General features: G+C 38.3%; 7 protein-coding genes across 9 annotated transcripts in view; 6 read left to right on the top strand and 1 right to left on the bottom strand.

The window, feature by feature from the left end:
* Positions 1–39272, top strand: part of itsn1 (intersectin 1 (SH3 domain protein)) — a 43643-nt gene extending 4371 nt beyond the window's left edge. The window contains exons 2-45 of one of the 2 annotated variants that reach the window (XM_054600486.1): positions 2466–2527; positions 3974–4066; positions 4795–4858; positions 5006–5166; positions 5736–5930; positions 7364–7442; positions 7718–7818; positions 7924–7987; positions 8096–8233; positions 8476–8570; positions 9063–9202; positions 9380–9502; positions 9793–9942; positions 10282–10422; positions 10605–10692; positions 10991–11130; positions 17293–17429; positions 17527–17834; positions 18832–19046; positions 20871–21124; positions 21219–21393; positions 21495–21581; positions 22363–22511; positions 23050–23129; positions 23229–23401; positions 23506–23551; positions 23745–23866; positions 24120–24243; positions 25091–25285; positions 31912–32033; positions 32504–32610; positions 32839–32940; positions 33080–33161; positions 33986–34084; positions 34198–34281; positions 34663–34746; positions 35158–35289; positions 36098–36178; positions 36456–36577; positions 36710–36792; positions 36888–36971; positions 37316–37380; positions 37886–37994; positions 38105–39272. In XM_054600486.1, coding sequence (XP_054456461.1) covers positions 2500–2527; positions 3974–4066; positions 4795–4858; positions 5006–5166; positions 5736–5930; positions 7364–7442; positions 7718–7818; positions 7924–7987; positions 8096–8233; positions 8476–8570; positions 9063–9202; positions 9380–9502; positions 9793–9942; positions 10282–10422; positions 10605–10692; positions 10991–11130; positions 17293–17429; positions 17527–17834; positions 18832–19046; positions 20871–21124; positions 21219–21393; positions 21495–21581; positions 22363–22511; positions 23050–23129; positions 23229–23401; positions 23506–23551; positions 23745–23866; positions 24120–24243; positions 25091–25285; positions 31912–32033; positions 32504–32610; positions 32839–32940; positions 33080–33161; positions 33986–34084; positions 34198–34281; positions 34663–34746; positions 35158–35289; positions 36098–36178; positions 36456–36577; positions 36710–36792; positions 36888–36971; positions 37316–37380; positions 37886–37994; positions 38105–38253 — 5370 coding nt within the window. In that variant the 5' untranslated portion in view covers positions 2466–2499 and the 3' untranslated portion in view covers positions 38254–39272. Of the gene's footprint in view, positions 1–2465; positions 2528–3973; positions 4067–4794; positions 4859–5005; positions 5167–5735; positions 5931–7363; positions 7443–7717; positions 7819–7923; positions 7988–8095; positions 8234–8475; positions 8571–9062; positions 9203–9379; positions 9503–9792; positions 9943–10281; positions 10423–10604; positions 10693–10990; positions 11131–17292; positions 17430–17526; positions 17835–18831; positions 19047–20870; positions 21125–21218; positions 21394–21494; positions 21582–22362; positions 22512–23049; positions 23130–23228; positions 23402–23505; positions 23552–23744; positions 23867–24119; positions 24244–25090; positions 25286–27079; positions 27271–31911; positions 32034–32503; positions 32611–32838; positions 32941–33079; positions 33162–33985; positions 34085–34197; positions 34282–34662; positions 34747–35157; positions 35290–36097; positions 36179–36455; positions 36578–36709; positions 36793–36887; positions 36972–37315; positions 37381–37885; positions 37995–38104 lie in introns of those variants that run through there. The other variant, XM_054600485.1, reaches the window with a different exon arrangement.
* Positions 39273–44723: 5451 nt separating this feature from the next.
* Positions 44724–52092, top strand: LOC129092512 (mucin-22-like). The gene is made up of 9 exons (XM_054600484.1): positions 44724–45025; positions 45542–45641; positions 46020–46109; positions 46580–47658; positions 48151–48928; positions 49646–49813; positions 50184–50244; positions 50981–51105; positions 52022–52092. Exons 1-9 carry the CDS (start codon positions 44987–44989, stop codon positions 52048–52050), a joined length of 2469 nt encoding a protein of 822 aa, XP_054456459.1. The 5' UTR covers positions 44724–44986; the 3' UTR covers positions 52051–52092.
* Positions 52093–56094: 4002 nt separating this feature from the next.
* LOC129092520 (pyridoxal kinase-like) lies at positions 56095–76187 on the top strand. The gene is made up of 11 exons (XM_054600495.1): positions 56095–56356; positions 63925–63979; positions 69774–69878; positions 70009–70092; positions 72552–72586; positions 73224–73309; positions 74127–74172; positions 74273–74384; positions 74495–74631; positions 74747–74813; positions 75601–76187. Exons 1-11 carry the CDS (start codon positions 56276–56278, stop codon positions 75714–75716), a joined length of 924 nt encoding a protein of 307 aa, XP_054456470.1. The 5' UTR covers positions 56095–56275; the 3' UTR covers positions 75717–76187.
* A 6426-nt stretch (positions 76188–82613) lies between these two features.
* On the top strand, positions 82614–94815 carry plekha3 (pleckstrin homology domain containing, family A (phosphoinositide binding specific) member 3). Its single transcript, XM_054600133.1, has 8 exons — positions 82614–82959; positions 86051–86167; positions 86286–86435; positions 87436–87557; positions 87791–87895; positions 88427–88470; positions 90021–90115; positions 91254–94815. The coding sequence occupies exons 1-8, from the start codon at positions 82920–82922 to the stop codon at positions 91361–91363; spliced, it is 783 nt and encodes a 260-aa protein (XP_054456108.1). The 5' UTR covers positions 82614–82919; the 3' UTR covers positions 91364–94815.
* Positions 94816–103923: 9108 nt separating this feature from the next.
* Positions 103924–116708, top strand: ppp1r1c (protein phosphatase 1, regulatory (inhibitor) subunit 1C). Its single transcript, XM_054600820.1, has 5 exons — positions 103924–104004; positions 105905–105962; positions 108481–108518; positions 109189–109243; positions 116116–116708. Exons 1-5 carry the CDS (start codon positions 103924–103926, stop codon positions 116175–116177), a joined length of 294 nt encoding a protein of 97 aa, XP_054456795.1. The 3' UTR covers positions 116178–116708.
* Positions 116709–118763: 2055 nt separating this feature from the next.
* Positions 118764–151177, bottom strand: nckap1 (NCK-associated protein 1). Its single transcript, XM_054599847.1, has 31 exons — positions 150848–151177; positions 139914–140024; positions 136904–136990; positions 136753–136809; positions 136331–136473; positions 136109–136199; positions 135581–135718; positions 135332–135380; positions 135081–135237; positions 134306–134362; positions 133700–133796; positions 132575–132681; positions 132328–132460; positions 132136–132217; positions 131513–131571; positions 131173–131318; positions 130939–131071; positions 130125–130244; positions 129364–129503; positions 128862–128993; positions 127974–128192; positions 126857–126987; positions 126636–126733; positions 126153–126246; positions 125624–125706; positions 125004–125084; positions 124789–124882; positions 123345–123461; positions 122262–122371; positions 121820–121909; positions 118764–121243 (listed from the first exon to the last, which is right to left on the bottom strand). Exons 1-31 carry the CDS (start codon positions 150953–150955, stop codon positions 121127–121129), a joined length of 3381 nt encoding a protein of 1126 aa, XP_054455822.1. The 5' UTR covers positions 150956–151177; the 3' UTR covers positions 118764–121126.
* Positions 150724–165534, top strand: LOC129092068 (dual specificity protein phosphatase 19-like). Of its 2 annotated transcripts, none has more exons than XM_054599850.1 (5): positions 150724–150778; positions 153690–153945; positions 159136–159182; positions 161270–161422; positions 164535–165534. In XM_054599850.1, exons 2-5 carry the CDS (start codon positions 153720–153722, stop codon positions 164715–164717), a joined length of 609 nt encoding a protein of 202 aa, XP_054455825.1. In that variant the 5' UTR covers positions 150724–150778; positions 153690–153719; the 3' UTR covers positions 164718–165534. The 2 variants fall into 2 exon arrangements, with proteins under 2 accessions (XP_054455825.1, XP_054455824.1); XM_054599849.1 differs by lacking the exon at positions 150724–150778 and adding an exon at positions 153235–153313.
* Positions 165535–288226: the final 122692 nt, after the last annotated feature.

Below are 288226 nucleotides of genomic sequence, written 5' to 3'. Positions count from 1 at the left end.
CCCTAATCTGTATTGTGTTTGTTTGTGTGTGTGAGGGGCTTAAACAGGCATCTGCCACAAGCCTTGATAACAGACCGACACTCCAGTTACATCAATGCTCTAATTATACAGACTAATCCCACAAATACAATACATGTACTGTGCACGGGGAGAACAGAGGGTAACACCCTCTGTTGCACACTCATGACAAAGGACATAGATGCACACCGGCTACAATAAACATATTCAAATGTATAGGCAGAAGACTCTGCATTGAAGTTTAAATTAGGTCTGCAGCTGGATTTATAATTAATGCTCTGATCAAAGGCATATTTGCATGATAAAACTAAACTCTTGAATATGATCATCAAATTACATAAATGATTAATTGCTCAAGGTGTCATGTGGAAGTTAGGACCTGGCGAAATCTGTTCATGACATGATTTCGAAATATCTTTCTATGTGTGGGAAAAAAAACTGTCTGCTTCTTCATTTTTGCTGCTGTCACAAAGGGTGTGATCATTCCTGCTGTACGTTTGCTTTGGTCCGAGGTATTTCTGGTAAACTGGCGCCTGTAAACAAAAGTCACTTTGATTCATAAGCAGCTTATTGGCTGGACAGAGTTTTGGCTCTGACATCTTGCTCGATTTTTGCCAGCATCAGAAGTAAAATGTATTCTTGTCCCTCTAACTTCACCAGAGAATAACACCGTGTTCTTTCTGCTGTACATGAGCCTTATGAATAATGTGATACCCCAGAGAAACAATTTAAGGAAGTGCTTCAGAATTTGACGAAAAAGTACCAAAATAAAAGTTAATAACTGTAGTTGACGAGCAGTTTGATTGCTCCCTTCTCTACTTTAGAAAAAGCCAAAAATCAACTCCGGTTGCTTCAACTGCTTCAATATTTTCTCAGTGGCAGACGTGAAAGTGTGTGTGTGTGTCTGTGTGTGTGTCTGTGTGTGTTTGTGTAGGGTGGGCTTTGTTCGTCTGACCTAGTTAAGCTGGTTACTTTGTACCCCCACTCTGATCATAATGGGACACACACACACACACACACACACACACACACACACACACACACACACACACACACACACACACACACACACACACACACACACACACACACACACACACACACACACACTACACTCTTTAATGGGCTAAGGACCGTCCTCTAGAGAAGAAAATGTCCTGGCGCAAAATGTTCATAGCAATGCCTGAGTAACTGTTTTTGTTTTTGAGCACTTTGGACCAAATTCCACCTCCGTTATATCGTGGTGGTGGCAGAAGTCTGGCCAAAATTGGATTTCTTAAAATTGACCTTTTAACTGGGTTTTCTTACTAAGAGATGAGGCCTCCGTAAGAAAAAAAACCAGAGTCCGGTTTACATCACACTGACGAGGGGAAGGATATCCTGCAACCAACACAAACACTCACACACCCTCACTGAGTCCTTGCCTGTTGCAATGTGTGTCAGATTCTTGTTATTGGCTGTCTGCTGGCCAGAGGGAGACAGGGGAGGGAGGCAGGTCTGGATCTGATTAACATACCTTTCACTGGGGCAGAGGTATGTGTTATTGTGAGGGTGAATAGGGCACTGTTTTATCTCATATATATTTAAACAAATAAAGAATTAAAATTCACAAATGAAACTTTTTGAGCTCTGCAAAGACGACTCATAATCACAAAAGTAATTTCTAATAAAAGCAACTGAAGATCATTTTTATCATAGTAGCTAAATTGCTGAGTTTGCAGTATTATTTTTTTTTTTTACAATTTTCTTAAATGTGTGGTAGTTCTGTCCATAAGACGTTTCTTTAAACAAACATTGCACATTTTCAGACAAACCCATCATCTTAAAAACACTACCTCCCTGTTTTTTGTTGTCTTTAAGTTATAAACTTTCCCAGTGGAGACTTTTTTTTCCAAGTCCAACTGTATAAAACTGTTGTTCACTGTGGTCAGCTCCCAAGTGAGAATGTGAGTATACGAGTGAGTGTGAAGCGGAGTGGTTTTCTGAAAGCAAACAAGTTTGCTCAGGCAGACTGCACTGCATAAATAAAGGTTTTGCTTGACTTGCACAAGCACGGCTAAAATGTGGGATTTAAAAAAAGTGCTACATCCTTTACTGAGAGCCTCTGTTTATTTATTTGCTTTGTGTTTTTTGTGTGTCTGCATCCATCATTGCATCAACTCAATTCCGCAAGTCACAGGAACCATGATGGCTCACTGGGCAAAGGTCTAGAAAATCCACAACTTCAGCATTAAAAGCCAGCAGAGTGGAAAATGAACGCTAGATTTGTGCTTACTTCAGTGTATCTACTCTATCAGCACCTTTGGCAGGTGAACAGACATTAGTTGGTCACCTTACTTTGAAGCATCTAGGCGGTTTGTTGTATTGCTGCATTACCGAGCAATTAAATATTCAACGAGATTAATCAGACAAACACTTCATCTGTTTTTCTAAATGTGTTGTTTCAGGTGTCGTGTAGTGCTGAAGACGACTGAGTGAACCATGGCACAGTTCCCCACCACATTCACAGGTCAGTATGTGTGTAACGGATATAAAAGAAATGGCCGTAATGACAGTTGATGTTTATATTTTCCCCTCAAGAGTTGAAGGCCGACGGTCAAAGGGCAAGATGGCAGCACTTTGCTTCATTAATCCACCATAATGTTCCACGAGTGCATTAGAAGACGAGCCACACCCTCTTTATAAATCCACTTTAATTTTACATAACCAGTTTTTTTCCATCCACATCTCAGTATCCCCCCCCAGATTATTTATCAATGTGATTGTCAAAACACGTAGAGTAACGTCAGGGGAGACGCAGAATAAAGTCACATGACAACAACAACAACAGAGCTGCAAATGCCCCGAAAATCTTCAGGTTACCAAAGTGTCACATATGAGGACACATTAGCAGACTGTGCTCAGTGGTGTTAATGAGAGACTGGATGCAGACAGACGGACAGATGTCCCATCAGGAGGAAGACAAACAGATGGACACAGAGGCAGACAGTGTGAGGTTTGTTCAGACTATAAACAGATTTGTAACGGTTGGATAGAAGATTATTGTTCACTTGACTCTGTGCTGAATGAGGACCAGCCACTCAAACCATTGTTTAACAGGTGGCACAAAAAGAAAGAAACTCCGAGGCTGAATGAGTGTTTTATTAGTGATATTAAAACCGTTAATATATGTAAAGTATCGGACAGGTATAGATAAAATAAGCTCTTGGACATTTACTGTATTCACAAAATAGGAAAAACATGGGAAAAGATTATTGCCAATAGCTGCCTTTTTATGAGATTTTTCTACATTTTTTCATTCAGAACATTTTTGCACAAACACCCAGTAAGAATAAGCTTTCTTTTTCTTACTGGGTATAACGAAATACTGTTCCTGTTAGCAGCAGCTGTTCTTGCATTAAAAAAACAAAAAAACAATGAGTCAGCATGATGATTCACTAAACATTTAAATTGCCAGTAAATGGTACAGGACGGAGTTGGAACTAAAAGGGAACAACCCCTCTGATCGGTTCTTGACTAACTCTGATGTGGAATCTAATCTCATTGTTGAGGGAGAATGCACCTACTGGGCTATTAGCAGAGCAGAGAGGCAAAAAAAGACTAGCTAATTATTTAATAAGGCCTCTGAATCATCCCCGTCCGTTAGTGAGCAGTCTTATTCAATTCAGAGACCGGCTCGCTTTGTACTGAGGTTTCTAAAGAAAGGCAAAGGTCTCTTAGTCACTCCTCCATTCATCCGCTTTTTTCATTCCTCATCATCTCGTCTCAGGGAGTCGACACTCTTTCTCAAGTGTCATTTATTAGGAATCCTCCAACAGGAACTGAAACTCATGACTAACACATTCTTCTCATGCCTGTCTTTCCTCCCTCTGTTTTTGTATCTGGCTTTGTCTCGGCCTTTGTGTGTATGGTGTCTAATGTGTGTGTGTGTGTGTGTGTTTTCTTTGTGGGTTAGGTCCAGATGTGTTCCTGATCTCAGCGGATGAGAGAGCCAAACATGATCAGCAGTTTCTCAGCCTCTCTCCGACTGCCGGGGGTTACATCACAGGTAACAGTCTCTCACTCTTTCCCTCTCTCTGTCACTCTCTCTTTATCTCCCCCCCCCACACACACACCCCTTACAGTGTAAGGTGAGATGAGGACATGAACAAGGGCAGTCATTCAAGGTCCTCAGCGCTTGGATGTGTTGTACAGTAAACAGAATCTGAATCAAGAAAACAATAACCCTATTTTCACAGGACTGGTATCACCAGAGGTCCTCGTCTGTGTTCCGTTCAGCACATTCACAGCAAACAATTATTTGATTATGATCCAATCATTTTTCTGGATCAGTCTACTAATATGTTTGGTCTATAAAATTTCAGAAAATAGTGAAATAGCATTGTGAAATGCTCAAGTTAGTGTATTTTGATTGTATGTTATGTCTAACTAACAATCCAACACCTAAGACTTTATAGTGTTAGACTTCATCAAAATTGTTGCTTATTAATATTTTGTCTGACTGCTGATTAATCAACTAAATATAAAATATAAATATAAAACTAAGTTATGTTTCATCATCTGATGGCATCACTTAAACGATTGTATTGGCCGAGGCAAAGTGTAATAAAGAAACTATTTATGTTTCAGCCAGTGTCTTAAGACTAAAAGATAAGATCTAATATTAATGTATTTCATAATGGGCTTTGACTTTCTCCATGTGGTCTAAAGTGGCCTTTCTTTTTTTTTTTTTTTTTGTCCTGTGATCTAACTTCCTGTTTCTGTTTGACTCTCAAGGCGACCAAGCCAGGAACTTCTTCCTTCAATCAGGCCTGCCCCCTCCCATCCTGGCCCAAATCTGGTGAGTCACAAAGCCCAGAAGTTTCTACTAGCTCACAGACCGACAGACATGAAGTTCAATACTTTTCATTATTTAAATGACTAATCAAATGATGATGACCTTCAATAAGCATCATTTCTTTTACTCTTTTTCTCTGTACCTCTAAAGGGCTCTGGCCGATATGAACAGCGATGGCCGTATGGACATCCACGAGTTCTCCATCGCCATGAAACTCATCAAACTGAAACTCCAGGGTCACCCGCTGCCTCCCGCGCTTCCTCCCAGTATGAAACAACCCCCGCTGACTTTACCCCCACAGGGCGGCTTTGGTAAGACACGCAGACAATCGCTCACTGTGCTGCGTATCAGCTGGCATTACATCTGCTTTACTTTTCGGTTGTGATTGATTGTGAAACTAACGACAGTGATCATTTGGTTTCATTTTTTTTTAACCCCGGGGTGGTGCACTGCTGCTGAAGAAACACTGCACACAGTTTAATGTAATAACAGAGATATAATCTGTTGCTGTCGTTTCATCTGACAACTGTTTCGCCTCAAGGTTTCTTGAATAAAGGCGGTGGTAAAACTGTGTGTACTGTGTGTACTGTGTGTACTGGTTAAACACGGCAGATGTTGTTAGGAGAGGATGACGTCACTCCTTCTTTTCCAAAGGTCATTTAGGAAATGCTTGCTCACTCGCTCTCAGTCTGTTTCACCTTCAAGGCTGATCAATAAAGTTATAATGCGAACACCGTAAAGAGTCATAATGCTCCTCTCCCTCAGCTTGCACTTTAGGTCTCACCCCCTATTTACCTTTATGAATATATAATGTCTTCTTCAGCACTAGAGAAGTATTTGACAGCCCCCCCTCTCTCTCTGATCTCTGTTTTTTCTCCAGGCATGCCTCCCATGCCCTCCATGCCTCCCATCTCGGCCCCTCTGTCAGGCGTGCCTCCTCTCCCCCTGCCGCCTCTCCCTGTCGGAGTGTCTCCCCCACTCGTCTCGTCCGCCCCTCCTCCCCTCCCACCGCCCATCGCCAACGGAGCCCCTTCCACAGGCTTGATGCAGCCCATCCCAGGCTTCTCCCACCCAGGTAACGTACTGCAGCAACACGGGTGGAGCTAGTTCCTGGTGTATTTATTTATGGTGCTTCTGTAGCTATTGTGGGTGTGGACAAAAGTCTCAGTTCTGAGCTTAATAAACACATTTATATTTACAGGTTTATGCGTGTATGATGGCTCTGCTCACCTTAATAGCAGGTTATTGTTTTATAGTTAAGTTAGAACTTTAAGGAAAGGTAACAAAAAAAAGGTTCATAAATCCAAAACTTAGAAAAAGATATGAACACATACAAAATACTTTATTTAGTATTTTGTATGTGTGTTTTCTCTACAATAGGTAAGGAAGTGCAATAGAAGGTACTTACTTGCCTCACAGCAAGAGGGGCCCGGGTTCAAATCCCGGGCTTAAAGGCCCGTCTGGGCGGAGTTGGCATGTTCTCCCCGTGTCAGCGTGAGTTCTCTCCAGGTTTTCCGGCTTCCTCCCACAGTCCAAAGACATGATTGATTAGTCTAAATTCAGTGGGAGTGTGAATGTGTTGCCCCAGCGATAAAATGTACCCTGCCTTCAACCAACGTCAGCTGGGATCGGCTCCAGCAACCCTAAGCAGCGGTTAAAGATAATGAATGGATGGATAATTTGCTGCCATTTTATGTAGAAATTGGCAAATTAACAGCTATCATGACCCAATAAATGACCCATAAGCAGGAACTTAAAGTGAAATAATCTCAGACGAGCACATGTAGATCCAGAGTCATCTCTTATTAGTGCTTCTTCCCACCGTTCTTCTTTACCATCAAGCTCCCTTTTCCAATTACCCCCAACCCCCGCAAGACAGGGCCACACCCGAGGATGATTAATTTAATCATCATGTCATATGCAGCAAATCTGAGATCTTACCACGTGCCTAAGGGCGAGAAAGTATCTCAGTGACAAGAGAACCCTCTGGAAGCTGACAGAAGAATGTAAAATATGTGCTTGAAAATAGCAGAACAAATGAGATTGGGGTAAATTAAACTCAACGTGGAGATCTTTCAAAGTGGCAAATGAGCCTGCTAAATATTAATCTGAGAAACGAGTCGCGCCTCTTTTGTCTCTCGCTCCACAAAGTTCAATTTAAATGTTTAAAGATGTTTTGGGGTTTGGGCAGGAAGTTTGAAGAGAGTACAACTGGGTTTCCAATGTATTCAGGACAACAAGAAGTCAAAGGACTGGAAAAATTGTTTTATATGATTATAGATATATCAAGGTTGGAAAGTTATACCAGGCATGGATTTTCCAAACATTGGCTGCACAATGATCAAGTGAAAGATTAGGCAATGCAAACCTTGTCCCAAAGTTTGAATTTGTTGCTGACTGACTTAATGTAACACTGTCAAAGAATAAAAAGTAAAACTTTACAAAGTGTTTAAGCTGTTTTAAGACTACAGCCTCAGACTAACATCTACTGTTCTCTGTCTCTCTCAGCGTCCTCCGTCAACAAGTCCTCGTCGTTTAACCGTTCCAGTACCAAGTTGCAGAAGGGGGTGTCCTTGGACGTTACTAGGTAGGCCACGTAATCAGAAATGTTTGCAACATTTTGCCTGGTAAATATAAACTGAAATGAGCATATTTGTGGTAATAAAAACCCTGTTGTTTCACCTTTTAACTCTTCGAATTTGTCTTTCGGCCTTTTTGCATCAAGTTAATATAAATTTTGGCCCTGCCACTCAAAGAGTGAAGGGGTATATTGAATGTGCATAGTAGATAGTATGTGTTTATTTATCCTTTTGAGTGGCTGCATGGTGAACTCTGTCCTTTATATTCTGTTGCTCGTCCCAGTGTTCAGCCCCCCTGTGATTGGGCTGTTCCTCAGTCCTCCAGGCTCAAGTACAGACAGCTTTTTAACTCCCACGACAAGATGATGAGTGGACACCTCACAGGTACAAACACACACAAACACACTGACATGTCATCATTTGTGATGAGATTTCTCTAACGTTTGCCACAGTATTAAATGTGTTTGGTGTTTGTTTTCTCTCTCTCAGGTCCTCAGGCTCGAACTATCCTGATGCAGTCCAGTCTCCCTCAGGGACAGCTGGCCACGATATGGTCAGTACATTGAAATTCAACCATTTCATCTTCATCAAAATGGGAGTGAAAATGTAGAATACATTAGTCCTTCAAATACTTAATTTGTTTCCTTTTTTTTGTCTTAAGGAGTCTCTCCGATATCGACCAGGATGGAAAGCTAACAGCTGAGGAGTTTATCTTAGCCATGCACCTCATAGATATGGCTATGTCAGGTTTATCGCTGCCCCAGGTGTTACCACCAGATTACCTCCCACCCACGTTCAGGTAAATACTTTAATACGCTATAGTTACCATAAATACTTGTATGCATTGATTTAACAGCAGTTTGTTTGTGACTGATATTTCAAGTTAAAATAGGGGATAACTACATGAATAGGTTTTTGTATATATTATAAACATGTTGAATATAATATCATTTTTATCTGTTACTGATTAATAATGGGAATTTTGAACATATCGTGTGTATTGATAATTTGTTTATTTTCTCCTGTGTGTGTGTCTTAAAGGCGTGTGCGGAGTGACAGTGTTCAGTCGGACCAGAAGAGCGTCCAGGAGGAGATAGAGGAGGAGGCGGAGAGCGCCCAGGACAAGAAACTACCAGGTGATTGGTCCTGCACATAAAGTCATAATTCTTTGAATTTTGATAAACGAGAAAGCCTCAACAAAGCTGCAGAAACTTCTCTGTCAGCTGCCTACCCACCATGAAACTATTGTGCTTCTTCTAAAACAGCATTTCACTTTGCTTTTAATCCACTTTTACTTCCAGTCTGTTTTCTATCAACTTTCCATTGATGTTCATTTAAAGACTCTGGCAGTTTGAAATAAAGCAGAATATTTGTTCACATGTTGCAACACTTTCTCAAGTTGTTACAATCCCTTCTGAGCCCTCTCCTATTGCTGTTTTATTTGGTGTTTTCCCATCAGACTCTCTACCAGCGTCACTTTTGACCTTTGTAACACTTTTGGCCACGGGACTTATATAACTTAACCACTCATACATGCAAAGATGGGAAGCTGCCATGAAGCTAGAGAAATATAGATCTTAGCTACTATTCATTTGTTGTTGATACTGAGTCCCTTTGTGTCTTCTCAGTGACGTTTGAGGATAAGAAGAGGGAGAACTTTGAGCGAGGAAACCTGGAGCTGGAGAAGAGACGTCAGGCTCTGCAGGAGCAGCAGAGGAAAGAGCAGGAGAGGCTGGCTGCTCTGGAGAGAGAGGAACAGGACAGAAAGGTAGACTCCATTGACTCTATTCATCTCTCATTTCCTTTGAAATGAATCAGTAAGTTATTTACCTTTACAGCAAGTGTTGAAACTAGAAGGAAATGAAAATGCATCGTGATGACCCGTAACAAATAAAAGAGTTGCTTGTTCTGCCAACTCATTCTTTTGTGTGTTTGTTTTTTCCAGGAGCGAGAGCGTCTGGAGCAGGAGAGGAGACGACAACACGAACTGGAGAGACAACTGGAGAGACAGAGAGATCTGGAGAGGCAGAGGGAGGAGGAGAGACGCAAAGAGATAGAGAGGAGAGAGGTATGAAGGAGAAAAATGATTGGCACGTTTCTGCATTTTAATTGGAAGAGTTATGCTCGAGTTGACGATGAACTGCTGCAGACTTGTAATTACGTCTGCCGCAGACGACTTCAAGACCTTTTCACTGCCCTCTTTATATCTCAACTCTTACAGTTAAGAGCTGGATTTACACTCGTACAGCATAATGAAGTGTGTAATATATGAATATAACTAAGGTGTAATTGCCAATCTTTTGCGATATTGTTCTTTGAGCTGTAACGTTCTGTTGTGTGTGCGTTTTGTCTATCCAGGCTGCTAAGCGTGAATTAGAGCGCCAGCGTCAGTTGGAGTGGGAGCGTCAACGTCGCCAGGAGCTTCTGACTCAAAGGAACCGGGAGCAGGAGAGCATAGTGCTGCTCAAAGCCAGGAAGAAGACCCTGGAGTTTGAACTGGAGGCTCTGGTAATCAAACATACACACCCACACCTCGTCACACAAGCACCGATGATGTATACACGGAGTAGAGAAGGGAATATAGGGCTTGTTAATCAAAGAGAGTCTCATTTCAATAAAGGAATATAATAATAATTTGCCATTCTGCACGGCAATTATTTAGAGTAAAAGTTTAAGCAAAAAGATTTTTAAAAGTTTCTTCAAAAATACGACAAAAGCAATCAACTAATGCCAACAGGAAGAACAGATATAGCCATCAACACGTTCTTTCTGTAACCTAACAATTGGCACACCAGCAGAAACTCAATACAACATATTCCTTTTCCGTCTCTCTTTCCCATCCTCCAGAACGATAAGAAGAGCCAGTTGGAGGGCAAACTGAAGGACGTTCGGTATCGTCTGTCGGCCCAGCGGCGAGAGGTGGAGCAGACCAATCAGACCAGAGAAACACGCATTGCTGAAATCACCCTGCTGCAACAGCAGCTGCAGGTACGCAGAACGAAACGGAAGCCGTCAGCAAGGAAACACAAAATGTTCACGTTCATTTTAACAAACACACACATTCTTAGAAACTGTAGAATTTGTTCATGTAGTATAATTGTGATCGGGGTTTTTTTAATATAAAAAAAAAAGGGAATTGGGTCTTGATGTGACTTCCTGTTTGTCTGCAGGACTCCCAGCAGTGGTTGGGGAGGCTTATTCCTGATAAACAGAGTCTCAACGACCAGCTGAAGCAGGTTCAACAGAACAGTCTGCATCGTGAGTACTTCATAAACTAAACGCATGCTTTAAATACATATGTCACATATGCATATTCTTGCCATAGATTAGATTTATGGATGAGGTTGAGTTGTTTGACCCTTGTTTCCACAGCAACAATAATGAATGTCATGTAGAGAGGTTTCAGTATATTTTTATTAGCCCTCGTTCTGGCACTGGTTAACTGACTCTCTGGTAACCACAATGCACTGTAGCTAACTAAATTCTATAACTAACTCATTCATTTTTCCGTGACTTATTGACCTAACCTGATCTCACGTTCTCTTTGTGTATCTAGGTGACAGCCTCTCGTCGCTGCAGAAGGCCGTGGAGCAGAAGGAGACCAGCAGACAGCAGCTCCGAGAACAGCTGGATGCCGTGGAGAGAGAGACGAGGGCCAAGCTGCTGGAAATAGACGCTTTCAACACCCAGCTGAAGGTAAACCGCTCGTTGACTGACACATTAATACAGCACAGGGAGGAAAGGTCGGGTCTATACTAATAGATTATAAAGGTTAATGCTCCACTAACAGTATACCTGTGCTAGAGTACAGCCTGATGCTGTGGACTGATTAACGTACATACAAGCTCTCCTTAAACAGTAGATCAAGTGGTTTCAATTAAGAATGAGCAGGACAAACTGGAATTTAATATTAATTTAAAGGGTTACCCAACAATAATTCATGAAAAGTATAAGAGAAGGTTTAAAAAATGTGCCTACTCTTGATTGATTTGCTTTCTTGTACTGTTTTTTTTTTTTTTCTGAAGTAATTATTTCAAGTGCAAGTGCACTCGGTATTTTCCCAAAAGTGGGGGGATAGTAACTGGTCTTTGCCAAATCGTGCGAAAATAGAGCCCTAATTGAGTGACACATAACTCTAAATGGGAATGTTTGGAATTTGATACTTAAAGTACAGAAAAACTCAACATATCACTTCATCCAACACATAACAACATTGCCTCAATTTGATGCACAGTTGCAGATTTTTTTTATTTATGTTCATGTAGCATAAAAAAGAAGTTGTGACATTTGCTAAATAGCTGTGACGCTATAGTGCTTTATTAATTCAAATAATTAACTAATCCAATTAACTAGCTTGATAACCCAGTAGTATTTATGCTGACTGAAACATGATCCATGTTAAAAGCATTAGTGTTGTGTTGTGACTGTAGCTTTAAATCATGTCTTGTCCCGTCCCTCGTAACCCCATCCTCACACCAGTAAATATAATCCCAATGTTCATATTTGCTGACGTGTTTTATCATTTATATCTGACGACCGTATATGTGTTTGTATTTATGTTGGTGTGTTTCTATGTGGATTAATGTTGATTAATGCTGTGGTTTTTGGGAAGAGCTAGCCGTGCACAGGAACAATGAGCGGTCTCAAAGACAGCTGCTTCATGTAGCAACAACAATTTACTGAGTGAGGAAGACGGGGGGATTTTATTTACTTTAAAGGTGCAGTGTGTAAGATCTGGCCAAAGTTTTAGTTTATAACATTCATAACATGCCTTATAATTATATCGACAGAATGTGGCAGGGTTAGACGTTTCAGATATCTACTGAAATCAGCACGCTAACCAGGCGGCAACCTCCGGTTCTGCCGTTTTAAGCAAATACAGAAGTGTCTTAAACTTGCATTCTCTCTACTGGCCAGCAGGGGCGACTCCTCTGGTTGTATAGAAGTCTATGAGAAAATGACTCTACTTCTCTCTTGATTTATTCCCTCAGTAAACATTGTTAACATGAGTTTATGGTCTCAATCTCTAGTTTAAAGTCTTCTTCAATACAGCATGATGTTCATTTAGTAAATGATGCTCCATTTAGAGTCAAACAGACCATAAAGCAGGGTATGCTTTCGTGTGTGGCAACCTTGTGATTGAGAGGTCGCTGCCGCTACAACAGCCATATACGGCCGTGTCTCTTTGTCACTCCTCAGTCCACAAACAAATGGGTGACTCATAGATGACTATGTTCCCTTATTTGTTTCGAGCATGTGGCCAGATATTACACATTGTACCTTTTTTATGGGTTCGAGCACAGCGGTGTGTTTATGTTTCCTAGACCACCTTTTGTCCCCGTTCTTTCCCCAGAACACTGAGCCAGGTCAAAGAGAGGAGAATCAGTCCTGTGGTCTGTTCCAACGAGGAAGAGGAGGGGGGGAAGGGAGGGAAGGGAGGGAAGAAGAGACAACACAGACCACAATAAATAGATTTCCTAATGGCTAATCTAATGAAGATGGCTCTCAGTCTTATTCAGTACAGTCAACATAACACAGCGGTTAGAGAAAGTGGTGGAAAACCAAACCAAGCAGTGTAGATACCAGTTTTCTGTCTCAGTGGTGGGATTCTTTGTAAAAACAGAGCCACAGACCAGTGAGATGTGAACAATGTTTGACTATACTGCCGTCCACCTTCCTTTCTACACCACTTCCTCTCCTCAAAATCTTCTCTCCTCACTCTTATGTGCCTCCTCTGTCCTCTAACCCCACTGGGACTCTTCATCTCCAATGCTCCTTCTGTCCTCCTCCTCCTCCTCCTCCTCCTCCTCCTGTCTCCTTCCTGCTTCTTCACCCTGTATTTCTTCACCCCTTGCCTTCGTTTTTCTTCCTCTCATATTCTTTGTTTAATCCACATAATAAACCCTTCCTTCTTTATTTTTCTACTCCTTCTTATTTTATCTCCTGCACTGGCCTTTTGCTCCCTTGCCCATGCCAGTCTCTGTGTGAGTTCTATGCCAACCACTGTGCCAGGATAGAAGCCCTGCGACGCCAGCTTCAGGAGGAAGATAGAGGGAGACAGGTAGAGCACACTGCCACTGCTGGACTGGGGTGGTACTGCAGTTGAGATTTACTCTAATGTAAAAAGTTGTTGTACCTGCACTGCCAGACTATTTGAGAAACAAGTAAAACATAATACACCCAAGTATTTAAGTATTTAAGTAACTTTGGAAGGCTTTGCTGTCTTTAAAACCTACACACCAGACTTTTAAAATGCCTGGTTTGTGCAGAAATGTCGTGTTTGACACTCGTCGTGCACTGTGATGCCCCCCGCCAGGCAGCTAGATGTATTTCAGCCAGACGAAGCTTGACTGTGATTGTCAAGTGGTTTGACTACTGCAGAGCTCTGACACTCACATACTCACGTATTGGTTCTGGTGTGTTGTTTTCTTCTAATATCACGAGTCGGTGACGCCTCTGACAAGGAGGCACGCAATACAAACAAATGCATTGTTAGCTAAACTCTTTGTGATTCATTTATAACAGGATGGACGGGATCATACATTGTAATGGGTAAAAAAACAGCCAGAGATATGTCATATTTATCAGAATAGGTTTTTTTTTATACAGATTTAACTAATTAGTGTGGATTAAATGAAGTTGTGTCAGCCTCATTACTAACTTAAAAACCTAATAAACACTTAAAAACACTAACTTAACTATTCTCTACAATCCAATACAGACACGTCAGTGAAAGAAACTAATCAGGCTTCTTGCACACTGATGCCAACTTCAGTCTGTTTTTATAACACTGGGTACACTAAACAGTTGTAACAGCACATTACTCCTCCCAGTGAGTCACAAGAGCCTCTCCTTAATGAGTCAAGGCCTTATCGTGCTCTCTCGTTTGTTTAATCTCTACTGAGAGAAAATCAATAGATCTATGTCAGGAATTAAAATATTTCTTCCGGTAATGAGGAAGCAGTTTGAAATAAATTGAGATACTGAAAGCAAATATTACATTTCCACACATATGGTATGCTTTTGAATATTTTATGGAACTGACATGCAAAATGTGACGTAACCGCTAAATGCACAAAACAAGTAAACCCAGCATAACCTGCTAACTGCTGTTGTGTCTGTGCTGTGTCTAATATTGTCATTTATATAGTTATTTTAAAGTATATAAGATTATATTAACAAAGTAAACTACCAAAAGGACTAATAGTGTCCAATGAGTTCTCTACATGCAGAAAAACTGCTAAAAATAACTCCTTTAATTGGACAAAATGCGTAAATATGGTCTGGACCACTAACTGTCCGTGTGTGTGTGTGTTTACAGAATGATTGATCCTCTGTGTGTGTGTGTGTGTATGTATATATATTCATGTATATGTGTGTTTCAGTGCCAGGAGCAGGGACAGCTTCAGGAGTGTGTGTCAGCCGTCAGGGTGTGTCTGGCTCGGCTAGACTACGTTATAAAGGTCCTCACAACAACCAGCCTCCTTTCTGCTCTCTTTTCTTTATCTCTCTTTCTAGTTCTTCTCTCCATCCTGACTCATCTCTTTCTTGACTCAACTTCTCTTTGCTTCCTTTCTTTTATATTTTCTTTCACCTTTTCTTCTCCTACCCTTGTCCCCTAAAATATTTCATCTTCCTCCTCTTAAGAGTTCCCTCTTTTCTTTGCCAAGCTGGTGTTAGCTCACTACTTAGCTCCCATTGTTAATGCTGCTAAACTAGGCAGGTGCACTAGATTAGTTGTTTTTTTTGCTGTTGCTAGTTAACTAGATTGCCACTGTGCTGTTATGCTACTGCCTGTATGCTACCAGATGATGTTTCAGCCAGACTAGTAGAAGCTAGTCGACATTTATGGGGCTCATATGCAGATTAGTACAGTAAACTGGTCTGTATTTGGATGAATGTGTGCCTGTGTCTTATCTGTACGTGTATATGTGTCATGCTCTGTTGTCTCATATCCTCCACATCCTGTTTCAGAATGATTCGGTGTTCCCTCTCTTCAGAGTCGTAGTTGGTTTGCTTGTTTCTGAAGGTTTCCTCACGCTGGTTGTTTGGCTGAAACACGACAGCTGCCTTGTGTTGTTCTAGTAACAGAGTGTTCCAATGGCACAGCTGGTTGTCATGACTACACAGAACTGTCGCACTGCATCCCCTTCTCTCCCCTCCCCACCTCTTTCTCTCTCTTTTTCTTTTTTTTTTAATGCTTATTCCTAACGCTTCCCTCAAACATACTGTGCCTCGTGCAAGCTCCGCCCCCAACACCTCGGCCGGTGTTCGTTAATTTATGAAAACTAATTAACACACATTTATTAGTCACTGTGGTTTATTGTTAAAAATACCCAAGAAGATGCTTTAAAGTTTTTTTTGTTATTTACCAGAAGGCTGTATAGGTTTAAACTTTAATGTGGTTTCGAAGTAACAGACATGTCACTTAAATTAACATATATAGCATTCTCACATATTAATTGACGCACATGACATCCTATACAGCCAGAAACAAAACTTTTACATCAAACTCACTGCAGTGAACTAGCAGACAAAACTTTAAAACTAAACCAGCCAAAGCCTGAACTCCACATGAACTGCAAACCTTCTAAACAGACGGATCTCTGTGTTTTGGGCTGAAACACAACATTAATAGTTGGCCCCTCTTCGGCTCAACGAGGAAAAAGCTGTTTTGGAAGAACTTTGTCCGCTTGGCGTTTCACCTCTTCACTATATTTCCTCCTTTTCAGCTCTGTGTCCTCCATTTTTGTAGCTTCTTTTTGGAGGCAATATGGTATCTGGTCACTACATTTTATATAGAAGTTTAAAGAGATTAAGATTAAGAAATTCCAGGGGTCTCTGCAGATACAAACACCACTTCACACTTTAAGTGGGTCATAAGTGATGTTAAAAAGGGTGATTACTTTTGGATGAGTCTATACATGTCTTTTTATTTTTGTTGGTTGATTTTATGCTATCTCAGATTCTTCCCCTAGAGCTCAAATTCAATAAGGAAAGGTTAAACATGCACTAATAAGACAAAAAGACATCTCATTCTCAAAGAACCTGCAAAGGGTAAAATGCACCACGAACCGCACCGCCAAGTGTAGGTACTGCTTGTATTTCATTTAGGGAATTGTGCAAACATTTTGTGAGAAATTGGCCCCTTTATATGCAAATTAGCCTCATTGCAAAAACAGAAGGTCGGTGATAACTGAAGCGCAATTATAAAGAGTGTCTGCTCTGACTCATTTATTTTGAGATGCAATGACAGGTATGTCATGAAACGTAAAAGGATTAAAGCTCCCCTACTTGTCAGACAAAAAGTTTATTATATAAACTAATTAATTCTCCCCTCTTTCAGCGAAAAAGGGCAAATTGCAGTCATTTGCAAAATGTTATGGGCATTTTTGCTCTTTAATATCATTAGCATAACAATTTTTATGAATCAAAGTGGGCAAATACAGGTTGCAAATGAATGTTGCTATTAGCGGCCGCAATGCATTCTTTGTGAAACAGTCTACAGTTGATCTCTCGCAGTGGTCAGTGCGTCACAGGACAGACTTTCAGGATTGTAAGCAGCAGCTAAGAGTCCTCATTCTACTTCAAAAGCAGTGAGCTGCTCCTAAACCTTGTCTTTAAATAATTAACATTCAATTAATTGCCACGGTTACCAGCAGGGACCATTCATCACCTCAGTGACGCCGTTGAAGGGGCGGAGCTTGCCTTGTTCACCGGACTAATACATGCTGCTGCTGCTATTGTTGTTGTTGTTGTTGGTTGTTTGTTGTCGGTGGTAACCCGTAGCAGCCAGCCCTCTGACCCCTACTTCCTCCTCACCGCTGTTCCTTCCTGTATCCAAACCGTGCCTTGCAGGAGCTGAGGGAGATCCACAGCCGGCAGCAGAGGCAGAAGCAGAGGGATCTGGACGGAGACGTACACTCACTGACACACACACACCCTCACATACACACCCCGATCGAGAGGAAGTCTGCTGAGCTGCAGGACAGCAGGTAAGAGTGAAGTATATGTCTTGAATAATATCCATCCGTTACATGACAGTAGAGGTTAATTATTCATTATTTCATACGTCTCTTTCCCTCTCTTCAGGTTGTCATCAGATGAGGCCTTGTCCTGGAGGGATGAATCCGCAAGCTCCGCCCCCAACGCCCCGAGCCCCCCCTCCATCTCTGCACCCCACGCCTGGCTTAACAGAGTGGCTCTGGAAGAGGAGGAGAGGAGGAGGAGAGGGATGGAGCAGCAGGAGGAGGATGAGGAGGAGGATGAAGAGGAGGAGGAGGGCCGGAAGGGAGCCGGATCAGCAGAGGAGAATGAGGATGAAGGGAGAGGCAAGCAGGACATGCAGGAGAAACTGAGCAAACTGTTCAGTCAGCCGGCCGACCCCTGGGCTTCATCGGGTGTGTTAAGGCTGTTAGACTGTGAATGACTGAAACGGAGCACAAGATTACAAAAAGATCTTAAGATCCCAAAAGCAGGGATTGGTGTGTGGTGGTAACTTTTGCATAAAGCCATCAGCAGACAGTTTTTTTAATTTGGAACTAAATTATTTATCTTAAAGTGCCATCTTCACTTAATTCCAGAGTTTCTGGAAGAATTTAGGACATGTAGGACACGCTAACTGCCAAGGATAAGATTTATGAAATGAAAGATTCTGAAACGCAATTGCGTGTAAAAAAAATCCATAAAGGAAGAAACCACTCTGAGCTGAATTCTGAATCTAGTTGCTAAAACATGGTCAAAAAACTGCTTTCTCTACGATTTCTGCACTTAAATAGAGGAAGTACTGACGGGTTTGATCCATTATGAAAAGTTGATTTATTTTTTCCAAAAACCTCAACAGAAGCTTTGAATATAAAATAAGTGACCTTCAGTACAGCCGTGGCAAAATCGAATTAAAGTATCAAAAGTAAAAGTAGTCATTATACAGAATGGTTCCTTTTTAAAGATTCATATTGAGATAGAATATTATATCATTCTGTTTTCATCACTAACGAAATACATGTAAGAGGATTTTAATATTTTAGTGTGCAATGTGCAGCCAAGTTTAGATACTTTGTAAACTACTGGGTAGATTAGAAGTATAGATTTGAATCAAAATAATAGTTTTTTTGATGTAAAAAGTAACTAATAACAGATAAGTCTCAAACAAATGAATGTAGTGGAGTAAAAAGTGAACATTTTCCTTCTTAAATGTAGTAAAGTTGAAGTATAAAGTAGCATAAAATGGAAATTCTCAAATAAAGTACACATAAGATATAATTTACTTACATGCAGTACTTGAGTAAATATATTTAGTGTAGTCAATTGTTGGCTTACAGTTAGAGCAGCAGCAGACAGTGATGGTGGATTCTACTCCGTGTTTATTAAACTTCAGTTTCTCTGTTTTATTTACAGTTGAAAAGGCTCCGGTGCCCAGTCTGTTCGACCAGAAGGCTCCGGTCTGCAGCTTCGACCAGAAGGCTCCGGTCTGCAGCTTCGACCAAAAGACTCCGGTCTGCAGCTTCGACCAGCAGCAGCAGCCGGTGAAGGTGGTCTACTACAGGGCTCTGTATCCGTTTGATGCCCGCAGCCACGACGAGATCAGTATCGCCCCCGGGGATGTAATCATGGTATGTAGTACGCACACAAAGTCAATGCCCATAGACTTACATCCTCCAGCCATCCACCTCGCTACGAAAACACAGGAACACGAGGAGGAGGAGGAGGAGGAGGAGGATGCAATAGTTGCAGTTTAACAAAAGGAAGATTTAATGAAATGAGTTTACCCAAAAACGACACAAGGACTTGCATACATGCAGATATTTTAATGCCTGTTTTCTAGTATGTGTGTGTGTTTGTGTGTTTGTTTTATTAAAACCTCCTGTCTGTCTGTGTGTGTGTATATATATGTATGTATATATGTATATATGTGTGTGTGTGTGTGTGTGTGTGTGTGTGTGTGTGTGTGTGTGTGTGTGTGTGTGTGTGTGTCTCGTCTTCTTCTGTGTGTGCTGTGTGTGTGTGTGTGTGTGTGTGTGTGTGTGTGTGTGTGTGTGTGTGTGTTAACTGTTTCTTCTCTCCTCTGCTGTGCAAACTGAAGGTGAAGGGGGAATGGGTAAGTTACGAGCCCCCGCCCCAGTGTTGTGCCTCCACCAATCGCAAGCCAGCTTTTTTTTATTTGAACTCTTGCTGTCATTGGTTCATCTCATGTCACCTCCATGTTCATTCATTTGCCAGTGAATGAACGTATTTGGCTGTTTGTTTTTGATTTTTTTTTTTAACCAAATCATTCTAATCAGATCTGTGAATGTTGTTTTGGTTTATTTGTTTTCACGGTTTATGTGAAGAGTAATGAACGTGCTTATCTATGAGCGTAAAGCTTCGTGATGTTACACTTTACAGTCGGACCTCTGAATAAATTATGGCTGCCCCCTCTTTGTCGATTAGACAAAATCGGTCATTTTGGTCGTAGTCAACGAAGATTTTAGTATATTACACATTTTTTATGCTTTTTCATGCTAAACAACTTTTTTCAAGAAACATAGGAGCACATCGCTGGTAAACATTTAAAGTGGTGCTTTTTTGTGATTCTTTGCGGAGGACCTCAGTTTTCACAGATCAGTCGACAAAATCGTACGAGTGTTAGACGTCAAGAATTCATTTGGTTTAAGACCCTTAAATAAATAAATATTACTTCTGTGTAAAAATAAGACTTTTAATTACTATCAATTACTCCATAAATAAACTTTCATATAGCATTAGATGTAAACCTGCAAAGCTTTACAGCAAATAATTTGACGGACAACAACATGGTGGGCTTAAATAAATTAAAGCCACAGCCCCAGGTTATATCATGTTTTCTTTTTTTTTTAAAGAAGTAGAATAATTGAGTTAGACAGATAATTGAAAAGGTCATAAGAGCCAGAACACAACATTAATAGTTAACAAATGTCTTGTCTCACTCAATTATGTACTAATTTTGTAATTCTACTTCCTGGACATCCGTTCTGAACTGAATCGGAATATGTACACACATCTCTATCGATGAGTGTCCCTTCCTCCGTTCCTTTCCTCGCCTCCTTGCCCACGGGAACTGCGAGCTGAGGAGGCGAGGAAGAGACTTGAATCGAGGCAACCGACATTTAACAAACAGCCGTCATTTTAAAGCGACAACAATTAAATATGACGTGGTGCAAAGCTGCATCAGCTGTCCATTTACACATTGCTTCTTTTATATGTCACGGTTGCAGAAAAGACTTCTACAAAGGATACACCAGTGTATCCTCGCTTATGACTCCTCCGGCAAGCCTCCTCAAGATGTATTTTAGGAATTGGGACGAGTTTCAGTTTGCCTGAGGAGACGAGTAGGCACAAAAATCGAGAAACGAGAAGAGCCCTCTGTGTGTCCAATCATGCTTCGGCTTTATCTTAACCACGCCCCTCTGCTCCCATAGGTGGATGAATCCCAGACAGGTGAACCGGGTTGGCTGGGAGGAGAGCTCAGGGGCCGGACCGGATGGTTTCCAGCCAATTACGCCGAACGGATACCGGACAGTGAAGCACCAATCAGCCTCCGTGCAACCGCCTCAACCACACCTACCACGGCCCAGCAGCCAATGTCCACGCCTCCTCCAGCTCCTGGACACGCCTCCTCCTCAGCCTCCGCCTCCTCCTCTGCCAACAGCAACTGGGCCGACTTCAACACCACGTAAGTACCCCCCAATGTCAATATAACCATCCTAACTCATCATTATTAACCACAAACCTGTAATACTGAGTTGTCTACGTGCTTGAATTCCCAGTTGGCCCTCCAACACAGCCAGTCAATCAGAGAGCGAGGGATGGGACGCATGGCCGACCTCCTCAACCAGTCAGAATCCTTCGCTCAGTGTTCCATCGGCGCAGCTACGGCAACGCTCCGCCTTCACACCTGCTACCATGACGACGGGCTCCTCTCCTTCTCCCGTGCTGGGGCAGGTAGGAACGCAACGAAATTTGGTGGATCTCAAACCGGGTTCATTGGATTTGATTCGCTACACAAACATCTGAACTGATTGTTACTGTTTTCTGTTGGTCAGGGGGAAAAGGTCGAAGGTCTTCAGGCTCAGGCCTTGTATCCATGGAGAGCGAAAAAGGACAACCACCTCAACTTCAACAAAAATGAGGTACATGAGCATTCCTCCATTCATTGCACACTTTTGAGATGTTGACTAGTGTATCTTTGTCAATAAATCTGCATCTCGCTTCTGTTTTAATTACATATGTATGTTTTTATTTGTATATTTTTGTGCTAGCCATATTTTCTGGGTGTGATAATTTATTTAACTGAGTTGAACTAATAGTGGGGAGCTACCAAATGGCACAAAGCATCCATCTTTATTTTTTTTGTACATTTTTTCATTCTGTTTAAACACTGTACTTCTGCACAGTTGCAGATAAGATTACGCTACACTAATATTATAAGTTCAATACAGTATATATGTAGAATTAGATTCCAGTGGTGGCTGTATAGGACTTCTTCCAACTCATGTGATCAAATAGATAGATAGATAGATAGATAGATAGATAGATAGATAGATAGATAGATAGATAGATAGATAGATAGATAGATAGATAGATAGATAGATAGATAGGTGTAATCAATTCCAAAATTATCGGTTTTTATCTAATTAAATAATCTGCTTCAATTCTTTTTTGTTGGTGTTTCGCCTTTCAAAAACAACCTTTTCACTGCAGTCAAAGTGTGTTGCAATCTAACAGAACCACAAATGACTTTTATATAACTACACTCTTTTTAGTTAATTTATATATGACTGTTATGATGTCATTAAAAGATGAATACAGACGTAGCTTTATTTGAAAACCTCAATAACAGCTGTGAATGCAAACAGACAATGACATTCAGTAAAGCCTTAACTAATCGTGTTGTTGTTATCGTTGATGCAGATAATCACGGTGTTGGAGCAGCAGGACATGTGGTGGTTAGGTGAACTGCAGACCGGACAGAGAGGCTGGTTCCCCAAAAGTTACGTGAAGCTCATCTCCGCCACCATGACGCCGCCGCCTGGAGCCGCACCACGAGTCAAAAACACTAGGTGAGTTAAAGTGGTGCATCAAGTCAGAATGACTTTGATCCTGCAGGTTAATTAACAAAACTTAAAAGCACTGAGTCATGTTACTAACACTTAAGCCAAACAGTGGTTGGCTTTTGGAGTTAGGGTTTTTAAGATTTATGTTCTATTCTTGAAGCAACAGATCTTTTAGAAAGGACCTTTTAAACTCCACACCAGAGATGATTGGACTGATGATGTTCTGGTTGTCAGGCTCTCTAAATGCTTTTTTGAGCAAATATCATCATAAACTTATTGTAAGTTGCTTTGGATAAAAGCATCTGCTAAATGACTGTAATGTAATAAATTATTCAGTAGATTGTGAGAAATTGCTTTTTACAGAAGTTGCATGACAAGACTCATCATAAAAAGAATGATTCTTATATTATTAAATATGTCGGGCTCTTTGCACCAAACTTTTATGTGCTTTTCTTTTTCTTATTTTTTTTTTTAAGTAGAAACTGCAAATAAATACTTAATCCAGAGTTTAAAGATTTTTTTTTTTCTAACTTGTCTTTTCTAGTGAGTCTGGAGTATCAGAAAGCCCACCCAACGGAAAACGCCCGTCCCCTTCCCCAACAAAACCCTCGGAGTCCGGAGAAGGTAACACACGCAAACATTTAAATGTATTTTTTTTTTAATTTAAAGTCAGGTGAGTGATTGTCATTGACTCTGTCCATGTGTCCGCATGCATGTTTACAGAATACGTGGCCATGTACACCTACGAGAGCAGCGAGCAGGGGGACCTGAGTTTCCAGCAAGGGGAGGTCGTCATGGTGACCAGAAAAGAAGGGGATTGGTGGACGGGCGTGGTCGGGGGAAAGACCGGAGTCTTTCCTTCTAATTATGTCAAACCACGAGACTCGGCTTCAGAGGTGAGATCTCGTTCAGAACGTATGAACCAGAACAGTGGATGTGTCTTTTCTTTGGTTTTTTTAAGAGTTTTTTGTAACGATTGTTATTGAAACCTTGTCTCCAGGCTTTGGGATCAGCAGGGAAGACGGGCAGCCTGGGAAAGAAACCAGGTGAGCTTTCAGTGACTCTGTAATGTTGCTCCATCGCAGCTGCTGTCGCCTTTTCTGCACTTTCTTGATGCTGTCAAATATAAATATGTCGCTAAAGTCAATAGTTGTTTAAGTGCAATTTCAAAATAGAGGCGATGAAATACTGAACCTAATCTTCTTCTTCTTCTTCCTGGCTCATCTGACTCTCCATCAGAGATCGCTCAGGTGATCGCCCCCTACAGCGCTACGGGAGCAGAGCAGCTAACGTTAGCGCCGGGACAACTCATCCTCATCAGGAAAAAAAACCCGGGGGGCTGGTGGGAGGGCGAGCTCCAGGTAAACAAGCACAAAGTCTTGATATATGCAAAGAAATCCACGTACATGACAACTTATAACAATTTTGTCTTTTGAGGATATTCAGTATGTTTTGTCTGGATTTTGTTAATATATAATAATTAAGTAGTTTGTAGTTTGATGTTGATTAAATGGCATTAAAAGCATATATTTACCTTTATTGTATGTAATATTTATTATATGAATATGAGGACTCTGGTTACGAATCATGAGCTCTGTGTTCTGATTGGTTCAGGCTCGGGGGAAGAAGCGCCAGATCGGTTGGTTTCCGGCCAACTACGTGAAGCTGCTCAGTCCCAGCACCAGCAAGACGACGCCCACAGAGCCCACCCCTCCAAAACTGGCTCCGGCCAACACAGGTACTCACACAGGTACAATCACAAACAAATACACGTGCAATGTCTTTAAAGGTACTGTAGCTGCATCGCAATATGCTGGGGAAATAAATGAATCACAGGGTTCCTACGCAGTATGGAAAAAATGTGGAATTGGAAAAAAGAAAAGAGAGTATGGAAACATATTTGTTTTTCCAGAGTATTGATCCTTTTCTTTTTCTTATTGAATAGAAAATTCTAATAAGAAATTGATCATACAAGCAGTGTTTTCCATGGGGTTTATGCATATTTACCAGTGTGTAAGAATAGGTGTCAGAATGGAACATACATGTTAACATTTATTTACATAATAGAAATCTATATATTTGTACTCAAATACAGTGTGCAAAATCGACCAAGGAGTCGGGAATATATATATATTTATTATTTCTTAAATTGGAGCGTATGTAGGAACCCTTGAACTACCTAAACCATCACACCAGAAACATTTAAGCATATTTTTTCCATTCTTTGTGGAAAAGCATTTTTTGGGTTTTTTTAAGTTGTGGTCCATAAATAATCAATATATTTCTGAAATATGTTGTTTGTGTTACTTTGATAAAAAACTTTTATTGCAACTTATATGAAAGTTGGCATATTATATTGACTGGACCTCATGACATGTAAAAGCCACCAATTCTGATTGATAAAAAAACATATATATAAACATATAATATACAAATAAAACAAACTTGAATCTCATGTGTGTAGATTAAAATATATCTGGACAACAGAATCATGGAATGATATAAGAGGGAAATAGTCTCTTTTAAGTGTCACATGTGACCTTGAATCCTCATTCTGTCCGTCATGTCTGCCTCCGGTCCTGAAGCCGTGTGTCAGGTGATCGGCATGTACGACTACGTGGCCCAGAACGACGACGAGCTGGCCTTCCAGAAGGGTCAGGTGATCACGGTGCTCAACAAGGACGACTGTGATTGGTGGAAAGGGGAGCTCAACGGGAGGGAGGGGCTGTTTCCCAGCAACTACGTCAAACTCACCACAGACACCGACCCGAGCACGCAGTGTGAGTACACACTCACACACACAAACACACACACACACACACATAACCCCACATGAACACATACACAACATACTAATATTAGCATTCTCAATAGGACACACAGTCACACTCACACACTCACACACCCCAGAGCCAGGTGTGGAGATGCTGTCCCTCTCTCTCTCTGTTTGACCCCGGATTGGTTTGACCTGTGACCTTTCACCTTGACACCTCCTTTGGGCCTCTTTGATAACCTCCCAGTCGTGCAACACCTCTGGGTGGTGTTTGTGTGTGTTTTTATAGTGTGTATGTGCATGCATGTGTTTGTGTATATTTGCTTCAGTGTAAAAGTGTTTCCTTTCTTCCTGCATGTGTCCCTTCAGCATGATCCACCATAGACTTGGAGTTTCTAGAGCTGAGCAAAGAGACCCTGACAGTAAAACATGGAAGTTGTGGGTATTTTTTAGGGATACTGAGCCAAAATGTGACCTTGTACTAGAAATAAAAACTATAAAACGTTTTGAATTATTTATAAGATCCTCATGCAGACATATTAGGACACATGAGCACCTTTGGTCCTGCAAATACTGCTATTTCTATCAATTATATACTTTCAGCGGAATCATATCATTCCATTGTTATTGCTTATTATAATGAAAAAACTGACAGAGATAAAGAAGTTCTTGTTTCACATGTGAGTGTAATGTAGAGTGTAATGTACGGTTCTGAAACATATCTATTTCGATAAATTTAAAATATTCTTATAAATATTGTGATATTGTGGATGACAAAAACAGTTGGATGACAAAAACAGGAGAACAGTCACAATTTACTGGAAACAACAACCATAGAGATGACGCAGAAGCATTTGATGCAATTATAAAAACATCAGTTACTGATAATCAGTCAATCATTACAAGCTTTTAGAATACATTACAAGTTTTGATTAAATTATTGCAACGTACAACAACACAACTCATTGAGGTACTTTATACATTTTATTGGATTCCTAATTAAATAAAATTTGAATAATGTTTTCACAAAATAAAATCTGCACCTGTTTGTAAAATGTAATGTGGAAAAACAAAATAGGTGACATTGACCTCCAGACAACATTCATGAGTCTACCCGTTTTTTATATATAAATATATAATATGTGGTGTACACAAAATTAAAACTGAGTACTACCACTCCTTGTTGAACAGTTGTTGATCTATATATGACATTTAGTTTGTTTAGCAGATTAGTATTTAAGGAAAAGCAGCCACCGTGCATTTGTTGAGTTGTCTGAGCTGAAAACACTGGAACGATAACATTTCAATTTAAGTAATATTTGCTGATATTATTCATCAAAGTTATATTTGTATATTTACATGTGTACCGTTCAATAGGAAACAAGAAATTTCCTGACAGAAACACCAAATTTTTATTATTATTTTAATTTAAGAGCTTCTCTTTTTTTATTATAAAATGTCCTATTCAGTACATATCTCAGCTTTTAAAATAAAATTGTGTTTATTTTTTTTACGAAAAAAATACTTTAATCAGAGGCATCTTTATCAGAATTCTGGCCTCAGGTATGCGACGTATACAGTTAAAAATTCTTAAGTTAGTAGACACAACAACGGTCTGCAGATAGAAGCTTTTCCGCGCCGCTCGCTCTAGATCCTCTGTTTCTATGCCAGGTTAGAGCACACCTCCACACTCTCTGTCTTGCTGCACGCTCCACCCACCTAGCGCCCGACTGGTTGTTGTTGTTGTTGTTGTTTTGTTTAGTTGTTTTTGTTGATGTTGTTGTTGTCGTCCTCTCTCTAGGATCATATCATTACCCAGAATCCCCCTCTCCTCAAAGCCCTCAAAGAGACCCACTAGGCCACGCCTACTAGGCCACTCAACCAATGGGACAGCAGCAAGAGGTCACATGACCCTGGAAATGGCGACTCTCCACCAATAGAAGCCAGAGACAGACAGACAGACAGACTGTAACGTTTAAAAAAAAAAAAAAAAAAAAAAAAAAAAAAAACGCCCAGTGGTGGCGAGGACTCTGTCTATGCACGGCTCTGACTGGACTTGGCCAAAACTCTGTTTATCTAACGCTCTGGCTCCAAACAGCACTGTTGCAACAGGAGGGAGATCAATAGTCAGCGCTCCTCTCCTCCTCTCCTACTTTTCTTCTTCTCTCCTCCTCATGTCTTTTTTTTATCGTTCTTCTTCTCCTCTTTCTGTTTTATCCGTCAGAAAGGCGTTTTTTTAGATAAGGAGGGAGAAGAAGAAGAAGAAAAAAAAAAAAAAAAAGGAGGAGAGACAAAGACTATTGAGCTCCTTTCTCCCAGATTGGACTGATGAACATGTTTTTGGACTGGATCACAGTGACTGTACACACACACACACACACACACACACACACACACACACACACACACATTACATATACATTACACACACACACACACACACACACACACACACACACACACACACACACACACAGCCCTATCGTAGCGTGGTTCAGTGGATAGTGGGTCATTTTGTGGCTTTCTGGGAGATTCTCTCATTAGAGCCAGTAGCTCAGCTCATCCCGCTTCTTCCTCCCTGTTTTTTTTAATTTTGTTATTTTTTTATTTTATTTCTCTAACCTCCCATCGGTTCGGCGGCTTAATTCACATGTCAATCAAAAGCGCTGGCTCCACCCCATCCCCTCACTAACACCCCCCCCTCCCCACAGCTCCACAGAAAGACCCACTATCTGCTGGAGGACAAGCCTCACTGTCAATGTCTCCTCTCCTCTCTTTACATCTCCTCTCCTCAATGCCAAAGACTTTCCTTCCCTCCTTCTTTTCTTCCCCTTCCCCCTACGCCAAAAGGAGATGGAGAGGAGAGGAAATGAGGCAGTATTGAGACGCGTCCGAGCGGCTGAGCGCTAAGTTTCAACCCAGGAATGCTGGGCTCCCTTCTATGTTCTATGTTTTCTCCTGTTCTCTTTCTCTGCTAGGGAAGGAAGCATAGAAGGGAGCGAGCAGCTGGAATGGGACTCAGCCACGTAGCTCAGGGCTTTAAATGGAAAGCCACGCTGTAGACGCTAAGCATACGAGCTAACCAAATTACACACACACACGTTAGATGCAACATGGTACAGAGAGTTTGCACATGACATGAAACAGTGTGAACACACACGCACACACACGTATATCTCTCTCTCTCACACACACACACACACACACACACACACACACACACACACACACACACACACACAGTGATAATGTTTTTATCCGTTGTAGTTTAACACTCTATGAATATGTATTAACTTTAACTGATCAGTTTTATGTTCTGTTGTTGTTATTTTTGTTTACATGTTTATTGTTTTGTCTGTTGCTATGAGGATGAGATGCTGTTGAGGGTTGAGACCAGGATGACGGACATTTACACGACACACAAGACCGATTTGGTACTAAATATGAAGGGGTGAAAAACTAAAAAACACTTGCCCATGGCCGTCGTCAGATCTTTGAATCATTCCAGTTAAAGGAATATTTCTACATTTTGTGAAATTCACTTATTTGCTTCATAAATGAGCGTTAAATTATCAAAATGAATACCACTCTCATGTCCGTCTGTTAAGTATCACGCTACATTCAGGCTGTGATTAGCTTAGCTTAGCATACAAGCGGAAGCACTTTGAAACAGCTAGCTTGGCTCAAAATAAGCCTAAAACCTCCTTTGAAGTCAGCATTTAACTCCCATAAAACTAAAGTTTTTACATTTATGTTTGTGCAGGGATGAAACAAAAAAATACAACATTAACTTGAGAGCATTTTAGGCGTTCGCTTTTGTATTTTGGAGCTCTGGAAAGAGCCAGGCGAGTTGTATCCCCCTTCCTCCAGTTTTTATGCTAAGCTAAGCTAATTGCTTCTGGCTCTAGCTTCATGTTTAATGTACAGACATGAGAGTGATATTGATCTTAACATCTCACACAAGAAAGCAAATAAGCATATTTCCTAAAATGACGAACTACTCCTTTAAATAGCTCAGCTGTTCTTTAGTTGTGGCTCAACTTCACAAACTAGTGATTTTTTTTTTTTTAAGTCATTTTGAGCTTTACCTCCTTTAATATTCCACACTGTGATGCACCTTTTTGAAAGTGTTTTAACGCATTTGTCACCAGACTTCATGCACAAAAAAGCTGATTTTAAGTTTGCTTCCGCCTCTCCCTGGACTGCAAAAACCTACTGTAAAAATATATATCATTCATCATTTCACCCCTATGAGATATTAAAGAAGGAAAGTGAAACCTGTGATATTTTAAACTCACTAAAAAAACCTCTTCAGAGGACCGCAGCTGTCATAACTCCTTCCTGCACTTCTAATCAAACCTATAAGACACTTCGTTCCCACTCATTTTATCATATTACTGATGAACAGGTCTGTGTTGAGGGTCAGTGCCAACAGCAAAGCCTCGCAACATATAATATATATACTGTACATTACCTGTTACCATGGTGACGCACCTCCCCGGTGTATCTTCTGCATTTCCCACAGCAACAGACGTAGTGTTATAACGGTGGCCATATCAGATTTGTATTGTTTTTTTTGTTTATGTTTATCCAGATGACAGTATTGTGATTCTTTTTAATGTTTACCCTCAGAAACACAAACGACAAAATGAAACGATTATTGAACTACGCAAGTTTTTTATACAACAAGCAATAGAGTTGTTATTATTATTATTATTATTGTTATTATTGTTGTTGTTGTTAACCTGCTTGGATCCCATTGGCTCCTCAAGTGTGTCAGTATTGGAGGTGGAGGTCTCTGATTGGGCGATGAGTCAAAGACCGTCGGTTGTTAAACTAAACTGAGACTGGAGGATTGTTTTGGGAGATAAATATGAACAGATCTAGTTCTCAGGGTCCTAGTGGGAGTTTCTTTCAGTTTGGTAACCGACGGTCGAGACTTCCTCACAGTCAGATTGAGTATTTTAGGTTGGAACAAAGACCCACCTTGACCAGAGCCATGCAGCAATATATCACACTTCCTAATAAAGCCTGTTACTACATGCGAACACTCCCACCTGCAGACTTCATTTTTGTCCCTATTAGCATGCTGCAGGTGGAAGCAGACCAGACTTCAGCTATAAACATTGATTTTTAAACATTTATGTCTTTTACCATTATTTTTTTTAACACAACGCACACAGTTTGCTCTGAAGCATGGCTCTGGTCTAGTCTGGTTCCTTTAAATAAATTTAAAAAAAAAAATCATGAATAAAAGCTCTGTATGATTCTATAGTTAATCTAATGAATGATAATTGGTTGATGCTTCATGTGGATTATAAATAGCAAAATGATGAATGGACGAATGGATTAACAGCCAAATGTGACAGACTGCACTTGGTGTCGGAGAGTGAATGAGTGAGTGAAAACGAAAGCATGAATGAGCAGTTTTATGGACGCTAATGGTCAGATGGAAACACAAAAGGATGGGAGAAAAACAAAAGGATACTTGAATGAGTGAATGAAAACGTGCAGAATGTTAGCATAGCATTGGTAGTTAAAAAAAAAAAATGTCCCGAGGTTTTATTGGTGGAGATTTTAATGAAGCGTTGAATCTGACTGGTCCTGATGATTAAATGCTCTGAGACAGACTGCAGCCGACTGGCCTCGTTACTCTCACACACACACACACACACACACACACACACACACACACACACACACACACACACACACACTCAAATAAATCTGTCTTAAGTGTATAGAAACCTCCTGTTTAACAAGCATTTGTTTATAAAGTTTTGATTTTTAATACGTATGGGCCTTTTATAACAGTTTGTTAAACAAATATTTAAAAAAATATACATTAAATACATGTATTAAGTTTGTTAATGGTGAGCCAAACAACTTTAAGCTACATTTATTAAAATGTTAAATCACTTTTCAGCATCTTTGCAGCTGTTTTTTGCTAAAAAGGCTGAAATATAAGAAATATAAATAGAGGTTCTTATAAGGCACATATATATATATCAAAGCTGTGTGTCTCTTGTTCCTCAAAAACTGGAATGTTAGAATACCAAAATTTTGATTTCAACTTTTGGACATCTAGCAAACTATTGATAACTGCAGCAGAGCGCAATTACACCTTTGTCTTAACTGATTCCACAGCAGATCTGAGTTTGTAACAAATCGAGAAAAAAACTCTTAACAATTTGTTTTGCACTCAGCTTAAAACTATTTTAGGTAATAAAAGTCATAAATATCTGTATAAATACCAGTTTCATGCCAATATCCAGGCAGTTTCTGCTATTTACAGTCAAAACTTAAGCCGTATTGAGAAGCTTCCTTGTATAGCTAGATGTAAAAAATATTACATTTCTAATAGACATTCTTATTGAATACTTTTACACTTACACACATATTTAGACATCTTAATGAAATAAATACACATTAAATCACAGTTTAAATGAGCACAACACAGACTCACATAGCAGACTTTTGACTCAAACATTCCTCCAGAGCGTTCTTCTGTCTGTTGATCTCAGGTATGTAATGTGTTGGTGATGTATTAACACAGGTTTGATAGATGTTAATATATTTTATTTTTTTTACTCCTTGCATGTGTCAGCTGTATGTGTGATGTTTGTCTTTCAGGGTGCGCTGACCTCCACCTGCTGGACATGCTGAGTCCCACGGAGAGGAAGAGGCAGGGCTACATCCACGAGCTCATCGTCACCGAGGAGAACTACGTCAACGATCTGCAGCTCGTCACAGAGGTGAACACACAGAAACCTCTTATATATATATATATATATACAGTATGTAACACAACATGTTTACCAGGTATTTGTGGTTATTTAAGGAGAATATCAAGATTTATTTTAGTGTAGATGTCAGTTTTACTGTCACATGATCCTTTTGTTTCCACTACAACCAGATTTAAACAGAGCAGAAGACAAAAATACACTTTATTTTGTCTAAATGGAGGCTGAAAATTTGCACGAAACATTTGCTTTTTGCTGACTTTATTTGGCTTAAAGATCTGATATTGTAAAAGTTCTTCAAAATCAAGTTGCGCAAACAAAACTTTATCAACAATCAAGTAGTAAACAACTGAATTCCCATGGTGGGATTTGAAGTAGCAAACAGATTTATAGGAAAATACAAAAATCTTAAAAATATCTATTAAAACTTGTGTTTTGATAAATATTGGTGCATTTGTAATAACTTGTCTCTGTGTGTTTAGATCTTCCACAAACCTCTGTTGGAGTGCGAGCTGCTGACGGAGAAGGAGGTGGCCATGATCTTCGTCAACTGGAAGGAGCTCATCATGTGCAACATCAAACTGCTCAAGTAAAGAGAAACGCACCGAACACATTCACACATTACATTAAACATAACGTGTCATAATTTAAATCCTCATTTCCAAACCTGAAACAGAAAGGAGGACTATATTTTCTAATTTACATAAAATTAATTGAGGTTTGGTTCTAAAACACCAAATAGAATTCTTTATGAGTTTTCCCTGAAAAAACCCAGAAGTCCAAACTTCCCATCATGCCTCTCTCTCTCCTCCTGCAGGGCTCTGAGAGTGAGGAAGAAGATGTCGGGCGATCGGATGCCGGTGAAGATGATTGGTGACATCCTGACCAACCAGCTGCCTCACATGCAGCCATACATCAGGTTCCGTCTGTCATCTTTTAATCCCGTCTTTCAGGGAGTCGCTTGATTTTTTTGCATCTTTTATAAACAGCTGTAATGTAAATGTGCTTGTTTTCTAATTATGTGATGATTTTATTTTATTTATTGTGTGTGTGTTCAGGTTCTGTTCGTGTCAGCTGAACGGGGCCACACTGATTCAGCAGAAAACTGACGACAACCCTGAGATCAAAGACTTCCTGAAGGTAGAAAATACACACAAACACACACACTTTTTGTGCAGCACTTAACTTTTTTAGTGAGAATCAAAGGATTCCATTATGAAATGGGGTTAATTCAACATTCTGCATGAATTATTGAGTAGAATTTGTCAGTTGTGGTTTGTAAACACAACATTCAAAGTTGGCCCCTTCTCCGAGGTCCAACAAGTTTTATGGTGCCTCTGCAAAGTTTTGAAACAAGCTTTATCATACTTGGCATTTTCGCCCAGGCTATAATTGCGTGTTCTCCGTAGCTTCCTCTTGTATGTGTGCATACGATCTGGCACCTGTTTGTTAAGTTTGTATAGGAAGTGACGCCCAGAAACGTCCCGAAAACAACCAAATAATAAAAAAACAGAGAGAGACAGACATCATAACACACCTCTAATGGATCACAAGTGATGATTGAGAGGGATCATTTTTGTTTTTAAGGAAAATACTACTCATTTAAACTTCAAAAATACATATTTGTCCTCTTAACTTCAGTGCTACTTGGTGTGAGTGTCTGAGTGTTGGACATGCCTGCCTTGTGTCAAATATATTGGGAATATATGGCACCTTGGCTTGTGGTGCTCAAAGCGCCAAAAAATAAATACATTTAAAACTCAAAGCAGTCTCTTTCTGTAAATCATGTTTACTCAAATGAATCCACAGATGTGACCAGTTTCATGTTTGTTTGAAAGAAAAAAGTTCCTTCAACTTTAGACATTAGGAATAGGGTTCAACCAGCATTTCATAGATATAGATTACAAATAATTCCTCTCTAGTGTGAAAAGCACTGATTTCAGTTGTCTCTCTCTGTCTCTCAGAGGTTAGCGATGGATCCCAGGTGTAAAGGGATGCCTCTGTCCAGCTTCCTGCTCAAACCCATGCAGAGAGTCACTCGCTACCCGCTCATCATCAAGAACGTACGTATCACACACAAACTAAAGGATGAGTTTAGGAGACTTTAAACTCACCTCCAGTGTGCTTTCCATTCCCTCTTTTCTTATTTTTCTTCGTCTGTCATTGTCGATTTCAGATCTTAGAAAATACTCCGGAGTCACATCCCGATAACAGTCATCTGAAAGCTGCTCTGGAGAAAGCAGAGGAGCTGTGCTCACAGGTGAACACACACACACACACACACACACACACACACACACACACACACACACACACACACACACACACACACACACACACACAATCTGGTGTCCATCACTTGCAGTGCAAAGTAGGAAAGAGTGCAAATATAAATATCAATGATGTGCGAATACAACAAATTCAAAGTTTATGTAAGTAAAAGTTTGTTTGTACATATGTGATATCTTTTACAATAATTGTATTTTTTTTTTACGTTCCAACAAATAAATAAGTAAAATGAATGGTGTGTGTGTGTGTGTGTGTGTGTGTGTGTGTGTGTGTGTGTGTGTGTGTGTGTGTGTGTGTGTGTGTGTGTGTGTGTGTGTGTGTGTGTGTGTGTTTGTTCTGTGTGTGTGTTTAGGTGAATGAGGGCGTCAGGGAGAAGGAGAACTCAGATCGTCTGGAGTGGATTCAGGCTCACGTTCAATGTGAAGGCCTGTCTGAGGTAACACACACACACACACACACACACACACACACACACACACACACACACACCTTTAGAATAAATCATCGATCACTTTAAGTAAAATGATTTCTTCAGATTTCCTGATCTTATCTGAACAAATTCAACATAATAACTCATGAATAAATACAGACAACCAAGAGCTAATTAGTATTCATATTTATCCTTAATTTATGCAGGATAGGTTTACTCTAAACTCCCACTTTAATTAGAACATCAGCAACAAAATATCAAGTATAGACTTATTAATTAAACATTATTTAATCATCAGTAATTATTTGAAAACAAATTGGAAGATTTCACTCTCGACTCTGGTTTTAATTATAATGTTTGATATTTTATAGGCAACGCTATTAAAAAATAATCATCTTCTCCGCCTCTGTCCTCCAGCAACTGGTGTTTAACTCCGTCACCAACTGTCTGGGTCCACGGAAGTTCCTCCACAGCGGAAAGCTGTTTAAAGCCAAGAGCAGCAAGGAGCTCTACGGATTCCTGTTCAACGACTTCCTGCTGCTGACTCAGGTGAGCTCATGATGTTACGTCTACTCCATATTTAAGAGGGAAATGTTATCATGTGACAGCTGTAATTTCTTTTCTTTTTCTTTTTTTCTTTTCTTTTGGCTTGTGACATCTCACAAAAAAGCACACTGTCTATTTAAGGCCACTTGATTTGATTTATTTATTAGCACATAAAAAAAAAGAATCTGAATCAGCTTTAATGGATCTATTTTTTTGCATCTCTTACAATGTTCTTACACAGAAATAGAAAGCTGGACAGATTAAGGTAAAGAATAAACAGGACTGTTATGTACACAGGTACAGTGATGAAAAATACGTGTAAATATAAATATATACATTTCTATATAAAAAGTAACAATGAAATAAGAAAATTACCAAACATTTTAAAAATTTAGAATATGCTGGGGAGCCTTAAAGGCTTATCACGGGTCTTCCCCAATTCTAATTAAAATGATAAAATTAAATAATAAATTATTCAATAAAACTTCATAAATAAACTCTAAATAATAGAAAAAAACATAAAGTACTTTAGAAAGGGCCAAACCCCAAACTGGTAACCAATAAGATTACAGAGGTACTTTCTGTATGTAATTAAGCAATAAAAAATTATTGGCTAATAATATTAAGTATAATAATATATCGATGATGAGGGGCATTGTTTTGCAAAACAAACACTTTAACTTCTGATTGAATATTTTTACATGGTAGTATTAGAACTCTTACTGTGTGTTTTTTTTCTGCTCATTCCCGGCTCTACTGAAACCTTTTTCCTGTTTTCTAAATCCGTCTTCCTCTTTGTTCCCTCTCACAGGTGACCAAACCTCTGGGCTCTTCAGGCTCCGACAAAGTCTTCTCCTCCAAAACACACCTGCAGTACCGCATGTACAAAACGGTAAGACGACACACACACTTTTAAACACACATGAACTCTCACCCACTCTCCTCCTGTTTAAACAGGGTCATCGGCAGGTCCTTTACTCCTGAAGTTTAATTGTTCAGGGGTTACTATGTATTTAACTGTTAATTAAAAAGAAAAACTGTGTTTTAACATAAAATAAAACATGATTTTCTTATCCTCCCTAAAATAAAGTAGAATTTTTTTTTTAAATAGACAAACCTGCAGTTAATGTTTCTATTCACACAATTTAACTTTTTTTTGTCTCTTTCAGCCGATCTTCCTGAATGAAGTGTTGGTGAAGCTGCCGACGGACCCGTCAGGTGATGAGCCTCTGTTCCACATCTCTCACATCGACAGAGTTTACACTCTCAGAGCAGAGAGTATCAACGAAAGGTAAAATATACAAACACATGGATGAACATGTACATTACTCTCTCTTTCTTTCTTAGTTTGATCATAATGATATTAACTTGATGTATTGTATTTAAAAAGCATGTTTTTTGTCTGTTTTTTGTTTTCATGCAGGACGGCGTGGGTTCAGAAAATCAAAGCAGCTTCAGAACTCTTCATTGAGACGGAGAAGAAGAAGAGAGAGAAGGCGTATCTAGGTATCTATCTTTTCCTTTTCTCCACCCTGAACGTTTTGTTAAAGGAGAAAGAATAGATCATTAAATAAATGCATTTTTGTGTGTCTTTGTCTCAGTTCGTTCTCAGAGAGCCACAGGTATCGGTAGACTGATGGTCAACATTGTGGAGGGAATCGAGCTCAAACCCTGTCGCTCCCACGGTATGTACCGCTATGCAAAAAGAGGGGAGGAGTTTATTTTTATTTAATTATGTATTGTTACTATCTTTAATAAGAAAAAAAAATGTTTTAAAGCTAAAATTTTGTTCCTGCTTAACTATAAATTGCTTCTTCAACATAACTTTTGGCCAGAGATTTAGCCATAACATTACCATAAATATAAATACGGTACGTTTTCACCCAAATCGTGACATAGATTCTGTTAAAAAAGTGTCAGCATCTAAAATAGAAGTTGTCAATTCCTAATTTATTTGATACTTGGTGGACTTTTCAACTATGTTATTATTTATGTATTAATAAATATACCTGTTTGTGTGTCTTTGCAGGAAAAAGTAACCCATACTGTGAGGTAACCATGGGTTCACAGTGCCATATCACAAAGACATTACAGGTGTGTTTTTTATTTAGTATTTTTCCATAATTCTCCAAAGATTAAGAGACATTTACAAGAGTTTATTATTGTTTCTCTTCCATTACTTACTTTGTGATCCTCCTTAAGAGACTAACAAACCAGCATTCTTATTTTTAACATTTTCGTTGTTAAAGTTAGTCGGGTGTTGAATGCAAAATAAGAGATATTCTCAGTCATTGAGAAGAACCTGTTTTGTAAAGTTAGTTTGAAGAGACATAGGTCTAATTTCACAATTAAAACTATTTAAAAAATTCACTGTTTTTATTCTTTAATCAAGTTCTGTATTGTTCCAAGTCTGCTGAGATAATAATTCATCTATTGGCTATTAATGTTTTATTAAATAGTATGAATGAAAATCTACACTGACTCTCATAATATTTGTAAATAATGTAAATATATATATGTATAGTAGTATAGTATATAATATGTATATGTATATATATGTAAAGGTTATTCATTTTGCTGCCTTCCTCTCCCTTCGTAGGACACATTGAACCCGAAGTGGAACTCCAACTGTCAGTTTTTTATAAAGGACCTGGAGCAGGACGTCCTCTGTGTCACTGTGTTTGAACGAGACCAGTTCTCACCTGACGGTCAGTCATAAAACCAATACCTGATTTACCACCAGTGAAGATAAATCACTTTATTTTATATATTTACATCACAAATTCTCTTTTTTTTCTTTCTTCCCCACCACCATCAGACTTCCTGGGCAGGACAGAGATCCGGTTGGCTGAAATAAAGAAGGACCAGGGCTCTAAAGGACCAATCACGAAGCGGTTGCTGCTCCACGAGGTTCCCACAGGAGAGATCGTGGTCAGGCTGGACCTCCAGCTGTTTGAGGAACCGTAAAAAGAAACCTGGACAGGATCCTACTGGACTGGATTGGACCGAGAAAAAAGGATCTAAGAGATACGATGTGGACCAGACGGTTGGGCTGGAGTAGACTGGACTGGATTCTCTTAGTTTGGTCTGGTTCTGTTTCAGAGAGCTGACAGGCTGTTTATGTCTAAAGAGGGACGTTCATTCAGCTGAGGGAAAGAAGCAGGTATACAATGTGCTTGTTAAATTAATAGAAAATATAAGAATTAGAATGGGCAAAGCGAATAACTGCGTAAAAACTGGGTCCTGCAAACACCAGCTTATAGTCCAAATGTGATAGTAACACAGTAAAATGATAATAAACTAACTGACATACAGATAATCTGGGCTGATTGGTGTCTGGGGCCAAACAGCAAAGGACCCCAATAACGATATACATAAGTGCATTTTTAGGAGAAATCTACAGACACAAATAGACAAAGTAGTAAAATCAACACCTAAAAGTGTATTTTGGATGTTTTGTTTTCCGCTAGTCTGAAAAAGATAAATGTCAGGGAAGCGAAATAGGACAAAATCTCAAAATTGACCAGTGACACTCCTTAATATTAAACCATAATATTCTGCAGGTTCTGAAGAAATCACTTAATCTCTTGAACTATTAAAATGTCTTACATTCACTTTAAAGTCTTACATTTTATTTCACTGGTTTTAAAAAAAGTAGCTGTTTCTTTTCCGATTAGAGATTGTACCAGTTCAGCTTTAAAGACGAGCAGCTCTTATAATGCACCCCATCGTGCTAATTAGCTTAGCATTAGGCAAGATGGTGTACTACCAAGACCTGTTTATTTCCCAGTCCAGTCCAGTCTACGTCTTTCCTCCCTACAGTCTGGTCCAGTTCAGTATTTGGTCCATCTAATCCAGTCCGGTCCTCTCGGAGATCAGCCGGGTCTTTAATGTTTTCTCCTCCTCTGCTTCATCAGACAGTCTCAGACACTCCAGTGACAATCCCAGCCCTCCTTCTAGTCCCAACAAACCCAAACCCCTGTGTGTGTGTGTGTGTGTGTGTGTGTGTGTGTGTGTGTGTGTGTGTGTGTGTGTGTGTGTGTGTGTGTGTGTGTGTGTGTGTGTGTGTGTGTGTGTGTGTGTGTGTGTGTGTGTGTGTGTGTGTGTGTGTGTGTGTGTGTGTGTGTGTGTGCAACAGACGGCTGGTGTGTGTATGAGTGTCTCGATGGACAGGCTAATTAAAGGTACTTTTTTTTTTTTTTTAAATGTAAAGTCTTACAATCTCTCTCTGAGTCTTAAGTTAAACTCCTCAGGCTTCTCAGCTGCAGGGCTCTGCATGTGAAGGGACTTTTTGAATTTCAAATCTGACCGTCACTGAACACTTGTCACGTTATCGCAAAAAAATAAATAATAATATGTACAGGTTTAATGAGAAATGCTAACGATGCTAATAAGCATAAACAGATTTTACCCCCAATATATGACAAGTGTCCAGTGTGAATTAACATCAATATGTCCCTTTTTACATGTACAATAATAATAATAATAATAATAATAGTATTGCTGAAACACAGGGAACAGGTGTGACAGCGTATTTAAGTCGAGGTACTGTCGAGAAGAATGTCTTAATCTTTATTATTTTTGTGACGTTGGACGCACACGGGGGTCGTAGTTTTTAGGTGATTTCTGTCACACATCTCACCTCTGTTGTATTTGTTGCTGCTGCGTGGAGCTGTCAGAGTGGCCGTCACTATGCAGGGGGAGGAAAAGCCCTAAAAAGAACCAGAGGGGGCCCAGCGCTGCTTAGGGCCCCCTCGAAAAAACACACGCTAGGTACTACAAACATGTATTTTATAGGATCAGCCTTTTAGAAAACTTCCACACTCTAATTCTAAAGAAGCTCGGTGTAAGAAAAAATAGTTTTAACTGTGTGTCGGCACTCCCAGCACTTTTAAAACACACATGCTATCACTGAACAGCAGGACTCGACTGAACAAGGTTCCACAGCGGCCATTTTGAATATTCAAAGAAGGAAACGTCACAAAATTTAACGTATTAAATGTCTATATTTCTTTTTTTATGACTCAGTTACTTTCTAATAAAAAGCACTGTAATTAAAAGAAAAATGCTTCTTGATAGAGAAAAATAGTGCATTTGTGGGGGGACTACTTTCAGCGGTGGATGAATACACATTTGGTTGTGAAGGAACGTGCAACAGTGTGGATTGTTGATTTGGCTGTGAATATAGATAAAAAAAGAGACAATCCTTGTTAGTTATATCAACAAAATATAGAATATCATCAGTCCTAACCTTTAAAACTTCAGATTATCTACTTATGTTAAGAATAAAAGATAAAATGGCAGCTTAAAATAAGCAAAGAAGTTGGCTAACCAGTTAATAAGAAGCTCATTTTAGATCCAAATATTTTACGTTATTAACACGTGAACTAGTTCCTGCATCCAAGATCCTGTAGTTTATTATTTTTTAGAAAGTGGAATATAAATGTTTATATAGTTTTTAAAGTGCTGCTGGTGCCTTCACTTGCAGTTGTGTTGTGCCAAATAAAAGGCTGCAAGACGGACGCTAACATTTAAAAATAAAAGTGGAAATACGTTATTGTTTGGATTTTTGTCCCAAAAAAAAACAGCAATTCACTATTTTTAAAAGGACAACAAAGAATCAACAAATCTAACCTCTTAATTTTAAAACATATCATTCACTGAATTATCATTGTTGAAAACAGAAACTCAGGAGTTACTTTCTTTCCTAACGTGAGTATTTAAAATGGCCGCTGTGCTCAGTTGGACGCTCGGTACAGCTTTTAGACATGTTAGGTAGCGGTTACTGACTCACCATGGAGACAACCAACAGTTACCTTTGTGACCAGCCACTGTCCAATCAGGAGTCAGCACGGCTCGGCCAGCTTGCAGCAAACTTGACTGTGGGAGGAAGATGTGAACGAATGTGTGTGTTTACCCCAAACTGAAGAAGAAGATGATGAAGATGATGAATATGTCTTACATCCCTGTTAACCTCCCCCCCTCCTCTTCCCCTCCACACTGTACTGAAAACACTCCGGTTTGGACCCGTTCTTACTGTCCACCTTCCAGGTTGTGTATAATAATACTACTGCTATCTGAGAGTTAATATATGAGGGAGACGGAGACGGCCTGCTGTTAATTATCACTGTAGAAGAAGATGTACTTTGTTGTCTTTCAATGTTCAGAATAAACTTCAGTTGGACCAAGACTGCACCTGTCTGGATTTTTGGTTTATGTGACAAACAACAAAGTTTTTTATATTTATTTTGTCTGACTTTCTCTCTTATTATAGATTTCTTTGAAAATTCTGGACACATACCCTTTTAGATTACGTAAAATCCTTCAAATGAAACAATTTAATGTCGAAATTATTGTCTTATTCAACCCCAAAAAGGCCGTAAACCATTAGTTCACATGGAAAACATTAAAACATTATAATCCTATTTATTGTTGTGTTTTGCTTTACTTTAATTTATGCAGCAATTTGAATTTGCATTTAGTTTTTTACAAGTTAAATCAAACAAAGGAAATCCAAATAACATAACAAGAACACTATACGACTACTTAAATAATGCAAAACAAAATTCTTAATATTAAAGACAAATGTTAATATTTATAATAAAAGAAACAATCAGCAAATGTTATGTGTTCTGGAAGTTTAGTCTGCATTATCTTATTAAAAATGTACCTCTCCTATGACAGTAAAAATTTAAATCTGATAAATCAAATTTTAGGCAAACTTTGGGACATCACTTTCTCATTGCAGCAAATGCACATTGATGTTAGCAGTCCAATAATCATTTTTATTTCACCCTGATGACATTGAAGGTTGAGTTATTCAGTGTTTCACTTTTCTGCAGCAGCTGTTCTTAAAAATGCAAAAGCAAGTTATTTTCTTTCTGTTCATGTGTCCATTTCCGTCCAGGGTCAACTCTGACTGACATAACATGTGAGCCCTGTGGCCCACATGGCTATAAAAAGGGCCTCACAGAGGTTGTGTGTTGTATTGAGCAGCAGTTTGGGTCCAGACTATCACCTGCAGTCTGTATGTATGGACCCATGACATAGTCCTTCCTGTCTGAATGATATAAAGTGTAAAGGATTGTTATTGTTCTGTGTTGTGCTGCCACATGCAGTGAAAGGGGGCGTGTCTTTGTTTAAACTGATTTTTGTCAAGACAGATGAATTCAGCCACCTCTTCCTTCAAAATAAAAGCGTTGAATTTGAGTCAGATTATTTGAAAATGAACTGATCTAGCTTTGTGTGTTTTTGTACTTTTGCTAAAGTATTCTACTTAACTACAATTATTAGGTACTTGTATTATGCTGCTTTCCACATTTCAAGGCATAGTATAGTTACAAAACATATGAACAGTTTATAAATAAATTATGAAGTAATAATCCGTAGTTACTATTTATACTAGCAATATGAGTCCTTTTTAATTTTTTAGAGTTCCAAAATATAAGCATTAAAATATACTTAAAGAACCATTATTAACTCATTATTTATAAAACGTTTTATAATTGCATCATGATTATTAATGCATTGATGTTAACCTTCACTTTAATGTTTTAATTACTTTACGGCTATCCACTGCTTATATAGCTCTTAAATTTCCCCCCTTGAGTTTACTATAATTAATGGAAGATAACAGCATGGACAGCATCCATCGCTGCAGTCTATACCTACAAACAGGAAGCCAACACAATAATTACCGACCCATCCCATGTGCAATACACAAGTACCAGCTACTGCCATTTGGGAGGAGGTTTAGAGCAGCACAAAATTTATATCTATATATATTATATATATATTACATATACATTACATTATATTTAGTAGATATCCATAGCGACTATACATATATATATATGTGGCTTCTTCTTTTGGATAAACGTCTCTTACTTGGTCCATTTGTTGCTTTGCATTTAAACTCTAGTCTGAAATGTTGTTAATCTAAATCTGGTTCTGTAAGAGGTAGTTGGCCAAGAGATGCATGACTTACAATGTTTGGAGGGAATTGCTGGTTAACCACTAATCCATTAGATTGAATATTTCCTCTAGTGTAGACGTGTGTTTATGTTCAGGGTTGACAGACTTGTGCCAAATTGTGAATTCAATATAAAAATCTAAACAGCGGCAGATTGAAGAAGGTTGTTATCAAGATGGAAACCAATAGAGCTATGGAGTAAAAGTTTAAACTAACATAAACTAGGAATACTGAAGGAAAGTACAAGTAGCATTAACCTGCACTTGAGTAGATTAACTTGGTTATTTTGCACCACTTTATCAGATAAAAACAATTGAGTAGTAAACCGAAATTTAAAACAAAATCATTTTACTCTTCATAATCATCAAGTACTTTTTCATTTTTTATTATAACTTTAAATTATTCAATAAATGTTACAATTTAATGAAACATACAGTATCAGTCAAAAGTTTGGACACACCTTCTCATTCAACTACTTTGAAGAATCTAAAATATAAAACATATTCTGGTTTGTTGAGCATTTGTTTGTTTACCACATAATTCCATATGTGTTCCTTCATAGTTTGGATGTCTTCAATATTAATCTACAATGTAGAAAAAAATAAAAATAAAAAATAAAGAAAAACCATTGAATGAGAAGGTGTGTCCAAACTTTTGACTGGTGCTGTATATATATAAAATAAAAATATATATAAAATAAAGATAAAAATAAAGAAAAAACATTGATTGAGAAGGTGTGTCCAAACTTTTGCCTGGTACTGTATATATATACAATAAAATATATATATAAAATAAAAATAAAAATAAAGAAAAAACATTGAATGAGAAGGTGTGTCCAAACTTTTGCCTGGTGCTGTATATATATAAAATAAAAATATATATAAAATAAAATAAAAATAAAGAAAAAACATTGAATGATGTGTCCAAACTTTTGACTGGTACTGTATATATATATAAATAAAAATAATAAAATAAAAATAAAAATAAAGAAAAACATTGATTGAGAAGGTGTGTCCAAACTTTTGACTGGTACTGTATATATATATAAATAAAATATATATAAAATAAAAATAAAAATAAAGAAAAAACATTGATTGAGAAGGTGTGTCCAAACTTTTGACTGGTACTGTATATATATAAAATAAAAATATATATAAAATAAAAATAAAAATAAAGAAAAAACATTGAAAAAACTTTTGACTGGTAATATATATAAAATAAAAATATATATAAAATAAAAATAAAAATAAAGAAAAAACATTGAATGAGAAGGTGTGTCCAAACTTTTGACTGGTACTGTATATATATATAAATAAAATATATATAAAATAAAAATAAAAATAAAGAAAAAACATTGATTGAGAAGGTGTGTCCAAACTTTTGACTGGTACTGTTTGTTATGGACCAAAGGAGAGGTTATCATTGAGGCTTTTATTTTGACATCCGTGGCCGGGAACATGTGTGTCTTCTCCTGTGCTGTCTTGACTCCAGCCTCTCAGGCTTTAAGTAAAGCCTTTATGTAACTTATAATGCCGTCAAAACAAACACTGCTCTCCTGAACCAAACACTTCTGCAGGAAAACAACCACACAACCAGAGTGACTCTGTCCTGGTGGAGACAGAGAGCTTCAGGACATCCAGTACTTTCCCACAGCGACCTGACATTCCTCCTCAACGTTACCAAAGAGTTGCAAAGATTATAATAATATATCTTTTTATTTAAACAATCATGGCTGCTGCATTGTTCAGAAGAGGAGCAGGATTATGTGTAAGTACATTTCAATTTGATTTAAATGAGGAAAAGCATGCATACTAATGACCCACCCATGCATTTTAATTACTAATAAAGTAAGTTTCATATGGTGAGTGTAATAAATGCATTTGCATTAATTCCATGTTTACTCACAGTCAAACTCCTTGTATCCTCATGTGTAAATAAAATTTACTTTTTTCTCAAAGTAAACAACATTGATTGAGTTCCTTCAACATGTAAAGAAGTTAATCTCAAATGACGTGCATAATAAAAGTATACAGTTGCCTAAACACACTAGACCATCTAAGGACAAATATAAGATATTATATACATATTTCTTTATGTAGCAGTGTGGAATAAATGCTTCCAATGTATTGAATACCTGAAAATCTGACTATTCAAACTAGAAACAAGTTTGCCATCTAAAACCAGCATAACCTTGTTTATCATATATCTTGATTGTGTGTGTGTGTGTGTGTGTGTGTGTGTGTGTGTGTGTGTGTGTGTGTGTGTGTGTGTGTGTGTGTCCAGTGTATTCACAGGGAGCTGTGCAGAGCTGTATGGAGGCCGCAGACTGCATTGTTCAGCTCCAAACCACCAGACATAAAACAACCACGCTGGACACACATCAGTAAGACAAACACACTTTTCTCTGTCTGATTTCCTGTCTGGTTTTTATCCGCAATTGTCACAGTGATTCATACGTTATTCCTTCTCCACCAATGGAATAGTAAGAGCAAGAACTAGAGATTTTAAAGGTCCTTCTTTGACAAACAAAAATGTTTCTGATAAGTGTATGAATAAATCATCTATCAGAATATACTGTATGTAACTTTTTATTGCAAATATTACATATATTGGGGTATACAAATAAGGGTGGACAAACAATTGAAAACTAATTAATAAATAAATTAAATATTTGAAAACAACAGTACCTAAGTGTTTTGTATACAGGCTTCTCCACTGTAGTGATTTTTTATTCTAAGTTTGTATTTTCTGTCGCTGACAGAGAAAGCCAAGCCGCAGCCGGCGGTGGATGTCGCTACACTCCTGGAGCAACTCTTCCCCCACCACAGACCAGGAACAGCGCCACCTGTTGGTAAAGATCAGCACATTCAGGATGTTCTGTAGAGCAGCGTGTCAGAATGAAACCTCGATCATAAAGGGCAACGAAGCTAAATTCTTCTGCAGCTGCAGAAAAAGTTGGTTTTGGATTTTAACAGGATCTTTTTTTTCCCAGCAAGGAGTCTAGAAATCAAGATTAAGAGGATTAAATGTTTGGGGATTTGTGAGCCCCTTCTTCATCACACTACATGCAGTGGTACTTTTTCAGGTCTCAGTTGTGGCTTTCTGTTTTTAGACTATGAATTAGTAGAGTAGGTTATATAAATGTTGCGCAACGACACAAATTTCCATAGGCTCTTGAGTTGCCTGAAGGACAGTTGAGTTAACGGACTGTTCATTTATTGAATCCCTCGAACGCTGATTTGTTCTGCTTGTTCCCTCCGTGTCTTTCCTCCTCTTCATGTCCTTTTTATTCCTCCTCTTCCTCTCCCCTTCCTCCTACAGCTCGGCCTGCAGAAGCCTCCTTCATGCCCAACAAACCTCCTATCGCCTCCTCAGTGAAAGTCTCCGCCTCAAATGTTCCTCCTTTATCAAAGACAGAGCCGGAAGCGTCTGTCTCTCCAGCTGCTTCTAGTTTAAAACAAGTCGATGCTCGTAGACTTTCAAATGTGACTGTTCCTACAACCTCAGGTTCCTCTTCAACCAGCGCAACATCTGCATCTTTAGCATCAGAAGTAGCTGCAATAGAATGCCAAACCTTGATGGAAACAATAGAAACCAAAGTAGAAACTGCGACAGAGCCAGTAGAACTCAAAACCGCCACAGCACTTCCCTTATCAGACCGCATGGTGGAGGAGATCGCTGAGACGTCATCTTCTCCAGCTGCTACAGTAGAACCCTTAATAGAAACCACAATAGAATCACCAGTAGAGCATATTGTATCCTCTGTTGTTGTTGAAGGTCCAGTAGAGCCTACAGTAGAAGCTCCAGCTGAAGAAGTACAAACCAAAGTCACAGACTCAGGAGTGGTTGATGTCTTACACGCTGCCGAAGAACCTTTAATAGAAACTACAATAGAATCACCAGTAGAAGGCAGCAATTCCCCTGTGGAAACACATGAAACCAGAGCTGCTGTTGTTGAGGGTCCAGTAGATGTAACAGCTCAGAAAGTAGAAACTAAAAGCACAGACTCAGGAGTGGTTGACATTTCACACATCACAACAGTAGAACCTTTAATAGAAACCACAATAGAACCAGCAGTAGAGAAAAGCATCTCTCTTCTGGAAGCACTAGAAGATAGATCTGCTGTTGCTGAAGGTTCAGTAGAAACTACACTAGAAGCTGAGGCAGTTACAGCAGCTCTATCAGTACAGACCAACAGCACAGATTCGGTTCCTCTCAGCCTCTCGCACGCTGCCGAAGCAGAACCTTTAATAGAAACAACAATAGAATCACAAGTAGATGTTACCGTGGGAACACTAGAAACTAGAGCTGCTGTTGTTGAGGGTCCAGTAGAGCCAACGATAGACGTCACAGTAGATGTAGCAGCTCATACAGTAGAAACCACCAGCACAGACTCAGGAGTAGTTAACGTCGCATACAGTTCCAAAGACGAACCTTTAATAGAAACCACAAAAGAACCAGCAGTAGAGGCCAGCACCTCTCCTATTTGTGAAGGTATACTAGAGCCTGCAATAGAAACTGAAGCAGCTGACAATCTCTCACTTGTTGCATTAATCCAGAATTCAGATGAACATGCACCTTTGACTTTGAATAACAAATCTACAATGGAATCCACAGTAGAAGCGGTAGATGTTGCAGTGGAGGAGGCAGTGAGCAGGTCTGAGGAGATGAGTTTAGAGTCCGTAACACTCCATGAAGACGAAGTTCTGGTGGCGTCTTTAAAAACCGAAGAGCTCCTCCAAACAAAATCTATTTTGGATGAAAAGGCAGAAGAGCAAGTCCGAGATTTGTTGGTTCTTGGAGCAGAGAACAAAACCGAAACTGAGAACTCAAGCGAAGACGAAAGCGAGATTTTAACCAAAGTTCTCTCAAGATGGGACTCTCTGTCGGAGGATCTTCAAGAGTTGGAAGGAGAAAGTGGTATGTTGGTGAAGGAGCTCCTCTGTCATATTCCTCCCAAAACTCCTGACTCGGTAAAAACAAGTTCAGCCTACGATCCAGCAGAAGCCATGACGCTGGAATCGATGACTTTAGCAGAAGTGAAGGAAGAAGTTGGAGCTCTAGAAACCGAAGTTCTGCTAGAAACAAGAAACGCACTCGAGGAAGAAGCTAACGTGCTAGCGAAGGAGGAGAAGATGGAAGTTGTGACAGTGATGGACGATGATGTTTTTGAGGAAACGCCAGAGGCTGAATTTTTAACGCTGGACTCCATCTCTGAAGCCGCCGATGCAATAGAAGCCGAGACAGCCGTCGTGCTGGAGGCCATGCTCGGTTCTGGGCAAGACGCTGCTGTTCGAGAAGCAGAAAAAGAATCCGTGGAGAAGCAAGATGGCGTCTTGGAGGCCATGAGTCTGGAGTCTGTGACCTTGGCTGAAGTCGAGGCCTCCTTGGGAACTCTGGAGAATGAACCCCTGAGTGAAACCATAAATTATCTGGAGACAGAAGCTGAAGTTGTCGCCGGAGAGAAGAAGACGGAGGTGGAGGTGGAGGATGTGGATGCGTCTGGAGAGACGACTGACGGTTTGTTTCTGGCTGAAGTCGACGCTCTGCCTGAAGATCTGCAGATAGACGCGGTGATGGAGGAGCTGCTCTTTTCCGTTCCTGCTCCAGTAACCGTGGTAACAGGAGGACTGATCGATCGGGAGATTGTAAAAGCGGATTCTTTGGATGGTGAGTTGGACTCCTGAAAGTGAAGAGTCGTGGAGGTGGTCGTAGATACAACTCTAACTTTTTGACTTATGCTAATTTAAATATATGGTTTTAAAAATATTATTTATTTGCTTCCTTGCTGAGAGTAAGTTGAGAAGAGGGATACCACTCTTCAGTCTGTGTTTTGTGAGAATGGTGCTAAAGCTTGGAGGCGATTAGCTTAGCATAAAGACTGGAAGCATGGATAAAGGCTAGCCTGGGTCGGTCCGAAGTGAAAATATCTCTAGAGCCAAAGTTCATTAAGAAACTTGTTTTTTCTCATAATTTTATGAGTACACAAATGGACATGTATAAATTATATTTTTTGTTTTAGGGGGTATTACATGTTGTAACGTACTGGAGGAACGGATAAACCGAGAAAAATAAATTGTCCTACCATGCTCCTCCCTGTTAGATCACCCATTATTTCAAACTAAAATATTTTAATATCTGCTATTGAAAGGATTTAACAAACTAGATACAACATGTGAAGTTTTACGGTGTTGGTAGCTCGTTTTCACCTGATCCCAGTCTTTTTTCTCCAAGCTCTCTGCAAGAAAGCTTATAAGCAGAGTTTTGCAAAATGTTGAAATATTCCTTTAAACTCTGTGATTGAGACTAAAGAAATAGATGTGTTGATTGAAACTGAGATAGAGTGGAATCAGTCTTCTGTCCTGTTTTCTGGTGTTGTTACCACAGCAACGGTGGCCACTGGGTCAGTCGATGTCGATACAGCGGCTGCAGTGACAGATGATCCTCCGGCTTCTCCTGCTCTGAAGGAGGTGCTGATGGAGGAGGAGGAGGAGGAGAAGGAGGGAGCAAAGGATGAAGCCTTGGAGAATGAAGATGGAAAAGGGACACATGCGGGTAAATACACATGCAGATACAGAGCTCACTTCGGACAATTGAAGAAGAAAAAGTTATCGTTAGATAGTTTCATAAAGTTACAGAATTTCTTTCAGATGCAGAACTACCTCTAGGGTTTAAAATGTCCAAACTCGTTTAATAATAAGCCAAACACCGGACCAGATCGTTGTGATGTCAGCCATTGGTCGTGGACTGATGAAGCCTTGACTTTGGTGATTTCGTAGTCGCCATCTTGGAATAAAGCCATTGCCATGTTGTTTTTCCGTAACCAATGAACGGAAGTTACCATATTTGTAATGTGTTTTTTTATTTTTAAATGATCACTAAAGGCTAATGGGTTTTAACAGTATTCTTGTCATGTATTTTTCAGATTTAGATCCGGTACAGAGACTCTTCCTGGAGAAGATCAAAGAATACAACAACATGCGCAGGTAGAGAGACAAAAAAAGAGGTGTTTTGTTTTATTAAATGTCCCTAAACTACTAAAAGACATTGGTTCAATTCCATATGGTTTGTTAAAGGAAAAGTACAACCTTTTGGTATGTAACACCAAGACCTGGAAAGTGGTATTGATCCTCTAATTTAAGTCTTAAAGAGACAGTGAATTTACCAAACTGTTGAACTATTTCTTTAAGGGCCTTGAATGAACATTTCCTCTCTTTACATACATTACAACCAAGAATACTTATAGGCTTTTATGATACAAGGTTCTGGATGCTATTTGTAATAAAGAGATATTTGAGGTTTAGCTTCTGCCATCGTATCATTCAGACATCACATTTAAAAAAAAATAAAATATGTGGAATATGATTGTTTTAAATGGGCAGAAAATATAGTTTATGTCATGTCTGAAGGTTTATTCTATTGTGGTAAATTTGACTGTGTACCATGTGACTTTGAGTATTCTCATGTTCATTTTTTATGCTGCAGTTTTAGCCTCTCGAAAAACAGATAATGGATTTCAAGAGACTCTTGTTTAAAGGTTAAATAGTTAATTTCACCACATGGTGTATCCACTCGTGTATACAGTAGAAGTGAAAAGAACAGCTGGAGGCACAGTTTCAGAAAACTTTGAGATGATAACAACTGGAGAAAAGCAGAGTTTAAGATGGAATATTGGAAGAAAAATGTGATGTTGAGATGTATGATATCTCCTCTTCCTCTGAGGTTGAATGGAGGACTGATGGAGGCGGAGCCGGACTACGAAAAACACCTATCAGAGGAGACGGCGAAGCTCCAGAGACTTTATGGAGGAGGAGACCTGAGCAGCTTCCCTCAGTTCACCTTCACCGGTGAGAGAGAGAGATGAAGTGAAGAGAGAGGTTCACTTTAACATTGTGTGTAGAGATGCATCAGTGGCAGGTTTTGGATTTAAATATCCATTTAATTTGCTTAAAAGGTATTCCAAAAAATCTCTCTGTAATTGCAGCTTGTATTTATTATCTGATGATTCAATTAATAGAAAATAAGTATTTAAAATGCGGAAAAAAAATTTTTCTTTAGAGATACAGTGTCTTCTCTGACGATGTTAACTTCTTATCAGTCATGATTAACAACAAGAAGAGCACAATGGATACTAAGCTTATCACAGATTAATTGTTATTGCCATATGTCGACCATAAAGTAACAAGAAATTGCAATACAGAAATTCCAAAGATCTGTTTTTGAAACTTATAAATGGTATCTAAAGAGAGCAATGACAAGTTTATTTTTCTTTGTCACAATTATCCAATAACCGAACTGTGGGAATCTTTACCAAAAAAACACATATATATAAAGGTTATCAGAATATATCAGAATCTTATTTTCTAAACTCTCAAATATGGATTAGTTTTGGTTAAAATATTGATCCAGTGCTCTAATAAAAAGTCGAGCCAGTCTGTCCCCAAAATGAACATCACGACGGATGGAACTGATCACAGTCACAAAACCTCGGAGCGGTTGAGATCTCCATGGCAACGTAACGAATATAATTAATGAACTTGCTTTCCGATTAGTGCATGGTGTAGTTTTCAGTAGGGATGTAAGAAAAAAAATTCCAATGATATGCATCATGGCTGATAATCCAATTACTTATGTAGGTAATGAATGTTTGTTTTTTTTACCTCTGGAACATAATGTTTTACATTATAATATGTACAGTGACAAATGGAAATTAATATATATTCCCAGATGTGCAGTAAATTACTTCTGCTGTTTTCTCTTTAGAGCCACAATTGGACCAGGACTCCAAATGATCCATGACACCCACATCCCACTCTTTATGGTCTTCCTTAACCTCTTCTCCTTTTGCCCGTCCTCCCTGTCTTCCTCCTCCATTACATCCTCATATCACAAGAGGAAGAGAGAAGAGGAAGCACATGAAGTTTGTGTAGCTGATTTGCCATTACAAATAAAAATGAACATGTATTCCTGGCTGTTTGTTTGTATAGTGCAATAATGATAGCAGAACATTATGAATATTATATTTTATTAAAGCAGCACTTTAAAAAGAGGTAGTCTTGTGTTCTCGGGTGTTTAGGATGTGCGTGTTTGTGCGAAATGCAATTAAAGCGTCACAGTAATAGAGCAGTTAAGGCCTGGGTGAACAGCAGGTGGAGCTGTCAGGTCAACATGCTCCATTTGGCTCCATTTATCTCTGTCTCCCTCTCTCTGTTATGTGTTGCTCTTACCTGCATTTGGCTGTATTTGGCTCTACATGCACTCTGTCTCTCAGCATCACTGCAAATGCTGTGTGGTGACAGAGGCAGTCTTTGCCAAGTCAGATTCCCCCCCCTTACTCAGTCACGACTCTGGGATAAGAGATGGTGTGAGTCACAACCACAGATGCACTGACACACACACCAAAAAAAGGAGCGCTGAGCCAAAGTACATGCAAAAAAATGTGAATATTATAAAATAATTATTTATTTTGGGGAGGGTAAAACACACCAGAGTAATGCATTAATGTAAAATATATATTTAAAAATAATTCGGTTTTGAAAAGTGGAGGAAAAAATGTGTAAAAGCTCCACAAAAAAAATACATGCAAAAAAATGCGAATATTATAAAATAATACCTTTTTCCTATATTTTGGGGAGGGTAAAAACACATCAGGGTAATGCATTAATGTAAAATATATTTTTTTAAATAATTCGGCTTTGAAAAATGGAGTGATAGTGGAAAAAAATTGTAAAAAAATCCCAAAAATAAAATACATACAATAATGCGAATATTAAAAAATAATTAATTTTTCCTTCATTTTGGGGTGTGGGGGTAAAAACACACCAGAGTAATGCATTAATGTAAAATATATATTTTTAAATAATTCGGGAAAAAAAATAAAAAAAATGGAGTGATCGAGTGGAAAAAATCAGTAAGAAATCCCCCCCCAAAAAACATGCAAAAAAATGTGAGTATTATAAAATAATTAACACCAGAGTAATGCATTAATGTAAAATATATATTTAAAATAATTCGGCTTTGAAAAATGGAGTGATAGAGTGGAAAAAATGTGCAAAAAAATCCCCCCAAAAAAAAACATGCAAGAAAATGCGAATATTATAAAATATTTTTTTCCCCTTTATTTTGGGGAGGGTAAAAACACATCAGAGTAATGCATTAATGTAAAATATATATTTTAAATAATTCGGCTTTGAAAAGTGGAGTGATAGAGTGGAAAAAATGTGTAAAAAATCCCAAAAAAATACATACAAAAAAATGTGAATATTATAAAATAATTAATTTTTTCTTTATTTTGGGGAGGGTAAAAACACATCAGAGTAATGCATTAATGTAAAATATATATTTTAAAATAATTCGGCTTAAAGTGGAGGAAAAAATGTGTAAAAGCTCCACAAAAACAAATACATGCAAAAAAATGTAAAATACATATTTTTTTCCTTTATTTTGGGAAGGGTAAAAACACATCAGAGTAATGCATTAATGTAAAATATATATTTTTAAATAATTCGGCTTTGAAAAATGGAGTGATAGAGTGGAAAAAATGTGTAAAAAAAAAAAAAAAAAAAACATGCAAAAAAATGCGAATATTATAAAATAATACATTTTTCCTTTATTTTGGGGAGGGTAAAAACACATCAGAGTAATGCATTAATGTAAAATATATATTTTTAAATAATTCGGCTTTGAAAAATGGAGTGATAGAGTGGAAAAATGTGTAAAAAAAAAAAACAAAAAAATACATGCAAAAAAATGCGAATATTATAAAATAATAATTTTTCCTTTATTTTGGGAAGGGTAAAAACACACCAGAGTAATGCATTAATGTAAAATATATATTTTTAAATAATTCGGCTTTGAAAAATGGAGTGATAGAGTGGAAAAATGTGTAAAAAAAAAAAAAATAAAAAATATGCAAAAAAATGCGAATATTATAAAATAATACATTTTTCCCTTATTTTGGGGAGGGTAAAAACACACCAGAGTAATGCATTAATGTAAAATATATATTTTTAAATAATTCGGCTTTGAAAAAAAATGGAGTGATAGAGTGGAAAAAATGTGTAAAAATCCCCCAAAAAAAACATGCAAAAAAATGCGAATATTATAAAATAATACATTTTTTCTTTATTTTGGGGAGGGTAAAAACACACATCAGAGTAATGCATTAATGTAAAATATATATTTTAAAATAATTCGTCTTTGAAAAGTGGAGGAAAAAATGTGTAAAAGCTCCACAAAAAAAAATACATGCAAAAAAATGCGAATATTATAAAATAATATATTTTTTTCCTTTATTTTGGGGAGGGTAAAAACACACCAGAGTAATGCATTAATGTAAAATATATATTTTTAAATAATTCGGCTTTGAAAAAAAAAATGGAGTGATAGAGTGGAAAAAATGTGTAAAAAAAAAAAAAAAAAAAATACATGCAAAAAAATGCGAATATTATAAAATAATACATTTTTCCTTTATTTTGGGGAGGGTAAAAACACACCAGAGTAATGCATTAATGTAAAATATATATTTTTAAATAATTTGAAAAAAAAAAATGGAGTGATAGAGTGGAAAGAATGTGTAAAAAAATCCACAAAAAAAAAATACATGCAAAAAATGCGAATATTATAAAATAATAATTTTTCCTTCATTTTGGGAAGGGTAAAAACACATAGAGTAATGCATTAATGTAAAATATATATTTTTAAATAAATTTTTTTTAAAAAAAATGGAGTTATAGAGTGGAAAAAATGTGTAAAAAAAAAAAAAAAAAAATAATACATGCAAAAAAATGCGAATATTATAAAATAATTATTTTTTCCTTTATTTTGGGGAGGGTAAAAACACACCAGAGTAATGCATTAATGTAAAATATATTTTTTTAAATAATTCGGCTTTGAAAAATGGGGTGATAGAGTTGAATAAATGTATAAAAAAAAAAAAAAAAAAAAATACATGCAAAAAAAAAATGCGAATATTATAAAATAATTAATTTTCCCTTCATTTTGGGGAGGGTAAAAACACACCAGAGTAATGCATTAATGTAAAACATATATTTTTAAATAAATTCGGCTTAAAAAAATGGAGTGATAGAGTGGAAAAAATGTGTAAAAAATCCCCCAAAAAAATACATGCAAAAAAATGCGAATATTATAAAATATATATTTTTTTCCTTTATTTTGGGGAGGGTAAAAACACATCAGAGTAATGCATTAATGTAAAATATATTTTTTTAAATAATTCGGCTTTGAAAAATGGAGTGATAGAGTGGAAAAAATGTGTAAAAAAATCCCCCCAAAAAAAAAAATACATGCAAAAAAATGCGAATATTATAAAATAATATATTTTTTCCCTTTATTTTGGGGAGGGTAAAAACACACCAGAGTAATGCATTAATGTAAAACATATATTTAAAAATAATTCGGCTTTGAAAAATGGAGTGATAGAGTGGAAAAAATGTGTAAAAGAAAAAAATACATGCAAAAAAATGCGAATATTATAAAATAATTAATTTTTCCTTCATTTTGGGGAGGGTAAAAACACACCAGAGTAATGCATTAATGTAAAACATATATTTAAAAATAATTCGTCTTTGGAAAAAAAAAAAAAAATGAGAATAAAGCTTTCTCATTCCAATTCCAAGCTGTGTTGATCAAAGGGAATGCGCTGCGGTGACGTCACTGGACTTAGGTGTCCACTCGGGTTGCCTGCGCAGAAAACACCAGCGTGCGTGCATGCACGTGTGTGTGCGTGCATGCATATGTGTGTGTGTGCATGCATATGAGTGTGTGTGTTGAGATGCACTCTCCTCCTCCTCCTCTCTCTCTCTCTCTCTCTCTCTCTCTCTCACACCATCACACACTACAACTGCTGCACAAGAGCTCATCACACACACACACACACACACACACACACAGCTGTTTGTTTGTGTGGTTATGTGTTGACGTGATTTGACGTCGTGAGGAGAAACGGACTGTCTCTTGCACCTTTCCCATCCCTCCCTCGGCTGTCCGGGAGCCGCCATGGAGTGTCGTGTGCTGTCCATACAGAGCCACGTCGTCCGGGGGTATGTGGGCAACAAGAGCGCGTCGTTCCCTCTGCAGGTAGATACACAGTGTCGTGCATGCTTCATGTGGCATGCAGGAAACGTGACGTGCACATCGTGTCCTGATGCATCCTCAAAACCAATGCCAGTGCAATATGGATCATTATATGGCCATATAATGATAAAAACACTGTGCAGTAATAGTTAAAATAGTTTTTTTCCTGTCTGTAAATGTTATATTTCAGTTATTGTGTTTTTCTACTGTTTTTATTGCTTATTTATAATACTTGTTTTTTTTATTTTTTATTTTTCATTTTTTCATTTTTTATTTTAATCTTGTCTTTCTTTACTATGTCTCTTGTGTGCACTTTACTCTATGCTGCTGTAAGCCTGCAAATGTCCCCGCTGCGGGACTAATAATTGATTATCTTATCTTATCTTATAAGAGATGTGTGTGTGTGTGTGTGTTTCTATTAGGGTTTATTATAACCCATGCATGAGACAAATCACATGTGTTGCATAAACTATTGATGCTCTTAAAGGGTCAGAAGGTCATCTGTATCCAGACATTACATTACAGTCATTTAGCAGACGCTTTTATCCAAAGCGACTTACAATAAGTGTATTCAACATAGGTATTCAAGAGAACTACTAGTCACCAGAAGTCATAAGTGCATCTCCTTTCTTAAACAATCATCTTAAAGCATAAACAAGCATCTTAAAGCAGTTGACCTGATGTCAACCAGTCACCACAGGTCAGACAGCTGTGAGGAGTCATGGTGTGTTTCTGCACATCTGGACACAAATACAAACCTGCTGCACTGATAACCTGCAAATCCCCCCCCTCCCCTAATCACAGGAGGGAGACATAATCAATAAGGCTATTTGCTGCTGTTCTTATACACTATGCACAGGTTGGGGAGCTGTCTGCTGCTTTCTGGAAGTTGAACTGGGACTGTTAATTGCTCACATGTGTTTTGTTGTGTGTTGCAAAGACGTAAAGAGCACACACGCTTTGTTTATAGAGTTCAGGGCCACTGAAAGCATTGATTATTTCTAAAAATTGCCCCTTTTTTGGGATGTTTTGCTCTTTGTTTGTGCAGAGATTCATTGTGGCCACTAGCTGTCTTGCAATTTACATTTTGCAGAATCATAATAATCCACTGTAATTGTGATTCCATCCATTTCGTGATACCTTTACTATGCATCTCGCACAGAATTAAAGTTACTCATAATTGCATGTCTTAAAACAGCAATAACAACCAAAATAGTCTGGTATCTTTAACTTCATTCAAGACAGTCGTAAGAGAATTTAGCCAACATGAGAAAGGAAACAAAAGGCCGGATGAATGTAAAATAATTACTGTTTTATGTATTGTTATTGGGGTAAATCTGCTAATTCATCATATTATAGATTTTAGGTCATACCTTCCAGCCCTACAAGGCAGTGTAATGTTTTACTATGTGTATTAAGACACCTTTTGTATATATATATATATATATATATATATATATATAAAAATCACTGCAAGTATTGATTCTCTACGTTAAACTCAATTATCGTTAAACTGACAGGCAGCTAAAGGTTTTCACCACATTAGCCAACAGAAAGTTATGAAAATGTATGTTTGTTTACTTTGGTAATGCCTCTTTGTACGTTATCATTCACGTGACTGCCACCCTTGATGAGAGGGTCATCTGAAGAAAAGGGAGGGCAGTGGGCATCAGTCCATTAACCTGAATAACAAAGCAGATTGTAGAGAGATGAAGAATTGTTGAGTACAGCTTTTCAGTGGCTCAACATGCATTTTGCTTTTTAGCATAATAATATGAGCTAGCGAGTGTCCTGTTGAGTCATTACCTGCGTTAACCGTAGCAATAGAGGCCTCACCTGAAGGCACAGTTTACCGAGTGCTACACAAGAAATCATAACTACCAGAATAAGGAGCCAAAAAAAAGGCCAAATGCTTACAGAACAAGCCATTTATTTGATATTATGAAAAAGGACACATCGGCTATCAGCTCCTCCCGGCTATGAATGTGAAAGTGATTTCCATTTATGATCCCTAATGTTGACGGTACGATGATAACAGTGATTGCTTCGGCTCTGTAATTGCCACAGTGAAGCCGGTGATTGTTATAGTTTCATTTCTTTTATTTTTTTCCACCGGCAGCAGTCAGTAGTGCTGGTGAGGTTGCTACAGGCCTCCAGTATACTCGTCCCGTCATCCTGAAAGACAGTTGTGAGAAGTGCCGAGTCTATTTTTAGCCCCGCTGCGCCCCAGGATGTATTTTGTGGTCGTCCTAATGGCTGCTGGGCTTTGTGATGCATGTCACCGGGTTCAGTGCAGCCACGGATGTCCAGCTATGGATGATTAAGGCCCCTGGCTAATGTTTATATAGGGTTTACCACTGCAGCCTACTGGAGCTTACACTGGACACTCATACTAACCAGCACATTGTACTAAATGTGTTGCTCAACAAGAGTGGGTTACGGTTACGTTCATTGTCACCATTATTAAGTAGTACCAGGAGATGCATGTGGCTGTTTAAAGACACTAGAATCTAATATTTTCTGATATGATAACACTTAAATATAAGACTATGGCTACATTTATTATCAATGCACTGGCCTCTTACAAATAAATAAAATAGATAAGTTTCATAGCCTAAGTGAACATGACTAGTACTGCAATCATCAAATATTAATAATAAAACCAGTATGTGCCGCTACAAATACTTTTTCAGAGCATGTTAAAACACTACATATGTTAAAATTGCATTTACACTGTTTGATTATTCAGACAGTGTCAGTATTAAAGCCTTAACAAGTCTTTTTTTGTTGTTTTACAAGGTGCCTGCAAGTTATGTTGCCTAAATTCAAGACCTTAAATTACATTTTGAATTAGCTATTATGTATCTGACAGTTTTTGTGCTTTCTTTATGCACTGTTCCATGCTTTCAAATAACGAAATGTTCCTTATTTTGCATATTTTGCATCAAAGGGTCTTATACGTTCTTAAATCTATGGACACAAACTGTGTTTTTAACTTGAATGAGATTTAAGAGGAATGATAACGATGTAAATGTGCAGTTGGAGTCAAATCCAGTCTGCAAGCTATTAATCATCAGACGCTGGGTTGATAAGTATAACTTTACAGTGTTATTAGTGTATGTGGCAGGTGATTATAGTGGCAAGTCTATGAATCTACCACCACTGATGCTTGTAAACATAAGACTGTTTTAATAACCAATAAACAGAAAGCCCACAGGCCGGTGACAGAGCTGCTCTTACTGTTCAGAGTCACAGCTGTGATTCAGTTGTGTTTTAGATAAGGGATACGACGATGATGATGATGATGATGATGTCAGCGGGCGTGCAGGGCATCCCTCTCTCTGCGCTGACAACACGGAGAATCTCAGGCCTGTCAGAAGGCAGCAGGCAGTGAGGAAGCAGGGCTTCTGATTGGCCGCCACAGGATTCCTCCTGGTGACGTCACTGAAGATGGAGACAGGCTGCCGTAGAGCTGGACCGGGTAGATTCAGATCACATAGAGACACAATTCAGGACGGGTGCTGTGTTCTGGCACCCAATTTATGATTAGGGCATTTTTATGTATTTGGAGTTAAATTGAATTAGTGTTATTTTGAATTAGTTTAGTGTGATTTTTCTCAGTTATAAGTCGAACAGTTGCTCGTTCAAAACAAGGACGTTTGACGAGGTAACACTGCCCAAGAACATAATAACTAAGCAGATTGTTTGTGCAGAAGTCTTCCAGAGTGAGAGGCTGTAAAAGCTGAATAAGTGAATTATCACTGTGATGGGTTATTTATTCTCAAAGGGACGCTTTTCCTCTACGCTGTGTCTCTGGAACCAGCAGGGATGCAGTGTTTTGCTCAAGGACACGTCAGCCAGCTGGATATGTGCTGACACGGGTCCTCGTGGATGTTCATTTCTCTACTCTGCTGTCCTGAGAGATAGTCTTTATGCTTTTAAATGGATGGAAAAGTTGTTCACACTTTGGGGGGGAAATAAAATAACAAACCTTGCAACATATTTATCTGGCGACTGGCAGCTCATTCAGTTTTAGATGATGTCGTCCAAAGCGTCCTTCAGTGGAAACCCTGAGCCAGACGAACCTGTATTCAACACTTAAACTGAAGTTTCTTTATTAATCAATAACTTGATAACTACCTTAATAATTGATTAATCATTCACAATGCTTGGTTTGTTGGTAACAGCTTGTTCAGAGTTCAGCTAGGGTTCTGCTGGCAAGTCTATGTGTAATTTGAAAGTCTGTGGGTTCTTTGTCTTTCTTGCTAAGTCTGGTCGGTTGGCTGCTCGACTACTTTGGTCCAGGCGGAAACATCCCAACAGCTAGTAAAAAGGTTGACTACTACTGTCGTTCATGGTTCCCAGATGATGAATTCGGATAATATTTTGGAGATCGCCTGACTTTGCCCACTGTGCCGTCGTCTGATCAAACACTTAGATATTCTAATACTAACAAAAAACAAATGAGATTCCCATCAGCCTCAGCTTCACTTTGTGGTTTGTGCTATTTAGCAAATGTTTGCATGGGAACAGGCTAACCTAAGATGGTAAAACGTCATCATTGTGAGCATGTTAGCATGCTGACATTAGCATTTAGCCTGAAGCTCTGCAGCGCCTTAGTACAGCGTCAGAGAGCTGCTAGCATGGCCGTTTACTCGTTTTTTGTTTGTCCAACAGAACAAGTCATTTGAACATAATTTTGGGCCTTGGTAGCGTATGACAGGCATTTTCATTTTGCATTGTCATGTTATAGACTGAATAAGAAACTATTGTAGGTCGCAGTGCAAATACACCTCAAAGTCATGAACGTACTTTAAGTTCATTTTGATCAAAGAGCAAAAAGACGATGTGCACACATGGAATAAATCACTAGCAACATAGACATGTGTTTATTATGTTTGCAAGCTAACACTAAATGTAGAGGAGCCAACCCAAAGCAGAGGGACTCGGCTGCCTGCTAAGTCACGATGCAGTAAATATAGTGTTTGTATAGTGTTGACTGAGACGTGATCAGTCTGTACTGTGACACACGTTAATTAAAGAAACTCTTCATTCGTCAGTTGCGGGAGGCCTTCCTCATCTGGGAATTACCATAAATGTTGAAGTGTTTTCCCTTTTTTTTTTAAAAAAAGGCAGAATGTTTATAATCTTGGTTAATATCCTCTCCTCCGTCTCCTCCGATGCTTTCAGTCAGCAGCATTGTAAACAGTCTATCTGGATGGGACTGACTTCAGGCTCATGAATAGAGCGAGAAAGGATGTGACCTAAATAACATATTCTTAGCATCAGGAGATGAGTACACCGATTTACATCAACAGTCAATTTGAAGTGAAGGAGTCCTGTTTGCAAAACAGTCGAACACATTTTTATTCACAACTCTGGAACAGCAAACAGAAACAGATCCTTTAGAAAACATTTAATCAGCCATAGGTGAGCAGAAAAAAACTCAAAATCAACTTAAAATTGAACTGCAAGTCATTAAAAGGCAGCTGTAAGACTTGGTAACACTTTTTTTTTTTTCCTGTGCATGTTCATTTAAAGTTGTGGTGTTCTGTGCTGTAAGTTTTTTAGGTTGACCAAACTAAAGTGAATCCACTCTAATTCAAAAGTCCTGCAATAAATCCTGCCTTTATATAATGTTCAGTTTCTGTTGAAACTGTTTTAGAGATGTTGATTTAATTTCATGGTCGTTTAGAGGCTGTAGTTTGTGCTGTTGACCTGTATCATACTGAATGTGTTTCCAATATTATGTCACTCAAATCAATGTGTAATATAACATAATACACTTCAACAGCACCACAAAATACAGCCATTAAATTGACCTTGAAGGAGGTGTGTCTGCAAACTTGAACATCAACGTCCTTGGTTTGACCTTAAAGAATGAACTCCTCCATAAAAATGTTTAAACAAATAAAATAATCATTGATAGTTCCATGAAGGTAGGATTTTACTGAAGGGTGTTTGGACTGCATTTGTTTTAGTTAAGTGCCAATTAACTAGCAATTTACACTTTACACAGAACTTTTAATATACTTCCAAAGAACACAAACAAATATTTGTACTGCAAGCCACATGTGTTGCTGAGCTTTTAACAAATGTGGGCTTTTCCCTTTTGGATATTATTACTTAATCACAACTATTAGAATAGGAAGGGATTCCCACTTCTGTATGTGTACCAGGACTGTATTCTTACTGTCTTTAAAAAAAAGTTCTGAGAGCGTAACATGTTTCCTGAATGCCTCATGATGATGATGATGATGATGATGACAAATCCACCTTTTCAGAAAACATGTGCCACGATATAGAAAGTTTCCATCAGTCCGACAGCAATAGCCGGAGCGTTGACAAGCTCAAGGTCAAAGGGGTCGAGGTACTGCCTCTCCCCTCTGAAAGCAGATTCTTGTATCTCAACATGGCATTTCAATTGAAAAGAACAAAGGACTCCTTCACTCCGCCTGCTTCCTGTTTAAACCCAATTAAAATAAAGTCATTCAGATAGCAATTGACTGCGCACGTGGATGGGTCATGTGTCTTTCTCTCTCTCTCTCTTTTTCTGGTAATTAAAAATAAATCTGTTAAAAAAAAGACAAACGGGAGGACACCAAGAGTTGGTTTATGTAGCTGATCCAGATTTGAGGATGTTTTTTTAATTTCTTTTATCTGAGCTCATAGATCACAGCGCTGGTTAAAAGAAGCCAGATGGACTTTTGTTTTTGTCCTTTTTATTTATCAGTTTGAGTTACAGATATGTGTTGACATGCTGTAATTATGACCAATATGACATGGCAAAAAATGTATAATATTAGACAAAATTGATTTACTCCAACATACAGTAGCAGTCAAAAGTTTGGACACACCTTCTCATTCAACTACTTTGAAGAATCTAAAATATAAAACATATTCTGGTTTGTTGAGCATTTGTTTGTTTACCACATAATTCCATATGTGTTCAATATCCATCTACAATGTAGAAAATAATTAAAATACAAATAAAGAAAAAGCATTGAATGGGAAGGTGTGTCCAAACTTTTGACTGGTACTGTATGTTCATCTCACATGATACTATTTTAAAGATGGCTATTGGTGCTTTTTAGAAGAAAAAACTATTTTTATAACCTTTAAAGTGTTTTATAGCTTATCATTTTTGCAGCTTTACTGCTTTGGGTCACTCTCAAAGCCTTTGTCGACAAAGAAAGACAAAGTTAGCGACTAGCTGGTGAACACAGCAGAGCATTGAATAGCTAAAGAGACAGTTATTTGCCCTAGGAGCTGGTGGAGACCAAAACCGGAGGTACAAGGAGGGCGAATATCGGACTATCGGTGATTAGAAACATGAGTCAAAATCAAAGCTCCATATCTACTGGATGTGTTTGTCGTATCTTGAAAGGTGTTGCGTGGTTTCAGCTGCAGTTATTGCAAGTTTAATGACCAAACAGGTACTTGGTAACAGCATTGCTTGTACATTTCTTGGTATATGTGTACTAGTACGCTTGTAAATGTGTAGCTGTGTGTGTGGCTGTGAATCCTAATCTCTCCTGACTCCTGACGTGTTTCCTCTCTCTGTCCTCCAGGTGTTAGGGTTTGAGGTGGACTCCATCAACTCTGTCCAGTTCTCCAACCATACAGGTAAGACAGATGAAAAATCAAAAGTCTTAGTGAGCATTTGTATGTGTGTGTGTGTGTGCGCTGTGTTTTAGTTCAGTGTGTGTGTGGGTGTGTATGAGTCATTCAGAGCCCCCTGGTGTCGTGATGAGGCGTTAGTGAGTGTTAGAGAGAGAGAGAGGCGTTCGAGGCTGACTAGTCGACAGCTGGGTGAGTGGAGTTTTTTTGGCGGAGGTCAGTGACTTCAGTGGCTGACGCCAGAGCAGCTCTCAAACACAGATGTCGGCTGCAGGGGACAAACTCCATTCATATTTTACACAAGCCGTCTCTCTCCGTCTGTGGGCGTCTCAGATGCTGCCGGTCTTGTTTTGACAAAGCAAAGATGCCGAGATTAGTTAAGTCATCCTGAGGAGTACGACTCAAGCTGTGAAAACACTTGTGGCAGAAGAGGAACTCTCTTAAATCGTGAGCTTGAGGACTTGTCGTTTATAACCCAGGGGAATGGATGTTGGTATTTACATGGGGTCTAATGGAAGGTGAAAGATTAAGATGAATAATGGCAAATATAGGATATGTTTCTGCTCCATTGATTTTGAGCTTTTTTTTTAAATCTATTTTTCACAAGTTGTTTAACAATCAGAAACTATACGACAAATATCACGGCTACATCAAAATACACAGCTGTCAGATTACACAAACAACACTGCTCCCAGTAGACCACACGTACCAAATAACTTTTTTTTTTTCTTATTTATAATACCTTTACTGTGTGATTACTGTTTATTATACTTGTTTTGATACTAATTTATCTTGTCATCCTGCAAATGTCCCAAATAAACAATTACCTTATTTCATTTTATCTAATTTGGATCAACTTTGTGACGCCAAGCCCGAGGATTCATTTTCAGGCAAAATCCTTTTCATTTAGAAAATAATGCCAGGAGTTAACTATAACTATGGGAGTCTGGAGGACCGGCCAAATAGGACAAAAAGATGGATGAAGTCTGGGCACAGAGGGGGCCATAGGCTCCATTTTGTGCAGCACTAAATCCCTTTTTTTTAACATCAATACAACCGAGTAAGTACTGAAATAGTAGTTAGATTTAATCTATAAGAAGCAAGACAATGAACAAAGAAACCTCAGTCAGAGTGAACATTTATTTTATTTTATAATCCAGAAACAAGAAGAACAAATGTGCATCTTCTTCTGTTCTGTTTTCTAACACTGCTGACAACATATTCCTTTAACACAACCTTCTGTCACAGTAAATGTGTGTTTTACTTCCATCCACTTCACAACTCCCTCCCACAGAAAGATCTCCTGCTTCTGTTTACTCACACTATTACAGAAATATGTCGTAATTTGCCACAGCAAAGTCAAGAAATGTTGTATATTCAATAATAATGCAGGTACTAAATGTAACACTTGTAAAAATCCACTATGCTCTGCAAAAGGCAATTAAAAGCAATTCAACTTGAAAAAAGTAATATTTGCAAAAGCAATAACTTCGAAGAAACTTAGACTGATGATGCGTCTTGTCTCTGATTGGCCTAGAGCGAGTGTCTGCATCATCCCTTCGTAATAATTTGATCTAATTTCCAGTCCCATGATGAATGAGAAACCTGCACCGAACCTGTCTTACACTGATGGATGGTCTCGGCTCAAGTTACTCATGCAAACTGAACGTGAAGAATGAATCAGCTGTGAAAACAAAAACATCTGCACAGCTTTTGGGCTTGTTGCTTCACAGCGGATACAAAACCCAGAACTCAGAAACCTGCACAGGATCAGTACATTATGACAGAGTTTACAATACATTTAAGTTTGTGGCTGTCAAACTTTGCTTATTTGATATTACTTTACTTATCCTGTTTACATTTTTCTTTACTGGTTTGTAAGAGACACCAGCCAGTTTCCTGCCATCAATGTGAAGATGAATATTGACAAAAATGAAATGCACTTTTCACTTTCTAAAATATTGTTTGCAACTTAAAAGCAAAAAGTTTTTTACCTTTTATGACGACCGTATTTTCCGGTTCTATACGTTGAAAAAAGGTAGAAAAAGTACCTTTAAACAGAAGAACCTACGTCAGGCATCTCACCTTCCTCTAAACATAGTATTTAGATAATAATGCATATTTTTTACAGTGTTGTTTCGTACAGAGCGGATGACCTTGACCCCCTCATGGCATGGTTGTCTAGTTTTTCCATTGGGTCTAGTTTTACAATACAAGTAATCATAACTCTATAATTACCCTTTGACTCAGTTGCATTCAGTTTAAAGCTGGAAAAGGTCAGCGAGCAGGTTGACATCTTATTGATGACGGAGTTTGGTTTCTACGCATGTGAGAGGGCCGTTTATTATAACCAGCCAGGTTAGTTTTTTTTTTTGTCATTTCATTGTTATTGAGATGGACGATGTTGAGTTTAGAGTAATCTGTTGTGGTGTTGCAGACGAGGGTGAGCTTAATTGTAGGTTATGCTGTAGTATAAGTGTTGTTGTGTGGGCGAGCGTCAGACACGGAGACGAATGAAATACTGTTATTTACATTTGAGCAGTTAGGAAGTGGTGGAGTCTGGATTCAGACAAACCTCTATGATAAGACGTTTCTCAACACACGTATCATTGATTTATCACAAAAAGTCAACAGTGTCTTTCTTTCTTTCTTTCTTTCTTTCCTGTTTCTCTTTTTACAGAAAATCATTCATTCAGGAGAATTAATCAGGACAATGTTATTGTTGTTTTTCACTTGTTCAGTCAGGCAAGTGGGTCAAAAATCCACTTGTCACTTCCCCTAACACACTTTGTTTTAGCCCATTTAACTTTTCAAATAACAGCAAAGATTAAAGTTAATTGTCATATTTAGTCTTTATTGAAGTAAATTAATCTGGAGTTTCACCCACATCATCTTAACTGAAACACACTACCAGGACATTTGCGATGCTCACTTGCACTTTGTCTTTACCCACCGCCATTTTCTCGTGAGTGCCCGGTCGATTCTGCACATGTGCGACTCTCAACAGAGATGAGAAAGAAACCAGATGGCCCACTCTTTAGCTGCTTCAATCATCGGCTCCAGCAAAACACAATTAGTTAATTATTTTTCACCACCAGCCCGATCAGGCCTGTGTGTTGCTAGATTTTCTCCCCCGACGTGGCAATTTACTTCCCCGGGGCAACTGTGCCATCTTTATTGTCAAGCTCTGCTAATTCTACAAGTTCTGAGCACCACAAATGAAATACTATTATAGATACTATAATACTGTTCTAGGGGCAGCAGAACCTCTCAGAAAATAAGCCAAAAACTATCTGCATGGGAAGATGTATCCAGCATTTCTTTGTTATTTAGTGGAACTGAATAAATAAGCATCTTCTTTCTCTCTTGTTTATTTTTTCAGTAGATCCAACGTTTACCCAGGTTTGTGTCAGTACTTCTGTCTTCAGGTATGAATGGATGGTTTTGTAGGATCCTCATTGGCTGAATGAGGCAGATGTGACTTAAAGATGTGACTTTTTGTGTTGAAATTATAAAATACTTTCCCATGAATTGAATCAGTGGTTCTTAAAATAAGGTTTAGGGACACTTAGTTGCTAACGAATGTAGGGGGGGGGCTTCTTTGGTAGGGGAATGAGGTGGAAATACAATCCAGGAGTTTGAAGAGTACCGTGATCTCCAATTTAACAATTAAACACAGCTGCCACGAAACAAACCACCAGGAATGTGGCTTACATGTTTTTGATTGACCAGATGGTGCTTGATTGTGTTGCAGCAAAAACTGAGAATCTGAATGAATAAGAGTGTCTAGACAGGATCCTGTGAGCTCCCAGCTCTAAATTCAATTTAAATCTTTAAGGACCAGTTAGACAAGGATATATTGTAATCATAGTGATTATGATCACTGTTAGTAAGGTACAGAGCAGACAATGATAGAGGCTGAGGACGATGTCGAGATTCCCAGACAAGAAAAAAATCCTCACATCTCTGGTGTAAATTGTGTTTGTCTCAGTGACCTTAACATGAAATTGGCCGAGACTCCGGTGCCCGTTTAATCAGATCTCGTATATTGTGGATGCCAACATTTGCAATTTCTTCAAGGAGAGTATGTCATTTGGTTTGGCATATTGAAGACGGCGTCTGCATCTGGGGAGGGAGAGAGGGGACAGAGAAGGTGAATAGAGAGACAGAGAGACAGGACATTTTTTTAAACAGAGAGACAGACAGAAAAAAGGGAGAGAGAGCGACAGGACGCAGCAGTAAACAGCAGCAGGCGCTGTGAATTGCGACAGCAGCGAATGATGACGACAGAAGCAGCTCTTATCTGTAGGCCTGCCTTCATTCTCTCTCACACACACACACACACAGCGCTCTGACTGCTCATCTCTCTTTCTTTGCCCCCTTTGGCTTTCTCCCGGCTTGTTGCTTAGCAACCAGAACCCCCCCCACCACCACCACCACGTGACACGGCTGTGACTCACCTGAAGCTGCGACATCATCGGCCTGCAGCAACCATGTCATACGCAGACAGACGTGCGCCGACGCGTGCTCACATTTGCATTCTCGTCTCGTGTACATCCAGCACACATTCACACACAGATGTACAAACGCACACAAACTCAATACATACACACACCGCCACACACAATGTAGGTGTGTTTGTTAGTAGGGGTGTGTGTGTGTCCTCGTCCTCCCCGGCGTCCCCTCAGTCCCTGCTTGACCAGACACTGTGGCTGCAGGCTGCACTGAGACCAACTGGTGTGTGGTGTGTGTGTGTGTGTGTGTGTGTGTGTGTGTGTGTGTGTGTGTGTGTGTGTGTGTGTGTGTGTGTGTGTGTGTGTGTGTGTGTGTGTGTGTGTGTGTGTGTGTGTGTGTGTGTGTGTGTGTGTGTGTGTGTGTGTGTGTTTTTGTGCTTAGTTCATTGACATTCACACTACTCTGTTACAAGCAAAAGTCACATGATCTAAGAAGATACTTTTGAGTCATGCTGGCAGTCAAAACAAAATCTTTATCCAAGAACGATGGAGTGTTTTGGGGGATTTGGGTTGTATGTTTTTTGGAGCAAGTTACAGTCGTATCAGTGAAAAACATCTGTGGAACAGCTGGATATGAGCATGAATTCAGAGAGAGGTGGGAAGATGCACTCAGATCCTTTCCTTTAGTAACATAGCAATAAAACGGAGTAAAAACAGAAAGTCCTGCATTCAAAAACCTATTTAAAGCTGTGGGTGCAGATTCTTTGCTTAATCAGCTTTGCGTTAACTCGTTAGGTAAGGGGCTTAAATGTAATTGACATTTATATATATATATATTTATATTATATTTTATATTTATGCAAGCACAGTTCATAATTTGCTTTACAGGAGGAATATGTTTGGATTTCTTTATAAAAATACAAAGAAATCGTCATTTCTTTGCATGAATTGTTAAATAGATGCACAATCTATTGAATGGGTATTTGATCTTAAAGGGTAAAAGCATTTCTGCTCAATTATTTCATATTCAGACTTAAACAGAATTGTCCTAACCTGCCCAGATAAACCACATTTTAATATTGGGTTTAAAATGCAAAAGTGTTAGTGGAGTACAGGGGGTTTAGTGTGTGTGTGTGTGTGTGTGTGTGTGTGTGCGTGTGTGTGTGTGTGTGTGTGTGTGTGTCAGCTATAGGGGGTGTTAGCTATAGGGGGTGTTAACGGGCACATATGCAGCATGTCTGTGTGTGTGTGGGTGTATTTATTTGTGTTTCTATGGGAAAAAAAGCTTTGCTAAAAGGTGAGAGTCAGCAATTAAGCGACCTCAATAACTCCCCTCCTCTCTGCAGGTTATTCTCATTGGAAAGGCCAGGTCTTGACGGCAGATGAGCTCCACGTTCTCTATGAAGGAATCAAACTGAACAACGTTCACCAGTACGACTACGTTTTAACAGGTGAACACCTCACTTTTATAATTCACTACTGCAGTTAGATTTAGCTTCATGTTAAGGTGATGTTATTGTGTTTTTATCTAGTTAATCCTGGCTGATACGTTTTTTTAAATAATGCTTGTGTTGTGTTCAGGGTACACCAGAGACACATCCTTCCTGGAGATGGTAGTGGACATTGTTCAGGAGCTAAAGAGAGCCAACCCCAACCTGGTGTATGGTGAGTAAGCACATAGTTCAGGATGTTCTCACTGTTCCTTCTTATAGCTACAAAAAGTAGTAAAATACTATAATTTGTATGTTATCCACGTAATCATAAGCCAGGACAAGTGACGTGGTATAAAGAACGACAAAGACTTTCACCCAGTAGGCCACTCTCCATGTCCAGATTTAAAAGTTAAATCTCATAAACGTTATAACTTTTTGTTAGATATCATACGGACAGGATACATTGCATGTTTTTCAGTATATTGGTGTCACTCAAATGTCATTTTTTGAGCTATAAGTTACCACATTTGATGTACTGTATAGCTACACAAGAAATAAATGCGTCTTCTGTTGAGTTTTTTCCTCACACTTTGAGCTAACTGTATGGTAATATATCCTAAAGGTTAATTGATGCAGTTTGTATAATGTGCAGTTTGTGTTCCATCAATTGACGTATAACACAGTTGCTCTTACAATGGGGATCTTGCGGGGTATAAAAAGCTTTTACAACATGATTAAACTTTGATATAAAGCATTAACAGCAAGGTTTTTTTTAAGCATAATCTTTAGCAAAGGCAGATTTTTTTGTAGTTACTGTTATGAATACTTTATATTTAAGCTACTCTTTACTCATGAGCGTTACATGACCTGTCAGTACCAGAGACTAAAAATTCACAATGCTGTTTTTCACCACCAACCCGTCATCATCAGCTTTTAAGCTCCTTTCATTTAATTGGCTGTTTAGCTTCCAGATTCTCAATTATGTTCACCAATGGCAGGAACAAGTAGGTTGCATAGGGTGGGTTTATTAAAGCTTTTGTTGGATGATAACATCTGCCTGATGCTGCTGGAAACGGGGTTGATAGGAGTCGAGTTTGCAATGAGCTAAAAGAGGCTAAAAAAAAATAAATATATATATATATAGGTGCATAGTCAGGTGATAATTCTCTGAGGCTTTGTCACCTTGAGTGACTGCTTCCATGTTACACAAAGTCATTCGGTCCACTGTTGTCAGAAAATTGTGAATTAGTGCAGCTTTAATATGAGTAAAAATCCACTCACTATGCAAATTAGGCCCCTGATGAAACATACAATTATGAGGGACAATGAAACAACAGATACAGAAACATTTTAAGTGATAATAAATAAAGTTATTATAACCCACCAAATAAAGTCAATGATTTAATGTTCAAATGTAGCTTGACGTTAATCTCAGGGAAGTTCCAGATCTCACTCTGGACAACTCTCTCTAGCCGGGAGGATTTTAATCTCATGTTGCACAAATCAGTTTCACTCAAATCAAGGCTGTTGCAGTTTGGCCCGTAGTGAATTTAGAGACGACCTACTGCCACTGTTCAAAATAATAAGCTACAAGAGGGTGACGTGCATAATGTGTTTGTTTACCTTTAGGTGTAATAATTTAGTGGACAGGAAATGCAACATCCTTACGGCTGCAGATCAGACCTTAAAACTATGCAGAACTGTGTCCAAAACAACTATCAAACTCCACCCGTCAAGTATTTAAAGCTGGCCCCAGATGCACCATTTCATTTTGTGAATTTGATTCTGCATTTAGAAAAGATCTCTTCCTTCTTTTCTCTTTAGAAGATTGTTAATGTAGGAAGGTTGTTGTAGAAAAGTATAAAAAATAAACTATTATTCTGGTAATGGTACTGAATCTTGGGTATCATGTAACTAATAGGGATTTTTTTTATATATATATATAGAGAGATCGCTTTTGGTGGAGAAATTAGTATCTATTCCATCGTTTTTAGCCTCTTTCAGCCCTTAACTTTACTGTTTTGATTCACTCTCATTGCTCTCTTGTTTTTGCAAAAAAAAACTCACCTTAAACCCACTAACAACCCTCCTGCCCAGACAACTAAACTACCAGTTATGTTAGCTGGCTAGTTGGTGAACATAATGTAGCATTTGAAGCTAAACAGCCAAATATATTTCCCCTCACGAATTACTGGAGACCAAAACTAAACAATCAGGAGAGTGAATTTTAAACTTTTGCCTTAAATTGGCCGGAGACATGACTTGAAATGGATTTTAAATTAGAAACTGTTTGCCATCACTTTCCCATATTAACCTTATAAAGTGATAATACTGTATGTCAGTACTATGGCCCAACAAATATATATTTATGCTATCTTCAGTACAAATGTTACATTTTTGTGTAATAATAGAGAAATGATCAGTATTTTCTCCCTTTGGCACTTTTTAATTGTGAGATGTAATGAAGAGGCACTAGCAGAGCCTTTTAGTCGTCTTTTCTTTTTTTTCAAGAGAATGTCTACATTAAAAACAAACCTCTTTTCTGTCGTGTTCCTCTACATGCTGGCCTCAGATGCGTTTACATCTCCAAATCCAGTTTCATGCCTCCCTATCACTGCTGCATTATGGGATGTGGAGCTTTCACAGGTCTGCGCTCTGTGTCTGACTCTGAATGTGTTTGTGTCGTTTCAGTATGTGACCCCGTCCTCGGTGATCACGGATCTATGGTGAGATTAGTGTGTGTGTGTGTGTGTGTGTGTGTGTGCGTGTGTGTGTGTGTGTGTGTGTGTGTGTGTGTGTGTGTGTGTGTGTGTGTGTGTGTGTGTGTGTGTGTGTGTGTGTGTGTGTGTGTGTGTGTGTGTGTGTGTGTGTGTGTGGTTAGATGTTTATGATTCTTGTGCCTTTAATGTGTGTGGGAGGGTTTTAGTGCTCATCCTTGTGTGTGTTTTTATCTCTATATATATTTGAGTGTGTTAGTGGGGGCTGTTACAAGGCTCATTTCTCAGTGACAGATGGATTATTGTGATCTGACAGAACTACACACCTGAAAATACACACACACACACACACACACAGTGACTGTGTGTGTGTGTGTGTGTTTTCAGGGATTAGCATCATATTCTGTCTGTTAGAGCTCATCATTTAAAACCATGAAAACAAAGATCAGAGAAAACTGAGCCCACTCATTTATGTGTGTGTGTGTGTGTGTGTGTGTGTGTGTGTGTGTAGTGTGTGTGTTTGTGTGTTTTCATTGTGTGTGTGTGTGTGTGTGTGTGTGTGTGTGTGTGTAGTCGTTCATTTAGAGCACTGTTTGTGTGTTTTCATTGTGTTATGTGACTCTAACCTGTGTGTCTCGTTCCTCAGTACGTTCCTCAGAATCTCTATCCGGTCTATAAGAACAAGGTGGTTCCTGTTGCCGACATTATAACTCCCAACCAGTTTGAGGCCGAGTGAGTTCAAGTTTTATTTTTATATTTGCAGATTTGTATTGATTTAAATCCTGTTAATCTAGCGTGACAGTTCTGTAATTGTCTTTTTTTTTTTTAAAGATAAACTTACTAAATTTAGATTTACCGAGTATTAGCAAACACAATCTTTATGTAACGCCACTCATGCATGTTATCTAATACCTTTATTTTGTGGTTTTACACATTTTAGAAAGATTAACAGAAAATACGTCAAAATGTAGCTTCTCCTTCTTGATTTACCCTTTTAAACCATGTAGATTTTAAAAAAAATATTCATTTTCAGTACTGTGTCTTACATTGTCTTATTGAAACTGTTTTTTCAAAGTTAAAATACTATACTGTTTATGGCTCCTCATTGAGATCAAATAGAAACATGCAGTTTTTCTTTTATTTCAATGATCTCCACTGAGAAACGGTAACATATAAAAAGTTTTCCACATTTTTCTCAACTTCTTTTTTTCCTTGCATTCAATAAATGTCTGCATTTATGAAAAACAATAACTTCAAGCCACAGTTGAAGAGATAACTGTGTCTCATCTCAACTTACACCACCTAGTGGTGTTTCCATACATTCACACAATCATATTAAAGGTTTTCTATATACATTAAATACTCACATTACTTATGGATCTTTCCCTTTTTGCACTTGTGTGTTCCCATAACTGTTATGAGTAGAATTATTTATTTAAAGTCTTCTTTTGGACTTTATTAGGCTCTTAAATGGGAATGTCTGTGTTTTTATGTCCAATAACTTAAAGTTCAGTGTATTATGTTACAGTGCTGTTTGCTTGTGTTGTAGATTGTTGACGGGGAAAAACATCAGCACAGAGAAAGACGCTGTAGAGGTAAGAGATCTCTCACTACATAATCCTTCCTTTCCTTTCTTGCATGTTATATATCTTGCTTTAAACACTTGCTGCTGACTGAATACATGACTGTCTGTAGGTCATGGACCTCCTCCACGCCATGGGCCCAGACACAGTGGTCATCACCTCCTCCGATCTGCCCTCCAGACTGGGAGACCGCTTCCTCGTGTCGCTGGGCAGCCAGCGCCAAAGTACGTTGACATTATGTGTGAACTATGGTGCATATGAGTTGTCTGTACGTTTATGTTGTGAGACAGAATGAGCCCTTCAACGTGTCGTGTCTTGTGTCTGTGCCGCTCAGTTCGTCCCGACGGCAGCAAGACGACACAGAGAGTTCGAATAGAAGTTCACAAAGTAGACGCCGTCTTTGTAGGAACTGGAGATTTGTTTGCTGCTATGCTGCTAGCGTGGACACACCACTACCCTAATGACCTAAAGGTACGATATGAAGACAGCCACACTAGAAACACACTTGTTTTTAAATATTTTACGTCAGGAAATTAGGTTTTGATTTTATTAGAAATGCTAATAACTTCGTTTTCACTCTTCTCAGATGGCCTGTGAGAAGACTTTTTCAGTCATGCACCATGTTATCCAGAGGACTATTTCGTATGCTCACGGTAAGAAAAGTAGGGCTTGTTATAGACATCTAAAGCTTTAAATTTGCTAAAAATGTATGCTGTTTAACAACAACAACAACAACAAGGTCAACAGGAAAGCTAGAATTGAATCATGTACTTAATAGTTTAAAACATTGACACGAGTCAAGCAGTTTTGTCAGAGGTTATTGAAAATATTAATAACAGAATCACTAGAGAGTAACCCTCCTTTTAATCTATTTGTGTCCAGTAGATTTCCTGATATAATTCAGCCTGATTGCAATCACATCTGCGTAACACTATGAGAGTTATATTTTTAGATGCAAAGCACTTTGTTTCGTAACTCACTCAAAGCACCACTTACTGTTCATCTATCAGGCTGCAGATTATCCACAAGAGCTAGAGCAGTTCATTGGACCGGTTCTTCTCATGTCAACCTGCGACGCATATAGGAAAGGAAAAGGACCGGCAGATACAGATGTAGATATGTGGATAAGATAATTAAAACATTTAAACCACATGCAGGCAACATGATGACATTCACACATCTCTAAACTCATTTTCCAGGGTTTCAAATTGTATGTATGGAAAAAAGAAAAAGCTACAATCATTACAGGTGGCATAAACATCTGAATTACAGAAGAATGTTAAAGATTTGAACTGCTTTGCAAACAGTTTGCATAGGTTTGGCACAGTTTGTCCAAACTATTTTTACATTTGAATAAATTGCGTGATGTAGCTTTCAAATAAATGTTAATCTTATTTTTTCTCTGCATTTCCATCTTTCCACCCCCCCTCTGTCTCTCAGAGTTAGCAGGTCCTGGTCGGAAGCCCAGTCCGCCCCAGCTGGAGCTGAGGATGGTTCAAAGTAAAGCGGACATAGAGGACCCTGCTATAGTATTGGAGGCCACCGTCATATCCTAACATTACCGACCCATAAGACTCATACTAACCTTTCTCCTCTTCACCCATGAATCTCTCGAATTCCAGTATCTCGGTGAATCTCTCATCACTGTAAACCTTTGACTGTCGTTTCCAAACTTCAACACCTCATCATCCAGACTCCTTAAATAAAACCTTAGTATTGTAACCCCTGTAGTCCTTTTACCCTTAAACCCCTTTTACCCCTTTAGGTCCTGAACCCCTTAACCTGTAAACCTTTTACCCAGACCCTGTTTTGGAACTAGAGCCATGGATAAACAGTGAGTTTGGTCGCGGTACTGCCTCGTCTCTAATGCGGTATGTAGCACAGGTTTTTTTTTAGAAATCTGTCGGGTTTAAGTGTCAAAAAGCAGGCCGTATGAAAAAAACATACTGGCAATACTAACAGAAAAATATGAGAGGGATGAGGATAATTGGAAAACCCTGAAAATACATTCAAGGTCCAGTCCTCAACACAGAGGAATTGTTTTGGAGTGACTAAAGTCAGATTTGGACAAAGCTGATTTCATATTTGTTTTACAAAAGGTAGTTTTTTTGTTCTCAGAGAACTTCCTAAAGTAGTATAACTTGATTAGTCCTAGTATTACTCTTTAGTGGGGAGTGTTGAAAAGCAGTTTTTGGTTTCCTCGCTGGTTGAAAGTTTCTCTGGTACACATCCTGATCAATGCTGCGATTTAAGAAACTAAACCACTTAGCGTTTCCAATGCAGCAGGAATGATTTGTCGTTGCATTCATAAAACAAACACTGCAACAGAGCCCCAGTTCACACCTGGCATTAGAGTCTCAACAAGCGTCTTGTGTGACCAGTTTGTGTTTTAAATTTCTTAATTTTATTTGTGTATGCCGATCAAATGAAGAAGTCGGCTAGCTACAGACTGATATATATATTATTTTTTTCACTTTGGCGCTAAAAGGCCACCGATGGCTACAGAAAACTATTAAGGTGGAATGTTTTTTTACATGTTACTCAATGCATGAGTTGAGGTTGTAAATCAATCAACACACCTTAAATGTCAATATGACAACTTTGACTTTGAATAGTTTTTATTGCCTCTCTTGCTAGACAAATGCTTTAGTGATGATTGGATCCTCTACCTCTAAATTATTAAATAAAAACTTGCCTGTTGCTCTTTTACTGCCACTCCACTTAACTAGCGTATACGTTCTTGCACTCTAGCTGTGTGTCTCCACAAACACACAACGGTTGCCAAGTATCAGGATTGCAGCACTAACATTGTCGTTGCTGTCACACTAAAGCGATCAAACCCTGTTTATCTATGGCTCTGCACACCACTACTCCCCCTCTCCCCCCGTCTTAAAGCAGTGATGTAATGGTGACCAAGTCTAACCCCCATGAGACCCCCATTGAAAATATAACAAAGGAAAAAAAAAGACGCACAATGTATAGTTGATGTATAGATGTTGTACTATAACTGTATTGGACCATCTGTATGATATCTTCTATCTGATCTGTCTATTGGACCATTGTGTTGATGCTACTGTACTATAGACCACACGCACTACAATATCACCCAAACCAGAGGCATTTGGGTCGGTTCTGGCACTCCTGGAGGCTCCAGATGCTCCAGTTGTTGTCCCTTAATAGTAATAGGTAACTGTCTAATAGTCATAGTGTGTAGTTGAACCTCGCAACGCAACTTAGAGAAAAATAGGCAACCTGAGCTGTCTGAGCCGTCCCCCGTCCCCCCGGCCGTTTTCTGCTAAAAGAACAATCAGAAATCCGGCGACCTCCGTGCCAGAACCGACCCACATCACAGCCGGGCGGTTCCCGGCCCAGCTCTGGCCCAGAACCCTGTATCTGAGAGTTGTGCCACTGAATTTACTGGAAACCTCGAGAAGTTGTAGAAGGAGACACCCCCCCACCCCCCCTCCCATTCCCAGTATCAGCTCTGTAAATGAGCTGTTTCCTTTTTTTGGCCACTTCACACTCCACTGTGGTCACAACAACAGAAAGGATGCAATTTTGATGTGATGCCAGGAGTTTAAATTTTTAATAATATTAATAACTTCAGTATTTATTGATCTGCAGTGCTATCTGAGGTTTGAGGTGACTGCTGCACTTTGAGCAAAGCATAGAATATCTCTGATCTAACCTTCTTTTTTTAATGAATGGTTGTTTTTATTATCTTTTAATCTGTTTTATATGGATTTTTATTTTTTTGTCTACATAATGACATCAAATTCATAACTATTTCCTAATGCCCAAAGTAAAAAAAAAAAAAAAAACACATTCAATTAACAGCGATATAAAACAAAATGGTTATTTAAAACAGAAAATCTGGAGTGTTTGGAGCCCACAAGTGTTGGCATGATAATGATTTAAAGTGTACATGAGCGATATTTAAAGTACTATACTACCTGAAATGACCGTAGCTAAAATCTGAAATATCTCGTGTTAAAACACAAGATGTTTGTAATCTTAATTACCTAGAAAACCTTTTTCATTACCACTATAATTTCAAGTTTTTTTTATTTCAGAAAATCAAATCTTACACACAGTTTTCTGTTTTCTGTCTCACTCAGCTACTAAACTAGCCAACGTAACTTGCTACCGTGAAGCAATAACCGTCTTCTGCAAAGGTTGATTATTTAACAGTCATTACAGTCAATCTGAAGTCTTCAGTTATGCTGCTTGTGGTTTAATTATAATTAATTCTAAATGACAACCACAGCAGCATTGAGTTTATCTGTCAGGCGTTACAATGTTCTGTTTTTTCACAGTGGAGTGTGATTGGAAAGAGATGAGGAGAACATGACATGTGACGGTGGTCATGAGCCGGTTTCAAACCAGTGATGTCGCATAAAGAACTCGGCATGTGCCTTAGGAAATGAGATTATAATGAGACTTTAACACTTTTAATTTACCTCAAAATCTTCTTTTTCCCCTCTTTGCTTCCTGATTTTAAATGTTCAGTATAAAGCAAAAATTTCCACCAACAACTAACTGTTTTTTGGAAACTGTAAACCAAAAAAACGGAGGCTTTAAAACAAAAACAAAAAATTCAAATCCAGATGCCGTCAGTGTCCCACCTGAGCTGGATGTAAGGTTCTGGGCAGGCCAGTGTAATTCTGTACTGCTGTTGTTTCTCTATGGACTGTACTGTGATACTGCCTTAGAAACCAGACATCATAACACCATCATACTGCTCACTGAGGGAGGAGGAGGAGGGGGGAGGAAGGAAACATGAGATGTCTTAAATGTTGGTACTTTTGACTGCAAACTTCTGTTTTACAAATGCAAAAAAATTGAGGTTGCATATGCTAAGAGATTTTTTATGTTATTATTATAAAACATTATGTTTTTAATTATCTTCAATTAAATGTTTGGTTTATAAAATGATAGAAAATTGTGATCAAAATTTCCTTTAAATTGCTTTTTTTTTCTTTATTACTAAATCAAAACCCAAAGATATTCAATGATAAACAGAAAAGCAGCTTGATAATGGATTTTAAAAAATATTAATTTTCTAGCACAACTCTTTCCTTTTTTGTTTTCTAGACTTATTCGACTAAACTGAAAACACCTTTTGGACTAACGATGGAGGGGAAAAAATGCATTCTCATTTTTAGAATAATGCAATAGATCATATTGACTTTTGTACGAGTGCAGTTCTATTGTGCCGCTGTAGCGCTGATTGTCATATCAACGACAGACTGCTGCGTCTGTGCGCTTTAAGCTCCGTTATAATCAACATGTGCACTATCCAGCCCTCTGCTTCCTGCTAACAAACCAGTCTGCCGTTCTATTGGGTTAAAAAAAAAGTGTGTCTACCTGTTGTGTCCGTGTGTGTGTGTGTGTGTGAGAGAGTGTGTGTATATAAATGTCTTTTATGGTCACAGGGTTTTGTGTGTATGTGTGTAATGAGAGAGGAAATCCCTGAGAAGTAAAAAAAGATCCACAAAAGTTCAAAAGAGACATAAATAGTGTAGATGAGGAGGGGAGGTGAGTTATGTTCAAGAGGACAATCATTCCGTGATGTTACACAGTGTTGCACGACTCCCTTTTCTCCAATCTGCAAAAAAAAAAAATAGTGGGTTTTGTTCCTGAGAGGTTTGATCTTTAACGTTTCCTCGATGCCTCACAACCTCCTCTTTCTCTTCCTCCCCCTCCTCCCACCTACATGCAGATTAATCAGTCCTCGGCCTCCCAACAGTGCCAGTTGTTGTGTCTGTAGCGCTAGTTTTTAAACCTCGGTGTGTGTGTGTGTGTGTGTTTGTGTGTTAGATGGTTATACTGTACCCCCTGTTCCCAAATCTCTCTGCAAAAGGATCACTTCTGTCCCCACTTTCCACGCTGGTCATACAGTCAGCCATCAAACATATCGAGCAGAAACAGAACAACGTGGACCAAATATTCCTTCTCATTTTGTAACCGTTTTGCTCCACAAACCCCTGAGAAAATACTGCTGCTAAATATATAAGCAGTAATTCTTTGTCGGCCACTTTTGAGCTGAAAAGGAACCGTTTAATCAGATTGTGTGAGTTTGTGTGGCGGAGAGCAGCTACCTACGACTTCATGTAAAAGCTGCAGAGTTGGGATGTTAGTTTTTGACGGGATTGGCATTAAAGGCATTTAATTCAATGTTGACGTGAAGTCTAAATTAAGCTTTGAGGGTTAAGTGATTTGTCTAAATTGTATAATTAAACGTCTGTAATTTATTGTAATTACAACAACCCTCCCATGTGGTTGATGCTCACCGGTTTCCACGCTTCCTCATATCTCTCCTCCTCTTTGCACCTGTTGCGATAAACCCCGCCCCCTCATCATCATCATCATCCATTTAAAAGAATGGCTGCCACTAAAAAAAAAATACTGCGATGGTCCAACCGTCTGTCTTCGACCGTGGTCCTCTCCTCCCGATTGACAGTTTTGTCTCCGCCATCTTGTTTTTATTTCTTTTTTTCTCTTCTTGGTGGCCAAAACAAAAAACGAGGAAATGTAATAATCATTGTTTGGTAACTGTTTTTAGTGCTATGTTTTTGGAGCGTTACGAGTATTTTCTAACATGTTACAATAAAAGATTGTAGTGTACAAATTCACATTTATAAAATATATATATATATAGATATATGAGAAATGTATGTTCTAATGCAATAAAGAGAGATTAAGAATTATGAAAATTGTCTTGACTCCTTGTTTTACATGCTGGTTTCAATCAGTTACCTTTGTGCCGTCCTTTTATTTCACACACTTTTTTTCTTTGTGATAAGTTTAGACACAAAAAACAATTGATGAATGTTTTTGTCCATACAAGCTCATCTAAACATTTAGTTTTAGTCATACTTTTCACTACCGATCAGCTGGTGTTGGGGATTTTAGAAATGTTTCAGCAAAAGACTACATGACGTACAAATAATATGCAAAAAGCAAGAATGATGTTGTTATTGTGAGCAAAATGACTTACAATTTCCTGTGTCATCCGTTCCCCAATTGGGGAGAGTGCGTTAAAATACAACAATCAACTGTTTTCAAAATAACATTTTATGTATTTTTTTTATAAAAACAAATGCTCAACAAACCAGAATATGTTTTATATTTTAGATTCTTCAAAGTAGTTGAATGAGAAGGTGTGTCTAAACTTTTGACTGGTACTGTATGTAATGCATAAACACGTGCCTGGTTTACCAATAATGCAAACCCCAAAAGCAATATATAATGAAAATTGAATTGAATAATTACAACTTTTACTTTTCATACTTTGAGTAATCTGCAGATTATTATTGAATACTTTTACTTTAAGTGAGGTTTTTAAATGCAGTACTTTCACTACTAGAGGAGTACTGTCATAATGTGGTATTAGTACTTTTACTACTAGAGGAGTACTTTCATAATGTGGTATTAGTACTTTTACTACTAGAGGAGTATTTCATACTTTTACTGTGGTATTATAATGTATTAGTACTTTTACTACTAGTGGAGTATATTTCACAATGTGGTATTAGTACTTTTACTTTAAGTGAGGTTTTTAAATGCAGTACTTTTACTACTAGTGGAGTATTTTCATAATGTGGTATTACTACTTTTACTACTAGTGGAGTATTTTCATAATGTGGTATTACTACTTTTACTACTATTTCATAATGTGGTATTAGTACTTTTACTTTAAGTGAGGTTTTTAAATGCAGTACTTTTACTACTAGTGGAGTATTTTCATAATGTGGTATTAGTACTTTTACTACTAGAGGAGTATTTTCATAATGTGGTATTAGTACTTTTACTACTAGAGGAGTACTGTCATAATGTGGTATTAGTACTTTTACTTTAAGTGAGGTTTTTAAATGTGGTATTTTTACTACTAGAGGAGTATTTTCATAATGTGGTATTAGTACTTTTACTTTAAGTAGGTTTTTAAATGCAGTACTACTTTTACTACTACTAGAATGGAGTACTTTCATAATGTGGTATTAGTACTTTTACTACTAGAGGAGTACTGTCATAATGTGGTATTAGTACTTTTACTACTATTTCACAATCTGGTATTAGTACTTTTACTTTAAGTGAGGTTTTTAAATGCAGTACTTTTACTACTAGTGGAGTATTTTCATAATGTGGTATTAGTACTTTTACTTTAAGTGTGGTTTTAGCAGTACTTTTACTACTAGAGGAGTACTGTCATAATGTGGTATTACTACTTTTACTACTCTTTCATAATGTGGTATTAGTACTTTTACTACTAGTGGAGTACTGTCATTTAATGTGGTATTTTACTTTAGAGGAGTACTGTCATAATGTGGTATTAGTACTTTTACTACTAGAGGAGTACTGTCATAATGTGGTATTAGTACTTTTACTGAAGTAAAGGATCAAATACTTCCTCCACCACTAATATCATAGTAGTAGTAGTAGAATCGCTTTTCGGCCATTCGCCTTGTGAAATGTCCCCTCCAGGCTTCCGTAGAACCGCTCCAGTTTTGTTGACATTTTTTCTTCCTCCATCAGCTGACTGTCCACGAGTTATCTTCCCCAGTTTACACACATCTCAGCACAAACACACACCCAGACGCCAACATGACACCGTGCCGACACTGCCTGTCGGCTCTCACACGCCCCAGAAGGTCAAACAGCCGCTGTCACTGCGGCCAAAGCGAGCGCTAGCTGGTTAGCTCGTTGCTAATGCTAGCGGGGAAGCTAACAGGCTAAGCTAGCCGATGTGAGGCGCAGCCATGGAGGGGGTTCTGTACAAATGGACCAACTACATGACAGGTGAGTTGTCTGTCTGTCCAGCAGCTAGTTTGGGTGACTGTGTGTCTGTGCAGCCGTGGATACATGCTGGTATATGATGGTGTTTGTGTTAGCTTACGATGCTAATGCCCAACATCCGGGTTCTTCAATGTGCATGAAGGGTTTGTGGTGACCTTTGACCCCCAGTGGCTGCAGCACAGCATGCATGTGGATAACAGGGAGGAGACAACACATGCATCTCTTTATGACTCATTATGACTCTTTATGACTCTTCATGTGAGCATGAAGTGAAAATACATTAAACTTTTACTGAGTTAAGTTAAGATAAGATAAGACAAAATAATCCTTTATTAGTACTGCAGCGGGGAAATGTACAGGATTACAGCAGCATAGAATATATATATATGTATATATATATATATATATATATATATATATATATATATATATATATATATATATATGTGTATATATATGTATATATGTATATATATATATATATATATATATATATACATATATATATGTATATATATGTATATATATATATATATGTATATATATATATATATGTATATATATATATGTATGTATATATGTATATGTATATATGTATGTATATATGTATGTATATATATATGTATATATATGTATGTATATATATATATATGTATATGTATGTATATATATTATATTTATTTTATTGCACAGGTGAGTCTTTATCATAGTAAAAAAACAAGATAAAAATAAGTATTATAAATGAGCAATAAAAACACAGTAGAGAATCCACAGTAACTGAAATATTATATATACAGACAGAAACTATTATAAACATTGTATTGCACAGTGTATTTGTATTGCAGAGGCTTTTAGTGTCATGTGGTCTACTGTCACTGACGCAGCTGAGTCACACGATCTGTTGCTCAAATGGCATCAGTGCAAAATTTACACAAAAATATAAATAAAGGGGAAGAGAAGTCAAGTGCAAACTGCGTTAATATTATTATATCTGAGGGTTTCTTTTCAGGGTGAAAGTTTGCACTGTTCATGAATGACATAGAGGGCTACAGATTACAGAGTGACCGTCAGCCCAATCATTTTGACACTGATAGATATTCAGTTCATGGTATTGATGTACGCAGATGACACAATTGTCATGTCTACAACAAAAGAAGGGTTGCATAAAAGCAATGCACCATTCTGTGAATAATAGAAATTGATTGTGTATGATAAAACTAAAGCAATGGCAAAATCGTGAGCATGTCAACTGCTTTAAAACAAAAATATAAATAAAGGGGAAGAGAAGTCAAGTGCAAACTACGTTAATATTATTATATCTGAGTTTTTTGCAAGCTTTGCCGGAGTTAGACAGGGTGAAAGTTTGCACTGTTCATGAATGACATAGAGGACTACAGATTACAGAGTGACAGCCTATTTAGTTTGACACTGATAGATATTCAGTTCATGGTATTGATGTACGCAGATGACACAATTGTCATGTCTGCAACAAAAGAAGGGTTACATAAAAGCAATACACCATTCTGTGAATAATAGAAATTGAAGGTTTATGACAAAACTAAAGTAGAAAAGTTCATATTAGCAAACTGAAGTTTCTTTATAATGGCATAAATCCAGAGCATGTCAACTGCTTTAAAAATACAGATTACAGAGTGACAGCCTATTTAGTTTGACACTGATAGATATTCAGTTCATGGTATTGATGTACGCAGATGACACAATTGTCGTGTCTGCAACAAAAGAAGGGTTACGTAAAAGCAATGCACCATTCTGTTAATAATAGAAATTGATTGTGTATGAAAAAACTAAAGTAGAAAAGTTGATATTAGCAGAATTAAGTTTCTTTATAATGGCATAAATCCAGAGAATGTCAACTGCTTTAAAAATCTCAGTGTCATAATGGAACATAATGCTTTATTTATTTATTTAAACTGCTTTTGAAGAGTTGCATAAGCAAGCCTCCCGTGCAATGTTTACCTATTTGTGTAAATGCAGAAATGTTGTTTTACTTGTTGTTAAACTAGATCTGTTTGACGAGCTAGTCACACCAGTTCTGTTCTACACACGTGGAATTTGTGAGGTTGAAAAAAAATAGATATATTGGAAAAACTACTCATGAGATTTCTTAAGTATACCTTAAAAGTTAGAATGACAACCTGCAATCATATGGTACACACTGTTATAAAAAGATTCTAGGCTATTTGTGGAGGCTGATTCAAGGCAAAGAAACAAAACTATTTAGATTAATGTGCAATTAATAAAAACTAAAATACAGGCAGTCTATTCGTAACTTTAGAGGCAGCGAAACCAGGTGGAGAGGATCTGTTAAGATGATCATCGTTTGGGAGATAATTATATATTTTTTTATGTAAGAATGTACATATAAATAATTATAGGGAAAGGTATTTGCCAAAGTATTATTGAAACCGCCCATCAATCTTTAGATCAATCTTTGTTTGTTTAAGTAACCTGTTGTACTTTATTCATACTGAACGCCATCATTTCGTTATTATTTCATGTTCTGTTTGTTCTCCATACCATGTGATCATGGCGCAGAGCCACATGATAGAGAAAGAAAGAAAGTAAAAGTCACTTCAACTGTAGGACTTGCACATAATGTAATGTTATCAATAACATTAACAAAAGGAAACATGGAATATTTATTCATTTTGGGATTTTGTGTCATGATGTCCCAGTTGCAAGTCAAGAATCTTACAGTTGATGTAATTTTGTAACAGCAGAGTTTGCAGCACTATGGGACATGAAGAGCTGAAATTAATTATTTTTTCAAGCCAGTATGCCAAATATTCTCCAGTTTGAGGGTCTTACTTGTTTGTTAAGCTTCCTTTATTTGGTTTATGTGAGAATAATTTGAATATCTGGGCTTTGGACTGTAAAAATGGCGATTATAATGAGCATTATCACAATTTTTTAACATTGTATGGACTAAACAACTAAGCAGTTAATAAATAAAAGTATACGCAGATTATTTAATAATAAATAATCATTTGCTGCAACCATAGCATCATTTTATCAATAAAACCTCCACACAGAGGCCGACATTTGTAACTTCAGGTGTGTTTTCTGTCCTCAGGCTGGCAGCCACGCTGGTTCGTCTTAGAGAACGGAGTCATCTCTTACTACGACAGCGAGGACGACGTTGGTAAAGGAAGCAAAGGATCCATCAAGATGTCCGTGTGTGACATTAAAGGTCAGGCCGCTGTTTAAAATACCTGGCTGACGATTTAATTTGTTGTGTTCCTCGCTTGTCCTACTAAATAAATTCAAACACATCCATCAAACACTGTTTATGTTTTATTTATTTTTAGTTCATCCGTCGGATCCGACTCGTCTGGAGTTGATAATCCCCGGCGAGCAGCATTTCTACGTCCGAGCTGTGAACGCCGCAGAGCGACAGCGGTGGCTGGTGGCTTTAGGCTCGTCCAAAGCTGGAACACTGGACAGTCACAAACACAAAGGTACAAACAGTTTTCATGTAAATCTGTCTGTCTGCAACTTCTGTGTTTATTCCTCTTTCTGTTGATAAAAAAAAACCATGTGTTTGTAAGACAGTTTAGCGATTGACTTCTCTTTTAATTTGTCCTCAATATAGTGTTTTTATTTTGAGAAGATATTTCACAAGTACAGTTTGTGGCATGTTATATTCTCATTTAGTCTGTAAAAAGAAGTGGCAACTTTTGCACAAGCAACTACAATGGTTCATAAAAGCCTGGTAAAAATAAAATAAAACAAAACACAGAGTGGGAAATTACCAGCAGCTTTTTAAATTTTATTGTGAAAAATCTGCAAGAATAGTCGAGTTACTGGGCGACACACACAGAAATTGTTTAAGCCATAATTCATTAACACCCACTTGTTCTTTAAATATGTTATTTAGCAGCCTGTACTGGTTATTACATTTTATTTAAGAGAAGGTAAAAATGAAACTGTAGCTTATCAAAATGGAGCACAGTGTGAAGTCTTTTGTACAATGTGCTCTCTTTATATTTATGTAATTTATTGCTGTCACCTATTGCTGCTATTGTATATTGTATATATGGACAGAGAATTATGTTGTATATATTTTGACAAAAAAGCAAAGATATCTGTGCTCAGTGGAAATCTGGTATTTTACCTTTTACAGTTGGAACGATATGTTAATCTAGAAGAAGAAAAGCTTTGTTTAGTACGATAAAATAGATATTTATTTTGCTATACATGATGCACAAAGATTGAGATGGCAATGTTTGAAAAATAGTGGTGTCTAGTAATCCCAATATTTTTCATGACACAGAAATAAAATAAATTAATGAATGAATAAATGTATGTTTTCAAGTGTGTGCTGTGTCAGAGATACATTTACACTAAAGGTGGTCAATCCTATCTTATTTATTTAAGATTTGTGTTTATTGCAGACTGCAGATTGTCATTATGATGTTAAAAAGAGAACGTTCTAACTGTGTGTGTGTGTGTTGCCAGGTCCAGACTGTCTGAAGACGAAGATGTCTGAACTCCGTCTGTACTGCGACCTCCTCGTCCAGCAGGTCCAAACCATCCAATCACAGCACACTGCTGACACAGAGGAAACGCCCACTTCTGAGGTAAAATGTCTTCTGTTGACCCCAAAACTACTTTAAGTTTCTTTTGATTGTTACATCTTCATTTCCACAAAGTTAGACTCACAACTACATATTTTTTTGACGTTTATTAGGAATATTGTACCATCAAAGACACCAAAACAAATTTTACAGACAAGTACAGACAAGGGTTACATCTACTGTAGTACAACACTTTTATAACTACTGGTTATTTTCTATTCTCTCTGTCTCTCCAGGCCTCTCTACTAAGTGCAACCTGTGCAACTTTCATCAGGACTTTAGAGGAGTGTATGACCCTCGCCAACCAGAGTTTGGCCCCTGACCTGCGACCTCCTGAAAGGGTAATTAAATACACACTTCAGTTGAAATATGTTTTGGTAACAAACTGACACCTTTCCAGTGACGAGCCTGTAGTCAAAATGTTATTGCTGTGTTTCTGGTGGTTTGCTGCAAACACTCATTTTTGCTCAGTATGAAAAGCATTTTTACACAGACCTGAAAATGATCCAAATTATTCAATCCCAGTAAACACAGAGCTTCATTTTGTTTTGCTACATTTCTGTTTTATTGTTATGTCTCTGTATTTGTTTTTCTTCTTCATAGTACTGCAGTGCACACCTTATGTTACGCTCTGCTTACTATCAATCACCTGAAGCCTCCAGGCTCAACTGAAAGTCTGGGCAAGAAAACAATCCCAATAATGCCGAAAATAAATCGAATTAAATAGATGTGCATTGTAAAATTATTGGAGCAGATAAATAAGATGTTAGTAAATTGACTGTAAGTGTAGAAGACATTGTATTCTCTTTTGTTGGTGACAAAATATATTGTTGTAGCACAAATCTCTTCTGTCATTTTGTCCGCCTGCCCAGATGAAAAGGTCAATCAGTCACCCTGGAACGTACAGCTTTGACAGGTGAGTTAAAACACACAGTACCTAGCCCCCTCCTTTTAATTTATAGTACAATTAAACTTTAGATCAACTTCCAACCTGACCTGCTGTTCAAAGAAGAATAGAAAAAACATGAGGATTTTATACAAAAAGCATTGCTACTATGATGAATTACTATTAAATTGGCCTCCAGGAGGCAGCAATGCACATGACTGAATAATTTGTGTCAGCCTTAAATCTTTTCAAACCTTTATTTAAACAATATTCAGTTGCTCATATGAGCAATGTTTTACTTGCTGTGATCATTTCTTCTGTTGATAGAAGCCATTAAAGCATCTTATACTAAATCATTTTCTTTGTAAGTGATGGGGGATGAAATCTGCAGTCATCGTCCTGTTCAAAAAATAAAGTCTATCTGAAGTTAATATGAGGCTTCAGCAGTCAAATCAAGTGGGTTTTCCTCCAAAATTACAGTTATTTTAGTTTGAAACTGCCTTTTTTGTGTATTAGTATCCCTCATCCACTCCAGCTCAGTAAGGAAACACTGCTCACGGAGACAAAAAAATAATAATTTATGCTAGAAAGGCTGCAACTTTGGAAGATATCCACTTGATTCATGCCTCATATTATCTTCAAACAACGTCGTGTACATAACGAGGACTGTGAGTTTTGTCCCCTGTCATTGGCTTTAAAGTAAAGACAGCAGGGACAATTACATCAAGCAAAACCTGTTTCTATGTTCATAATGACACCTGAACAGTTATAATGAAACAGAATAGAAAACACTTTTCGTTTTGATTTTGGTTTCATTAAACAAATGAATAGTGTCCCATGATTGAGATAAATACTATGGCTTTAAAATACAGTTTTGGTATCACAAGGTCTTTTAGATGACCTTTCGGCTCTGACAGAAAACACTGGTTTATTTCACATATTGCTTCTTGACCTTTTGTGTTTACATGTTGTGGTAACATTAGAGCTAGACAATATATCTTTAATACGAAAAATAAACAGAACAAGTATGGAAAGTAACTTTTTTATTGACATTTGCTACTAACCGTGATAGCTGCTGCTGTTTGGACTAATTCTTCATCAGCTGCAGATGAAGGCGAGCATGTTTAGGTGCTGAGTAAAGGGCAGTAGATTTAACAAAAGTTTTAGAGGACTTTTTGCAGTCACAGTCTGTTTAGAGACATTGCAACTCTTTCCATTCATCACTGATAACTTTAATCTCTTGGAGAGAAAATAAATGGTGACTTTTATCTTCCCTGAGGGAGCAAACATCTCCCTCTTCACCTGACCTTGCAAAAAATGTGGGTTTTTTTTGTCAAACGTGGATAGACAAAATGTATTTGTATTCACATGGATATGAATATGTTAATAGTTGATAATCATCAAGTACACACAATTCCGGATGTCTATTTGGTCCAAAACAAAAGATATACTACATAGATGATCTTTGCTAATGTGTGCAATGTCAAATTAGGCAGCCAAAACACGAATTACAAATGTTGACTAAGGCGAGAAAGTTTCCTAGTTGAGCGTTAATCATTAATTTATTTTGTTTTTCTCAGGTCAGGTGTGCTTAAGGAGTACCTGAGTGGAGGTCAAAGGTCAACTCAGCGCAGGAACCGGACGTGCTCCGACAGCTCGGTTTATGATACTGAACGTAAGACACGCTTCCTTTTCAATTGTGGCAAAGGTGGAAGAAGTTCTGAAATATTTTAATTAAGTAAAGTAGCAAAAGTGCAGCATAGAAATGTCACAAAAAAAGTAATAAAAAGGTTTTAGTGTAGTATGACAAAACAGTCATAGTATTGTATGCTTGTCGTAAAATGTCATAAAAAATAAATTATATTATGTTTACAAAATAAAATGGAAAAATTAAATGGAAAAAGTCATAGTATATTATAATCAAAAATGACAAGGAAAAAGTCATAGTATTGTTTATTGAAAAAGTCATAGTATAGTATGTCGAAACAAGAAATAGTAAAGTATGTGGAAAAAAACACATAAAAACAACATAGTATAGTATGATAAGAAATATTGTGAAAAAAGTCATAGTATAGTATGTTGAAAAAAAGTCTTTGTTTAGTACTTTGAAAAATAGTCATGGTATAGTATGTCAAAAAAAGTCATGAAAAAAAAAGTCCAAAATGATGAAGTAACATGAAAGTCACTAAAGAATGACCTTAAAATGTCAGGAAAATAGTCAAAGTATAGCCTGTCCTAAACTTCATAGTATAGTGTGTCAATTTTTGGGGGAAAAGTCAGTATAGTATGTTGAGAAAGTCTTCATAAAACAGTATGTCAAAAAATATTATGAAAAAAGGCATAATATAGCATGTTGAAAAAAGTGATAGTATAGCATTTAAAAATAAGTCATAGCATACTGAAACACCATAGTATGTGGGAAAAGGGTCATAAAATTGTATGGCAGAAATTGTATAGTATCTGAAAAATGTTTTAAAAATTAGTCACAGTAAAATATGTCAAGAAGTCTTGGTATGGTGTGCCTAAAAAAGGTCACAGTATATTTTTTTCGAAAAACATCAAATCAAGTCATAAAAAGGTCATAGTATAGAATGTCAAAGACGTCCCAGAACTATAGATCAAAAAACACAATTAGGACTTCTACTTGTAATGGAGCATTTCTACTTCAGTTGAATATCTCAATACTTTTTCCACCATTGATTTAAGGATTTACACAAACTGAACTACGACTTCTGCTAAAATAAAAGCATATTCTTAATAAAAAAAAAAAAAAAAAAAAAAACACCTGTTGAAGATGACGTGTGCTTTTGTAGGTGTGATGCCCAGTGTCAACGGAGACTCGTCCTCCATTCCTGAAGAGAGAGGAGGCAGCTCAAGTCCAAAGACCACACCCACTGACACAGACACCGACCTGTCCATCTGAAGACCTGACATCTGGACTCCGTGAGAGGTCAAAGATCAATATCAGACACTGTGACTGGATATTGACGTCATCTTCATTAAACAGAGCGATGAGTTGACAGACATCGATCTCCTCTTGGATTATCCTTCTTCTACCTTTGTCCTCTGAAGTGAGCTGATTGCCAAACACGTGCACTTTGGAAATCGTAATGAATGTTTGGTTTTTACCTGAAGGCTGTTTTTCCAAGTGTTTCAGTTGCACTGGAGAGACAGAAAAGACCTGAGACATCGTGATTATAAAGTATACGATGCTTTGACCTGCTGAGCAAAAATGGAAACACTCATGGAGATAACGGCAGGCCCGGATTGGGAAGGGATTGTGACCTGAAGCTCAAATCCCGGACAAATCTGTGAACAAATGAATGAAACTAGTTACTGTTAGAGCAGTTTACCTGGACTTTCTGAGTGTTGACCAGATGAGGACTGTGATTTTCGTAGGCAGCTCCCTGACACAGTACGAACAAGAATAACTGGTTTGTTTGTTCGCTGCTTTAAAAAAAAAAAAAAAAAAACAGACCTGAGAATGTGCAGTTTTTTGACGATTTGATGGAACATTTCAATTCAACAGTATTTTCTGCCTTTTTCCACATGCTCAAGAACTTGCCAATCGTCTTCTACATTCTTCTTTCAGCTCCTCCATAGTTGTGCTCGCCTGCTGAAATCAAAGATAAAAAAAAAATGAAAGTACTCCGCCCCTCTTCCTGCTAGCTTCTCGTCTCTGAGGTCTGAGAGTCGCTGTGGATGAAACTGAGAAAAAAAAACAGCATCTCTGCAGGTTCCTTGGAGCCAGTTATCTCTGTTAGAGTTCACCCACAGAGAGCTGAGGGTCATCGGATGCCAAAGTTTGCACAAACGTAACGACCAACATTAAATGTGCCATCACTCCTTTTTACCCAGCAAAGCTTCTTCTCAAAAGTCTAACTGGTCGTCAGATGAGATGTGTTTCTAACATTACAGATACGTGTGAACGTGTGCAAGTTACTGCCTTTTTATGTGTGTATTTGAGTGTTTTCTTGCCTTTTTATTTTTTTCTTGCTGATGAATTATAGCCAAATGGGAACCTAAAAAGACAAAGTACGGTGGCCCTGAGAGCTCAACTGCATCTGTAGAAAACATGAAAAGACAAAACACTAACAAATTAAGAAAACACGATCACAAATCTGTTCTGTTATGCTGCATAGGCGTTTATAGTATCTATTTCACGATCATGTTTGGTGTTTTGTTCGTTTGCTTTCTTTAGTTGCAGTGTGTTGAGCTCTCAGGTCCACCGTAAATAACTTCTTTATAAATTATTGAGTATTGAAGTTCAACGTTGAGGTCAGATGATGCCTTTTTCCCCTGCCAAAGCTAACTACTTAGCATTTTTGTGCTAAGTCTAAAACCGCCTCTACTATTCCATTAGTGGAGCAAAGAAGCGTCGTCTACAGCTGATTAATCATAGTTACATTTTAAATAAAAACGTATAGGAAAAGCTAATTTTCAGGCGTAGGACAAATCAATCTACAGGTAAAACATTTAAATGATGAGTTAGCAGTGAAAACACACCGACAGGTATCTACAAACTAAGCTAGAGTTCATGAATCTAGTTTCCTGTCTTGATAAATCACCTTTTAAAAAAGGTGCAATCATTGATTCTAATCAAATCCATCAAATATGTCCTCAGCTGTCTGTTCTGTGTGAGCGCTAAAAACATCTGGTGTTCATCCAGAGCTCTGGCTATATGAATGTGAGATTATTACAGCCAATTGGGCAACGGTGAGGCGTTTGTGCCGTGGATGTAGAGGAAGTAAACGGGGAGCGAGAGGGGACGTACGTGTTCAACAATCATTTTTCCCAGAACTTCTGACTCCACCTTGAAGTCTGCGCAGCGTCGTCTCGTGAACTGCTTTGCTGTTTAAACAGCAGACGTCACCTGAACAAACTGAAAGTAAACAACAGTGACAAGAAGAAACGCTCTGATCTGGATCCTGTTTGGTTTCCTTCACATACGCATAAAACACATTTGACGCTATAGTATGTTTGTATTTACCTTTTAAGACACTTTAATATAAACCTTTAAACATGTTTTGGCCTGGGGAATTAAGTCCAGACAAACTGACCACAGCTTGAACTTTTTTTTTTTAAATGTTAAAACTCTCCAACCAATCAGGTATTTTCACATTTAAACAGTTATTAAAGTGCATAAAATGAATTAAATACACGTAGAGTAACTTTTCAGTGTGTAGCTGTGGTTGTTTTGCACTTTAGACTTAAAAATAATGTCCTTCTTTTGAATGTTAGTGCTCTGAAAAAACAAAAAGACAAAAAGGTACTGAGGTGGGTGACGATGATTGTGAAACTGATATTAATGTTTAATTTGAGTTAATGTCTTATTTTGAAAGGGTGTTTTTGGAGTTGCAGCAGCCTTACATGTAACGGAAAACTATTTAAACTTCCTTGTATACTTTCACCAAAATGCGTGTTCAGTATTTGTTATGAACAGGCTCAGACTGTGTTTTCTTGGCTTCTGATGTCAAATAACTTGTGATTTTATAATTATTTATAACAGCATGTTAGTTCTATATTTTATCTTAAAATTATCATTTATATTTCTTTTTTTACTCGCTTATCAGATTATTTTATTTATACACAAACATAAGATTGATTTTGTAGTGAAAACTGTTAAAGGAGCTTGTAAAGTAGTTAAGAACAGGTACAAGTTAATTGGTAAACAAAAGGTTAATATTTAAATTACAAAGGGCAGAATAGATCAAAAAATAAATTAGTCAGCTATTTAGAATGAGCATTTGCTGTAAAATATCCCCCAAATAAATACATTTATTTGATTTTTCATCAACTTTTAATGACAATTAATGAATTAATTGTTTTGGAAGTTTAAGTCCCTTAAATATGTTTTCATCTTTGACAAACGCTCTCTTAAAGGAATAGTTCAACATTTTTTGGGCAATTTGCTTGAAGATTGATACCACTCTCATTTGTCCGGTAATTAATCTGTAATCTGTGTGGTTTTTCTATGGATCGAACAAACAAGATATAACATGTTACCTTTGTTCAGAGTCAGGCTAGCAGTTTCCCCCTGTTCCCAGTCTTTGTGCTAAGCTAAGCTAACCGTCCCCTGGCTCCAGCTTCATGTTCACAGTAGAGACATGAGAGTGGTATCAATCTGCTCATCTGAGAAAAGTGGATAAACTAATTTACCAACAATGTCAAACTATTCCTTTACATCAACACAAATGGCTTTGCTTCTTGTTTGGAGGAAGACAAACTGAATTAAACTGCTGAATTACAACTGAATCATATTTTCTTTTGTTCAGTTTTTGGACAAACCAGCAGAGAGATTTTTTTCATGCCTTAAGTGTCTCTGCACGGAGTGACGTGTGTGGTTGTATCAGACTTTGAATTATCTAAATAAAACAATCATATTTTAAACTGAACGTGAACTCATGGGAGTTTTTTTCTTTGTTTTCTTTATAAGTGTCATTTTGTGTGTAGGCGGTTTCTACGCACACATGTCTAACCTGCCATGAACCATAACTAAATATAAATACAATTAAGAATTTAATCTGGTAACTCTTTTAGCAACGACAATGTTTTTTCAGGGATGATCTTTCTGTGTGTTGAAGGAGGGTGTGTGGGTGTGCGTGTGTGGGTGTCTATCTATAGAAGACGAGGGTTTTTCCTTCTGTGTACTCTCAAAACAACATGTGCCATAAAAAAGAAATGCACACTCATCTAGGAGGAAATAAAAGTCCTAACAGCCTGAGAGTCAGGCTGCATCCTGGACCTGAAGAGGAGAAAATAGACGTGTGAGTAAGAAAGTTTATTTTGTTTCTGTATCAGTTGTTAGCATAATATATCAGATATTACAAATAGGGTAAATAGTTAAATTACAAAAAAATAGTATGACATGGTGGTTCAGTTGTTCGGGGCTACAACTAACATTTTTCTTATTTTTCTCCATAAAAGGGTCAAAATTTATGAAAAATGCATAAAACAACTTCACACAGCCCAACTAGTAGACTACCAACTAGTAAAGTAAAAAAAAATTACATATTCTTAAAAAAGGTTCAAGAACAGAGGATCGGAGTATTTTGTCTGCCTCTCAAAGGCTCTCCTGATCACAGCTAACGGCGCTAACAGTGCAAACAAAGGCGCAACTTTAAACCCGAGGGGATCCAGACTTAAGCTGCCGTGACCACGCTGTTGGTTTTTCATTAGGATATGTAAAAAAACAAACTTCACGGAGTGAAACGATAAGTTGATTTAGATAATTGTTTTATAACGAGTATAAAGAAGTACTGTCTCCTTCTGTTTCATATTTCCAGTCTGTCCTCCCACTTTCTTCCGCTTTCTTGTGGGTACTTTAAAAGTAAATTAAAAGTTTTTTCCTGCCAACAGGGTAATTATTGCACAAGAGGAGGGATGAATGTAGTGAGCGAGGAGGAACAGGTGAAGTCTGGAGGACTTCAGTCACACTCGGCGGACTCCACTGAGGACCAGAATGAAGTCAGCCCAAAACAAACAAAGGTAGCTGTTATATGACGCGCTGAGTATTTTACAAAGTTAGTGTTTTTATTAAAAACAGTGTAAGTATCCCTTCACTGCTGCTCAGGACGTAAACACTGTCTGTGGTACAAAAAGGATGACTGAATTTGGCAAAGTCAGACTGTTGTATATAGTACAAATTTCAGAATCATAGATATTATATTACTGGATTATAATTAGATGGAGCTTAATCCCTTATAAAACATCATCATTTATCAGTTGATTGATATTTTGTATTAATAACATGAATCTGCAAAGTAAGTAGGAACACTACACACAGTGCTTTGGATTTTTCTGCTTTGACGCCTTTTTCCTGCTGGATTATTGCCCAGAAAGGCTAAAGGCACTCATCCACTAAAGAAAAACGAATATATCCACTAATATATCTAATTGGGTCAATACAGGTCAAGGAAAATGTCAGGCTTCTGTAAGCAGTAAAATAATGAGGTGTATCCAGAGAATGTTGGTCAGAGAAATATAACTTTTGGAGAAGAATACAACTAAAAACATCAATTTACTAACTTCTTATTTATCCCAAAACGAAACAAAACGTTCCTTCTGTGGTTAACGGCTGTAAGTAAGTGCTTTTATTTTTAATACAGCTGCACAGTAAACGTTTATCCTTACCTTGAGGACGAGTGAGAAGGTTGCTGCAGTAGTTGACGCCTGCAGCTCCTCATTTAAACAGAAGTAACGTAACACCGGAGACATGAAGCTGAAGGATAAAGGATCAGATTATATATTTGTCAGATTATCCGTAAAGACATGAACACATGAGAGGAAGAAAACCATGACAGTTCTGTTACTCAGGAGCTTCTTCCAGTCACCTGGGTGACTGAAACAGGTGGAGTTAATCAGTTTAATCAGCTTGTTTGAAGGCAGGAATCAATGATTTGGCTCAACTAGAATGTCTTCAAACAGATGTTGATTCAAATGTTTCTAACAACCAATATACTTTATGTTTCATCAAAATGTTTCTGAATACTGACCGTCCTCTCCCCCCGAAGAGCATGACATTAGTTTACTATCGGAAAATCCCCTAGTGAGGCAGCAAAACCTGCAGATTGAGGGACAAATACTTTGCTGGTGCCCTCTAGTTATTCACAGCGGTGTTTTCTGATCGTTTGCAGCTGTGGTTAAGATTTGAATAGATTTAGGCACAAAAACAACATGGTAGGTTTAAAGCTAGGGTTGGTAATCTTTTTAAATTGTATATGTTCGAATTCTCTTTATATCTCAATACAGTAATCAATAAAGTTAAATGCTTCTGACAAAAAAAAGAAACATCCAGTATCTGTGGCTGTTGCAGGACTTTACTAAGCCTGTCAAATGTTTCACAGGCCTTGATCATTAGTAGAGTCTCCCTCAAACCGCCATCTTAACAGCTGTCTGTACTCATTCATTGTTTACCTTTCATAAAGATGATTTTGGGGAGTGGCTATGGAGGGAGGCCTGAAGCAACGAGCAGTCAGTGTTTAGCCACTTTTGGGGCTAATTCTGCTAGAAACTTTTCACTGTAAACATTTTTTCTACCTAACTAAGTGTCTCCCTCTCCACCCAGCCCAGTCTGTCTCGCTGCGCCGCCTGCTACAACCACAAGAAGAGCTCCATGGCTCGATTTGGGGACGACGGAGGGTCCAGCACCTCAGACGCGGACTCTGGATCAGAGCTGGACTCTGAGTCTGAGGATAGCTCCAGCAGCAGCAGCTCCTCCTCCTCCTCTGAGGCTTCACCAGAAACACTTGAGAAGCCGTCACCTGTGGGTGAAGACGCCGCTGAATCTACATCTGGAGAAGGAGAAGGTGACGGAGGAGAGGAGGCCTCAGAGAGCCTCGAAGATAAAAGCACCACAAGGGCGACTAGTGGAGTTCCACCTGTCAAGTCTTTCTCCAAGACCCTCACCCCTCTGTCCGTCCTGCCCCGCCCTCAAACGGTCGTCTCCACCCTCCACCTGCAGGTGTTGTACCAGAACCACGACGATGACGCCTTCCACATCGTCAATCAACACCCGTCTGGGAGAGAGGAGGAGAAAACATGGGGAGTTAACGGGGGAGGAAGAGGAGGAGTCAACAGTGTGACGCCTACACAACCGTTTCAGTGGCAGCAGACGGGGTTACTATGGCAACCAACATCACAGCAACACCAGCCGTCATACCACTCTCCTCCTCTCTGGGCTCAGGGTCAAAGGTTACCGCCGCCCCAGCACACATTTCCTGTCCCTGAACCTACCGTACAGACCCTAAACGCACCGCAGACACATCTGCACGCACCAGCTCCACAACCATGCTGGTGCTGCAACACTACGCACCCTCTCCACACGTCCTACAATCACTAAATGTGCACTAACGTACGATAAAAACACGAGTTTAGTGGAATGTTTGTGATTTTAAAAATCAAAGAATACACTCATGAATCAGAACACTCTCATAAGAACTTGTAGCGCCATTGAAGCACAAGATATATTTTGAATTAATGAACGATGGCACTTTAAACAGCTGTTTACGTCTCTCTCTCACTCTAGACTTGTTACAGACACTCGGTCAGTCCTTTCATGCTTCAAATGATGACGCTCTACGTAGAGCCAGAGTGTCAGTTTCAACTCAAAGTGTCTTTTCAAAGTAAACTTCCGTCTTCACATGGCTTAAGGTTTAGGTTTAGGAAAAGAGCGTGGTTGACATCAACTTGACTGACCAATGACTGACGAGTTCAATTCAATTCAATTCAATTCAGTTTATTTTGTATAGCCCAGAATCACAAATTACAAATTTGCCTCAGAGGGCTTTACAATCTGTGCACATGCGACATCCTCTGTCCTTCCCTCACATCGGCACAGGAACAACTCCCCTAAAAACCCCTTTAACAGGGAGAAAAAAGGAAGAAACCTCTGGGAGAACGACAGAGGAGGGATCCTTCTCCCAGGATGGACAGAATGCAATAGATGTCATGTGTACAGAATGAACAGCATAACAGAGATACAACACATTCAATGTATATGACATAAATGATTCATATAATAAGACTACTTATAATAACAGCAGCAATTATTACAGTAGAATTATAGCCATGAAAATAGGGATAGTAATGTGATTAATAATAATAATGGAAGTAGCAGTGGGTGTCAGTCGGCTCACAGCAGGAGGCACGACTACGGTCCAGGTACCACAACGATTCATGGAAACCTGCAGAACGAGAAAGCAAAAGGGCTTCAGGGTGGAAGTAAAGCTAAAATGCTTAATGGTACAGGTAATAGTAATAGTAATGTGACTAGTAATAATAATGGTGGTCATGTGACTAACAATATTTTGGACTGACAAATGTCAATAATCACTTTTAGTTTAGCATGGGACACGAACAGTGGTCTCCTGGGTGAAAGTCCTGTGGGTTGGGATCAGACCCTGGGGGACAATGATCAAGTGTTGGTTTTTGATAAATTGGTAGTGAGACCGGGTTTGCTCTCTTTTTACAACCATGAACTTAGTTTATAAACTGAACTAAGACTACATGCTCCATCTAGCATCTCCTCTGCTCCTTTTCAGTTCTACGCCTGACAACAAACATTGCTGTCCATGGTTCCAAAACATCGTTGATAATCAATGCATGTGATAGCAGGCTCATTTAAAGTACAAGTTTTGAGGAAAAAACATAGATACAAGTCAGGCTTTTATTCATGAAAACATTATAACACACTCCAAAGTTACCCGGGACTCTTCCCTCCCTGATTTATCTGCTACTTCATCTTATGTTTTTCTTTTCTCACATTTGTACTGTTATGGATTGTAACTAAACTAATTCAGAAAAAATTAAATAATACTGTCAACCCTGAGCTGTCTGTCAAAGACTGTTTTTCTTGTTGCTTGAGCAATCCATCACAAAGACACTCTAAAAGAAAATCTTAAGAGACATATTTTAAATAAATGTCTTGCCTTTATGCCCTACAGAAAGGGAGTAATACATTTAAAGCATGTGCGTATTTGCCACCGACAACAAGTTTTCCGTCTCACCTTCTCAAAGCAGATGGACCGTTTCCAACTACATGAATAAAAACCAAAAACAAAGAGGCTCTTTGTATGATGTGTGTGTGTGGTTTGTTCCACCTACAGTAGCTACTAAGCCTCTCCAGATGTCTCCACTGAGACAAAGTGTTTCCACCACAACTGCCAACACTCTCACACGCACGCATGCATGCATGCACACACACACACACACACACACACACACACACACACACACACACACACACACACACACACACACACACACACACACACACACACATATAGATGTCATTGGTGGCAAAAGATGCAGGTTTCTGAGTTAGAAAGTACAAATGGACACGGCAGATGTAAACAGAGAGACATTTACAGGAATAGTAAAAGGAGAACTTTCTTCTTTCCATTTTTCTTTCTTTCCTAGCCTCCGATTTCTGTTTGTGCGTCATTTATAGTCATAGAAAATCTCTTTTTCACCTCATTAATTTAACTTAAATCAGGTCTCTTTAGCAATACATGCTGAAATTACATTTTTGTAAAGATCCAGCCAAGAAAAGGCTGTTTGACAGCTGAAGGAAGAGACTTCTAAATAGTCTTCCCTGCAAATTTTTACAGAGATCGCAACTGAAAATAATGAAAGTTCACTGCAATAATGATTTTAAGTATTATGGCATGCACTTAAATATATAAAGACCTTCTGGGTCGTATGTAGGGGTGGATAAAAAATTAAGATTCTTATAAAAATTGTGATCATTATCTTCGAAGATTATCAATCGATTCACAAATTACAAAAAAACATGTTTAAAAATACTTTTTTCCCCACAAAATAACATAGATATTGATAGTGATGGACAGTGATCCTACACATAAATAAATGACTAAAAAGGCAGCGAGTAATCCACCAATTCTATTTATGTAACAGGCAGTATTTTTATTTTTTTATGACTTGAACTTGACTTCACGTCACTGAGAATTGAGAAATACTAAAAACTTCTAAGTAAAAAGTTTAGCATGAATAAATGTTACCTTTCGCCTTTGTGTGTTTACATGATTGCAATCAGTTGATATAACTATTTAAAATATAAAAACTCCATAATCTTATACACACTTTACTCTGCTTACTTTTTACCAAACATTAGCGCAGAAGTGAGAGTTCAGTTTGAATCAGGAATGGTTTTAAAACAAGAATTTATTTTGAATCAAATCGTGAGATACTTAAAGATTCACATCCCTGATCATGTTGTAAAAAAATGTATTAATGCAGTTTGCTGAGCTGCACAAACTGAACTCAACTGAACTGGACTAAACTGAGAGCACAGTGTTGAAGCAAATAGCTGAATATGCATCTGGAATTCAAGCGTGGGACATTCTGTAGAGTTCAATTAAAAACAATGTGATGTAATACAGTATTTCATTGTAATAGCAGCTAAATGAATGCACATACTAATGACAACAGTGATGTAATGTCCTGTATGCTGCACATTATACACTGAAAAAGGCTAGACGCAGCATGTTTTCCTCTTTGAATGACAAAGCACAAGTTACATCTCAGAGATAACAATCAAATAAGAAGTACAATGTAACATTTTTTTACTATATGACGCTCAAGAGCCTTATAATTCTGGGAACTTACGGTAACTATAAAATGGTTTGGAAAAAGTATTAAATATATATATGAGTTCAGCGGTAGCTTTCAACACTGACATCATCTCCTCTTTGTCATTATTCTGGGAATTTAGCAGTTTTATCAACCTTGGGGGAGTTCTCATGCTCTAAAAACGCACATGACTTATTTAAGTTTCAGTACATTTATTGGAATGCTTTAGGCCAGAAAAAAAAGAAATAAAAGGCTTTAGAGCTTCATGTTGGGAAATAAAATATACAGGAAGCTGAGCTAACACACTAAACTAAGATGTTGAACATGGTAAATGGTATCTGCTAAACATCAGCAAGTTAGCATTGAGTCTTAGAAAGGACAATGTGACTCATTCATCAAATTAGAAACAAGACAGTCAAAAAAATATAACAATGCAAACCATGATGACGATAGGTTTGCACATAAACATAAACTATAGGCTGAACATTAAGGTGCTTGTGTTGCGGTACCCAAATAACACTGAATGTGGCTGCAAAAGCTGTAAATTTAAGCAGCTGTAGTCATGAGTATTCAGAGTATTATATGTACTTTTTTGCAGAGGTTGCATGTACATTCACTCAAGTACCGTACTTAAGTACCATTTTAAGGTATTTGTACTTATGTACCTACTTACGCAACATTAAACTCAACTACATCTCAGAGGTAATTATTGTACTTTTCACTCCACTACATTTGTCTGACAGCTTTAGTTACTTTAATCCCCTTCCTGTTTAGCTAAAACCACGTATCTCCATATATAGAATTTGAATATTTCTAAAAAACTACAGGATGAATTGTTCCTTTATGTGTTGAGAAAATCCTCCTACTTCTTAAGCTAAATAAACTATTTAAAAAACCTCTTGGATCAGCTCCAAAAAGCAGTTTCACAAAGCTAAAAACAGTACTTTTACTTTTCATGCTTGGTCATCTTCTGATGATACATTTGAATGGATGACTTTTACTGTAGTGGAGGATTTTCACAGTGTGGTTTTAGTACTTTTACATCGATAACCGCGGAACCGCCTCCAGATCAACTCTGGTAAAACCAAAGAGCTGGTGGTGGACTTCCGCCGGGGTAAACACTGTCCTCCGGAACCAGTGAACATCCAGGGACAGGACATTGAGATTGTGCAATCTTATAAGTACCTGGGTGTTCACTTGAACAATAAACTGGACTGGACTAATCATTCAAAGGCACTTTACAAAAAGGGTCAGAGCAGACTGTATCTGCTGAGGAGACTGAGGTCCTCAGGAGTGCAGGGAGCACTCCTGAGGACCTTTTTCGACTCTGTGGTGGCATCAGCCATCTTTTATGCAGTGGTCTGCTGGAGCAGCAGCATCTCAGCAGCCGACAGGAAGAGACTGAACAAGCTTGTCAGGAAGGCCAGCTGTGTGCTGGGGTGTCCATTGGATACGGTGGAGGTGGTGGGAGACAGGAGGATGATGGCCAAGCTGTCATCCCTGATGAACAACACCTCCCACCCCATGCAGGACACCCTGGCAGCTCTGTGCAGCTCCTTCACCACCGGCTGCTTCACCCCCCCCGGTGTGAAGGAGAGGTACCGCAGGTCCTTCCTTCCTGCTGCTGTCAGGCTGCACAACCAGCTCTGCTCCCAGCAGACCACATGACACTAAAAACCTGTGCAATACAATACACTGTGCAATAATAGTTAAAATAGTTATAATAGTTTTTCTGTCTGTAAATATAATATTTCAGTTATTGTTGTTTTTCTACTGTTTCTTATTGCTTATTTATAATACTTGTTTTTTTATTTAATTTTTTATTCTTATCTTGTCTTTCTTTTACTATGTCTCTTGTGTGCACTTTACTCTATGCTGTTGTAAGCCTGCAAATTTCCCCGCTGCGGGACTAATAAAGGATTATCTTATCTTATCTTATCTTATAAAGCTTTAAATAATTCTTCCAGCACTGCTTTTTTAGGTTGTTACAATAAATAATAACATCACAAGATTTAAAAAAAGACATATTTCTGATATTATGAAACTAATTCAATCTGCATCAGACAGTTTGTTTGGGAAAATGCTGCAACGACCCAGCTGCTCTTCTCTCTCTCTCTCTATATAAGTCTGTCAATTAGTGATAATGGACTCCGTCGGCTGAGAGAAGACCACTCCCTCCATCTCTACTCCCTCCCTCCTTGACACACACACACACACACACACACACACACACACACACACACACACACACACACACACACACACACACACACACACACACACACACACACACACATACACAAACACACACACACATACACACTCTCCATACACACTCTCTCTCTCTCTCTCTTTCTGTCTGTCTTTCTTTTTACCTCTCAGTCAGTAATAATGGAGCCCAGCAGTCCGAAGAAGATCCAGTTTGCTGTCCCTCCTCTGCAGGGACAGCTGGACCCACAGGCTGCCGAACATGTGAGTGTTTATCCAAATATATGTGTGTGTGTTTGTGAGTGTGTGTGTGTGTGTGTGTGGGGGGGTGCGCTGTGGATTAATGCATGTGAAGGGCTGAATAAAGCTTCTGTGTGTTATCTTGTCTGGAATTTTCTGTGTGTGGGTGCAGACCAGCATGTGTGCAAAAGTCGGTCTCATGAAAAACTGCTGTTTGTGTATCTGGATGACAGCGTGTGTGTGTGTGTGTGTGTGATTAATGTGTCCGTAATATTTTAGCATGTAACGCATATTTTGTAAAGATGTAAGTTTGTGAGCAGATGGTATGGAGGATTAAATGGGAAACCTGCCCTATAGATGTATTCAACACATCTAGTATTCCTGAAATGTTTACTGTCGTTTCAGTGTTTCAAATTCCTTGGAAACACTTTGACTCAAATATTAATTATCAAAAAAATGTCCTTTGTTTACTTCACAAGCAGCTGATGATGTAAATGTGACTAACCAGAAAGATCAATCTGAGTTAAATTCACTCCCGTCACGGACGATCTGCAGCTGATTGCACAAAAGTTCACGCCCGTTCTCTTGGGGTGGGAGTGCTGAAAGGCATTCTGGGAAACACAGGGTCACTCACAAACTGTTCTTTCTTAAAGAAAAGCGGAAAAACAGCATATGAATTGTACAAAAAACAGACATGCCATTTTCCTCGAGGTGGTTGTGAATGGCACCGATAGTAAAAAGAAACAGAAGCCGCTCTTTCATGGACGCTTAAACGTTGCATCAGGGAGTTGAAACCGCTCTCTGTGAGGCCCTTTGCTCTTTTCTTTACTGACGTCTTTATGATGGAAACAGGAAGTTGTTCATTTCTTGAAGAAGCTGGTAATGAACAGTGACAGAATAGGGCCCCTTTGTGACTGTTTGAGGGGCCACTGTGTTGGAAACCATCGGCGTAAAGATAAATTCTAACGATGGTTTTATGAGATACCATCTTGTAAACAAAGTGTCCCGTCCAGGATGACGATGGACATTTACATTCCTGCAGGGCGACAGAGTCGTTCCCTTCGTCTGAGATCCAATCAGAGTGAACACTTCCTGAAGTTTTCTTTAAGGTTTAGTGGGTTAAATCAAATCTTTACATTAGTTCCACTGGTTATTGTAGTTTTTATGACTCAGTAAATCACTGGGACTACAGGTTTCTCACGTTAATGTCAAAGATTTATTTTTACAGCGTGCATTTGAAAAAAAAAGAGGTAGAAAATAAAAATGAATGATGCTTGACAATAGTAAATGTTAGCCATGCTATTATCGCCACTTGTTACGGTAGAGTATGTGGGGAAGTTGTGCTTTTAAAAAGTTAAATAAGCTCTTAAACTTTTACGTGGGTTGTTATGTTTTTAGGAGGCATTTGAGATAATAACTGAAGCCTGACGTATTTGGTCAGTTAATGATACGCGCCTTAATTAAGTCTCTACAAATATGCAGTATTTTGTTTTTATGGTGTAAGAAGAAAGCTCCTGTTGATATTTTTGATTTAACTTTTAGTTGGACATCAAGCTTATTTTCGTGTTTTTTAAAGCCAAACTAGTGGAACAGTCAAAACGTCGAGAGTTTCTTGTCCCATTTTACCAAAAACACATGAAAACATCAACGAAGCTAACAAACAAAAAAGTTGATAATGTTAGAAAACACAAATTAAAATAGGTGGAGAACACAAAAAACAACAGACTGTAATGAGAGGATTAAAACACACATAATGAGTTTAACCAGCCAGATGGTTACAGTAAATTATTTAAAAGAACAAGTGAGCTTTAAGTCTTAAAGGTTTCTGTTTTCATATATACGGTAAACGTTTTAACATTTGTTGGATCAGAGGGTTGATATATATACAGTATATGTTGAAAATATGTTTCTGTGTTCACCTCAGATCCGTCGCAGAAGACCAACTCCTGCTACTCTGCAGATCTACAGACAACCTGGCACAGGTGAGAGAGAGAGAGAGAGAGAGAGAGAGAGAAAGTGGAAACAGAGCTGCACTTTCAAACAAAATGCATGAAACTCAAACTAAATATTTCCCCAAATTATAACACAAGCTTCCTGAAACATAACCGACATAAACAAAAACACAATCCTGTAGGGAGAGCACACAAGAGAGCTGCAGTCTAAGTATTTACCTGCAACACTTTGAAGAACAGGGGATGATTTATGATTTTCATGTTGTTGCTGATTCAGCTTCCTGTTCTTGTTATCTGCATTGTAAACTATTGTTGAAGTAGCTTTTTGTTTTTGCGCTGTGGTGTTGACTCAGTGTTTTGTTGTTTTCATCTTGGAGACTTTGCTTTCACGAGTTTGTGCCGCCTTGAACAGAACATTGTGAGAGAGAGAGAGAGAGAGAGAGAGAGAGAGAGAGAGAGAGAGAGAGAGAGATCTTTACGCCCAACAGAACCTTTACATGTATAATTCTGCAGATACATTTTAAATTTACACAGAAACACACACAGAATTGTGTTTTTGTTAAAATGTTATTGTAATAATGAATATATAGATTATTATAATTTAACATTTCATAATGTTGTGTTGATATTCATAATAACATCATTGTATACTTTAATATTTTGCTGCCTTGGCATCATTGTTTGTTCTTTAAACTTTCATGCCAATAAAGCTACATTGAATTGAGAGAGAGATGAGAGGGAGAAAATGATGAGAGGGAGGGGGGGAGGGAGAGATGAGAGAGCTGAAAAGCAGCAGCTATAATGGAATCTTTATTAGATTTGTGCTGCAGCTTTTTGGTAAGTGATCTCAGTGTTCAGACCGGACTGATGGATGCCTGAAGTGTGCGGGTGTGTGTGTGTGTGTGTGTGTGTGTGTGGGTATATTTTACCTGTCTTGCGGGGACATAAGCCCGTTTACACAGTCTCATTGTGGGGACTCATCAACATGGACGATTTCACGTCCCCCTAAAGTTAAATCATGACATTTTAGAGTGAAGACTTAAGGTCGAAGGTCAGGTTGAGAGTTTGGATCAGTCTGGTGGAGGTCATGGTGAAGGCAAGTCTCCAGGAAATGAATGTAAGTCACTGTGATGTCCTCAAAAGTCATGAAAACAGTGTGTGTGTGTGTGTGTGTGTGTGTGTGTGTGTGTGTGTGTGTGTGTGTGTGTGTGTGTGTGTGTGTGTGTGTGTGTGTGTGTGTGTGTGTGTGTGTGTGTGTGTGTGTGTGTGTGTGTGTGTGCTCTCAGCTCTTATAAATCCGTCTCCACAGGAAGCGACTGATTGAATAATCAGCCTGATTCCATTTTTGTGAGCTCAGCTCGGTGAGGCTGGTTCCCCTATAGTTGTATAAAGCTCTGTAGGCGCGCAAAATGTTTTTAAAGCTGCCATTTTTTTGTTTCTCAATGAAGGAAGAGTTTTGGTTTAAAACACAACAGGACAAATGAAATAATTTTTTTTTTAACAACTTCAATATTTTACATTTTAAGAAAGAAATCAATCCAACCAGATATTTGAAGACATTTTTTTTATGTCTTTCTATTAACTTAAAGGTTATTATTGCCTGTAAAAGTGTCTGAAGTTGAAACCAGCTGGCAGCTGTAAAAACAAGAAGTGACTGTTTGTAGGTTTGAAACAAAGAAGACCACCATGACAAAAAGTGCAGGTGTTGTTTGAGTATTTTTTTTGTATTTGACTGAAGAAACACCTGGCATTTTGTCTTTAATAAATGCTTATATATGGTGAAAGTCTCTCACTTTAAGGGACATTAAAGGGAAACGTTGCGGAATCATGTTTGGTCATTTTTAAAGAGATACCCTGATTTGGTTTTATTTATCTTCTTCCTGCTCACAGTTGGTATTTTGAAGAGGCTGAGATTTAAAACATTTAGCCAGAGGGGAATTAGGGAGCCTCAGTTTAACTGAGTGAAGAGTCATTTTATTACCATGAACACACACACTGTAGTATACTTTGACTCAGTCCCACAAGCAGCGTCCTGCTGCCCCAAATATTTACTATAGCACCAAATGTGGATTAATCCGCTGCAGAAAATAGTCCCCAACAAATGCACTATTTCCTCCTGTTTGTCCTGTCCAATGTATTTTAGGAGATTATTTCCCCTTGTTTAAGAATTAAACTACATTTGTGAGCTGTTTTTAAGGATTTACATATTCAGTATGAACCAATCGGCTTCAAGCTTAGTGCCACACCGAACCTAGGGAAGTTGTTGTATTGAGATCGTTGTTTTTTCCTCTTTTCATGGGATTTTTGACATTAAAAAAGAAAAATATTGCAAGCCTTATGCTTTAAAACAACAGTAGTGAAAGTGGGGGTTAAAAGGAATTGATATACTTTTTTTTTCCAAAGCAAAACCTATTCTGAAAGCCAAAAATTGCATCTGTTGTGCAGATTTTAAAAATGACAAAGTGCCATGAAGTTATAAAAGTGAGCTACGGACAAATCAATGAAAAACAGAACGAGCTGAACGCTGCTGTCTCATCTCTCTCTGCAGATGTTGGAGATCAACACAACGCCAGCGGAGAGACACAGGTTTGTGTAAATGTTATAAAATCTGCTACGGCCACTTTAGAGTCGTGTCGGGGAATGAACTTCATATTAAAGAATAGACACTGATGCATAACTTCAGACACGAGAGCCTGAAGTAACCTTTAATGTGTCCTTTTAAAAAAACTAATAACATGCATGAAATGATCTCTTTTGAAATGTGAACATGAAGAAGAATGACCTATCAAACTAATTGTTATATCCACTCCGACATTTGACTTTTAACTTTTTAATATGAGATTGATTTCTCAGTATTTGCCGATTAAACCGATTATAAACCGGTAAATGTGAGTCTAAATTAAAAAAATCTTTATTGCAGTTCCTAAATATTGTATTAATATTTCACACATTTCTTTTGACATTAAAAGGTCAAAGCAGACCGCAAGGGGAGAAACAATCTGTGAGATAAATGACGGTTTGTCTGGAAAGTCGATGTTGTTTCACTATAATTAGATCAGGGAGGACAACACCGTGTATCATGTTTCTTATTAAATATTTGTTTTTACTCACAAGTTACATAACAGATCTTAAAATCTCTTAAAATCTTAGTTTACTGATTGTTATCTTCTTGTCAACATCTTGTGGTTTACTGTTCTAGTTGTGTGACTTTGTTAAATCTGATTATATAAAGTGTTGGTCTTGTTCTGTTCTGCAGGCTTCAGAGTCCGCTCAGAGGAAGCAGAGCACCTACGCCCCGCCCACCATGAAAGGTAAACACAGGACAGGTTTCAGCTTGGTTTTCTTGATATTTTGCAGAATGTGCACAATATCTGAAAATGCATAAAAGATGCTCCGTGCAAAGAAAGCAAAAGAAGACTAATTGCACCCTGAGGAAACGATTTATAGGAGCTTTTTTTTTAGGAAAATCAAAATGAGAACATTTGCAGCAAATAACGGCAGAAGACAAAGCAACTAAAAACACATGGCAACACTGACCCAGAATCAGTTGCAGAAGTGACTTTAAATGTCTGTGGAAAGTTCTGTTTGTCCTTTTTATTAAATCATTTCATGTCTTTCACGCTAAAGATCTAATAATTCGGGTTTATTAGCAACAGATGCATCTTTTGTCCTTCAGAAATTAGGTCTAGTTAATGTTAATTCATGACGTGTGGCACAACAATCAACATTTTGTTGGAAAAAAGTCATTCAAATGAGCTAAATATGAAAATAAAGGTAAAATATGAGCATATAGACTTGAACAAGGGAGTTTTTGAACAACTGCAGCTCTTTTTTTCCTCATAGCCGCTTTGTTATTCAGTTTGTGAATATATATTCTTTGTTTGGAGTTATACTTCCTATAGAATTACAGAATACTTCAGTTCGCTGACACTTCATGTACTTTAAAGTGTTTAATGTCATGGTGGTTTTGTTGCAGCTGTGTCCACACCAGTCTGCTTCTTCCTCTTTCTCAGTTTCTTGGAATCAATCTTTGTTTGCTTTTTTGTGTGGAAGTTCTGTTTGTTTTTTTTAACTACACTTTGTTTGTCTTTCTCTGTGTTATCTGAAGATATTTCCGGGGTTTCCCCCCACTTCTGTTTTTTGTTTCGTTCAGTATTTGTCAGTGTCAGATCTGTAGGCTCAGCTGGTGGGGGGTTTAGTTTGATTAGTTGGTTCATGGGTTTGTCAAAAGATTACTTTGAAATTTAGTCAGTTACTGAATATAAATTAATGGCAACTTTTGTAATTAGTAACGTAATACATTGGATTACAACAAAACATTGAATCTAATCTGAGTAGTTTTGATTACTTCAAAATCAAACATTTAAAATATTGCACTTTATACTAAAAGAAAATGGACACAACCATAAACATTTGAGCTCCACAAATATTATTTTCTCTTTAAATATCTCACTTTTTTTTTGATGCAAACAAAATACTTTTTGAAAATTCAGCATTTAGAGTTGGTCAAATCAAACTACACTGCAATCAAGTTTTTGTTGCTGCTGTTGTTGTTTAATCGAAGGCCACATGGAGGACTTTGCTTTTGTAACATTAGAGGAGCAGTTACTCAAAAGTGTTCATCCTCCATTACCAATGTAAATAAAAAGGATTAAAACCTCTATTATCCATAAATCATTATGAAAACACTAAAACAAATATGAGTTAAGTCACCTTTAACGAATGGTGTGTGTGCAGTGTGCAATGCAACCATTTTATTTGCATTCTGATAAGAGTGGAAACAGTTGGTTTTATGGTATTAAGATTAGTTTATTACTAATATTTACTGTTTATTTGTCAGTTATTATTCATTTATTGGTAGTAGCAGAAGTGAGTTTCGTTTGTTGACTTTTGGTTCTGCAGGATATGTATGTTATACTGTTTTGTCTCTGGAATAGTGATTACTGTTTGTCCACAGTTTGTCAAACAGAGGGTTGATGGCTTTTATATCTAAAAAGACTTTGTTGTTGTTGTTGTTGTCATTTTGTTATCATCGCCTGAACTGAATAATTAATAAAACTGTCAAACAAACAGTTTAGAGAGGCTGACTAAGCGAGGCGTCTATTATCACTACAGTATGTGTTCGACTTCAAACTTGTTTCCTAGAAGGAGAACTCTGCTTTAATGAGATAGAAGGACAAGTTCCGGTTGTTGAGGTTAAAGAAAGGGCGACACACAGGAGGAAAAACAAGGTGCATGTAAGTGTGTTTGCAGAGCTCTCTAGTAGTGAGTGCAGCACTGAGTTCCAGGAAGTGAGGAGACGATAAAAGCTTTCTTTTATTGATCGTGTCTGAGTGTGTGTGTGTGTGTGTGTGTGTGTGTGTGTGTGTGTGTGTGTGTGTGTGTGTGTGTGTGTGTGAGTGTGTGTGTGTGTGTGTGTGTGTAGGCCAGTTAGCTAATAGCCTCATGAGTAACTCCCAATGCACCAAATGTTTACATTTACATACCGCATGATCGGTGAAAAACGCATTTTATTTATTAATCTGATTACGTTTTATTCTCACACTTTTGTTTTTTTCATGGAAAACGCAAAAAGCTGTTTTTATTTAAATTTGTATAGGCCTTAAATTGAATTTTTAAGCAAATTTTGGTAGCATTTACGTAAATACTTAATCTCTGAGGGTTTCATAACACAGTGTCTGGACAGAAATCTACGTATCAAACTGAATATTAGAGGAACTAGTTTATAGACTAGCAGTATCTCTAGAAAAATACCTTTAAAAATGACATGGTTTATAGAGCTTTGGCTCTTTTTTGGTTTGGTCCATTTTAAAGTTTGGGGATCTAATATTGTTACCACGGAAAACAACATTGTAGTTCGTAAGCATACGATTTTTTTTACAGTAGATTAGTATCCATAACCCAACAAATTTCCCAAACGTCGAGATATTTATGTTTCATACAAGATGTCAGGGAAAGCTACTGAAATGTTTTGCTATTCTTAAATTGGATTTTTTTATTTATTTTTTATTTTTGTTATCTAGTTTTTTCCGGCCCGTTGCGTCGTGTATGTAGTTGAAGCGTCTCTCCAGTAGAGGTGCTCTTCTCTCCTCAGAGCTTCAGCTGGAGGTGGAGCAGCACCTTCTGGGGACGGGGCTCTGCGACCCGGACGGCCAGCTGAGCCCAATCACAGCGCAGCTCTATGCCTCTTCCCTGTGGGCCAATCACAACGGGCCAGAGGAAGCCAATGGGAATGAGGCGGGTCTGCTGTTAGCCAATCAGGAGAGAGGAGTGGCAGAGAGCAACAGTTCTGGGGGTAAACCGATTTTAAGACAGAAAAAAAACACACTTTGGCCCACAGTAAAACAAATTTTGCGTTATCTGATTTTCTTCACATTTACGGTCGCTACAACCCAAAGTAAGGGAATAAAATAAGAGTTATTTCATGCATGTAAGATATAAATAAGCAGCCGACAACCAATAACATGATACAGCTTGTTTGCCAATTTTTTTTTGCGTACATGTCATATTTTAAGTTATTTGGAGTTCATTGTTGGCGTTATACACACACACTAGTGTTAATTTAATTAACAAGATTATAACCTGCAACAACCATATTATTTTGCTAAACTACAAAACTTATTAATTACTTATTTATATTCAAATTACTTAAAATGTAGTACTACAATTTACTTGGAGACAATTTTATTTGATTGAGCCTACAGTTAACATAAAAAGGAACAATTAATAAATTAAATTAGAGGTTATGGGAGTTTGTTGGTCAAGTTAGCCCCTTGACTTATATATACACACACAACGTAAAACTGCATTAATCAACATTTTTTTTACATCAACAATAAATCAACTGCTACTTTAAAGGAGTTGGATGTCAAAGTCTGCAGTTTTTTTTTGTCTCTCTTGGCACTTTGTTAAGTCAGAGCTGCTATTATCAACACTAGCAGGCCTCTGATAAACCCACTGTACTCTACCTGCTCAACACGAAACGAAAGACTAAATTGAAACATCTAAATCCTAGCAGTTTAAGAGCCAAATATGTCTCTCAGGGGATAAAAACACAGATAAAATGAAGGTTGATATTGAACTTAAAACCAGAAAATGAATCATAACACTGGTCTGTATTTGCTGGATGTTTAAGATGTAGTTAAAATAAACCATAATAACTTTAGTATTCTGCAGCTTGTTATTTTTTTTCTGTCCTCTAGTCACCAAAAAATGATAAATGCAACTTTAAGGTTTTTCATTCTAAAATGTTGACATGTATTCATCAAAACTAGTTAAAGTATTTCAAGTTTAAAGGTTAAGATATGCCATACAAATTATATTAATACTACAATTCCTGACAAATGACACACACATTCTCAGTCTTACTAATATGTCTACATTTCCATATTACCAGTCTGTAATCTGTTAATCTCTTGACTATTAACAGCACTAACTCTCTCTTCTCCCTCTCTTGTGGCTTTTGCATGCTCTTTTCAATTTCCCCTCCTCTTCTACTCCCCCCCTCTCCCTTCACTCCCCCTCCCTCTTTCTCAGACTTGTCATGTGACCACAAAAAGGAAGCGTCCAGTCCCGACTCCGTCTCCCGATAGCCACCTTTTTGTCCACGTTCATCTCTTTGTCTCTCAATAACCACCTTCTCCTCCTCTCTAACTCACTGTGGTTCATCTGATCCCACTAACTCACCGCTTCACTCTCTTATGAAAACATAAATATTGGGTGTTTTGATTTCAACAGCAGCTCCTCGCTCTCTTTCACGCACACATAGAGATTTAAGTTCAACGTACCAAATCAATCAAAACTTAAATTACTGTCGGAGAGGTTTTGCCTGTGAAGAATCGGCTGTGAATAAAGATGTATTATATTGAAACATTTACTGAATGTCTGAGTATTCTTTATCCTTTAGGGAAAGTCTTAATAGATGGTTTTAAATCCTCTATTTTTAAGCTAAAATATAAAGAGTTTTGTAGTATTTGGGGGGTTGCTTCACGTCCACAGTGGTCCAAACACTTTAATGGAAAATATAGTTTTCACTCTCAAAGGTCTTCCATGACAAACAAAAGGAAAATGTTTTTGGGAGATCAAAAAAAAATCGAGAGAAGACAATTTATGAAGAAATTACCACTGAGAGAATCCTTGGTCTGACCAAACTTTATCTTATTACTCAAAGAGTGTTAATCCTAAAGCCTAGATTATTACATTGGGAGTGACAGAGGACTCTGATGAATGTGTTGCAGTTAAATGTGTTTGTGGAGTCAGTTGGGCAGTTGGATGGAACCTCTGTCCCTCATAGTGGAAAATATGTAATTTTTGTTTTCTAGATAGTGACATTGTTTTAAAGAGCACGCACGTATCTACATTTTGATGAAAAAATTATGAATGAGGAGTGAAAATTGTGAGAGTTTAAGTGCGTGCGATGTAACCCACTCTGAACATTGCATCCATTTATTTCTATTCCAGGAAAACGTTGAATATTTTAGAAAGTATTAAAGATATGAACACTATTTCTAATAGTAACAATGTCCTAAATGTGTTGAATATTTTGATGTTTAAATTAAGTTTCTATGTTGAATAATGTGGAATTAGTTCAGTGCCAAAAACAAACGGCAAAATAAATATTAAATGTGGGAAAGTTTCCTGGAATATGTTGAATATTCGTGGAAAGTATTAAGGTAATGGACACTAAAAGGAATATGAATAATCTCCTTATTGTGTTGAACATTTTGATGTGTGGACGAAGTTTCTATGGTAAAGAATGTGGAACTTTAAATGCCAAAAAAGCAGTAATAGAAGAAGAATATAAGACAACATTTAGAAGTCGAATTTATTGTAGTAAAAGTCTGATAATTACCTAGAATAAGTAGCATGTAACACAAATGGGGGTGGATTAGTATTATTGGGACAACCATTAAGAGATTAAAATATTAAGGTTAAAGTAAAAGGACATTTACGCAGCAATAAACAGCATTACACGGCCGCCATCCTCACATCTATGTGACCCCACGGTTTGGAGATCAACACAGTAGTTGCATCAACAGCTGTATTGTCTGTGTTTGTAAATGAGTATGTGGTTTGTGCAACATGTGGCCCTGTGTTTATTATCACATGACCACAGATGGGATGTGCTGAATAAAAGGGTGGAAAAGTGACCGTTAGTTAAACCCATAATCTACTGTTTTTTGGTCGACCTATGAAAATTTTATGTGTTTTTAAAATCCATCAAGGCCTCATATTAAATCATTTTAAAGTAAATCATTTCATGCTGTTTATAAAAGACAAATATTCATTTTTTTCCCTCCTCTACTTAGAGGATTTAGCAGGTATTTCCTGTTGATGCAGCGTCCAGCGTGCAGCTGGAAAGAGGAGGATTTATTAGAGCGATTTTGTGCGGTTCAAACTTCACTGCTTTACTTTTATTTTGTAGACATCCTGAACCATTTCAGTTATTGACTGTGTTTGAGTACAAAATGTGTCTCAGGATGAATATGTAGTTTGTTATGCTTTCTTAGGTTTTAGAAAGGTATTTTAATTGATATTACTACTTTGAATGGGAGGTTAGGGTTAGAGAAGGTTGAGGTTTAGAATATTGCTTTTACTTTTTGTTTAGTTTCTCTTACATTGTCATCACTTTGTCATTTTCTAAATCTGCTGGTTGTAGCTTTTGAAAAGATTCAACCTGATGAAACGATGAAAGAAAACAATATTTTGTGGCACAATATATAAACAATAAAGTATTGCGATAACAGTTAAGAGAACTCCGATTTATTAGCAAAGACACCCAAGCATCCTGGAAAGGCCTTTCATGGGAAATTAAAAGATGGACGAAGGGCAATTACTCATGGATTAATTAAGAACATTAGCCATTGGTGAATCATTCATTGAGTTTTTCTGGCATACCGATAGGGAAATTAAATGTCCATTAACAAACTGGCCAAATATTTATGCAATTGAACATGAATGTAAATGGAATAAAATCCTTGTCAAGTCCTTTTAAAATACTTTTTGGTTCCAGACATGACCGATAAATGCAGATTAAAGTACATGTTTACATACAAACTGGTTGATGTAACTCAGTTTTTGTTGATGCTATATATATATATATATATATATATATATATATATATATATATATATATATATATAATGAATCCATTCATTCATTTCATCACGTCTTTGTGTGTAGGGAAGCTGAAAAGTTCTGTTCCCGAGGAAGAGGAGGATGAGGCCAACCTTCAGGACGACTGATTCAGGAATGAAAGCTCAGCACAGAAGTGGCGACCGATCTTTGCTGATCTGGACAAAACCAACGAACTCTGGCGTCCATCTTGAGTGTAAAGCACCTACAAGACAATAAAGCAATCAGTGGGAGTGTTTATAGAGACAACCGTAAACGTTTAATTAAGAGTATGGAGAGAAACAAGTCAAACCAGCGTCACTCTATTCACCCCGAATATCATACCCACACAAATATAAATGTACCTTTGTTTGCCCGGTTTTTAGTTTATGAATAGGGTGGAAGCTTATTTCACCCTTTATCCAAAGCAAGAAAACAACTAACTGCCATCCCAACAGTTTACCTCCAACATAACACTTTTGGCGGGACACTTGTGAAACCTGAAACAAGTTCTAATATTGATGTAAACCAACAAACTTTGACATCATCTTCATTTCAAAATACACAGATTGACTCTGGATAAGTTTAATTTTATAGTTGGCCTGCTAGCTAGCTACTACAGTTTAGCCAGGATAGCTACCTGCAGGGTTGACTACACATGCTATCTTGTTAGCTGAAACCATGAACAGCTAGCTAGCAATGGTTAACTACACAAGCTAGCTAGTTAGCTGAAACCATGAACAGTTAGCTAGCAATTTGGTTAAACATTAACAGCTTGCAGCAATGAACTAGCTAGTTAGTGGAAACATGTTAGCTAAAATCATGCATGAACAGTTAGCTAGCAACGGTTAACTACACTAGTTTGCTGAACAGTTAGCAATGGTTAACTACACATTAGCTAACTAGCTGAAACCATTAACAGCTAGCAACGGTTAACTACACATTTGCTAGTTAGCGGAAACATGAACAGCTTGCTAGCAACGGTTAACCAATCATCCTAGCTTTTAAGCGGAAACTAGGAACAGTTAGCTAGCAATGATTAACCCCACTTGCTAGCGAGTTAAATAATTAATTCACAGATAGATTTATGTACTTCCTTTTCTCCATTAAGTGTCAGTTTACTCAAAAATTAAATTAAAAACAGACAATACATTTATTTTATTAACTAGCTAATTACATGACTTTGAGTCTACAGCAAATTTTCAAGGTTGTTTCCCTCCCAAATTTTTCAAATCCTCTATTTGCAGAGATTTCAAACTACAGCGAACACCTAAAATATACTGTTATGGAAAACAAATAAGTAATGCAATAAGTGTTTAGCTCTTTAATGTCGATTCAGAAGCACTGTAGCCTACGGACATTTTTCTAAGCAGACATTTTGATAATGTAAATAACATTAATGACGGCAGAACTCATTGGGTTATGATTGTTATGAGTTACACCTGTGGTTTTTACTTCGGTCAAAGTATCTGCTGTGAAAAATGTCACTTATATTGACTTTAAATGTGTTCATTACTAATTTTTCCAACAACTTGAGTTCCACAATATGGAATTTGCCATTTGTCTTCGCAGGCTGTTGTGCTTTTTTCTTTCTTTTTTAAACAGATGATTCAATATGCAGAGTTGAATATCAGTTTACAGTTAACTCATTAAGTTTTGACTCATTTTGAAATAAACTGAATTTGCGGTGATAAATCAGATCACTTCAATGTATTTTTGTTTTTTCATTTTCTGTTTATCTGTATATGCAGTATGTAATCTTGTCTGTCATAATAACAGCAATAAAATGTCAGCATTGATTTCTATACAGAATCACACCATTGTAGAATATAAAATGTGGGCTATTGAATGTACAAGTTTATTATGACTTCTCCGTCCTTCATGTAATATGGTATTAGTTTTCTTGTGGTCCCCCCTGGTGGCTTCTGTAGGACACTGTATGGTTTTTATAATTCTCTCAGACATAAGACAAATTCAGTTACAGATGCCAGAGGAACAAACGACTTTGAGTAAAGCCTAAAATTTAATAAATATTGATAATAGAGTAATGCAAATGGGGGAAAAAAACAAACATGTTTTGGGTCCAGTTTTATTTAACAAGCAAAGAGTGTTGGATGATGAAAGCTGGTAGTCTCTAAATCATTTCACTATTTATCCTGTGGCTTTTTAATTGGTTTACAAAACCCAACAAGATCTTATACTTGTTGGATATAAACGTACTTATCACAGGGTTCAAATTCTTTTTTAGAAATAATTTTCGAGGACAGGGATTGCGTCATAAACTAATATTTTCCCCTCTGTGGAAGTCTCACTTAAAAGATGTCCAAGTCTATGGCTATAACTTGTATATGAATATCCTCTCTTATGTGCTTAGAAATAAATAAAAATGAATTATAGAATAATAAAGCAGCATAATCAAAATATTGCCATAGACTAATTGAACTTTAATATGATCCTGAAAATAAATAATAGCTTTCAGATGGTAATGTTATACGTTCAGGGAACATGAATAGATCGATAGCCTAGAAGTTAATTCTCAAATATAAGAAAATAAGAGAAACATTTCTCTATTTTCTTCGACTGGAAAAACAGTTTTTTAGACTTCTACACTTGGGAACCCTGTTTTAAGTGCCTAATGTGACAATATAAAGCACTCACCATGCTTCCACTTCACATCTCGGCCGAGGCCACATGCAAGCTCAGGTCGGACACAGCCCTAAAGTTCATTTTTTTATTCATTAATTTAAGTTACACGGAGGAAATCAGGGACACAAAAAAAAGAAAGAGAGGTTAGAAAGAAAAAAAAAAACAACAGCAATCATTCCACATCAAATGGCAGAATGTGTCCATGGATCTGTCTTTACATGCTTACAATGCACACTACACAGCAGAGATACGACCTGGGATCTGCTGTAAAGTGCAGACGTGTCATTTTAGTGTTTTTCTGCTCTTTACAGTCAGAATGCAGTACAAGCTTTCAGACAGACGCCCTGGTGTTTTGTAATACATTAGCAGAGGGCTGGCATACAGGGAGCATGGTTTGTGTCTCGTTACGTAGCCCTTGCCATGACTTGATTGACAAAAAATATATATAAATAAACCAGACTGCACTTTGTAAAAGTCGTCCGCCTGCCTTGGAGGCCGTGTGTCCCGTTCAACCATTGCAAAAACATAACTGCCAATACGGAAAGTTTTATTGAAGGATGCCCATCGACCACAGTTAAACAAATCCAGTGAAAACATCACCAAGAGTGTATAAGTATATATATACATTTATTTTTTTGTCTTATTGCAGCTCCAGGTTTGTTGTAGACTTTCACAGGTCTGAGATCAATTAGGATTTACTTGTTTTGCTGTGGAGGAATTGGTTAATTGAATTGCTCCTATTAAAGTTAAATACCAAGACATTTATGTAGGTGTTGGACCTTCAACAGCTGCTGTTAAGATGCCCTTGAGCAAGGCACTATCCCTCTCCCTGGCTGTTTCAGTAGGGCCTGTTGGTGGCCAGCACTACAAGATAGCAACTGTAAAAATGAAAAAAATGCAGAAAAGCTAAATTTCCTTCCTTAAAAATTGAAATTTCATCCTCTTTTCAGAAGCCAGAAGTTACAGGGAATGATTCTGCAAGTTATCATATAAATTATTGTTGTTGTTGTTCATTTCTACTTTACAGTGTTGAAGAAAAAAAAAAAAAAAGAAGAGTAGCACCTACTGGACCTTTACTTAAATCAGAGAGAGTTGACTAACAACAGCTGTGAGGAATATTTGCAGGTGTACTGAAGGTTTTCTGGCTGCAGCATGGAACACCTGCTCCATGTATTTACTGTAGTATTACTGCAGTACTTTAAAAAAAAAAAAAGAAAGTTTGTTCCCGCTGTAATAAAAGTTCTTGTGTGACCCCTTTCTGTCAACCAAGCTGCCGCAGAGCCAGGCGGATTGTTTCCCCGACCGTCTATCGTCCCCAAAAAAACCGTCCCCGACACTTAAAAATGGCATTTCACCCCATTAATACCCAAACACTCCACCACTTCCAAGCCCCGATACACAACTTGTTTTTTTTTTTTTTAGTGTCAACACATTTGGCAAATAGTCGTCGTCGATGTCGTCATCGTTAAAAAATAACAAAACATAAACATTAAAAAACAGACGAGTTCAGTTCACATCAAAGTAGAATACAGATATTATATCTTTACCCACAGAAAGTTCAAGTTACGACTAGCTTGAAAAAAGAAAGAAAGGAAAACATCACCATGTTATACAACGTGTGTGCGTGTTCGTTTGTTTGTGTGTTCACTATGAAATGTTGAAAGATTAGTTTTATCTGCTCAGGATGTCTGTCAGTGTGTGTAGAGAAGTATGGAAACTTACATTAACAAGCAACATGTCTTTCATTATCAACACAGGAATCTTCCTCCATAAAAGCAATAAAGAAAAAATAAAATAATAATCCACAACACATCATTTGCATTCCCAAAGTAAGCATCCAAAATCCATCACCACATAGAAGTTTGTCAGCTGGCCACTAAAAATCTCAAATCTGTCATTGAAAAAAAGAAAACGAAAAAGAAGAAGAAAATAATATTTTAGTGTCAACTATATATATACTATATATTTATATTTTTGTTCTTTTATACCAACCAAACATATGGTATATTACGTGTTGCTATGGTAATGGTCCCTGGCAACGTCAATGAAAAAGTACAATGATTAAAATAAAGACACTGATCCCCCAACTTCATCCAGCTCGTGTGTGTTTGTGTGTTTGTGTGTTTCTGTTTATATTTAAATTTTAGTGTCTTTTCGTCGACTTTGTGCATTGAATTCTGGGAGTTTCTGTATGTTGTTTTGGCGATTAGAGTATTGTTTTTGTATTTAGAGTGAACTTGTTTACATGTTTAGTGTGACGACATTTTAGTGTACATGTCACATTGATGCGTTTTTTGTTTTGATATTAACATCGAGGCATTTCAGGCATAGTTTAGTGTTTTTAGTTTGTATTTAGTGTATGCCGGTTAGTGTGTTTGCGTCTATATGGATGGTAGACAGCACGCTAGGCCTCCGCTGTGTGTTTAGTGTGTGTCTATGCGTTAGCACTGATGCTCTGTTTATAGACGGCGTGGTAGGCGTTTCGCAGCAGGACGTAGGGGAAGCAGGACTCCAGCAGGTCCATGGTGAGGAAGGGAGACTCCTGCACAATCTGAAACACAACAGAGGGATGTTTAGTTTATGGAAATATCAATACAACTCAAACATATCTTGGTAAGTCTTTCCGTTCTTCTAACCATCAGCAACTTTAATTTGGTCAAAAAATAAATCAGTAAATTTAGAATATATGCTGACTCTACACTCTGTTTTTGCCCTGCTGTTTCTTTCTGCTGTGTCACAGCAGACAACATTCACCCTGCTGGTCTGTGTCATATTTTCCAGTTTATCTTTAGGAGCAGACACCAGAGAAAATAAATATACACATAAAAAAGCATTTAAGTGCTGCATAAACTACAATTAGTCACCATTAGATTGTCCCACATGGGTCCTAGAGATGCACTGATGATGCACAATGACATCACCAAAACTGTCCAATCAACGAGTTTCCTTACAATCTGTGCAACATCATCCAAACTTCTCTTGGTTGGTTTGCAAAAAAGCAAAAGGAAAAACAAACTGGGAAAAGAAAATGCAATAATATATATATATATTCCCTGGTTTGGACCAAATGAAATGAACTACAGGTGTGAATTCATTCTCTCTCTCCCTCTCTCTCTCTCTCTCTCACCATGTCCAGCAGCAGGTAGACAGACTCTCTGTTGCGTGTTGTCATCTTGTCCGTCTCCTGGCCGATCTTCAACAGGCTGGATGAAGCCAGCTAAACAGACAAAGACACGTTTTACAAATTCAGCAACAAAAAATGTGATATCGCTGCTTGTTCATCAACTACCTTTATGCAAATGTATTAAAAAAGGGTGTGACTTGATTATAACATTAACGTAGCAGCAGTACTTCTGATACATACTGGCATTTTATTGCAGCCTAAAATGGCCTTATTACCAGCTGCTATAGTGACACAGAGGTGGGGTTAAATGCAACAAAGTGCCCCCAATCTGGGATCAAAATGTGGTCTTTGTAGTCATGTAACCCCTCCAATAACTGTCTTTTTTAATAAAAACACAAGCATTAAAAATAATGTGTTACATTAAGTGAAATCTTTTTCATCTTACAGCCAGGAACTCTTTGAGGCGGTCCTCTATGCTCCCCTTGTGGATGGTGAAGAGAGCAGCAGCGATCTGGTTGATGGCTTTGGCCAGGCAGTGGATGTTGTTACAGTGGCCTGTAGGGGGCAGCAAACACACACCGTTAGTGAGAGATCAATAAGACATCATCTGTATTTGAAAAAAATTTAATTTGACATGTATGGCTCTTTAAGACCAGAGAGATTCTCCACAATACAAAACCTGGAACTACCGTTCAAGAGGGGAAAATATGGATTTCCTTTTTTTGTATTTTAATGCAAATGAACGCCATTAAGTGTGTGTGTGAGACGCATAAAAAGGATGTGAATATAAAGTGTGTAATTGTAAGTTAACACCATGGTTGATGTGGCTAGACCGACGGCATTTTTCGTGGACGTGCTGCTGGAAAACCAATTGCTGGCCGGTTTGCAGTCTGCATACTAACAATGGTAAAGCCCATTACAACTCATTATCCTTTTCAAATGTCCCTTATTAACAATGGCGCCTCTCATTTCAAGGTTGTTAAGAGGTAATGTCTTGATAATTCAACCTTGAGTGACAAATCTCTTCAATACCTTATTAAAAGCCTCATTTAGCTTCATAACTGTGCCTCTATTACGCTGAGGGTTTATTTAACTGAATACATCTTTTTATGGAAATACATGCAACAAATACAGTTAAACAGGTCACAACGGGTAAACAGACCTTTAAAAATGTATTCATAATCCAACAATTTAAAAAGAACGTCCATAATGAGGACGATGATATAGCTCTTGTGCACACAGATGAATCAATCTGAGGGCAGGAGGTCGATCTCATTTGCATGCTGAACAGTCTCATGCCACTGATGCAGTTAATTATGTTTCCTACAATGTGTAGCATTTTCTCCTGCACTGCTATCAAGCTCTGGATATAGGGCTCGTTATTGTCATTATGTATTATCAAAAGTTGTTACGTTATGGCAAAATGGGATTATACCAATTTTTGGCACAAAACATGACGTAGTTTGACAGCATATTATGATAAACAAAATTTGTGAATACCAGAAAACACAATAGCATGGCGGCCTACCTTCTATGGCGGGGCTGTACTGTGACATCACGTTGCTGGCCAGCGTTGGCAGGGAAACCGCCACAAACACCATCAGCAGACAGGCGATCTTGTACTCCTCCTCTGGACTGATGTTATCTGCACAGACACAAATTCCTTTCAACTCTTTTTTTCTTAATAGTTAAAAATGTTTAAATGTAATCATTTTGTGATTAGCAGTACTCTGATGTACATAAACTTTAATTTAAGTGATTTATTTTATAGGTCACTTTATATTTGCATGGAATATCACTTGTTGAACAGCTTTTAATACGATTTTTCTTTAAAACAGCGCCCAGAACAAGGCATAAATCTTATTTTCAAATACATTTTTGACTCCATCTTTCAGGTTAGCACTAGCTTAATACAGGGACCCAAAGATTTGCTTTCCCATCCTCAGCAAAGCACACAACTCATATGAAATACCCTACGGCTCTTATCTAAAGACTGTCATTCTTAGGGTACCGGTACTAATAAAATGGGGTATTGCATCGTTTTTAACGTCGGATTATTGCGATGCCTTTGTGCTATCAGAACACCGTGCAACACTAAAGCATAGGTGACTTCCTTCAGCTTGACAGAACACTTACAGAACGAGCAGAGAGGGAGAGAGGGAGAATAGCAGTGAGTTAAACTCGGACTCTCCTTTAGTTCCTTTCTGCAGAATTGTTTACTGTGATTAAAGCTGGATATTCATTTAGTTGGCACAAATTAACATGGGAAGATCCATCTTCTAAATGCCTTATAACAGGCCCGTACAGTGTTAAGAGATGATGATGATCGAGATAATACATTTGTACAGGCGGTATAAAATGTGTATTTAATCTGTATCCTGCAGAAGCCTTTATGTTAATTTGACCAGATTCAACATCTCAGACTCGTGCCATGTTGAAGGGAAACGGACATGTTACAGGGTCCAACCTGGTCAAGCCTAAGCGGCAAAAAGCCATAAACAAACCTCCACAATTACGAGGAGGGATTGTAATTATCTGTAAACTCATATCTCATATTCATGGACTGCTATTGCTTTTGTACAAGCCTGGTAAAGAAAATAGTCAAGTATTAAAAGCATTATTAAGAAAAAAAGGCTGAACATCCTGTAAACAATTTAATTTGGCTGCAAAATATTTACTAAAATGCCGTTTTTTAAGACCTCTTGTTTCAAAAATCAGCCTTCTTTGTTTAATTAGTAGACATGTAAATAGAGCTTTGATCAGTGAACTATTTCTGACAGTCACGTGATTGCGCCACTTGCACCGGCAGACTACCATCGTGACTCTTAAGAAAAAGTGACCAGTGTGCTCATTCAGACCTGAGACAGACATGTTAAATTGTCGTCAGATTAATGTGAAAGCTAAAAGGGGCTCCAGACACGCACACACTCAGATTCAGAGTGTATTTTTGCATGTGTGTGTTTGTGTCTCACCACTTTTCTGCGAGGACAGAGCCACCACAAGCGCCGGGTCGATCTCACAGGGTAAACCTGCCGCTGACGACAGCTCGTAGACATTCATGGCCACCTGGAAGCAGACAGGGATTCATGAATACGCATGAGCAGAGAGAGAGGACGTCGAGTCAACACCGTGACATCAGGTTAAGAGGTTACTTTATTTTTTATGTGTGACTAGAAACGTGTTTCACCTTCATGTCTGTCTCTCTGGGAATGTGGTCCTTGAAGTCCTCCACCGAACTGACCAGGAAGGGAATATGACAGGATAACACCTGTAGAGAGAGAGAGAGAGATAGAGATAGAGAGAGAGGAGTCCGGTAAGATGGTGTAGAAAAAATATTCAAATATATTCAACAATGTGACATTAATGGTGCTTCTATGTCCAAGAACAAGTTCATTTTCTGATAAGCTATGTATTTTTTATATTTTACTGTCTAACTGTTTCCACCTACATATATTTATTTAGCTGCCGCTTTTATCCAAAGTGACTGAAAGTGCATTCAAATGTGTTTTTTGCCCGATGGAAATGTAGGCACTTGCATACACTTTTACATTAGTTTGTTTGCACTCTTGGTTGTGTTTTATGGGGCAAAAATCAGTCTGTGGTAGAAGATGTGTAGAGTTTCTGCAGTCCTGATGTCAACGGGGAGTTTGTTCCACAATTGTGGAGCCACGACAGCAAACATTTGGGACTGAGCCCACTTCATATTGAGAGAGTAGCGAGCCGATTGGCAGAAGCAGAGCGTAGTGGACGGGATGGGGTGTATGGTTTGACTATCAATCATAACAATGTGGTGTGTGTGTGTCTTACATCTCTGAGAGCCTCCTGAGCCAGGGAGCGGAAGGACAAGATGACTCCAATGATGGTCATCCTCTTCAACACGCTGTCCACAGCTACAAACACACAAAAACAACAGTAAATATCAAAACAACCAAACATAAAGTTTTATTATGTTAGGCTTTTATTTTGTTGTTCTGTTCTGTCTGTATTTACTTCTACTTGGCTTTCATTCAAATCTGATTTGCCACCAACTATTAATATTATTACAAGTTTATAAACAAGTGTGAACAAATCTTTGACAATACAAGAAAACACAGAACAAATCAACACTGTGGAGCTTCACACAGACATGAAACAAGTCCTGACAGCAGCCGGTCAGCTGAGGCAACAAAGGAATGTGACTCTGTTTGGAATGTGAATGTAGATAAACACTAGCTGTCAAGGTATCTGTGGAATGGTACTAAGCAGGTGTGTGTGTGTTTGCGGGGTGTGTGTGTGTGTGTGTGTGTGTGTGTGTGTGTGTGTGTGTGTGTGTGTGTGTGTGTGTTTGTGTGCTTACAGGTGAGTTTCTTGAAGAGGGCGGCCATGTGCTCTGGCTTGTCGAAGCTCGTCCTCATCTGGGTCAACACCTCCATGTTTTCTACCACCAGTTTCTACACGGAGATAAACACGCAAACAGTTAGCGATAAATTAAAAAATATTTTCATGTTTAGGATTATCCTTTTTTTTTTTTTTTTTTTTTTTTTTTTAATGGATGTTCATCTTAGTGTTAAGGCCATTATTCATCATATTAGAGTTCTTATTTGTTGTTTTTTCATTCAGTTATGATGCTTTGTAGTTGTAGCTTATCAATGATGGATATATTGATTCACTCCTGATAAAAAAAGCTACCAAAAAGCTGCCTTAGAAGCAGATCAGAGACAGTAGCTCAAAACTTATTGGTAATTTCAAATGCAGTAATAATAAAGAAAATAAAATGAAGACAGACATGAAACTCTTTTATTCTGTATGTATGAGTGTATCTATGTGGTTGTTTACATACCTTCAGCTCAGCGACCTGTGACGAGATGTGCCACATCAGACTCTCGCTGAGGAACTTCATACCGTACGGCCCCAACAGCTCAGACAGTGAACGCATCTCTGGAAAAAACACAATTCAACAGATTCTTTTTCAGCAGATAATCTAAAAATAGCACTCAAACTGAGAACGGTCATCAACAATATCACGTGTACAGATAAGTCAGTTGGTGTGCAGGTCAGTACCGGAGATGTCGGAGTATTCCTCGGCGTTGAAGGTCAGTTCGTTCTCTGTGGGAAGGTTGACGAAGGCCTTCATGGCCGGGAAGTAGGCGATGTGTCCGTTGCTGACCTGACGGAGCAACGTCTCCAGGTACCTAAATACAAAATACTCTGTCAGTACCGGTCGCATGTTTAGTCATCCTTTTTGATTAGTGAGTCCATATTAGGAAGATCCCAAAGGAATTTAATAAATAAATCTGTAATCATGTTGCCTAATGGGATTTTATTCCGCCTGTATGGGGTTTCTGTGCTAACAGCCAATCCCAGAAACAATATATATTGTATATAATTCCTACTTCCCTAAGGTCTCTGTGCTCCCAGAAGAAGTATCGAAACATATCCCATGAATTAATTTATTGTTTTCAATCCAAAAGGGAATTTTTTAGAAATAGTTTAGAGAAAAAAGTGATGAGCCAACAAATGGATAAAAGCGTTTGGATAATTCTGCAGAGGGATTTTCTTTTCTTTTTTTGCTGTCAAAAGTTCGTTTGCACCGATATGCTTTCCTTTTTTTGGGCGCTCCGCTCTCATAAACACCTTGTGATGTCAATATGGTATAAAATTTATAATGTTTTGGGTGAACTACTCCTTTAACAAAACAATGCACTGATTTCGATTTAATGTCTGTCTGTTATTTAAATATTAATAATTATGGCTATTACTGAGAAGCCATGTTACTTACTCTTCTCTTACCCAAAATCAAAAGCAAAAAAAACCCAATATTGTAAAACATACAGTCTTGAATTTTAACAGCAAATGAAAACGTTTCTGTGCCCTAATAAGCAAAATCTGGTATCTAGTTGTTTGCGCTGTGACAGTGTTTCCTTCAACAATAAAAAAAAGAGCTCCTTCCGTACAGCAATAAAAATAAGTAATTTGTTTGAGAAAGTGTTTTAGACTCTACAGTATTCGATTACACACTTCTTCCTGGCAAAGCCTGTAAAAATACAATACATAACTCCATGTTTGTTTTTTAATGAAATGGCTCCTCTTTACTGTCTGATATGTTATCATTCCAATCATAATGTTTTTGACTCCTGCATCATATATCCTTAAACTCACATGGCTCAAGTAAACCTACCAGTTTGTGTACAGACTGGTGATGGTGGGTTCCCCGTGGCTGTCCAGGTGCTGCGTCTGCTGCAGGAGGACGTTGTTGAAGACCCGGGTGATGTCGATGGTGACGTAGTTCTCTATGGACTGAAGCACCGTCATGTAGGCCCGCACGCTGGTCAGCAGCTCGCTGGGCTTGGCTATCTCCTGGGTAGCCTGGTTGTACATGGTCATCCCCACTATAGACCTAGAGACAGATGTTAAGACGGAGGTCAGTTTAGTAAAAGCAAACTCCATTACTAACATACCGCAGAGGATCAATTTTTATTTAAATGCACAGTGAGACTATATTACTGTGAACTCTTTTGACATAAGCAAGTAAAACTACACAGTCTCTTCTTCTTTGGTGTTGTGAATCTCTTGCAGATGCTCTCTTTTAACTATTTAATTTCCCTTTCAATTACTTATACCCAATATGCTCCATCAATCTGATCACTTACGGCCGTTTGTAGTGATGATGATCTAGAAATTGCTGCTTTTTCTATTAATCGAAGGCTACATGTCGAGTCGTTAATTAACTTAGAAGGTTGATAAAAGAAGCTCAGCAACTAGGACTGTACTCAACCAAATAAGTTGTTATAGGAAGAACCCTTGATTTTGTCAACAAATTGATTTGTTGATTCAATCCAAATATCGTTTAACGGAGTTTCTCAACAAAGAATCACACAAAAGCACCACTTTAAATATTGTGGTTAGCAGAAATTAGTGATACGTTTCTTGGAATGAAGTCGTTCAGCATGAAAAAAAGCATAGAAAATGAATAAATGACTTAAGAAATCTTTGTTTCTGAACTGGACAAAAATAAGCTCCAACAGTAACTTAGTTAAGTATTCAGTCTGCGTGTGTTTATGCTCACTTGGTAAATCTGATCTCCAGGTGCGAGGTGAGGTACTCTCTCGGTGTGAACGTGTGCTCCCAGACCGCCAGGTTGGGAACGTAGTTGATGGAGAAGCAGAGTTCAGAAAGTGCTGTGTGGAGTTTATCCAGACTGTGGGGGAAAAAAGAAGGTCATAATTAACTCAATAAATGGTGATCGAATTTGGATTTTATTAAATAATAAATGTATTATTTTGAAGTTCCATGCTAATCGTACTGTTTCAGAATCGGTATTGAGATATTCAGGCAAATATTGCATCAAAGTCATAATTCTGTGATCATGGAAACACCACTGACACATACTGGAACAGGTGATAATAGTTTATACGATGATAAACAGCTAATTATTTATACCAACAATAAAAACAAGGCCATTCATCTATTATTATTGATTATGACTTAATAGTAATTACTTATTAATAGAGGCGCATAAAGAAAAATATAAAAAGGAAAAGAGGAGAAAGTTTTCTTATTCCACTGACTTGGTGACCAGTAGTCGGTTCTTCCTCATGCTCTCCACGCCCGGTTTCTCTCTCTCCGGCTCGCCCTTCTTCCCCGTCGCCTTCTTGCTCTTCTTGTTCACCGCCTGGCTGATGGTTTTCGCACAGTGCTTAGGAAGCAGCTAGAGATTGAAGAGCAGAAGAAGATTAGACAGACGGCGGAGGTAGAAAGAAAGAAAAAAGGACAGGCAGGGATAAAACGAGAGATCGAGGGGAAGGAAAGACAGATGGAGAAAGAGCGATTATTCACGGTGTGGCTGACGTTCTCAGTAAAAAGTGGAACCAGCAGACTGATAGAGATCAATTTAAGAAGCTTTTAACTACATGCATCAACAAAGGACTGACAACATTAACGTGACAGCATGTAATATTATGCAAATGGACGGTTGTTTCTGCCAAATCTCGTGACATTAGAAAGTTTGTTTGCAAAAGAAAACTTTCAAAGGACTTTATCAGTAAAAAAAAAAAAAAAAAAAGCTGTTGACACCTTTAAGTTTTCTTCTTTTTGATAATCGGTACAGTAAAGGAGTTAGATGAGCAGATCGATACCACTAGAGGGAATCGATCTTCTCATCCAGCTCTCTGCAAGAAAGCGAATAATTGCACTTCACAAAATGTCAAAGTATTCCTCTAAATTGGCTGCCTCTCTGTGTGTGTGTGTGTGTGTGTGTGTGTGTGTGTGTGTGTGTGTGTGTGTGTGTGTGTGTGTGTGTGTGTGTGTGTGTGTGTGTGTGTGTTCATACCTGGTCGCTGAGTGTACATTGTTCAGTGCAGATGTCAGTGATCAGGTTTCTGGCCTGTTTGGCCATTTCATCCAGAAACATGTTACACAACGAGAGGCTTCGATCCCCTATGTGGTGACGCTGTGGAGGAAGAAAGGGAAAACCATGCAGGGTCAATAAGAAAAGTCATTATTGTTATAATAATAATAATAATAATAATAATAATAATAATAATAATAATAATTTCACAGTAACTGTTCTTGTTTTCTATGTTTCTAATCTGTAAGAGTGTTGGTATAACCCCATATCTAGTCAGCAAATGTGGTCGTGCTCGTGTTAAGACAGCGCTCAGCAATGAAACGACATTTGATACTGGTTCTGTCTGGTTCGAGCATTTCAAAGCATCGGGCAGCTAAAGAGCAGCCAAACCTTCTGTGCAGTTCTCAGTTTTCCTTTGATTTTCTTGATCTGCTTTTCCCTCAACATTGATGCTGATGCATTTAATTGAATCAATAAACAAACAGCAATAAAGGAGAAAACAAGCCACCTTAAACTATAAAATCAAAAGATAAGGTCAGATAATTAAGATAATGTTCACAGTTTATTAATTTAAATGATAAAACCCTTAATATATGTATATAATTGTAGGAAAGAAAGTGTTTTAATGGGCATCACCTTCACATTTGTGTGAGTATTGTAGGAAAAATAGACTCGAAGCGTAAATAAAGACACAGTTGAGACACGAGTCTGCACAAGGTCAATGCAAACGTCCGACTTGCTTGCGGTCTAGACAGAGGGTTAGGAGCGTGTCTATTTGATGTGTGTGTGTGTTTACCTCCTCGGGACAGAGCTCATGAGTACAGGACATGAAGTGTGTGCAGAGCAGAGGGAAGCAGATGGAGTGTCGGCTCTGTGAGGGAAGCTCCAAACACTGTTGGAACATCTTCTCAAACGCACGGCTGTAGAAGCTGCAACCACACACACAAAAACACAGAAGGAGAAGATAAAATACACGATAAAGATATACTTCATCAAATATATTAAATGATCTGAAATGTGTGTGCCTCACCAGAAGATGGACAGGTCCGACGTCTCCACCAGCATCTCCACCAGAGAGTCCACCATCTTTGTGTGGAAGATGATGGTGTTCATCATTTTGCCGAGCTCCTTGTGATCGGCTATACCGAGGCTGGCTTTAGAGACGCTGGTGTAGGCCTGCAGAGAGGAAGACAGCCGGGAAAAGAAGGGTTATTACTGAGATATTTTTATATTGATCAGCAATGCCTTTCTTTCCATTCAACAAAGTAGCTATATTTAAAACATTTAGTGGAACATGCAGACTGTTTGTTAGTTCTGAATATTCCCCTTGTATTAGATAAAAAATGAAAGCATTAGATTTGTTTGCTCACCTGAAGTCTGAACCAGTCCAGCCTCATGCCTCTGAAGTCAAACACCTCTCCATCCTCCACTGGAACACAAAAGATTAAACTTTATCAATCTCTGTCACACAAATTTTCTTTGAGATTTATAAAGATTACAACAGAAAAATAATAAGAAAAAAACCCCACAAGAGTTAACATATAAACATATATACAAAAGAGTAATACATATTAAGTACAAGAAGTAACACTGATACCAGTGGATAATAGAATAGCAGTAAGAGTAAGGTAAGTATTAATATATAGATAATTCAGCAGAAATAAAAGAACAAATTAAAAAATATAAAGTTTATGATAGAAACTAAAACACAAAAGTAATATTATGCATTATATTGAAAATGACATTAAAAATAATTAAAAACTTATTTTGCAAATTATATATTAAAAGCAATATTTCACAAAAAATCCCTCAAAAATCACAAACATTTATAGCCAGCTATCTGTATTACAAGCACTTGTTAAATTACTGAAACTACCACCTTTACTACTATCAATACTGCCACTGTGTTGTACTATTACAAGGATGCTACTTCTCCTGTTATCACTCAGACTCTTTCAAAACTAAAAAAAAAGAGGAGGCGTAATGGTTTCACCTTGTTTGACACTGAGAGAGGTCATAGTGTTGACAAATGAAGACATGATTATAGACTCGTCCTCTGGACACACAGACAGGTTCTATCAGATAAAGACAGGATAGAAAACTGGTTAGAGAGACAAGTGCAGTGTGGAAAAAATCTTCTAAAAGCCAGTCTGTCATCTGAGGCCCAGTGTACACGTGTTCATACCTGCACCAGTTCATTCAGCACCACGGCATCAAACCCGGACAGGTACTGGACGTAGTATCGCTGCATCACCGGGCCGTACTTCCTGACGTGAGCTCTGAGCTCCTCCATGTAGAAGATCAACTCTGCTATGTGTCTGTAAAAACACACAACAGATTTAAGACTCAAGCAGCCAAATAGAAAACAAGTTAAGGATGTTATGGTTGTGTTACTGTAGGTGTGAACAGGTGTGTGTGTGTGTTTCGCGTACTTGTCTATGAAGTCATCTGTGCTCTTCTTCTGGATGTTGTCTGCGTGTCGAAGCAGCCAGATGATCTCGTCACGTGCAAACGACAACGCCATGAACACAAACAACGCCTGGCGGGAAAGAAGGAGGCAGAAACAGATAAATATGGAGGGAAAGTGGAGAGAGACACAGATAAAGAAAAAAAAAAAGGGAAATGGAAATGTCCAAAACTCCCCAAGATAAATAATTCCAAGATAAATTACCAAGAGCAGTTGGCAGCGAGCGCTTTCTCTCGGTCTCTGAACCAAACATCCAATATGTTCCCCGAGTCAGCCTGGCTTAGCTAATATATTCTGTTAGACATTTATGAGGGTCTCCATCTGGCCAGAGGAAACTACTGGGCTTTTTAAGGTGGTAAAAATCTGTCTATTCTGATAAGCTGAGCAATTTTTGAAGCCATATTTAAGGTGGTATTGGAGTGTTTTAAGAGAGTACTGCATATTAGATTAGGATCAAACAATCCATACAGGATTTAATTCCCAAATCAGAGCCGAGTCACATAAAAGGAACATTTAAATTAAGACTTTCAGTGTTTTAAGGTGACATTTAACTGGAGATTGTGCATAACCTCTTGTGGTGTTTTACAGTTGTCTTACATCCGTTTATGTTGTTTGTATTTATTGTTGTGACAATGCTGGTCTCTCTTGAAAGACTTGTCTGGTTAAATGAGGGAAAATTGATTAAATAAATACATTAAGTATAATTTTAGGGACCCAGTGATTAGTGTTGGTCAGTTAAAACTGCAGCTAACTCTGTAGGGCGCTAAAGAGAGGGACTAAAAAGCTACTTAAGGTGGTATTTTAGTGTTAAAGGAGTCTTACATTAGGTCACAATATTTTTTTATAGAGCTGACCTGGAAGATTTGTGTTTATATCTGAGCTTATGAAGTGATTTTATACATTTGTATTGTGATATTAAACTTAAAAAAACACTAACTAGAGCTATTTAAGGTGGTATAACTTTTTAAAGATGATAATATCTTAGGTATTTCTCATGCAGGTCATTTAGAGGTGGTCATCTACTACTAAAACTGAATCTAGGGTTATTTAAATGTGCTATTTTACAGTTTAAGGTGGTATTTTGTGTTACCTTAGGACCGAGTAGTCCAGGTTGATCGGCTAAAACTGTGGCCAACTCCTTCAGGGCCGATCGGAGAAACTTGCGTCTCTCTCTGTGCATGGAGCCTCTGCAGAGACACAGAGCAGACGGAGGAAGTCAGAGCAGAGAATCAAAACACACAACCATCATGATTAAACGGTATTTTGACACTTTCAGGACAATCCATGCGAGAGGATAAAAGTACGTGGATGACAGTGACAGATGAAGAATGAGAATGAAGATGAAAGGGGAAGACGGAATACGTAATTAGGATAAAAGCAGAGATGAGACAAAGAAGGGAGGATAATAACAGAAAGGAAAAAGTGAATCAGGGATAAAGAGAGGAAGAAGGTGAAGCTTCTGTGTGAGACTCCCTGAGAGAGAGAGAGAGAGAAGAAAGGCAGCAAAGCAGAGCTGGAGTTATGGTTAAAGATGGGAAGCAGGAACATAAATCAATAAAACAGAGAATGTGGGAAGTGGAATAAATCATGAAATGTGAAATATGTTTTGTGTTTTTGAGAAACAAAAAGGAAAGATTGGATGAAATCCCCAGTTGGGATGAAAAGAAGGGATTAGTGAAAAACATAATGTACGTACGCATGAGACAGGGCCTGTTCCTTGCACTCTCTGATGTCGTTGATGCGTTTGTTGTACCTGGAAAAAAACACAAGCAGAGAGGACGTGTTAAAAGAGCAATGATGTAGAGCATATTTGTATAAAAATGTATGAAAAAAAGTATGTGATGTGGTTTTCTGCTATCTGAGAGTATGGTCTTATGTCAGCATGGAAAACATCTTCTAATTCCTTGTTTTGTGTACTTGACATTTCAAAAATCAAAGATATTCAACTGATAAATGTATGAAATTAATAAAGAAACTAAGCTTCACTTCAATCACCTCACATTCCAGAAGCTGTAACCTTCAGAAAATTGTCTTTAATCCTTTAAACTCTGGTCTGCTAGTGCCTACATCGCTATTTTAGCTTATTTTGATGTCGTTTCTTAGAGAATCTTTAAATTCTTCATATGGTTAAAATCTGTACAAACTTTGCTAAAAGGTCAATAAACCATTATAATTGAATAAAGTATTGAAATTGTGTCATAATAATATCAAATAAACAACCAAAACGTATTGCTGCAAAAGATTTCTAAATGTAGAAACATGAACGAAACATTTCTTAAAACTCCATAAGAAATGTAACAGTTTCATCTGCAATATAAATATTTTCCCTGTACCTACACTGGTATTTTTGCTAACTGTGATTTTTTACAACACAACTAACATTACCTAAATCATGTGCATTTTTTATGTTTGGACGTGCTCATTTTCATGGGCAAAGTGCAAAAGTGTCGATAGTTTCGTTACACTCTCACCCTCTGATGTTCACGAACAGATCCTCTGCAGCCTTGTGGATGTGGAAGACTTCATCCCTGAACAGACAGAGGCAGGTGGAGCTCTGCAGAGCCAGCTTCCACAAAGACAACGCCGTCGCGTCGCTGTTCAGCACCGCGTGACACAGGATGAAACCAACTGGGGAAAGAGAACAGAGAGGAATATATAACAAATTCACAAGACAAAACAAACAGTTAAATCGGACGGAAGAGGAAAACATTCATTAACTTACAAACAATCCATTTCTCCATTGCGTCCAGTGACAGGTATTCACACGGCATCTAAAGACGAGAGTCAGAACAGATCAGATCATCACGTGACTTAAAGTTTGGAGCAAATACAGGTGATCGGATTAAAATCTCAGACTCAAGCTTTATGTTTTAATTTTGTCATTACTGAATATTAAATCACATTTAGTTTAAAATATTCCCCTTGAAAGGCAGATGTTTAGCCTTTACAGTTCAGTGGACGTCATACTAACAGTGTCTGACTGTGCAGGATTGAGCATGGTGGAGGGAGCAGAGATGAGAGACAGCAGCTGGGCGTTCCTCCACTGGTCGGCGGACAGATTCCTCCGGGGATAAACCATCTGGAGGCTGATCAATGCATCCGACAGGGACTGGAGGGGAGGAGAGACGGGAGGGAACAAAGAAAGAAAGGAGAGGAATAACTATATAGTATTTTTTTTTTAACATAGTCTTTCAGATGACACGGCGTACAGCGAGCTTTCTGGCGCCTCAGTTGATCAACAGGTATTGCATCAGTCTTTCACCACATTACTTTATCTTTAATTAAGTCGACACTTCAGCTGCCAGTTACGGAGCAGGAAACTGTTTCACTCTGACTGAATGATCTAAATGTGGCACCAGAGCTGCTATAGCAACTGTGCCATTGGAAAAAAAAAACAAGGTTAGATCCATTGCACACATTGAAAATCATACTGAAAACTTTAACAACTACTCTGCAGTTCACATTTTAATAAGAGAATCAAGTGTCACAGTTCTCTTACCTTTCCATGTGGAACAAACTCCTCCATCAACTTCTTCAAAGCGTTTTCATAATCCACGATCATCTGGCCCAACCTGGGGTACTCCCGGTCACTAGGACACACATTAATACGGTTACTATGGAGACCATGAGCTGTGAACACGTGGACGGTTCACGCTGCAGACAACAAGTCTGCATTGGAGTGTGTTTTTTTGCATCTCTGTGTGTGTGTTGTTTCAGTCACCTGGCTCCGTGCGTCATCTCGTGGGCGTAGTTGTAGAGTCCGATGATGGCCTTCCTCTCCTCTATGCGGGACAGAATGGTCATCAGAGTAGTGTAGGTCACCACCAGGTCCAGGTAGTTCTTGGTGAGGTCAAAGTTCACCGTCTGACAGGAAACAAAAAAGACAAAAGGGGCATTTTTATTAGTTAATCAATAATCTCTTCAGCTGAGGAAGAGATAAACAGTTTAATAGGCACGAGGTACATGTAGCCAATATCAACAGGAAGGGAATATGAAACCTTCATGGTTACACAACTTCACACCACCTCAGAAATAACCATTTTCTCCATGACTTGTTTTGCATATTTATATTGTGATGTGTTGTTTCGTTCTCTTTCGCAGTAAAAGCATAAACATATACAAGTATCAGTTCTTTCCACTTACAATGTCAAAGAAGACCTGGCAGGCGTCGATGGTGTTCAGCAGCTCACACACATGGTCCTGTTGATAAAAGGAGTCAATGTAAATACATCAGAATCATCTCCACCATATACTCCTCCACAGTAAACCGTTAACCGTGTGAGTTTTTTCCTACCTTGAATTCCATGACATCTACGAAGGTGAAATAGTAGAGCGCCAGGTTCTTCAGGATCTCTGACTTTTCCTTCTGCAGCTGAGCCAGCTGTTGCTGTAAACACGGCAGCGAACACACAGTTACAACAAATATTATATATATATGACTTATGTTTATACATCAGTAGAGCCGTTATACTATGACCGTGGTACTATAGAGTATCTGTTATCATTTACTGTATCTCTCTTTATGACTTTGTGTATTTTATGTACCTTCAAAGTTTTTGTTTCTCTGGGTCTAAACCCACTGACTGTCCTGTTCCCTCAGTGGGATTTGATCCTGTGTAGCAGAAATGCTTCATACAGATGTTACATTTATTCACTAAATATTCAACTATATGAGGGGTATAAACAACAATGTGCCAACAAAAAGCTGAGTTTAATCCAATTCTGTAAATATTTTTTTTTAAACTAGAGTGAATATATCTGCATTTATGTTGTTCTAAACCACCTCTCTCTCTCCCTCTCTCTAAAATAATTCTAATTACTGAGTTTCCCTTCAGGGATCAATAAAGTTTATTGAATCGTGTTCAACTTAATTACAGTTTTGCTTCATTTTGACTAAATTAACAGCAAACTGATATAAATTAGGTTCTGGTGCTGAATAATTCAGTGTTATTGGAGCTCCAGCTTTTCTTTATTTAATCAAACAGAGAGAAACACAGATAACTAAATACAAAGAGCAATTAAAAAATGTTTATGAAGTCATTTAACTTTGGTCAAACATTTCCTTCCTTTGTTTGGAAGTGTCAGAATAAAAGTCCAGAATGCTCAGACTCTTTTTTTCTTCTTAAAAGTAGCCTCTGTTTTTGCCTTGATGCAAAGAAAAGAAAATGTTTGACCGAAGTGAAATCTGACTATCAAAGCAAAGCAAGAAGATCCACCCTTGATTGCGTTTAAAGACAGAAGTGAGACCGGAAAATCAGTTAACGAAGCACCAAAAGACAAAACCACCTTCTGAGCTTCTTGATGTCATCTGTGGACAAAATGCATTTTCAAAATCTTAGACTTTAATCTCAGTTTGTTAAAAGATTGTCACTTCAATCTTTTAACAAACTGGAATATAAACTCAAGAGTAAAAAGCAAATACTTTAGCAAGTAAGAAGCAGTTTCTATTTACATGACAGAAGGAAATACTGTATGTAAATTTAACACAGTTTCAAAGCGTTGTGTGTTTCAGGTCAGAACTGTAACTTTAACCAGTTCAACTAAACAAGATGAAGTGAGGGAAAAGTGTAAGAAATGAAGAAGTGTGAAGAGTGTTTATCACTGCTGCTGCACCAAGGAGTTAAAACCTTTGTGACTCGACTCAAAGTCAAGCAAAAGACAATTTTGAAAGATATTATTCTTAAATCTTAAGATATTTGGATGATGATTTGAGTTTTTTTTTGCCTTTTTTCATAATTAAAATAATAAGTAACACATTGTACTGACAGACCAAATCAGTGTATCTGCTCTGTAACACTCCTTAGTGCAGTCAGCCACTTAAACAGCCAGTCGGTCATCAAGCCCTCTAACAAACTAGCAGTCAACCAGCGGGTAAACCAGGTAGTTAACCAGCCGCTCAGTCACTCAGTGGATGAAGGATAGAAAGTAAAAAAACACTGCCAGCAGAGAGGAGGAAGAGTAGAGCAACGCAAAGAAAACACACTTCAAAATAGCTTAAAAAACAGGTACAAAAAGAACTTAAGTACGTGAACTAAAAATACAAAAATTACAGAAACTTAGATACAAAAACTTACCAAAAAGCACAAGTCCGGAATAAGCCAAGTTTAGCATGCACAACACAAACAAACACAGAAACAAAGCAGAAAACAACGTAAGAGACAATTTTTTTGCACAGTTATACTGAATAAAGCAGTTAGCTCGACACATAAACACTCTCACACACACACAGAGCTGTTTGCTCAATGACAGTTTGACATAAACACATAGGCCAAACGCTAAGAGCTAAGCTAACAAGTAAAGCTGAAAGACACATTTGATGAGCAATGAGTCAGTTTAGTTCACTCGACATACATGGACACACAGACACACAGACACAGACACACACACACACACACAGTTTGACACACACACACACACAAACACACACACACAGCTAACAAGTAAAGCTGAAAGACACATTTGACACAATGACACACACACACACACACACACACACACACACACACACACACACGAGATTATATTGAACTGAATTAAGTCAAATATTCCACTTTGTTAAACTTCTTTCACATTCTTGTTAAAGATAGTGATGTTTATCAAAGGCTAACACTGTATACTGCATGGATAATTAGGGTTAACTGGCAAAACAAGTCAGTTTGTACAATTAAAAATGAGAATCTGCCTATTGAGTGACCAAATTTTCATTTCATGTCACCTGTTTCTTAGGATGTCTACTAGTGCGGATTTTATCGTTTACAATTTTTTAATCTGTCAAAAAAAGGAACCAATTTCAATTGTGATAATTTATTCTTAGTTATTTATCAAAGTAGTTTCTGTCTGTCTGTTCTTCGATTTTCTCGATAAACGTTCATCCGTTCAACTCGACGGGTTTGTTGATGAGGATCAACCGTGGTGCAGCGTCAAATCTGAGCTCTTGGGTTCTACGGGAAATATCTATAAGTGCGTTATGTAAACGTAGGGATCACCACTTAGTATATTGAGAGGGGATCCTATTAACTGTTACACCGGGGAACTGCATGTTTTTTGGGGGTGAAAGTCAAAGTCAATGTATCACTTAAGACTTTGGTTAACTTGCATTGTGGGTTTGTGATTATTTATGACATTTAACAGAGAACATAAATAAACACATATTGATAATTAAAATAATCATTAGAAGCTGCCGTTTGTACATTTTCCACTTGAATGCGACAATATTTTAAGTTCTAGGTGCATAAAAAAATAAACCTTCCGTCTGGATATTCAACATACAAACACACGGCCGACATACATGCAGGCGCACTTACGTTATTATTCCGTGTCTCCACGGCAGGAAACTTCCTGACAATGAATTTAACCGCCGACTCCAAGTTCTTATCCACGAGATAGGAGGGCTTAGCCTTGGGATCGCCACATGCCTGTAAAGGAGAGGAGAAAGAAGAGGTGAGGAGAAACTAAACAGAAACTACCGTAAACACACAGCTGGTACTAAAAACATCTAGAATCTACATCTCAGCATGTATGACTGATTTGTATCTATATTAATCTAACATTTTCCTTCCTCGTGGTCAGGCATGTTAGATGTGTGGCCATCACCAGGGGAAACATTCAGTGCTCACAGTGAAAACTGGTTTATCCCGGTCCAGGAAGTGAGAAGGGGTTCAAGGTGGATGAACATATTGACACCATTTTCACATTTAGTGAAGTTTCCGGGACCGGAGACGTATTCAAAACATGAAAACGAACACACACACACAAACTTGATTAGCAAGTGACCTGTGCAGTCAAATATGCCGTTTGAATGCACGACAAGGAGGAGAATTAAGTTTGGAAGTGTGTTGTTTTCATGTTTTGGATAAACCAGCCTGAACTGATCAGTGGTTCTCAACTGAGGCGCTGTGGAGAGACGTCAGATAGCGGAGCATTGATACTGAAATGTTTGTTTCAAATGCAAATCATTCTTTTTCTACATGTTGCATTTACTGGCATTCATAATGAACGCCTCGAGTCGAGCGAATCTAATAATTTAGCCTCATTTTGATCTTTCAGATATCAGAAGTTTCGCTATGCCTGATGTTTTCCACAACACAGAGAGGATGAGAACCACTGAGAGAGTCCCAGGTAATGAGGGGGGTTTCAGCTTCAAACTGAAGTGTCTCTGAGCCATAACTGGTTAGTACCACTGCATGACGGGCAGAGTGATGGACGGGTAAAATGAAGAAGGGGGTTGAATGAAACAGAAGATAAAAAAAAGAATGAAAAAGAAAGGGAGAACTTAAGTACAGAGAAATGACTCAAGAGAAAGAGACAGAAGAAAGCCCTATTTTAGGCAGCAATCCTTTTTATTTCACTACACTACAGATCTGCGTTTTTTGTTCCTATTAATAATCTCATTTTAGTCGGTGTCTGACTGAAAGCCCTGACTCTGGCAGGAAGCAACAGCGCTCATGCATCATGGGTAGTGTAGTAGTGGATGGTGAGGAAGATGTGGTGCATGCATGTGCCATAAACAAGAGTGAATGTACAGAGTTTGTTGGCTGCCAAACACAGAGGAACAATCCTAGAAGAGGTCAGGGCCTTTGACCGTTCTGAGGATTCAGTTCCTCGTGGTTTAAGTTTAGAAAGTGGAAGCACACATTTAGAAAAAAGGCCATAAAGTGTAACATGAAGTTACCAAAACACAAGACACTGTGCTATAAATGTTTATGTTTCTACCCGCAGTAACACGTCACAGCTAATGAACCGACACCACAACCATAGACCTGGATTTCAGTTTGCATGGCGTGGAAACATTTCCAGCATCAGCCAGTACAAAATGAAACCCTGAAACAGCAGCACATGCTAGTTCACACAAGCACAGAAGGTTAACGGACAATCCAGGTACTAAAAACGGGATGAAACGCGGACTGAAAACTCTGCTTTTGTTGACATGAAGCAGTTGAAATAATGACTTTATAGTGATGTGTTTTATAAGTTTTCACAAATGTTTTTAGCAGTTACATTTTAAGCTGTGGTCCCAACTGCAATACACTGCACTGTTGACAATTGGTTGGATCAGTGCCTGAGACCTGCAAGCCTTTACTAAGATCAGTGCAAAAATAGCCTTTTAATGTACACATTAGCTACGACTACTACAAAATCACATCAGAGCCACTACTGTGGATTTTGCTGGTGTAACTGCAAGTTTAAGAGGGAAACACTGCTGCCACTGTTGTATCTGCTTTATAACAACATGGGAATGTTAATATGTAAACTATTTAATTATCCTGAGGTAATAAAAAAATAAATAAAACAAGATAGTCTACCCTGTGGACAAAACTAACTAAACAATAGGTTTAATGCTAGCTACGTAGCCAAAAAACAGCTCAGGTGGTCTGTTCAGTGCGTTAGCTTAAGCTAATTCACGCACTAATCAGAAACAGGCTTGCTGACTTTTAAAACACACCCACTACTGCAGGGTTTCCCCACACAAAACACTTGGATACTTAGGGAGGGAGGTGGGTGTTTGACACAGAAAAACATACAACACCAACATGGTTTAAATACCAATCACTGACACAGACTGGACCTCGAGTCTCAGCTTGTTTTCCTTTCGCTTGCTTCTCTCGCACCTGATAAGATTTCCAATTTCAACAGCAAACAGTGGCTCACAGTCAGGGTTATCTTGGGTTTACTCAACAGCTACTGGCTAAAAGGAAATCTGTTTAGGTGTGTGAGAGGCAAAGTTGGATTTTAACTTTGTAAAATGAGAAGCAAGGAATCAAGATGTGACTTTTAAATCCATGCAGTTGCAAAAAGCACAAGCCTTGTTGTTTTGCTAACACAGTGATTCCTCTGATGATGACACATCGCTAGCCTCACCCTACGACAACAGACTGGTCTCTACGTGAACCGCTAAATATGCATTTACCCTTTGACTCACGCCGGGGAACTGCAGAGTAAAAACACACTGTTCGGTTATTACATAACATTTGGTGTCCTGACTAAAAGGACTACACGAGTGTTTTACATGTTTTAGCCCAAACTCAAAATCTTTTTTATTTACTGTGGAGTCTGAAAACTTTCTCAGGTCTTGCACTGATGATTTGTGCACTTATTTGTTCAATGTATGCTCTGTTTGTTCATTTATGATGCTTATACTCTAAATGAACTTTGCTGATTTGGTCAAATCAGCAAAGTTTGGTGAGTTCAAATGATTGTAGGAAGATCCAACATCCCAGTCTTGTGGGCAAGCTACCAACAGCGACCATTAATGGTGCAAGAGACTACCCAAATCACATTATTCTAAATCAACTGGTTTGATTTAATGCTGGATGTGACTTTAAAATGTCAGAAATTCCCACAATCACTTGAAAGCAACACAAAAAATAATATTTTTCATCACTGTCGGAACTGCTTTACAGGTGACAGAGACAGGACTGACAAAGAGATAAAGGGAACAACACATTGACAGACATTCAATGTAAACACCTGTGCTTTGGATAATGGTTGGCAGCAATGTAGAATCATTTATACATGAGTTGTATTTAATGGGCTAAAAACATGCAAAACCGTGTTTTCTACTACACTAGCATATATTCTTAGCATAGCTTGTTTTTGTATTTGTAGATTTAGCCACACCCATGCAGCGTCTCACCAGTTGATTTACCTTCAACTAGGATACTAACTCATCTACTATTAATTATTCATACTTTCAGAAGGACAGAAGTGGCTTTGTAGTCGCGTAGCATCACAGAACAAAAGCATGAAGATTTATTAATCACTCTCGCTGGTCCATTAGCGCTGGTGGCGGCTAGAGCATTAAGCTGGCTGGTTGGGTTTTTCGGGTGGGGTGGGGGGGCTTGATGGAAGGATGGATGGAAGGAGGGGCGTAGGTGAATGAAGGGACAGGGCATGGGAATAAGCTGAGAAACAGAAGTGGTCAGGGAGGAAGTAAGGGAGCTGTTGCCTGGATACCAGAACAGACCTCAGTCTCGCCTCCACCATCGCTTCTCCTCTCCGGGTAGCAATTAACCGCTGAGCTCCTCAAAAGGGTCCCCACATTGGAACATACGGCAGGGGACCCTGAACTAGACAGCACCGGGGCCGGGGAAACTACATCTGAAAACTAATTACGGCCGCTAATTACTGGATGAAATATTCCGACATCCCATGGCACCTCTATAGCGATCCTTCAGAGTCTCCTTTAACCACGCAAAAATAAATAAACAATAAGTTTTCTGCCTGCCGTTCCACACATTAGAAGAGCCCTCTCTCATTCTCACGATGAGGGATTAACTGAGGCAAATAAGAGGTACAAAACAAAAGGAGCTCTAAAGAATGAATGGTTTGTCGTGATTAGCAACAGAGCCACTAGAGAGCCACTCCGACGGGCTGGGAGCTGGCTGGATGCCGGCTGGATGCCTGGACCGCCTGCTGGCAGGAGAGTGATCTTCACTCATCCTTAAGCATTTGTCAGGTTTACTGCACTCGTTCTCTGCAAGAATACTTATTTAAATAACTTTTTAGGATCAAACCGGCATCTAAAAACAGAGAGCTGGTTGGCAGGATGCAAATGTGAGAGCTAAAATCGTCCGAATGTACATTTTCTTAAGTACTCAAAGTAAAAAAGTTAAATATAATTATGAAAGAATATAGACACTTTGCAGATATTGGTTATTAATACAAAATAAATTATAGTATATTAATGTATGTTAAGCTACGCAGTAGTACATCAAGTAATTCAAATTAGCACCACCTTTACAGACTACAACATTGTACTGATTTAAACATTAAAGCATCAATAATGATAATAGAGTAATAAAATAAATATACTATACTGGTATTGGCCATTCTGCATTATGAGTACTTTTACTTTTGGATCTTTAAGTATGATTTATTGCAAATACTTTTGAATCAAAGTAAGGTTTTTTTAAATGCAGGACTATCAGAGTATTTTTAAACTGTGGTATTGTCTCAATATTTCTTCCACCACTGCTGCCAAATCAGTTTAATTATGAAGTAGACTTTCTTCACAATCGGACATTACAGGAGTGGTTAATTGACAAATAGTGGGTGGACACTAATAAACAATACAAACAGATTTATATTTATTATTTAACCTACATTTGTATCAATGCATATCATTTCTATGGTTCATTAAAACGGATATATATTTTTGATAAATATATTCCACAATTGTGCTCATCACGGGGCTTTGAGTCACACTGTAGTTGCTCTAGTTAATTGTATTTACTTATTTTGTCAGTTACTCTGGATCAAATGGGCATATCTAAATGTCAAATGTATCAGTGAAAAATGTATTGTTTCTGGTATTCAGAAATCTTCTTTTGTCTTTTGTGTTGCAGACTAGTAAGCTGATGTATCTGCACTACAAGTAATAAAGCTTTTTTTCCCCCACAAATAAAAAATAAATGTGCATGTGAATGCTGAATCACAAGCAAATGAATTTCCATTGAGGTTTGAGGTAAAACTGACAGTGAATGGAGGCCGGCTTTACTCTCAGCATTGCAGATTGAGACATGAAGAGGAGTGAGGCACAACGGAGAGGACCAACAGATTAGTACAGGTAGCCAGGAGCAGGAGGAGGAGGGGAGGGGAGGGGCGGGAAGGGAAGGGGGAGGAGGAGGAGGAGGGAGTCGAGGAAGGGTGAAGGGGGTGGGGTTTCATCAGTGGAAGGTGATAAACTTTGCAAACCTTCCAAACTTGTCCTTGCTGCATAGGAGAGGGGGGAAGCATTGGAACGGAGAGAAGAAGAGAAGAAATCAAAAAACAAAGAGCCCACCCAGACAAACTGCTGGATCACTGGTCACACACACACTCGCTCACAAACACACACTCACACACACACACACACACACACACACACTCGCATGCATGTCTTAAAACAGCTGCTCTCATACAGGTGTTATCTGCATATCTGAGAGTTCAGTTAAGGATTGCCATTCTGGCGTTTTCATTTCAACACAACACATACAAAAAAAAAAAACAACACATGCTGCGCCGACATGTGATCATATTAACACTTTGTTTTGACGCACGCTGTTTTTCAAAGTAACACAAGAGTGTAGTATCCCTACCTACGCACTCATTGAAAATAAAACACATTCATTTTAAGTGTGTGTGTGTGTGTGTGTGTGGAAGGGGTTGAAATAATATGGCTGGCTTAAATACAGAACGGTGTGAAGACAAAGTTTGGCCCTGCAGTTTTTTTTTTTTTCACCGGCTGCAGTATTTGCTCCACATTTCCACGGCTGTTGCTTAGTAACTGACAATGCAGCGCTCCCTCATCGCTTCATCGCTGGTGATGCATGTTTGAATTGATCGTGTCACTGTTATACGGATAAATAGCAGCATGAGTCACTTATTTCGACTGTATTCCTGAAGTACTGGGACGGCATTTTTCTTTTAAAAGAGGGATTTGGTTGGAGCTGGGTTTTAGCCAGCTGGTGGTGAAGTGGCACGAGCAGGATTTGACAACATGTGACTTGGCGTTGGTGCAAAATAGTGGGTCAAGAAAAAAGGGTTGTGGTTCTGTGGAACTGAGAGCCAAACTGATGTTGACAGCTGAAGCATTAGATGGTTAATCATGTAAATCTATGTAGCCGTTGACCCATAAATCTACCAGGCCGATACTGTAGATAAATATATCAGCGCTGTCAAAATTGGCCAGAAATGGTTTTGAATATTCATTCATAAAAACACAAAGGTCTGAACTAGTTGTACTTCTATTTTTTTAAAGCGATATATTGATTTTTATTCCCGTTGCTCGCTTTAAAAAGCCTGCAGTGGACGAGGAGCGGGTGATTCATGAAGATGAAATGAGGAGTTATCTTTACAATAACTCCTTATTTCACAACAAAAAAGGAGGCAGCTGTCTGGAGGGAGATGGCCTTAAATTGTCTTACTGGTTGTTGGCTATATTGTATGTAATTTCCAGTAAAAATCACAATATAAAACATGCGTTTTCTGTTTTAAAAAGTAGAAACGTTTACATGTCGTAACATAGCACTTGACTATAAAACGTAACTACACATCGTTGATTGGTCCGTTTTTCTTATCTGTGGAGGTTTCTTCTTGGGAAGTAGTAGAAAAAGAGGAAGAAGAAGTTATGGAAAAAAGTCAGTGAGACAAAATGGGTGAGTTATTAACACTCCAGTCATAGTAATTTACCCACATAAACTATTCTGATGAATGCTGGGTAATTTCGGTTGACTCATTTGATCCCTTTCTGTAACATATTTAACGTTGATTTTGTCAGTACTTAACCAGCTCTGCTTTAAACCAACTAACTGTGTATTTCCAATTGTAAGTGTTACATAACAGAAATCCCTCTGTATTCATCACACTGCGTGAGACACGGGGATTCCCTCAGCAAACATTTGGATGTCTGCTACCATGTAAACCACAGATGTGCAGTGATGCAACGGAGGGACAAGAGCCTGCATGTTTCCATCCGAAGCAAACATTACAACAGGAGATTTCCCTGATAGGGCGAAGTCAACCGAAAAGGAGGGACTAAGCACCTGGTGCAAACCCACAGCCCTCAATGAGTGTCTTCATATCATATAGAATAAATAGAAAAATTAAAAAGTTTGTACTGCATTTTCCCAGGAGAACAAGCCTTTCTGATTCATGAGAAATGTATGGAGGTCTCGGGCAATTTCCCCTTAACAGCTCATAAAATACCCCTTAAATTAAACATTCTTGGTAAACATGCCCCTAGTAATCAGGGCTGCCCTTCATTAAATGTCAACCCCTCATCATTTTTTCCCCGGTATGTAAATATTCATGTTTTACTGCAGGTTTCTGTCCCCTCTGAGCCACCATAGATAGGCTTATTACCATGCTACAGTTTATACTGAATTCTGGGCAACAAAACAAAAAAAAGAATGCAGATTTGTTGTTGATCAGAAACAGCTGCTGTAAGAGTGCAGCATGAAGCAGAAGAAAATGTTGGCACCGCACAGCCAGTAGAAGAAGGAAATCCTGATCTCACACAAACCACTTCATCATCAAAAAACAAAACAATCAGTGGTGTAACTAAGTTAAAAGGAAAACTGTGGAGACTGAACTAGTTGGACATAGAGAGGGGGAAAGGCAACGTACTCCTGAGTGTCCAGAAATATTAATTAAATCTGTGTTATATAAACTGACTAGTAATTTACCCCAATACAAATATAATTATTACAACTATAATCAAATGTATTCAAAGTTCGAGGGGTGTATTTTTCACTTAAGGTACTTTTGAAATCATTTAAAACTAACATAACAAAGCAGAACAAGCTCCAGTCCAAAATGAACATCTCTCTCACTCTGTGTCAATATAAAAAATAAACTTTTTTAAATTTTCTGTTGCAGGGCTTTAACACCAAACTGTCTTATAATTTACAGGTGTTCATGTTGTTGCATCCACTGTGGATACATCCATTTCTCCAGTACTATAATATTTGTATGTTTGCCACTTTACTTCTCACACATAGAGGATATGTTTTTATTTTTTAACTGCAGCCATTATAATTTAGAAAATGTACATTTTTAACTAACTGCACACTGGCTTTGGAGACTATGGGGGGGTTTCCTGATCGTCAGCAGGGTTAAGTAAAATAAATACCCTGTAAGTGCTGTGTGCGAGAAAAAACATGATGTTAGAAGGTCCACTGGCTGAAAGATAAGCACAGCAAACAAAAAAACTTGAATGCCACTCAGCCAAGATTAATTGCGGTGAAAATTTAAAGGAACAGATTTTGGTTTTCTGCAGATCGTCAATGATGTGTAATTAGTGAATATGCTTAAAATGGAGAAAGAACATTGCTGTGATCTTAGATGGTAATATTAGCGTTAGTGAGCATGATTTACTCTCTCCCAAAGGTAGAAACAAGACAACCAAGTCTGTCCTCTGTGTTTTCATTAAGAAACATAATAAAGCTGCTCTGCTGATGTTAAATTAGAGACACTTTGTGAGCACTTCTTCAGCAGGGAATTTCTGTAAGGATTTTTTTATATTAAAAGATGAAACCGATCTCCAGATTGCCATTGAGGGTACCACAATGAGCCCACTGATTGTATCACAGATTACTGTCCCGGTTCTTTCATTTCTAGCTTTGGGATGAAGTCGTTATTGGATGTTGGGAGAGTTTTTTCTCATTTCACAAGGTAAAATAAGGAATAAATAACGCATGAACAGCATTTAAGTGTGGAAATATTCAGAAGCCTTATGGTGAGGCAGATCAGGAGAGATATGAAGATGATGGGACAGAACAAAAGAAAAAAAGGAAGGAAGGAAGGAGGAAAGGAAGGGCGTACTAAGAAGAGTTATCAGCAGGAAAATCTCTATGATTGTGTCTGACTGCTCATACTGACTCAGAGAGTAAAAACACAGATGTGTTTACCATGTAAAGTAAAAAGTTTACTATGTTGGTTCTTCTGATTTCTAATTATCTGATATTTTAGTTGATCAAATCCCACCAACATAATTCCTTGTACTTATAATATAACTATTGTACAACATAAGAAAACTCAAATGGCAATAAATAGTTAACAGTATGGGCTTCCAGAGAGTTTCACTTTGTTAGGATTTGACTGACCTCTTTCCCTCTCTCTCCTCTTTTTTTATTCACCATACATACCCAGGCACAAAGGCTCGTCCCACACAAACAGACCCACTATCCTCCCACACACACAAACCATTGGTGTTACACTTCAGCGACACAATTAAGACTCTGTAACATTAATACACGTTATATGTAATATCACTGCGTCTATTCTACTGTAATAGTGTGTGCTGAAGCAGCAGATGTCATGTTTATATCACTGATAGGGAATTAAAATATAAATGCTATATATTTGAGCTGAAACAATTAGTTAATCCGTCAAGTAAGTGAGTAATTGATAATCAATTACACATAAATTTAGATTGGCACAGAAATGGAAAGAGCTGCCTGCCCTTCTGGTGTTTTATGTTATATTTTAATATAATAGACTGAATTATTATATATAATATACAGTATCAGTCAAAAGTTTGGACACACCTTCTCATTCAATGGTTAAAAAAAAAATGTTACAATCTATATATATATATATATATTTATATTTCTTTATGTAGATTAATTTATCCAAACTATATGTTGTGAATATTTTTATATGAATATTTTTATATTTTAGATTCTTCAAAGTAGTTGAATGAGAAGGCGTGTCCAAACTTTTGACTGGTACTGTATGATAATAATATAATATATATAATTATTATATATTATATATAATAATTATATTATTATATATAATTATATATTATATATATAATTATATTATATATTATATATAATAAATAATAATATAACTATTATTAGTAATTATACTTGTTAGCATCAGACCCTTCTGGTGTTTTATGTTATATTTTAATATAATAGACTGAATTATTATATATGTATAATAATAAAAATATATAATAATTATATTATATATAATAACATCATTATTATATATAATAATAATTACTATATATAATAATCTAATTATTATCTATAATAATCTAATTATTGTAGATAATAATATAATTACTATATATAATAATATAATTATTATATATAACAATTATATTATTATCTATAATAATTATATTATTATAGATAATAATAACATAATTATTATATATAATAGTATAATTATTATAGATAATAATAATAATATACTTGTTATAGTAATTATCAGGCTGCAGCTGTGTTTTGGCTGTGTGGTGGAGCAGAGACGACGCCCGATGCTAGCTTAGCTTAGCTTAGCCTAGCTTAGCTTTCTGACGCTACTGCAGACCTGGGCTTTTACCGAGCTTTAATTTTACGTGTGTCTGTTTCAGCTTACTTGATATAAACTCACTAAACAGTTCCAAGTGTGTCTACACGTGTGTTTAATCCAACTGAAAAACAATTTTACATCGTTACCGCAAGCTAACTACTACTAAGCTAGCAACAAGATATCGCGAGAGCTTGTGCCTAGCAATGCTCTCCACAAGATATCGCGAGAACTTGTGCCTAGCAATGCTCTCAACGAGATAACGCGAGAGCTTGTAGCTTCTAGCACTGCTCGCCCACAAACTCTCGCGATATCTCGTAGCTAGCTTCCAAAGGATGCTAACGGTCAAGCTAGCGGTCGTATTTACACTCATTTGAGCGTGCAGGTGAATTATTAAACAGTTATTTTTGGTGATTTAGGAGCGGGCTGGGTGTGCGTGTGTGTGTGTGCGAACCTTTTTGATATTATACACGCGGGTCAGCATCCCGACGCCTCTGTCGTTGAGGATGGTGAGCTTCTCCGCGAGCTTCTGCTGGCTGGGCTGGATCACTCCGCGAGACATCTTCTCTCTTTGCTCCTGTGGAATATATATATATGTGTGTTTATGTGTGTGTATGTGTGTGTGTGAGGGTCTGCAGGAGAAGTGTGCGCGGTGTATTCCGGTGTGTTCCGGTGTATTCCGGTGTTATTCCTGGTCTCCACCGTCTCCCTCCTCTCGGGATGAAGAGGAGTCCTGGTTTAACGGCGCTGCGTTCAGGGGCCCCGGGAGATACGAGACCTCACAGAGGAGGAGAGACGGTCCTATCAGGTTTACAGCAGAGATGGAGGGCAAATAAGAACATATATTATATATAATATAATTATTATATTATTGTTATTATATATAATAATATAATATATAATTATTATATATAATATATAATAATTATATTATTATATATTATGTATAATGATTATATCATTAAATAGTATAGATAATTATATTATTATTATATATAATATATAATGATATAATTATTATATATTATATATAATATATAATTATATTATATTATTATATATAATAATATAATATATAATTATTATATATAATTATATTATTGTTATTATATATAATAATATATAATTATTATATATAATTATATTATTATTATTATATATAATAATATAATTATTATATATTATATATAATAACTATATCATATATTATAGATAATTATAGTATTATTATGTATTATATATAATAATCTAATAATTATATATAATAATATATATATATATAATAATATAATTATTATATATAATAATTATATCATTATATATTATATATAATTATAGTATTATTATGTATTGTATATAATCATTATATATTATATATAATAATATAATTCTAATAATTATATTATTATATATAATATGATAATTAGATTATTATTATATATAATATAATGATTATATATAATATATAATACTTATATTATTCGTATTATTATTATTATTATATATAATTATATAAATATATATTATATATAATAATTATCATATATTATAGATAATTATAGTATTATGTATTATATATAATAATTATATATAATATATAATAATTATATATTATATATAATAATTATATATTATATATAATAATTCTAATAATTAGATTATTATATATACTAATATAATAATTAGATTATTATTATATATCATAATTATATGATTATTATATATTATATATAATAATTCAGTCTATTATATTAAAATATAACAAAACACCAGAAGGGCAGGCAGCCCTTTCCATTTTCTATATTTATCTAAATTTATGTGTAATTGATTATGAATTTCTCACTTAATTAACAGATTAACTATTTTTTTCAGCTCAAATATATATACAGTACCAGTCAAAAGTTTGGACACACCTTCTCATTCAATGGTTTTTCTTTATTTTTATTTTTATGTTTTTCTACATTGTAGATTAATATTGAAGACATCCAAACTATGAAGGAACACATATGGAATTATGTGGTAAACAAACAAATGCTCAACAAACCAGAATATGTTTTATATTTTAGATTCTTCAAAGTAGTTGAATGAGAAGGTGTGTCCAAACTTTTGACTGGTACTGTATACACATTATATTATTATAATATGTTATTATTATATTAAGTGTTATATTACATACATACATACTGTTTATAAAGACTACTTTTTTTACTAATGTGAACTAATAAACATTAAAACAAACTACCCTTAAGTCAGTGGTCGAAGAAGTACTGAGATCTTTTATTTAAGTAGGAAGTATCAATACTATAGCGTAGAAATACTCATTAACTATTAAGTTCAAGTCCTGCATTCAAAATATATTTAAAATAACAAAAGAAAAAGTTCTCATTATGCCAAATGGCCCATACTAGAATCGTATATCAGTTTACCGGATTATAATTAGTAATGCACTAATGTTTGGTAATTATAATTACTTTATATACCGCAGGGGTTGACCTTTATTAATACCTCTTAATTTATTAGACTAATTATATTTTGTATTAACAATCTATTGGCATTTTAAGTAAGTATAGACCTGCTAAAAAAGTACAATGCCAAACACTATTTGCTAAATTAAAGTAGTCCAAATGACAGACAGAAAAATATATAGATATACAGAGAAATGGGTTTGTTAATAAATAAACAAAACTACCAGCCACACCCTGAGAAAAATTCCCGGTGAATCCTTATATTCCCATTTTCTTGCGAACACTGAACGCATCACATTGTTGACGCAGCTTCCGACTCAGCTGTCAGTTCTGTGTCAAAGCCTTCACTGCTGTGGAAAAACACCATGTGTGTCCTTATTAAACCACTGTAGCTGTAATAATCGATGCTATAACTCTCTGCAGGACTTGGGTTGAATTAAAAACATTTAGACAAGGTGGGTGCACAAAGCAGGGAAAACTAAAATGCAAAACTCAGTGATTTTTGGTCAGAATTAAACATTTTCTGCAGACACTTTATACCTTAATACCCACTTTGCAATTCAGAGTTTCACATTTTGTGCATGGGTTAACTGCTGCAAGTGAAAAAGGCACCAAAAGTTAATGTTACACACTTTTTGTCAGCTTTTAGGATGTCATAATGACTGTAAATGTAGATCCACTGACAAAGTTGCACAGTTAAAGGATACTGTTCCTAGAAATGATTGTTCCACTGAAAAAGACTTCCCATCATTTGATGAACCTCTACATTGTTGCATATAAATGAATCATTCTGGTTTGTTTAACCTCATAGTCTTTGGTTTGTTTCAGCAGAGTTTGTTTCAGCAAAAACCCACTGGTGTGATGCATTCGCTGTCTCGGGAGATCCAAGGTTTCTCCAAGGACCGCCTGAAGAAACAGTGCACGATCGTTACCACGGTGACCGGCAGGAGGCTGCTGGAGACGAGGGGTGATGGAGGAGAGGGAGAGGAGCAGGTGAAGGAGCTGGAGGAGGAAGATGGATGTGGATTTGTAGAAGATAAAAGTCTGGACCTTCAAGTTGGCGTCGTCAGACCCTTCCTACTGCTGGGTAATATATACTACAAAAATACTTCTACTACTACTACTACTACGAGTGCTTGTGTACTTTTGTTTTTAACATTTATTTACCTGCTCAACACTAAACAATTACACCTTTACCCTTATCTTCACTTTCATTATTACAATCTCTTACTGCACTTACTTACTTCAAAAATTACTACTGCTGCTGCAGCTACACTCGCTACACAACTACTACTATATTTACTACTAGTACTCTCATCTATGTCCTACTACCAGTACAACCATTACCATTATCACTACTGGATCCACAACTACTACTTCAAATAACCTGACATTACTACTGCTGCTAGTAGCTTTACAACTACTATTTCAACTAAAACTCCTACTACTGCAACTTTTATTACTAATACTACAAATAGTAAGCAAAGTAAGTAATTTATTTTTTTTAAATCATGCACCAAAAGTACTTTAAACTACTTTTGGTGGACAATATGTTGTCCCAAAAATAACAGCAATAAACGATACAATTGTCATTCTAAGACCATTTTTTGCAACCGATATAATGAAAATACAATAGCGTAATTTAATAAGTACATAACGCCATTTATAAGAGCAATTAACTTTTTCTTTTTTTTTTATATTTAGACATTAGAATTGGAATGTGATTTTTTTTATGAAATACTAAATGAATAAAAGATAAATAAAATAAAACCACACAACTAAAACAATATATAAAATGATGTCGTTATTACAATTAGTAGCTGTTCAGGTTTTATTAGGGTTAGAAAGAGTACTTGAATAATGTAATCATAATTAAATTGTGTAGGAACAAATATTAGATTTTTTTCTTAATTAAAAACAACAAAAATAGTTGCAGTAATTAAAATAAATTAAAATATTTGACAGTCAAGGTTCACTTATCAGCTTTTTCTGAGGTTTTGTATTTATTTCCCAGCCTTCTTCAGCACATATAACAAGTCGCTTTCTCATCCTGGCTTCTGCATAACTGCTATTATTAAAACACCTATATTACTACTACTACTACTACTACTACTACTACTACTACTACCTCTATTACTGCAACCACTACAACAGCAACTACTAGTACTGCCACTAGTTTCATAGTGTCTCAGTCACTTCAGTATTCCAGTCCTCTAATAATAAATAAATGAAATCCTAATAAGGAATAAATCAATGTTGTTCATTTTGACGTTAGAGATCTTGGTGACCTACCTTTCAGCCGGAGGACGAAGGTCGACGCCCGCACATGTCAGCATGTGTCCGTCCTGCTGAAGTGTCCTTGAGCCTGACATTGAATCCCCCTCACAGCTCACTTCTTTCGACCTCACTACAGGAGAGTTTCTCTGTAGGGATCAATAACATATTACATCTGTTGGGCTCAATAGAGGTGACTCCCTCCTGTACAGCGGGTCGCTGCTAACAGCATTAAACTCTTCATGTCTCTGTTACCACATCTGACGGGATCAAACACCTCGTTGAACGTTTGACAGGTTTCCTCTGATATTTAAAATGTCTTTGTGGTTCTCTGAACAGTGGGACAATAGAGATTTCATTACAGCCTGTTTCCTCTGCAATGCTCTGGTTACAGCTGTCAAGATATATATATATATATATATATATATATATATATATATATATATATATATATACACACACACTCTGTGCATCCTCAGCTCCCTTAAGCACTTCATGTTCGGTGTCCTTAATATCTATAATTATAGTGCCATCCTTTTATAAATACCAATGCATCATGAATATGACCAGTCCAGATGGACTTGCAGGACATGTTTACAGCAAAATGTATGAATGAGTAATGAAGAATATGTCCACTGTCCAATGCATTCTTGCAGAGAGTTAGATGAGAATATTGCAGGCTGGTCTCATCAAGCGTTCCTAAACCTATCTAAGTAGTTTTGTTAACTAAAACTAACCAAGTATTTCACAATCTTTTTCTAAACCTAACTTAAGTATATTACAATCTATTCCTAAACCTATTTCTTGGCCAGAGCCAGGCTAGCTGTTTCCACCTGTTTCCAGTCTTTGTGCTAAGCTAAGCTAATCAGGCTGTAGCTTCCGTACAAACACGTAAATGGTCTCAATCTTCTCATCTAACTCTTGGCAAGAAAAAAAAAAAGCTTTGTGACAACTTAACTTTTACTTTAAGTATAATTCTTCTATAGATGTTGATCCACTAAGTATTTAATCATATAGTGAAACTTGTTCTCTTTGCATACGACAAGAAAATTCTCAACTAAATAGAAAAGATATAAAGATATAATAAAGAAAGTTATTGTCTAAATCCAGAAAAGAAGATTTAATCACTCATCTAAAAAAACCAAAAAATCCCCCCAAAATGTAGATACAATTTAATTTGTATTTATATTGTATTTATATTGGTATTTATATTTATATTTATTGGACACTGACAATATGTAATTCTAACATACAAGAGAAATAACAGGATTTTCAGGCTTTTGTTGAGCAAATAAAGTATATTTTTGTTTCTAAATATATCATTTAAAGAACCTTTTATTAACATTTGCTATTCAATGTGACTGAGCTCTGTCCTCCGTTGTGTGGCAGATTAAATTTGGTCCCGTGTCGCTCTTGTATTTAGAGATGCTGTATAAATCCTGGCATTCCTGCATCTTTTCACAGATGTGTCAGTTTAAATCTCTTCCTTCTACGCTGATGAGGCGTATGGACCGGAGCTGGCTTATTTCCAAAGACGCTCTATCTATCCTCTGGATGGATTTAGATTTACTTCTCAACACCGTGAATCTGGCATTATGTGAAAGTGGATCGGCCACCGCGAAGAGAGCAAATATTGCTACTTTGAAGGCGAGTGAGAGTTTCTTCTCTGTAAATCTGGAGGAAGCTCGGCCATCACACTCTGTTTCCTGACCTCATGTCTCTTTCACATAATTAACCAGCTCCTGCTCCTCATGAAGAGTTATTAACTGTCTCCTTCAATGATTATATTCTCTTTCTCAGCTGAAACAGTCGTCCAGGCCGGCTTTACTGTACGTTTTTTCTCATTTTATTCCCTCCGTTAGTCTCTGACCTGCGTCCTCTGCTGCTTAAGTCATTCTCGCTGTTATAAACGGCTTTGCTCCATCTTTTTATGAAAATCCTAAACTTCCTTTTTCTGCAGCTGTAGATAGTATTGGATGTTTATATCAGCAGCTTTTAAGCCGAGTGCTACGCAACAAATCATATGCCCGTCTTTTTATTTCTGTAGCTGTAAGCCTTTTTAATGTTGTATTCCGCTGACTGTTTTCTTTCCTCCCAGCTGTTTTTCTGTTTGACCTACGTGGTGATACAGCTGCTGATATCCTGAAGCATTTGCTTTCTGCTGCTGAAGTTTTACACATCTAAAAATCAAAATTTATGTGAGGTTTCATTGCTTTCTATGAAATACACTTGTGTTTCCCTGCCGGTCGCAGCAGAACTGCTCAGATCCTTTACTTAAGTAAAAGTAGAAATACCATAGTGCGTAAATTATCCATTACAACTAAAAGTCCTGAATATAAAATGTTACTCAAAGTAAAAGTACAGAAGTATTATCAGCAAATGTACATTACATTACATTACATTACATTACAGTCATTTAGCAGACGCTTTTATCCAAAGCGACTTACAGGAAGTGTATTCAACATAGGTATTCAAGAGAACTACTAGTCACCAGAAGTCATAAGTGCATCTCCTTTCTTAAACAAGCATCTCAAAGCATAAACCAGAGCAAAAGTATAGTGCAGAGGCAGATTACTACGAAAACAATAATTGCAACAGACTAATACGAATATAGTAAGTGCTACAAACTACTACGAATAGGATAAGTGCAGTAAACAAATACAAATTCAATAAGTGCAGCGAACTGATACGAATACAGTAAGTGCAACAACTAATACGAGTGCAATAAGTGCAGCGAGGAAGGCTCAGGGTAGTACTTCTTGAAGAGGTGAGTTTTCAGCCTGCGCCTAAAGATGGGCAGCGACTCTGCTGTCCTGACGTCAGTGGGGAGTTAATTAAATGTAATTAAAGTTCTTACCCTGCAGGAATGCCTCCTTTCAAATTGTTATTTTACTAAATGATATATATATATATATATATATATATATATCATTGTGTAAATAAACAACAGTAGAGTACATCCCATAACTGTTTCCATGTTTATATTATAAGGAATAAGGCTTCAGAGATAAGAAATATTTGCATTATCGGGTAATTATTTAATAAAATTTCTGATTAAGCTATTTATTGTCTATAAAATGTCATAAAATACAGAAAAATGCCTTTCACATTTCCCAAATTCCAGGGGATATCTGCACCATGTGTTTTCTTTTCAACCAACAGCTTAAAACCCAAATATATTCAATTCAAAATGATAAAAACAGAGTTTCCGCCTCATGGTTGTTTGCCCCTGTCAACCAGTCAAGTTGCAGTTAACATTATTGTTTGTCCAAAATGTCATCACTTAATAACTTTATCCTACTAAACATTTGTGTGAAATTTTCATAATTAGCAGATGAAATCTTGAGTTTTAACTTTTGTGAAGTAACAGTGACATTTGACCTCCAAAATCAAATCAATTCATCCTCTCATCCGAGTGCACATGTGCAGAGAAAATCAAAGAAATTCCCTCCAGGTGTTCATGAGATAAGGGATACAAGTGAGGTCACATTGACTTTGACCTTCACTCTTTTACTTCCAAAATCTCATCAGTTCCTCCTCCAGTCCAAGTGGACGTTTGTGCCAAATTTGAATTAATTACTTCCAGGCGTTCCTGAGATATCTTGTTCACGACAACGGGACAGACATAAAGCCTCCGGCTGTCAACAACAAGGAAAAACAAACAACTCGTCACATTTTAGAAGCTTCAACCGGCGACTGTTGGCACTTTTGCTTGATAAATGACTTAAAAGATGATTCAATGTTTACAGTTTTAACAAAACCAGCTGCATCATCATCATAACACTGATAGAACCGTACAGACGAATTAAGCGAAAAACATTTTGTTTCTCTCTTGTCAAACGGAGATGCTGATAAATATTCATGCAGCATTTGATCATTTTTTTTAAACTGTGCAATTATTGTCAGCCTGCATGAAGCATATGTGTTGTCTTTTTTAAGTAGCTAAGCAGAGGCGTGCCCTCCAGTCTGTCGTCTCCTCATCAAGTTGTTTCTGCCTTTTCAGCCTCTCAGGATGCAGCCCACGACATTGACACCCTGCAGAGATTTAAGGTCAGTGCGGAGCGATCGATGCGGCCGGCGTTGCCCTTGCCTTGTTGTGACGGTGGTGACATGAGATTAGAGGCAGCGATGTAGGTGTAGGAGCCGATAGACGGAGGAGGTCCTGGTGACTCGGTGCAGTGACGCTTTGGCTCAGTAGAGGGAGTAAATGATTACAGTAAAGAGATGTGACTATACTCCTCTCTCTGCAGTGGACGCTCCCGGCCGTCAGCATATTGCTGCCTGTGCAGTCTCGGGGATGATGAATTGGGGCGGTTACAAATACCTTCGCTTCCTGCTTCTGGGATGAAACCTTGACTGCTTGATAACCGAAAAGCAGAAAGGATGGTTTTCATAGATAGATATTGAAGCTCAGACATGGCAGTGGGCTCAGAGGATGATTTAGATAAGGATCTGTTCTTACCAGTTTAATAAACATTTATGTTGTCTCAATAAAAAGGCCTTTACATTGTCAGTTGAAGCTGTAAATTGTGAAGAAATCCATTTCTAATCAAGACAGGAAAGTGATGAATAATGTCTTTGATTCTTGGTTTTATCCAGGCGACAACCTCCAGTTCTGCAGAGTGAAGCCAATGCAGAAGTTCCTTAAACGTGCATTCTCTCTACTGTCCATCAGAGGGCGACTCCTCTGGTTGTATAGAAGTCTATGAGAAAATGACTCTACTTCTCTCTTGATTTATTCCCTCAGTAAACATTGTAAACATGAGTTTATGGTCTCAATCTCTAGTTTCAAGTCTTCTTCAATACAGCATGATGTTCATTTAGTAAATGATGCTCCATTTAGAGTCAAACAGACCTTAATGACCATATAATACAAGGTAGAGAAAAATGGTTATTTATCGCCCTGTAACAGTGATTCTAACACTGTCCAGATTTCTGAGTTTGTCTTTGACTCCACAGCCACCAAATCTGTTTTTTTTCTGTAGTGAGTCAGCTCAACAGATAAGATTTCTGGCTTCCTAAACTTTACTGTATTTGCCTCTCTGCTGGATTTAGCTTCTCAATCAACTCTTCAGTTATGGATGAAAAGAGCAACAGAAAAGAAATTGGTACCATCTGCATTACAGAAGTCAGAAAATCACTTTAATTTCAGCAGATGGACCCAAACTACATCATCAATCTTTATATTTTTTGCTACATAACTCAATATGTAAACGCACCTGTGAACACGGCAGAGTCGGAGAATGATCAGAAAAGATCCTATCAGACCTGGATATGCTTTATATTGAAGTATTTATTATGTTGTATCATTTTTTTTCTGGTCCCTGTCAAACTACTTACATAAATATAAATGAATACTTAACATATAACTTGGATTTTTTCAAAACCCTGATCATCAGTTCATGTAAACACACAATTTAGTGATATGAAATATATATTCTGTACGATCCTATGTTCTTATAAAAGAGTAATGCAGCCATAATTCTATTATTCTATTGTCAACAAATCCCATGAAAAGACTAAAAAACATCCATAATGTGTTAGTCTGTCTCTCAGTTGTTTCTACTGAAGACGTAAATGTTTTTTAACAATAGAAATGTAGCAAATGCTATTTAAATATTAGTAAATGGTGCATTTGTTGGGGACTATTTTCTACTCTATGGCTCAGAGGAAGAAGATATCTCCGGCTTTGGATACACACACACCTGTTAGCAGATACACTTATTATTAGTTTTGGTCTTTTCATAGGATTAGAAACATCCAGAATATCACCAGATGTATCCTTTAACTTGTGCAAAAAAGGGCTGTTAGATGTTACAAGCAGCCTGAGAGCAGATGCAGAGGAGGAGAGGAGTTAGTCCTCTGAGGTAAAGCACATTTAAGTGAGAGGAGACAGATACTGCAGAATGAATTGGAGCCATCTGTCTCCCTCTTTTTCCTCCCTCTTCATCTCTCTGCGTCAACCCTCGTCTCTCTCTGTCTCCCTGCCCTCTCGCTCAGTTACATTCAGGTTGTGTCATTGTCATCAATATGGCTGACAGGAAATCTCTCTTCTGCCAAACAGTCTTTAAGACAAGTCAATGCTCTCGGGGTCATTTGCTCAAGGAGTGTGGTGTCTCTTTCTCAACCTCTGTCAGGTGTCTCATGTGCTGAATGTGGCCTACGGAGTCACCAACCTGTTCCCAGATCAGCTGGTTTATAAGACGCTCCAGATCCTGGACCTCCCGGACACCGACATCACTTCCTATCTCGGGGAATCCAGCTCCTTCATAGATCTGGCACGAGAAAAGGTACACAAATTAATGTAAAATACATCTCTACAGGTAGAAAAGTTTGACGTATTTGAAATATTTAGTCACATAACTTCCCGTAGAACTATCAAAGGTCATTTTAACACAAACAACATATTATTAAATTAGCTTCAGAGATAGCTAGGCTAGCTGTTCCCCCCTGATTCCAGTCTTTGTGCTAAGCTAAGTTAGCTTCATATTTACCGTACAGACTAAATGAAAGTGATCAATATTCTCATCTGAATTTCAATACCATGTGCAATATAACTTTTTCTTATTTTTTTCAATACCTTTGCACATTATTACTTTTCTATTTTAGTTAAAGTTTTTACTAAATGTTTCTTTTATTGTTATTCTAGTAAGCAATCGTGTTAGTATTACTTCTACAATTCTCTTGTTTTTATTATTTTGTTGCAATTAACTTTTTCTATTTTTACTTATTTCACAATGTTTCTTACTCTTTTTCGCACTGGTGTTAGTAATACCTCATACACTTTATATGTATTACTTTCCTGTTTATATATGTTAACATTTTTACTCTATCGTTATTTTTCTTATTCTTCTGTTGTTGATCAAACTTTCGCACAGGAATTTCCTTCGGGATTAATAAAGTTTTGTTCTATATTTTCTTATCTAACTCTCTGAAAGAAAGCAAAATGAGTTACTTCGTTTAGTCAAAACACAGGAATATGATCAGTATTGTCATCTTAATATACCTTTAACTAAGAAATTAGAAGCGTCTTTCAGTTTTATGTGTTTATATATCGTTATTGGATTAATATACGTAATTCTAAGTTTTTTAAAAAGCAGCATTTTAATGTTGTATTTTGTTGAGATGGAACCAAATTTAACTACTGTATATAATGTAGTTTATCAATTACACAAATTCATAATTATTATGCTCATTATTTAATCCTAATCTGTAGAGTAATTTATAAAATCAGCCAACAGATACATGTAGTGGAGTAAAAAGTACTTTCCTCCTGAAATGTAGAGGAGTAGACATATAAAGTGACGTGAAATTGTACCAGTACTTTAATCTTCTACTTTAGTAAATGTACTGAGTCATCTTTTATCACTGACATATGCAAACACACACACACAAACACACACAAACATAATTAAATGGTTTACCAGATAAAAAATGCATTAAATCTCTTTTATAAAACATTTCTTTTCTCAGAAGGCTCATCATGCAGCCTAAAAACGCCATCTTTTATATCAGCCGGCTAATTTAACATGTCAGTGTGCAAACACAGCTTTTCTGCTTCCTCACTGCGACGCATTTACATACATCTGCAGCAGTCGGTTATCTGTAACTCAGCACAAAGGAGAGGCAGGCGGTCAGAATACCTAATAAAAGACCACGCTGGGGTCATTTAATGTAGATAGTCAACGTTTACGCTTACTTTTTTTTCCTATCATTTCAGTGCTGAATGTAATACTTTTTAAGGGATTATTTCCAGGCAGAGCATTATTTCCTCTGTGTGTGTGTCTGGAGATTGACCGTAAACAGAACATAATGTGATGTGAACACTGATATGAAAACACTCAACTCCAGCGCAATGAAATAACAGCAAAATAAGAAACTCCCGACAAAAACCAAATTAAGTCTCCGTGTTCGCTGTGATGGATTATCTCGCTCGGGCAATTTTCAGTTTGTACTGCAGAAGTTTTTCTGCTGTTTCTTTTCTAAAGGAAAACAAGAGCTGATATGTGACTGCAGACACCAGCACAAATAATATAAAGCAGCAGAGAAAACCCTCCTTTGATTGATAGAAACTTATTAAAGACGGATGTCAGTCGTTCTCCCCGTATGTTCTGCTTCATTTGATTGTTTTTCACCCAGAGGAGCCGCCTGATTGGTCCACATTATGAAATGAAGGCAGAGATAACAGTGATAACATGTCAATTACAGCAAACCAAAAAGCACCGCATGTGTGTGAAGCCACAGCTTATTTAAATCTCCCATCCCTCAGTGGGTATTAATTGACATGTTAAATAAAAAAATAAAAAACGTGCTTATGTTTTCTGTTCTGCTGCAACAGAAGAGAGACCTTTATTCTGTGATGGGAGGCTCCACGCTGAATAAAAAAGAGACAAATGTGTCAATATGCTGAGCTCCGTCTCCGAGCCGTGGGCCTGCACGCATTGTCTCAAGATGTGGCTGGAATTTTTAAAAATTCATTTCCAGCCCGGCACTTTAGGCGGTAAAATAATTACATCCACATTAATATTAATCATATCGCAAATTTTGACACGAACAAACCACAGACGCAGATTTATTCCGTCTCAACTTGCTCTACATGTTTTCTGACTAATGCTGCTTTCAGAGGTGTTGGAAAGTCAGAAATGCCGTGAAATTACTCGTCAAGCTCAATTTTTTTCAGAGCACCCATTTATTTGTTAATGTTTTGAGGTATCAACATCTAAAACTTCTAAAATGACTCCATTACAACAGAGTTTGCGGTTGTAATGGAAAAATCATCTATTTTATATGCCTCCAATGTTTGGTGTGTGTCAGTAGAAATCACAGAGATCCTATATATGTATGTATATGTATATATATATATATATATATATATATATATAATATATATATATATATATATATATATACAAACTACTCGGAAAAAAACGTTTTTCTAACTCTGGCAAACAGACAATCCATTTTTTGGGGGGATTCTTCCTAACGTGACCACTTAAACATGTGGAAGTTGTAATTATAGACCCGTTCTCTTATATATATATTGTCTCTGTTGTGTCAAACTCACTTTCCTTGTCCATGTTTATCATTTTTAAATGACAAAAAAATAAGATTTTGGTTTCAAGTGCTAATGTTTTTTAGGTATTAAAGACTGAAACATCTGAAATGACTCAAATACAGAAGAGTTGGATGTTTAAATGTCACTTTTTAAATGTTTTGAGCGCAACAAATTTAATTCCATTTGCCTTCATTGTATCGTGGGTGTCAGTAGAACTCACAGAGGTGCAGAGGAATATGTTTTTGTAACTCCGGCAAACAGACATCTTCTTAACGTGACCACTTGAACTTGTGGAGGTTGTATTTAAAGACCAGTTGTCTTATATATTTATTGTCTTCTCTCCACAGGACGGTGTGGTGCTGGTCCACTGTAACGCTGGCGTATCTCGCTCTACCTCCATCGTCATCGGCTACCTGATGTTGAGGGAGGGGCTGTCGTTTGATGATGCGTACGGTCAGGTGAAGTTGGCGAGGCCTTCAATCCGCCCAAACGCCGGCTTCTACAAACAACTACAGAGCTACAAACCTTAAAGCTGCATTCATTCATTATATTTTGTCCACTTGGGAGCAGCAGAAACAAGCTGTGAATACAACACATATATCATCATCGTCGACCCTTTAAGATTTAAACATGTAAGCTCAATAGTCAATAGCTCAATAGTCCTTTTAGCTCTGTTTTTGGTCTCCACCATCTCCTGATGGAAATATCTGGATCTTTAGCAGCTAAATGCTCCAATAAGTTCACCATCTAGTCTACAAATGTGTCTGACTGTCGTTTGATGCTGAGCAGGTAGCATACAGTTTGTTTTTTAAGAGCTTTATTTCACTGAAAACAGCTGAAGAGTGAACAAAAATAGTAAAGCTGGCAGCTGTAAAACCGAAACATTGAGCTAAAAGACGCTTAAAGGGGAGCTGCAGATTTGGTGGTAATTATCTGTGGTTTTGTCACAGATACTGTTATCACATTACACTTCAATCATTTGATTGATTATTGCAATTTTAACTTGAAAAGAGGCCATAAAAGATAAAAGAAACACCCACAATTTAGTGTTGTGCCGAAAGCTGCTGGACTTTTCTCTTACCTGTGATTCTATTTTGAAAATTGTCCGACAGTGGAACAATCTTATCAAATTACAGCAGGAAGATATTTTAATGCTTAAATGTCTCGCTAAACATTGTTTTAAAACACAGAAATAATGCGATAATGTGTTTGCTTAAAAACTAAATAAAAGAGAAGGTCAAACTTCATTGAGTGCCAAATGTATGTTCAAGCACTTGCCCAGTTTGTAGGCATTGTGTGTCATTTGTCTTAAAATAGAGTTACTACATGAAAAACTGTGAAGAAAGAAACAGATTTCCTTTTTAGATTTGTTCATTTTGGAGGTACTTGTTTTTCTTTGCAGTATAGATTGTGTTCTCATTAAAGACGCACCACTTTCTCCCGAGCTTCAACTTGATTTCTTTCTCAACTACACAAACAGATACACCATCAATTACAGTGATTACCCTCACCGCTGCATTGTCTCTATCAATTTCACAACTTTACAAAGTTGATGCGCTAACATCGCTCCCTTGAAATAATTAGCTTGTAATTAGCTTGTTAGATAATGGGGGAGAATCCATTCGGCTCACATGCTAATCAACAAATACCGCTGGGACGAGCTCCTAACGCTGCAAAATCCGCAGCACACAAAGGTATCATTTCCTCGTCTTCACTGTTTAAATGGAAATAAGTCTATAGGGCAGATGTGTGTTTGTTGTTCACCCAGCTGAGAGCATTCACTGATTGTTATTACGCTCATAAATGTCCTCGGTGTTGGAGTTAACAGTCCATTCCATAGAAGAGGAAATGTTCCGCACACTTGGCTGTATCGGAAATGTGACCTAAATACATAAGTACACGTTTTAGGTTTTGTAAGAAGGAAAATCTGAAAAATACATTTTCTGGGTTTCACACTGTAATCTGTAGCGTAACAGTGAAATAAAATGAACATCAAGTTTACTGCCCCAAAGCACCCAAATGATCATAATTTAACTGCATTTATGAATATTAATACTGACGCTGTGATTACTTCAACAGCTGCTTAGATTTGTCTGGTTTTAAAAAGTCTGTTTTCTGGCTGAAGTTTTGAATTAAAGAGTAAGAACACCTACAGTATCAATAAAGGCAATGACTGAATTATGGATTAACTAATGACTTCATCTCTAGCGCCACCATGAGGTTCACATCTGTGGTTTTGAGTTAAACCACAGGCGCCATCTCAAGTTCTGATTGAGTGAAGCCAATGCTGAAGTGCCTTAAACGTGCATTCTCTCTAATGACCATCAGGGGGCGACTCCTCTGGTTGTATAGAAGTCTATGAGAAAATGACTCTACTTCTCTCTTGATTTATTCCCTCAGTAAACATTGTAAACATGAGTTTATGGTCTCAATCTGTATTTTAAAGTCTTCTTCAATACAGCATGATGTTCATTTAGTAAATTATGCTCCATTTAGAGTCAAATAGACCATAAAGCAGGGTATGCTTTAGGGCGGGGCTTCCTTGTGATTGACAGATCGCTAAAGTGGCGAACTCGAGGCTTCAAAATATACAGTCTATGGTTTCACAACTAATCTAACTAATATCTAACTAATATCAGTCCTACCAGCCTCAGCTCTGCTTTGTGTTTAGAGCTAAATGTTAGCATGCTAACACGCTAATCTAAGATGGTGAACAGTTTATTGAACATCAGCATGTTCAGATTCTCTGTGCGTATGTTTGTTTTTACTCAAAGCCATCAATGGTGGGAAAAAACTGCAGTTCCTCAAATGGCCACTTGAGGCCAGCTCAAAAACAAGTCAATCCCCATAGACCTCCATGTTTAAATGATTTACAGCAGAAATAAACATGTTTGAAGCCTTTGGTCTCTATAGCTAATATCCCCTTTCATGAAAAGCTGTCGCAGGGTGAACTTTTTATAAGTCACTCTTTTAAATTATATTAACCTTTAAATTATTACTTTTTTCTCTCTATTTGTGAAGTTTAATAAGCAGTGCACTGCATGTTTCATTTTCTGCTTGGAATAAATGGTAAAGAATGCTAAAAAAATTATATACTGCTAAAACACTATACCGTGACGATTTGCATGTAATATGTACATTTTAGAATGACTATGCAGTATGGATTCGGGGCAATACAATACTCGCTGAGCAACGGACAACTTTACAAGCATTATCATCATAATGCATCCTGATGAATTCACTCTTCAACAGAGACATTTGTGCCGGATTGTTGCTCTCATTCCAGAGAGCGTATTTGTCCCCTTTTTCCGAAAATGCAGCTTGGCAGTTTGTGTCAGTTGCTCTTTCCTCAGGGGAGGCGGTGAGGTGCAGGTTGGTTCTGTGCCAAAGACTAGGGGGAGGAGATAAGTTTTGCCCAAATTGGTTGCAATTCCTACAAGTCCTATAAAGGTCATAGATTATTTAAGATGCCTGTAAAGCCCCAGACTGACTGCAACACAGCAGGTCTCTGTCTGTCGCTGTTAAAGACTAAATATTTTGGGGGCCTATGGCTTCGTTTTCTTCCCAATAAATGTCCACTTCTTACCGAAAAATACACAACTCTGCTTGTTCAAACAGGCAAAATAAAATATTGAGCCAGCGTGTAGCTAATGTGTGCAGTCTGTGACAGCGCTTGAGTGTTGGCCTTTTCTTTGGTGCTGTTCAATGGTGTATCACTGAAGAGTATCAGCCATGAAGCCAACTGGGTTTCCCCCTGACATTTTTGTGACATTTTACCGTCTGGATGTGACGACCCTCAGTATGGCACAAGCTGTCCCATCTGCAGGGTCTCGAGGGGTCCAACCACCATCTCAGTCTGAGAATAGTGTCCATGTGAGGATATTAACGGACAGCGAGAGGTGGGTTACACACACACGATTGTGGAATAATTTCCCCCTAAAGCGGCGCTGTGTTTTCTGGCCTGTTGGCTTTCATTAGATTTGATGAACTGCAGAAGCGAACAATGGAGGATCCCACAAAATAATCCAGGAACAAAATTATATTATAAATATAAACAGAAACAATGTGGGGGTTGTTTTTAGGTTATGTTGCTTCACTGCTTGCACAGTTTATTATGTGCATTTCTTAACATTATAAACACATGTAAGCATGGCTGCGTGCACATTATCACATGTAAATCATACATGAGTGTTGAGAATGTGTATGTCTATGACATTACTTCATATTTACACAATTAAAACGTGTTTTTGTTGCATTTGTAAAAACATAAGATCATGAAATTGCTAGCAAAAATAGAGATGGGTGACAAATTCAAGAAAATAAATGATACATGAGTGGAGATATCACCATGAAAACTTCCCCTGTTGATTACTTTTATTAAGACAATTATCTCTTGTGTTACAAATTTCTGAAATATGCTGTTTAAATATGTAAATAAGGCAATTTGTCATCCATTTCTTGAACATAAATCTAAATATTGGATAAAGACAGTTTAAAAACCATTGATTCATCTTACAGAGGGAATTTTGGATTTTTCTTTGCATCACTATATAAATCAGAAAATACTGTCAACAACCATAAAAAAAATCTATTTACGGAATGTTTTAGTAAATAAAATGTTGTATAAATCAGGCTATGAATGATATATGAACGAACATCTCGGTATAATCCTTCAGAATATAGATATAGAATGAAACTAAAGTTTGGTGTATGTAAGTGCTACTGAAGTGGAGATTTCTGGCTCTGAGTCTTAGAAAATACTTGTTTGTAAAATTACATACATTTTGAAGGCACTACAGATGTATAGGGTAAACAAATTAACTAATATGTATCACTATGAAACTTCCCCAGTTGATTATTTACATCAATACAATTCTTTTTTGTGAAATGTCATGTTTAAAGATGCAAACTAATGCCAGCTTTAAGTGAATTTAGGAGAAATCCTCCAATGCAAATAGACAAAGCAGTAAAAGAAACACCTGAATGTGTATTTTGGATGTTGTCTCTTCTCTAGTCTGAAAGAAAACGTTCAAAATCTCTAAATTTGACCAGGGCATTAAAAACAGTGTTTTTGCCCTGTGGTGTATCCCGTTAATTTGTCACCCATCTGTGTGCCGGCACTTCCATAATGATCCTAAACTTAAAAAACATCTGCTCACCAAGAAACTGCAATAAACATTTTCGTTTTTTCCTCCACATAAATGTGTAGATAGCAAACATTAGCATTCATTCTGTTATTGTTTTTCCTGTGGGTGTTATCTGTTATTAAATAAACCGGGCATCCGTAGAACATATTTCACTCTCTTATCTTCCCAGGAATTTAAATATATACATCCCCCATTATCTTACTATTGCATTGAATATCCAAACAGAAAGTACCGTAGAGTAAACAAAGAGGTACAAGAGGAAACTATACTGTATATTTTCCCCTGGTAGCCCATTCTGTGTTTTATTTATACAATAAAAACAAACTGATGAATATATATATACAGTATAAACTGATGCATAAAGCAGCAGAAGAATTGACCAGGGAGTTTATAAAGTTAGATTTGTATTCGTGTAAAATTAATCTAGTTTGGCCGATGGGAGGGTTTTAAGCTTATTGCAGTGTTGGATCATGGGACCCAAAGTAGTAGGAAATTCATCAGATAAGCCTCTTACTGTGTACTTTATTCCCTCAAAGCTCGACAACAGTATTCGGTCACTAAACCACAGAGAGAGAGAGAGGCTCCGGGGGAGGATCTTGATAATTTCCTGTCGAGGAAAATCCTCCTTACAGCCGACGCCGATGCAAATGTAGTAATTCAGAGTCATTCAGTGGGAAACACAAGCAGGGATTTGTGTAGTTTCTTTCTGAATGAAATCTAAGAGGAAGGCCTTTTAGTTCTACACGCAGCGAGTTTGTTTGAGATGGAGATTTAAGAATGGAGGTGTAATACGTTCTGCAGGTTTGATAATATTATAATAGTAGAAATAAACCTACATTTAATGGCTGTGCTCTTTAACAGAAAGTGTGTTTGTGCAGTGAAGCGTTCCAGGTTGTCCTTTTGCAAAAGGTCGCATTTTTACTTAATGAGGTCCGGCAGGGATGTGCAATCATCAGGAGGCACGTGCACACCTACACAAAGAGAATAAATAAATAAATACATAGAGTACACTCTGCTAGCTTCATCCACAGATGATGTCCTTCAGGTTAAAGTGAGGACCCCAGTAAAGAAACATCACACATTAATGTGAACTGGAATATTAATGATATGTACATGATGATTATAACTCAATATCTGTGTGATCACACCATCAAAGCTTAATTAAAAGTAGAGCATTAAACACACAAGAGTTTAATCAAGCAAACATGGAATTGTCTGGTGTAAACATGATTCAATTGATGTTTGTTAACCGTGTTCATATTATATATTCAGTATATATTCTGATTTCTCCAGCATTAAGCTTTGCATGTTTTGGACAGTGAGTTATGGAATTTATTTTGACCATTAAGGTCAGAAAATCTTATTGGCTTTGTGTGAAAATCGTTTTTCTTTATCTCTGGATCTGCTTTGTATGAACTTAAAATATTTGAGGTTCTAGCTGTTAGTAAATACATATTATAAATGTATTAGCAGACCTCTGTGCTTTAGTGAATAAATAAATGAAGAGAAAATGTGCAAAAGAAATATTACAAAAGCACCAATTCTTCCAAAATAACCAAAGAAAATACATTGTTTGTAACTGCCCTTTAGAATGAAACCTGAAATCCTATCAATAGAAAGACATCATTCATCTTTGAAGATGTGGTTGAAGTTTTTTTAGGTTTAGGCACATAAACAACTTTATTACTTTTAAGGAAACATCGTGATTTGAGTTAAAATGACCACTTTGCTAAGTTTAGGGGACATTTCATCATCATGGTTAAATTAATAAAAAGTGTTTAAAAAAAGCAAATATTGAATGTCGGTATAAAACGAGAAACTGTCTTCACTTCCCAGACTTTGTCTCTATATAAGAACATCATCTGACTTCCTGAAACGATTATATATGACTTATGAGAGGACAGTCTCTATGAAAGGGAGAAGAAAAGTCAGTGATTTGTTTGAATGCTTTAAACAAACTATGACCAAAGTGTTTGACTTTAAAGGGGACATATCATGACAAACTCACTTTTTTTCTGTGCTTGTGTACATATATCTGGGTATCTGGAGAATACTGCCAACACACAAACTGGAAAATAAGACGTTGTATGATACAGAACAATTCTATAATTTACAGTAAAAGTATTTCAGGGACCAACCTGCAGAGAAGGACCGCCAATGAATCACTGCTTTAAGGTGTGAAGACTTGCTTTATGTCTTGTTGGTGTCTTGTACACAATACACAAGACCTAAATGTTTTGTTTTGCTTGTTCTGAATTTTGAGTAGCCAATAAGAAAACGAGCACATGAGGCGCTTTAATAAATTCTATTCAAGGCACAAATCCATAATTCATCTGTTTTGCTTATTTTAATGGGGAATTTGGAAAACACAACTTTTAGATACATTGCAAGTCTTTTTAATTTTCAGACATCCAACCTTTTCTGGTAAAAGGAAAGTTTAATCTAGTTTTGCTGGAATAGATTTATGATTGTTCTGGATCAACATTTCCAGAAGAAAGATATACTGATTTAACTGGATTACAAGCAGAGGCAGGATTGATGAGAGGGAGATACGAGAATGTTTGATGTGGACGGAGCTAAAAAGGACGACAAAAACAAAACTTAATTTCCTTTTGTTGGAGAAATTTGTATCTAATTCCTGCGTTTTCATCCTGAAATTACCAAAAATTGCAGGGCAATGAAACAAATACATAAACGTAGGTAGAATAATTCATCATTTAGGCTTTTGAGCTGAAAAGTGAACCATCTGGAATACTTGATTTACCCCAAAGGTCCTCTCTGGTTCGGGGATCTGGAGACTTTATTTCTTACCATCTTGATATTTTTTGACTCTGAACTGGCAGCGAGCAGACACAGTTTCTCCTCTCTACTTACTGGCCTCCTGCAGAGAACTGACTCTTTTATTTGTTTTTCAAAGCCTTACATGTTGCTTTATGCCACTGGAGGCCCTTTTAGATCTTCTGCTAAACACTGTAACCAAAACTACAGAGAGAAGCTCCTCCCTCGAAGCTTAATACACGAATCCAATCACTTATTACGACAAATAAAAACATCTGCTAATGTGTTAAAAGTTGCACAAAGTCAGTCAGATTTCATAAAAATATTCCGGTTCATCTTTGACCTATTGTTCTTTTTTTATGGAAATGCCGTTCTTCTAATGAGACGCATTGATTGTGATGTACATTTTCTTTTTTCCTCTCTTCACATTCACTTCATCTCATTTATCTGAGATAATTGGGTTACTGCTGGGTATTTCTTTACAGCCGATTGTGTTGCTTGTAGAAGTGGAAATTACAAATCACTTTGGCGATTTTTGGTTCAGTTCAAAGATTAGGAGTCACTGATTATGTTCTTTGTTTCTCAGCAAAAAGATTCCATCTCAATACACGATAGCCCTGTTGTTTGATTCTGAGTATGTTCAGTCTGAAGCTCGCTCGAGCTGTTAAGTGGACTCAGACGGTGTCGTTTACAAAGTTAACAGCTCAGCGGGAATCTATTTAAACACAGAATTATTACATCGTGATCTGGTTTTGTGGATCAGGTTTATGTGAGGGCTTTCAATCCCTCACTGAGAAGCTCTGTCTCAAAAAGTGTCTTCTTTTACATGCACAACATATTGCTCCTATTCTGAGAAATACGTTTTTTTGTGTCTAATGGAAATAAATATTCCACTGAGATTCACGTTCAGATGCAGACGTTCATTATCCGATAACGTAAAACGCTACCATGACTTTGTTGCTCAGACATTCCCAAATACTCGGTCGCACAGATTTTTTATTTGTCGCCAAATTAAGTTAGCAAAATTTCTTCCATAATCTTTTATTCAACATTAATATCTGCAGTTCACTTTTGAGCCACATGAGGGAGCCTGAATGATCGTATTTATCGCATAATTGTAGCCGCCTTACAACATAGAATCTGATATGAAAGGCTAGTTTAGTTATTGTTTTTACTGATTATAGGAAACGAAAACAATTAACAGTTAAAAGAGATGAACCGAAAATGCACTTACTTTTGTGTCTAAATGTTTTCAACAACACGTAAAGTTGTGATTTATCAAACTTATATCTCTTCTAAATGGCTGGTTTGCCTGTTCAAGATAATTGAAGTTGATGTGAAAATGGTCAGATTCGTTAATTTACGCGCAAATTCACTCCACCCTCAATTTATAGACAAGGTCTATTTTGACACAATGGTTTGATATAAAAAAATGTGTCCCCAGAATCAAACTTATCGGTAGGAGACAGGAAAGTCGACGTCAACAGGCTTTGTTGTAAAGAAAATCACCTCAGGTCTCTTTGTGCTCTTGTTTTTCTCCAATGACGACAGTCTTGTGGTTAAAAACTCCATATCACGGAAGCCCATTTCCACCAATAAAAGGAAAAAAAACAGTAAATGTTGGCCATGAAATTATTAAATTATGGATATGAAAATACAAGTGTTTCTATTTTTTTCATACCTCACCCTTCTTTTCTTGGCGTAAATTGCTTCCATATCATCTACTTTATTCAGTATGTGTTTTTGTTGGAGACCATCATGACAGCAGGAGAACCAGGTTTAAACTGACATAGCTGAACTGCCCTTGAGCAAGACACTAAATCCCCTCAAACTCCATGGTTATCTAATCACGTGTTTCCATGTCAACACTGATTAAACACATTTTTCCACAGACAACATGGGTGGTATTAAAGAACTCTCTCTCCACCTTTCTCCCCCCTTTTCTCCCCCTCTGTTCTCTCTGTGTGCTTCCTGCTCACCAGTAGGTGGAGCTTGCCTCCTTCGGCTCGCGTGGAAAAAAGAGAGAAGGAAAGGGAGAGAGGGAGATGATTAAAGAGAGAAGAAAGACAGCAAGAGGCAGAGAGAGAGAGAGAGAGAGAGAAAGAGATGGACGAAGGGAGAGGGAGGGATGGAGATGGAGATGGAGGGAGGAGGGAGAGGAGAGGAGGAGAGGAGGAGAGGAGGAGGGAGGGAGCAAGCGTCAGCACTCCATGCGTTAAAAGGGCAGATGGTAACCGCGGGTAACTGAGGAGCAAACCACTCTGCTGGCCACAGAGCAAGAGATCAGCAGAGAGAGGGGAGGCAGGAGAGCGAACACATGCAGCGCAGCAGAGGAGGAGGAGAGAGGAGCATCTGAGAGGAGAGCTGAACGCCGGCTCTGACAGAAGGGGGGAGGACGGAAGGGAGGAGAAGACTGAGTACTTCTTCTGCTCCACACTAACAAGGAGACGAGAAGAAAAAGAGAGAGGGACGGGGAGGAGAGGAGAGGAAACAAAGACAAGAGGCAGGAGATGGGGAAGAATTAAAAAAGTATCCCTCCCTTCCACTTAGAGAGATACAGAGACAAAGAGGGAGGCAAAACAAAAAAAAAGGAGAGATTGTGAAGTGGGGGAGAGCGAGGCAGCGGACGGGAGATAGTTAAGAGGAGCTGCAAGACTGATCAATGAGAGGCTGAGATTTCGGGAAGAAATTTCGACTCAGCAAGAAAGAGAGAGAGAGAGGGAGGGAGAGATAGATATATAGAGAGAGAGAGGGAGGGAGGGAGGGAGTCGATGACAAGGAAAGATTGATGAATGAAAGATGGGAGCAAAACATCTGGAGAGAACTTAAAGGGAGGAATATTAAAAAGGGAGACCAAGAGGGAGGTTTTTCTTTTTTTTTGAAAGAAAAGAATAAAAAAAACATTTAGACAGCGATGAGAGCGGAAAGAAAGGAGGAGCAGAGGGTGAAATATTTAAAAATAGAGAGAAGCTGAAGGGGGGAGAGAAGGAAACTTAAGAGAAGAGAAGGAATAAATCAGAGTAACTCTCCTTTTTCTTATTTCTCCTGTCCCTCCTCTACTTCATAAAACAAGAGGAGGAGAAGCGACGATGAGGAGAGCTGGAGAGAGTTGAGCGAAGAAGAAGAAGAAGAAGAAGAAGAAGAAGAAGAAGAAGAAGAAGAAGAAGAAGAAGAAGAAGAAGAAGGACTTTTCTTCAAAAGTCCAGATAGACGTTTTGAGTACACGAAACCTCGCGGTCGAGATCCAATGGCGTGCTACTACATCGTGATCAGTTCCACCCACCTGCGTGACGGACAGCTGAGGAGCATCAAGGGGGTGTTCAGAGGACCAATAGGAACCAACGGACAGAGGAACACGGTAAGGCCCGGCGCTTCAGTTCGCTGTGGAAAACAAAGCAAATTAAAGTGCTCTTACTTTGAAAAGTTTGGGACTACCTTTAACCGACATAAATCCAGTTTAAAGCAGAGTGCATGTGTGATTTCCTGCATGAAAGAAAAAGTCGTTATCTCTAAATCAGCGTGACTTAAACCACTCCCACTCAGTTGATTGTCAGCTGCTTAATCACTGTGTTTGCTGAGTTAATTAATTGCCACTTCCATTAGGTTAATTGAGTCGGTATTGGAGGCAGAAAGGCTGCAGATGGGGGGGGTGGAGGTCCAACACTCTTAATACTAACAGCTTCTCCTCTGTTCTGTCTTTTAAGCGATGTTTGATGTCAGAAAGTCTCTTTACATTTACATGCATCCTTTAGTTTGACTTGACACGGACAAACTCTCTCCGGAGCCACATGTTCACTCGTATTTAAGCACATTTTTGTTGGTATATCTGAAACTAATCTATTCGTAATCCTTCTTGTCAACAAATTTTAATGAGCTGCTTAGAATAAAAAAACAAAAACATCTGATTAGGCACTTCTTCAAGTCAAAATACTCCTCTAGTTAAAGCAATTTTATTCAACTTTGGTGAGCAATTAAAAAACATAAGCGTGTTTGATTAAAATATCTGAATGAAAATGAGTTTGGAGCAATAACTTGTGCCGTCCTGAAAGCTGTGTGGGAAGATTTGAGACGGACCAGATGAGTCATAAGGCTTCTTTACTTTTTTTAAACTTTTTTTCTCCTCATGATCTAAACTCCAGCTAAACCTTGGACTTCATTCTCCCTGAACGTTAAAAGATGATCAAAGAGAGACATCAGATGAGACGTCAGGAGGTTGTGTAAGGGCAGTGCTACAGTAGGCTCATTACACATAAAGCACCAGCTACTCCTTATTATACATGACATTAAATCACATTTACTCATTTTCACGATGGCTTTTTATTTCAAATACATACTTTAATCTCTTTAAGGCATGTTTTAGCAAGAACAATCATAATTACAGTCGCATATTCACCATTAGGAATAAATTAAAATCATTTTAACGCAGGCTGCACGTTGCCTTTTGTTCCGTTTTCTTCCAACATGCGACCACTTTGCCTCTCCCGATCTCTCTGTCAGATCATATTTCACTTTTACTCGTGTCAATACTTTTAATAAGGGCCATAGCTCATAAATTATGACGGCATGTCACGGTGAAACGATTGCTGGCTATATGTCCGTGAGAGTGAAATCAGCGATGCATCTGACTTAGTCTGCAATTATCTAGAAGGCACACAATGGAGCCGTGCAGCTGCACTGAAGTGCTCTGCAGCCGTGACCGTCGTCGTTGTTTGATTTTGTGTCTTTACTAAAATAACAGCAGAAAAAGCATGAATATATTATAACGTACTGGTATTTGTATGGTTTAAAATGAAATCTAAGAAGGAGATAACACATCCAGATTACCACAGTGTTGAGAAAAGGCTACCAGATATCTGATACTGTAATCTGCTGGTTTGTATCGCAGAGCTGGAGGTGCTGACAACTGCAAGAAGTGTTTTTAAGCCTTTGGGCACAATGCAGCTTTTCATGAGCCTGATGGAGCGAAACGCGTGGCTCTTATCGCTGTTAATAAAAAGATCAGGGATCATATTTTTATAGACTGGAGTGTGCAGTCACTTTCATGAAAAACAAAGTCAGGAAAAAGGTGACACTCCAGAGGACAACAACAGCTAAACAAGTCACCACATGTGTTCATGTTTTGGGAGCATTTCTTTAGGCAGACAGTTCTTGGTCCGTAAATAATGGCGTTCCTCTACAATGAAACTGCGTTGTCAATTATGTTTTGAGTGAAACATATTGTCTCCAAGATTACGTTTGTTTTTGACGTATTATAAATACGTTTGTGACCGTTTCGGGTCAAACAAACACAGGACTTTCTCCCAGAAGACCGCTGTTCATGTGAATCCAAACGTTAACATTGACTTAAATTCCATCTGAAAATTAAATAATGTAAAAAACATACTTATCTTAAGCCAAAAAAGGATGTTTTTACCAAACATAACCAAGTAGTTTTGTTGCCTAATCATAAACAAGTAATTAAGTAGTATTTTTGTTTTGTTTTGTTTCAATTTACCACATTGATTAGTGTTTAAAACTGTGACCGTAATCAGGAAGACAAAACAAGCCACAACTATCATTTTCACAAATCTGTGTGACAGGATTTAGAAATATAACTATTCATATATATTGCAGCTATATGGAGCTATGTGGAGGGAGATTAGACAAAAAAAGGAGAAATGTGACTGAACAGAAGAAGAAGAAGAAGAAGAAGAAGAAGAAGAAGAAGAAGAAGAAGAAGGACTTTTCTTCAAAAGTCCAGACACAAAACGTGTCCCTAGAAATGTGATTGAGAATTCAGTTAAGTTGTTCTCTTTTCAAGAGACAGGGTTGCCTCAGCGCCACAATATCATTTGTCTCCTCTAAACAGTTACAGTTACAAGCCACAACTATCATTTTCACAAATCTGTGTGACAGGATTTAGAAATATAACTATTCATATATATTGCAGCTATATGGAGCTATGTGGAGGGAGATTAGACAAAAAAAGGAGAAATGTGACTCCTGCTTATTCCAAAGATGTGTTCATAATTAGCTTGCTTGCTAACGTTAGCTGCTGGTAAGCCAGCATTGTTGGTTTTGTTCAGAGTTGGAAGGTTGTGTACCTCTTTGCCTTCGGAGTTAACTTTAAGCTAGCTGTTGATCAGTAAACATCCTAAACTGTAGGCCGGCGATCATATGTCTCTATTTCTACGCATGTTAAATAATGACAATGTGACGTATGGATGTTTGGAGTTTGTTTAAAGCGTGCTGCCATGTCCGGTTATGAAGAGCAAAGTCAATGCGGAAGTGTCTTAAACTTGCATTCTCCCTACTGACCAGCAGGGGGCGACTCCTCAGGTTGCAAAAAAAGAAGTGCGATTGTATAGAAGTCTATGAGAAAATGACTCTACTTCTCTCTTGATTTATTCCCTCAGTAAACATTGTCAACATGAGTTTATGGTCTCAATCTCTAGTTTCAAGTCTTCTTCAATACAGCATGATGTTCATTTAGTAAATGATGCTCCATTTAGAGTCAAACAGACCATAAAGCAGGAGTATGCTTTAGGGCGGGGCTACTGTGATTGACAGCTCCCTACCAGAACCGTATGCCTCTACGTCACTCCTGATCAGTCCAAATATGGTAATTTCCATTCTCTGGTTGCAAAAATGTCAAGATAGACCACCAAATCAATGAACTCACGGCTTCAAATCGGCAGTCCACAAACTCAATAGGTGACGTCACGGTGACTACGTCCACTTCTTGTATACAGTCTATGGTTTAAAGGATATTTCGACATAACTGGGCTGAGAAATTAAAGGTACAGTGTGCAGCATTTAGGGGGATTAATTAGCAGACATAGATCATAATATTATCAATTATGTTTTCTTTAGTCTTCAATCTCCTGAAAATGAGATTTTTTGTGTTTTCGTTACCTTAGAATGGGACGTTTATATGGAAAGAGTTCGCCATTTTTCTACAGTTGCCCAGAAAAGACAAACCAAACACTGACTCTAGATAAAGCCATTGCCGTTTTTTGCGTCCGATACGTTCGGCACACGGGAGAATTTTCCGTTGGTTGGAAACTTCAACCTCGCCGCTAAATGCTGCAAAATCCTGTCGACCTTTAAGGTAACGTAACTGATTCCTTTTGCTGTTGAGTAAATGTCATGAAATTCTTTCTAAATGAGTGATATCGAAAGAGTGACTGATCAGATTTTTCAAGCAACATGTCAAGACTTTGTATAACTACGTCACATTATTCCTCCTTTTCTCCAGTAAAGTCATAATTACTACTTGCTTTTCTTGTGAGGACGGTCTCACGTCTTCTCTTTTGATAAGATATCTTCTTTCAAACTTTGTTCTAACATATTTCATAGTTGAACCCAACTCCCTCATTAAAGACTGTCATAGGAAAGTTGAAAATAGACGCTTTCCTCCTCTTAATTAATCTGCGTCACGAAGTTGATGACAAACTAATGAAGCCTTTATAGCACCTTTAACAAGTTAGAGCTTTCAAACTCGTTAAATGAAACATAAGGTAAAGTTTCCACTGCTAACATAACACCATAAATACATGTTCTGTAATTACCCACTCAAGAAAGAAAGGCAGGAGTTTTCAAAGGCACGTCTTCAACTCTGCTCGTCACCTAATCCAGGAATAGAAAAGCTATATCAAGAGATTTTAATTTGCCAACAACCACACATGACTATCACCAGTCACCTTGGATCCTCAGCTAATTTTATCTCCAAGTTCTTTAGCACTGGGCAGGTTCTGATGAAATTGCATGAAACGGTTTGCGTCTTCAAAAATTGAAATAACATGCTCCGTGCATGAGGAAATGAGAGAGAGAGAGAGAGAGAGAGAGAGAGAGAGAGAGAGAGATATGTTTGCAGCAGCACAAAATGATTGCATGAGAGAGACACGAGCAGAAATAGGAAGCAGAGTCTGAAGCCAAAAGAGCGTAAAGTGTACGAGGGTGTGGAGATCCGTGGGATGGATGAGTGTCTACGGATTTCTTTAAACTCAATGACTCAAGTTCAATGTTTATGCAAAGTTATTTTCATTTTTAGCACCTTTTCTTTTTCACAATCATGAGCAAAATCTTACCTTAAATAGACATAAAGGAACTTAATTAGTGTGTTCTTTTCTCTATAACTACAAAAAAATATAAACACAAAAGGGGTTTATTTATTTATGTTCCAGACAGCCATTATCCTTCATTCATTTCTGATTGAAGTTAGTACATTCTTCCCAGAGAACATCAAGTCTGCGTTGCTTTTTCGTTGCTTGGTAATGGGGTTTCAATGGAGATTGATGGGAAAAGTGTTCTTGAACTGAGCGTACTTTTAATTGTGTGTGTGGGAGGGATGGTTTATTTTTACGGAGGTGGAATTTGGATATATTTTAAGTAACTGTGGAGAAAAGCAGGTGCAAAATAAATGAATGACCCTCACAACAATAATATGATGTAATGCAAAAAATTGCAAAAACTAGAGGTATGTTTAAACAAAAAATACTTAATACATTTTTATCTTGTGTTGGAATGAATGAAAACACAGAATACATTCAAATTCGGGAAAAGAAACACAGCACCATGGTTTGCAAAAATAGTAAGATCTGATTTAAAGTATGTGTAATATATAAAGAAGTGGGCTAAATTATCCAAATGTATGATCCTTTAACTAAAAGAGAAGCCGACCTTAAAGATTAAACTTTAAAAATTTAAAATACTGTAAATACACTTTGCTGGCATACGAACTAAAGGAAGGACTTAATTAAAGGAGGAGAGAAACATAACAGATACAGATGCTTGTATACAGGTGTACTACAGCCTGGTGAAATCAAGCAATTAACACGGCTATCGTGCTGTGTGTCGAGCGTAATGATGCAGAGCAGAAGCGTTTTGACAATGATCTTGTCCACAGAGAACGAGAGACATGAATATATTCTGCTTCCTGTCATCTCATCTGAGCATCTCGACAGTCCCTTTAATATCTTATGATGCTATGACTCATACAAGAAGGAAAAAATATGATATCCTCTCTGTAGAGTTTAGCTACAATAGAACCTGTGTTACTATTTAATTAACTGAAATAGATAGGGATAAAATCACAATGTATATATGGTTGTACGGAAACATTATGGGAATAAATCATGATCAGCTGATTGTTTTACAATTTGTGTTATTCTAAGATATTTTATGAGAGTCAGAATCGGCTTTCTTGACCACATTTCTGCAGGAATTGACCCTTCATTAAGTCCCGCCTCTCGAAACGCATACTGGCCAATCATAGAGTAGCATTGTCCAGCTAACTAACCGTCTCTGCTCCATAGACTCTCATGCAGTCGTTTCAGTGTTTCTTCATGTTTATGCTGGTTTATTGGATTTGGAGCTCGTCATGGTTAAACATTGTGTAATGGTGATGTTGGAAGGAGATATATGTTTCTAAAATGTTTATTTTCGACGTAAAAACCTGTGGCATTAGCACCTCTATGGCGCTAGCTACTGAAGGTATACTCATGCCGCTTCTTTTTTTTTAATTGACTGTACAGGAACAGTGTTGATCCTTCATTTCATTGTTTTCTGGTGATCACCAGGTGATGTGGTGGTTTATTTTTACTCTGTGATCAGTAGCTTTTAGCTTCTATCTTTTTAACCTGTTTTCACAGCTGAATCAGTTTGATATCCTGGATATTTCCTTCACACTCATATTATAGACCGTTCTGTCTGCTGCTCTCTGAAATCACATTTCTTTTTTTTCCTCCCAAAATTAGATGATATTTCTTGAGGGAGTCCAGTTAGTGACAGCGCGGTCTCCATGGAAACATGGCTCAGAGAAGCTTGATGGAGTGGCAGCAGGGGGGCGGGGCTTAGATAAGTGTCAATTAAGGTCCTTGTTTGTTCGTTTACGCTTAAAAACACGAAAAAAAGAACTGAACTTTAACCAGCTGAGAATACAGTCTCACTATCTTTCTCCAGGCAAATATATTAAAATATAACTGTGATGTAAAGAATAGTATCAGATATTTAAAAGAAAAACTGTAATAATGTACAAATGTATGAAATGATGTAAGTAGGTAAATGACTATACTCTATATATTGTTTCACTGCAATATAAAGACAGTTTTTTTCCTTGTTATTCTTTTTATTTGAGTGCACTGACTCTTTAAACAAAAGTGTTTTAACTGCCTACACCTTTTTTGCTACAAACACCTGAAAATACTTCAAACCGTTTTGTAACTGCACCTCAGACTTCATTTCTAATTTCCTGATGTTTTGTTTAGCTGCTGCATAGAGCAAACACATCTCACACTGCTTGTTGTTATTATCACCCTCTTCTCTCCTCCTTAATAAATCCCTTTTACTCTCTTAATCAAATGTTTTTTTCTTTTTCTTTCTGTAACTTAATTGCTTGAACGTGCCAAAAGATATTTGGACGCGTTGCCTGTGTCGCTCCCTGCGTTACTATTCCTGCTGCCTGCTCGGCTCAATCTCACTGGGTGGTCCAAAGTCTTAATTTATTAAAATCAACATTTAAAAAACCATTCAACAACGTGCATCCTCCGCTCTCCATCTCTAGTCGCGTTTATATATGAGTGTGTGTTTTTATAAATCACGTAGATCACAGCGTCTCTGCGGTGACATTAATTCATGATAGCCCACCAGCTGTCGGGGAATTTTTTCACACCTCACCCAGAATCAGCGAAGGCCAGAGGTGTGTTGCTGTAGAAACATCGATTCCAGCGAGTGAAATAAGGATGATTTTTTTTGACACCCTACTTGGCACAAAAAGTTGAAAAAGTCGGATTCATTATCAGCGTGTAATTTCCTCCCGGCAATAATGTTTTCTTTAATTTGTTTTGGAGGCTTCCTGCGTCACATGTGTTATGTGTAATTTGTTTTAGACCTCCACAACTAAACAGAAATTCATCTTCTACAGAAAAAGACTAGTTAACTGTGGTCTGGTTTGTTTTCTTAAACAGAGGGTTTATATTCAGAGTTGAGTGCTTTCAATTAAAACCACAGGAGCTGCTGATGCTCTCGTAAAAGCAATAATGTCCTTGAGCCGCAGGGTTATGGTGCAATATTCTCACTAGGAGCTATCTGCTATTTGACATGAGGCCTAACAACACCCATGACAATACTACACGATAACCTAATGCCTCTGAGCCGCTAATGCTCTAAACCTGTCGTGTGTGTGTGTGTGCGTGCGTGCGTGTGTGTGTGTGTGTGTGTGTGTGCGTGCGTGCGTGTATGTGTGTGTGAGAGAGAGTAAGAGAGTGTGTGGCTAAGTCGTCAACAACATGGCTCCTCACTCCATAAATTAGCGCTGATGAGGACACTTGGTGCATGTGTGTGCGTTCGTGCATGTTTGTGTGTGTGTGTGTGTGTGTGTGTGAATAAGTGACTGTACATGCACAAGTGTGTGTGTGTGTGTGTGTGTGTGTGTGTGTGTGTGTGTGTGTGTGTGTGTGTGTGTGTGTGTGTGTGTGTGTGTGTGTGAATAAGTGACTGTACATGCACAAGTGTGTGTGTGTGTGTGTGTGTGTGTGTGTGTGTGTGTGTGTGTGTTGTTCAACAGTATCGGCCAGTCCGTCTGGGCTCGAGCGGTTATGCATGTATGCGTGTGCAAGCATGCTTTCTCCTGGTGTTCAGTGATTGTGACTTACATGGCATGAATGTGTGTGTGTGTGTGTGTGTGTGTGTGTGTGTGTGTGTGTGTGTGTGTGTGTGTGTGTGTGTGTGTGTGTGTGTGTGTGCGTGTTCAGTAGTTGTGAGTACATGGTGTGCTTCATTGATGTGTGAAACATCAGCTATGACTGTGGAGCCATCTGCTCCAAAGGGACAGATAGAGTGCAAGCGTGTGTGTGTGTGTGTGTGTGTGTGTGTGTGTGTGTGTGTGTGTGTGTGTGTGTGCGTGCAACACAAACATTTTCTTCTCCATGCATGAGTGTGTTTTCAGTGTGTGTGTGTGCGTGTGTGGATTTCTGACACAGTCTGACTACTTGGCTGAACCAACAAGTTGTGGTTTTTTTTGAGCATGTGGGACATCAGGAAGTTTCAAAGCTTAAAAAATCTGCATACTGAATACTTTCAAACTGTTTCTGTCGACACGTTAACATTTACGTCAGCCGCCTTTTTCTTTTTCATGAATCGTTCGGTTTTCTTTGATCCTATTTCAGTTCCAGATTCATTCAACACACATATTTCAGATAGATGATGAATGAGTTTAAACTAAATACGTAATTTGTAACTGCCATCTACAATGAAACAAGTGTTTTTTGATCTCTAAATGTGAATGAAATGACACTAAAAGCTGTTAAACTTAAATGATGAGCTTCTCAAGGTCAAAGGAGACAGGTGATGTCACTTTAACCATAATGTTGAAAACATTTTTGTCCTAGAAGAAAGTAATTTTGAGTGTCTTATGAAGTTTTATGGTTTCTATTATTAAAACAAATGCTGATTTTCTTATGATGCGAGGGAAATAATAATTAAAGCAACGGTTTTATCAGAAATTGATTGTGGTGATATTAATATTATATCCAAGGTCATCCCGATTTGTCTTTGATTCAGGCTATTGCAGTTCTTACGAGAAATTTGTTTTGTCTTATACAAACACAGAATGGAGCATTTTTCTGTTTAAGGCCATAATACATGAACAGCCTTCAGTAGCTGAAACCTCCGAGCAATGCGGACAAATTATTTACGTCATTCCTCGAACCCTGCTCCATCTTTAGTGAAAGTGCTTTTTAAGTTTTTGGACCTTCACCTTGATTTGAGCTACAGAGTAATTTTAAACTGGATTATTTTATAAGCATGAAATACTTTTTAAGCAGGCTTTAAGGATTATTTGAACCCTGAATACGATCTTGTTAGTGAACGACACTGTTATTTCTTCAGGCTACCTACCAAAATGAAAACCAATACAAATCAAATTTGTATCTAATCCACGTAATCATTAACCAGGAAATATAAAGACCAATAAAAACCACAAACGGCTGGTTGGCAGAAAGGGAGGCGAATGGGTCAAATCAAGATGTTTTTGCATTGTAACATCTGGAAAAGAAGTGTGGGTTAAAATGTCAAGTGAAAGAAATTTGTTGTCACCCGGCTGAGATTAAGGAACAAGCGTGTTTACGCTAAAAAAAACAATGACATGTTTCCTGGGAACTGAAAATGAACAGTGGTCTACCGCTTTAACGTTTTATGTTTTGTTGACCCATCCAAAGATTTTAATACCCACTTAAAGTTTACTGTAATATTTGGCAAAACTGTCCTAATAGCCAGTCAGCTATATGTAGGTGAAGTGCTCTGAGAATATCTGGTCTACCGCTTTAACGTTTTATGTTTTGTTGACCCATCCAAAGATTTTAATACCCACTTAATAAAAACTTGATTTTAGAGCAAAGTGGGCAGATTATGAACAACAGAGAATCCTAGTGAAATGAGTAGAAGTTGAGGATTTGTAAAGACTGATTTAATCTGCGTACACAGGAGAAGAGGAGTACAGTATTCTTTAAAAAGGATTTCACTTTCATCCCACATTCATGCCGCGTTTGCATAAAAAATATGCCCAGAAGATGCAGAACGAGTTATGTGATCACGTATTGATATGCAAAAAAAGAAAAGGTTTTGTACTGGCCAGCCTATTTTCTACACTTTAAAAGCCACTGATGGATTCACTCTCTCTACTTATAGGCCTACAGCTCAATAACTGCACTATTGAAATTGTTCTTTCCAACTAAAAATAAACCAATATTGTCCACGGAAAGTACAAAAAAGTACAGGCACATAAAACAGGCGTGGGGCAGCACACAACACAAGCAGCAAGACCCCATAACCTGAATACATTAACATCCTTACATATATCTCTTTACAATTAACTCAAAATGAGGATTATGCAAAGGAATAAACATAAAAAAACATGGCTCCCACATGTTTTATGTAAACTAGAAGTCCAAAACAAACTTTTAAACCAAGGCAAATTTACATTTTTCTAATAGACATCTAGATCTTCACACTTGAAAATCACCATAAAGACTTAATGAGCTGCTCTGTGCTAGTTAGACGTTTGGAAAATAAAAAACATGTTTTCTTTGCAAAATCCACAAGCTTCTGCTCCATTAAATCTTCATGGATCTTCATTTATCTCCATAAAATCCAGATGCTACGCCTGAAACCAGAGACTCTGCATACGTATAGACAAGCATATACAAGCAAACTGCTAAGACTCATCACATACTATGGTGTAACAGAATAATCACTGTTTTATCTTTGGTAAAGCATTGACAGTCATTTTTTTATTTGACTACCCAGTCAAATCAAGTTTATTCCCATAGCCCGATATCATAAACTTTGAATTTCTCTCATGGGGCTTTATAATCCGTCCTTAGACCCACGATTCAGATCAGGAAAAACTTCCTCTCAAGACAGATGTGCGATGGATGTTGAGTCTACACAATAGACCAACACAATAAAATTACAATATAGAGTATATATATATATATATAACAGTATATATTATTTAACAGAGAGTACAGGCAGAAAACTCAAAGAACTGATGGCTGCAAAGATAACAAAAATGGCAATTTATTCATCTTGTATCGTGCCTAACTTTATTTGATCTTAAAATACCGGGTATTGTTTTCTGCAGATGCTTTGGTTCAAAATGAGACCAAACATTTCTATGGATGTTGGTTTATTTAACAAGACAAGGTGAGGTTTGTTTTTAGCCTCTAGTCAATTGAAGTAAATTACATTTGATGCTTAATCAGTTGTTGATCACTCGCGACACATCCCGGTCGGTTAAGAGTAGTGAGGTGTTAGCTGTCAATAAAAAAAACAGGTCTTTCCAAAAATGTGACTCATAGAAATGCAAGAGGTCCTTTGAGCATACAGTCAGAAAGATGAGCCCAGAAAATATCAGGCTCATGGGTCTAGTAGTATGTGAGATTAGCCGTGGACTGACGGAAAGATACACCCACGAATGCATGATTTCCCCGATGGGAGCGCCACAAGGACATAACAAGAATAAAAACAAGAATTAAAAAAAAAAGGTAGAAAATAAGATGGAAGCTTGTATCTTCTTCTTTTATCTATATAAGATAAAATAAGCTGAATATCCAGTGTTAAAATAAAATATTAAGTTGTTGAATAAGTACTCAAGCAATTGTTTATCACTCGCAGCATCTCCTTGCCGGCTAACAGGAATTAGCAGTCAATAAAACAGTCAATAAAACAGTTATTTTCAAAAATGTGACTCACCATAACTAAGAGAGGTCCTTGAGCATACAGTCAGAAATGAATACAGAAAATATCAGGCTTATGGGTCCAGTAGTATGTGAGATTAGCCGTGGACAGATGTAAAGATAGACACACGAACGCATGATCTCCATGCAGGAGGCACCCATGAGAAAATTACAATAATAAATAAAACCAACAAACAAACAAACAAACAGGTAGAAAATAGGTTGAAAGGAGTGATAAAAGAAGCTGAAGTATCCAGGCATAAAATAAAATAGTCAGTTGTTGAAGAAGTACTAATGCAATTTTTTATCACTCACAGCACTTGCTGGCCGGCTAACAGGAATCAGCAGTCAATAAAACAGTCAATAAAACTGTTCTTTTTTTTAAACGTGACTCACAATAACTACGAGAGGTCTTTGACCATACAGTCAGAAATGAGCACAAAGAATAAATAAAACCAACAAAGAAACAGGTAGAAAATAGTGATAAAAAAGCTAAAATATCCAGTGCTAAAAATAAAATAGTCTATAAAAACATAACCAATGTACCCATAAGAAGAATAATGCTCCTTATTATTCCGTGAGGATGGAGCAGTGCTGTTAATCTGCTGAGAAATGAGGATAAGGTAAATGTTAATCCATTTAAAAGACCTTTATGAATATATGCTTCTCGGAAAAGAATCAATAAAAACATTTATGTGAAAACTCATTGAGACACAGGAGCTGGTGGAGCAGATGTAAGCTAAGAGAGGAGGAGGAGGCGGGACTCCGTCTGTGTGTTGGTGGTGGTCAGCCACAATATGTTGACCTATACTGCTGTCTGGAAAAAGAAACCTTTTAGCGCTTTCACACAGAGAAAGAACTCTGAAAGGGTTAATGTCACACAGGTTAGTGATGCCTCGCAGATTGATGAATGGAAACTCTGATTTTCATGAACACAGCGCTGGAGCCTTTATACCCAAATAAGCTTTGTTCTGACTCTCTCATGACTCGTGAAGTAGAAAATGTTCTCTTGTTCTCATGAAATCCCCCCCCCCGGGTCACATTTACAATGATGTCATGCTCGGTGGAGCAGCTCCAGCTTTTTATTTATTTAATTATTTTAACATGCTGACGACCTCACAGGTTCTCGAGCTTCACCGTGCTTCTCTTTCTCCACAAACAAAATAAAAATGAATTGTCGTGGCCCTTTAAGAGGAACAACACCCCGAGAGATGAATCTCTCATCCGAAGATGTTCTTAATGAGTTGTGGAGTGCCGAATGTTAAAGTATGTATTTATGTAGCACGGTCGCTACTCGATTACCATGGAAACTGAGGTAGCATGTTGGAGGTGAGTGGGCGTCGACGCGACTTGGATGAACCCTGCGAATGTGGTGGGAGGGACGGAGAGAGAGAGAGAGAGAGAGAGAGATTTAAAGAGTCAGGAAGGGAGAAAGTGACAGAAACAGATGGAGAAAAGTAAACACAAGAAACACTTTGATGAAGTTAGTTTGCTCCTGTCTTTTACCTTTCTTTACTTTTCTCTTTTCATCTGCAATCATCTTCTCTGAAAAAAAGACATTTGCAACTTTACACATGTTTTCTTCTTCTCTCAATCTTATTTTCCTCAGATTCTTTCACGTTTTAAAGGTTCATATGTTTTGTAATACTGCAACATGTCATGCTTTTAACACACATACATTTTCTCGTACTGTATGTCTAAATATACCTGCATTTAGACATAATTTGTTTATAAGGATCAGTTGTGTACAGATGTTGTCGCCTGGTTTTAGCTCCCGTCTCTTTCAGACACCTTTCTGAAGAAGCTCAGTCTGCTCTGATTGGTGGGCGTCTTCCTGTCAACCTCACAAAGTCCCATCGGCTCGTTTTAAAAGCACAGTTTCTGAATATAGGCTGTTTGTTTGATACTTTCACTGTATGAAGACATGGAAATCTCACTTTCTATAATATGGGACATTTAACAAGACATTTCTGCTCAACAAGTCCTCCAAATGAAAGGTCTAAATGGGTTTTTCGTCAGCAGAACGACGTCATTTGTCAGTGCTCTCTAAAACCTGTGAACCTCATAACCCTTTTTTATAATGTGACAAATGTGGTTAAGATTTGGTTTAGGCAGAAGGAAAGATCGTAGTTTGAGTTGAAATTAGTACTTTGTTAAAGTTAGAGGACCTTCATCGCAATCGTTACAATAAACAAACATGTTCAAGAACATTTCGTATCGAACCGCCAGAAAGAAAATTTTGCTGTACATTCCTGCAAACCACAAGATATGTTTGATGTCTACGTTTCTGAATCAAAAATATGTTTCATGAATAAGTTTCATGCTTGCAGAAAGGCATAATGCCAGTGGTTAACGTCATTAAACGATTGGTTAGGTTAAGACAACAAAACTTCTTTGTTAAGGTTGGTATAAGATCATGGATTGTGTTAAAACAATAACGTAATGTGAGAACCTAAACTAGCGTTAATAATAAACAACAGCCTTTAGCAGACTTTCTTATGTAACGTTACTTAACAAGCGTAAAGTCAATGTTTAGGTTTGGTTTGACGCGGGACACGAACATCTGTCTCCTGTAGGAAAGACCGGTTTCTGTTTGTGGATTTTTGCTTGTCTTTATACTTCCTGGTTCATGATTACGTGGATTTAAAACAATTTCATTTCATGGGATGATCTACAAGTTACAGCGCTTTCATTTCGCAGAATTTATTCCGACGTTTCCATAACATGTGAAAAGGCTCCAGACAGAAATGTTCCTGAATGAAGAGCATGTTTGAATAGTTAAGAAAGTCCATCCCAGTTATTGACATGGAACTCTGTGTGAAAAGTGGCTTAACAAACAAGTGGTGAAGGTTTGGCAATGATCGCAGTCATGCTGAAAAAATAAATTCAGTGTTGTCAGTTTTTTTTAAGGGGAAATGAATGAACAGCAGTCTCCTGTGTTTTAAGACTCATCCATCCATTTCTTCTCACTTTTCCTCCCTCCATCGTCTGTCTGTTCTTTTCCCCATCTACTTCTTTCAACAAGACTTCTACGGTTGTGCTTCATTTCCTTATTTTTCTACCTTTTTTTACTTCTCCTTTCCTTCTCCTCGTTCCTCTCAAAAGCTCATTACTTTTTCTTCTCCTGTTTCCTCACCTCTCCTCTACTTCCTTCACTTACTTTCTTTTTATTCTCTCCACGTTTCATCCTCCTTCATTCCTCTCCTCCTCTTCCTTCATCTGGATGTATCCTTTGCCATTTTCTCCTACCTCCATTACATCTCTCCTCCAGTTTCTTCTTTTCCTCTCTCGTTCCTCCCCACCTTCTCCCTTTCAACTCACCTTTCCATTCTTCCATCACTTCTCTCCTCCACCTTTTTTGCCAATTTATTCACCCCCGCTGCTCCTCATTTCCTCTTTCTCCTGTTTTCTGTTTCCTTTCTTTTGACCCCTCTATTCCTTGTTTCAACATGCCCTTTGCCACATTCCTAGCTACTCATCCATTCCTCTTATTTCTCTCTTACTTCTTATTCTGTACTTTATCTCCTCTCCTCCTTCCTTTACCTTTCTGTATTTCGTCTTTATTACTCCTCTCCTTATTTCATGGAGACACTGGGAACCTTGTTGTCGACACATTTCTTCCTCCTTCCATCACTCCTCTGCTCTCCTCCCCTCTCCTTTCATCAATATTTGTTGCTCCTCTTATCTGCTCTTCTCTCCTCCTCTTTGTTTGTTACCTTTGTCTCCTCTCCTTGTTTTAAAAAGCTTTTTGCTACCTTGCTTTCATGTCCTTTCTTCTTCATTTATCTCGTGTTGTCTTCGTCTTTATTTATCCTTTGCTCTTCTCTTCTCTACTCTTTTATTCTTTTGTCAACTTCCTATCTTACATTCCCTTTGCTCCTGATTAGTAATGTTGTTTTTCCTCCTTCCATCACTCCTCCCCTCTCCTTTCATCAATTTGTTGCTCCTCTTATCTGTCTTCTCTCCTCCCCTCTCCTTTCTTTGTTTTAAAAAGACCCTCCCCCCTCTCTTCATTTATCTCTCTCTCCAACTGTCACCTTACCTCCTACTTCTATTTCCTTGTTTCACCCTCTAATCTTCCTCTCCTCCTGCTCCCGTTTCCTCAGCTTTCCTCACCTCCTCTCCTCTCTTCATTCTCAGTTTAGTGAGCAGTAAAAAACACAACGATAAAATAATAATAAAAACAACAACTGTCCCGTGATTATAAAACCATCTCCATCTGGATCTCTCACACCCTCCGTTGACACAAACACACACTGAGCTGAATAGGAAGTCAAACAGAAGGCCAATAAGACACGCTCGACTGGAGGCGATTCTGCAGTGTGTGTGTGTGTGTGTGTGTGTGTGTGTGTGTGTGTGTGTGTGTGTGTGTGTGTGTGTGTGTGTGTGTGTGTGTGTGTGAAGGAGATAGATAGAGAGATAAAGCGAGACTGTGTTTGTGAACAGGGAGAGGATTCACTCCTGTCATTGTGTGAACCTGGTGTCCTCACAGCCACAGGAAAAAGAGATCAATCCTTCAACATTTTTGTCGCCACTCGATGAAACATTTCTGACTGCAGACAGCTGGAGGTCGGCGACCAGCATCCGGTCTGACGAATAATTTCCGTGACGCCGAAACATGAGTTTAAACTTAGACTAGTTGATAAAAGTAAAAGTCACAATTGAGCAAAAGTTAAACTATAAGGTTCAGTATTTCCATTGGAAATTGTGAATTACAGTTTGCAATTAGCAAATCGCATTTTAAATGGAGCTGAAATCAATAAGTCCCCAGTGTCCGCTCCGGTTGCTTGGTTACGAATGCACCTCATAAACCCGGTGTGTGGTGTAATATGTGACCAGTGGGGACTGTGGTCTTAGAGGAGTAATGGTTTTATTATGTTATCGTGCAAGTTTGATTCAGTGAGCTAGCCTGCATTAGCACTCTTCGCTGATTCCTAGCACACTAGGTCGCTTGCTTTCGTATGCAGCATACGTGCTCGCCGCCTAGCTAGCTAGTAAGCTAGTTTAATTGGGCTGCAACAGCTGAGACAGAATAACTGTCAATATGTAATTTAAATGAGTACAAAAATAATATGTTTATTTTGACATTGTGGTGAAATTGTGGAATTACAACTTCCTGGTCCGTCACGTGATGCCATTGGGCCCCAAAATGACTTTTTTCCCCATAGACTTACACTGGCAAAGAGACTTCTATAAATCAAAGGATTGTTTTCTGTGAGGTAAATCAAAATTTGTAAAATGCACCAATAGCTGAAAGCAGAGTTATTTGCCTTCCTCTGTCATGTGAATTACTCTGAGAACGAAATACTGGGAGGCGGAGCTAAAGAAAATGCAATTGGGCCGCTTGGATCACTTGTCCCTTTGTAGTAAAATAAAATGAGTAGAAACAGATAATCAAGCTTAAACGACTGAAACTGTAACTGAACAAATTAATTAAATCATATTCAACTGACAGACTTTTTTCAGTAGCTTGTTGACAAAATCCAGTTTGAGTCATCTGATGTTTTTGGCTGTCACCTCCTTGAACATCATGGGGAAGTCTTTTACATTTAGGTTTATGAATTTATTAATAGAAACCTCTATTTGTGTGTGTGGGTGTGTGTGTGCTTGATGAAGTTTAAAGAGCATTGGTGCAAAACCTGATGGGCAAAAGGGACACATCTGGTCATAACAGCCCGAGGGACACGCAACACATTTGTTCATTCATACTTGTACGGACTCCAACTGTCAAGCTGTAGTGATAAACCCAAGTCCTCCTCACCATTTACCCAGAATGCAATTCTTTAACTTTACCCCAAACACCAAGTCTAAACCGTCTATTGAAGCAGTGAGGACGAGACAAAATTACTTTACTCTAAAGGTCTAAAGCAAAGGAAATAAAGATGGAAGAGCACCAGGATTCTGTAGATCTGTATCTTTATACATTTCTTTTTTACATCTGGAATTTATGTGTGTTCTTGTCATCTAATAGTATTATGATCGTATCTTAAATCAGGCCGGTGGAGCTGCAGGACAACAAACGTGAGGTCTGTAGACACGATGCTGCTTCGTGCCCTCCTTATCTCTTTTCCTTTAATATAGAAATGCTCTGTTTGCATAATAAAAAGTACTTTCATTAAAATATTAATACCGTGTCTTATATCATCTTGCCATATGATCATTTATTTGCAGAATTTAAGAAATTGCACACCAAAGTAAAGCATCATAGTGTTGTTCAAACGCATTTACGTCTATTCATGTGACATATCTGTTTTAACAGACTTTTTTGCAGCCTTAGCAAGACGGTGTATAACCTGATAAACAGTCTAAACTTTTGTTTAGTTTAATGTAAAGAAACTCTGATTTACTTGAAGGTTGTCATGCAGCATGTGAATAATAAAGTATATTTCACATAAAAAGTAGACACATTTAGTCAAATATAGCATTTCACATGTCAATTTTTTTTTTGGTAAGCTGATTAGTTTAATTAAATTCATTACATTGTTTTTTACCTGTACCAGTTTCAGCTACTAGCCAATATCGGGTTGCAGCTCACGATTATTGCCATTGTCAAATCTGTTAATATTTATATTTATTTTCCATGAATAGATAGTTGTTTTGGTAAATAAAATGTCAGAAGAAAGGTCAAAAATATCGGTCAGTTTTATCTGAAAGCCGCAAGATGACATCTTAAAATGTCTTGTTGTGTTCACAACGCAAAGAAATTCTGTTTATTATCATAGACGAGTAAATAAATCGGATTAACAGATTAAGGAAGAGAAAATTTGAGAAATTTGCCTTTTTTTTAAATAAAGAATTCAAACAGTTGGCATTAATTTAACAGTAGACATCTTTTTCATAAATCTATGCAGCTCTACAAATTTCAATCTGCAGTGTCTGGGCTCAAAGACCCAAACTTGACCCAAACAATAATAAAGAAAAGTTAAATAATTATAAAACAATCAGAAATGAATGAGCATCAATATTGACCTTTCCTCCGTGACCATAAAGGACACGACCCCGTCTGAGATCTCCTCCCTCCGTTATCTCCGTTCCTCTGTTGTCAGCTGATGTCCTGTACAAGTCCTCCGAGCGGAGCGTGAACCGCGTAAACACAGATGACACATAGATGCCCTTGCTCCGAGGCACGTCGGCAGTGTCGGGCGCTTGTTGATACCTGAGATAAAAAAAAAGAACGGGTCATTTTCCGTCTCCCGATCGGTGGCCTTTTTTCTTCTAAGAGGGAAAAGAAAGATCGGTCCGATATTTTGGCACTCAGGCTCTGCTCTAATGACACGGCAGACGAACAGATAGCATTGATCAGAGTGACCCCTCTTTCTAAATCAATAGAGATGATCCCATCTAGATAACGTTACACACAATCAATAAAGCTCTCTGTGTTTGTGTGTGTGTGTGTGTGTGTGTGTGAGTGTCTGCACTCGTTCCTGATGACCTGACCTGTGTCTTGGTGAGGCTACCTGTGTGTGTGTTTGAGACTTAATATAGTTTTGAGAGTGGGATTGTCTGTGTGTATGCGTGCATGTGTAAGTGTGTGTGTTAAGTGTGTGTGTGTGTGTGGGGGGGGTTGAAGTGGGGCAGCTTAAGGTCAGCCAAGGTGAGATGTAATGGGACTCTGAGCAGATCCAATCTGGGACCACTTGTGGCAAAATGAATTGGCCTCACACACACAGGAAGTCTATCCCTGAGTGTGTATTTGTGTGTGTGTGTGTGTGTGTGTGTGTGTGTGTGTGTGTGTGTGTGTGTGTGTGTGTGTGTGTGTGTGTGTGTGTGAGTGTGTGTGTGTGTGTGTGTGTTTTGTGAGTGTACGCCCAGCTGTCTATGTGTTTCTCAGAGTGTGTTTGTATATATATGTGTAAAGGCCATGCGTGCTGTGGAAAACTAATCTAATTTTGACAGGTTCACACAGACAAAAGGCCACATTTATTAAAGAAAAAATAAGAAAATCACGAAGCACCACATTGGCTTTGGAGCTGCGAGTGTGTGAGTGTGTGTGTGTGTGTGTGTGTGTGTGTGTGTGTGTGTGTGTGTGTGTGTGTGTGTGTGTGTGTGTGTGGTAGCGGCTCGCCGGCGGAACTCATCGAATGTTTCACACACCAGCCGCCACTTTGAGACCGGAGTGTAAAATGCCACATGATTGCGTTTCGTTTGCAAAACCATCTCCATTTTTTCCTGCCGTCTGGTTTCCACGCCTCGCGTTCGACTCTGCATATCAGATGCCGTCTTTATAAAACCTCAAACTCACTCAGCCGCCTTTGTTTTGCTCCTCACAACCGCAGAACCGTCGACCGCCTTTGTCACTGATATTCCCAGCTTCCCTAAACCTAAATAAACATGGTTTGCAGGTCAAACGATGTCTAGACATCAAGGTTAAAACGGAGCTATATTTGGTTAAAAAGTGAGGAGAGCTGATGTTGTTTTTTTCTGTGTCTTTTGACCTGCAAATTGTCCACAGTTGTCTCTTTAATCACCGGTGCGTCTTTGCAGAAATGAGTGCAAACAAGTGAATAATAAGAATTGAGGCATTTGTATGCAACAAGCAGTCGGACTGTCTACCTTTTCAGGTCAGTTTGACTTCTTGGTCAACCCTCCTCGGTTCAGTCACAGGAACAAACAAACACATTCGTGCTTAATGAACAATTTCAAGTTTTCCTTTTCACCTGACCTTGACTTGACACGGTAAATGCTGCAGGTTTGAGCCAAACTATGAGCTTCCTGTTGTGAGAGGTGATATTATATTCAAACAGATTTGGTAATCCAGCAAAGATCTTTCTTTTCAGTATTTAGTAAGTTTCCAATTTTTTCTGACATCTTTGGGACATTTTTCACTTATTCTTCACACTTTGTTTCTAACAGTTTTATCCGTTAGATTTACACTTTTCAAAGTTTTTTTAAATACAATTGTTCACATATATTTCATTTTTCGGACATTCACCAGTTTCACAATGGACTAACAGCTGTAGTCAGTTTGGATCCACAGCTGTTACAATACAAGTCCCCTTCTCCTGCTTTTTATGTGTATTGTTCAGTATCAGCATCACCAGACTCCAGGATTATTATATTTCAGAGTAAATCATCATACACATAAATCCAGACTGCTGCAAACCCGGAGTTTATTATTCTGTGCCAAAGATATGATAATGCATTCATGGGTTCACAGTTGACAGAAATAGGCTCCAACAACAACAGGACAGCATCTATCACACAATCTACAACACACACTGCACATCACAGCGTGTGAGCAGATGTGTTTCAGGTTGGCCTCCAGCATTCTTGTATCATAAACTACACCAAAGTAAAAACTGTTTCCACAAACCAACAATGGTTCAAATCGACGACTGTGATTGGATTTCTATGGCAGATCCAGGGTCAGTTTTTCCATAACACATTACTGACACACTGTTGTTAAAATGCAATAAATATTCAGGTTGAATATTCCATATCAGCTCCTTACGATTTCACGTTTAACGTTGAACAACTGAAACAAAACTGAAAATATCTCAGATTTGAGGTTTGTTGATCGTAAATTATAAAAAAAAGAGCTCAATTATGGTACAAATACAATAATCATTGTACAACTATTAATTATTGTAGTTTTTCACCATGTCTGTGTCTCCTATATTGTTCAAAATGCTTTCAAAAGTAGCACATTTATTGTCAAAAAGCAATACAGAATATATAAATGAACAATGGAGAAGTTGAATATTCTGCAGGAGTGTTGTGAGGTTTCTATGGACGCTTTGTTGCTAGTTCTTGGTTGCCTTTAAAATCCTGTTATGAATCCAAGCTGACATGAAACTAGAAACTGAATTTCAATCATTTATATTTGATCGCTCAACTTGAATAAATGCATTAAAGAACTGAATTTGAATTTTAAATTTGAATTTATTACTTTGAAACGGAATTTTAATAAACTTGAAACGGAAACTGTAATTGATCCTAACTGATTTATTCAACTCTCTATATTCTTCCACATTCAGTGCTCACAACTCAAATTCAGTTTACTGAGACAAACAATCCGGTCGATGAGGAAGATTCAAAGAACTCCAATAATCTGTCTATTGGATTAAATCCAAAGTGGCAGAAATGAACCCCAGGATTTAATCTAATAAACAAACTATCAGAACGTACACCAACCAAAGTTCAATTCAACTTTTGTCATCATATCTTGCCAGGATGCATTAACTGTGAAGTCTGTACGCTCTGAGATCGGATCTCGCTCACATTGGGATTCGATCATCGAGATTACATGCTGAAGTGGCCTGACTCGCATTGAGTTCAGATCTCAGTGAGGTTTGGACAACATGTGGACACAACCTGTATAATTTATCAAACATAGGTCTCCATCGTCTTCCTTCCACATGGGAGTTTGTTTCTAGAGTGAGAGCAAAGGGCAGTCTAAGTCCTGTTAACTAACTGTTGATTAAAACACAACATTTCCTGATTTTGCTGCTTCAAAGTAAAAGCTTTTTAAATAACTAATAATAATAAAGAATAAGCTGAGCTTTGTTAACGGCTATTCTTGCAGAGAAGAAGAGAAAGCAGCAAAAATAACAGAAAGGCCTTTTATTGTGAAGAACTTAAATGTGTTTATCCACCGTTTTAGAACCACTTCTTTGACCTCAAAATACATCCGATCACTACCCGATCAGGCAGATGGCATTGGAGCATCGAGTGTGGACACAGATATACAGACACAGCAGACAAAGTGTAATCATGGCCAATGTAAACTGAATTTGTATCGTGAGCAATGAATGTGGAAGTAAAAAGAGAGTTGAATTGTCAGTGATGATCAAATTTTCAAAAATCACATTCAGTTTTGAAGTTTACTGGATTTGAAATGAGTTTTTTTAATGCAATTGTTAAAGTTCAAATATGAAACAATTCAAATTCAGTTTCTAGTGACTCACTTCTGCCAATAGGCGAGCTGCAAACTTTTTAGTGTTTGACATTCAAAAGGTACAGCAGAGTATTCATTGTCTCGACCCTCACCTCAAAACACCTCGTGGTCAACTGAACCAATCACAGATCACGGTGACATTTCATCAATACTTCCTCAGACGTCTTTGTCACTCTTCTTTAACATCACCTGTCTCCAATTTTTGACTGTCAACCTCTATTTCCGGCTTCCACTCGGTTTGCCTCGTTCCTCACCACTCGGCCCCATGCAGCGTCGAATGTAAATAAACCGAGAAGCCACACACACACACACACACACACACACACACACACACACACACACACAGATTTGTATGCGGCGGCGGGTTCGACTGTGTTTCTATTTCTGGCCCAGGTTCGACTTCTTCGTAAGTCGACTGCGCCCGCCGCCTTTTGGAGCGTTTCTTGGTTGTAAAATAAAGGCTGCGGATACATGTACTTCTCCACAAAGATTTGTTAGCTCCCTCTATTACAAGATGTGCGTCTGTGTGTGTGTGTGTGTGTGTGTGTGTGTGTGTGTGTGTGTGTGTGTGTGTGTGTGTGTGTGTGTGTGTGTGTGTGTGGAGAGGGAGACAGAGATAACATTGTTCTCCCAGAAATCTATCAGCGCCAACAGGATTGCTTCCCCCCAAACCCCTCCGCCTCGCTTTTTCTTGTGTTTCATTCCTGTTTCCATCTCCCCCGCCTCGTCTCTCTCTCTCTATCCACTGCCCCCCCCCTCCTCTCCCCCTTTTTCTCTCTCTCTCCAGCTCCAACTCCCCTCTTTCCATTACTCTTTCTTCTCCGACTCTCCCCCAAACAGAGCACCAGTTGCACTTTATAACATCTAGTTTAGCAGCTGCACACCAAACAATGGAGAGCTGGAGCTAACTTGTGTGTGTGTGTGTGTGTGTGTGTGTGTGTGTGTGTGTGTGTGTGTGTGTGTGTGTGTGTGTGTGTGTGTGTGTGTGTGTGTGTGTGTGTGTGTGTGTGTGTGTGTGTGTGTGTGTGTGTGTGCATCGGCATGTCTTGCGAAAGCCATCTTCTCTAAATGATGCCCTGCCTCCTCTACCCCTGACAGAGAGAGAGATAGATATGAAGACGGCGGAGAAATGGGAGTAGAGAGGGAGGGCGGAGAGGCGTGAGACGGATGAGAAGAAGAAGAAGGGAGAGAGAGAGAGAAAGGGGGAGAGAGAGACAGAGTGTGAGACAACGGAGGAAGATAGGGGAGAAATGAGTGATAGAGGGCGAGAGAGAATAAAAAGAGATGTATAGGGATTAGGTGAAAGGGGGAGAAAATTAGTTATGGCCTGGTGCAGTCGGGAGACAAGAGGGATGGAGGTCGGGCAACAAGGTTGTACTTTGCATCTGTCAGTTCAACTCGGTTGTACTGTGTGATTTCCTCATGCTGGGGGCAACGTCATGTAAAGTGCAACATATTATAGGACATGTAAGAAGCCGCGGGGGATTTGATGTATAAGCAAATAAACTAAATGTGCTGCTGATGAAACACCTGCAGCACAAAGCTTCACTTCTATGTTAAAAAGGACTTTTAATACGATGATTAAAACCAACAATGTGTGAGTCCGTCTGACTTCTCAGGAATGTGTTCTGCTTATTGTAACCTCGCTTGGATGTTTGACCTTCATTGTGCACAATACATATATGTGTAGAGTTTGACAATAAAAAAGGTTTTTCGTGCGTTGCCATCTTGGCTTTTTGCAACCAGTGAGTGGAAGTGACCATATTTAGACGGCAGAGGAGTGACGTAAAGAAACCGTATACGTCTCTGGTAACGACCTATCAATCACCGTGTAGCCCCACCCTAAACCATACCCTGCTTTATGGTCTATTTGACTTTAAATGGAGCATAATTTACTAAGTGAACATCATGCTGTATTGAAGAAGACTTGAAACTAGAGATTGAGACCATAAACTCATGTTTACAATGTTTACTGAGGGAATAAATCAAGAGAGAAGTAGAGTCATTTTCTCAAAGACTTCTATACAACCAGAGGAGTCGCCCCCTGATGGACATTAGAGAGAATGCACTTCCGTATTGGCTTAACGGTGTCTTATTTGTACATATTTTATTTAGCTCTAACTCTAACTTTTTTATTTAACTGTTTTACCAAGATCAAATTATTGAGTGTATTATATAACTGTAGTTGTTGTGTATTCGTTTCTTCATCTTCTCTCCATTCTCATTTTGTTTCCATAGTGCCAATCATTTGTAAAGCACTTTGAATTGCATTTGATTTGTTACTTAACTCATTGATTGATTGATTGATAACTTAACCAATGGCTCACTCGTAAAAAGGGTGCAATAGATTTATTTGGAAATGTGGAGTGCCCTCTCATCTACTTGCCAAATGACCTCTTTTAGAGCCATTGGCAGCTGCACTGCTGGTTAGTTAGAGCACTTTGATAGATTTTTATCCCGGACTGCCTTCCACAAAGACCCTCCCTACTCTGCCTCTGATTAAGTAACACTTGCTGCCTTTGTCACAGAATTTATTTTATTGCTGATGAGCAAGATTGGTGGAAGGTTGGTAGGTTAACGACTTTATCTCAGCTGTGGATGTCTGCAGGCTTTCTTTTAAAATGTTGCTTTGCATGTTGCAGATATGGATGGATTAAACTTACAGATGTGTGGAAAATGTGAATATTGATAGGCATGTCATGATTAAGCTTAATGTTTATATGGCACACAAGACAATTAAAAAATGGCATTTTATATCAAAAAAGTTGCCGATCCCTGGACTGTACAAACAACACACACAGGTTGTTTCCACCAATGTTTTGGGTTGGTCTTTGACAGTCGGGAGGGAGCATAGATAGACTAATACATACATAATACACTAGACAACACACTGAACCAGAGTTCTGGAGGTAGACGACCCTGCAAATCCCCAGAGAATGCCAATTTTCGGGTTTTCTTGTGCCAAAACAAACATGGACGGAAACCAGCAGCTGGCATTGTTTATATGCAGTGCAACTCGCGCTGCAAAGACCAGAAAAAAGCATTAAAAACAAACGCAGAGTTCGGATGAGACTCTGGAAGGAGAGGCGTGGGCAACATGGGAATTGAATGAATCACCATTCTTCTTCTTTTGTTTGTTTGCCGGCATGTCTCCCTCGGGAGACAAGTGTGACGTCACTGGTCACAGAAGTCATCTGTATTAGGTGTGATATGAAATCGGAAACCTTCAGTTCACATTAACTGAGAAATACACTTGAGATTTGCATATTCATGTATTAATTTGTTTATTTTTAATGAGGGAGTCAAGGTAATTTTAAAGAATTTCTCATTAGGTCATTTTTTTGTGAATAAACAAACAAACGAGGAATCTAAGGCACAATTAATTATTTCAAGCAGAGTGTTTTAAATACATATCTGGAGGGGATTTTCAAAGCAGTATTTCTACATGTTGGGAAATAAACTAGTTCTTCCCAAGACAAAGATGAGAAGATCGATATTCCACGCTCATGTAGCTGGACCCTGGAGTTGATAATCAAGCTTAACATAAAGCCTGGAAGCAGTCTGGTTTTGGTCTTTAATGGGATTTGATGCTCATGAGAAAAGTACCGACTATCATCCACTTTATCATAACTGCATTAAACATGGTTGTAAAACAGGGTTTGTGTGTATTTGCTTGTCTGTGTATATAAATTAATAAATACATAAAGACATATATATAAATATATGTATTTATTTATTTCATGCCTAGGGAAGACAATTGAATGCACGTGTGTTTGTATGTAACTGTCGCTCAGCAAATGAGGGCAAATGGGGTTAATACATCTGAAGACCTAACAGCTAATGGGGCGAATACAGCAGGAAGAGATAACAGCTAATGGGGTTAATAGAGCTGAGGAAGCTAACGGCTATAACAGGGCCAATACAGCTGAGCTATACGCTAAATGGAGCTATTTTAGCTAACAGAGCTGAGAGCTATAAGGGCAAATACCACAGTAGAAGCCAACAGCTAGCGGGGCTTATACAGCTGTCAGAGCTAAGGCGGCTAATACAGCTGGGGAAGCTAACAGCTGACGAGGCTAATAGTGACAGTTTCTGTCCAGAGGAAGCATTAAACAGTCAACATGTGGTGTTACAAAGTGAACTGCAGTTAAGCTCCAAAGATCAAAATGAGAGCAGGTCTACTGAGTGCACATTTCGAGTTTCAGTGGGTTCGGATACAAAACTAAAACAAATTTATTATCAAATGTATTTAAATAGTTAAATAGTTTTTCTTTAAACCAACAAAATAACTGTGCATTAATTGTATTTAGGGAAACAGTGTTGATTGACAGTCCAGCCTGATGTGTAAATGCAAAACCGCACTACATTCTCTGCATTTCATTTATTATTCACTTCTCAAACACTTGAATATATGCTTTAAATTCTACAACCCGAGCGGGCTCGGCTGACAGTGATTGATCGGATTTACTGCTTTTTATTCTACTCTGAAACTCATTAACTAAATCTGTCTTTAAAAAAAAGCTTGTCTTGCCATTATGGGTTTAGGCTTTAAGTAATTACGTTGCAGGTATCGCTCGCAAGAAGTTAGTAAACCTTTCTAATTGCAGTATTGGATTGCTCACGCCTTGCTGCAAACCATTAACTAAATGTCTGAGGAGCCAGATATTCGCTGTGAGGTAGTTAATTAGAATGGAGCCATGCCCGCGGTTAAGACACCCCATAATATAGCTATAATGCTGGAGAGTTCTCGGCTGAACGACCTCTCTGACTGCAGGAGAGGCTTCCAGCTGCATTCTGTCGTTTCGGAGAATCTGGACGTCAGTGTGCTTTTCACAGTTTCATTCATCAGTCCTTTTTTTTCCTGGTGGATTTTTGTCACCTCCGTCTATTCTTCAGTCTCTCTCACTGTCTGTTCATTATTTACACACCTGCGTTTTCTCTCTTTTTTATCCCCCTTTCTTCCTCCATCCTCCTCTGTTTTCCCCTCCATGCTCCTCCTTTGACTCTCCATCTATTCATTCAGATCCCCTTCCATCTCAATGTTTCTTTCTCTTCCTCTCATTCCCTCTAGTTGCCTCTTAGAAAATACCTTGGCGGCACTTTTCTCTCTTTTTTCGAGAGGCAAGACAGAGATTGATTGAGTGAACAGCAATAAAGAGACAAGAGGCGAGGGAGTAAGAGTGAGAGGGGAGGATGGGGGGGGAGTGAAAGAGCAGGGAAAGAGGGAGAAAGAAAAGAGGAGAAGTGAAAAATCTCTGAGCCATAATCTTCACTCAGCCTGGAGAAGCTCTGCCAAGCTGACCACACGCACACACACACACACACACACACACACACACACACACACACACATGCACACGCACACACACGTTCTGTGTGGGGTAAGTTTAAGACAGAGTGGAAATCAATGCAACCACTACCACTATGCATGATAATGAGAAACACTGGGCCTCTCTGTCTATGTGTGTCCGTGTGTGTGCATGTGTGTGTGTGAGGCAGCATGACAGAGGATGTGTGTGCAAAGCATCTGTTTGTGAGTGTGTGGATGCGATTAGATATCTGCAGAGTGTGTGTTTGTGTGTGTGGTCTAATCCTAACTAAGCCTGTGGATGTGTGTCTGACTCTGATACAGAGTCAAAGGCTGATTGGTGTATCTGCTCCGACAATATGTGTGTGTGCGTGTGTGTGTGTGTGTATGTACTGTACGTGCACACGTCTATGTAAGTGTGTGTTTGTGTTAACGGCCTCGCTCAAGGTAAACTCCCTGAATGCAATGAGGGAGAGTTCAGGTTCAGCAATAAGTCACTTTATTAAAAGTGCCAGGAAAGGGCAGGGGTAGTAAGTGAAACTAAGCCTCTTCCTGGTCACGCCGTCTTTGCTCCGGCAGTTCAGGCGGATGTCGTCTGGAGGAAATAGAATCGGGTGGAGGGGGGAGGTGGGATGCAGCGGCGAGGTTAAAGACAGGGGTGTTGCAACTACAAGCACCGCTAACCTGTCCAGATCCGGCGTTTGAAGTGGCAATCCAAAATCATTATTCTCGGTCACGCTGCAGGTTTCGATAAATCCACACAACCACGGAGGAATCCTGACGTGTCGGGCAGTTCATCAGCAGCTCATTCCTCACATTAGAGGTATAAGATGGGAGCGTGGAGTCTGGCTGCCATATGGTGGTACATTAAGGTGTTTGTGAATGTGTGCCGGGACCGTCTAAATGTCATCTCTATCACCTTTAATTTACATGTACTGTACGCCAATGTTCTGCATAAACATAAATATGTTTACGGTGTAATGATTATGTTTACCTTTAGACGGAGCAATAGAAACAGAATAAGGAGTATTTATGAGATGTAACAGACTCACTGAAGTGAGATTTTGCAGTGATGACTAAAACTAGCAGTGGAGTAGCAATGTTATAATCAAAGCCTGTATATAGGAAGTGGACGTAGTTGTTGTGACGTCACATATTGGTTTGTGGACTGCCGTTATGAAGCCTCAAGTTCAACGATTTTGCAGTCGCCATCTTGGATTACGGCCAACACCATGTTGTTATTTTGCAACCAATGAAGCACTAAAAAGCCCTAAAGCATACTCTACTGCTTTGTCGTCTATTTGACTCTAAATGGAGCATCATTTACTAAATGAACATCATGCTGTATTGAAGAAGACTTGAAACTAGAGATTGAGACCATAAACTCATGTTTACAATGTTTACTGAGGGAATAAATCAAGAGAGAAGTGGAGTCATTTTCTCATAGACTTCTATACAACTAGAGTCGTCGCCCCCTGCTGGTCAGTAGAGAGAATGCAAGTTTTAAGACACTTCCGTATTGGCTTCAATCTGCAGAACCGGAGTTTTTCGCCTGGTAACTACAGGTAGTAGAGCCGGAGTAAATGACTCTTCGTGGAGTCTGCCATGTTTCTACAGTAGCCAAGAACAGACAATCTAACAGAGAGCATTTTGCGTTTTGATGGAACCTGAGGGCCACCGTAGTTCTCTGAAATGCATGGAGAGGGAGGAGTCATCGGAGGGGTATTCATTTTGTTGCAATGTGCAACTTTGCCAAGAAATCCTACACACTGTTCCTTTAAGAGGCAATTTGGTTTTGTGTGCTCTTATTTATTTTGCATGCAGTTAACTTCTCATAATATAGTCTTTGTGAAAACTCAACTTCTGGCATTTACTCCTGATGTTCTGCACCTCTGTTTTGGAAGAAGGAAATAATCGGAGTAACAGGCGAATTCTTGCAAAAAGCACAGTATCAATTGGAAAATGAGGTGAAACTACTATGTCAAACTCGGCTGTGTTTATGTATCTCTATACATGTACTGCACTGTAAGTATGTGTGTGTGTATATACTGTGTGAGAGAGTATGTGTATCAGTGTATCAGTGTGTCTGCCAGTGTGAACGTGGTTTGTGTGAGTGTGATCAGTGAGTGTCTGTGTGTTAGTTGGAGGGCTGTTGTCTTGAAAGATCATCCATTTGTCTCCATCTGGCCCTCTGGCTGCAGATACATCCCTGCTACATCACACACTCACACACACACACACACACACACACACACACACACACACACACACACACACACACACACACACACACACACACACACACACACTCCAATGGTGCATCCACTCGGCACCGGTGTTCCCACGGTGTGCCAAGGTCCTCACCCACCACACTTGAAAAGTTTTTTTGAAGACAACAGCACTGACAGCATTTTATCAAAGCCGCTACTCAAACGCATTTTAATCTGTCTTCAATCAATGCGGTTCTCTATGATTTCCAGGTTCTGTAGTCTGCAGGATAAAAGCCTTTAATATCGACTGTAAAGTGGAGGTGGAGGGCGCACAGTGGGGCCCTCCGGCAAATTTTTTGGAGCAGCCTCATTTATTAAGAGATGTAAAAGGTGACGCTCAGCCTCTCTCTACTTTAAAAACAGAACTCAATTGCATCCCTTTTTTCATCGTGCATGATCAGTCTCTGACACTCTAACATGAAATAACTGCCATGCTGTAGTCGTGAGAGATGAGACCTGTGCTGAAGCCTTGGTGGTTTCCCTGTAAACACTCAGGACAAAATGCACTGTGTGTGTTTTAATTCGAACAATGTTTATTCATAGGATTAGAGTGTTTGGCCAGAATGTGGGTCGTGTTCACGAAAAAAACAGCACGGCAAACACTCTTGAAAGTGATGCAATATTAATGTCAATATGCCCGTCTCGTTTTCATCTCAGCGTCGCAGATTTGGTGCGACTTCTTAAAGGGTCAGATTCATGAAAAGTTTACCATGCATTAGAGAGGAGCTTGCATGCAAGAGTGCATAAGAGTGTTTGGGGAACAGGCGTTGCAGCCAGACGCATGCCACCAGGGGAAAGTTGAGAAAAGCTCAACTTTATACGTCTACTGCATGCAGTGTGAACGACAACAAAACGAGAGCCAAGTGCCCTTGTTCGAATGGTTCCAGAAACAGAAGCACAGAGTTGTTTTAGTATTGGCTCGCTTCCAGTGCCAGCTCGGGCACCATTGCTTCAGTTTCAACAATGCCTATTGCAATAACAGAAAGATGGTAAAAAATGGTATTCTGTACCCTGTAAAACTGGCTGTGCAACAATTATCTTACAAATAGTTGCTCTTCATTTTTTGTGTGTAAAAATTCCAGCAACATGTGTCAATATCCGCCCGTTACATGCATATGGTCTTTCTAAAATAAACTTCCGTCTTCACAGGTAATTATTTTTAAGCAACAAAACTTAGTCAGGTTTAGGAAAAGATCGTAAGAAGATTTTCCCAGTGAAGTGAGTGCTTGCAGGATTGGGAAATCCCACGTTTAGAGAGTCTTGCAGACTTCTGATCACTTCCCTGGGAGAAATGTTCTACAAAACTTGGCTGAAGTAGTGCTGGTAATTCGAACAGAACATGGGTTCAGCCTTCGGAAAATTTTAAAAAGCTATGAGAAGTAATTTGTCCAAGGCAAAGAAGCAAAAACTAGTGACGACCACCTCAGCAGCAATTTACCTCGATGCCCAGTTTAAGTCCCCGTGGACTAGAGGGAAGGTTTGCTGGCTACAGCAGATGGATTGAGTTAATTTCTTGTAAATGGTTTGTTCATATTTCAATTCACTTTATTGTAAAATTGCATTGTTCATATTTGCCTGTTTGGGCACAACAGCTGCAGTGTTTTTAGCGGATGCCAAATGCAGGAAAAAAATCTGCTTTGTGTGTGTGCTGACACGACAAGTTAATGTCTTCTCTCCATGCAATAATAAATGCATGATCCATAAGCTTGTTCTTGCACCCAAAGGCAGGCTTTTGACCTGGATTAATAGACAATGGAGCTTCATTCGCAAACCTCAATTGAAGCTTTCCCTTTTACCTTTTCTCTATCTTTGACATTCAATGTGAAAAACAGTTGTTTTACTTCTTCAGGCTGCTAAAGACAATTTAAAGACTTTAGTTGAACTGCTTGCAACTCATAGACATCTGTGTTAAAGGTAGCAAGAGTTACATTTATGATAAGTAAAACGTATCTAGCATTAAACACAGTTTTACCCTTATGATGTCAGAAGGATGATGCAAAAAAATTCAGACCAAAGTCACCAGCAGCAAATAAACACTATTTTTGTCAGGATAATATTTTATTAACTGATCTGCAGGTTATTTTCTTAATTAATCAAATAATTTCTGTACAATAAATCTGTGAAAAATGCCTAACAAAAATGTCCACATTGTAGTTTACTCACAAGCAAACACAAAACTAGATTAATTGAGAGAATGTTTGGCATTTTGCATGAAAATTTAAATTAAAATGATTAAAATCTATAATTTTTCATTGATCAACTAATCAACAAATCAATTTCACCTGCCAACTTTAATTAGTGAGGAAAAAAGCCCTGAAGCAATATTTGATTGACTTGTAACTGTTAATATATAGCTTCACGGTCAATTTACTATCATGAATAATGTAATTAATACAAGAAAAAAGATGGCAGAGTAAGCAAAATGTGTAAAAATCAATATTTGTTATATAATTATTTTGCCTCAGGATGATTTTAGTTCAAACCCTTCCATCTTCATTTATTATTCTTTCACTAAATATAGAGGAGTGGGAGGGAAAGCCTGTGTAATTAACCCACAAAGTACACTGTCAACTTCAAAAAACCCTCTTTACTTCCTCCTTTATCTCTCCATTTCTTCCCTCCTCCGTCCTGTCTCTATCTTTCCATCTTCCTCTCTCGCTGTCTCTCTGAAGTCCAGTTGCCGTATCAGACGGGCTAATTAAAGCGGCACATAATGAGAGAGCAGAGGAGGAGGAGGAGGAGGAGGAGGAGGAGGAATGGGAGGGTCAGATGGAGAAGAAAGGAGTCATGATTCGAGGATGTCACATTCCGATCAAAGGAACTCGTTCTTCAGCCTAATTTCCTCCCGCACTGAACCGAGCTGCAGACAGTTTCTCTTATTTAATCTTTTGTGTTTGCTTATTTGAAATTGAATAATTCAAACTACCAGAGTTATAAAACGGAGACATGTGGTCGCCGTTTCAATGAGCGCGTTCTGATGAAGGGGCAGCAGCTGATGCCTTTGGGGTGTTAATTAAGGCCAGTTTCAAAAGTTAAAGAAATGTAACATGCAGCCTAAGGACCTCCCTGGAGAGGGCAACGTTTTTCAAAACGAACGAATCCAGTCATTTTAAATTAGCTGTGAGAGAAAGGTGCCTGGCGGGGGGACACCTGTGCATCTTACTGTGATATATCCGAGATTCATTATTTAACAGAAGTGTAAGAGAGATGTGGCAGTTATTTCTGCAAGTTAATTTAAGGCGAGAAAAGCCCTGCTGTTAAGAGTCTGACTCTCATTTGACATTTCTTTGTTTTGTGTCTCTTTTCAGCCTTTTACTTCACTATATAGTCATCTAGTGTTTCCTTGTAGCTGTTAAGCATCTCTTTTAAACCATTTCGTGTTTTTTTTGTGACAGTTTTTCATCTTTTCGTTGAAAAGTCTGTTGTTTTGTGTATCTTAGTAATCATTTTTCATCCTTTTCGCCAATTTTTGTAGCTGTTTGGCATCTCTTTGTAGATGTTTTACATCACTATTTGGCCGTTTTCCTATTCTTTGCAACAATTTTGTTTGTCCTCATGGCCATTATGCGTTTCTTAGTGGTTGTTTCTCATTTTTTTGTATCTCTGTAGTTGATTTGTGTCTCTTTGTGGCTATTTAACATCTCTTTGTAGTCTATTTGCGGCTCTTTGTGAAAGTTTTCATCTTTTAGTGGCCATTTTGCATCTCTTTTTAGTTGTCTTGCATTTCTTTGTCACCATTTTGCATCTCTTAGTAGTTGTCCTGCATCTCTTTGTAGTCGTTTTGAGTGTCATTGTAGCCATTATGTGTCTCTTTGACGTGTTTTTGCGTCTCATCGTCGACATCTTTTGTCTCCATGTAGTCATTCTAAATCTCTTTGCACCTACTTTGCATCTCTTTGAAGTCGTGTTGTGTCTCTTGCGGTGGTTTCACATCTCTTTGTAGACGTTTTTTGCGTCTCTTTGTGACCCCTTTGTCGCTGTTTTGCGTCTCTTTCAGTGACATCTTCAGTAGAGCTGTTCAGTAATCCTTCGATAGATGTGAACCACCAAGAGATCCATTGCAGTCTCGGCTCAAGCGAGATAAAAAAAAAAATAGTCTTGGAGTGATTTTTCGACTTGGCCTTGTCTCTGCTGTGTGGCTGATGATGAAATGACTTGAAAGATGAGAGACAAACGAAGAGAGACAAACGAAGAGAGACAAACGAAGAGAGACGGTGATATCGAGAGGCAAAGAGTAGAGACAGAGGGGGAACCGAGATCGGAGACACAGAAGGGTGCAGAGACAATAAGGAGGATGTTATTCCTGCATCATTACTTCAGCACCCATTCTCCCTCTACTGTCTCATCTTCTCTTTTATTATTCGCGCTCCCTCTCATCTTTTCTTTCTATTATTCATCCTCTTTCTTCCTATCTCTATCATTAGTTTTTTTATCTCTCAGTGTCTCTCGGTTTCTGTTGTTCAGACACTCAGACAAATGAGCCATGAAATATTCGCCATCAAGACACAGAGAGACTTTCTTTCAGTGTGTGAGTGAGTGAGTGTGTATATGTGTGTGTGGGTGGCAGGCTGTGGACATGCGTGTGTGTGTGTGTGTGTGTGTGTGTGTGTGTGTGTGTGTGTGTGTGTGTGTGTGTGTGTGTGTGTGTGTGTGTGTGTGTGTGTGCTCATTTTGACTTTGAAGTCTGTCGGGTCTACTAGCCGCTTTGGAAGGTAGCCCACCTGTGTTCGATGAGACTTTTGTGATCCAAAAAATAATTTGGCAGGAACAAAATCAAATTGGCTTCTAGAAAATTGTGAATTCACTGGCTGCTGCACAGCTGACCAGCCAAGGAGGAAGGATGTTTCATGGAGATCTCAGCCAAAAATCTCAGAAAAGAAAATTCACCAAATTAAAGCATGGCACTGAAAAATGGGCTTTTAATGTTTGGGACAATCTGATGGTGAAAATGTACGATTTTGAAGATATCTGCTGAGATCTTTATCTGATGATGTTTTTAATAAAGTCTACATCTTTAAAGAAGAGGGGGAGAAAAGGTCTGCCGAGGAAATGCAGAAAGCAAAGTGCTGTTGACGGGTACCAGAATATGGTAAATCTAGTCACCAACAAGACAACGGATACATTTAATGTGGACGTTTATGAAGCAAAAATACATTTCATATACATGATACATATCGGCCTTCTATCACGCTTGCAGAAAAGCACAATGACATGTGGTCAACGTTGTGAATGACAAGTTTAGAAAACAAGATCATGGTAAGACCTGTAACATAACGAAACAATGTAACGTACAACAATGTAACAATGTTACGTAACAACTTAACAACATAAGTACCCTTAATAAATAGCAACCGCACAGATTTTCTTACATAATAAATGTTACAATGTAACTTAATGTTACGTAAAAAAACCCAATGTTACGTAAAATAAAGGTACGTTAAATGACCTCAAATAAAATAACATAACATTAAACAACACTAAGTAACTACCAAAAACGTACTTTTGGTTTCATACGAGACACGAACAGCGGTCTCCTGATTTCCAGTCCTTAGTAGACTTCCTAACTTGTATTGCCCGTTTATATATAACTTTTAATAACATCCCTTGCTCAGCATTTTTGCTCGTTGTATTACCTCACTTGATCTGACTGACTGGTTTTTGTTTTCAGAAACATACAAAACCAGCATTACTTTCTTGGCAACTGGGCTGGTATGCTGGTTTATGTTAGGATCAAACGTTACTTCACTGATAATGGGATGACACAACAGCCGTACAAACTTTGTGTCAATTGTTCAGTTGGTCCCACAGTGGATGTAGAACATTAAATTAAAGTAATATTGTGTAACATATTTCCATCCTTAATTATTTTTTGGGTGAGTTAACATGTTCTTATCAAAAATCCGAGCAATCACAGAGTTCAGATCCTCTGAAAAGAAAACTCTAAATTGTCCATTAATTATAAGTGTGTTTGTCAGAGCAAAGTAAGGTGAACCGCGTATTCAAAAATACTTGACCTGAAAAATAAGGAGCTCTTTGCTGAACACAAATGTGTCAACACAGTAAGCCTACCTTGTATTGTTTCATTTATCTCTTTGCTTTGGTCTGTTTGATGATTAAAGAGACACAAGTAAACCTCCCAGTCAACACTGGTTTGGTGATCTGCTGGTCAAAAGCCATGTTTGGAGTTAGACATCTTTTGACCTGCTAATCATCCAATTATTGGTTAGTGGCACATTGCTGTCCATTTATAGCTGCTACAGATTTTTCCACAGATCTGTTGATGCTGCAGCAGTTAACTGGTTCCTGGCTAAGGGCAGTCAAAGTTCAAAATCACGTAATGTCCCATCAAGATAATTAGGTTAACTTGTGCTAATTAACCAGGCACAGAAAAGGAGAAACCAGAGGACAGCAGTACAATAAACGTTGGAAATGTTGTAGGAAAACAGACGGATTAGTCTGCAAAGTTTGACAAGAAGAAGTTTTGCAAAACCACCTTTAGCGAAGATATATTTGCCTGTTAATCCTCAATTTTGGGATGTTCAAGCCTGGTGGCAAAGAGTTGGACTCCAGCAGTAAACTTTAAATTCAGCATCTGCATTACTTAAGCCGCTCTTTGTCAAATGTAGTCAGGAGCATCAGTTTAAATTTGTTTGCAGCACAGCCTCGTTCCAAATGTTTCTCATACTCGCCCTCTTTGTCAAATATGCGTAAAATTCTGCATTCCGGATATTAATCCAGACGCACTGCCACATGTTTGATCTCTCACGTCTTTAGGCTCCAGCCCACATTCACACACAACATCTTCCCTCGTTCGTGTTGGAGACTCTGCATCCAGCGTTGTTTTTAAAGTCACGAGAAACCCGTCCGTACAGCGAAAGAAACACAACGCTTGTTTTTGACCCTTTTTTCATGTAAAACATCGTTCTGTTTTTTGCATCTTTGATGCTGGACTTCAGCTCACTGGGATAAATTATGCTGGATCAAAACATCTTCCTAGTTTCCATGGAAATGTTTAGGAACAAAAATGGTGTCATTTTCAGCATGTTTTGCACAAATGCAAATGTTCTTTCTTTGTTGTCGTGTCATCAAGATAATTATGTTTAAGTCATGTCTGTGCTGGTAGTGAGCGAAGTAAATAACCACATCTGCAGACTTTATAAACTGGAGCCCACTTCTTCAACACAAACACTCCCAAATTATGACTTTGGAGCGTTCATACCTCGTTTTCAAGATGTTTAAACCTGATGCTAAATCCACAGTCAAAAAAAAAGCCATTAGATGCATTCACCTTGTTACATATTTGACAAGGTTTTTTTATTTTCTAGATGTTATTACACAGATGAAGCTGGCAGGAATGTTTACTCGGTCATGGTCTGCTTGATATGGTGGGAGAGAGATAAACCCTCAGACCGAAGGCTGTATCTTATGCCTGCAGAAAGCATGCTGTTCCGCCTGACTGACAAATAAAATAACACAATAATTATTGCAATTTCAACAATATATAAAACAATGGTGCAAATGGAAGAAAGGCAAGTGAATTAACCCACATTTAGAGCTTCTATGTGGTTATGATTATGCTATGCTCTGCTAGCTAGAGCATCAAAGCATCATTTAATAAAATATTCTTAGACTTCCGGCCGTCTACAATCATACTGCACCCATGAGCGTGGTTCAGTTGATTTCTCGGAAAGAAATGGCTTTAATTTTTATATTACATATAATCAACGTTTCATCAACATTTCGAGGACGATATTTAAATGTAGAGTTACAACCCGCTTCAATGTGGGATGTAGTTTTTTTTAATGCTGTGGATTTATGTTACTTTTTGCTCTATTAAAGGTGACCTTTCAATCTGTAAGATCTTCCTCAGTGCCCTGCAGTTAAGTCTTTTTAAGTGAAGTATCGTTGCCTGGATGATCACACACTCGGTCCCTCTACTGGAGATTTATGCAATCGAGACATCAAAAAGTTTTCAACCAAATTTTACCCAGTTTTTATTTAGAAGTCCTGTAAATCACGCTCACTTGGTAGTTAATAAGTTAGTTATTTGATGCTGATAAAAGTAGTCTAGCTTGTTTATGCATTGGTTGTTTCTCTCACATATGTAATGCACCTGCTGTCAAACAAACTCCTTCAGTGCTGGTTCCAGCAAAATAATTCAACAACAACAAAGAAAGTCCGGAGAAAACATCACCGCAGCATCGGTGGGCAGCTGCAGCACACAAACATCCAGCCGGCTCACGGCGCTCAGCCTTCTTTAGTCCCATCTAGATGTGCTGCTGCTGCTGCTTCGGGCCAGCAGCACCGAGCCGCCGCCTCTCTTTGTTGCAGTCCCTCGACGCACAACTAGGGCTATACCAGCATGCTCTGACTCTGACAACGTTTTATGAAATGTGAAGTGATCCAGGAGGTCCCCTGCGCGTACAAACTGGAGGGTTGTTTTTGGCTAACTGAAATGCAGCAACTCCAAAAGCTGAGTAAGCCGGAGTGCGACTCCCGAGAGGCAAAACTAGAAAAAGCAGCCAAACTCTCCGTGTAGCTCCTTCATCATCGGCTTCTTTAACTAAACTTACTTACCTTTATGACCTTTATAAACAGAACAATATTGATACATTATTAGCATGATAGACAAATAACTGACACATAAAAAAGGTTGAAATTCTGAAAAGCCCCCTTTTTTCCCCATTGATTTTCAGCTGATATCAGTGTATTTTGTACTTCTAATGAATCTCAAATTTGACGCAATGAATCTGAATATCTTTTTGCATATTTGGTCATTAAGGTAACTGGGGATAAACACAAGACTAGCTAGACGGGTTGCCAGGTGCTGGACAGGATATCGAGTCTTAAAGGAGAGGTTGGAAATATGTGTGTTACACTGTAGAATTTAGTTTTTATTCTTGATGAATCGTTCCTTCGAGTTCGTATTTCTTTGCTGTCAAATCGCTAACCGTTCCTTTAAATTAATCATCTGTGCACTCTGTTTACCTGATCCCTTAATGGTGCTCAATGCAAAATTCAAGCTGTTGCCTCCTCACGGCTCTCAACATTGCAACGCCTGAACTGACGTCTAGCAGCCAACAGTGCAAATAACGGCAACAGCGCAGACAGAGCTAACAGCTGAAACCGCCATATTAGAGCAGTGTGGAGCGGAGACTGTGAGTTAGACAACCTTTAAATTTAGTATTACAAATCTTTGAGTTCCTTAATCACTTTCCTTAAATATTAAATTGTTTCTCTAGTTATTTAATTTGCCCCCTTTCTTTTCTTGAAGAGGAAAGCAGCAGCGAGCCTAAAGTAGCTTCTGTTCCACGATGCATGTCCTTATTTTGTTCTGTCTTTTGTTACATTACATTTAATTTATTAAGCAGGTACTTTTGTCCAAAGCAATTTAGAGTAAGTGCATTCAAACTGGATATGAAAAAAAATCAAGATGTCAAGCCAAATTGGAAGTCTTGTCTCTCTGTAAAGCTGAATTCTGGGATTTTTTTGTCCATATTTTCAGATGGACTACAAATACATAAACACTTTCCTGTAGAATTAGTGGTACAGTATTCTCCCTCACTTACTTTGTGATCTGCTTGCATCATTTTAACAAACACAGCATCCTTTAGTTTCCCATCCACTTTCCAGTTATATCTATTTAAGCCTGTCTGTTCGGCTGAGAGGAAGCAGGACCACTCTGTTCTTGACCTACATCTAATTTCCACTAAATGAACAAGAGACAATGCATTTGCCAAACTAACAGACCTTGCAAAGCACTCATCATTTTAACCCACACAGAGAAAATTAATAGAAACTTGTTCTTTGCCTTCAAACTGAAGTTTTTTTTTACATCTGCTCTGGCCAAAGACTATAATGTGGAAGTCTGGATGTCTTCACAACAAATTAATAAAATCTTATTTTCCTCTAGAAGACCAGAACAGTCCACTAATATAATATAATATAATATAATAGTTCCTTCAATTAGAGTTGAGTGGTGCATTTGGTAAAATGGAGGCGGTGGGAAGGTCAATCACTTGTTTTCTTTCAATTTCAATTAGAGGAAAGCATTTATTCTGATTGTATTGAGCATGTTGGCCACTAAACACACACACACACATAAACACACACACACAGTATGTATATATATTTATATATATATATATATATATATATGCATGTGTGCAGACATACACCCACTCATTTCATTTATTTTTGCTTCATTTCCCTTTTAATTTAAATCTTTATTGTCCCAGAAGGATTTTCTTTGTTTGTTTCTATATGGGATTTATGATTTAAAAAAAGCATGCAATAATAAAGGCAATTAAACCAAACAGTAACACAACAATGCACAAAATAACTAGAGAATCTAATATACAGAAGAAAATAAAAAGGCTCCAGAACAATAGCTCCATATAGTCCTAAATTGATTATCGCTGGAAAATATGACATTCTTGCGCAGTTAAAAATTGTTTTGCCACCAAAAAAAAGCTATTACAGTGTAGGTAAAGTTTATTAATTTTCTGAAAAGTGTTGGCACACACAACTCTAAAAAACCATCAGCTTTATTAGCCCGTAACCTTCACAGCTACATTTCAGCAAGCTTACGAATTTGATGGCAAAAGGCTGTTGAGCCAAGCTACAATTAAGAAAATGCCCAAAATGAATGAAACTAGAAAGGTGCATGTCACCCAGGTGTGTCCACAACGACCACTGCCGTATTGTTTGATTGAATGAACACAGTGAGGGTCAATGAAGACGGTAAAAAATGGAAATATACTGGGTTTTTTTAGAAATTCTGAGTCACTGCAACCAGTAGAAGTCCTTGAGCGTGCAGCCACAACTGGCCACCCAAAATATAATGCAGTTCGCTGCAGCAGAGTATGGTATGCGCCGTGGACAGACACTGATATGCACACTAACTCATTCATGCATGCACAAAACTGATCGCATGATCCCCTGGCGAAAAATATTTTTCACCCACTTTAAAAACTTCAACTGATTTTGTGTGATTGTGTGTTTTTTCTGTAACTCACAGTTTGCAATCAATAACAGATATTTACAGTTCCAGCCGTCCACTTCTCTTCCCTTTTATCACAGCAGGTTTTCAGAAAAAGTTGTGACCTTGTCATTAGTTTTTAAAAACAACATGGGGATGAATCTGCCACAACAAGCGGCCACAAAGTGATCAACATGAAAGCCGTGTCCATTTTAAAAAATGACCTAGGTTGACCCCAAACTTGATAAAAAATGTAATAAAAAGGTCTATCTACATACTGGCTGCGGTTAGTCATTAGTGTTAAGAAAGTACAAGCTTGGAGAAAGAACATAACCCTGAGGGAGACGGAGAAAAAGAGATCTGTCAGTAAGAAAGTCATTTACAGGAGCAGCTCGGCGAGTGTGAGAGGCTAGGAAAAAAATAAAAAAAAGCCGCAGAGGAGCTTCACTTCACAAGTCTTCACACTTCAGACTTATCAAGCCATTTATGAGACATCCAAAATCAAATTAGTTACAGCCGACAGCTTTGTTTCAGCAAAAGTAATACATTTCAAGATGCTGAGCCGAGCGAGACATCCTAACATGTAGATTGTTTGATGCTTTCTTTTACATTTTATTCTTTAGTGTCAAGTAAAAGTCAGAACAAGAGACACCCGGTTCAGTTTACTGTTAATCAACAAGACGCGACTCTGCAGCTCGTTTTAGATCTCTTGTAGATCACTGTCTCGGCCTCACAGATGTAACTGGGCTGCAGCAGTCGTCTCCGGTAAACAAAATGCTGAGTGTTCGTTAACTGTCTGCTTCAACTGTCTGACAGAGAGACCCGAAGTAAACAAGTGGCTGTGTAGGAAAGAGGAACATCTACCCGCTTAAAGAGACAGATGTGTTTTGGTGCAGATTAAACCAAAGTACAGAGAATATTGAACTCCGATATAGTGGACAGAAACTCGACGTCAACAGGTGATGAAATGTATGAAATCTGTTTTTCTGCCCCCTAGAAATCTAAAATTGCTGAATTACAAGAGTTAGTACTATTTTCATTTAATAAGGTTCATGTTATTTGTAAGTATCCCACAAAAAAGAACTGTTTTCAAGTGTTGCTTGACTTTTACAAGCTTACTATCATTATTTTACTCTTTTTATTGTACCCTTAATAAATCTAAAAAGAGCAAATGTCGGCTAAAACAAGTGATTGTCCTTTTCTTCAATCAATCAAACTTTATTTGTAAAGCGCCTTTCATATCATACAGGTTAGTGCGGTTAAAAGTGCTTCACAGATGACTGACAAGTCGGAAAAATAACAACAAAAACAACTCAAAAGACGTTTGAAGGATACATCAAGGATGTCAAACTGAATGAGCAATGGAAACATTAAAAAGATAAAGATAGAAGCTAAAAGCTACAGATCACAGTGTTAAAGTGAACCATCACGTCACCTGGAGATCGAGACAAAACAATGAAAGAAGGAAAAAACACTTCCTTTAAAGCCGGGTTCTTTATTCACTGTTACAATTATTAAAAATGTGTATAAATTCAATGTAGCGTAGCATACACGTGCTAACGCTAGTAAGAGACGTGCCTATGTACTCTTTTAGCATTAGCTCTACAGGTTTTTTTAGTGTCTCACGTGTAGTTTAAATGGTTGTTCAAAAGGTTTTAAGACATTGAAGTGAAGACGAAACACATCATCTATGATGTAACTGTATTTTAAGTTTCTCAGCAGCTGTTTTCAGGACTAAAATCTGAGCTTGCAAGATGCCGTCTGGCTTTAGGGAGCTTTGTTGTTTCGCCTCACAACAAGCTTTTTCTCCATTCTCACTATGGGTCAGGCAATTTCCCAAACTCTTCTCCACAAAACTCTCCCTCGCTCTAAGATTTTCCCCATGCCAATGAGACAACACATCCTCTGCTCTGTTGCCGTGCATTGCACCAAAAAGCTTCTAAACTATAATGTGTTTTAATTTGACTTTACTGAGCAGCGATTTCCAAGCTATCCAGCGAGCCATGTTTAATGGACATCAAAACCCATCTTCAGCCGGCTAATGCAACCCAACGACATCTTTAATGACATAATGCAAACCAATGCCCGTCTTTGATTAAATAATGCAAATGTAATGTTTCGTTCTGTAATAGGATAATGCAACATAAAGTCGTTACTTAATGGAATTACGGTAGCTACAGTAATCACTTGTCTGACGGGCTAATGCCGACCGGGGCAGGAGATCCCTGCGGTAATGGCCGAGGATGGCGGCCGCTCTGGGACCACGAGGTTGTCTGTGTTTCCACTCCGCTTTTGTCACTGTCTGTTTGTCCGTCTCCATCTGTCTTCTGTCACGTCTTCAGTCTGACTCGCTCGATTTTTTTCCGTCTTTCTATCTCTATCTGTCCCACCGTCTATCTTCTAATGGCGCTTCTCGAAATGTGACTTATCTTTTTTTTTTTAGAGACAAAAAGTTGGAAATTTCCAACTTATGCAAACTGTGACATGCACACACACACACACATGCACACACACGTACACACACACACACAGAGCAGCTAGATCTCCACTGAAGGTCGTGTCACAGATTGAATGTTCCCTACTTTTAAAGATAAATCAATCTTCCATTAATGGAAATAGTGTGTGTATGTGTGTGTGTGTGTGTGTGTGTGTGTGTGTGTGTGTGTGTGTGTGTGTGTGTGTGTGTGTGTGTGTGTGTGTGTGTGTGTGAGTGTAGAAGTGAAATCCTGCATTACTTCATCTGTGAATGTCTGTGTGTGGGTTTTAAGATACGCTGCTATATTAAATGGATGAAAAGCTATGGATGAATGTGGGTACGCAGAAAATGTGTGTGTTTGTTTGTATGTGTATTGATGTGTTTGTGTGTGTGTGCGTGTGTGTGTGCAAATGTGTGTGTGTGTTCACTCAGACACTCAGATTGCTGATCAATAGTTGTGATTGAAAGGCCCATTAGCCATCGGAAGCAATAGAGACAGCATCACTCTATATGACAAGCTCTATGGGAACACACGTACACACACACACACACACACACACACACATACTCCATACGACAGGTAACAAATTAAAAGCTTGAGAATGATGAATATGCATTTCCCATAAATACATTTTACAACCGATACGGCTCTGACTGTAACTCACCGCTCCCACATACACACTATGGTTTTTACACACAACACAAACACACACACACACTTTTGTTTTCATTCAGGTTTTATGACCAAGTTAAAAGAGTCTGAAGTCATGGTTTAAATGCACACAGGAGTAAAGGGTGTCATTATTCATCTGCTGCAGACTTTAGCATCTCAGTCAGTTCAGGCTGGTTTCAGCATTCGTAGCTTTACCTACAAGAATCAATGTGCCATAATTTGTAGAAATCCCATTAATTTGTTTTAGCCACGTAATTATGAACAAGGAAGTATAAAGACCTTAAAAGCACATATATACGTTTAAGATTTATGATTTATTTGTCACGTAACTTCAGTACTTCAGTAACGGCACTTGTGGAGTTATTTCAACCCAATGATCTTTTCCTAAACCTAACTAGGTGGTGTTGTTGTCCAAACCTAACTTAGTTGTTTCCTGTGAAGACCGAAGTTTATTTTGAAAAGACCGTATGTATGTAACGATCAGAAATTGACACATGTTGCTGGCTTTTGTAGGAAAACGCACGAAAATGAGGAGTAACCTGCCAGCAACTTCGGGTTCTGAAGAGTAAAAATGATGCGGAAGTGTCTTAATTTTGCATTGTCTCTACTGACCAACAGGGGGCGACTCCTCTGGTTGCAAAAAGAAGCCAGATTGTATAGAAGTCTATGAGAAAATGACTCTACTTCTCTCTTGATTTATTCCCTCAGCAAACATTGTAAACATGAGTTTATGGTCTCAATCTCTAGTTTCAAGTCTTCTTCAATACAGCATGATGTTCATTTACTAAATTATGGTCTAGTTAGAGTCAAATAGACCATAAAGCAGGGGATGCTTTAGGGCGGGGCTACACAGTGATTGACAGGTTGTTACCAGAGCCGTATACGGCGTCTCTACGTCACTCCTCTTACATATTGTCCCTTCATGTCACTGGTTGCAAAAAAGCCAATACGGTGACAGCCGTGACATGACTTCTGTTACATTCAATAACGCCATGAAAATAATCATTGTGGTCTTGCCACAGCCAGGATAACCAGATTAAATCAGCACCTTAAATCCTCACAGCTAAATGCTTCAAGTTTTATAAAAGAATATAAAAGAAAACTGGATGAATGGATGAGCATCTTCTCTCTGGTTCCACCTCTTTGTGTGTTTTCTTTTCTACTTCATCAGTTAGATTCTGCTCATTTTGTGACTTCCTACCTTTAAGTAGCAGAAAACAAAAACCTTCAGATGCTTAATAAGTACATAAGATCTGGGGATAAAACAAATCTGCAAATCCAGGTTGAAAATGAGGAGCCGTATATCTCGTTAATGATGCAATGATTCTCAAGATCACCACAAAGACGCTCAATACAAGGAGTGAGGTTTCCTGTTTAACGTCTTCCTCTTCCTTTCTATTCCTTTCTTCTCTCTCTGATTGTAGGAGGAAGGCGACTCCAGTTTCTACTGCGAGCTTTGCGATAAGCAGTACGTGAGGCACCAGCAGTACGACAACCACATCAACTCCTACGACCACCACCACAAGCAGGTGAGTCACGCCGCCTTAACCAGGCACCCGGATGTCTGGGGTTTATCCCGACACTGGGCACCCTTAAACCCTCCTGACCAAGGTCACAGATTCATTACATCCCAGGGACTCGAGGAGCACTCTGCTCCGGTTTCTGTTACACACACTGCGGTCGACAAAATCACACAAACACGTAACAATGTCGGCTCCTGTGACTCGTTTGGATGCAAACTTCTGCCGATTGATTTTATGTTGCGTGGAGCTTTTAAGATTCAGTGCGACTTGATTTCATTAATGTCAATAAATCCACTTAGGAAACAAAGACACTCTTTAAAACTGCAGAACTTGCTTGAGAATCATCAAGTTTATCAGTTTTCTTCTGTATCAAAGTATCCGGTTTTAGTTGTCTGTATATTTATGGGTTTATTACAAACAAGAACTGCTAATAGATCATTCAGCATGCTTTAAATAGCGCCAGTTTGTCAAAATGTAAATAAATATGAGCTAAAAAAACAGGGCCCAAGTTGTAGCCCAATGCCAACTAACTGAATCCATATCAACATTACACTTCCTGTTTACATCCTCCGAAACTTAAGCTATTATTATATAACAAATAGAAGTAAGACAAAATAATTATATAACATAGTAACTATCCCTTTATCATCTTTGGGTATATTGTTATTACAATGCTGGGCAATGTTGTAAATCAATGAGCAGAACCGCTTCCTGGTAAAATTAGATTCTAATATGATTCCTGCATTAATGCGATGAAGAATTGTGATGAGCCAGTTATTCAAGTTTATTTATTAGCACAAAAATATTGGTATTATCCATTAGCAGTTTATCAATTGATTGTTAAGAGATTTATTACATTTTGTTTTATCATAAATAAAAGGGCTTTATGAAATAAATATATGTTTTATGAATGTCTCTGGCTCAGTATCTTGTAAAACATAAAAAGGTCAAGTAGCTCTTTACATTACAGCTCAGTTATAACATGGTACAATTGTGTTAAAGTTTGATGATAAAGAGGTGATTATATGATTTATTAGAGGTTATAGTTAGTTTTGCAGCCCTTATTAATGGTTTGTACACATAAACAAGTCACAGAATTAAACAAATTATTTATACTGTATAACCTTGAAACAAAACAGCATGTTTGGAATACAAGGAAGGATGGATGTCAGCATTATAACATGGTAATTACCAGTTTTGAAATCCAAAAATGTTCATGTGATTTTGACCTTCAATATAGTGAAAACATCAACCTATATTACCTCAATACTATCAGGTTATAACTCCATTTATGTCACCATATAACCATTTATTAATACAACTATTATATTGTTAGGAGGTTACCATGTTGTCCCCAAACTATTACTTTACTAATATTTAATGGTTATTCATCATTACTATCTTAAAATCTGTTGTTTTTGGCCCCTTGTTATCCTGTTAAATACATTTCAGTCTCATATGATACACCTATTTTTAATACCAAGCTTTAACCTGGTTATTAGTTTTGTAATTACATCATTATAATTACCTCTTATCATCTATTAGCCCACAATTATAGTGTTATTACTGAGTTGTAATGTTAAAGTGCTACCAAAAGAATATAATGTACATTTCTCTCTCTCCTTCTTTGTCCTTGAGGAAACTCTTTCCAGAAAATGCAGCTGTAATTGAATCTTAAACTAAGTAAATCTATTAAACTCATTAATCTCTTTAGAAAAAGACATTATACCTCTTCAATCAATACAAAAAATATTATTGAAAGGTATGTAGGGCATCCTTCTATCTTAAAATCAATACTACATGTTCACTGATTACATAATAACACACGTTATCAATAATGCAACATTTTAACTAGAAAGTAGGAAAGCCTTTCAAGACTTTGTGAAATTTCTTCTTCTTCTCATCCTTTTTCTGTTTACAGTTTAATTTGAAAACAGTTTTTTTTCCTCCATAGTGGGATGTGGAAGAAGGCGACTCTGAGAACTTGCAGCTGTTTGGGTGTTTACAAAATGATAGGTGCTGGGAGGAATGTATTCGCTGCAATTACCATTTGTTCGCTCGCGAGCGATGAAAGAGGCATAAGATTTTTCACAGTTAGCTGCGTGTCAGAGTTATTAGGTTTACTTGAGGATGCAGAGCATTTAGGGCATATTGTTCGCGACTGCAACACTTGCAGGAAATGGATTTTCTAGCAGTAATATTCTCCAGCCTGCACAAACACACACACACACACACAACACACACACACAAACCGAGGGAGCTAAGCTGCCCGTTTTTTTGGTCCACGGTCAGTCACGGTCTTCTTTTGGAAATGAAGTGGTTTTGCAGAGAGGCTACGTCACAGGCACTTGATGTGCTGCTGTGACGGATGCAGACTGAGAAAAATAACAGCCGGATTATTCTACATTATTTTGCTTATAGAGGCCGAATGCTTTTCTAATTTAATATTTAATTCATACAGACATCAGTAGCAGGAAAGTGGCACATTATTTGATGTGTAAGTTCAGAGGTCAAGCTCTCTGTATTAAAAAAAAAAAACATTGACAGACAAATGTGCTCACCGCACATTAACAACGTATCCTCTTAAAAAAGGAATCTGAAGTTAAAGAAGTTTATTTCCACATCTGGTGAACTGTGTAGGAACCTTTGCCCTTTTAATCCAAAGTCATTGTTCATTACAAATTCAATGTGAACGTTTCACTATTCTAAACTAAAAGGACTAAAAACATATATAATATATTCTTATTCATGTTGTTTCTTAGACTATTTTGAGTGCATCCAAACTAATTTCCCTTTTTAAAGAAATAAAAAGCCCTAAAAGGTAACAAAAAACCACACTCAATTCTCAAATTTTCCTGATTCCATTTTATTCTCAAATGTAGTGAAAATCTCTATTTCTTTTTAGCTGAATAATGATAAAAAAATTAGACATGACGCAGAACTACCTTCAGCAACGTGTTATACAATCAATTTATAGTTCATTATTAAGGTTAGCACACAATAATATTATAATCCTAAAATTCTCACTTGACACACAATAAAAAGTATTTTTGACTGAATCAAGTACTGAAACTTTTAAGTAGAGAAAGTAAGATACAAGTATTGTTAACTTATTCATTTAATCAAGTTTTACTCATTCTAGTCAAAGTAATGTCAATTTTAGATTATTCGCTGGTGTTTAGACAACAATTAAAATGTTAAATTTAATATCAAAGTTTGGTTTTTACTGTATTTTGTGGAAAACCATGCTTATATTCTTACATTAAAAATCTTCTTTTTAATTAAAAATGTTACATTACACACCCTGTATATGAAAAATCTACATGTTTTACACTTTAAGAAGTCTTTTTTTTGTTTTAAATGAATCACACAGGTGTTGATTTACCTCTATGGTTACTTTTTTACAGTTTGTGTTGTATTTACATTGGATTCCAGTCTATTATTAAAGTTTTCCTGTCATTTCCCCTGTCCACCCCTTACACTGTACGTACACCTTCTAAGAAATGCAGAAGCTTCACTGCAAGCTTTAAAATGTGTCTTCCTTCCTGTCTCTCTGTCTCTTTGTCCCTCTGTGTTTTATCTCTTCGTCTATTTCGGTCTGTTTATCTATTTGTCGGTTTCTCTGCTCGCCTCGCTGTGTGTCTGTCTGTTGTCATCTGTCTGTCTGTGATATGAACCCACCAGTATATTATTATTATTATTTGTGACACACACACACACACACACACACACACACACACACACACACACACACTAACAGTATCAGTATCTCCGGCTTGCAGACAGCTTGCAGACAGAGCTCAGTAAGTGAATTAAGCTGGTCTGGACTGTACTAAAGCTGACACTGGCTGACTTAGTAAGCACACAAACACAGAACTGACACACACAAACACACACACACACACACACACACACACACATACACAATGTTTCTGAGCAACAGATAAAGAATTGCATGGACAGACAAACTTACACACAGAAACTAAATGCTGCATGATCAACGTATTTAGACTTAATCCTTCCTGTTAAAGTAAAACTACGACCACTATTTCTACTTCGACTGCTCATATTAATAATATATATATTATATCCATGTGCTTTTTCCTCCAGCGCCTGAAGGAGCTGAAACAGAGGGAGTTCTACAGAGCGCTGGCCTGCAGGAGGCAGAGGAGACGCAGGGAGGAGAGGAGAGAGGAGAGAGCGCTGAGGAGGCTCCGCAAGCATGAGGAGAGGAGGACGGGAGAGTGGTGAGTGACGTGAACCTCTACACGACCATCCCGACTACATCTATCTTTAAAATGAATCAAAGTGCATTTAAACAAGTCAGAATAATGTTTAATATGAGGACAAAGAATTCTAAATGAATTTTCGTTCCTTGTGAATAACTCTAATTTTAGTAAACTTACTTTAGTATATTAAGAATCTTAGCATTTCAAGTATAAAGCTGCACTATTCTATTTTTATTTCAACATTGAGTTTTGTTAGTGCTTCAGGATCTTCTTTTTCTTCTTTAGTTTTTTTTGTTTCATGGCCTTTCACTTCCATGGTTTATTATTATCACTTTCATTAACCCTGTTTGCGACAGCAGCAGGAAGGAGTTGTTTTCAGCATTAAAAAAATCTGATAAACTCAGCACAGAACAGCAGACAGTGAATATGAATATTGACTTACAGTGTGAATATTGACTTACATTCATTGAGACACGACTCAGAATTCCTATAGACGTAAGGACATAAGTACACTCCAAAACAACAAAGAGGACATGTTGGCATCCTTACTTTTACAGTCCTTACAGTCATTCTCACCATCATTTTGTCTTTTTTTGTTTTGTTTTGACCTCTTCAGACTTCTTGATGCATGAAAGTAGGGGAAGTTGTGCTAGGGATCTTTTTTCCTCACCAGACATGTTGACTTGATATGTAAGAAAAGTACAAGTTTAAACATTAATGTTGTCTCTGTTGTGAAACTAAGCCGACAGAGGAGCTTTAGGAGGAGCGTAGAGCGAGAAAGACAGTTGTATCCTACGCGAAAGTCTTTTACAACCTATAAATGCTTCACCTTCACATCTGGTACAAGGTTTGAAGCGACTTATGTCGGTTAAGATAGACACTATGGATTTCTTATTTGGCAGCTTGGGCTCCTCTGTGGAAGTGATGCAAGTGAAGGAAGCAAGGAGACAAGTTAGCATAATGAAAAGCACGCCAGGACTCTTAAACTTAAGCAGCCAAATGGAATTCGGCCAGATTAAATTTGACTATTTATACATGTGTATAAATAGTCAAAAAGAGGCCTATTGATCTTCCAAAGCATAACATGCTTTATTAAAATCTACTACTTCTGTGTTTACGTTTGTCAAAGTTACAAACAGCTGTGGGTTAATGTGACTGAAGAATCTAAATACATCTCTCTGTGTTCATGGAATTTTTTCAGTAGGGCTGATGTCCTCATCTTAAAATGAAAGAAATAAAAAATAAAATAAAAATAACTGTAATGTAAATGATAAACAAACACAGAGGTCTGGAAACAGAGGATGTGGATTTGGCATCTTCTTGCTGGAAACACGATGTGATGAGAGTTCATCTGGCGAGCTACCAAAACAGAGTATTTGGTTTTCTTCAAAAAATATACAAACAAGAGCACACAAATGCAAAAATTTGAAACTCAGAGCTGCGAGGCACAACCTGAAGATGCCCACGCAAAAAAAAAAAAAGATGAAGAAAGAACTTAGGTCTCTGCCAGAAAATAGTCCCTGAAGGCAGGATCAAAAAACATCTAGGAGTTTTAAACCCAACGCATGAAAGTTAAAATTTAAATGCACTTCTTGACCGTCGAGCCAAATGTTGGCGTTTATTTATTTAAAAAACGCTTAATGTGCCGACAGACATGTTTTTGTCTCAGAGTGATGTAAATGAGTAAAAATAAAAACACAGGAGAAGAAGAAGAAGAAGAGATCACTAACTAGCTCCCTGGTTACAACCATTAAAAAATGCATCTTGCTTTGCTCGATGGGGATAATTGGCGTTAGCGTTTCTGACCAATGGCGTTGTTTCGGCCAAAACCCAACTTGCTGCGCAGAAAGTCGTGTTTTAGTATCTGCTGTCGCTGACATCTTCAGATGAACAACAATGCAGTTTGGCTGCTGGCACAAAGAAAGAGAGAGAGAAAGAGAGAGAGAGGAAAAGCATGGCCAAATTGATTTTCAGCTGGATTTCAGCTCCACTCTTCCTCTCGCACTACTCATCGCTTGTCTCCTTGTCTCCTCTTGTTGTCGTCCTTTCCTCTCCTTTCTATTTGTTTCTTCTACACTTTATGCCTTTACTTTGAATTATTTCCCTCGACTCCCCTTTCTGTTTATCGTCTCCTATCCTCTTTTCTTTTCATCTCATTTACTTCTCTCTCCGCTTCTCCCCTTTTCTTTTGTTTCCTCTCATTGTTTTCTTCCTCTCCTCTCTTCTCTTTTTCATTAATTTCCTTTTTCTCTTTCCTTTCGTCCTCCCCTCTCCTCTTTGTTCCTTTCCTCCCCTCTTCCCTTTTTCATTTGTTGCCTTTTATCCTCCTCTTCTCCTTTATTCTTTCACTCACCCTTTAATCTTCTACTCCTCATCACTTGTTCTCTTGTTTCCTCCCCTCCTCAACATCCTTTCCATCCTCCTTTCCTTTGTATTTGTTTCCTTTCATCTTCACTTTCCTCTTGTCCTTCTCATTCATTTCCTTTTCTCTTTCCTTTTGTCCTCCCCTCTTCTCCTTTATTCATTAACTCACCATTTAATCCTCTCTTCTCATCACTTCTCCACTCGTTTTCTCCTCTCCTCATCATCCTTTTCCTTTCCTTTTTATTTGTCTCCTTTCATCTCCTCTTTCCTCTCATCCTCCTCTCCTCTTTCTTTTATCCTCTTTATCTTTTCATTCCTTTCCTTTCATCCTTTCCTTTCCTTCCCTCCTTTCACCCTGTTCCTCCTGTCCTCTCCTCAGTGCTCCAGGTTCTGGTCCCATGTTCCGGTCCACCACAGTGGCGGTCGAACCAGCAAACCAGACCAGACCGGAATTGGCGCAAAACTGGGGCGACATCCGTACGAGCGGCGCCTCACTGGGAACAAGTAAGAACTCTTTTTATTGGCATAAAAGGCATGTACTCGGCTTCTTAAATAGTTAATGAGTGTGTGTTTGGTTTCGGTGATGGAGACATCACTCTTGATATTGAGTGTGATCTGCTGCGGCAACGCTGAAATATCTTTATTGGCAGAAGCCTTTTTAGAAAGGAAATGAACAGCTCTGAAATCTTTGTAGTGGATGTTAAATGCACACAGATGTGTTGTTTCGGTTGAGGGAAGAACTGGTGAACAACATAACAAGTGGAACAATTAATGAAAAATCGTTCCAGGGGCTCAGACACGAAATGATCAGACACACGTTGACCAATTGCAAAAGGTCTCGACAGTGTTGACCTTGAAGTGGATATAGAATTGGAGAATAAAGGAAGCCATCGTATTAGTTAATTCACACATTCACACAACATTTTATAACCCTAACTCTGCTGGAGTGTAAACTGCTCCACAAAAGAGATCAACATGGTTTGCATTATGGTCACTCATGAGAAAAGAGTTGATGTTACAAACACATTCCATTAAATGTAAGGGGTGATCTCTGGTTGTGGTTGATGTCGCTAAAGATTAGCCTCAAGGCTAACGTGATGGTGCACCGTCAGTATCTTATTTTGACTTCCTTTACTTTGAATTTTACAAAAAATCAAGTTAAACTGTTATTACCCAGCGAGTGACCAAAGGTGTAAATGGTTACCGATAAGGCGGCAACCCTCTGATTATGAAACGTGAAGCCAATGCGTAAGTGTCTTCATGTTGCATTATCTTTGATGGCCATCAGGGGGCGACTCCTCTGGTTGTATAGAAGTCTATGAGAAAATGACTCTACTTCTCTCTTGATTTATTCCCTCAGTAAACATTGTAAACATGAGTTTATGGTCTCAATCTCTAGTTTCAAGTCTTCTTCAATACAGCATGATGTTCATTTAGTAAATGATGCTCCATTTAGAGTCAAACAGACCATAAAGCAGGGTATGATTTAGGGCGGGGCTACACAGGGATTGACAGGTCGCTACCAGAGCGTCTCTAAATCCCTGTTCAACCTGAAGCTTCAAAACAGCATTCCACAAACAAAAGGGTGATGTCACTACAACTACTTCTTATATACAGTCTTTGTTACTTATCTCAGAAGATTCACATTCACTGCTGCAGAGCCCAGAAGCACATAACTGGTTTACCTCTTTTATTTCGTGATAAATCACTTTTCAAACTAACTATATGCAAAAGAAAAATGCACCCGAGTACAACTATCTTAAACTAATGCAGTCAGTATTTTGTGCTCCCCATTCATCAATGTTGGTGAAGTTATTAGAAAACACCTCTCAGTGCAGCACAAATCAATTCAACAGCACCACAAAATACAGCCTTCAAAATGACCATGAAGTTGAATTAACAACCCTTTCAACAAAAAAATGAACATTAAGAATGAGATTGGAGCAATATTTTCCAGTTAAATGTGTCATTCAGTCTGAATTTGTTCTGATTCAGGGGCTGATATCATCTCCCCGCAGTCCATCGCCAGTGGATTGAAGAGTGGAAGATTCATTTTTTTCTAATAAAGAAAGCATGAACATGAAATTTGGCAGCAGCCTTCCTGTGGCTTCGAAGAAACAATAAATTGTCACCCTGTCTTTTCAGAAAACACATCGGTTGCATATTCAGAAAAGTTTTCTTTTTCTCATTTTAAAGTTGAAACACGATGGAAAAACTCGACAACTGCATTTAAAGTCGACCCTCTCCGAGTGCTAAATGTGAAAATACATTTAGTATCGGAGGAGTAATAATTCATCCGGCGGCTTCCCTTCTAAAACGTCCCGAATGTTTAACAAAAGAGGTTTCTGGTGTGAGTGGAAGGCACATTATGGATTACTTTTAAAGTTATAGTCATCTTAAAACCTTCATTCAAGAAATAATTTGCCTGAATCATCTGTCCTCACTGATGTTTGGACAGATGAATGTCTGTCAGCATGTTGTGCTCCAAAGTGGGTACAAACAAATGGAAATAACATATTATAATAAAACGCTTAATCTTATCCCCCCCACACACCCCATTTCTAAGTGAGCCGCACATTCATCTCTGTGCTTATGTTTTTCTTTAAGTCCATCCTACACCCATTAATCACATTCCGATGTGTTGAAGCAACAAAAGAGTACCGCTGAGGAGCCAGAACGCTGAATTAATGCATAAGGAGCTTACTGTATGGGAAGGCTTCATAATGAATGCTATTCTTCAACATGTATCCCTTCCTACTCCTTTCTTTGGCGTCAGGTTAGGCAGATAATCCTGTTATGTTTTGCATGTAAATGAAACCAGTGTCAGCTGCTCTAATCCTTTCCCCGCTCTCCCCTCCATCTACAGAGCCTCAAACCTCGCTGATCCAGCCCTTCCTTCCCCTCGACCCGGCGCTGGAAAACAGACTCCTGGGCAACACACAGTGGACGTTTAACCCGATGGACACCAACGGGACGACGACTCCTGCTGCTGAATCCTGCGTCCTAGACAAGGCTCAAATGGACTACAATGACCTGGCCGCCAACAACAACGCTGATCACGCAATTTCAGCAACAAACAGCCATTTTAACAAGATCCCTTGGGCTCATAATTACTCCAACCACCCAATTACTCCCTACAATATCCCAACAACTGCCACAAACACCACCACTAATGGCTCAATTTTGAACAAATCCACTGCGACCAACTACAGCGAGAAAGTCCCCACCGCCCCCGACATCAGCATCAACAGAGCGGCGTTCGGACCAAACTTCCAGTCCATGCGCAGCAGAGTCCGTCCCGTTTCCTTCTCGCTGCCCAAAAGGAGCTGCGTCCTCCTCCACCAATCGGCCGCCGTCTTCATCCAAGCCGGACGAGGCTCCGGTTTGTCGGGGAAGCAAGAAGGCGTGACGGCGCAAGAAAGAGTCAAAGACCTCGGGGAGAAAGTCGCGGATCAGCAGCTCAGATCTCAGGTATCTGCAGACGTGGATGTTGCAGGTGTGGGTAACTGGGATACTGGAAACCAGTGCAGTATGGATGTTAAAGCTGCAATCCAGCACTCCGAGGCTGGAGCCAATATGTCTACTGAGACGGGGACTGGAGGACTCTCTGGGACTGGAGCCCAGGTTTCTTTATGTAATCGCAATGTGATCGGAGTTGAGCGCTCCGTTATCAGTGGGAATGGAGCCCAGCTCTCCCTATGCAATGACCGTGGGACTGGAGCCCAAGTCGGCAGTGAAAGTGGGACTGGAGCTCATCTTTATTTAAACAGTGGGACACCAGGACAGATTTCTGACAGTGTGAGCACAGTTGCGGCTAAAGATTCAGTATGCAGAGACAGCGAGGCTGACACCCGCGAAGATGAGATAAACCCTACTCAAGAAGCAAAAGATCTGCTTTGTCCCGCTACAAATCAGCCTGAAAGACCAGATCTTGGTGTTGTAAATGACACCAAAGGGTCTTCAATCCAAACACAACCCAAAGAAACAAACCCCACTCCGTCAAACTCTAAAGAATCAACTTCTTTGCCTCTGAATCGTCCCAAAGAGCCGTTTTGTCGAGTCCTGAGCCGAGACGGTAGTCGGGTTCTTCTCTGGCCGTCGGAAATGGTCAGCTACACCAGGACGTCGCCCTCCATCTCCTTCAGCGTCAACCCTCTCCTCTACGACTTCAGAGCACATAACAGGGCCAAGGAAGGGGGCGAGGAAAAGAGAGGGGGGCTGGAGGACGGGAGGGAGAGAATAAAGCCGCCTGTGATCAAACAACCCGACTGCCAACAGAGGCAGGAAGCTATGGAGGGAGGAAGGGAGGTGAAGATAGATGAAAGGGAAGAAGAAGATGAAGGAGGACAGGCAGGAAATCCTATGGAACTTGTAGCCCATTGTAGCGGCGGCGACGCAGCTCCAGACCGCTGCGGTTGCCGTGATGAAAGCGCTTTAAAATTCGTTCCCGTCTCAGCAGAATGCCACCTCGCACCGACGCCGGGCCTTCAAAAACCGGGCAGAAAGAGGAGGAGGAAGAGGAGGGGAGGGGTGAGGAGAGGGATGAGGAAGAGGGGGAGGAGGAAAAGAGGAGAAGAAACCGACAGAAAAGACTCCGGAAGGAGGATAATAAGTAGCGTTTCTGAGAATCCGATGTTTGAAGGGAGAGGAGACGAGAGGTTGAGGAGAGAGGGCGCCGAAAAAGAGGAGAGGAGAGAAAAAGGGCTATTAAGTAATCTTGCAGCGCATCGGCTGTTGGGAGGGAGAGAAAAGAGGATGAGGGGAGAAGAGAGAGGGATAAGAGGAGATCAGACGGAGCGAGAGAGGGCAGGTAGAAATGACGAGAAGAGAGGAGAGCTATTAAGTAATCTTCCCGTGAATCGGTGTAATCGGTGTAACCAGCTGTGTCTGCAGGTGAAAAGGGAGGCCAGCCAGCATCAATCCCAGCAATCAGCCTCCGGATGGGGCCAGGGGCTCAGAAAGCTCCTCTGTAGGGGAGCAGCATGCAACTCAGTGATTAGCCCCGTCCACAGGTCCGTTATTGAGGCCCCACGCTGTCCTGCAATTACGCCCGACCCTGCTCAGAATGACAGAGAGACGGGGGAGATGCAAAAAAATACACAAGCAGGGAAGTCGCAAGGGCAGAGGGATGAGCAGCAAAGGAATCCGAGGAAGACGGAGATAAGAGCCGCTCAAGAGAACGCGTGCAACCTGGTGATTAGCGGCGCTTCTTTTCCCTGTCGCGACGCGGCACGTGGGCCGGAAATTGGTCTTGATCCTGCACCGCGCGGGGAAACAGCGTGCGATCCAGCGATTAGCCTCGTCCCCACTCCCTTTAGAGACACAGCATGCAGTCAAAGACAAACAACACCTGCAGGACACGGCCGTTATGTGTCGGGCACGGCGCCACGCTGCTCCGCACAACAGATAGAAGCACAGGCGAGAAGCGTATCATCCGGAGCGGACACGACCCTCGCTGGCGATGCAATTACAAAGGAGGGGGTGTCGAAGGGAGCAGCAAACGGCGGCAAGAGGAAGACGGAATCGCCCGAGGCCGGGGAAACACCGAGGAAGAAACGTAAGAGGGGAAGGAGACAGACGAGGAGAGTCTTTGGTGCTTTGAGGCAGGAGGAGGGAGGTTGTGTCGGGTCGATTGCTGACCTCGACGTAGACGAAGACCTCGCGAAACTCAACGCCAACAAGACTGGGACACTTCCTGACATCTGCATGTGCATTACAGAAGAAAACACTGACTGCCACTCTCTTTGCAGGACAAAACACAGTCTGTGTCATGAAACAAATATCAGTGAGGGAACATTTAGCCGTAACACCGCCGACAAACTGAACTGCGGCTGTCATGACGGTAAAGGCGTGAACGGACACGCCTCTGTAAGCGAGGGACAGAGGAAGTGCCGGACTGAGAAACCTTGCAGTGATTGTCACACCTGTAACCACGATCAGTGTGATGAAAAGTGCAACAGGGACGAGAAACACGATGACTCTACTCATGACAATCACGATCCGAGCTGTAGCGAGACGGACAAAGACGATCGACCTCCTGATCACGTGGACAAACTCGGCTCAGCAAACCGGAGCGACGAACCTACCTGTAACGCCACGGACACACCTGTGGACTTGTTTACCTGTAGCACAGATAGTAACACACACGCTGACCACTGTCAATATGAAAACAAGCAGAGTGAAAGCATGTCCGCTCACAAAGACAAAACAGATCTTTGTGTGCAAACTGCAGCTCAGAGCTCAGAGTGTAGCGACTGTAAAGCCAATGGCACGTGTTGTAAGAAGTGTGATTATGACCGTATGAATAACAAAAGCGGGCTCTGTGAGGAGGACGAAACCAAACCGCAGTGTCACATTCCACACAAAAGCAACCGCTCTGATTCAATTGATTACAAAACCTGCAGCGGTATTGATCAGGGACATGGAGACGGCTGCGATGATATTGACGGTGGTCGGCGTGATTGTCTCAACGGTAACCGTGTCTCTGATTGTGATCGCCGTGGTGATGTTGTTGATAGGAACAGAGCCAGTGTGCATGCGGAGGAGCAGCAGGGAGACGCCGAGAAGGGGAGGAGGAGGGAGGAGGAGGAGGAGGAGGAGCGGCAGACGGAGAGGAAAAGGCTGAAGGAGAAGCAAGCGGAGTGGGAGAGGGAGTGGGTGAGGAGAAAGGAAAGGGAGGACAGGGAGAGAAGGAAGGAGGTGGATTTCGAACACCTCTACGCGGAGAAGAGGCCTCGTTTCCATCGCGCCCTCCCGACGCAGTGCATCCCCCTCCACGCTCCCCTCCTCCTCCCGCCTTCCTCCACCTCCTCTTTCTCCTTCCGTCACACCATCATCCAGCACCACCTCTCGCTCCTCCCGCCTCCGTCGCACCTCCCCGTCCACTCGTACCCCCATCTTCTCCCCTCTTTCTCCCCCCTCACTCTTAATGCACCTGCTCCTCCTCCGCCACCACCACCTCCTCCCCCTCTTCATCCCTCTTTCTACTCCTCATCCCACATCCCCTTCCTGGATGCTCCCGGTCCGTATCCCTTAGCGACGGCGTTTCATCCCATGCAGAGTCACCACCCGTCTCTGTATCCTCCGCCCCATCATGCAGTCCTGCCCTTACAGGTGTTGTTCTAATAAAATCATATTAAAGCTAAGAAATAGACAAATTAAAGGTACATTCTCCCATTTTTCCAATTCAGAAGTTGTCAGCTGGACACAAGCAGCTTGCATGCTTCATTACCTGCGTACTCGAAGCCGGGATGAAATACGAAGTTTAAGAATTAAGTAGCAAAACAAATACGGATGTTTCTTAAAGCCAAACCCCCCGGCAACCACATCACCCCGTCCAAACACTCGAAAGCGCTGATTCACACATGTGAAAAAAGAAATGATGGCTAATTATCTTCATCAGTGGCAATCCCGCTGGAAATGAGCCTCAGGTGTGCAGCCAGTGGAATCGTAGCGGGGCTACACAGCTGGGCTCGCTTTCCCTCGGCAGGAAAAATCAGTCAACTCTCTTTGCATTTTAAAAACCGATGGTTTGTTCGGTTTCAACGCACGTTTGGAATCTGTGGTTTGAGACTTTTTAAGGACAAATTCCGTCCTCAGATATCTTCAATCTGTGATAATAAATGCAGGATTCTTTTTTTTTCTTGTTGAAATTTACATTTTTCTCCCCTGAGAGTTTCCACTTCAGTTGGTGATTTTCCTATTTTTCCCCCTGAATGACTTTAAAGACAGATGTGAACTCGATGCTCTCAGCTGGAGGTTATTAAGAGCTGATGTCCTGCATGACATTTTAAGCTATAGCCTCTGTTTTTGCTGGCCCTGGTCAGAAAGTCTATTTACCCTATGGAGGGTGTCTAAAAGGTTATAACAAGACCCTGGGGTTTCATGTTTAATATGAATATTAAAAATGAATATATCTAAATCTAGTGCCTCATCATTTTAACAAAGATATAACGATCATTTTGTCAACAAACGTCTCTGAACAGCACTCGTGCACATTCAACCTTATAACTTAAAAAAAGCTCAAACTACCGAACAGCCATTCTGCACACTAATAAAGTGATTACATTAAAATGTATGCTGTGCTGCATCTTTAGGCTAAAACAAGTTGTTTTTTGTGCACTGATGATGGAAACTGCACAGCAAGGAAATTGAGCTGCTCACAGCTGGAGAAGAAAAATGCTTCAGGAACACAAAATAAACTGGCATTGGCATTTGAAAGTGGCAGTTTGATTGACGTCCAAAGGGACAATTCTTGTGTCATTTTCTGTTAGTATAAAGTAAATAAAAATTAGAACATGCTGTTTTAGTTTGTAGCATAAGACATGGGGTACAGACGGTGTGTTGTATTTCCGCATACAGGCCTACTGATGCTGTCATTAGTGTACAAATTGTATCTGAGCCTCTTCTGAAGTGTATTTCTCCCTGTGTGAGAGTCGAACGTCGGAGTAAAATGTTAAGTTTGAATTAAAAGCCTTTGCTCTTTGATTTTGAGGGACTGACTCCAGCGTCTGACCTTTACTCCTGACGTTTTAGACTGTTGATTTTCTGCCATCTCGCCTGATTGGAGCCCGCACTAAAAATATCCCAAGTGTGGTGGATAACTTTACATTTAGTGACTCATGCAAGGAAACAAAAGGCCAAAACACACACACAGAGTGATTCAACGTAATACACCCGGCTTCAACAGGGCCGTGTCCCTAGGAGAGGAAAACGCAGAGATGAGGATGATGTGAGGATTTGATTGTCAGGTAATCACAAAACAAACATCCACCGCTTGTCATTCATCACTTGCTTTTGTTGCCAGGTTGACAGGAGATTTTTTTTTCCACACACAGTGTCTCGCGGCAAAATAACACAGAAGCTTCTCGACGCATTGTTTCATTCATATGCAGGAAAGTTCAAAGCGTTCCCTCTTTTTGCGGCCCCTCAGGGTGGATTTTTCCTTTAAAAGCTAAGGACTTAGGACAAAAGCCACATGTGAGAAAGCGTAGATCCGCCCTTCTTCTTTCTCCAAATTCACCACTTTTGAGTCTAACTCTCTGTGTCATTAAATGCAGCAGAAATAACTCGCAATTAACAAAACATCCAGAGAGAGATGCGTGACGCTGAAGACTTTTCAGAGATGTAAATGCATGAAGTGACTCCCACACTTTATAAACACATTGTTTGTTTTCCTCTCTGGCTCCTCTGAAGTTGAACATCTGGCTGCGATGGCTTTGGGGCATAACTGGCAGCGCCTACCCATCTCAGCGGCTATAGATTGTTCCTTCGCAGGCAGCAATGACAAACAAACAAAAACAAATATGCATGAAATGAAAAACGACAAGTAGCAGATTTTGTGGGCGGATTGCCCGTCCACACTCTAACTAAGACTTTCAGGCATGCACAAGTAAAACACCCATTGGTCGTATTGATCCTTGTCGCCTGGACAGACACTTTCTACAGCACAACATCTTCTACTCACAGCTCAGAGTGAAAGGAAAAACGGCAGAATCCTATTTAGCTGGCGTGACAGCGCTCACACGGCGACGTGTTCTCTCCCCGTAGCTCCGTACCACCAGGGGTTTGAAACCATATGTTCTCTATGAACGTAGGTTTTATTTATGATTATTATGTGATATAACTGTGTAAATTAGAGGGGAATAAAAGCTGTTATTAGATGTATTTTTGTAGAGAAACCTCAGTTGAATGAGGCACAGTTTTTTGTATCATGTGCTCTGATGCTATTTTAGCGAGTAAATTAACTCCACACTTTGTTTGTCCTCCTGTTCAGCTGTTGTACATAAGTTAATTAAAGTCCTGATGATGAAATGAATGGGTTTTAAAGATCTGCAGTTTCCAGTTATGTCTAAGAAATGTCTTAAGATCCTGATAAATGAATATTTGGCTACATTTCTTTTGGTGTTAACCAATTTCAGCAGACGTGTATCCAAAGGTATTATCCCTGCAAATATGATAGATCTAGTGAATCCATCAAAACAAATTACTCTGAAAATGGAAAATAAATCAGTAGACTTGATATCTGTGTGTCTCGTTTTTTGTTCTTTTACAGAGAAAAACCTGCAAATTACTTTAATAAAAACTCCATTATCAGAAGACAAATGTGTGACTCAATGCCTTTTATCACCAAATACCTGTAACTTTCCCTCTGTGTGAAATAATAAAGAGTTTGGAGCTCGTTCAGAGAATATTTTCATCACTATTCACACTGAAAGCATGAATCACCACGGTTACCTCGTGGTTTTATGCCTCCGACAAACAGTCAAGTAGCATTTTACATCCATGTTCGTCCAAAATGTCATTAAGTCTTATTTTTATCCTATTAAGTATAACAGAAATGTAGTATTTAATACTAATACCAATGATATTCCACCATTCTTGATACACAATTTGATACCAGAGTAAAAAACAAAACAATAAATATGATATATTTCAACATACACTCCTTACAACACACACTTTTTTCTGAATTTATTATCAATTCTTTATTATTTGCCTTATTTCACCAACAAAAACTGTATTTTACAAGATAACATTTTGCATAAACTTGGTACAAAAGTATAGTACAAGTTAATATGACATCTAAATATCCTTTTAGACATTGTGAAATTGTAATAACTAGCATATGATAACAGTAGTATTACAACATACATGACCAAAAACATATTTTGTGAGGTCACAGTGATCTTGATCTTCTATGTACAGACGGACGGACCGACAACATGAAAACGTAAAACAGATCATAAACCTAGAGGGGAATGAAAGACTCCAGTGAGTTCACAAACACTCCCACGGTTGATCAGATGCTTTGGGACTGAGACCTGTGTGTGTGTGTGTGTGTGTGTGTGTGTGTGTGTGTGTGTGTGTGTGTGTGTGTGTGTGTGTGTGTGTGTGTGTGTGTGTGTGTGTGTGTGTGTGTGTGTGTGTCTATGTGGCTCCAGAAGGCCCTCCGACAGCTGGGACCATCATGTTCAATGATTAAAATAGCGTCAAAACCCAACATGTTCAACACCTGGGGCTGTTTGAGTGTGTGTGTTTCTTACATGTGTACAATATGTCCATCTGTCTGTCTGTGTGTGTGTGTGTGTGTGTGTGTTGGTGGGGGTGGAAAGCAACAAGCGCAGCGAGTGTGACATGTCAAGTTCAACGGTTCTCAGTAATTTGCTTCGGTGACCTTTAAAAACCAACAGACCAACATTAAAACTTGACTTTATGGAATTAGTTTCAAAGCGTGTGTGTGTGTGTGTGTGTGTGTGTGTGTGTGTGTGTGTGTGTGTGTGTGTGTGTGTGTGTGTGTGTGTGTGTGTGTGTGTGTGTGTGTGTGTGTGTGTGCTGCCCTGAACTCAGCCTCTCACAGTCTTTGAAATTCTTTTTTCTTTTCTCCGCAGGCTTTCCAGAAAGGTTGATGTGTGCCTCGGCTCACTCAGGCACTTTACGGCGAATGAGTTAATAGATTCCTCGGCACATTATGGTTTTGCTTCCTTTTTTTGCTTTCGACCACAGAAACTACTCAACGGCGAGTTAAAACCCACAGCAGTGGTTTACTGAGTACGTCATCGGAGGGCAGAGAGACAAAGCTCTTCAGAAACGCATCCATTAATGAGCCATCCTGGCTGCTGTCAGTATCTTTGGGCTTGAAGAGAAACCAAATACGTTGAAAGATTTATGATATTTTCATACAGAAATAACTTTAAAATGATTTATGTATCAGAGGAGCTCGAACGTAGACAGGCGGATAGAGTATTGCTGGTGGCCTGTATAAATACTTAATTAGGAGATGGCAGAAGTTATAATACCTAAAATTTTAACCAGCATAAAAATGTCATTATAGACAGAATATGCATTATTTAAAAATAAATCAGAACAGATAGGATTGAATGCTTTTTTTCCAGCTTAAACCAGATTTATATGCAAACAAATGAGCGTATTTTTTAATATACTACTTATTTCTGCTCCCTTGGATTTATTTTGTACACAGTCCTTCTGTTTTTGCTCTATGAGTCATGAAATCTGTGTAAAACTTTGTATTTGAACACATTATTCAGCTTTAGTCTTCACTTGTTTTCTCTGAAAAGCTGCTTCTCTCTCTGTGTGTGTGTGTGTGTGTGTGTGTGTGTGTGTGTGTGTGTGTGTGTGTGTGTGTGTGTGTGTGTGTGTGTGTGTGTGTGTGTGTGTGTGTGTGTGTGTAAAGTCAACATCAGCGACAACAGCTCATTTAGATTTTTATCCCTAAAGCTGTTTGTTTGTTTGTTACTTTAAGGCTGTTTTCAGACAAACAGCCCCCTCATTCATTTGCATGTGACTGCTGCATCGGCTCCGCTCCGACACAAAAAAAAGACAAAAAGTTAAACAATACTCAACCTTTGCTGCATCAACTGTGACGTTTAATTTGCATCCTGATTGTCACGACGAAAGATAAAATCAGTGCAGTGTTTTTGGGTGTCTGATTATCCTTCAAACTAAAAAAGATACGTCACTCAAACTGAACTTCCTGGACTTTTCATCTCCGCACTATTACCTGAAACAAACTGCCCCAACTGACACAGCAACAACAACGTCCAATGAAAGTTTGGGCAATGACGAAGCAGATTTTAAGTCTCAAAACAAAATCAAAGATTCATTACTTTAAGTTTTAAATTCTCATAAATAAACTGCCAGTCAGAGTCAGTTGTGTTTCTAATAGCCTCTTGGAAGTTTCTATTTCGATGTTGTGTTTTCAACAAATGCTACGTATCCTCAAATAATGGTTCATATGAAATCTTACAAAAAGTTAGGCCTCAGTTTTCATCTGTTTTCCTAAGAAACTCAAACAACACGTGTCAATTTCCGCTCATTACATGCATACAGTCTTTTCAAAATAATCTTCCATCTTCACAGGAAACAACTCCCTTAGGTTTAGGCAACAAAACTATGTAGTCAGATTTAGGAAAGGATCGTCATCTGGCTTAAAATAACTACTTAAGAGCCATTACTGAAGTACGCAAGTTACGTGACAAAATAAATCAAGGTTGATATGTCATTTCACACAGGGGCTTGTGGGTTAAAGATTGGTGGTTGTTTAACATATCCACCTCCAATCCCCTTTTGTTTTTTTGCTGTCTTTAATCTTCATGATCATGATTTTAGTGGATAACACACAAAATTATTTTGAGTGATATCCACGCATTGTGGTGCATTATTTTTCATAGGTGAAGCTATGAATGCTGGATGAGACCAGGCCTGATACAGTTATGAAAAGGACTGCCTGTCTTGTTTTTTATTCTTCCAGGATAAATGGTTCAAGTCCAGAAATCAAGTCACATCTTTGGAACAACGCCATCCAGTCGGCTGATCTATTTGTAAAATGTCTGCACTCATTAAATCTTCATTACGTTTATACCGACTATAACATATCTTATAGCTCACAGTCCTGCTCTAACGCTGCACGTTTCAGCAGAAAAATAAACATCATTAATCACCTTTTTAAACCACTATGAGCATAATTTAGTTGTTAAATCGACAGGAACATTTCATGCTGCTCTCTGTCTGTTAAACACGTTGCCTAATGTGATCAGACACAACAGCTGAGAAATGAAAGAGCCGGCAGTAAATCAGACACGTTGAATGATGTTTGAACATCATCGCAGACTTGTTGAAATCACAGTGAAACAGCGTTTCGGAGGACGCTAGATTGCTCCCTTTGGTTTTATGGATTTGGGGCAGACGGTGACGGCGATCCAGAGGATGAACGTTGGGATGAAACTGAAAACAGAAAGATTTTTAGGAAGCTTTGTCTGGAAAGTTCATTATCATTTTGGTTTTGGACTTCAAGCTTTAGAGCATCCTCAGATTAGGGCTGAGGGATTCTGAAAAAAATATCAAATTGGGATATGATTTGCATATTAGGGGGAATGATTTGTATTTTCTTTGAAAAACATATTCAATTGATTATGATGTGATTTTTGCAGGGATCTGTACCGAACAAAGATGTCTCTGCAGCTCCGCTATATTATGTATCATGACACACATTTCACTGTTAACAAATATTGTGCCTCCTGTGATTTGAAAACTCCATAATGCCATTTCAATAGAGATTTGAAAGAATTGTGCAGCCTTCGCTCGGACAGATATGTTTGTGTGTGAGAGCTTAAAATCAATCCCAAAGGGATTCTGAGTGGCACATATACTGAAATACTACAGTGGTTTGTAAGGGAGGATTTCACAGACTATTCAGTTTATGGGCTTTGTGCACACAGAAAGACAGTAGCTTGGATGGATAATTAAAAGCAAAGGGGTGATGCTGGTCTATCTGAGTGGTAATATGATGACGAATAATTGTTGTCATAGAAACATTTTCTGCCAGAAAAAGAAGCTGTAAGGACACAGGTACTAATAGTCTGCCCGTCATGTTCTGAATCAATATTTGGGATTTAATACTGTAATTAGTATTAAATAAAATCCAAAAATAGACTTGCTTTCATGGAGCGACTACCTAGTCCTCCGATCACTCAAAGGGCTTTTACCCTTTACGTCAACAATCACCCATTCACATACATTCATGCAAGAGGCTGCCATACAAGATGCCACCGGCTCATAGTCCTGTCTAATCAGTCTAATCTAAATGCTCATTCACGCACACTCACACACATGCAATTTGGGGCTCAGTGTCTTGTCCAATGAGGCTTTGTCATGCGGACTGGAGGAGCTGCTGATCTTTCCGATTAGAGGACGACCCGCTGTACCTCTGAGCCACAGCCGCCTCTTATATATCAGCACTTGATTAATACATTTTTTTATCAAATCACGTTAAATATGAGACGTGGACGAGAGGTCACACCAGGCAGCAACCTCTGGTTCTGCTGAATGAATCCAATGCGCAAGTGTCTTAAGACTTGCATTCTCTCTACTGACCAGCAGGGGGCGACTCCTCTGGTTGTATAGAAGTCTATGAGAAAATGACTCTACTTCTCTCTTGATGTATTCCCTCAGTAAACATTGTAAACATGAGTTTATGGTCTCAATCTCTAGTTTCAAGTCTTCTTCAATACAGCATGATGTTCATTTAGTAAATGATGGTCCATTTAGAGTCAAACAGACCATAAAGCAGGGTATGCTTTAGGGCAGGGCTTCTGTGATTGACAGATCGCTGCTGCTACCAGAGCTGTATTCAGCGTCTCTACGTCACTCCTCCTCCGCATTCCAAATATGGTAACCTCCGTTCATTCTTTAAAATGGTTTACATAGGTTGTCATGTATGAAAATAACAAAATAACAAATTAATAACAAAATATGATTTTATCTCTTTTTAGTCCATATAAGCAGTTAATCAGTGTAACCATGATCTCTTTAAGAGGTTTCCACTGTACTTAATATTTAGGTACTTTTGTAAATATTAAATGTTACTTTGTCCCTTTCCACTATTTTAGAAATGTAGATTCTGATTTTACATTCCACCTCAGCTAAAATCATAGAATATGGCTGTTGTCAGTAGAATCTTTTTTAATGAATATTTAAAAATACGTCCTTCCTGCAGCTCGATGACTTTTGACTGAAGAGCTTGAGAGTTTTATCCAAGCCAGTAAAGCAGCACCTAATCTCCTCTTTTTCTGGCTCTTTAACATTTTAGCTCCAGCTTTGGAGATGTTCTTGTTTCATTATGTCACTTTCTTCAATTTTGAGGATTTTAAATTAAATTTTTATATACCAAAGTGCATTTGACTGCAAACATTGGCACACTTTTATAAAGTAGAAATGTCAAGGCAGGACTTTTAACTTGTATTATCATCCCATCGTGGCCTCACTACATTAACTTGAGGGAAGTGGCGGATCCTGGAGGCATTACTCAGGCTGTGTGCGGTGCACCGACACGCTGGTAATGGCTGTGTGGGACGGGCCAATGCTTCCCCTCGCAGGAAGTCAAAACTCTGAAAGCCCAGAAAAACCACAGGGAAGCAGCAGAAAGCAATAACATTTGTTCTAACATTTTTGATCACCCCTTGCTACTGTGCAGAAATGGGTCACGGCTGCCAAAGACGCATCAAAAACGGTGTAGTCGTCTGAGTCAGTGGAATCTCTGATGGGTCTTTATCCACCACGCTGTCAACACGCTTTTCAAAGCTGACGATGTTTTAGTGCTGAGGAACTAAAAAGGTTTTTTCAGCCTCTCCACTTTTCTGTTCATTTATGTTCGGGTCTCTCCATTAACCCGGAGTCGCTGGTTTCTCTCTGTTGTTGCTTTCTGTTTAGGTGAAACAAAAGGTTGTTCTGCATTGAATTCTTCTCTACGCTGCGCTTCCATTGCTCGCTTTGTAAAGTGATTCATCATCTTTAATCAGCACAACTCGTTCTGCGAGCGAGTTTAAGCAACTTTACAGCTGATTGTGTGATGGAACAAAACACTATCGAGGCTTCTTGAGAATCCCTGACCAACTATTTTCTTCTCTATAAGAAGTCTAAAAGCACAGTTACAAAGTCGGGCTCCCATTCAAATTCAGAGTTTCTGGGGTTGCGATAGATTTGACATTGAGAAATTGCTTGCAGGATCTTTATTTGACCTTGATCGACCAATAAGGTTTGACTGAGGAAGAAACAAGCAGGTTGGGCTTCAGGGTGTTTTTTCAGTGAGTCGATGTATCTACTTTTGAGAAAAGTATCTTCAGAGGATAAATTCAGGATGTAAATTAAAAGAAGAATGTTTTTCTCAGGCAATAATATTTAAAAAAAAAAAAGCTGGTCTGTTTAGATTTTAGATTAGACATTGATGAATTCAGGTATTCTTTTTTACAGAGTTCCACTGTAACGTTGGAGGATTGCAAACAGCAGAAACAAAACAATTCTCTGGGCGATATCTTAAAATGAGAGAAACACTTTCCATCGACTTCGACATCATTGATGTAAACAGAGTCCGCCTTCTCTCGACCAATCAGAGTCCAGCGCTCTTCACATTCACCGACCTCCCATCGATGAATTTTCCTGCGATCAAACATGTTGATTCCCCCGTTATTTGACTTTGTGCTGCAGACAAATCACTTGATCTGACCAATGTGATATGTTGGTGGAAGTCTCTGAAAGAAGTTGGATTTTTGTCTTTTCGAGATAAAATATTACAACCCTTATTTTCTCTTCCTCATTGTTTAGGATCCCACAGACTCCAATGCTGCATGTGTAAATAATAATTATTTTCTTCTGACCTTATTAAAACCTAGTTTCTAGAAAAGTATTGAGGTAGCGAGCCTTGCATTTGCTACAATGAAGACAAAGTATATTGAAAGGACCATAAAGCATTGTTATAACACAGAAAAAATAATAATTTCTTTTTTATTTGTTATACGGGAAAGGTGAGAACAAATAATATTACATTTTGTTGCCAAAAAATGTATTCAAACACAAATAAATGAACAGTATGTGATATCCCTTTTCCCTGTAGAGACTATTTTAAATCTCACCAGGAATAACAATAAGAGTAATAAAGATTTTTGTGATTTTGGAGACGTAATCCTGCATTAAAATAACTGTTGAAACCAATGTGAGCGTAGGAGAATCCATTTAACCACAGCTTTGTATACAGAAGTGATGAAAATAAGGAAAAGTAATGAAGTATCAAGCAATGTTAGGTGTGTTTGTATCTGTTTAAGAGGATCTAACAGAGGCTTTATCACCTTCAACGTGTTATTTGCGTCTCTTTAAAACTTAATAGCTTCAAGCTTAAATATTCAGAACTGTGTCAACAACCGTCAAGTGTCACGTTTCACCTGTGAAACTGATGCTTCATTGTTTTTGCTGTCGGCTCACAGCAGTGAAAATGACGATCTCACAGATTGCATAAAAAAAAAGACAAAAGCGTGTGTTTTTAATCAAACTTCAGTGATGAAATGCTGATGCACTTCCTGGCTGCGGTTTGCAGAGCTGCTGCCAGCGCTGTCGGTGCAGGTGGTGTTTGACGCCGGCCAGCAGCGGTGGAGTGATTACGGTTCAGGAGCTGAGTGGATGAACCGGCCAGAGCTGAGAGCTGCACGTCGGTTCAGTGAAGCTGATCCGACGGAGAGGTTTTCACCTGATGTGACATTAATGTGCTGATTGTCAATCTCCTAAATTACTTCGGCTCGAGGAGTTCATAATACGGGCTCTGAGGAAAACGTAGTCAGTGCTTTCATCTTGCAGTCAAAGTCTCTCAGTTACGTTTGTGGCTCTTAAGTGCTGGCAGTGTTTTTCTTGTCTCTGCATTCTGTCGCTATCAATTTAACTAAAAACTGTGTAGCGGCACACGGAGAACTTCAGACGGATGAAGCAGCCTTCAAACCTGGACATCTTTATTTCAGCAGCAGCACCTTTTTTTTTTTTTTTCTAAAGGGTTGTTATTTTCTGTAATAACAGTTGGTATTTCATAGTTATGATGACATTTTCTTCAACAATTTTAGTTGCTGGGTTTGGGGGAATTTGGCAAGACTGCTAGTCACAGATTTACAACAAGACGATGAGCAGAATTGGAATGAAACCACTCTAATTCTGACATTCTTGCATACTTCTGTTTCATGCTACTTTATACTCCTACTCCACTACATTTCTGAACAACATATTTCACTTTTTACATCACTACATTTATCTGACAGCTTTAGTTATTTGCTACATATAAAAACATATGATGCAGCACTAACTATACTATTAATCTGCACAGTAGTATATAAAGTATCTACAAGTGGCTCAACATTGACCAACTAAGACAATAAATTGCTCTAACAAATATTGTCAGTGATAAAAAAAGAAGATGGGAAATTATATTTTTAAAACATGGTATTTCTGTCACAGTTCTTCCTCCATACTGTCAGTAGCTCCATACTCCCTGTCACTCTGTCTCACTCACCTAATTGGCTCACTCTGTTCACCTGCCTGTCACTCTCTCTCACCACACTCTCCCTCACTCACCTAATCAGCCTCATGCAGTGCACCTGTCTGCCACGCCCACCTCATCAGCACCATCCCTCCCACCTGCTCACTCTGCTGCACCTCCACCCTGCAGTATTTAAACCCCAGTCAGTCACACGCTCGCTGCCAGATCGTTCGTTGCGTTTATGTCAGACCTTCCAGCATTTTCCCGTGGACTGACTTCCCGTTGCCGACCCTGCCTGTCTGGACTTCCCTGCCTTGCCTGTGCCCCGGTCAACGACTCAGCCTTCTGTCCCCGACCACCGGATTCCCCTACCTTGCATTTGCCTCGGTTAGCCGCCTTAGCCTTCTGTCCCCGACCACGAGTTTAGCCTCCGTCTGCCTGATCCCCTGCCTGTTTCCCACTGAGTCTGACCCTGCCTGTCTGTCTGCTGTGTGCTCAGCTTTAAATAAAGCTCCAGAACTTTATCTGTCTCCTGGTCGTACTGCTTTTGGGTCCACACCACATCCGTGACAATTTCTACTTATAAATAAGTTACTCTGTCTTAAAATTAGAGGTTTTCTAAAGGCACTCTGGTGCTCTGAAACACTACCGCTTATGTCCACAGGGGCCGCCAAAAACAACACAAAATTAAAGTTCCTCATAGTAGCTTTAAGTAGAGGGTCTGTGTACTTTACAAGATTACAAAAAAGGTTTGAAACAATACTACATTTTCAAAAAAGTTCTTCCTTAGTGAGCTAAACAGCTGTCATTCTTAGGTTTTACTGCATGGATTTATGATCGGACTATGGACAGGAATATCTTCTAATCTTTACATTTTTTTATATTTACTTGCCTGACTAAATACTCGTACTATAGTTGGTCAGATTACACATTCAAAATGCAGCACACATCCATGCCTTTATAATAGTTAAACAGGGGTAATAGTCAAAGGCATAACACCTGACTTTCCCTTAATGTTTATTCCTGATACTGTTAAGGGACTCTAATGATACTAATCACTGTATTAATTCATGTAATTATTCATCTGGACCGGGTTCATTCAGACATTGGCCATGCTTTAAAAAAATCACAGCCTCCTCATTTATCTCAAAGTGACCACTGCTTTGGTCCTGATGCTGACGGCTTTGGCGATAAGTCGAAGCTGAGTCCTCCAGGAAGTGAAAGATAATTTCTGCACCAAAACCAATGCGTCATCATCTGTCAGCACACTGTGTTGTCCAATCTAATATGTGGTAACTGTACTGTTTATCATGTGACCGTTGAGATAAAGCGTTTTGTGTTTGAACTAACAGATCTGTTACTCAAGCTGCACTTCCTGGACAATATTTATTCTCATCAGTAACTGAAGAGATGGCTGCACCATCTCTCTTCTTGAAAAAGCCACAAAAATGTTCACATTCATGTTGAGCTGTCACAAGTTTGTATTTTTCTCTCCTGTTTCTTCTTCTCACCCTTTCAGACTTTCCTTTCTCCCTGTTGGTCACATGTAAACATGATCTTTCATTCCTGACTCACTGAGTGAGATCAAACACAACATGTAACCTCAACTCAGCTTAATGGAACCTAATGTGCCGTGCGTTTAACCATTAAAGCTCTACAGCCGGAAAAACCTTCTCTGTATATGTAAAAAAAAAAAAAAAAAAACATATATATGAAGGACACATCCGCAAACCCACACAGGGGCTATTTTGGCAGAAAGCCACTCTTGAAGCAGTAATCCATAGTGATTGAACTGTGACATCCGAGCTAAAGCCGTACAGATGACAGGGCCGAGCTGAGTCTCTCATTTAACGGCTGTTCATTCATCAGCTTTTCCCCCTCCAGACAACCACAACAAAAACAGATTGGTTTGGTGATTTCAGAGTTCTGTTGGAACTGCATTTGTCCTTCCAGTGTTAAGAAAAATAATAATTGAGTTGACGTCTTGGATAGTCAGGAATAGATTTGTGCTCCCAAGAAACATCAGCATGAGTGTGACATCTGTGCCGCCGCGTGATGTTAATGATGACTTATAAAATTGATACTCCTTGTCCTCGGCTCCGATTGGCTCAGCCGAAGCCGCCGTTAAACACCCAATAAACGCACACCTGTGGCCGCATAAATGTTAATTTAAATGTTAATTCGTCCAAAAGGAAGATCTTCTGCTCGCACCGTGATTGGAGCTAAACTGCTTGATGGAAGGTCTCACTTATTACAGAGGGGATAAAAAGAAAAACAAGTTACATTTATTGAGCGTTTCTGTGTTACAGCCTTTGTTAAAGAAACACAAAAAAAGCCAGCATGTTGCAAGGCTTCACATCTCGCCTCTCGAGAGCTTTCATCGCTTCATGCATCGTCACATTAACAGTGAATAAAAAAGAACTGTGGATGTATTAAGAGTCGGTATAGAGAAGATATTTTTCCAAGTCCACAATGTCAGTCATCTTTTTTAGAGCGTCTGTGGTGCAGCGCTGCAAAAATGTCAGCTGTTGACATCACTGATTAGAGGGTTTTGCTCTCTGGACTCTTGTCTTTAGGGGGTGGAGGGACTACGCAGTTCAACCTCCTCCACAATTACATCAAAAGACACAGCGAGGAGGAGAGCAGGAGGGAGTCGTGAGGGGGAAGAGAAAAAGATGGGAGACTGAAGGAGCAGAAAATTAAAAAATAAGCCGCAGTGATTTAAGAAGAAAAGTCTTAAAATCCTGCTGATTGTAAAGCAAGTTGTGAAGGCTTATTGCTTCTATAAAAGTCTTAACACTAGTGTAATAAAAAGGGCCGCAGTCCTATAAATGATAAAGTTCAGGATCTGAATGCCAGCTCTGCTCTTGTTGACTAATAAAAACAGCAGTGATAGACAGAGGTGAGGAGCCGCAGCGTGATGTGAAAGTACTGAGTGCATGAAAACCGAGAGGAATACGCTTTCCTCTCCGACATTAAAGAGCGAACATGAAGCAGGCGGCGGTGCATACAGTCAGAGGTCTGACAGTGAAATTGTCAAAGTGTGGCGGGCTGAGTTGGGGGATCAAAGTGTGTATTTACCTTCAACTCCAGTGACCTGACTTAAATCCAAAAGCATGCAGTGAAGGTTTCCGCTGTCAGGTTTTCGACTTGAAATCAAAAGGTGAAGCTCATATGACTCTTCCTCATCCTCAACCGAGGGGTTAAGTCGTCTAACTTCAGCAGACTCGCTGAAAATGAATGATTAAACATGCATTGTATTGTTGCAAATACAAGAGAATAGTGTGTCCAGTTCAAGATAATGATAATAATTTAATGTTCGCATGATTTTAGAACTGAAATAATTGTTAAATAAAGTGATTCAATGATTGACAGATAATTAATTTGAAATCTGTTTTTGATCAAATATTAATAAAATGTGTCATTTCTCAAGCAAAATGGAAGAAAGTCACTGGTTTCAACTTCTCTTTCTTCTGTTTTGTATCATTGCTAATTGAATATATTTGGGTTTTGACTGTAAATCAAACAAAACAAGCCAATCTAAAGACGCCCCCTTAGATTTTAGGGAAATTGTGATTCCACTTTTTTCTGCCGTTGAAAACAAAGTGATGTTAGTTTCTGATGTTGTGATTGACGTCCACACATCTAAGCTGCATTTCGGTGCCTGAATTCCCTACTTTTTAAAAAACCCCAGTAAAGTCAGTATGACCTGCGGTAACAATCGTGGTGGAACATACAAAGAGATGAAAAGAGCACTTCTACTGTACTCCACTAACCAAGACGTCACAGTTCTGGACACTCAGAAAAATTTTCTCAGAACTGCGGCGCTAAAATAGAAACATAGAGCATCAGCAATGTTGCATAAAACACCCACGAAGAAGAGACGGAAATGTAAATGTCTATGAATGGACTTTAAGGTCCATAAAAACGGTGCAAACTCCATCTGCTGATCATATGATAGAAACTGTTTTAATTGCAATGACTCACTAATTAGACCGGCTATACACGGAAACATACACAGGAATTGGCAACAGATATTTTTCTGATATTATTTGTCATTAAGCACATGTTTCAGTCCTGGAATCATGCCAGAAAAATATACTAGTGGAGGTTTCTGTTTCCTATACAAATTGACTTTCTTTTGTCATTTTATTCACCTTAATGCCTCGCTTTGTTTTTTTTCCACGGGACGTTAATTTGTGGAAAACCTGAAACTGCACTGTGAACAAACCAGTGACATCTGCTCACCTCATTGGCAGACTTTTTACAGACTTTGTATTACCAATAAATCCCACGAAAAAGACGAAAAAACAAACAAAAAAAAAATTGATCCTGTCAACAAGTATTGTCTGTGCAGTCAGATTCCTCTGTGCCACGGAGCTCCATTGTTGCCCGGAAACAAATAAGTGAGTCACACTGTTGCACTGGGTGACATATTCCTTCATTACCATGAACACACACACACACACACACACACACACACACACACACACACACACACACACACACACACACACACACACACACACACACACACACACACACACACACACATATATACACACACAGTGTAGTTTATTTTGACTCAATCCCACACACACACACACACCGTCCTGCTGCCTGAAATACTCCCCGGAGATCCAAATGTGGATTAATCCGCCCCTGCAAAATGCTTTATTTACTACTGTCTGAGTAACAATTGCTAATAACAACATGAGACCAGCTGTTTTGGGGACTTAGTAAAAAAAAAAAGATTAAAGTCAAACTTTAATACTGATGTTTTAAATGAGTAGATTTTGTTTGAACAGAGGTGACCGTATTTTAACGACGTATTTTAACGACAAGGTAGAGATGTCTCTGGTGTCGACCTGTCAATCACAAGGTAGCCCCACCCTAAATCATACCCTGCTTTATGGTCTGTTTGACTCTAAATGGAGCATCATTTACTAAATGAACATCATGCTGTATTGAAGAAGACTTGAAACTAGAGATTGAGACCATAAACTCATGTTTACAATGTTTACTGAGGGAATAAATCAAGAGAGAAGTAGAGTCATTTTCTCATAGACTTCTATACAACCAGAGGAGTCGCCCCCTGATGGTCAGTAGAGAGAATGCAAGTTTAAGACGAACCTGTGATATCAAATCAAGTGTTTTCCTAAACTATCATCCAGCCACCATGAGGTAATCCAGATGTTTAGGCTCCACTTTTGGAGAGCAAAAACGAAAATGCACTAAATTCTGGACAAGAAGAACCTTATTTTAAGTCTTATTTTAATGCAAAGATTTAATTTCATTAGCAGTTACTTGAAATTAAAAGAAGTGCCTTATTGATGTAAATGTTAAAGTGCAATCAAAATCAATGAATAAATGTGATAAATAAAAGTGATTGCAATATTGATCAAATATCATTTTGGCCATAATCAAAGTTGACGACAAAAAAAAAGAATAATGTCAGCTTCATCCTTTAAAAAATACGTACTAAAAGCACAACTGAACACTTTAGAAACAGTTAAACAAACTACATTAAATCTGCTGATTAAGAAAGCCTTCCCTTTAACATTGAATAGATATAAAGACAGTTTTATCTGTTTTATTTATTTACAGTTATTGGTCCATGTAGGGCTCGGATTAGAGAAGCTGTGTACTTGTCTCTTCTATCAATGATCGCACTTCTAAACCTGTTTTATTTCTGGTTACAACCGACCGCGTGGTGAAGACTGTCAGGAAGAAAAAGAGAAAAAAGATTTATCTGGTACTTTGCAACATCTTCTAACAAGATTCAGCCAATCAGAGCAGCAACTAAGCACTATATCAGAGGGAGTTAATGGCACGAGGAAGATGGAAGGAGGGAGGACTATGAGGCATGAAGAGGAGAAGACATTAGGAGGAGGAGGAGGAGGAGGAGGAGGAGGAGGAGGAGGAGGAGGAGGTGGTGTGACAGGGGGTGGAGGAGGGAGCTGGAAGAAAATGGCCAAGATGGAGGAGGAGTAGGAGGAGGAGATGTTCTGCTGTCTCCACCAGCAGACGCTGACGGGTCCAACAGCACACGCAGCAAAACTCTCCCAGTCCACTGTCAGATAAATAGCTTTACACACACACACACGCACACACACACACACACACACACACACACACACACACACACACACACACACACACACACACACACACACACACACACACACACACACACACACACACACACACACACACTCAAAACTAAATAAATAGCTTTATACTCAGCAACAGCCAAAGTGGGTCAGACATCAAAGTAGCCACTCCAAAAGCTGCTGGAGCTGTCGACACACACAAACACACATGCACGCACACACACACACACACACACACACACACACACACACACACACACACACACACACACGACATGCACACAGTTGCTTACTCCAAATTGCTGCTTGAACTGTCTACACACTCACACACACACATACACATTTGGAGACACACACTTGTGCTTACTCCAAATTGCCACACTCTTCTCCACTTCTTTTTCCCTCCTCACTCTTCTTCTTTCTCTCTCCTCCTCCTCCTCACACACACACACACACACACACACACACACACACACACACACACACACACACACACACACACACACACACACACACACACACACACACACACACACACACACACACACACACACACACACACACACACACAACCTCTTGCGTCTTTTAAATTGCAGCGAGCGGGTGCCCATGGCTGACCAAATAACAGCAATCAGGAAGTCTGAGTGCTGAGGGACAAAGGCTGACGGCCACTTTAGACACACACACACACACACACACACACTTTGTTGTACACAACGATAAGTCCGTTTTCTGAGGAAAGGCCAATATGAGGTCAAATAATGTAAACTACAGTGTCAACTCAAATTATGTGGAAATTCAGCCCCTAATAACCTTAAATATGACGATTTTATATATTTATAACGACTGTGTGATGTCAAAAGGAGAGAATCTGCAGCTCTATTTGACTTTTTTCAGCTTCCGTTTGGCTCCGTTGTTTGCGTTCTGAGGTCTGTTTACCGGACGGTTCGGCCTCAGCGCTCTCATCAACCTCGTTTCAAGCAGCAGCAGCTGGCAGCCCTTTAAATCAAACAAGCTCCAGTGAACCCGCCGAACACGAGCGGCTCAGCGACCAGCGGAAACGGACACAGTTGGTGACCCGCGGGTGAAGGAGGTGGAAGATCTTGCAGCTTAAGTTCAGTAATTCAACAGCTTCCTAAATTAACATTTCATGGATTGTTTTGAAGTTCTTCTTCTCCAATTAGCCCAAAATGTAATATGTAGCTTTCAGTAACATTTAATAATAAATTAAATATGTAAAAGTAGTTTTTCTTCAGATTAACTTGCAGATTGTTTTGTAATTACATCAAAGTTTCTGAAAGCACAAGATGACATCTTCTAAATGCTTTTTTTGTCCAATCAACAGTCAAAAAAAAAATCAAAGTGTATTAAGTTAATTGTCACTTAAAACAAATTAAAGTAGCAAATTTTCACAATAAAGAAGCTGCTTGAAAAATTGCTTCAATGATTAATCGAGAATCGAAACATTTGTCAAATTTGAGCTAAACTTCCTCCTACTTTAATACATATTGAAAGAAGAAACAATACTTTTACTAACATTTTTATCAAAACAAGTAACTGAATTCATTCCAGTCTTTACTTCTTTGGGTTTGATTTTGGATGTCAAGCAGCTTTTATTCAGTTTTTTTTACCAGTTATAATCACCAGACAGTTTGTTTTGAAGAGGAGGATCCTATGTTCTTCACCATGTAACCAAACCCAGATTACTAACATCATTACATATTGTGCTTTTACATCAATGATTTGAATACTTCTACTGCTACTCCCTGTAAAGACGTGCAGGCACAGAAGTATGTGTCTCAAAGATGTAATTCAAACTTTTGAGACATTTATAGACAAGCAGCACAATTTTTAAGAAACAAGTGTCCAACCTGCAGCTGCTTTTTGCTATTTTGAGATTAAAGTAAGCAGACTTTGTAAAGTTTATCTCTGAATCTATTGCTCCACCAAGCATTCAAACTTCTGGTTTCAAAAACAGGGAAAGGAGGAAATAGAAAGCTCCATAAATGTGCTTTGATGTTCTGGGAAGTTACATAAAATGCAATTAAAAACCACAGGAAAAACACTTCCTAAATTGCATCAAATTAATCATGAAAACACAAAATGATAATGTGCGGGTATCTCCGGCAAACCTGAGCCGTAAACATAAACATGTACTCATCCTCTAATAAACCCTCTGTAGTTACTGCAACCCTCCGACTCTCTGCACACTTGAGAAGTTGTGTTTTCATTGAAGTCAAACTTCCCTTTGAGTTCGTCCACAGTGCACTTCTGAATTTAGCTCTTGCAAGCGCAGGCTTCCCGTCGCACAAACAGGGAGTGATTTATGGTAGCAGACAGCCAGTGTTTTCACTGTCAGGAGGTTGGTAATGGGAGCCAATTGAAGAGTGAAAGAAACATTGTGTTGCTTTGAGTGTAGGAACTACAGCGAGGAACGCAGTGTGCTGTTCCTTTCTGTCATCCTGCTCAAACTGCAGAGCCCAGCACACCTCCACAGGATCTGGACTCAGTCTTTGTCTCCCATTCAACTGGCTGACAGCCTCACACTCTCACTGTTAGTAGCATTATGCAAAGAAATCAAGGATAATAATTACATTTATTTTATCTCTGCATGATTCTGCTGCACAGGTAAGAGTGTCGAGCATACACTGTATAAGAAGTAGACGTCGTCGTCATGACGCCACCCATTGGGTTTGTGGAATGCCGTTTTGAAGCCTTGAGTTCTGCGCTTTGGCCGTCGCCATCTTGGATTACGGCTTTTGCCATTTTTGCAACCAGTGAACAGAAGTGACCATATTTGGACTGCGGAGGAGTGACATAAAGACGCTGTATACGGCTCTGGTAGTAACCTGTCAATCACTGTGTAGCCCCGCCCTAAAGCATACCCTGCTTTATGGTCTGTTTGACTCTAAATGGAGCATCATTTACTAAATGAACATCATGCTGTATTGAAGAAGACTTGAAACTAGAGATTGAGACCATAAACTCATGTTTACAATGTTTACTGAGGGAATAAATCAAGAGAGAAGTAGAGTCATTTTCTCATAGACTTCTATACAACCAGTATATATATATATATAGTTTATAGCATAATTGAATGTGGAAGATGTTTAAACCTTTTTTCCTATTCCTGAAAACATTTGGAAGGCATTAAGAAAGATTTTTTTATTCCGTCCACAATCAGTTCATCATCCAACCTTTCTCTGCAGTTGTGAAGATTTGTTTTATTTCTTTATGTGAAAAGTCTGCTCTCTGCCATCTCTAGTTCCTTCCTTTGCGGGATGCCCGCTTCTTGTATAAAAAACACTTTATTTTCCCTGCTCCTGACCGCCCAGGAAAGAATCACCTTATCCATAAGCCGAGGCTCCCACCATTCACCTCACAGCGGCCCACAGGGCAGCGGAGTCGCACTCAGGCGTGAACACACTGGATGACAACTCAATGAATAAAATGAATAAAATAGCCGCGGTAATGAATCGGGTGAGGTGGCTGCTCCACTCCGCTAGTTGTAGAGTTGTATCACTGCAAGGAAGAAGATTCACCAAAACAGGTAAAACCTGGAGCCCAGAGATATTTAAAGCTGCAACATTTTGAGTTTTGTCAACTTCATGCTGAGTCATTTTGATTGAGGTGGCCAAAACTAACAATGATTTTTTTTTTTGAGTGCCTTTCTGAATCACTGCAGAGGGATTTTCACCCGGTGAGTTATTTTTTTATTTGAAAAAGTTATAAGATGTTCAGAGTGGCGGCCATTTATATGTGTAGCATTGGCATTTATATACAGTATTTACACGCTAAGCAGACTTGCAGCAAATCGCAGACTTGCAGCAAATCGCAGACTCACTGTTTTGAGGTATTACAGTAACATTTAAAACGAGCAGTGGAGTAATAAAGTTACAAATATTTGTGAAACTCAAATGTATATGGTTGTGTATCATTTTTTATAAAAAGTGCAATAAATTCAATATTTGTAAAAAAAAAAATGTAATTTGTTTTCAGTAACTGGTCACATTTCAAAGTATTCTAACCCAATACTGCACCATCTACTATCCTTTTATTACTTTTTCGTATATCTTCACTTACAAAAAAAAAAAAAAAAAAAAAAAAAAAAAAAGGTTACATAACACGTAAACAGAAACAGCTCGTAAAAAGGACATTTGATGCACAAACATAAAAAGAGTCTCTGCTGGTATAAATCTGACCCGTGTGTCACAGTCCGGCTCTTTTTTTTAACTGCACCCTTAAAGGCAACAGGCTGGACAGCTCCTTTAATGCATACAGGCTGTTTACTCCATTCATCTGTTGCACCAGAACACATGAAACAAAAACAACACCACCCCGCCTTCAAATCAATAAAAGGCTTCCAGCGTAGTTCCTGGTGCGTTAGAGGTTTTACATCTTAATGCAGTGTGTTTGTTTTAGAAAATATAACAACAGCTGCACAGCCTCCTGAGTAAATGCCACCACCACCTCTGTGACTCAGCCTCAACCCAACCTGAACATTACAGGCTCTCAGTATTAGCTTTGCTGCACAGCTGTCGCATTGTTGCATTACAGAATGAATGGGTATTCATGTTATTGTGTCCACCCTTCCACCCCCCACCCCCTGCAGCAGTGCTCCCCTGCTGTTCTGCGCTATTGAGGCAATAATTGCAGAGTCTCACTTTGCTTTAACACTGTGTGCACAACCTCATATTACCCCGGCGTTTTCTCTCGCTGTGCCATTTCACAGCCTCGGGAATTATGTATAAAGCCTGTGTAACTCTTATAACTTACTTGGAGAAGTTTATGCGGCGTTATGCTTTCATCAGCGGGATTCACAAACTGGACACTCGCTCTGTTTAGTGTTACTCCCTTTTGCACTGGACGCTCATATAGATACCCTGCTTTATTATACTGAAATAATTACCGAGCGAATATATAATTACTCTCAATCATTTATGTAAAATGCTATTTATAGTTTAGCGTCCATCATATCCTGTAGCTTCTGCGTTTATCCTTTTTCTTCACACTATGTGCTGTCACAATGTCTTCAACACACATTCCTGTAATTACCTTCCACTAAGGAGGTTTGTCTGTTTGTCAGCAGGATTATGGAAAATCTGCAAACCCCAATCTCCATGAAACTTCACAGAGAGGTGCATCATGGGCCAAGGATGAACCCATTAAATGTTGGAGCACAGGCGGAGGTCTGCGTCTTCTGAGTGCCCTTCTAGATTTTTTTACAGTCTTACATTGTCTTGCCGACAATCTTCCATCCAAACAAATCCGATGACTCCTCTCTCCCTCAGCTCCATCTGTCTCCTCTCTCCTCTCTCCTCTCCACTTCCCCTTACAGTCGTCCTTCTGTTTGTCTCGTAACCGCTTGAACCCTGACCGACATTGTCCCGTGTTGTCATGGCGACAATATGCCGAAGTTTCAAGTGTTGCTAATTGTTGTGCACAGATATATATATATATATATATATATATATATATATATATATATACATATATATGTGTGTTTTTTGTTTCCCAGTCTGTGCGAAGCCTCCATGTCCTTAACCCGGACTACTCGCTCCCTTCTGCTCCCACACTGATGTTGTACTTCAGTGATGAGAGAGGAGTCTGTGCAGAAAGAAATCAATGGCTAATGAGCCATGAAATTCTTTTTATGGCATCTTATAATTTTCTTTTTGCCACTTGTGTCTTTACAAGAGATGTTATTTGGATTTTTTTAAAATGCTATTTACAGGCATATTTGTGATTATGGCAGTTTAGCTGGGGCTGTTATAATCATTGTTCAGAACTTGACTTAATGTGTTTGGATACGATGGTTAAAAAAGATGATATGTGTAAAGATGACCTTTTACAGAAGTAACCCATTTGTAAAATGATGCTATTTGATGTAATTTCTATAGAATATACCCAAGTATGGAAAACAAAACCTTATTTTATCAATTTACAATTAGTTGGAAGATGTATAAGATAATATAATAATAATCTTTTCCATAACATTATACTTTTAAAAAGCAGACAACACCAACATTCTCTGTTGCGCCAACTAAGATTCGACTAATTCATCAGTTGATCAACAGAAAAATAACTACGACTTATTTTTCAAGCAAAAATGCCAAACATCACTTATTTTCCAGCTTCCGAATAGTGAGGATTTGCAGCTGTTCACAGTCTTACGGGACAGTGAATGCACCACCTTTGAGTTTCTGACTGTTGGTTGGACAAAACAGGCAAGTTTGGGATTTACGTGGAATTAGTAATCGATAAAACAATCAGCAGATTAATCGCAAAATAAAATAATCATCAGCTGCAGTTGAAACACAAAAAAGCTCCAATCGAAGGCTGTTTTTAAATCTTGTTGAAAGGTTTTGTTTTGAAAGAGTTTTGTTCCCATGACCCCATCCAAACACAAAGCCAACAGAAGTTTTCTATCCTAACTCACCATTTGAAACAAAACACTCGACAATCATTCAGACAAAAAAATTCTCAAACAGCAGGCAGGGGCGTAAACTCCTCCACTGACAGTCGCCTTCAACACAGAACAAAGAACAATGCGGACCCAAGTTCTGTTTTGAGAAAGTCTCTGTTTTTTTCGTGACAAGAAAAACAAAAGAGCTCTCATCTCCTGCTGCAAATCTGAAGCTCAAACTCTGGAAGTTTGTCCAAGAACTCCAGAAAAAGAAAAATGGTTTCTATAGCGTTGTATTACCATTAACCTGCACTCAAATCTGAACATTTCAAAGGTAAATACAGAATGATAGTGTTGTGTTTTTACACTGAGTGATATCTGATTCTAAAGCACATTGTTTTACCATCTCCTGCTGTCAGCTTTAAACTAAGAGGACAGATAATGATGATTTTTTTTTTTGCAGGAGAATGAGGAATAAGCTGACCGATAACAGGAGTTATCCATTCTTTGCATGCGTTGAAATTTGCAGAGTGAATCTCTAACACACACAAAAAAACCCCGAGCCTGACCCAGAATGGCAGCATATCAGATTTCTGCCTCGCATGCACCAAACCAGAGCTCTTTCCATGGCAACCGTTATCAGTGGCTTGTTTGGCAGCCGCCCGCAGTGTACCTACCAACCAAATGACAAATCAACAATGTTGATTCCATCACACTTCCACTGAGACGCCTTTCATTCCTGTGTGTGTGTGTGTGTGTGTGTGTGTGTGTGTGTGTGTGTGTGTGTGTGTGTGTGTGTGTGTGTGTGTGTGTGTGTGTGTGTGTGTGTGTGTGTGAGAGTGTTTTCTGTGTGTCTGACCACCAAGATATGTCTTCTGTGGATCAAGATAAAGCTGAGCATCTTAAACCAGAATACTAAGTGGGCCTGTGGGATGAAAAAAACCACATATATAAGAGTGTAGGTTTTATATGACAGGAAGGACAGAAGACTGGAACATCGAGAATGCATCTCTGTTCCTCCACGTTGTCGTCACAATAGAAACAAAAGATGCAGGAAGAAGAATTCACATCCTTTACTAATCAATACACAGAAAGACTCTATTGAGTCCTACATTACAGTTAAACCTGGAAAAGGTTAACTCAGTAGAGTGCAGATGAGTTTGTAACAACCACGGATTGATTGAATAAAAACAACCAACAATAAATTAAACTCTCCTTTTAGACAGGAAGTAAATCAGACTCACACAACAGATACGCTCTCATTGCAGTCTATGTAGAAACTAAATAAATATATGTATTTATATTTTACCAACCTATGCAAAGGAGAGGGAGCAGCTTGTAATCCCACAGACCATCCCTTCACTTTTGCTGGGAAGCAAGACCTGGGAACTTTTTGGGTAACCTACTCAGACAATCGCTCCGTCGTAGTATAAGACAGTTCTGTTATCTGTTAGCTGTTAGCTGATGATGCACACACATCTTCGAAAACAGCAAAAGTATGCAAACTGTTCCCTCACTGTGTCTCTGGCCACACAGCAGCGGCAAAGCACTCAGCTGTGTTATCCAGGCTGAAACATCCGGTTCTGCTGAGTGAAGTCAATGTGGAAGTGTCTTTAACGTGCATTCTCTCTAATGTCCAGCAGGGGGCGACTCCTCTGATTGTATAGAAGTCTATGAGAAAATGACTCTACTTCTCTCTTGATTTATTCCCTCAGTAAACATTGTAAACATGAGTTTATGGTCTCAATGTTCTTCAATACAGCATGATGTTCATTTAGTAAATGATGGTCCATTTAGATTTTTTTTTAGAATAAAGCAGAGTATGCTTTGGGGCGGGGCTTACTGTGATTGACAGGTCGCTCCGGCTACCAGAGTCTCTACGTTACTCCTCCGCTTTCCAAATATGGTAACTTGTGTTCATTGGTCGAAAAACAACAACATGGGCCACTTGTTTGTTATTGATGTATTTATATGCCAGTGGTACCTTAATGCTGTAGTTGGTCAGGTTGGAGGAATATGCTTTTCTCAGTTCAGACATAACAAGCCCATTGGAAGAGAACACCTTAAGATCTGAATGATTATGTGAAAACACAGATTAATGGATCCAGAAAAAAAGCCCTAATCCTAGAATGTAACAAGGCCTGATACTTTTTTTGGGTGATTTGAGCACTTTTTGTAAAAAGCTGAATCATCACAGCGAACTCTGAGTCTCCGACATTAAACAAAACTTCCTCTCATCTGAACATCTCACATATTGTTGCGGTGTCAGAGTGGAGTCTCTGAAATCGACCACTCAGCTCTGAGTTACTGCAGCTCGCTCTCTCTTCAGCCTCCTCTTCGGCTGACGATCACAGCGGCAGCTCATTAGTGGAGGAGCTGCTGATGTGAAACGACACCCAGACCGGCCTGTTGACTGGTAGGTGGGAAAGAAGCACTGAGAAACCAGTCGTTAAAAAATACAGCTGATGGACTTCCCAGATGCGTTTCGCTCATTGTTCACCGGCTAATTATTCCATATAAAGCTGCAGGAGAGTGGAAAGATATTGGTCCTGTAATGAAACAATAAAACATGCCTTACATGTGCTCCATGGTGTTTCAGATGGGCCAAATCTCTCTGGGTGAAATGGTTTTAAAAGCTTTAGTCGATCTCAAATGGGCCAGTAAAAATGTACTGAGGCAGATATAAGCAACATTTATGTTACTGAGGGCAGAAGCAGCTTGGTAATCATCCTCCAAATAGTATGTTCAATCTCAAATAGTTGCTCCCATCAGTCAACAGAGGATGGGAAACTTTCTTATTTTAGTATCTTTCTTATGTACATAAACAGTTTAGATATTACAGTGCAATATAAATAATAAATAAAACATACATTGTTTTATTAAAGGCTTAAACTGCTGCACAAGTATCACATCATAAATCATTTGTGTAAACTACTAGAAAGATGAATGTGAAGCTCACAACTCTTTTAATGTTACATGTATTAAAGAAACAGGCACATACATTCAAAATAATAAATATAAGTGTTTATTTAAAAATTAGTGATACATTCAAAATAATAAATATAAGTTTATTTATTGCAAGTTTATAAACTACACAATCAATACTTATTGAGATCTTAACATTTTAATTAAGCATTTTTACCTAAATTGTATTGTATCTTGTATTTATTGGTTTTTTTTTTATATTTAACCTATTTTATTGTATTCATCATGACTATTTTTTTTCATTTAAAGTCCTTTATGATTCATTACATCAGGTATAGATCTATAGTTTTTATAACTAATTATTAAATATGCATTTTAAAGCTAAATTGTAACAGATTGGAGTCATAAGAAATGGTAATTAGACAAATACGTATTGAACTCATGCTACCCATGGCACTCTGTTCCAGGACTAACTGATAACCTTCATGACCCAAGTTTAAGGACAACTCCTTTTAAAATTCTGACTTGATCGTTCATCTAAACCCTCCCCAAAAAAGCAATTGTCCAGCCTAGCAGTCGAGGCACAGCGGGTCTCTGAAGCGTTGGCTTTCTCTCCGTGCAGAAGCAGAGTGTAACGGGGGCTGAAGAGAAAAGTGGTGCTCTGAGTCTTTGGAGGGTTTTTACTTTTAACGCCTTTCCAAACACAAATATACACAAGCAGATGTTCAAGAAGTGTGTTTGTCTGCTCTAATGTAAGCTGCTAACTTAAGCATTTGTTTTTGTGGTTACAATCCAATATGGGTCAATTATTTTTAACAGATTAATTCATGCTTTAGTTTACCTCTTTGCCAGGAAATCAAAGATGATGTGAAAATAATGTGAGTGGTACGTCTAATCACGCCACAGTTATTATTGTAAACTGCATTATGTGCAGTGCTGGATTGAAACGTTGACGTGGTGCAGCAACAGAAACTAAAGGGGCAGTTTGTAAATTTTGTCACCAGTTTTTCCTTTTTCTAATACAAATACACATAAACATGAATATACATAGATAAACAGGGATGGCAGTTAGCTTTTTCAGCAGGTATCTGAGGTGTTTTACTTGCCTGATAGTTGAACTTACTTGTCCAAAATGGAAAATGTAGGTCTATTAATAAATAATTAAAATCAAAAGAGATGTGAACAATTGTGCAAAAACGTGCGCTCTAACGTTACGTCTGTCATATTGACCATTAACAAACTCATCTCTACAAAGTATGATGATATGTTAAACAAATAGATAATAAAATACAGCGGTGGTGATATGTTGTCAAGATATTGTTGTCATAGGAACATAGAAAAAATAACGCTGGGTTGAAGGGCTCCCCAGCAGCCTGTGGCCACTTTTCTGCCAGAAAAAGGTGCTATTTCTGACACAGGCCTTTAGACTGTGCTGCCAACGTTAATTAGCTCTCCTCTCAACAAATTTGTTATTCACAATGTTGCATCATCAGGGATCAGTGACTAGAAAGCATTAATGCGGCTCTCCCAATGGCACGCTTTTTCTGAACATCGGGCCCTAGTAAAGATCACATTTATTTTCCACTTGCCTGAACACAGATTTCACTTGCTCCGTCAAGCGGACAAGAGCTCATGTCGAGACCTGATAGATGTACGGTATAATGTGGCATCGTGAGAGGGTGTGACGTGGAGGGGAGACACACGTCCTGGCAAGGTGCCTGCAACCGCCTGCAACCAAGATGGCCGCCACCCTACAACTACAACAATCAGGTCACCAGCAGATAGGACTAGAGCAAGGACTGTGCGTTAAGACTTTTTTACGTTGGTGGTTGTGATACTCTCTGGTTTGAAGCCTGTATGATTTTAACTTTTTTGTTGATAATTTAAGAAACCGACAATTTTTTTTCATTAATGAGAGCTGCCTTCTTTTCAACATGCCCACGCTGGTTTTCAAGATTACTCACGACAGATTGTAAAACAGATCATCTAATTCACAGAAATTGCAAATAATATATTATACATTTAATTTATTTCCAAATTGTTAAATCAAGAGGATAATTACTGCTTCTATTTAACACCTGAGACTTCCCTGTGTGTGTTTGCCTGATGAGAATCCCCTTGTGGGGTTAAAAACTAATACATTTCAGTCTTTCTTCGTTTCAACCTGTCACATAAACATGGCGGCCCACGAATGCCCTGAAGTCCTGCTGAAGAACCCCTCCTAACTGTTGACTCGTAACAAAAGCTAATTAAAAAAATTAAGAAAATGTAATTATTTTTTCAGTTAAAGGTCTTTTCCTTCCACGAGTATCTCTTTTTTTCTCAGTTCCTGTCAAGTTGTGGCGACGCTGATGGCGATGCGACGCAACTCTCTGCAGTGTTTTTTTTTTATGTGAACAAATTATTTGAAGCTGCGGACATTTGCCTCGTCTTACAGACAAAATGCTGCCATGGCAACAGTGAGGGTTCAAATCCCACCCCTTTTGCTCTCCTCCTCCAATCTCCGTCCCCATCCTCTCTCTCCCCTCGATCCAATCTTCTCTCCCAGTGAAACCATTAAATTATCAATCCTCAACCCCCTCTGGGTTCATATCTCCGCCTCATCTCACTCCCTCTCGCTCCCTCTCCGTCAATATTTACAGAGTTTCTCATAGACTCTCTCAGGTAATAGTGTCTTATTCCCAAAGCTCTGCACGGTGGCGGCATGCACACACACACACACACACACACACACACACACACACACACACACACACACACACACACACACACACACACACACACACACACACACACACACACACACACACACACACAAACATTCAGGCAGTGTGAAATGGCCATTCCATCTAAAAGTGCTATTCAACTAACTGTCCCTGCTGACGGGCAACAACTGCCTGTCTGTGTGTGTGTGTGTGTGTGTGTGCGGCTTCATCATCACCCATGTACATGTGCTTGTTTTGGTTGGATGCATGTGTATTCCCGCCCTTATACAGATGTGTGTGTGTGTGTGTGTGCACTCAGGGGTGTACTTCAGTGTGTGTGTGTGTTACACTGATAGCTCGCTGTCCCTTCAGGTAATCTCATGGTTGAGAAGAGAGAGAGAGAGAGATAGTGAAGGGAAAAAGAAAATATTCTGTGAGAAAGAAATTAAGAAAGAGAGAAACAACCCCGGCTGCAAAAACTGAAGATATCTAAAATGACAGTAAATATGTAAATGCTTATAGATATGCAGATGACATGCCGATATATATATTCTTGGTCATATTCACCTTTTTGCATGTTTTTACTGGTTGTTAGTGGTTTAATACCAGTTTATTTCCTCCTTCTCTGGCAGTAAAAACGTAATTCACCCATGAGAGCTTCACCAACACCATGTCACTTTTTATTGACTTAATAAAAAATGATTTACAGTAGAAAAGAAAATAAACCACATGGGCCTAAAGTTTTCCACATGATCAGGCTGCAGGACTTTTAACCCAAAGAGCATCGAGGCTTCGCTTGAGACGGTGAAATTGAATGGCAAAAATCTATTTATATCACTGGAATTTCCATAATCAATGGATTTGCACACAGGGGGCAAAGAAAATCTGTGCAAATCTTTTGTGATGAGCTCCACTTTTGTGAACTTTGATATTAATAAAAATTTGCTCTGTTGCCCGACAGCAAAACGGATTGACAGCGCTGATCGTAGAGTAGAAATAGTCCGAAGAGTCCGAAATGGGGAAAGTTATCCGAGCTTTGTTATTGTGTGTGTGTCATCATAAGTTTTTATTAATCAACCAGAGGGATAGTTTGCAGACAGTTATGAAACAGGAGTAAATGGTACAAATAGCCAACATCTCTTGGGAAAAATGTGAACTTATTGTCCCGTTGGCGTCTGAGCTGATTTTGATAGCTACAAAAAGTCTGAAAAGCTGTGAAAGAAATGTAAGTACCTTTACTTTACTTTAAGTACCATACCCAAGAACAATTTTTACTTTAGTTGACTATTTCCATTTGGTGCTACTTTAACAGTCTACTCTTCTATAGTTCAGAGGCAATAATTGTAGTTTTTACTGCTTCTTTTATTTGATAACTTATAGAATTTCATTTCAATAAATGTATTTTAAGTCACTGTCTATCCCTGAAGGAGGTAACACAAGGGTGTTTGAAGAAAGTATTGCGATATATTTATATTTGCAGTGTTACAAACAGTGAGTCTTTGGTGAGTTTCATTTAAAATAAATGCTGTATTTCAGTTTTTCTTCATTGTATACGCACAATAATGATAGAACTATGCACCGAATACTGAAAACTTGAAGCTCAGGAATCAACAAAAATACTCCAGACTGAAATCCAGATAGAAATTCACTAATCCACTAATCCACTAATCATTTTAAATTGACTCATTGTTTCAGCTCCAGTCGAACCAGGACTGAAATCTTAAGGATTGCCAAATTAAGTTCCTTTTTTTAGTTTTCAAAATACAAAATATCATCAACTTATATATGATGTATTAAAGAACAGATGTGTCTATTTCAATGTGGTAAAATCATCATGTGGGCCACAGGTGTACATGCAAATGAAGCCGTCGATACAGACTGTAAATACACCTACACTCTAAAATGCAAACATACAAAACATATAGCAGCGTTTTTCAGAAGCCACACATGGAGTGAAGCTTGTTAAAAGGAGATGTTAAATATTTAAATCCCTGATAGTTTCACAGCTGCTGCCAGTAGATAGCAAAATCAAACATGCAATATGGTTTTGCCTCGCTCGCACACACATATATAGATGTATCCATATATATATATACTTTACACACCAGAAAAAACTTCTGAAATATTTGCATCAGCAGACTTTAATGAATATTTATGACTATTAGTAAAACATGGTGACCTATAGAAAGAAAGATCCCCCTGAGTTATCTGAGCAGCTGTTGAGCCACTTTGTTTACTTCATGAAGCAGATTTATGTGACTTTAAAAACTGAACAGACATTTAGAAATGATTTCCTATAATTCTCTCATTTCCTCCTTTTTAATTTTTTTCTATTACATCTCCTCTCACGCTGTACTAATGTGATTCTAAAAATCACTGGTGCCTGATGCAAATGATAATACAGGCCAGCGCCAAACGACAGCAGACACTTTTGATGGGCAACAAGTCAACCGCATTGAACCTCAGCACGTCTGTGTCTTTATTAAAATATGGGAGATGACAATTATCGTACAAGTGCCTTAAAAAAAAAAACGGAGGCAGCTGTCAAAAAAGGACAGGACAAAGGTAATTTTTGGGCCACAGGGAACGAGAGGAAAGTGTCCTGCCAGCTGCATGATGAGCTGCGTAATGGCCTCGCTGAGAGAGGTCCGACTTAATCACATAAGAAATTCTAAATTCTCTTTGATGTGGTGTTGTGACATGGTTCAAGTTTCTTTTTTCAGGGGCAGCAGGTAGCAGAGAGTCTGCAGCAGCAGCAGCAGCAGCAGCAGCAGCAGCAGCAGCGTGACCAGTCAAATCCGCATTAATTAAATGAGCTGCTGCCAACCTGCCAACCTGCCATGCCAGCAACAAAACAGCTGATGAGCAGAACCCGATCATGGATCAATGCTCGGGGCCTCTTTGTAGCGACACCGGAACGGGGGGGGGACCAAAAGACGCTGGACTGGACGGAGCCGTGACTGACTTAATTCCTTTTACACGACTGATCAGTTTGAAGGCGACGCAATGACAACGAAGAGAGAGAGAGTCAAGGGCAAGAAGAAGTGTGACCGCTGCTCTCCTAGATTAAAGGCTAACGCCACGTTACATCCTGCACCGAGGAAAGGCTTCGACTGGTTTGACCTCTACGGGTTGAAGTGTCTGATGATCACAGCTTGGTGTGGTCAAATGTGGTTTATATAACGGGAAGCTAATTCATTTGCATTGTTATTACCTCTCTGCTTCAGGTCACAGATAGAACATTTAGCAAAGTTAGTGGCTAAAGCTGCTACAAAATGGAAACATTTAAAGTTACTATGGGGACCATTTAACTGGTATATGACCTACAAAGTTAACAAGACCATCAGCGAGTAGATGGACTATTTCTATAAAGTTATTGTTAATACTTGTCATCGGTTGAATTGAAATCATGCAGAATGTCCTTCAGCTCAGACTCAAGCCACATACAGGAAATGTTTTAGTGCTCGTGGGCGTTGAGGCTTGTTGATACATTTTTACCTTCTCCAATTATTTTATTTCTGTCATAATTTTAAATATATTTCTCCGTGCAGGGAAAGCCAGTAATACAAAAGAGAACGTTTGAGTAATAGTGTGATTAATGCAATTAGAGGTGTAAGATGAGGTGCAAAAGGAAAAAGGAAAAAAGAATACTGTGCTCTTATTATAACATGTTAAATATCAGAATCAGAATCTGATTTATTGCCAAAGAATGCATGCACATACGAGGAATTGAACCTTTTTGAATCTCTATTAATGTAGTTTTAAAATACACAAAGATGGAAAATAACAGGGATATAGACAACATCCCTGGTTGTAATTACAAGTATAACTGTTCTGTATACAAGTAGTGAAAAAAGGTTTGAATAAAATGTTATATAAATATATGTGGCCAACAATAAAATGAGAAATAAAACATATTATAATAAACATCTAAAAATAATTGTCATATAATTGTTCTCTTCTCTTTGTCATGTTGCACTTGTTTAATATTCAGAACTTACTTTTTTTTTTCTTTTAAAAAGTTTTTTTTTTGCACTATGAATCATGTTAGAGTTGCAAGTTTAAGCAGTTTGCACTTTCAAATGCAAACCTTTGTCTAAGTTTAGTTTTGTGCTGCATAACACAATGACTTATAATTTGTCAAAATATAATTAGAAATGGTCAATTTTATTTTTGGGAAGAAAATGTTTTAAGATTAATGGACTGATCGCTCAAATTGTTGACTGAAAGTTAATCAGTTGTTAGTGGTAGCCCTTGATGTTGCTGAAAAAAACATGTAATGTGAGTTAACATAAAGTTAATGAAAGTGTCGACTTAAGAAAAGATGCATTTGTTTCCTTTTTGGTTCTTCTCTGTTTAAGTTTACTGTCTTATCAAAACTGAATAAAGATTCTGAAACATAAAGTCATGTAGATTGACCCTTCATCGTCAATGATATGAGGAAAAAATTCAAAAAGCAGTTTTTCCTGGTTACTACCATGAAATTATGCTGAACATTATAAATAACTCAATATATAATGAGTGTCCCCAACAAACATTTTTGTTATAATCATCTGAAATGTATAATGTGAGTGATAAATAACATGAGTTTATCAGTGAGTGATGAAAATAAGAGTCATTCTGCAGAGTTGTTGCACCTTTTTGCCAGTTAAAACCTTCTCAGTCATAAACCTATAAATAAATAGATTAAATAAAAAAGAAAGATGCTTAAAAAGCAACTTTGTGATGAAAAATGTCCAATTCAAAAGTCTTTCTTTGAATTGTATGATATGTCAAATTGAAGAGGGAGTAGATGAGCCAGGTCGGTGGAAAATAACCTGGTTTTAATGGTTTATCTATAATCGTGATGGGATAATGGCTTGTCTGTAGTAATCCGTTGGCAATAATCACAACCATTAGTAACCAACGCAGCCTGTAATGGAAACCATTACAAACCACTGCTAAAAGATGTGGTGGAAACCATTAAATCAGAATCCAAACCCCATTGCAAACCATTATGAAGCTTTTTAAATGGCTTGTAATGTTTCAGCTACAATGGAAATCACAAAGGTTCATCTAATGGTTTCTGATGTGTTTTTTTCTTTTCTTTTCTTTTTCCAGGGTAAGTACGTCAAAAAGTTAATTACAGCGCTTCAGAAAAACTCCTGGAACACAGTGAACTTTTGCAGATTGACATTTAACAGACTAAGAGATGCAGAGGTTGACTTTTTCATTTAATTTGCCAATGACATGATGCTGGAAATAGCTCGACTGTACGTTCACCCACTCACCCACATGTGGAATTAAAGTGAAAGCTTTATGAAACATACATCAAGGCAGAAATCGTACAGAATGTCTTTGTTTTAATGATGTTTTCATGGTTTTTCGTGCCGGTTTCCCTGAAATATTAGATTTGATAAGATTCATTTTAAAGATATTTCAGTTACAAAGGGGAGTGCATTCAACCTCTAAATGAATAAAAACTTTAGTAACTGAAAAATAGAATCTACTGTAAGATATTGTTTAGTTATAATCCACACAGATTCTGACAAACAGTATCTCATCTTGATCTCATCTTTAATCAGTAAATGACTGCTTAAATATAGGACAGCCATTAAGGAAAATATTATTTTTATTATTGATTAATCTGCCAATTATTTTCTCCATTATTGATTAATTGTTTTGTCTATAAAATGTCAGAATGTGTTTGTTACAATTTGCTAAAAAAACAAGTTGATATCTTCAAATAGCTTCATTTTTATGCATTTAACAATCTAAAAAAACAACAACAACAAATCATTGATTTACTTTCACATAAGACTTCCAGCAAATCCTCATCACTGAAAAGCAATGAGTTGTTTATATTTGCTTGAAAAAAACAAACAATGAATTGATTCTAAATTATTTGCAGATTAATTTTCTGCTAATCCACTAATCATTTTAAATTGACTCATTGTTTCAGCTCCAGTCGAAACAATAGCTCCTCATTAAATATGTGGCTATCGCTGTGTGAAACATCTCGTCTGCTCTTTTGCATTGAATGTTATTTTTCATTCGACTCTGCTGTCCTGACTTCAGTGACCGGTTTGATCCACCACTGTGGGGCGAAAGCAGATAGGAGACTTTAAAAAGATGAGTGAGGTGGTCGCATCTCTGCTACTCCTGAGCATTAACAGTAAAACCCAAACTCATAAACTACAGTACAAGTACATTTACTCAAGTTTAAGGAAGGTTTACTTATACTTATACTTGTCTTATGCTACTTTTCACATCTACAAAACTACATTTCAGAGTAATAATATTGTACTTTTTACTTCAGTACATTTATATGACAGCTTCATTACACTGCAAACCAATATTGTTTTCATACAAAACATAGGAATAGCTTATAAAATAAGATGTTTTCTTTTAAACTACCCACATTTTAACAAACCATCGATAAATCAACTAGTCGAATTAAAAAAAGGTTTAACAACCATTTTGAAAACAATTAATTAAAGTAATTATTTGTTATACAAACACATTTTATGGTTCCACCTTCACAAGTGGAGATTTGATGCTATTCCTCTTAACTATTTGGACATCTTAATGATCTCATTGTTAAATTTGGACTGTTGGTTGGACAAAGCAAACATTGGGCATCACTTTGGGCTTTTGGTAAATATTTTCACTATTTTTAAAGACCAAACAATCAATTGATTAATGGAGGATAATAATCAGAAGATTAATCCATATTGAAAAAAAAATGTTAATAGTTCAAAATGAGCTCCACCACAACAAACTACAACATTAAAATCCTGCTTTTACATCAATGCATGATTGATTATAATCTAATCACTATGATAATACTTATAATACATTTTCCTTATTATACTTTTACTGAAGTAACATTTTCTATGCAGGACTTTAAGTTTTTATACAATCATTTAAAAGTCTAGTATTGGTACCTTTAAGAAAAAACATGTGAATGCTTCCTCCACTGACAGCTTGAGTTTAGTGCACTTTATTGATTTTAGGAATTAAATGGTCAATCAACTTAATAACACATTTCCACACAATTATTATACTATATAATATATACTGCTGCATTCACTTACTATTGCTCACATTTGAAGCAGTGTTTACAACGGTGAGGAGTGAAGTTAATTCAGGTTTAAGTATTTTAAAAGGTGATAACATTATTTAGTCAACAACTTTAATGATGTAATATATAATGAAACAGCTAAAGTGAGCCTGCTTTCCCATTAATGAGTTATTGTGCTCGCGGACATAATTTGGCTGACTGTTCAGAAGGCAGTTTAGCTGATCATTGCAAACAACCTGAGGCAGGTTTGTTTCTCCTGTTGAATTCAAGTCAATTTTAAAGATCTAAAATAAATTATTTCCTTACTTTTTTCCTTATATTTATTTTAAAACTCAATATCTGTAAGCTTTGTAAATGGATGTTAAGTGTTCTCTTTGGTAGTGAAAGTCCTCCTAGTCCACATAAATAGTTTGTTTTAAAATGTTGCATACTTGACCAGGTTTATCATGAACACTTTCACCATAACATATAACATAAATCTGCATATTTAAAAGGAGAATGTGGCCTTTGGTCACATATTGTTCTACTCTTCATGCAAAGTACTTGTCTGCTAATATTTTTCTTTAAAACTATTCATACAGTCAGTGATGCAAATTTGCAACAGTTGCCTCACTTTTTCAATAAAAGTTTGATCAACTTCCAACTACTAGGATCATATTGACTCAGAGCAGTGTCTGACTGAGAGTCTGTCTGAGCTGAACTGAAGTATACATTCTAAAATACTGTTAACTATTTTATTAAGTTTCCTCAAAAATGCAAAGAGTGAAATTTCCTTTGTTTAACAATTATGAAATGAAGAAGTCTAGGGCTTTTATTGTGAAAGATGAGAGCGCAATGAGTGGATCTTCCTTTGTCAAGGTTGAAAGGTATAATAAAGTTTGCTGTCTTGATTCAGACTTTGGAAATAAAACAACTCCTTGGTGTGGAAAAGCTTCGATGTTGAAGGTTTTTAGAAGAATTAAGACAATAACCATTATCCCAAAAGTGAGAAAATAAAGAACATTTAATAATCAGAATTAGACATAAAGAGACAAACAAAAAAAGTTTCTTTGAACCAACGTTGGTGCACTGCAGAGACAAGAAGCGCCAACAACACAGAGACAGCTCTGGGATTTATAGTTTGCAACCGTGGCAACATTCTAGCACATCATTAATTCTTTTGTCGGGTATATAATCTCACTATTTCACCTCTTCTGGTTTCATCCTCCCGTCAGGTGCCCAGCCAGGTGACCAACGGGCCAAATTAAAATCGATGCAGACGTATACGTCACCGTGACTCGGGGTGCAGGAGGTGACGCCATGACACATGAATCTATTACAGCAATATCCAAACTGCTCCGAAGGAATGTTTTAATGTCTGTTTAAACACACACACACACACACACACACACACACACACACACACACACACACACACACACACACACACACACACACATACAGTATGAACACACACTTACATGTACACACAGCTCATCCCTACCCGTTCATACACACACACAACTACTAATTCTCCATTCCACTAGCTTGCCGTCTGGAACTTATCGATGGCCGGTCAATACTTTCTGATCGATTGACCCTATCACCATGGCAACCACCATTTAGCCCACTATCTTGGGCCATTCATTATAAAACCCATTAAGCCCAGTGTGTGTGTGTATGTGTGTGAGTTATTGCGACCATTAGAGAGAGAAAAAAAGAGGCTCCTTCTGTCTGTAAACTATGCTTACAGAATCACAACGATGAGCTCAGCAGCTGCTACTTCCTGCAGATACTCGGGTTGGTGTTCATACATGAAATTATTAAAGTTCCCAAACTTTTACTACAAGTGATGATGAACCACACAAAACCATTATTATCTGCCAAGGTTAGAAGATCACCGTTTAATTCTCCAGAGAGATTTCAGTTTTTGTGCCAGAGACGGTTCAGAAAAGAGGCGGTGGAGTCATTTCCTGAAACTTTGTCACGTTGGTTTCGCCCAAAGCTCCGCCCCTTTAGGACAATATAGGTGCAGCTCTCGAGTCTATTCAAGCCGATATGAGAAGTGAACGTGAACGCGGTTTATGACCCATTGTTTCATCAAAGTAAATATTGGACTCATTTTTCACAAGCCAAGTATTTTACTGAAAATTCTGACACAGAAATGGCATTTTTTCATTTATTCAAGGATAATTTATTGTCATTATGCACCACAGGGATGCACAATGACATTCAGTTGTAGCCAATTTCAACACAACAAATACATAAACAGAACATGACAAAAACAGCAGTAAATTCCTGTAGTGCATTTTCTTTTTTTTTTTTGCATCATGAGGAATGTAAACAGCAGCAACAAAAACAATTGTCTGGACAGCTAAAAAATTCAACATGCGGAAATAAAAAACATTGTCCATCAACTTCGACTTTGTTCGATCACCAAGCATCATGATGTAAACACAGAGTCCACCTCCTCTTGCAACAAGTAGGAATGCAACGATACGGATACCAGTATCGGGTAACGGGTCAAATACTGTTCACATATGTGCTCACATACTCATATTTGTAAAACTACTCCAACTGTAAAGCAAAGCTGTTCCAAAGTCGAGGCTCAAAACTGAAGGTTGCTTTAAGTGGTTGCAAAGAAGCCAAGATGGCAACGGCCAAAAATCCAAGATGGCGACGGCCAAATGCCAATTTCAAGGCTTCAAAACGGAAGTCCACAAACCAATGGGTGACGTCACGACGACTACCTCTACTTCTTATATACAGTCTATGATTTAAACAAAAAGCTGCTAATGTGATCATCATTTCATATAAATTATTAAAATAAAACTGAATTTCATGCCAGTTGGGGGAATTGAACATCATTCCTTGGTTTAGCATATAATAAACTTATCTATTTTAGAATATAAACTCTGCAAATACAGTTTGCTTTTAACCTCACGGCCTAATAATAAAGAGACAAAAACATCAGATGGAACCATCAAATATCAAGCATACTTTAGACGCACAGTGAGAAGAAAAAAAAAAATGAGTTCCACAAGCCGATACGCATCGATTATCATGTAGTTAATGCATGTGATTGATTAATTTTCTCTGTCACTCATGTGTGGGTTGTGGTTTAACCTACAGTTTTTTTTTTTTGCCAGAGCTTTCAGACCTGCAAAACAGGAAGTCTATCAACATAATCGATACAACACACTGACATTTCCACTTTTCTTTCGAGTGTGTAGAGCTAATTGGCTCACTAAACCCTTGTCAAATTCTGCCTGCCATTACAGATCAGTGGGTTTGAAACCGTGGAGACTTTAGGATGGTTGAATAACTCACTATTCCACAAAACAGGGTGTTATTGCTTTGAGTCTTCTACCAAAACACACAGACGGATAACTGCTTACCCCAATTATTTACTCCTTTTGCCAGTTCATCGTGTTTTCGCTGCCCTGCTAGCAGATGTCACTGTCAGTTGTTTGGTCCGTCTGTCGGGCTTTTGGTCCAACAGATTGGCATTAAATTCGCTCTGAATATTCACATTCCCCTGAGGATGATTCCTAATGATTTTGTTGACCCCTTTGACCTTTAGACCTCCGGGCCAGAATTTCCACTTGTACACAAGAAGTATTAGAAATCAGATTTTGGCATAATATTTGCTGAGGACGTTCATCTTCCCCAGAGAATGAACTCTTTCTATTTTGGACACACAAGCTGTTTGTTTCATAACTTTCGGTGTGTGGCATGGTGCATTTATATTTTATAGAATATGTTTATTTTTTTTTTTATCAATAAAAATGCAATAGTTATTTCCTTATCATTTGAAAAGTGTGTTTTTATGAAGAAAAATAAACTTTATAAATTACTATAACAGAGTAAAAAGATAACATTTTGAATTTTTGATGCGGTTGAAATGATTTTTGGGAAGGTGGCAAAAAAACAAAGTCAGGAGCCTTGTGGACCAGCTGCTATAATCAAACAACAAAAATGATCTGTATCTGTCAATACTGATCATCAATGATTTGCAATTAATATTGTCGGCAAAAAAAACATGATCAGGGATGACTAAACTTTATAATTTCTCCCTTTTTTCTTTGTGCTGATGCATGAAACTTTCTAAACCGTGAAATTAATGAACTGTTGCATCACTATAGGCGACCAATATATTTTTGTTTTGTTTTGTTAAAGCAGCTAGTATGCAACATTCATGACTAACGTTGTTTTCACCTCCATAACTTCATCCGTACTGAAGTCAGTAAAAAACGTATAGGAAATAAATAATTGATTTTTTTACTTGAATATTTGATTTGATTTGATTTAAAAAATCTTGGCATTAATAGTTTGAATTATGCATTATAAACTGCTTAGTATGTAAAACAGGTCATAGCTCCATCATTGTCTTGTACTAGATTTACATCTATTTTAAACTGTATATCATGTTTTTCTCTTACTCAGGAAATCTTAAATGTACATTAAAAGTTTGAATATTTAAAACAAAGTACAGTAATAATGATGCTTGCTTTTCCCATAATTAAACTCCATCTTGTGACATTTGTGTTGTATTCTGGTGTGTTGCAGATGTAGTTCACAACATATAGGAAGTAGGAGGTTTTTCTTAATCAGTGGCATCAACAAGTCAAAAAGACAAACAGCGAAAAATGGAAGTAGATGAGTAAGGAAACCAGTAAGGTGTTGCTTTGCCTCTCAACTTGGATTAAACCTTATGAGCAAACAGAAGCATCATGATTCCAAACATTACTTCTCCCAAAAATAGACTCCAAATGGTGACTAAATATTCCTTCGACCCCGAAATGATCCTGAAAGAACAGTTTCTTAAATATCACTTCAAGGCAGGAGAGTGTGATTCAGAGTGGAGAGGGGGAGGTAAAACACACACACAGACACACACACACACACACACACACACACACACACACACACACACACACACACACACACACACACACACACACACACACACACACACACACACACACACACACACACACACTCCTCCTGATGCATACTGAATAGTTTCACTTTGATGAAGACTTTCTGATACAATGTGCACAGTGTGTTTATGAAGCCCTGGACATGTGCGAAGAAGTGTGTGTGTGTGTGTGTGTGTGTGTGTGTGTGTGTGTGTGTGTGTGTGTGTGTGTGTGTGTGTGTGTGTGTGTGTGTGTGTGAGAGAGAGAGAGAGAGAGAGAGAGAGAGAGAGAGAGAGAGAGAGAGAGAGAGAGAGAGATGGCATTTACTCTCACCAGCAGATAAGGCCAACTGGACAAGTTGGCAGAGACCAAGGAGAGAGAGAGAGTGTGTGTGTGTGTGTGTGTGTGTGTGTGTGTGTGTGTGTGTGTGTGTGTGTGTGTGTGTGTGTGTGTGTGTGTGTGTGTGTGTGTGTGTGTGTGTGTGTGTGTGTGTGTGTGTGCTTGTCATGCCCAGTTGTCTATGTCGGCAGCTTTTCATGCCCAGTTGTCTATGTCCGGCAGATTTTTACTCCCCATGGGAACACACACACACACACACACACACACACACACACACACACACACACACACTCAAACACTCAGTGCCCTTCTTGCTGACACTGCTTTTTAATATTTCACTACATGCAGGGCTAGCCATATGCTGCCCTGTCACACACCTACACATACACACACCTACACACAGAAATATCAACAACACTCACACGTACACATTTTTTGCATCACTGCACCCGTGAAGACACTTTATTTCATTGAAAACTTCATTGAAAATTCTCCAAATCCTATAGCATTAATAATGACAACTGCTTCTGCTTTTTTACCATCTTTGCGAGGACAACACTCCTCCAAACACACACGGTTTTGCTTTTATTCGACGCTGCAGAAATACCTTTTGTTGCATTTTCAAGTTTGATTCAGTTCTACATTTGTTCTACCCAATTACCAGAGAACCAGAGGCTTGTAAACAACTGTAAAATCTCACTAGCAGCAGCTTCTGCACTGGAGAAATAAAGTTCCTGGTAACCTGTCAGCATTTTCAGGTTTTGGCAGTACGGATGAGGGAAGCTGTCTGCACTTCTTGACGAAATTTGCTGCTGAAGGGAAAGAGCTGAATGTATAGTGAGCATCAGTTCAAGTGTTTAGTCTCTTGAAGCTGCTGCCTGTAAGATGCCAACTTCAATTCACTTACAGTCAGAGACTCTGTGTCTCCAGCTGTTTCTTGTTTTAGGTTTGCATAACGTTTCTCAATCTTAACATCTCAGTTTGAATGTGATCGTTCTCGAACCTGACAGACTCAGATTACGACCTTTTTACACTGAATCAACTCCTGTCAAAATTCCTTTCTGTTCATCCAGTGAATTCATATATTTCATTTTTATTTATTTGGCTCAGGACTGTGATCAAATGGAGCACGAATAAGACATGCTATAATAACAAAACTATGGCACACGGAAACAGTCGTATGCAGGGTTTTAGAAATGCCCAAAGTCCAAAAACTGAGCTTACTTTTTGATTTCCCTGATCCAAAAAGGAGTTTTTAAAGATGTTGGGGAGGAAAAATCTGATAGCATTAGCTTTAAAACCATGTCAGTGGGCATTATAATAAATACTTTTTGCAGAAATACATTAAAGATTAACTTAAATGTTGCAATGAATGCTCCACACCACAATCTGAAAATACAGAAAAGGCTAAAGAAATTGACAAAGTTTAATTAAAGTGTACAAGTAAAAGCAAATTCACACGTCTGTTCTCTCTCACCTTCTGTATTCACTGCCTGTCTTTTTCTCTGTGACAGGTAACAGGTTTTAAAAAATAATGATATACACCTTTTTTATTCTATCTCTATGTTTGAGTTTGCAACATTTCAGATTTAAATAACAGATATATGTCTCAAACAGCACATCAACAGAAGCAAAATGTGGGTTTCACCATAATATGTTAATACTATAATAATATGTTATTACCCTATAATTATGAGTCAGCAAGGGAAGGACATTTTTCAAAAAGGGAGTTAGTTTACAAATTACAGTTTGGCTTATCTGGTTGTAAAAACAACAATGATTTAAACTTACATGTGCAGATTAATTAATACTTGTCTTTATAATTATTAAGTTTACATTCCTGCGTTCAAGAAAAATATGATACATGTCTCTGAAGAGATTGTAATTACAAGATTCTTCAGTACCTCTGGTTTCAATCTAACCTTTTATGTCTTACAATGACTCACAACAATCTGGCATTTTTCACACCCAAAAACAAAGATTTCTCTTAAAACACTGAATTAATTATTAATAAAAAATTCAGATTTGGGTGAGGACAGGAACAACTTTTGAGACAAACAGAATTTGAGCTGTGTCTGTTAAGTTAAGAATATTAACATCTAACTAATAAACCCATTTAAATGTCAATATACAGCATAAACAGTCAGGCAAGTCAGAGCACAAGAGAAATATTGTGGTCTTGGTTAAATATTTATAAAGACTTGTTGCCTAAACTTAACTTCACATGGAAGCAAATCCTGATCTCAGGTGTCAAACTCCTGCATAACCCAGATTACTGAGTGTTTTGAGGAACAAAACCCAGTAAATAAGAATATGCATGCTTTCTTTCGGAGCTTTGAGTCTAAATTCAATTGATTCGCTCACAGTTGTATCTTTGTTTTGAACAAAGCCTGACTTGAAAGAACTCAGTTTGTATTGATCTGCAACAAAATCGGTCAAGTTTGAATCCAATCTGTGTCTTTGAGGAACGTTGTTATCTGTCATTTTTCACTCTCAGAAATTTGAGACGCATCAGGTATTTCCTCAGAAGCTTTTGAACCGTTGTGTAAAAGAGGGATTCCTACGGTATTTACTGATGACAAGTGCTTCCTTAAGAAGTACAAAGCTCCAATTGTTGCTTTGATCTCATGACAATGCTTTTTAAAGTAATACCAAAGCTGGAGATATTTAACTTCTTTTTTATTTAAATAGTAGCTGAATTCCTGCTTTTTGAAAGAGTGCAGGATGTTTCAGATTTTGAATAAAGGTCACCGGACATGCTCGAGGTAAACTGGTCCATAAAGACACATATGGACATCTAAATAAGGGAGAAAAAGGGGGAGAAAATAAATAAAAATAGGCCCAAGTAGACATTAGATGGTAGAAGTAGAGGCCCTGTATTCATGAGTCTGACTCCAGGAAGAAATACAGCTCATCCAAAGTTAAAGTTTTTGGCCTCACCAGAAGTGGAACTAAAAGTTTTAAGCTCATGAGTTTTTTTTTGTTTTTTCTAGGCTAAATGAATTATTGATATGAGGTCAAGTCAGCATGAGATTAAACTAAGAGATGGTGGGAGCTTAAAACAGAATACCAAAGCGACTGCTTGTGCATCAGATGAATGTTTGTGCTGGTGGGGAGGTGAACTTTTCGCCTCCGCTTTCCTTCACTCCTGTAGAACAAATTAAAAACGTAGTATCATTTAAACACTTATCATGTTTGTACTACAAGATAAATATGGATCGCAAAGGGGAGATGTGTGTGTGTTAGAGTGTGTGTGTTCGAGGGTAACTTGAGATCAGAGCAGTGTGTTGTTTTGATCTTTATGAAGCAGTTAACTAGTTTTTTCTATAGACTGGTGTTTTGGGGGAAAAAGTGTTGCTGGGGAGAAGGACGTCTGGAGGACCCTCCTTAGCTTGCTGCCCCCGCGACCCGGCCCCGGATAAGCGGAAGGAAATGGATGGATGGATGGATGGATGGATGGATGGATGGATGGATGGATGGATGGATGGATGGATGGATGGATGGATGGATGGATGGATGGATGGTGTTTTGTTTAATCTAAATGAACATAGGGCTCCACAATCAATACAAATAATCATCAACAAGATTATCGCTTCCTACAATTAAATGAGCATGATGGACTGCGATATTTACATTTAAAATGCTCCGGTCATATTTGTATATTAGCAGGAGTGTAGCACAACATTGATGTGATAGTAGTGCTTTGTTTGTTTAAATGTGAAAGCGTAATTTTGTCCCTAAAAATCAATGAATAATCAGGATTTTTGGCTATAATCATGCCGCACTTAATGAACAAGAAGAAAAGTCTTCAGCCAAGATTTTACTTCCTGAATCCTCAAAGGAAAGGCTTGGACGCAGTCTAAAATCACATAAGAAAAAGTACAATTTATTTTAAAAGAACCACCATTGAATATATTATGTGTTTTACAAGGTTAAGATTAAAAAAATGCTTCTTCTTTCTCTCCTACAAGTTTTGTACACAATATGGTCTTTCACATTCTTACACTCCAGCTTTGGTTTATGTTTGTTTATCCAGCTTTATATTAGTAATAAACACATTTTTCGATCATTCATAGTTTCACTCCATTCATTTGTATTTGCTCATTTGTTCAATGTATTCAGAGGAATCTGTCTGCAGGGTTAGAACATTAATTTTTTTTCCAGTCTCGTCCGCTTTGCCTCTTGTGGGAAACATTGAATTTTTATCATGGCCTCTAAGTGAGCACTTTAAGACATACCGCTCTAAATTAAGACAATATGAACCAATATTACATATTTATAAGCCCTTCATAGATTATTTTGATTATTAAAAAACACCAGCTTTCATAGACTTTAATTAAATGCTCTTAACAGAAATAAATGTTTAGTAACAAAAAGTGTTCGCTGGATTTTGAGGGAGAACCCATCTGAAAACGGACCGGAGAAAAGACAAAAACGTTCATGTTGGAAACAATCAGGAAAATAATAGATATAAAAGCTATTTTTATGCATTTTAAAACTAATTAACACGTAAAATAATAGGTTGTTTTACTTGGAGTATGAAAGTTACAAGTTTCAGTGGTTCCCTCGGTGTAGAATAGAGTCTCTCACGGACATCGGAGGACATTACTACACTTAAATAAAAATATAATATAATAAAATATAGATATTATAATATAATATTATGTAATATAACATAATACAATATACTATAATAAAATATAACATAATATAATATAATATAACATAATACAATATACTATAATATAATATAATATAATAATATTTGTCTTAAACTTTGCGTAAAAGGCAATAAATTATGCAACAGGGCTGCAACTAATTATTTCATTTTTATTTGTTTCTAGATAAATCGATTGATCATTTCATCTACATTTAAGAGTCAGAATATAGTAAAAACTGTCCACTTCAGTTTCCTAACGCCTTAAGTGACGTCTTCATATTGCTTTTTTTTAAGAATCCAAAACGCAGATATTTATTTTGCTTTTACGTGAGATAAAAAAAGTGGTATACCCTCACAATTCAGAATGAACCAGACTGAAAAATGAATATTCGATTTGTTAAAACGTGTTAGTATGAAAAATAAAGCTGAATTCATCGACAGATTGCCAGGGTTTACTCTGCTCTCCACCACCCAACACATGCTGCATCCTGCACACGATAAAACTGTGATGAACGGACAAATTAAGCCATTTTTTGTTTCCTGTAATTCCAACTAGCTCTCCTGGCAGTCTGAACTGGTGACTAACCTCTGGCTCTCACCCAGCATGTGAAACCACAGAGTGGGAGATAAACATTAGAGTCAGAGCTGTCAGTCTTGATAAAAAAAAATAATAAAAAGGCTAAAAAGAGTATGCAGAGGTTTCAAAACATAAATCTCAAACGAGTCTTGAAACAACAACGACTGTAAATGCGACCTGGCAGCATTAAGAGCCCATTTATCGAGCGCTCACATTTAGCTCTCTGCAGCTTTGACTGATGGGGAAAGGAATTAGAAAAACTCCCAGAGAGGCCGAATAAATCATGCAGTCACGGTGAATGACACACGCTGGTCATAAACTTGACTCCAGTTGGAGACTTTCGCCTCCTGTCATGTGCATTTCATCAGATTTTATTGTTTATGTTGCTCTCTAATAGCAATGCAGCATTGCAAGCGAGTCACCACCAAGGGAGACAATAACAATAATGCCTCCCTCTGGCTCTCTGCTGTCACAGTATCGCCTCCCGTAGAGTTGCGCCGGTTTTTCCCGGCCTACTTAAAATTCAAACATTCTGTCTTGACATACCAGACGCTTTTATTGAAGTGTTAATAAAAATCTAATCAATTTTTTGTGTCTCGTTTTTTTTGTTATTAGAGGAGACCGTGTCCTGACCTACCACGAAAACAAAGAAGTTGTTTAAAATAAAAGGTAAAGCACTCAAAGGGAGAGAGTGTTTTGGTCAACATTTTGGCTGTTTTACTTAAAGGAACAGTGCGAAGCATTCAGGGGATCTATTAGCAGAAATGTGATATAATATTAGTACGTTTTACCAGATGAAAATAAGACTCATTGTGTTTTTGTTACTTTAGAATGAGCAGTTTGTATTTACATACAGAGCTGGTCCTCCTTACAGATTCGGCCATGTTTCTACAGTAGCCCAGAAAGGACAAACCAAACTCTTTGCTTTTTCACGTTTTCCTCGTTTTCATGTAGGCCACCGTACTTCTCCGTCACGTTTGGCACACGGGAGAACTTTTAGTTTGTTACGATCCGCAAAATCTCACCGCTAGATGCACCTTTAACCCCCCATTCACAGGAGACCAGTGTTACCAGAAGTACCTTGTTTGTTTTAGAAATCCCTCCTCATGTCTGTGTTTCTTGCAGTGCATTTGCACGAGATAAACAAAGTCTGTGATTTACTCCATTTTACTGACATTATCCCCTGGATATGATGTCAAAGCTCTGGGTAACGTCCATTTATATTAAAGATATAATAGTTTATAATATTCAAACTTAATAATGTACATATTGTTACATTATATAGGTCTATTTATGTTTGTGTAATAGTCACAAAGACCTCTTGTTCCGATGTGAGTGGGTCTCCATGCTGTGTAGTGAGATGAACCTTCTGAGTTTTCCCCCAAAATGCTGTCAAAACATTCATTTATAATTTGTTAACCAAGCCTTTAGAATTCTCACAAAAAATCTAACCCAAATCCCCGAGACGCTGATTCACACGGGACTAATATCATCACATGAACTCATTGTTTTATGAAATATTTCTGCGGTGGAATACCTACTTGATAAATTACAAACATGGCAGATTTTCACAGGATTATAATCACAGAGGACCTCTATAATTATTACAAATTACTAGAGGTCCCCCAGTTAACACTAGTCCTGTGAGAATAGGGTTTTAAGGGATGTTCTGAAGTGGGGCTGTATGAGGTACTTCATCCATAGTCAGCAGGAGCAAAGCAATGTACTGCTGAGGACGAGAGCAGCAGCAAAATGTGTTCTAGAAGAAAGGTACACCTAAAAGTACCTCATAAAAACTTCAAAACACCCAAACTATTCCTTTAAGTCATTAAGTAAAAATCCTGTGCAAGTGAAAGACATGTATTGTTTATGAAAAAAGTATTTATATGATTCTGATTTTAATAAAATGGCATATTTAAAAAAATGAGTCATGTTAAGAAGAGTAACTTTGACTCCAAACAACACATTTCTACACCTTGGTTACACTTTTTAACATTCTGAACATATTGACAAAGACATCCATCTGTGGGCGGCTGTGGCGTAGTGGAGAGCAAGGTAGTTCTCCTTTCAGAGGATCGGTGGTTCGATACCCGGCTTCGGCAGTCCGATGTGTCCTTGGGCAAGACACTTAACCCCAAGTTGCTCCTGAAGGCTTGCCATCGGTGTGGACTGGATGTGAATGAATGTTAGTTAGAGTCTGATGGTGGCACCTTGCATGGTAGCCTGTCATCAGTGTGTGAATGGGTGAATGATATGTAATATACTACTGATTGTAAGTCGCTTTGGATAAAAGCGTCTGCTAAATGACTGTATTGTAATTGTATTGTAATCTGATATTTGTCCATTTTCTCAACAAGAACATAAATTGCATCTATGAGTGGTACATTTTCAAGAAAATACATTTAAAGAGGCCCAAGTTTTGTTTCCTTTCATGTAACTTTACATCCACTTTTTTATATTTATTTACTTGTCACATTTGGTGTATTAAAGCAAATTCCAAAAATACCACATATGACCACGACTACGAACACCAGAATTAGCATTGGGCGTTAATTGTTTTTAAGAAAGACAAACAATTGAGAAAGTGATTGTTCTACTAAATGCTGTGATCAAAAACAAGGCAAAACCCCAATAAAGAACCAGTGCAACCAGTCCATTTAGGACGTTTTAGGTCATTCACAATGTTAGTATTTCCAGATTTGATGGATTGTTTCATTGTTTGCATCCACTTTTAAGTCCAAGCTCACCTCAGTCGTGCCAAGTTGCGTGCACCTCTGTGTGTTTACCTTTGTTTGTGTGTGTGTATTGTGTATGTCAGTGAGCCTTTGAGCCTGTCCTCCCTCCATATGACCTGAATTTATGGTCCATATTTTATCATATTTATCACATTCCAACACAACAACTAACCTCGGCTGACTTTGATAACTCTGCATGGAGTTCGTGACTAGGTGTGTGTGTGTGTGTGTGTGTGTGTGTTTGATGTGTGTGTGCATGTGTGTGTGTGTGACTGTGTGTGTGTGTGTGTGTGTGTGTGTGTGTATATATTTAAGACTGAGTATGACTTTCAGAGCATCTGCTGGGTGCGGGCATGGGGGGGGGGGGCACAGGTGGTATATTGTTTGTAGCCACACACACACACACACACACACACACACACACACACTCATACACACTGATGAAGCTCACAGATGCTGACCTTGTACGAGGCCAGGCTCCTGGACTGTCAGCACTTGTCACACACACACACACACACACACACACACACACACACACACACACACACACACACACACACACACACACACACACACACACACACACACAAACACACACACGTACACACACACATTTAAACGAGGTGCCCATTTACTCAGGGCTTGTCAGACGCTGCCATCCTTCCCAGTGGGGGTATATGTGTGCTGCCGGTGAGGGAGTGGGGTATCGAGGTGGGAGTATTGATGAATAATGCTGCAGGTAATGAGATGGGTGATGATGGGGACAGAAACGCGAGCAGCCGTTTATATCAGGAGGTCTAAAAAGTGAAGCTGATAATGAAGTTTCTTAAACTTGCATTCTCTCTACTGTCCATCAGGGGGCGACTCCTCTGGTTGTATAGAAGTCTATGAGAAAATGACTCTACTTCTCTCTTGATTTATTCCCTCAGTAAACATTGTAAACATGAGTTTATGGTCTCAATCTTTCAAGTCTTCTTCAATACAGCATGAAGTTCATTTAGTAAATGATGGTCTATTAAGAGTCAAATAGACCATAAAGGAGAGTATGTTTTAGGGTGGGGCTACCTTGTGATTGACAGGTCGCTAAAAAAGACAGGAGTGTGCATTCCTGTCTTGCGCCACGTTTCCTATCAGCTTTAAGACATGCATAAAAGTTTACATTTTCTTAAACCAAGATGGCAACGGCCAAAAACCCAAATGCCGACAGCCAAAATGCCTAAATCAATGCTTCCAGAGGCATTCCGCAAACCAATGTGTGATGTCACAGTGACTACGTCCACCTCTTATACACAGTTTCTGATTCATATCTACTTTGTTGTCGTTTAACTTCTTGAATTATTTGTGAAATTGGTGGAGAAATAAAACCTTGCAGTCAGAGCTGGGAGTCAAAGCCTCGATACAGGAAAGTATTCACACAAACCAGCAGGGTTATGATCCTCAAGTCGCTTTTAGATAAGCTTTGCATTGCATTGTGCACTGTGACAAAACCTCCATACATACAAAAGTAAAGAGGCGTCCAAGGAGGAGCTGAGGAATTGAAATCCCGTTATTTACCTTGGTTTCTCACAAAAAAATCCTCTCAGCTTCCCTAAGCATGAAGGCTACTTTAACTGTCAAAAGTATTGAAGTGTGACACAGAAATGCAGTTTTGACTATAATAAAGTGTTCTCAACTTTTCATCCTGCGGCTGCTTCTTCTATTCTTGCTTAAATATCAACTTTAATTGCCTCGTTGTGAAAGAATATTCTTTCAGATGGCAAAAAAATCAGAGTTTAAGATTTGTAAAAGAAAATACAAAACATGCTTTAGGTTCTCTGTCCCCACATGTTGTACATGGATCTCTAAGTCAATCAGATGATGGTGATCAATGGTGGTGTGCAAAAATAACTGGACAAAATTGTCCCCGAAATGACAGGATGTGGCAGATATTCCTGCAATATTCACAGTTACTTATTACCATACACCATGAGAAACCGTTGCAGTTTATTTGTCTAATTTTACTATGGAATAAATAGTACTTTACCATACACTTAGATACCATATAGTGAAGTATGCTAATGGAAATTGAGAATTCACTCCATACTTTTATATTCTTTGAAGACATATCTAGTTTCTTGTTTTAAAACAAACTTAAACCTGCATTTACTGATTGTTTTTGGCCACTTTAAAGCAGCAAAAACAAGCTGTAAACACAACAGTAACATTTTGTCACCTTTTAAGTTGTTATGGGGAACTTTTTTTGCAAACAATTGCCTTTTTACCCATCCAGAAGAAATGGAGCAGCATTAGCGTTAGTCGTGTGTCTGGCCACCTGATGAATGTAACTATAATGTTCACTCTCCTTCTCGGGGAAAAATGGCTCTTTAGCTGCTAAATGCTTCATTAAGTTCACCAGCAAGAAGAAAACAGCTGCCTGCTGCATCCGAAGAAAGAAAAACACAGCTTTAGTCATTTAGTCATTTGATCCATTGTTAATCTAAAGATATCGATTTTAGCAGCTTCAAGTTGTGTTAAGCATTAGAGGTTTCCCAGGAAAACAAGTGATATAAAACCGGTAAGTAATTCTCTTAAAGCCAAGAAGAAAACATCCAAAATGAGCATCCAACCAAACCAAAATGGAACACGAGTGGATTCTGGCTGTTGCACAAAAAAGGATGCCGACTTAACAGGTGTACCAGGTGGTGCATTAATGTCATGTACCTGAACTTTCGTACATAACACCAAAGAAATGGAAAGAAGCTTTTGAAATATATTTGTTTACATTTCTGACCACTGTATCACATTTCCAACATTAACTTTACGCACACTGTAATATGAGGGTTTCCTTTCTCCTGCCCTCTCCTTTGTACCTTTCCTCATTTAAAAGACATCTAACTGGACACTGGGTCGTATCTGAAAGCCCCCTTTATATACCACAAGAGCAACTGACATTATTTTAACGATCCT

The sequence above is a fragment of the Anoplopoma fimbria genome, chromosome 6 (assembly GCF_027596085.1).
Source record: "Anoplopoma fimbria isolate UVic2021 breed Golden Eagle Sablefish chromosome 6, Afim_UVic_2022, whole genome shotgun sequence".
Classification (NCBI taxonomy): Eukaryota; Metazoa; Chordata; class Actinopteri; order Perciformes; family Anoplopomatidae; genus Anoplopoma; species Anoplopoma fimbria.
This window is presented reverse-complemented; position numbering and strand designations above follow the sequence as displayed.

Bases quoted from the DNA above. Each gene is read 5' to 3' on its own strand.
- LOC129092512 (XM_054600484.1), top strand. From the start codon at position 44,987: ATGGCTGCTGCATTGTTCAGAAGAGGAGCAGGATTATGT. The intron at 47,659-48,150 runs GTAGTTAACGTC...TCTCTGTCGGAG, and splicing joins CCACCAGCACAGACTCAGGA to GATCTTCAAGAGTTGGAAGG. The intron at 48,929-49,645 runs GTGAGTTGGACT...TTGTTACCACAG, and splicing joins AAAAGCGGATTCTTTGGATG to CAACGGTGGCCACTGGGTCA.
- LOC129092520 (XM_054600495.1), top strand. From the start codon at position 56,276: ATGGAGTGTCGTGTGCTGTCCATACAGAGCCACGTCGTCCGGGGGTAT. The intron at 63,980-69,773 runs GTAAGACAGATG...TCCTCTCTGCAG, and splicing joins CCAGTTCTCCAACCATACAG to GTTATTCTCATTGGAAAGGC. The intron at 74,632-74,746 runs GTACGATATGAA...CACTCTTCTCAG, and splicing joins ACTACCCTAATGACCTAAAG to ATGGCCTGTGAGAAGACTTT.
- plekha3 (XM_054600133.1), top strand. From the start codon at position 82,920: ATGGAGGGGGTTCTGTACAAATGGACCAACTACATGACAG. The intron at 86,168-86,285 runs GTCAGGCCGCTG...ATTTATTTTTAG, and splicing joins GTCCGTGTGTGACATTAAAG to TTCATCCGTCGGATCCGACT. The intron at 90,116-91,253 runs GTAAGACACGCT...GTGCTTTTGTAG, and splicing joins CTCGGTTTATGATACTGAAC to GTGTGATGCCCAGTGTCAAC.
- ppp1r1c (XM_054600820.1), top strand. From the start codon at position 103,924: ATGGAGCCCAGCAGTCCGAAGAAGATCCAGTTTGCTGTCCCTCCTCTG. The intron at 104,005-105,904 runs GTGAGTGTTTAT...TGTTCACCTCAG, and splicing joins ACCCACAGGCTGCCGAACAT to ATCCGTCGCAGAAGACCAAC. The intron at 108,519-109,188 runs GTTTGTGTAAAT...TCTGTTCTGCAG, and splicing joins ACGCCAGCGGAGAGACACAG to GCTTCAGAGTCCGCTCAGAG.
- nckap1 (XM_054599847.1), bottom strand. From the start codon at position 150,955: ATGTCTCGCGGAGTGATCCAGCCCAGCCAGCAGAAGCTCGCGGAGAAG. The intron at 131,072-131,172 runs GTGAGGCACACA...GTGTGGTTGCAG, and splicing joins TCGGACCTGTCCATCTTCTG to CTTCTACAGCCGTGCGTTTG. The intron at 125,707-126,152 runs GTAAGCACACAA...GTGTGTTTGTAG, and splicing joins CCTCTTCAAGAAACTCACCT to CTGTGGACAGCGTGTTGAAG.
- LOC129092068 (XM_054599850.1), top strand. From the start codon at position 153,720: ATGCATTCGCTGTCTCGGGAGATCCAAGGTTTCTCCAAGGACCGCCTG. The intron at 153,946-159,135 runs GTAATATATACT...CTGCCTTTTCAG, and splicing joins CAGACCCTTCCTACTGCTGG to CCTCTCAGGATGCAGCCCAC. The intron at 159,183-161,269 runs GTCAGTGCGGAG...AACCTCTGTCAG, and splicing joins ACACCCTGCAGAGATTTAAG to GTGTCTCATGTGCTGAATGT.